This window comes from Cynocephalus volans, chromosome 10 (assembly GCF_027409185.1).
Source record: "Cynocephalus volans isolate mCynVol1 chromosome 10, mCynVol1.pri, whole genome shotgun sequence".
In the NCBI taxonomy this organism is placed as follows: domain Eukaryota; kingdom Metazoa; phylum Chordata; class Mammalia; order Dermoptera; family Cynocephalidae; genus Cynocephalus; species Cynocephalus volans.
The window spans coordinates 56,827,670-57,107,908 of NC_084469.1; the positions used below are offsets into that span (position 1 = coordinate 56,827,670).

General features: G+C 48.8%; 16 protein-coding genes, 2 non-coding genes and 3 pseudogenes across 20 annotated transcripts; 13 read left to right on the forward strand and 8 right to left on the reverse strand.

Moving 5' to 3' along the window:
• The first annotated feature begins 6,619 nt into the window (after positions 1-6,619).
• On the forward strand, positions 6,620-9,144 carry LOC134387404 (interferon lambda-3-like). Its single transcript, XM_063109889.1, is given in 5 exon segments — positions 6,620-6,741; positions 7,751-7,875; positions 8,470-8,645; positions 8,875-8,958; positions 9,046-9,144. Coding segments are annotated over 5 exon segments (606 nt in total).
• Positions 9,145-37,731: 28,587 nt separating this feature from the next.
• Positions 37,732-48,266, reverse strand: LOC134387405 (alpha-2-macroglobulin receptor-associated protein-like; annotated as a pseudogene).
• Positions 48,267-48,404: 138 nt separating this feature from the next.
• On the forward strand, positions 48,405-50,184 carry IFNL1 (interferon lambda 1). The gene is made up of 5 exons (XM_063112740.1): positions 48,405-48,575; positions 48,819-48,896; positions 49,668-49,811; positions 49,913-49,996; positions 50,086-50,184. Exons 1-5 carry the CDS (start codon positions 48,405-48,407, stop codon positions 50,182-50,184), a joined length of 576 nt encoding a protein of 191 aa, XP_062968810.1.
• Positions 50,185-59,567: 9,383 nt separating this feature from the next.
• LRFN1 (leucine rich repeat and fibronectin type III domain containing 1) lies at positions 59,568-66,016 on the reverse strand. Its single transcript, XM_063112744.1, has 3 exons — positions 65,964-66,016; positions 64,136-65,578; positions 59,568-60,471 (listed from the first exon to the last, which is right to left on the reverse strand). Exons 2-3 carry the CDS (start codon positions 65,539-65,541, stop codon positions 59,568-59,570), a joined length of 2,310 nt encoding a protein of 769 aa, XP_062968814.1. The 5' UTR covers positions 65,542-65,578; positions 65,964-66,016.
• A 642-nt stretch (positions 66,017-66,658) lies between these two features.
• On the forward strand, positions 66,659-71,254 carry LOC134387407 (proline-rich protein HaeIII subfamily 1-like). The gene is made up of 3 exons (XM_063109890.1): positions 66,659-66,748; positions 67,276-67,423; positions 70,545-71,254. Exons 1-3 carry the CDS (start codon positions 66,659-66,661, stop codon positions 71,252-71,254), a joined length of 948 nt encoding a protein of 315 aa, XP_062965960.1.
• Positions 71,255-76,417: 5,163 nt separating this feature from the next.
• Positions 76,418-84,123, reverse strand: GMFG (glia maturation factor gamma). 2 transcript variants are annotated; one of them, XM_063112587.1, is made up of 7 exons: positions 83,977-84,123; positions 80,522-80,618; positions 80,353-80,402; positions 79,402-79,451; positions 77,623-77,705; positions 76,719-76,792; positions 76,418-76,556 (listed from the first exon to the last, which is right to left on the reverse strand). In XM_063112587.1, the coding sequence occupies exons 1-7, from the start codon at positions 83,977-83,979 to the stop codon at positions 76,485-76,487; spliced, it is 429 nt and encodes a 142-aa protein (XP_062968657.1). In that variant the 5' UTR covers positions 83,980-84,123; the 3' UTR covers positions 76,418-76,484. The 2 variants fall into 2 exon arrangements, with proteins under 2 accessions (XP_062968657.1, XP_062968658.1); XM_063112588.1 differs by lacking the exon at positions 83,977-84,123 and adding an exon at positions 81,058-81,140.
• A 1,201-nt stretch (positions 84,124-85,324) lies between these two features.
• SAMD4B (sterile alpha motif domain containing 4B) lies at positions 85,325-123,689 on the forward strand. Of its 2 annotated transcripts, none has more exons than XM_063110165.1 (13): positions 85,325-85,412; positions 99,100-99,502; positions 109,328-109,798; positions 114,385-114,624; positions 115,161-115,270; positions 115,428-115,514; positions 116,472-116,811; positions 117,538-117,623; positions 118,132-118,250; positions 118,821-119,019; positions 119,206-119,329; positions 121,224-121,307; positions 121,515-123,689. In XM_063110165.1, exons 2-13 carry the CDS (start codon positions 99,307-99,309, stop codon positions 121,541-121,543), a joined length of 2,085 nt encoding a protein of 694 aa, XP_062966235.1. In that variant the 5' UTR covers positions 85,325-85,412; positions 99,100-99,306; the 3' UTR covers positions 121,544-123,689. The 2 variants fall into 2 exon arrangements, with proteins under 2 accessions (XP_062966235.1, XP_062966236.1); XM_063110166.1 differs by lacking the exon at positions 85,325-85,412 and adding an exon at positions 92,918-92,935.
• LOC134389887 (U1 spliceosomal RNA) lies at positions 87,590-87,753 on the forward strand. Its single transcript, XR_010024839.1, has one exon. It is a non-coding gene; the product is annotated as a U1 spliceosomal RNA (small nuclear RNA).
• Positions 123,690-123,865: 176 nt separating the features above from the next.
• PAF1 (PAF1 homolog, Paf1/RNA polymerase II complex component) lies at positions 123,866-128,866 on the reverse strand. Its single transcript, XM_063110168.1, has 15 exons — positions 128,823-128,866; positions 128,569-128,733; positions 127,987-128,016; positions 127,797-127,889; positions 127,186-127,307; positions 127,032-127,098; positions 126,834-126,935; positions 126,645-126,750; positions 126,487-126,555; positions 126,283-126,386; positions 126,080-126,196; positions 125,853-125,981; positions 124,697-124,802; positions 124,492-124,582; positions 123,866-124,413 (listed from the first exon to the last, which is right to left on the reverse strand). Exons 2-15 carry the CDS (start codon positions 128,613-128,615, stop codon positions 124,013-124,015), a joined length of 1,584 nt encoding a protein of 527 aa, XP_062966238.1. The 5' UTR covers positions 128,616-128,733; positions 128,823-128,866; the 3' UTR covers positions 123,866-124,012.
• Positions 128,867-129,134: 268 nt separating this feature from the next.
• MED29 (mediator complex subunit 29) lies at positions 129,135-132,374 on the forward strand. The gene is made up of 4 exons (XM_063112308.1): positions 129,135-129,387; positions 129,959-130,017; positions 130,249-130,333; positions 132,079-132,374. Exons 1-4 carry the CDS (start codon positions 129,172-129,174, stop codon positions 132,319-132,321), a joined length of 603 nt encoding a protein of 200 aa, XP_062968378.1. The 5' UTR covers positions 129,135-129,171; the 3' UTR covers positions 132,322-132,374.
• Positions 132,375-139,114: 6,740 nt separating this feature from the next.
• On the forward strand, positions 139,115-141,632 carry ZFP36 (ZFP36 ring finger protein). Its single transcript, XM_063111523.1, has 2 exons — positions 139,115-139,224; positions 140,018-141,632. The coding sequence occupies exons 1-2, from the start codon at positions 139,183-139,185 to the stop codon at positions 140,966-140,968; spliced, it is 993 nt and encodes a 330-aa protein (XP_062967593.1). The 5' UTR covers positions 139,115-139,182; the 3' UTR covers positions 140,969-141,632.
• A 2,788-nt stretch (positions 141,633-144,420) lies between these two features.
• On the reverse strand, positions 144,421-144,513 carry TRNAI-UAU (transfer RNA isoleucine (anticodon UAU)). The gene is given in 2 exon segments: positions 144,421-144,456; positions 144,476-144,513. It is a non-coding gene; the product is annotated as a tRNA-Ile (tRNA).
• Positions 144,514-145,558: 1,045 nt separating this feature from the next.
• PLEKHG2 (pleckstrin homology and RhoGEF domain containing G2) lies at positions 145,559-154,975 on the forward strand. The gene is made up of 19 exons (XM_063111832.1): positions 145,559-145,655; positions 146,314-146,444; positions 147,436-147,704; positions 147,783-147,883; positions 148,693-148,759; positions 148,855-148,901; positions 149,155-149,305; positions 149,646-149,783; positions 149,992-150,192; positions 150,646-150,738; positions 150,831-150,917; positions 151,299-151,332; positions 151,424-151,525; positions 151,626-151,673; positions 151,751-151,789; positions 151,956-151,972; positions 152,176-152,352; positions 152,460-153,342; positions 153,425-154,975. Exons 2-19 carry the CDS (start codon positions 146,336-146,338, stop codon positions 154,930-154,932), a joined length of 4,071 nt encoding a protein of 1,356 aa, XP_062967902.1. The 5' UTR covers positions 145,559-145,655; positions 146,314-146,335; the 3' UTR covers positions 154,933-154,975.
• A 4,924-nt stretch (positions 154,976-159,899) lies between these two features.
• Positions 159,900-162,522, reverse strand: RPS16 (ribosomal protein S16). Its single transcript, XM_063111310.1, has 5 exons — positions 162,414-162,522; positions 162,175-162,276; positions 160,352-160,448; positions 160,191-160,238; positions 159,900-160,098 (listed from the first exon to the last, which is right to left on the reverse strand). Exons 1-5 carry the CDS (start codon positions 162,459-162,461, stop codon positions 159,953-159,955), a joined length of 441 nt encoding a protein of 146 aa, XP_062967380.1. The 5' UTR covers positions 162,462-162,522; the 3' UTR covers positions 159,900-159,952.
• A 148-nt stretch (positions 162,523-162,670) lies between these two features.
• Positions 162,671-199,348, forward strand: SUPT5H (SPT5 homolog, DSIF elongation factor subunit). The gene is made up of 31 exons (XM_063111179.1): positions 162,671-162,726; positions 165,994-166,055; positions 168,550-168,633; positions 173,788-173,953; positions 177,848-177,913; positions 178,466-178,477; positions 178,959-179,028; positions 179,145-179,213; positions 179,328-179,393; positions 179,691-179,721; positions 180,051-180,119; positions 186,788-187,039; positions 188,374-188,463; positions 188,568-188,638; positions 190,263-190,368; positions 190,608-190,701; positions 190,793-190,929; positions 192,050-192,205; positions 192,309-192,455; positions 193,320-193,466; positions 193,557-193,682; positions 194,618-194,702; positions 195,034-195,153; positions 195,239-195,341; positions 195,427-195,554; positions 195,643-195,748; positions 196,191-196,349; positions 196,446-196,614; positions 196,730-196,933; positions 198,754-198,849; positions 198,931-199,348. The coding sequence occupies exons 3-31, from the start codon at positions 168,559-168,561 to the stop codon at positions 199,072-199,074; spliced, it is 3,264 nt and encodes a 1,087-aa protein (XP_062967249.1). The 5' UTR covers positions 162,671-162,726; positions 165,994-166,055; positions 168,550-168,558; the 3' UTR covers positions 199,075-199,348.
• Positions 199,349-200,713: 1,365 nt separating this feature from the next.
• Positions 200,714-208,111, forward strand: TIMM50 (translocase of inner mitochondrial membrane 50). Its single transcript, XM_063111912.1, has 11 exons — positions 200,714-200,844; positions 201,763-201,913; positions 202,424-202,455; positions 202,679-202,700; positions 204,284-204,342; positions 204,434-204,553; positions 204,900-205,004; positions 205,108-205,206; positions 206,279-206,435; positions 206,773-206,879; positions 207,905-208,111. The coding sequence occupies exons 1-11, from the start codon at positions 200,737-200,739 to the stop codon at positions 208,004-208,006; spliced, it is 1,062 nt and encodes a 353-aa protein (XP_062967982.1). The 5' UTR covers positions 200,714-200,736; the 3' UTR covers positions 208,007-208,111.
• Positions 208,112-213,228: 5,117 nt separating this feature from the next.
• Positions 213,229-220,740, forward strand: DLL3 (delta like canonical Notch ligand 3). The gene is made up of 8 exons (XM_063113203.1): positions 213,229-213,297; positions 213,452-213,733; positions 214,419-214,476; positions 215,724-215,966; positions 217,087-217,304; positions 218,227-218,449; positions 219,743-220,334; positions 220,593-220,740. The coding sequence occupies exons 1-8, from the start codon at positions 213,229-213,231 to the stop codon at positions 220,738-220,740; spliced, it is 1,833 nt and encodes a 610-aa protein (XP_062969273.1).
• Positions 220,741-222,602: 1,862 nt separating this feature from the next.
• LOC134389642 (FUN14 domain-containing protein 2-like) lies at positions 222,603-223,129 on the forward strand (annotated as a pseudogene).
• Positions 223,130-228,082: 4,953 nt separating this feature from the next.
• Positions 228,083-231,169, forward strand: SELENOV (selenoprotein V). Its single transcript, XM_063109891.1, has 7 exons — positions 228,083-228,330; positions 228,498-228,556; positions 228,642-229,047; positions 230,615-230,639; positions 230,757-230,810; positions 230,922-230,996; positions 231,092-231,169. The coding sequence occupies exons 1-7, from the start codon at positions 228,083-228,085 to the stop codon at positions 231,167-231,169; spliced, it is 945 nt and encodes a 314-aa protein (XP_062965961.1).
• Positions 231,170-235,138: 3,969 nt separating this feature from the next.
• Positions 235,139-240,241, reverse strand: LOC134387409 (large ribosomal subunit protein eL31-like; annotated as a pseudogene).
• Positions 240,242-274,980: 34,739 nt separating this feature from the next.
• On the reverse strand, positions 274,981-276,250 carry EID2B (EP300 interacting inhibitor of differentiation 2B). The gene has a single exon (XM_063112434.1). It carries the CDS (start codon positions 276,166-276,168, stop codon positions 275,710-275,712), a length of 459 nt encoding a protein of 152 aa, XP_062968504.1. The 5' UTR covers positions 276,169-276,250; the 3' UTR covers positions 274,981-275,709.
• Between the last annotated feature and the right edge of the window lie 3,989 nt (positions 276,251-280,239).

Sequence of the window (280,239 nt, forward strand, 5' to 3'; positions counted from 1 at the left end):
TTTTTAACAACACATTTTCTTTTTCTTGTACACTTTGCATACAGAATTGTTTCTCTACTTTTAGTAGTTTTAACCATATATATTAAGATTTTTAACTTTCAGTAACCTTAAATGTTAAGACCTGAGAAGTAATCTATTTTCAATTTTCTCATACCAACATCTTATGAATCGATATTTCATAGTTTCTAGAAACATGTATTTTCTCATAGAACAATTTTTTTATCATGCTTAGTAACAGACCCAAAGATATAGCTTTTCTATACTGTAAAAATAAGATGCTCCTCTCTATAAACTTTAAACTTAATAATTAATGTTTAATTAATTAATTAAATTAGTTGTTTTAGTATTTTTTAGTGAACTGAACATTTAATGAATATCTCTTACTTAATTTCACCTTAAAATTTTAAGTTACCAAAGACTTTTTAAAGCTATGAAGAGTTCACTTATAAACACTTATGCCTACTTTATTTATGTATTTTTTACAACCAGGCTTGAACTGGTTATGAAAATTCTACAAGACGCTGAACAAAACTAACCATCATCTCAAGTTATTTTCCTGTTAACCATACTTGTAGCATGTTAGGCAGCTGCCACCTAAGAATTTGACTTCAGTTAAATCCATGGATGTTTTGCTGATCAGAAGACACAGCTGTTTTCATTAACCCAACAATATTAAGCTAGGTCTTATTTACCTAAGATTTACCTAAGTCACATGAAATTAAAGGCATTTGAGTTACGTTCTCCTTTTTAAAATTTTTTTTTTTTAAATGACCAGTAAGGGGATCCCAACCTTTGACTTGGTGCTGCCAGCACCACGCTCTCCCAAGTGAGCAAACCGGCCATCCCTATATAGGGATCCGAACCCGTGGCCTTGGTGTCACCAGCACCACACTCTCCCAAGTGAGCCATGGGCTGGCCCTTTAAAAAAAAATTTAAATAAAATATTTGATTAAAGTGCTTAATTTTTTTTAAGTCAGTTCATTAGAGCTCTTTAATATATTTTGGTAGAGAACTATCACACACACATAACACTTATAGACACATGGACACACAGATAGAAGCTAATCTTACAGCTTTCATTAAGATTCTTCATTTGCCAATTTTTAGTTTCTCTCCTCCCTTAGACTATCAGTCCTTTAATTACCTGTTCCGTTGCCCCAAACAATTGTTAGCTGGTTACTCCAACAATTTGCATTTCCAAAGAGATGTTTCCCACATGAAACAAGATTGATAATTTGCCCAAAGAAAGGCCCAGTTAAGACAATTTACAGAAAGAGCAATTTAAACAAAGGTAACTGTCTGTTATGTAACCTTTAATCAGTGTCTTCCCCACTGCAAAAGTTTCTAGTGGTTTAGGTGCAGAGAGGGAGATGCCTTTATAAATAAAGATTTCCTTTATAGATGTAAATTTTTTTTTTTAAAGTTTCAAAATAGCCAATTAGACATTTAAGTCCTGGATTATAAAAGAAAGTGTTTTGAAATTTTGTCTGAGTTACCTCTAGGGTTAGGAAATCCTTCACTAAGTTTAAAGGTTCAGTTTTAGACCAAGGGGTAGAAGACAAACTTTATCAGCTCCATTTTCAGGCATTTGTATTTTAAGGGGGCAGCAATCTCAGCGCAGGAGAGGGCCTTTGGTTCTGCAATCTCAGAACAAAGGAAAGGCAACTCGGAGGCAAGGGAGGAGTTAAAGGAGCCAGTGAAAAGCGCAGGGGACCCGAGGCAACAGAAGGAGATTTATTTGCTGCTTTAGTTTCCTTTTCTTTTTCTATCAGCTTGAGTCTTTTCTGTTTTAGCGTTCCTTCCCTCAAAGAGGCAACAACAGAGTCATTTCCCCTTTTGGTAGCTTCCATACACTAATTAAAATATTGTTTCCATTGATTTGGGGAAACACGAAACCCTTTTGTAACTGAATTCTTAAATACTGAAGTTCAGGCACATCAAAGGATCTCCGAAGTGGCCACTGCTGGGAGTGATCGTCCTTGGTTAACTCTGCCCAAGGAGAAAGATATTTACAAGAATCAGGGCCATATGCACAAGACATAAAGCCTCCAGGAGTGCCAGAAGGAAAGCCAGATCGAGAAGAAAGCTTAGAAGCCAGGGAACCCACGTCCGTGTGGAGGAGTCCCTCCCTTTATCAACCTGTATGGAGGAGAGAAGTGAACTTTTGAAATGACCAATCTGTTTTTTGTTCTCCATTGCTGCTTTCTTCAGTCTTTTCTGTCTATAGAACCAACCTCCTCTGCTTGGCTCGTTGGAACACTTGTTCTATTTTATGGAATGACGTGTTGCCCGATTCTAAAATCACAATAAAGCCAATTGAGATTTTTAACTAAATTTGTTGGAATTTTGCCCTTTGATACATGAAAGAAAAAAATTGATGCTAGACTATTAAAATTACAGACCTCGGCTCTGTGACAGACACTGTTAAAAGAATGAAAAAACCTACCCCCTTCTCCCCTCCCCACTGAGAACCAAGGCTTTAACAAAACACTGGAAAAAACCATCAGTGCCAACCAGTAGGAGGTTGGTTAGTAAATGATCCTGTTAGAATGTTAGCTGTAATAGTGGTGTGTGTGGAATGTCTTCCACTGCCCTTCCATGGCTCTCTCCTGGCTTCTCTGCCCTACTCCGGGCCCCAGGAGACTGGCCTTTAGCCTCAGCTGGGTGCAGCCAATAGGACAGGTAGGGCGGGGGGAGGGGAAGGGAGGTCAGGGTATTTATTCCCCAGGCATCCTCCCTGCAGGGCTGCCACAAGGTTTGCTGTCTCTCTGTGTGACTCTCTCCTCCCCAGGTCAGGCAATCACACCTTCCCTTGTCCACTTCCTTCAGGCCTACAGTGACTGCCCTTCCTCTATGCTGGCCCCAGGGGCTTGTACTAGCCCTTGTCATTTCTCTTGACTACGCAATCCCTTTGTAAATGTTCCAGGTATCACCACCACCTCAAATTATCCTAATTGATTGAGCCATCTGTTTCCTGTTGGGCCCTAACTGATACACTGTAATTGAAGATGTGGGAAAATGCAAATGAGATATAATGGTAAGAAATAAAATGCAGGCTACCAAATTGTATACAGCTTGCTTCCAATTTGGGTGAAATTACTCACAGAAAGAAAAAAAAAAAAAAAAGAGAGAGGTGGAATAGTTACAAATTGTTGTTAAAAAAGATTTACTTCCATGAGGTGAAATTGGAGACTTATTCTAACTTTCTCTGTTGTATGTTTTGTATTGACAGACTCTTTACAAATTATTACTTTGGCACAAAAAATATATGAAACATTCTTATACATTGGAAAAAATTGTTCCAGAGGTGGGATGAGTGTGAGAGGAGGGTGGTGAAGTGATAAGTGGAGTTTCTTTTTTTCTCTCTTTTAATGCTTTTGTGTATTTTTCAATGAACATGAATTGCTAATTTTATCAGAAAAAGTAAAAGATTCTATTTTTAAACTAAGACAAAGATGAATTAAGACAGGCAGATCCTGGTCTGGATGTTTGTTGGAAAAGGAAGTGAGGAAAGGATGGAGTCCCACAAAGGCAGAGAGAGAGACAGGAACAGAGAGAGAGAAAGAGACCAAAAGGAAGACAGACAGAGGGAAGAAAGAGATGGAACGCAATAAAGACAGAGAGAGATAAGACACCGAAGCAGAAATTTAGGGACAGTTACTGTAAAGAGAACAAGCTTTGAAGCTGGACAGTGTAGGTCCAACCCCAACTCTGCCACTTACTAGCTGTGTATTTGGGGAAAGTTTCTCCACTTTACCGGGCCTCCGTTTTCCATCTGTAAAATGGGGTAAGAGTAGGACATCACTTCTGTGTCATTTTTGAGAATTAAATAACATGATATGTATGTATCACTTACACCAAGGCCTGGTGAGCATCAGTTACACAAGGTCTGGTTATTATAGAAGATAAACAGACCCAGGGTGAGACAAAGAAAAAGGAGACAGAGAAGAGAGACAGGAAGAGAGACCGATTTGGCAGCAGTGACTTGGCACCAAGCCATCCCTGGCAGAGTCCCGCAGGCGGGTAAAGTCCTCACACCCAGGCTGGGATCCCACACGGCCTGGGGCCAGCGCTGACGATCCGAAAAGGCAACCGTGCGCGGGGATGCCCGGTTCAGAAGCACTTTCTCAGCCGGGCACATAAAAGCCGCCGTGGACCGTCCAGGCACCGCTGCCGAAGGTGGAAGGTGGACACCTCTCTGGGCACCACCCTGGGGACGGTGGAGGGCGGGCCCTGCTGCAGCGCGAGGCACCGAGGGTACCGCGCAGGTGAGGGGTGAGGGCAGCAGGGGTCCGGTCGTGCCGTCTCTCCCCTGCGTGTGGTGAGCGCCGGCGCCGAGCGGCGGTCCCTCCGCGAGTCTAACCACAGGCAGGGGGCTGGACCCGCGGGCCCCCGCTTGGTCCTCTCTGACGTCCCCGGCCTCCTGCAGGGGCAGACCTGAGGCCGAGCGTCGCAGCCGCGGTGGCCGCGGGGCTGTGGCTGCGGTGGCCGCTGGGCGCGACGGCGGAGCCCGGCGTGGCGGTGCCCCGGCGCTGCCGGCTCTCGCACGACCGCTCGCTGGAGCCCGGGGCGCTGGCGGCGGTCAAGGCGCTGAGGGACCGCTACGTGAGGGGCGCCCGGACCCTCCGTCCCCCCCCAGGCCCGTCCGTGTCCCGAGGGGCCCTTGCGTCCCAGCGCCCAGCAGGCGCGTCTCGTGTCCGAGTCCAGAGTTCTGGCCACGAGAACGCCCGGCCGTCCCCGTCCCCTGCACCACCCCGGGCCTTGTGCGGTCACAGAAGGGCGCCCCGCGGGGCGGACTCGGCTCCACGTCGGGGCGCAGGGCCGGGCAAGGGGAGCGCAGGCGCATCCCATCCGCGTCCCCGCCTCCGGGGAGCTCCCCGGTTCGGGACACAGTGAGCGCGACCGACCGTACCCCGACCCGTCCGCGTCCGGGAAGCCCAGACGGCGCAGAGACAGGGGCGCTGGCCGGGAGGCCCCGCGTCACCCCGGCGCTTGTGCCGCAGGAAGAGGAGACGCCGAGCTGGCGGCCGCGCCCCTTCGCCCTCGGCTCACAGCCAGCCCCGCCCGCCTGCGACGCGTCCCGCTCCGCGAAACCCGCTGCACACCCGGCCGGCGTCCTCTCGGGGTCCGGCCAATCCCGGCTGGAGGGTGCGCCTGGGCGCGCCGCGGGCAGAGGCAGCGGGAGGCCGCTCTACGCCTTGTGCCAGTGTCTCGTGTCCCACCCCCAGCTCGAGCTGACGCCGCCGGGCTCCTCGAGGAAGTCCCCGCGGCCCCCGACGAGGGCACAAAGCGCGGCGAGCTGTGCGTGCGGCGGGCGGCACAGGGCTGGGCGGAGGGCGGAGGGCGGAGGGCGGAGGGTCGGAGGGCGGGGGGCGGAGGGTCGGAGGGCGGGGGGCGGAGGGGCGGAGGGCGGAGGGCGGAGGGCGGAGGGGCGGAGGGCAGGGGGCGGAGGGCGGAGGGGCGGAGGGCAGGGGGCGGCCTCCGGGCTCGGGGACGCCGACTCGACCGTCCCGCCCGCCCGCTTCCAGGACTCGCCGCGCTGCCGCCGAGCCGCGGTCGTCTTCAACCTCCTGCGCCTTCTCACGAGGGACCTCAGGCCGGCGGCGCACTCGGGGCCATTGCCTGTGACCCCGGCTCCGTGGCCGCGGCGGGGCAGGCGCGAGGCTCGGCCGGTGGGCGCCGGGGCTCCACGCCGCTCTCCGCCACTGGCCGGGCTCGCAGGCACCTGCGCGGGGCACCGGGGCGCGGGGACGGTTCCCCAGCGGGAGCACGCGGTCCCGGGAGCTGCGAGGGTTCGGTGCGGTGCGTTGCCCGAAGCTCTTCCACGAGCCCGTCTGGCAAGAAGGGCCTTGAGCCCCGGGTCCGACGGCCGCTGACCCCCAGGGTCCGGGGACCGGTGTCTGCCTCTGGGATTGCCGGGGGCTGCCCCCCACAAGCCCCAGCCTTGGCGTGAAGCCTCGGCGCCCCCGCTGAGACCCTGCTGTTCCCTAACTCTTGGGCCTCCCACCTGACGCAGCCCCTTCCCTGAGGGATTTGGTGGTGAAGGGGCCAAACGTCCTTCTTTGCCGCCGGTCTCTGGACTGTGTTACACGGTGTTGTTTGTACTCGTGAAATTGCTGTGTGTGCTCGTGTTCGCTGTTCTGTCTGCTGATCTTAATTTATTGCTAGTTATCAAAGTGTTTCGTTTGCACTGGTTGTTCCCCGCCCGATCACTTTGCTGTGCAATCTTTGGCCAAAAAGGGCTGAGCCAGGAAATCCGGCGACCTGAATCTCAATTCTGACCCTGCCACTTTGTTATAGTGTGACTCTGGGCAGGTGGCTTTTCTGAGCCTCAGTCTGCAACCTGCACAATGGCTGTCTTATACTTACGTGGCAGAAAGGAGTAATGTACATCGAAAGTGTTTATAAAGCTGCCAGCTGAGGCCATGGCATAGTCTTCATAACCGGTCTCCGTTAAAGAATCGCAAAGGTAAGTACACAAGCAATGGCATGAGCGCCGTTCCGTCCCCGTCTGTGGCCAGCGATCTCCGTCGCTAACTGCACACGTCCTTTCCAAGGTCATACAGCCAGTGAGGGTCGGAATCAAGTGTGAAGCCCGCACTCTTCGGCTCAGGAACCCATGGTCCTTACCGCTCACCTGAACTTCCCTTCTAGGAAGAAGAGCCGCGACGCTCAGGGAGTGGAAGCGGCGCGCCAGCTGACAGAGTTCACGGTTGCCGCAATGTCTTCTACCCGCCTGAGGTAAGGCCCCTGCGTTTGTCGGACACTGCGCAATACACTGGCGGGTGACTTGGCCACATCTTGCTCATATATATCAGAGCTCAAAGATGTCCCCAACTGTCCAGCCTCTGCCTGGAAGTCTGAATGAGAGAAATCAGGGTCTATGGTGGGAGCCAAGTGTCAAAAAGGGCTTGGCGTTTTCTCTCCCAGAAATTCACCACCTGTGGGTCCAGGACATCTAGGTGCACAGGAGGCTGGAGGGTTCCCCTCTGGGTGTCAGACCAAAGTTGGGTAAACTCCTGCGCTCACTACTTATTCGCTGGGTGGCCTTGGGCAGGCGTCTTAACCTCTCTGAGCGCCTGCAGCACACACACTGCTTATTGCGACAAAGCCTGCGTCGCAGCGCTGGACACCAAAATGCTCCACAGAACGGGGCGTCTCCGACGTTAGCTTGCACTGGCCGTACACTCTGCCTAGAAGTCTCTTCTCTCAGATCTTCACGTGGCTCCCTCCATCACATTCTTTAGCTCTGGGCTCAAGTGTCATTTTCTCAGGTCACCTCAGTTGATGCGAACTCCCTCCTGCATTCCTCGGTGTCATCCCTGCTTTGTTTTTCTGTTCCTTGGCATAAAACATACCACAAGTTTATCTTTCCCCTGCTATGGTACGTCATTCCTGTCCAGTGCAAAGCTCCATGGAGGATGATTTTGTGGGTTTTTCCCCCAATACTCTATTTCTGGCACCCTGAGCAGCGCCCATCACTGTGCGGGGGCTGAATGCAGATTTGCTGAATGAATACAGGCATTTGTCACAACGCATCTGTCTCTCTGGAAGTCCTCGGCCATACCCCAATTCCTTAGCAGAGCCTTGGATTCCTGGGTCCTTACTTGCCTGGACAATTGAGAGAGATGTTAGGGGGAGCTCAACCAGCCCAGGACTTTCTCTCTCCAAGTCAGGTAGAGAAAGGTCGGGGAGAGCTGGTCTCCCTTAATCCCAGGGTGTTTTCCCTTTCCGTGTCTCCCCAACCCAGCGGCCTCCTCCCTGGATCTTCTCCCCCTTACACAGCCTCCCTCTGGGAAGCTCCGTGTCCTTCATGGCAGCATGTGCTAGGGGTGCCCTTCCCCTCCCCTCTGTACTGGGACATCCTGCAGAAAGGCAAGTCCCTCTGTCCCTCTCTCTGCTCCAGTTCAAAATCCCGTCCCGCCAGGGCACCATGACCCTCTCTGTTGGCCTGAGCTGCCCAGTGCTGAGGATTCCTCCTCACGTAGGTGACCCCCGAGGCCCTGGCAGTTTCTCTTTCCCTCCAGCTGCTCACCTGGCTCCCAGGCCCCACCCTTCTCTGGGCTTCCCCAGCCTGGGGCTCCCCTGGTGGCCAGTGTCTTCCTCAGGCCCTATTTTCATTTTCTCTACATCAGTTGGGAGTGCACTTTGGGCCAGGATAAAAGCTGCACCATGGAGCTCGGGCAGGAATTATATTCCAGACAGAGCTGGAAATCCAGGCTCACAGACAGAAAGAGAGCAGCACGCTGAGATGCGCAGGAGCAGACTGAGGCCTGAGGCTCCAGACAAGGCTAAGTGAGAGAGCCCAGGTGACGACAGCCTCGGCGTGGACACTTGGGTCCTGGTTCTGCCGACAGAGACCAGGAATGGAGCTGGGTGAGCCCCACATCACTGTCCATGATGGTCACCTCCCCAGAGCCCCACCCTCAGGCCCAGACCCTCTCAGCTTCCTATTCTTCCTTGACACAGACCTGGCAGGGGGCTGCCTGCAGCTGCTGCTGGCCGAGGTGCTGACCAGGACAGGAGCCATTCCTGTCTCCAGGCCCCTTAAGGCCCAACCGGATGCCAGGAGCTGCCACATAGCCCATTTCAAGTCTCTGTCCCCACAGGAACTGCACGCCTTCTAGAGGGCCAATGATGCAATTGTGAGTGTCCCCACGGACCCACCTGCTGTGGGCTAGGCTCTCCCCCTCTCTCAGGGTTACCAGGCTAACGCTGCTGCTCGCGGACTCACCCTTCCTGCACTGGGCTAACCTCCACCCTTCCTGCACTGGGCTAACCTCCACCTTTCCTGCACTGGGCTAACCTCCACCCTTCCTGAACTGGGCTAACCACCGAGGTCCTGCCTCACAACCCACCCTCCTGTGCCCGCAGGTCCCCACTCAGCCCACTGCAGGCCCCAGGCCCCGAGGTCACCTCCACCACTGGCTACACCGGCTCCAGGAGGCCCCAAACAAGGTGTGACCCAGGAGCGAGGACATGTCTGGGGAGCAACTGGGAGCCCAGATAATGGGTAGCCCCTGAGCCCTCCCTTCCTCCCCACAGGAGTCCCCTGGCTGCCTGGAGGCCTCTGTCACCTTCAACCTCTCCCGCCTCCTCACACGGGACCTGAAATGTGTCACCAGTGGAGACCTGTGTGTCTGACCCCTCAGACCCACCTGCAGCTTGTCACGGAATCTTAGATTTTATTTATGCCTCAACCACTTCATTTATTGCCACCCAATTGCTATTTATGTTTTTATATGTGTGGATGTCTCCCATTTTAGATCCAATAAAATGTTTATTTTTCTACTTTTTGTAAACTTTGTTGAACAGTTAGGAGAAGACACCAGTTGTGATGTGGGACTGTTTGTGTGTTGAGTGTAATCATTTTATGTTGTTGCCGTAACAACCTACCACAAGTGCCGTGTCTTAGACACAAATTGAGCATCTCGCAATGCCTTGGGCCAGAGTCTGGGCTGGCTGTCTTCTCTGTTCCTGGTGTCACAGGCTGACATCAAAGTGGTGCCAGCAGGGCTCTTATTGGGAGACTCTGGAAAGCATCTGCTCCCACGTGCGCTGGAGTTGTTGGCAGAACACTGTTCCTTGCTGCTGCAGGACCGGGGTTCCTGCACTTTCAGGGGTGGGATCCATCCTTAGCCCTCAGAGGCCTCTCCTGGGATTATTGCGTTTTGCCCCGAATCTCAGAGCCTGCAATGGCACCTCAACTCCTTCACACACTTGGAATCTCTGTGACTTCTCCTCCTGCCACGGTCCTTTTCTTCCCCAGCCAGAGAAAGTTCTGTGTTAAAGCTCGTGTGGTTAGGCTGGGCCCGCTCGGATTGTCCAGGATAATGTCCCTACTTGAAGTTCATAGACTTTAATCACGTCTGCAAAGTCCTTCACCACGTAACATAAGATAGAAACAGGTCCCAGGAATGAAGGGTGGACACATTTGGGGGGCCTTTCTTCAGCCCACCGTGGTGTGTGTGATTGTTTACTGGTTGTGTATCATTGTGTTTGTGTGATTGTGTATATGTCTGGTCCTTCTGATGGCGTGTGACAGGATCACTTAGAATGCTTGCTGTTGTAAGTAAGGTAATGGCAGTCAGCCCTCCGTATCCACGGGTCCTGCATCCACGGATTCAACCAGCAAGACTCGAGAATATTTGAAGAAAATAAAATTTTTAAATAACAATACAACAATAAAAAACAATACAAATAAGAAAACAATACCCAACAACAACCATGAGCTTACATAGCACTTCCATCGTATTAGGTATTAGAAGTAACCCAGAGAAGACGTAAAGTGTACGGGAGGACGTGCATCGGTGCTACGCTAATGCCACACCGTTTTACGTAAAGGACTGGAGCATTCTCAGATTGGCTGTGCACGGGGGTCCTGGAACCAATTCCCTATGGATACTGAGTAATGAAGGTATTAACTCAAAACGCTGTGGTAATAAGATCATTTATCATCATTCATGATGAGAAGTCTGGACAGGGGGATCCTTTACAGCCGTGCGGCCTAGTGTGGCCCACTAGGTGCAGCAACCGAGCACCTGAAATGTCGGGAGTCCAAACTGAGCTGTGCCGTAAATGTAAAATATACTCTACATTTTGAAGATTTACTGTGAAGCAATGTTCTAAAATACCTCATTAGTAAGGTGTATATTGAGTTTATGTTGAAATGATAATACTGTGGTTGTATTGGGTCAAATGAAGCATCTTTTAAATTAATTTTATGCATTTCTTCTTACTGGAAATGTGACTACTAGAATACTTAAGTTACACACGTGGCTCCCACAGCATCTATGTCGTGCAGTGCTGGGGGAGAGGGCATGAAGTCACAGTGAGCCAGGCTCTCTCCCTCTGGCTGCCCTACTCCTCAGTGTGCCAGTCATGTCCCCACTCAGGATTATAAGACAGCTGCCACCGCTCAATCACACAAGCACATACCTGTGCACAAAGCCAGAGTGGCAGAGGCTGCAGCTGGCTGTCTCTACATCTCTGGTCCCCTTCATCATTTACTTAGAGAATACCTGAATTTAAGTGAATTCAGTGGTGCCCAAGGAGAGAATACATTTTCCAGCCTCCCGTGTACCTGAGGCACTAACATCTGGCTGATGCACAGGAGTGAAAGTCATCTGAGCACGTGTGGTTGTTCCTTTAAAGGAAATGAGAGTCCCGGTCCTCCTGCCCATTTCTCCCTCTTGTTGAGTGACAGGAATGGGAGCAGCCCTCTTACTTCGCCTTCAGTTTTCTACCATGATTTCAGTGGATATAAAATTCCGTGTTGACGGAATTCTTCTTTCCTTTAGTACATTAAAGATCCCGGGTGAATTTGTACGCAGACTTGGGTGTTTTCGCTCTGCGTGTCCCTCCTTATTGCGATTTCTCCTCTCAACTTCCACCTGCTCTGGCAGCCCTGACCTCTGGCATGTGACACCTCAAGTCAAAGGCTCTGGTTTTCTGCTTGCGTTTCAGCTCCCTTTCCCATATGCATTGGGGTATGTCCCCAGAGGAGAAGCTGTATAAACTTAGATGTCACACACTGTGTCCAGTTCTTAAAAGGTTGAATCGTCCCCAGGTTCTTTCTGCCTCCGGTTGCTCTGCAAGACCTTCAAATAGGTCTTTTTGAACAAATACCTTGTGCGGAGCTGGTAATTATTGTCCAGGGGTGGGTATTAGGTACCCTCTCACCTGTCCCTGTCCACCTTTTTCCCTCAAGAATTCTCCCTCAGGTGAGTGGATCTCGCTTGGAGTCTCTCCCGTGGTTGCTGGCCGAGGTCACCTGGGACTCGATGGAACTGAAGGCTTGACTGGCCTGGGTTTTATGACAGCTCACCCACACGGCTGGCTGTGGCTGGCAGTTCTACCAGAGGTCTTGACCAGAGCACCTCCCTAAAGTGACGTCTCCAGGTGACTGGGACTTCTCACAGCACGGAGTCCACAAGTACTTGGACGTCTTACATTGGCACTGGCTGCCCTGAGGGCAAGTGTTTAAAGGGAAGGAGGGAGGGCTGAAGGTTTCTTAAGGGCTCTCCCCTAGAAAGGGCGCTGTATGCTATTTGTCCCAGCAGTTTTAGGCCCTGCCCAGATTCGAGGGGGTGGTGAAAAATGAATCTCCACTCTCTGTGGTGGAGCGTCAAGGTCACATTGCAGTAGAGCATGTGGGATGGAGATATTGTCACCTGGCGAAAATGCAATCTGGCCACAATAGACGTGACCATCAGGGACTCCCCCGTGTGACACTGTAAGTGTGCCATGCTGCGGGAGCCAGAGCTACTGTCTGCCTGGGTCCACGGCTACCCACTGGCCGGAAGGGCACGAAAACCTGACACCCCCAGAGGTATTGCCAAGGCCACGGCTGGAGGACATAGGGCTTGATATTGTTTATATTGACGAAAATATCCACAAAACATGGAAACAGAACAAGGAGCACCATTCTGTTCTATAGCAATAGCTGTTTGCCGGTGACAGATCAGACAGAGCTGCTTATATTTCAAGGGCTGCGCTAGGAGGATGCCTTGAACACACACAGGAGTGGTGTCCAGCACGTATCTAGAGCAGAGAAAGTGAAGATAGAGAGAGAGAGATCACCTACCTAGTGTCGGACAGCTACAAAGTCAGGATTTGAAGCAAGCTGAGCTGCCGTCTCAGTGGATACACTTATGCTCTGTGATGTATGGACTTTAAAGAGAAACAGACGGGCCAGCCCGTGGCTCACTCGGGAGAGTGCGGTGCTGATAACACCAAGGCCCCGGGTTCGGATCCCATATATGGATGGCCGGTTACTAAGTGAAACGAGTCAGGCACAGAAAGAGAAATACCACATGTTCTCACTTATTGGTGGGAGCTAAAAATTAATATATAAATTCACACACACACACACACACACACACACACACACACACACACACACAAAGAAACCGGGGGTGGGGGTGGGGAAAGATATAACAACCACAATTCCTTGAAGTTGATACGACAAGCAAACAGAGAGGACATTGTTGGGAGGAGGGAGGAGAGGGAGGAGGGAGGGAGGTTTTGGTGATGGGGCAACAATAATCAACCACACTGCATATCCACAGAATAAAATTTAAAAAAAAATAAAAAATAAAAATAAAGAGAAACAGACCGACCACTAAAGTGAACGTGAACTGGAAGACTTGTGACCACTGTGCCATGTGACCGACTCCTGATGAATCAGACCCTGCCATAGACAGAGGTTGCCGGGGTGACGGGGACACATCCCTGTTCCTGGTCCTTCCGCCTGTCGCACACCCAAGCCCCGCGGTTTCTCCTGGCCCTGGGCAGCGCCAGCTCCTGTCCACCGCTCCCTGGAATCGTGAACGAGGTTCGAAAGCAGAGCGGCTGGGGGTCGAGGGAGTGGCAGAGAGAGAGGCCACATGGACCCGAAAGACAGGCTTCCGTTTTAAGGAACGTTTTCAAAAGTACCTTAGTGCTCATAGTTTTGATTTGTTTTTCTTCTTGGCTAAAGAAATCAAACTCTCACTTGGACATTTAATTCACAGTGCTTATGCGCTAACTAATGGAAGGTTCATCAGTTTTCTCTTTGCGATGATTTTGTTGTGTCCGATGGAGACGGTGGTCATGTGCTCACCCCATCGGTCGGTCCCTGGTGTGTCATCACGCCCACACCAGTCACCTCCAGGACGGGATGATGCGGACGAGAAGGGAGAATCCTGGTGGGAAGAAATGGGAAACAGACCTCAGGGAGCTGACCCAGATCTGTCATCAAGCCGATGAGCTTGCCCTGGTTCGGGTTTCCTAGAACCGATCACGAGATGGGGACTCCCCGCAGCAGGTTTCCTGGGGAGGACTCTTGGGAGATCGATGTACAGGGCAGCAGGCAGCATCGGGTGGAGGGAGATGCAAACCCAGCGCCCAGTGGGGAACGAGCCTCAGCCTCTCCTCCTGGGAGCTCTGGAGCTGGGAGTGTCCCCAGAGTTGTCCCACACTGCTGCCGGTGGGTCGGACTGTGGGTCCCTCATCAGTCAGTTACCACCTGTGGGCTGCCCTCTGAATTGGGGAATGAACTTGGGCAAGACAGTTCCCTGTGGAGGAGGAAGCTCCCACAGGGGGACCCGGCTGTGTGCCCTCAAGTGCTTGATCCGGTGGCCACAGCATCACTGCAGTCCACCCTTGCAGCACTCGGACCCACCCGCTTCATATGCTCAGTTTGTCCCATCTGGGGACAGCTTTTCCAGAACTCTGGTTGGACTGATCTTCTGGGGGACCACACGAAAGAAGGATGCATGGAATGATCTGCATTCCCACCTCTGCCACTGTCACGGGCAAGTGCCAGATACACATCATCTCTCGTCTACACACATTCTAGATGCCCTTCACCTTCAACCAGTTCTTCTGCTGGGACAGGTCCTTACGTGGTGTGGTGACCCAGACCCCTACTCCCTGAGTGGTCTGAAGCCCTGGTGTGAAGCCCTGGACCTTCTCAGGCTGCGCCTGCTCTCCACCCATCCTTTTTTCATTTATGTGGCCGACAGAGTAACTGAAGACGTCCCAAGGACCACCTGAAAGTATTCATCCCTGCCCCCTCCATGCAGCAGCAGCCCCACCTCTTCGTGGTGACCAGGGTCACTTCTGCCAAACTGTTGATTCCTCTTCTCGTATGTTGGTCTCTTGGCAGAAGGGCACGGTGACTGGGTGGCCATCAGAACTTCAATTCAGGGGGATTCTTGCTGTGTTCTAGGTGGAAAAGATCCTTCTCTGGAAGCCAGGTCTCTCGGTCTGTAGGGCCTAATTTGGGGGGGGCAGAAACAATTTCTAAGTTGAGTTAATGGGCGTGATGTTAAGCAATGTTACTTCCGAATTCGCTCTTTTGTTCCCAGACCAATGTCCCTAAATATTGAGAGACTCAACATTCTTTAGTGGTGGTTGATTTAAGGTGTACACTGATGCCCAGAGATGATACACTATCCTTGCAGAGTTTCAGTTCCAGGCTTTGGCCTAAATGGCAGCCCTAAGAAACCCCTTCAGTGCTGGGCAGAAGCACTGGGCAGAAGCACTCCAGAAGCTTCTGGGCAGTCGGGTTTCTAATAGGATCAGTGAATACTGTGATCATGTGCGCACGGTGGCACTTTCTGTGCTATAGTGTGTGTCTCTTGACCCACAGTGAGATTATGCAGGTTCCTTTCATAATGGCGAGAGTTCTGTAATCCCTGAGATGGTAGTTCTGGCCGTGGCTCTGAGGTCAGGAAAGGCAACATGTGGCTGTGCTATCCCAGTCAAGAGGATCCCCTGCCTCTTCATGGTAGTCAACTTCATGGCAGACTGTGTCAACTGCATGGTGGGTGGTAGTCAACTGCATGGTGGGTGGTAGTCAACTCCATGGTGGGTGCTAGTCAACTGCATGGTGGGTGGTAGTCAACTGCATGGTAGGTGGTAGTCAACTCCATGGTGGGTGGTAGTCAACTACATGGCAGACTGTGTCAACTGCATGGTGGGTGGTAGTCAACTCCATGGTGGGTGGTAGTCAACTCCATGATGGGTGGTAGCCAACTCCATGGTGGGTGGTAGTCAACTACATGGCAGACTGTGTCAACTGCATGGTGGGTGGTAGTCAACTCCATGGTGGGTGGTAGGCAACTGCATGGTGGGTGGTAGTCAACTGCATGGTGGCTGGTAGTCAACTCCATGATGGGTGGTAGCCAACTGCATGGTGGGTGGTAGGCAACTGCATGGTGGGTGGTAGGCAACTGCATGGTGGGTGGTAGTCAACTGCATGGTGGGTGGTAGTCAACTTCATGGTAAGTGGTGGTCAACTTGCCACCAAGTGGCAGGTTTGTCATCTCAGAGGATGGTGACTGTGGCTGGCAGTTTTCATCTTGGCATTGGCAATGGCTAGATCAGCATTGATATGTGGGAGCTCATGCCATCGGGCCCCATGCATGGCCTACATTCTGAACAACAGCTGCTCCACTCATGTGCCCATCGTGCCAGAGCTGCAGTGGCTGATGACAGATGCTGGCTGGTGTCAACAACTGGCTGAGTCCTTATTTCTCCTTGTGTGTCCTCCCACAAGTCCATCCATATACCTCTATCCCAAATGTCCTCACCCACAGTCTTTCACCTTTCAGGCTGCTGACCAAGCATCAAGGCTCATGAGTTCATGTAAAGACGCCTTGGGCTTCTCTTTCCATAGAGTGGATGACTTGCTTTAGCTCCTGGAGCTCCACCCGTGGGAGATTTTCTCTCACCACTGTCTCACAGGGACCCCTGGAATTGGGCTGTCAATAAAACAAAAGTCTCTTCTTCTTATACCCACATACTGAACCTAGTCATCCATGGACCAAGCTTAGTTTCTCTCATTATTCGTTAGTTGGTCATAAAGGACCCTGCTTTGTGGCCACAGGTATGACAGAGGAACAGGCACTGATGGGGCCCACGGAAGCGGGACCACCTGTACCCATGGCTTACTCCTCCTCTGGCCCTGCCTGTGCCTGACCCTAGAATATCCCTTCCATTGTACAATGAACAGCTCCTTGGCACACCTGACCTCCTGATTTGGTGGGTTGGACAGTTCATGATTGGTCACTTGATGTCTCATGGTCCAGCACTTCTTCCCCGCCATGACCCAGTGGCATGTCTGGCAGGGCTTTGTGAATATTGTGTTCTCTGCTGTTGATGTCCTGACCTTCTGGCTGAACGCTAGTGGGCTGCACTGATTCCCCTCTTGAGATTTGTGTAAATTCCACGGGGGACCTTTCCTACCGCAGAGACCTCCAGTTCACAGGGGCTGCTGCATTGTTCACGCCATGTGACGGGGCTGCTTGTACTACTGCCAGGAGCTGCAGCAGAGTGCTTTCCTGTTAAGCTGACACGTTTCCACACTTATGGTTTGGGGAATTGTTCGCAAGTGTAGAATATGCCATCTCAGAACCTGAAGTTGCCTAATAAGCCTGTGCCTTTTTCTTAGAGATGGAAGGTGTGAGTTGCAATAACTTTATTTTGGAAGGAGTGTCCTGACATACCACAGACCACTGGTCCCCTAGACACTTCACTGACGTGGCAGGCACCCGAAACTTTGAAGGGCTTTCCTCCTCCCCCTGGAGGATAGGTCTTCCAGTGTACTTGCCACTCCTTCCTGATACATCTGATTAGCATGTTGACCTGTAAGATTGGACCCATGTGATGTGGCTCTTCTGTTGGAAGGTCCAGCTCATCCAGCCCTTGCAGTTAATTTTACAACACAAGGCAGCACTACTAATGTATCCCTGGGCCTGACTTTAAATGTGCTCTTTGGTCATCCTGAGTAAATGTAACTGCTTCCGACCCGCCTTTCTGGTAGGGATGGTAAGATCACACCTGCCAGATCAGTGATCAAATATCACGTAGTGAAATGATCTGTGTTAATCCTCTCTAGCAATCATCCCATGTCCAGCACAGCAGCTGCAATTCGGGCTGCTACTTCCTTGAGTTTGCACAGCCCACTGTCACCCACCATGTTGCATGTGGTTTTTGAAGGGGCCATTGAGGTGAAGTAAGTGGGTTCCAACATGGACCTGCACTCCTGCATCCTTCACACCTTGAGGATGGGCCTAATCTCTGCCATAACCTCTGGGATGTGATGCCTGATTTTACCATCACAGCCAGGATGGGAAGAAGCTGGATTCAGAGGCTTCCCCTTGGTCTGCCCCATTACGGTAGCTGCATTTATGACCTGCCCCCATAAGCCCCCACTCTCACTGGAGGGCCAGATGGCCCTCTGGCTCCCCAGCATCAATATTAATCCAGATCCTGTGTCCAACAATTATCAGTAGGTCTTTGTACTGTTACCCATTGGCAGTGGGGTGCCAGGAAATGTTTAACAACCAGCTCTCCGGGAAGACAAGCTCTGAGGTGTAGCACTTGCCAAATCCCGTGGTGTAAATACACCACCATGGCCAATTTCAAGGTGCCAACATGACATCACTGAGCAGGGTATTTGGAAGAAATGCAAAGAAGCACATCATTATATAGTATTTCTAACGTATAGATACAATATAGTATTTCTAACCTATAGATACAAGAGATACAATGTTTTAGTTTTCTAGGGCTGCCATAACAATGTAACACAGACAGGGTGGTTAAAACAAAACAACTATTGTCTCACAGTTCTGGAGGCCAGAAGTTCAAGATCAAGGTAGGGGCAGGGCCATGTTCCCTCTGAAACTGCGTGCAGGGGAGAATCCTTCCCTGCCTGCCGCGGCTTTCGGTGTTTGCTGGCAATCCTTGGCCTTCCTTGGATGTGTCACTCCCATGTCTGCCTTCACTGTCACATGGCCGTCCTCTCCCTGCGTGTCCCTCGCTTTGCCACTCTTCTTCCTCTTCTTACAAGGACACCTGTCATTGGATTGTGGCCCACACTAGTGACCTCATCTTAACTAATGACATCCGCAATGACCCTATTTCCAAATAGGGTCTCATGCTGAGGTGCTGAGGGTTAGGACTTCAACACATGTTTTGGGGACACAATTGAAGCCATAACACATAAATGTCTCAAGACCACAGATAATAGTAAAATGTGGTAAAATAATCAGAAAGTGAGTTTTGAGTGTTTATTACTTTGTTTTAGTTTAATTGTAAGTTTATATTATGTAATTGTTTCAATGGCCTTGTTTAACAACTGACTTACAAAATTCCTGAAAATGGAACAATCTGGACTCGTGGCTGGTACGAGGCAGCTGCAGCACACCGTGGCCGGGTCCCTACGGGGAAGGGCTGCGGAATCAGCAACGGACACACGTGCCGTTGCATGTAGGGCTCTTCCTCATAGGGACCCAGCCCCTCCTTCAGTCTGGGATCTGAGAACTGACTCAGGTCAGAATCTGGGCAAGGGATCAGGACTTCTTATCAGGGCCTCTGACCTCACCCCCTACATCATGCATCCTAGATTTCTTTGGTTGTATAAGTTAAGAAACGCCCTTCATGGCTGTTCATATATCTTGCGTCTTGGAGCTTTTTGTTCTAATGATTCTCACTGCTCTGTGTGGGTCAGGCCCACCAGCCACCAATGCAATCTTGCTGCTCGTTGCAATCATTTCTTTGTTGTTTTTGTTTGCTTGTTTGTCTTTTTCTTTTCATTGCAATAATTGTACCCACCTTGCTACTGAAAGTGGTGTCACCACCTTGCCTCTGTTTTTTAGGGGTCCTCCCATGCCCAGCGCCATCAAGGAATCCAGTTTAGAGAAGTGTCCCCTACCATAAGCCCCGCCCACAGACCAGCCACCTGAGCGTCTTCATGATGCTGGGGACCCCTTCCAGTCATTCACTATCTCTGTGGGATCAGAATGTCATTCCCGTAGCACCTCCCAAGGACCACATAGCCAGGCGGGTCTCCAGCCCCATGTGACATGTCCACTCTGCAGTGTCTTCTGAGGTTTTGGTCCTACTGTGGGTAGTGTGGGCCTCATGTTTCCCAAGCATGTTAACTCCCTCTGCCTGGTTCCTTGCTGTGACGTTACATCCTTTATCATGGAGAATCCTGCCGAACTGTCCTGCATCCACCGTTCCCAAGGAATTGTGCTCCCCTCCATCGTGACAGAAGGACATGTTGAAGTCCTAACCCCACTATGTCAGAATGTGACCTTTTTTGGAGATAGGGTCTTTAGAGAGGTAATCAAGTTGAATGAAGTCATTAGGGCAGGTCCTAATCAAATATGCCTGGTCCCCTTGTGAAGGGGGACATGTGGACACAGACGCACACAGGGAGAGGACCGTGTGAAGATGGAGGGAAGATGGGAGGCACAGTTGGCGGCGGCCACAAGCCACGAGGCTCCAAGGTCACGAGCACAGCCCCAGAAGCGAGGAAGAGACAAGGAAGGGTTCGCTCCCACAGGTCCCCGAGGGACAGGTCCCGGACGACACCCTGGTTTTGGACTTCTGGCCTCCAGCAGTGTGAGACTGTGAGTATCTGTTGTTTGAAGCCAACTGGTCTGTGGCCCGTTGTTACGGTGGCCTTAGGAAACGGACACACCAACCGCACCTGCTACTCACCGTTGACGCAGCTCCCAGCACACCCCAGTTAGGTTCCGTGGGGATTTGGCCCTTGTTAATGGCCCTGAGGGGGGTGAACATTGTCGTGCTAGGCTGAAAAATGGCCCTCCGGAGATACTCATGTCCAAAGTCCTAGAACTAGTAAATATTACCCTGTGTGGAAAAGATCTTTACAGATGTGATGAAGTGAATATTTTGAGATGAGGAGATTGTATTGGATTGTCAGGGTGGATCCTAAAAGCAGTCGCACGTGTCCTCATAAGAGGGAGGCAGGGAGAGAAGTGACACATGCGGAGGACAATGTGATGCAAAGATGGGGCAGGGTGAGCCGTGAAGATCGAGTGAAAGGCCACGAGCTGAGGAAGGCAGCGGCCACCAGGTGCCAGAGGACAGAAGGAGGGACGCTCCCTGGGAGCCTCCAGAGGAGGGTGGCCCTGCTGACACCTGATTTCAGCCTGGCGATACTGAGCTTGGACTTCTGGCTCTGGAACTGTGAGAGAAGAAATTGTAGCTGTTTAAGGCAGCAAGTTTGTGTTGATTTGCTAAAGCAGCCGCAGGAAACTACGACAATGGCCTTGTATGCGTCTGTCTCATTTGAGGTTCTTGCATGATCTTCAAGCTGGGTGGCCTCTGTCTTCTCACAAGAGGAAAGGGGACTGGAGCTGGGAGGGTTAGGTCCTCACTGCATCTGCCCAGATACCGCCATCGCGAGTCTCCGGGTCCCCACTGGCAAAGGAGACCAGCGGGGTGGGATTCAGTCTTCTCTGGAGCTGCACAGCTGTCAGGAAGGCCTCCCGAGCCTGGCTTCTGCTTCGTCTGCCACCAAGACGGACTCTGGCTTCCCAGTTCCTCCTTGAACTGCCACCTTCGTTTTCTTCTTCAGTGAACCAGTGGGCTCAGCACGAGCCATAGGACTCCACGGCTCTCGCTCCATTTCCCTCCCGTCTCCCCGGTGCCAGGGATACTGCCCCGGGCCAGGCTCGTCCTCCCCAGTGTCCCACCCTGCTCACCACAGGGAAACATTCTAACCACGGCACTGCCAAGCATGGTGGGGCTCTTCACCCACCTGCCACCACGGAGGGGGTCCCCACTGCCAGCCAACCAGCTGGTGACCCCATTCCAAAAGTCTGTTGCGCAGTCTGCTGGCTAGGACCACTTTCACCACAAATGCTCTGAGGTTCGGTTCCCTGGAAACGCTGAGACAGAACTGCAGGCAGAAGGCGTGGGGAGGCCTCGCAGGAGATGCTCCTGTGAGCACAGGAGGAGGCACGATTGGGGGATGAGGGGGGCGAGGTGACCCCTCCTGCAATGAGCTCTGCAGCTGGGTGGCCCTTCAGCGTTGTCCCAACCCGCGTCCAGGGACTATGGCTTTGGTGTTGCTGTATGAGCAGACTACTGGCTACGGGCAGTCCACCAGGAGAGGGACTAAATCTGAGGTAATGTAGTTCCCTGGGCTGCAGGCACTGACCCATGAGGGGAACAGACTGGAGCCAGGAGTGGCCAGCATCCCCAACAGCAGGGGACAGGTGTGTGGTCCTCAACAGGGGATCTGGGTGGAGCAGCACCGTGTCCAGCACAGCTTCAGCCTTGGGGCCTCGCCTGTGACTGGCCCCTGGTCTGGGGCGGGGCCCTATCAATGTATTCACATGGTCACATATATTGTTAAATCAGCACAATAAAATGTTTGTATTTTTATTTTTTAAAAAAGATGACCCATAAGCGGCTCTTAACCCTGGACTTGGTGTTGTCAGCACCACACTCTCCCAAGGGAGCCACGGGCCGGCCCTACCTAATAAAATGTTTTTATATTCTGTCTCTGTAAAGATACTCCTAAATTGTATTAGCAAGCACAAAGCCCCACTAATGCTAAATCTGCCCCCACAAGTCAGGACAACTGGAACCCATGCTGAGTAGAGGTCGCATAAAGCCTGATCTGCTGTAACAGTGACCTCCAGACATAGCGGATTAAAACACATGGAGTGTAATTCTCTACCAACTCCTAGTCCCAAGGTGAATGGTCCACTTGGCAGCATGGCTCCACTCTGTCATCCTGCTGTCCTGGTTCCTTCCAGGTTTTTGCTCCACAATCCGTAGGGCAGAGGAGGTGCTCTCAGGTGTCCATGCATCGGGCCTCACAGCTGCCTTGTAAAGGCTGCAGATCTTTCTCAGAATGAGAGAAAATACACAGGACAAAGGGATCTAATTTTTATTATAATGCAGTTATCAAAATATTGTTTTACAATTTGATGTATTAATTCATGTGCTTCTTTCTTAGTCATCCTCGGCAGCTTTAATAACTCGTCTGCCTTAGAAGTCGAGATGGGCATGAGCACTGTTTCAAGATGCTGCTAGAAAATACCGTGAGATGAACATGGCTGTGATTTCGTTGGGTGATGAAGTCAGACGGTGGCTATCACTCTTGTGGTTTGTTGCCTACATTTGTGAGAGATGTGTGGTAGATGACAGTGGCCTTCCAAGATGTTCCTAATCCCTGCGCCCTGAGAACATGTTATGTTACGTGGCAGAAGGGACTTTGCAGGTGTGATTAAGTGAAGGGTTTGAGAGGTTTGACCAGGAAAAGCCAATGGAATCACAAAGGTCCTTAGAAGAGGGACGCAGGAGAATCAGAGGCAGTGGTAGGAGCTGTGACAACAGAAGCAAGAGTCTGGAGTGATGTGAGGAAGAAAACACGAGCCAAGGGATGCAGGAAGACTCCTGAAGCTGCAACAGGTGGGGAAATGCCTTCTGCCCTGAAGCCTGCAGAAGGAACAGGCCCTGCTGCCACCTTGACTGTAGATCTCTGACTTTCAGAGCTGTGCGAGTATAAATTTGCAGTGTTTTGTTTTGTTTTTTGTTAGTCAAATGTTGTAAAATTTTTAATTATTGGAGATAAAATTTACCATTTTTAAGTGTACATTTCATTAGTGTTAAGTATGTTCAAATTGTGGTGCAACCACTCTCCAGAACTCCTTTCATCTTGTAAATCTGAATGTCTCTACCCACTAAACACCTCCCCCGTCTCCCTCCCCCCACCTCTAGCAACCACCATCCTACCTTCTGTCTCTGTGTGTTTGTGCTCTCTGGACACCTCATGTTAGTGGAATCATACAGAGTTTTTCTTTTTTGACTGGTTTGTTTTACTTGGCATAATGTCCTCGAGGTTCATTGACATTATAGCATGTGTCAGAATTTCATTTCTTTTTAGAAATGAAAGGCTGTCTATTGTCTATTGTCTGTGTATAGCACATTTTGCTTATAGATTTATCCCTCCATGGAAAATTTGCACTGTCTGAAGCCACTAAGTTCATGGTCATTTGTTACAGCAGCCACAGGAAACCAAGACAGGCAGGAAACGTCAAATTTCAGGTAGAGGTTAGTAAACCAACGTCACAGCCAAATGGGGTAAGAGATTGATTTCAGCAACAATGTACAGATGTGGGGCATGGATGAAGGGAGCCAACGAAGGGGAAAACCCCAGGCCCAGCTTCAACTGGAAGCTATTAGCATTCCTGAGCCTTAAAGGGACATGGTAGGGAGTAGCTGTCAGTATCCTGACGGACATTGACACAAAGGTTCTGAAACACCGCTTCTACCAGCCCACAGCCCAGCAGGGAAGCGGACCGGAGAGTAAATACCCAGCACTTCTCTTCTCCCTTCCTCCAATTTTCTGCTAACACCTCCCATTGGCTGAACCCAAGTAGAAGGCAGAAGGCAAAGGGGTCTCAGCGGATGTGGTTCAGATTCCTAGAGCTACAGCAGAGCAGAGAGTGAAGGGGAGGGGAGGGATGGTTCATGGTAATCCAATTCTGGACAATGATGAGGGGAATTTGGCCTGCGGGGAGGTGGGTGCTCTAAGAAAGGTTTTACGTTGTTTCAGGAGGTAAGCTGAAAAATTGCTCTCCAAAATGTATTCATGTTCCAGTCCCTGGAACCTGTAAATGTCACCTTATTTGGAAAAAGGTCTTTACAGATGTGAATAAATTAAGGACTTTGAGATGAGGCGATTACCCTGGATTTTCAAGGTGGGCCCTAACTGCTATGGCAAGTGTCATTATAAAAGGAGACAGAGGGAAATTAAATACCAGAAGAGGAAGAGGCGATGTGACCACAGAGGCAGAAACTGGACTGATGTAGCCACAAGCCAAGGAATGCTGGTAGCCTCAGAAACGGAAAGAGGCAAGGAACAGATTCTCCTGGAGGGAGAATGGCTCTGCTGATGCCTTGATTTTGGCCTCGTGATACTGGTTTTAAACTTCTGGCTTGTAGAACTGTGAGAGAATAAATACCTGTTATTCAAAGCTAAGTTTGTGGTAATTTGTTACAGTGGCCATAGCAAACTAATACAGTTCATTAAAGACACCAGGTCCTATTCTAGTTAATTTTTACAGAAATGGTTTTTTTTTTTTTTTAACAGGGTTTATTATAAATTACTTATAGAAGTGTCAGGAAAGGTGAAGAAATAAATTCTGTGTTGACCATTCAGGTACAACTTCAAGAGCCAAACCATAGAACTGGATTCCCAGGGAGCCACTTTCTTTCTAAGATCAGGACGCTGACTCCTTAATTAGGAATTAGCTTCCACTACTATGATTGGGAAGGCAGCACAACCAGGGGTCTGTCAGAACTATGGGACAACTACCATCAGGAAACTGCTAGGATCAGAAAGACCACCACCAAAGAGCAGACCTGTCCACGATGGTGGAGCCAGCAGAAGTATGGCCTCCCCCGGTGTCCACCATTCAAATCTGTGTGAGCTCAACAGTTGGAAGAATCCAAATGTAGGTCAGCTCTGTTTCCTGCAGGCAGGAAGGCATACATCATAAGCTTCTTGAAAATATAAAATTAGTTCATATATATAAGTCAGTTAGAACAATTCTTGGCACATTACTAGCTAGCATTCAATAAATATTAGCTGTTGCCACCATCACCACCTGACCAAGGTCCTGCATCTTCATTGCCCACTAGAGCTTAATGATTTCTCCAAACACTAGGATTCTAGGGACTTTTGGACAGTCTTTCCCAGGCATTCTGAACAAGAAGAGGGAAGAGGTTGGCAATAAGGAAGGGAACAGAAACAGACAAATAGACTCAAGCTATGAGGGACTCTAGCTACAAAGAGATTTCAAGAAAAATGCAAGAGAAACTTGCATTTTCTTTTCTTTTTTTTTTTTTTTTTGTCGTTTTTTTGTGACCGGCACTCAGCCAGTGAGTGCACTGGTCAGTCCTATATAGGATCCGAACCCGCGGCGGGAGCGTTGCCGCGCTCCCAGCGCAGCACTCTACCAAGTGCGCCACGGGCTCGGCCCAAAACTTGCATTTTCTACATGGTCAGTTCTACACTGTCATCAAAGAACCTCAGAGTACTGGAAGTTTTTCTGTCTTGATGGAAAATCAGAGCTGTTTACACTAGCACCACAATTGATATTTCAAAATCTGCAAGGCATTTTGTAATCACCAGTGGAATAATTGTTTCCAATAAAGATCCCAATGGATGCTAAAACCTTGGGGTGAAAAGTTATTAAGGAACAGGATATGGACATAATCTCCAGTATCATCCCAGAGATGGCTTAGTAATTACAAGGAAGGAAAGAAACAGAGAGATCAGGTAGAAGCCACCTTAACCCAATACCAAAAAGGGACAAACTGACATGATGTTCCTCCTGATGTGATACATTGAGGACACACCACCACCATGAATTATTCTTGGTAAAAATGCTTAACCCAACTTTGAATCAAGAAGAGAAAATAGAGAAATCCAAGCAAAATATTTTATAGAACAACTATTTTGGACTCTTCAAAAATGTCCATGTCATAAAAGAATAAATCAAAAAGGCTGTGGAACTATTCCATATCAAAGGAGAGAAAGAAACATGACATTAACATTTACCTGCAATGCACAGACCTTGATTGGATTGGATCTTGAATTTGAAATATATACATACGTTTTAATAGGTAAATAAAAATTGTGTATATTTACGACATACAACATGATGGTTTAGAAGATGGACACATTGTGGAATGGCTAAATCAAGCTAATTAGCATATGCATTACTTCACATACTTATTTTTTTGTGTTGAGAACACAAGATCTGCTCTCAGCAATCTTCAAGTATACAACACATTGTTATTAACTACAGACACCATGTTATACAATAGATCTTTTGAACTTATGCCTCCCATCTAACTGAAATTTTGTATCCTTTGACCGACATCTCCCCAATCCTCCCCTATACATACATACACATCCCAGACACTGGTAGCCACCGTTCCTACTCTCTGCTTCTATGAGGTGAAAAATATATATTTTTAAAAAACAAAGTTTTTGTTGGTAAAACTGGGTAAATTTGAATACAGAGTGCATGTTAGATAATATACTGTTGCTACTCTTAATAAAATGTTAAAATTTTGGAGCATTGTGTCTTAGGTAGGAGAATGTCCTTGTTTTTATGCGATACATATGAAGTATTTAGGTCTGAAATATTGGATATCTGCAACTTGCTTTTAAGTGGGAGAGAAAGAGAAAGGCAGGCAAAACTACTGGCAAATCTAGGTGAAGGGCACATGGGTGTTCATTGTACTACTATTCTAACTCTTCTGCAAGAGTGACAATTCTCGAAATTAAAAATTAGGGGAGAATCAACGAGGTTTTCTCTTTAGGATTTCTACCATGCTTCAAACAATTACAAGGATTTTTCCTACTCCTTGGATTGTTAGCCAGGGACACATTCATTCAACACTTATTGAATGCCTATTTGTGTGAGAAGCATTGTTCTAGGCATTGATTGAACAAAACATGCAAACATCCTTGCTCTCATAGAACTGATATTCCAGTGGGAAATGCTCCTTAACCTGACATTTCTGTTATTCTCCACACCTGCACCCTCACCACCTGGCTACAGTTGTGTAGCACAAACTGCTAGCTGTCTAGGTTATATTCATTCTCCACTCCTTCTTTAGTAACAGACCCCTGATTTAATTAGAGGTGGCCATGTGCCAGCTAAAAGATACTCACCAGCCTCCCTTGCAGCTAGGACAGCTAAGGCAAAAAAAAAAAAAAAAAAAAAAAAAAAAAAGAGCTCAAGTTATTGGGTTGGGCTTCTAGAAAAGTTTCTTAAAGGGAGTAGGCAGCTGGCAAGCACCTTTCATGCCCTCTACTCCCTCCTTGTAATTTCTGCTTTGAATGTGGATGTGATGGCTGGAGCTCCAGCAGTCACAGTAAACCAAGAGGTAACCTTGAGAATGGAATCTACGTGCTGAGATTGGCAGAGCAGAAGGCTAAAAGGAGCTTGGTGACACTGTGGAGCTTAATACCAACCCTACCTCTGCACTTATTTTACATGGGAGAGAGATAAATATCTATCTTGCAGCCAGTCTCTGTTCTAGCAGTGAAATATAATTGAAAACTGACATGAGAGCACTCAGAAACACCAACAAACCAACCAGAGATGATAGGGAAAGGTAGTCATGATGGCCATTGTTTCCTGAGTGCTATCTATATGCCAGACATTGATTTAATTATTTTGCACGCATTAACTTATCCAATCCTCACAACAACCCTCTGAGATAGATCAATATCAATTCATTTTATAGGTGAAAACAATGAGGCACAGAGAAGCTGAGTCACTTGGTCAAGGTCACACAGCTAACAAGTGGTTCAGCCAGGCTATGAACACATCTATCTGGCACAGAGCCCATTCTCTCACAGCAACTACGCTGCCTCACAACAAGCGAGGAGGAGTCCCTCGGCAGTGTGGTGGACTTTTCTGGGTTGCTCTGATGAACCACACCTCTTAGAAGTTTTTGTGTGGTCCTCTCCCGTATTGACTTTGGCTTGACCATGTGACTGACTTTGACCAATGGGGCATCAATATAGAGACTCGATAAGTGCTTATGTATTGGGGCTTGGGATCTTGGAAATACTCAGCCTAGACTACTGAACAAAGAAAGAGATGTCGGCCGTATGAGCATCCCAGCTGAACCCAGTCCCTAACTGGCCCATCAGCTGGCTACAGCCTCATGAGTGAGACAGGAGAGACCAGCAGAAGAACCACTTAGTCAAATTTCAGAGAAAAAATCAGAAAAAATAAATCTTGAGAAAAAATAAATCACTGCTGTTTTTATCCACCAAGTTTTGGGGCCATTTGTCATGTATCAGTAGAGAACAAAAACAGGCAGGCAGAGATATAGGAAGCGACCAGAGGAAACATACAGAGAAGAGACAAATTCCTTAACCATTTATTGAGACCCCGTGTCTTGTAGGTCCCAGGGGAAGCTAGGGAGGGGGAAGAACAAAATCAGAATGTCCAGGGATCAGACAATCCCTGCCCTCAAGGTTGCTGACATTCTCCTGTCCCAGAATATTCTGCCACATGGGAGATGAAGTGGACTGATTACAGGACTCAGGAGCCTGCAGATGTGATTTTGGATCTTGACCTTACCACTTCATAGATGTGGGACGTTTGGCAAGTTATTTTACTTTGCTGTACATCATTCATTCATCCACAAGGACCTATTATGAAATCCTAAATGAATACAAACTAATCTGCAATGATAGAAGGCATATCTCTTGCTGCCTGGAGAAGGGGATATACAGGTGTATACAGATGTCAAGACTCACAATGGTACATTCTGAATGTGTACAGTTTGTTGTATGTAAATTGCAAATTGATGTGATGGTTACCTTTATGTGTCGACTTGGCTAGTCTATAGAACCCGAGTGTTCAATTAAACACTCATCTAGGTGTTTCTGTGAAGGAGTTTTATAGCTGTGGTTAGAGCTACAATAAATTGACTTGAGTAAAGGATATTATTGGGCTGGCCCGTGGCTCACTCCGGAGAGTGTGGTGCTGATAACACCAAGGCCACAGGTTCGGATCCCATATAGGGATGGCCGGTTAGCTCACTGGGTGAGCGTGGTGCTGACAACACCAAGTCAAGGGTCAAGATCCCCTTACCGGTCATCTTTTGAAAAAAAAAAAAAGGATATTATTATCCTCCACGATCTGGATAGATTTCATCTGATCAGTTGGAAGAACTTAAGAGCAATACTGAGGTTTCCCTGAAGAAGAAGAAATTCCATCTGTGGACTGCAGCATCAGCTCCTGCATAAGCCAACTCCTTACAAAACATCTGTGTCTCTCTCTGTCTTTGTGTTTCTGCCTCTCTCTGTCCATATCTCTTTCTCTTTCTTTGTCTCTGTCTCTCTCTCTAGATATGATTAAGATGTAGATATAGATATAGATTTAGATACACACACACACACACACACACACACACACACACACACAGCTGGTTCTGTTTTTCTGGTAGAACCCTAACTAATCCACTTGATAAAGTTGTAAAAGAAACACTTTTAGAAATCCACATGAAAGTAGAAAAATAGCTATTAATTTCTGTTGAAATAAAATTTTAAATTATGAATAAGAACACTTATTAAGCATTTACTACATGCCAGGCATTGTTTTAGGTTCTGGGGATTTGTTGTAGACCAAAAGTACCATAGTCCCTGCCCTCACAAAGCTCACATTCTAGTGGAAGGGAGGGGGAAATAAGAGGACATACAAAGACACATAAAAGTAAATACTTCTACATAGAAAACATACAGCAGAGTAAAGGGATAGAGAGTGGTAGAATTTAGACAGGGTAACACTTGGGCGAAGGATGAAGTGAGGAAGCAAGTCATGCAAATATTTGGGGAAAGAGCATTTCAGGAACTGCAAGTGCAAAGGCCCTGAGGTAGTACAGAGGACATGTGTCATTTCCTTCTGCTCAACATGTATTGATTGTTATGTCAGTCTGAGTCCAAACAGGAGACAGAGACCACACAGTAAGCTAAGCAGGGAAAGTTTAAAATAAACAGTTGTTAGGGAATGATAGGAGAGTAACTATAGAGGTGGAAAGAAAACCTTAAAGGGTACCCTAGAACTGAGGAAGAATACTCAAGAAAGGGAAAACTTGGAAGGGAGTTTCAGACTTCCATCACCAGATGGTGGAGAAGTTCACTGTGTTGCCAGATGAGCAGAAAAAACACTCTGGCCACAGACTAGCCAAGGCAGTGGGTGGGTGCACAGAGAGAGTTGGGGTCTGCCGAGAGTACTGATAGAACTGGGAGCTAAAGAAGACATCCTCTGCAACAGCCTCGTCTGCTTCTGTGTGTGGCTTGAGCCAAGGCAGTTCCAGGCCAGATGTACAAGATGAGGATTAGGTCATCAGTTTACAAGACAACCAGCCCCGTGTCCCCCATCCCAGCACACCCATGCTTGGGGCTAGGGAGAGGCTGTGAAAGCAGTGACCAGGCAGGACATGGGCTCATGCTGTCTGAGGTGCTGGCTACACTGCTGCCACCCAAGTCAAGAGAGAAAGCACACAGCAACCAAATGCTGGAGAAAGCTGTCCCTTGCAGTAACGTGGCCCTGGAGAAACCACATGGGACAAAGCAGTAGAGAGAAAAAGCACACTCTCTAGGAGTCTGGCAAGCAAGCCATGCTGGAACCAGGAAGAAAAGCCCCTTCCTCTGCCAGTGTCCCTCCAGCACCCTCTACTGCAGGCTGAACAAGCTTCCAGCTGGCCTAGCTCCATTATCAAAGAGCAGACAAAAAGTGAATCTGGGGCCAAGAAGTAATAAATTTAAAACCTACACAAATGCCCTCTCACACTTTGATAATTTAATACACTGTGAGGCCTCTCTTTCCTCAGGTAGAGGCCAAAAAGCTCACACGCCCAAACTCTCTAACACCCAGGAGGTATTTCTGTAGATATGTGACCTGGAACAGATGTGTGACCTGGACTCCACCAGTCAGATGCACCCACAGATGCTTGGATTCAAAAGTGAGCCATGATACCTATGAGGAACACAAACACATGTCCACACAAAAGCTTGTACATGAATGTTCACAGCAGCATTATTCATAACAGCCAACAAGTGGAAACAACTAAAAAGTTCTTCAACTGATGACTGGGTAAGCAAAACGTTTGCATGCAGTGGAATATTATTCAGCCATAAAAAGGAATGAAGCTCTGATACGTGCTACAACATGGACAGACCTTAACACTGTGCTAAGTGAAAGAAGCTAGCCACAAAAGACCACATATTGCATGACCCAATTTATGTGAAATATCCAGAACAGGCAAATCCATACAAGCAGAAAGTAGATTAGTGATTACCTAGGACCAGTTGGGGGGAAGAGTTTGGGAAGTAATGGGGTGGGGGCGATACCTAAAGGGTATGGGATTTCTTCTTGGGATGATAAAAATGTTCTCAAATTGATTGTGGTGATGGTTTCACAACTCTGTGAATATATTAAAATCCCTTGAATTGTACACTTTAAATGAGTGAATCTTATGGTATGTGAATTATATCTTGATGGAGCTGTTACCGAAAAATAAGTAATATAATGTCAAGTAGGGATAAGGAATGTAAAACGCATAAGACAATGGTCGGTAGGAAGCCTGGCTTTCCCACCTACAAATTGTTGGACCTTGAGTAGTTGGCTTTACCTTTCTGATCCTTAGTTTCTTCATCTATTGAGAAAAAATATATATATATAATACCTACTTGGGATACATACTTTGTGGGGTAATTGTGAGAATTAATTAAAGTGAATAATAGTACCTGGGACATAATAAGTGCTCCATAAATTTCGGGTTTTGCTGTTAAAAAAAAGTGAGCCACAAGAGGAGGTGGCCACAAAAACAGCCAGCAGTCATCTGGTGACCACTGCAATAGACACCTCTGCTTATTTGGGATCAATTTTGAAGGAGGTTCTTAGAACCCAGTCCTGACCATTAGGGGTTCTCAGGAGGAGGTACAGGGTTTTTCCCTCCAGAGAGGCCCAATGGTGTGGTTGGGAATCTTCTGAGTTTTAGCTTCATAATCTGCCTCTCTGCCCTCCCCAATCATCTATGAGCTTCCCGATGCCCTTGACTGTTCAAACTAGCCAGTGTGGAATCTGTTGTTTGCAACTAAGAGAGCCTTGACAAATACAGCTAGGAATGGGCTATTTGTTCAAGAAACAGCAACGAGGCCAGTGTGGGTAGAGAAGGAAAGTGAAGAACGGGGTGAGGTTAGAAGGCCTGGAGGGTCCTGACCTCAAAGGGCTTTGTAAGGCGTGGCCGGGGGCTTGGATTTTATTCTGAGTGGAATGGGAGCCACGAGAGGGCTTTGAATAGAGGGGGACGTAATCCTTGATTGTACAAGGATACTTCAAAAAGTTCATGGAAGAATAGAATTAAAAGATAATACAAATCTTTCTATGGACTGTTTGAAGTACACTTGTATGTGGGAAACAGGGTGTGGGGGAATGGGGCAACCCGGAGGAGGCTGCTGTGATCGTCCAGGCAGGAGGTGACAGGAAACAGGACAGGATGGAGGGTGTGGAGAGGGTGAGAATTGGGTGACTTTGGAAGTGCTTTGAAAGTACAGCCAGCAGGATTTGCTGATGAATTGAAAATGGTGTGGTATTGCATGTGTGTGTGTGTGTGTGTGTGTGTGTGTGTGTGTGAGAGAGAGAGAGAGAGAGAGAGAGATGGCTTAATGGTTATGATGAGGACTGAACTTCATCAGTGACGAAGGAGAGCAATACTCACTGCACATGGTTGTCATGGGGAGTCTAATAATCATGGGTATAAAGCACTTAGCACATTTCATGAAACATAGTCATTGTCATCATTATTTATTAGGGGGTGCATTTGAGACAAGCCATCCAAGCCCATTATCTTTCTTCTACCAATCCCCAAATCCTACATGTTGTCCCCTTAGATTCCAAGTGCCTCCATCATGCCCCAATTTCTCCAAAAACATCTGTCCCCTTACTTTGTCACTATCCCTAGGAAATAGGGCTGACTCAGGGTGACGTCCTCTCCCCTCACCACGCCATGGGCTCTGAGGATTTGCCAGCCAGGGACCTCATTCCAAAAGAATTCCAGGTTCCTTTACTCTGCCTTTTCAGTTTCTCTTTCAAATTCAGTCTCCCATCTGTCATCTCCTGGCCACCGCTCACCTGGACCTCCCCAGCCCTGCCTGGTAGCAAATTCCAAATTCTGGTGTATTTGCTTTTCTTACATCATCGGGGAGTGTCCCTCTGGTGTATCCAGTGGTTCACAGCCCTTGCTTGTTTCCTAATCACCTGAGGAACTCTAAAGATTGCCAACGTCTGGGCTGCAGTCCAGAAATTTGATTGGCGTTCATCATTATACTCTATCAGTGTTCCCAACTTCAATGCGCATCAGAATCAGCTGGAGGTCTTGCTAAAACATAGATTGCTGAATCCCACCCAGAGTTTCCAATTCAGTAGCTGAGAGAGTTTGCGTTTCTTTTTTTTTTTGTTTTGCTTTTTGGCTGCTGGCCAGTATAGGGATCCAAACCCTTGACCCTTGTGTTTGGTGTTAACAGAATTTGCAATTCTATTATTTTATTTATTTATTTTTCTGGCAGCTGGCCAGTAACACATGACCTTGGTGTTACCAGCACCATGCTTTAACCAAGTGAGCAAACCAGCAAGTTCCCAGGTGAAATCGATAATACTGATCCGAAGACCACACTTTGAGAATCACTGCTTTATACCAAGAGGTGATAACATGTAATGGTCAAATTCTTGCTCCTCAAAGTATGGTCCACAGACCAACAGCCTTGGCATCACCTTGGGAGAGTGTTAGAAATGCAGAATCTCAGCCCCTACCCCAGATCTACAGGATCAGAAATCTGCATTTTAACGCTATCCCCAGGTGATTAATATGTGTGTTAAAGTTGAAGAAGCACTGGGCTCAAATCCCAGTGCTGCTTATTATTAACTACGAGGTTTGGAAGCAACTTCTTGAGGTCACAGTTTTCTCATCTGTGAAGTGGGAGTAATAGTAATACCTACATTATCAGGTTGCAGTAAGGATTAAGTGAATTAACATAATAACAGTGTCTGACATAGGAGATGCATCAAATGAGCATTTGCTGTTTTATTATTATTATTATTTATTATTATTATTATTATTATTATTATTATTATTATTATTATTATCATCATCAGCTCCCAACTGTTCAGTCAAGGCTAAGAATTACTAAGCAAGGCCAAAACCTGCCCCTTGGGTCTCAGGAGCCATACAGATATCAATACAGGTGTTGAAGTAGCCTGAAATGGAGATACAGACACCAGGATAGAGGCTGGAGCTAGAAAAATGGACAGCAGCAAAACCCCAGAAACTGAGACTCAAGAAATTAAAAGCTGAACCCAGAGTCTCCCAGCAGGGGAGACAGAGACTTCAAGAGAAGTACACCCACAGAGAAGAAGCAGGAACCCTGTCTCACAGAAGCTAGGGGCAGAGCTATGTGAGGCCAGCCTCTCTCCCTGATCAACATCCCTCCACCCATCCGTCTGCCCGTACCACTCCTCTCCCCAGTCCCTGGCCCAGCCATGTCTCTTCCAGCAGTGTCCTTATTCTGTCAGTCTGTCCATCCAACAGATGGACAGATGTGATCCAGCAAAGTCCAGTCTTGGTCCTGGTAGCTGTGGCTGGAGCAGTGTTGTCTCCTCGCCTTCGAGAGCCCACACTCCCGGGACAGCCTGCTGCATTGTGAGGTTCTAGTCGCCAGGCCTCCAAGGCAGCAGAGGCCACCAGCTTGTGAGTCTCCCCATGTGGTGGTTAAGGAGGCAAGCTCTGGAGTCAGGCTCACCTGGGTTTGAATCTGATTCCACCATCAACAGTGAGTGGGGCAGATTACCTCACGTCTCTGTGCCTCAGTTTCCTCATTTAGGAAAATGGGAAATAGTTATATGTCTGACCTCTTCAGTCTATGTTGAGGACTTAGGAAGATAACACAGATAACATATTTGGAGCCGTGTCCAGTAAAGGGCATTCATTTGGGTATAGCCGTATGGTTTACGATTTCCAACTTGTTCTGCTAAAGGCTAATCCCTGGCACTCTCGCTCTGGCATTCCTCTCTCTGGTCCTCTGTGGACCCACACTCTTCCCCTTGTGGGGAGATAACAGTGGTAATTCTCACCGTTGAGGTCTACATGCCCTCACTCAAGCTGTAGGCTGGGACCCCCTCCTCCCCTACCACTGTCCTCAGATCCACTCCCCCGAGGGACCAAGACAGTAAACACTTTGTCATCCCTGGCACATAGTAGAGGCTCATCAGCATTTGATGAAAGACTGGATGAATGAATTCTTCAGGACTGCAGGCCAGGGGTTGGGTCGTGGTTCCCACCCCTCCACAGGACCTGAATTCTGGGACCTGCTTCAGCAAGTGAGGAGCTAAAGTGCTTAAAGGATGGGTACATGGGAGGCACAACGGTGAGCAGGACAGTGGGGGGTCAGGTGAAGGTGGACAGGTGACAAGTGAAAGGAAAGGGACCCACTAGGTCAGGTTGAAGGGAGACATGTGAGGAGACATACCTGAGTGGCCGGGCAGGTGCAGGTGAGAAGGTGTGAGGACATGGGCAGACAAGGGACCGATGGGAGAGAGGGAGAGTCCCATGGGATTCCTAACTCTCCCACCTCACCTGGCCCTTTCACCTGGCTCTCCTCTCCAGCCTCCCTAACCTGTCCCTCATCAACTCTCCCCCTCCCCGGCTTCCCTCACTCACCTGTCCCAACACCTGCCCCTCACTTAACTTTCTCAACCCTTCTCATCTATGTGCCGCTCCCTCACCTGCCTTTCCCACCTGTCCCCTCCTCAGTCACTCCTCACATATCTTCCCCTTCACTTTTAACCCTCCACATCTACCTTATCTGTCCCCCTCGACCTGACCCCCTTTATCTTTCCCAAATTGTCCCCTCTCCTGTATCCTTTTCACCAGCCGGGGCTTCCTGTTTCCTGTCCAGGGTCCCTTGGTAACCCTCTCAGGGCTTCTTGGTGCCCTGGGCTGGGAGGCAGAGCTGTGGAACTCAGGGCGGGGAGGGGACATGGGAGCAGGGGCTCCAAGTGGAGTCACCCAGATGTCTGCAGACTTGCGGGAGAGGAATGGGCAGAAGTGGGGAGGAGCAAGGAGAGAAGGCTGCATAGGAGACGGAGGTTTCTGTGGGGTTGGGTTCTGGCTGTGGGATCCCAGGTTGTGCAGGGCAAGCCGGTGGAGCCAGTCCACCTATCTACCCTCAGCTGCACAGAAGTGCTTGTCTCCCACCCTCTGCCTTTGAGGGTCCTCCCCCCACCTTAGTCCATTTGGGCTGCTGTAACAAAATGTCATAAATTGGATGGCTTATCAACACCAGAAATTTATTTCTCCCAGTTCCGGAGGCTGGAAGTCCAAGATCAAGGTGCCGTCAGATCAGGTGAGGACCCCTTTCCTGGTTCATTGACAGTGACTTCTCCCTGTGCCCTCACCTGGTTGAAGGGGCCAGGGCATTAATTCCATTCATGAGAGCTCTGTCCCCATAACTTGGTCACTTCCCAAAGGCCCCACCTCTTAATGCCATCACCTTGTGGGTTATGATTTCAATATATAAAGTTGGAGGGGACACAAATTTGCAGATGATAGCACCCCCTGTGGGGGTCCTGAGAGACACACCAGAGAATCCAAGGTGGCCTGCTAGCACTGCAGGAGGGGGTCGTAAAGGAAGGGGGTCTGAGACCCTCCACTCAGAGTCCCTGGACTCAGCTCTGCCTACCCCACCTCAGAACCTATGCCTTGAATTTCTCCCACCTGACCTACCAGGACCACCCAGGACAAGTTTGCCTGTTTGCAGGAGCACTGCTAAGCAAAAAAAGCAAGTTGCAGAAAAATGTATACCCTATGATTGACACCACTTTTGTAAACCAACAACAAGCTATGTGTGTGAATCTGTATTTAATATAAGTGTGTAGAGAAGGCTGTCAGTAACGATGGTTATCTAAGGGGGGTGTAGTGAGAAAGGGAGGAGGGAGAACAGAAAAAAAGAAAAGACCTATGGCTGAATGGAAAAACACGTATGTATTTTTTCTGTCAGTACATTTTGATCAATGTTAACTTTAAATTTTTAAAAAAAATTTTAAAATACTATAGACTTACAAGAAGTTGCAAAAATACTATAGAGTTTCCCTTTCCCTCATGGCAACATCTCACATAACTATGTTTTGTCTAAAAGTTTATGGTTGAACATTTTACATTAAGATCTATGGTTACATTTTGGGTTAATTTTTGTTTAAGGTGTGAGGTTTAAGTTGAGGTTCCTTTTTGGCTATTGACACCTCATTGTTCAGGTACCATTTGTTGAAAAATCTATCCTTCCTCTATTGAATTGCTTTTGCACCTTTATCAAAATTCATTTGGACATACTTATGCGGCTCCATTTCTGGATTCTCTTCTCTTCCATTGATCTATGTGGAGTTCCACCAATGTCACACTGTCATGATTACCATAGCTGTATAATAAGTCTCAAAATTAGGTAGTGTGATTCCTCCAACATTCTTCTTTTTATTTATTTATTTATTATTTATTTTCATCTTTATGTTTGATCGTTTCAATATTGCACGTACTTTTTAGGACTCTGTACTTAATATTTCCAGGGACAGATGTACAAAATTTTAATGCAAACAATGTTGTCGTAGCATAGGGAGGGGCGGCGGGGACGGGGTGTCAGGCCCGACAGACAGCAGGACGTCCGTCGGGTTCCTCACCGGGTTGGTCACTGCCAGTTTGCATGAAAAAAGGAAGTCCCTGTCAACCAGAGACTGGACCGGATCGCGGATCCCAAACGTGACCTTCACTGAGTCCTCGGTGGGGCACGGCAGCAGAGCGAGTCATTTGAAACAATCCTTCTTGTCACGACATGTCACCAGCCCCCTCCAGATTCACCGCGGGTCTGTCTGCGTAAACGACGTCGCCAAAACCCCTGGCCCGTAGGAGAATCACCAGGCCCTCGGCCGCCCCGACGCCTTCCAAACTCCTTGTGCCGAGCTCTCGGGACCCCGTGGGACAGTCCCCGCAGTGCTTCCTCCCGTGCAGCCCGGGCCCTCGGCCTTCTGCGCCGCGCGGCGAACGTCCCGCTCCGGCCGACGTGCTCTCCACGTGTTTCGGCTTCTGATGACAAATCTCCAGCTGCTTCTGGCAGTGGTCGTGCTTTTCTATTTTGGCTTCGCGGTGCTTAAGTTCCCCCCGCAACGATTCCAGCTCCTTCTCAGTAAAGTTGGCCGACTTGGCCGGGTCCCACAGGTCCGTCATTCAGGGTGTCCAGCAAGACGTTATCCTCGTGAACTTCCTCTTTGTGGTGCATGTGGCGCATACACTCCCGCCAGAGCTTTTCCAGTTCTTCACTGGAGAACTTCCCAGAGGTCTTCACCTTGTGCCACAACTTCTGCAGCCTGGGATCCTCCAGCTGGGCGTCCTTCTTCCCGTCCAGACCCGGCTTGGCCAAGATGACACTGAGAGTGTGTACGGGTTTTGCTTCCTTTGCCCCGTCTTCCTCTGAGCCTTCAGCCTTCAGCTTCTTCCAGTTGAGTTCGTCCCTTTCTGGTATCTTCAGATCAGCTGGAGCTCGGCCCTCTCCTACAACTGGTTCAGCTTCTCCATACAGAACTTGTCCCCAGGCTGGCATTCCAGGGGCGGCTTGTTCTTCTCCCGTGATTACTTGCACCCATGGTCCGCTGTTGGCTGGGCCTGGGCGGCCACGGTGGCAGCAAAGGCATCTCGCACAGCCTGGCCATGACCCTCTGCAAAGCTACCTTCCTCTCCACCCGCCCAAGCCCCACATCCAGACCTCTTCCACCAGCCCCCCCCAGTCTTTTTTTGTAAAAAATATTGTTTTAACTATTCTAGTTCATTTGCCTTTCCATATAAATTTTAAGATAAGCTTATCTACACATGCAAGAAAATCTTGGGATTTTGATAGAAATTGCATTGAATTATACATCAGTTTGAAGAGAATTGACATTTTCACCACATTGAGCATTCCAATCCATGAACATGGTATGTCTCTCCCTTCATTTAGATCTCCTTTGATGTCTTTCATCAGGTTTTTGTAGTTTTTAGCATACAGATCCTATTCATGTTTTGTTAGATTTATACCTAAGTATTTTTTTAGTAGATATAATCAGAATTGTGTATTTAATTAAGGTTTCCAAATGTTTATTGCTAGTATAAATACATATAATTGATTTTGTGTGTTCACCTTGTATCTCGTGACCTTGCTAAACTCACTTATTAGTTCTAGGAGTTTTTATAGCCTCCTTGGGGCTTTATTCATAATCATCCCATCTACAAATAAGTGTGTTCCCTTTCAATCTCTGTGCATTTTATTTTACTTTATTTTTGCTTTATTGCACTGCCTAGGACTCTCCGTACTATGTTAAATAAAAATGGTGAGACCTTACACCCATTAGGATAGCTACTATAAAAATTAAAACAAAACAAAAGAAAAACAGAAAATAACAAGTGTTGACAAAGATATGGAGAAATTGGAATACTTCTACACTGTTGGTGGGATGTAAAATGGTGCAGTCATTATGGAAAACTGTGTGATGGTTCCTCAAAAAATTAAAAGTAGAGGGCTGGCCCCATGGCTCACCCGGGAGAGTGTGGTGCTGGTAGCGCCAAGGCTGCGGGTTCAGATCTTATATAGGGATGGCTGGTGCACTCACTGGCTGAGTGTGGTGCGGACCCCACCGTGCCAAGGGTTGCGATCGCATTACCGGTCAGAAAAAAAAATAAATTAAAAGTAGACTTACCATATGATCCAGAAATTCTACTTCTGGGGATATACCCCAAAGAATTGAAAGCAGGGACTCAAAAAGATATTTGTACACCCATGTTTATAGCAGCATTATTTGCAATAATCAAAAGGTAAAAGCAAACCAAGTGTCCATTGATGAATGAATGGATAAGCAAAATGTGATATATACGTACAATAGAATATTATTCAGCCTCAAAAAAGAAGGAAATTCTCAGGGCCAGCCCGTGTCTCGCTTGGGAGAGTACGGTGCTGAGAACACCAAGGCCACAGGTTTGGATCCTATATAGGGATGGCTGGTTGGCTCACTTTGGTGAGCATGGTGCTGACAACACCAAGTCAAGGATTAAGATCCCCTCACCAGTCATCTTTAAAAAAAAAAAAAAGAAGGAAATTCTGACATATGCTACAATAGGATGAGCCTTCATGTCATTATGTTAAGGGAAATAAGACAGTCACAAAAGGATATATACTGTAGGATTCCACTTACATTCATAAAGCAATAATTCCCCCCTCTCCACCCCAGTTTTGGGGTATCTCTAACCTACTTTCTGTCTCTATGAATTGCCTCTTCTAGATATTACCTATAAGTAGACTTATACAATATTTGTCCTTTTGTGTCTGGCTTATTTCACTTAGCATAATGTTTTCAAGGATCATTCATGTTGTAGCATGTATAAGAATTTCATTCCTTTTTATGGCTGAATAATATTTCATTGAATGTATATACCACATTATGTTTATCCACTCACCTGTTGAGGGACACTTTGGTTGTGTCTACCCTTGGCTATTCAGAATAAAGGTGTACAAATATAAGTATACAAGTATCTACTTGAGTCCTGTCCAATTCTCTGGGTATATAATTATTTTATATATATTTTTTACTGCTGGATGTGATTTGCTAAAACTTTTTGATTCTTTTTCTTTTTTCTTTACTTTATTTTTGTTCCATCTTTGTCTGGTTTTCAAATCAAGTTATTACTGGCTTCATGAAAAGAATTTGGAAGTGTTGACTCCTTTTTTGTTTTCTGGAAGAGGTTGTAAAGAATTGGTGTTAACTCTTCTTAAAATGTATGCTAGAATTCTACAGTGAAACCAACCAGATATGGAGATTTCTTTCTTAGAAGCTTCTTAATTAGAGATTAAATTTCTTTAATAGCTATAAAACTACTCATTATCTATTTCATCTTAGGTGAGTTTTGGTAGTTTGTGGGTCTTGAGCAATTTGCCATTTTGTTTAAGTTGAATGTGTGTGCGTAGACTTTTCATAGTATTCTCTTATTATCCTTTGCTTTTATTTATTTTTTTTGGCAGATGGCGGGTCTGGGAATCTGAACCCTTGACCCTGATGTTATCAGCACCACACTCTCCCAAATGAGCTACCTGGTCAGCTCTCCTTATTAACCTTTAAATGTTTGTAAGGTCTGTAGTGATATCTCCTCCTTCACTCCAGATAATGGTCATTTCTGTCTTTTCTCTTTTCTGCTGTCTTGTTAAAAGTTTATTAATTCTATTGATCTTTTCAGAGAACCAGCTTTTGATTTCATTAATTTTTTAAATTGTTTTTCTGTTTTCTATTTCATTGCTTTCTGTTCTTATCTTTATTTTTATTTCCTTCTGCTTGATTTGGGTTTATTTAGCTCTTTTTCTAGTTGATTAGTTTATTGATCTGAGACCTTTCTATTTTTTCAGTATAAACATTTTGTGCTATAAATTTCTCTCCAAGCATTGCTTTAGCTGTGTCCCATAGCTCTATATGTCGCATTTTAATCCCCATTCATTTTAATGTATTTTTTAAAATTTATTTTGTTTATTGAATCAAAATTGATTATACATATTTTGGGGGTTCAACATTAAGATATGTTGATCAAATCAATATTAGTAGCATAAATATTGTTACTAATCATAATTAATCTTTATGCCCCTTGTCCAATCTCTCCCCATCCCCCTGTGCATCCCCCCTCCACCCTCTAATTACCCTAGATTTCTTTTCTCCCTCTGAAAGAATAATGGTTACTCTGTTGATCTGTTGCCCAAAGATCCGTCCAATGCTGAGAGGTGTGATCAGGTCCCCCAATAAAGATGACTGGTGAGGGGATCTTAATCCTTGACTTGGTGTTGTCAGCACCATGCTCACCAAAGTGAGCCAACCAGCCATCCCTATATAGGATCCAAACCTGTGGCCTTGGTGTTCTCAGCACCGTACTCTCCCAAGCGAGACACGGGCTGGCCCTGAGAATTTCCATAGAGCAGATGCTTCTTCTGTCACTCTGAAATGGGCTTTGTGGAGAGAGACATCCTCTTCTTTTCTTTAACTCTGCTGGTGACTCTCCTTGTGTCAATGCACTCCAGTGGTTGGCGGACCATCTGCATGGCGGTTGTGGCATCTAGCTGCTTTCCAGGCAGCCATGGTTCTTGTGGTGGCTGTGGTGGGCCACCCACATGGAGGTGATGTTTTTGGGATGCTCCTTGGTGTTGGTGGTGTGCCTGGTTTGGAGAGGGGGGTCTGCTCCCCTGCTCCATGCCTCGAGTCACTGGGCTGGCACCGAGGTGCTGGTGTGGTGTACCTGGTTGTGGGAGTGGGGTTCCAGTCCACTTCTCCATGCCCTGGGTCACCAGGCAGGCCCCAAGGCATTAGTGGTTTGCCTGGCTGGAACTAATTTTTTGTCCTTTGCTTACATCTAAAACGGGGAACCTCCTGTGGGAACCATTACTTGAGCTGTGTGGTTGAGCTAAATTGCTGCTTTGCTGCTGTTTCCCTAGGGAAGGTTTTTTGTGTGACTCGGGGTTCAATGGTTGACCTTATATGTACTTCCAGCTCTCCAGAGACCTGGTGGATCTGGGTTGTATAGAAACTCTGATCTAGGCCTGAGTTTTTTCATCAAACTGCATCCCATGCAATTCTGCATTCCTGACCCATCTCCTCTGAGTGGTCCTGCGCTGATTGGGGGGTGGGTCGGCTATCCTTGCTGTGTCCCAGTGTTCTCCTGGTGGGCCCGCCTCCCCCACCACCCATACTCCAAACACTTCCCATGGGATGGCCCTGTGCTGGTCCTTTGTGATGACTCACCAGCCTCTGAATGGCTCCCTTATTTCACTTGTTCTGGCTCCTCGCTCCTCTGTGGGTCTATGGGAACCCTATTAGTGGTCCTGCTGTCCTGGAGGCTGCCAAGGCCCTCTTCTTCCCTGCCGCCTCCAACTAACTCCATCTGAAGGTCACAGCTGTGGCTTCTGCTGGCTCCTGATCCATGCACTCATCAGCTCCAGCATTAAAGTGGCCACAGCCTGAAACACTCAGAGCAGGTTTTTCTTTCTCTCATCGTGATTCTCCCGCCTTCATAAACTCTGTAGGTCTCTCCTCCTCTTCCCCTGTGCTCCAGTGGCCCCAGCTTGGCTGATGTTACATTTTTATAGTTGTAAATTGGTTGATTTGTGGGAGAGAGTGACACTGGGAACCATCTATTCTGCCATCTTGACCTGAACTCTCAATGGCCTCATTTTAATGTATTTTTACTTGGTCTTGTTATATCTTCATTGACCCATAGATTGCTCAGCAGTGCATTGTTTAATTTCCAAGTGCCTGAAGAGTTTCCTATTGTCTTTTGTTATTGATTTCTAGTTTGGCTTTATTGTAGTGAGAGAATATATTCTGTATTATTTCAATTATTTTGAATTTGTTGAGGTTGGTTTTATTACCCAGTATATGGTCTATCTTGTCTAATGTTCCATGTACACTTGAAAAGAAGGTATAGTCTATAGTTATTGGATAGAATATTCTATAAATATCAATTAGATCCTTTTGGTTATGGTATTGTTCAGTCTACTATATTCTTGATGATTTTCTTTCTAGTCATTCTGAGAGAGGGATATTGAAATACACAGCTATAATTGTGCATTTGTCTATTTCTCCTGTCAGTTCTGTTGGTTTTTCCTTGATGTATATTGAAGCTCTATTATTTGGTGCATACACATTTAGGATCATTATGCCTTTTTGTGCACTCACCCTTTTATCATTATGTACTATCCTATCTCTGATAATTTTCTTTATTAGTTTCCTAAAAAATACTTTATCTGGTATTTGTGCAGCCACTCCAGCTTTCTCTTGATTGTTATCTTTTTCCATTCATTTACTTTTAATCTACCTATGTCATTATATTTGAAATGAGTTTCCTGTAGGCAGCATATAGTTCTTAAAACCATATTCTGCCAATCTATGTCTGTACATAGACCACTTACATTTAATGTAATTACTAATATTGTTAGAACTTAAGTCTGCCATCTTATTTTTTTTCTGTTCCTTTTGCTTTTCATTCTTCTTTTTCCTTTTTCTTGCCTTCCTGTAAATTACCTTTACATTTTTTAGTGTTCCATTTTGCTTTATTTACAGTATTTTTTAGTGTATCTCTTTACACAATTTTTTAGTGGTTGCTCTAGGATTACAATATACATATAACTTATCACAGTATAATAGTATTGATATTTACCACTTCAAATAAAATGCAGGAAATTTATTTCTATTTAGGTCTCTTTATCCACCCTGATTTATAAATATATAGATATCTTTTTAAATACATCGAGAATAGCATCAGACAATAGTAGAATTTGCTTTAAAACATCTAAAATTATTTTTAAAACTTGAGAGGACAGTCTATTATATTTACCTATATATTTGCTTGTTCTGTAGGCCTTTTTCATTCCTGATATTTCAAGGTTTTTTCAGTTTTCAATTTCTTTCTGTTGAAGAACTTCCTTCGCAATTTTTTAAAGACAGGTTTGCTGATAAATTCTCTTCATTTTCTCCATTTTAAAATGTATTTATTTCACTTTATCTCCTAACAGATATTGTTACTGGATAAAGAAGTCTGGGTTGCCAGTTCTTTTCTTTCAGCATTTAAACAATGTCGTGCCACTTTTGTTTGGCCTCCACAGTTTCTGAAGAGAAATGTTCTGTCAACCAAAGTATTGCTCCCCACCCCACCCCACCAACATAAAATGTAATGTGTCTTTTCTCTCTGATTCCTTTCAATATTCTTTCTTTGTTGTTAGTTTTCAAAAGTTGGATTATGATGTGCCTGAGTGTGGATTTCTTGGATTTATTTGTGTTTATCCCCATTGAGGCTTGGTTGGCTTCTTCAATCTGTAAGTTTATATATTTTGCCAAATTAGGGGAATTTTCAGCCATTATTTCTTCATATTTTTTTCAGACCCACTTCTTTCTGTTCTTCTGGAACTTTAGAGATGTGAATGTTCGATTTTTTTGTTATTGTCCCAAATGTCTCTGAGGCTCTTTTTGTTTTTAAAAATCTACTTTCTCTCTTTTGTTTAGACTTCAATCTATTTACTGCTTACTCTCTGTTGTTCAGAATGTATAATTTCTATTGCTATGTCTTCAAGTTCGCTGATTCTTTCCTCTGTCAATTCCATTCTTCTATTTGGTCCTTCCAGTGAATTTTATTTCAGTTCTTGTATTTTTCAGTTCTACAATTTCCATTCAGTTTTTTATATCTTTGCTCAGACTTTCTATTTTTTCATCTTTTTCAAGAGTGTTCATGATTGCTGTTGAAGCATTTTTACAATAGTTACTTTAAAATTCCCATCAGATAATTCCAATATTTATGTCTTCTTGGTGTTGGCATCTATTGATTGGCTTTTCCCATTCTACTTGAGAGTTTTCTGGTTCTTCAAATGATGAGTATAATGAGTTATTTTCTCTTTCATCCTGGACATTGGGGATATTACATAATGAGACTCTGCTTCCTACTTAAATCTTGTCATTATCAAGGCAATAATCAGAACTCTGTTCACACATTCCTGGTGCCAGTCACTTTGTACAGTGGTTGAATCATAACTTTTGGGTAATTTGCTACATAATAATTGTAACCAAACACACACACACACACACACACACTAATCCCAGTTGTATATAAAAGGGGAGATTGTATATATGTATGCATATATAATTCTTTTGTTCCTTGGGCCCCAGAGGCAGAAGAGCAGTAGAGTAAATGTGTCTGTGTAGGGTCTTTGGTGAGGTGGGGATTACAGGTGATAGAGCCTCTACCATAGTTTAGGTGACTTGAAAGCTGGGCTGGACATCCAAGATGACTCAAATCCAAAATGGTTGGCAGTCAACGCCAATGGAGGGTGGGAGCATGGTGGCCTCAGAGTAATCAGCCTTCTCATTCTGGCCTGCCACAGAGAAGTGTCTCAAGAAAACCAAGCAGAAGCTACCTACCCTTTTCTGACTGAGCTTTGGAGGTCATGTAGCACCTGAGTTTGTACATGAGCCACTAAAGCAAGCCCAGATTCAAGGGAAGGGACAGATCCACTTCTCAATGGAGCAAGGGTCAAAGACTCTGAAGACATGTTTTAAAACTGCCACAGTCTGCCCTCTAGCCACAAATTATTTACATTACTTCCACATCCAAAATACATTCATCTCTTTCCACAACCTCAAAGGTCTCATCTATCGTGCCTGGCTCAGACTCAGGGTCCAGGATCTTATCACCTAAATCAGATCCACATGTTGCAGAGGCTACACTATTGCCAGGATATACTCTTAGGAACTCTCAAGCACTTCCAGAGGGAGGGAAACAGGTGCAGGTCTTTGGGAGAGCAAGTGATGTGTATTTAGAACTGTGCTGCCTATTATGGTAGCCACTAGCCACGTATGATAGTTATATTTAAATTAAATAAAAATTTGGTTCTTCCATTGTACTAACCAAATTTTAAGTACTTAACAGCCACATGTGGCTAGTGCTGACTATATTGGACAGTACAGATATAGAACATTTCCATCACTGCAGAATAGCACTGATTAGACAATATAAACACAGGTATGTCTTGTGAACTGGCAATGCTATTCCTAAATATATGTCTTAGTTTGGGTTCTCCAAAAAGCATACCCCGAGCCATGGGTATACAGGTGGTATATTTGGGAGATGTCCCTCAGAAGCACAAATAGGTAAATTGAGACTGGGAGAGCAAAAGGCCAATAAATGGTGCAGAGTCTGGACTAGAGGAAAGCACCTAGAGCACTTGCCTGACCCTGAGAGTGAGCACCTCCTTAAATTTTGCACCCCATTCCCTCACTTGCATCACCCTAGCCCCAGCCCTGGAAGGGTTACTGCTGTGAACAACTAGAGCTTATTTACATGGGGGGCCCTTGGAAGATGGAGGAATTGTGGAAAACACATCTCAGAATTGATCCACTGAGGAAGAGAAGCTGCAGTATTTACTCTCTGGTTCCCAACCCTCACTGGTTGAAGATTTCTTCTGGGAGAATCAGTCCTGGTACTTCCAGTCTGTTCTGCATGCAGACTGTAGAAAGACCTCAGCCTCAGATGGAGAAGCAGAAAGATCCGGGCACAAGAGGTGGGAATCTGCCAGCATGTGTGGGAAGTGCCCATCCTATCTACAAGTGAGCGAAAAGTGAGCAGAGGCAACATGGTAAGGGGGTGTCAGTTGGTGTGCTACAGTATATTGTAGAAAACCTTCCACACAGGGGACAGATGTGAGCCTTATGGTGATGGTGAGCTGGAGGCAACCTAAGTGTCCAACACTGGGGGAATAGATAAATAAAAGTGCTACGGGCACACCATGGAATACAATGCAGCAGTTAGAAACAAGGAACTGGGTGTACATAGCTGTATGGAGAGATCTCAGAGGTGTAGTGTTGTTTTAAAAAAAGGAAGATTTATAGCCCAATCCCATTTATGTAAATTGAATACACATACACACACACAAAATCACAAATTATAAAGATACATCTTTGCGGCTATATATCAAATGCATTAAAGTGGGTGTCTGTGAGGGGGAGGGGTGGGATGAGAATTGGGGATGGGAGGTAAAACCTTGGAGGGTCTTTCATGGGCCGGTTGTGATTCTGTGTTATGATCTGAAGAGTACGATTAATAACTTTCTGTACCTAAGGGCTAAGAAAAAAAAACAAAAGAATGAAAAACATGAAGTGCCTGCACATCAGAGCAATTTCTTACCTGCTACACAATTATTATTACCGCAGGGGTGATGACAGCAAAGCAACCAGACTCACTGCCTGCCTTCTAGAAGCTCTCCTCACTGCCCTCTCCTCAGGCATCCCTTCCAGTCCCCAAGAAATACTCTTGCCCCCAGTAAATAAGGAGCTCCAATTCAAATGCCAATCTCTCCTGGAAACTCTGTCACAGTCATACCCAGAAACAATGCTTTACCAGCTATCTGGGTATCCCTTAAGCAGTCAAGTTAACATCTGAAATTAACCATCCCAATCATAAAAATACTCACTGGAATGTTAGGAACATGAAATGAGTTAGTTCACGGAGCATGCTTAAACCAATGGCAGAAGTTTTCTCTCTGCCACTCAGGCGGCCTCGCCCACGCCCTCCCCTCCTAAGCCCCTGCCTGGCTGTGAGAGTCCTGCAGCCAGCTTCCGATCCCTCTACACAGGGGCTGTCCAAGTTCAGCTAGCTGAAGGCTGCCCGGGAAGTCCTAAATGCTGCCCAGGGAATACCAAATGAGATTCTCCAGGCTCCTGGGATTGAATTTCAGTTTCTCTTTCCTTCTTGGTACAGCTCCAGGCTCACCTGGCCCCACCCACCTCTGTTCACTCACCTGGCTCAGTGAATGGCCCCATCCACTCATTCCTTTTAAGTCAAAGTGAAAATTCTTATTTTCATTTGCCTTTTCACTTTACACACATCATCTAGGGTTGCTCATTTACCCTGGTTAAAAAGCAGAGCCATGCAGCCAGGGAAGCAGTTGCAAATTGGCCATGGCTGCAGCATGGATCCTGGTGCTGATGCCTGTGGTGCTGGGTTTGGCTAGAGCAGGTCCTATCCCCACTTCCAAGGCCACCACAACTGGGATGGGCTGCAACATTGGCAGGTTCAAGTCTCTGTCGCCACGGGAGCGGGAGGCCTTCAAGAAGGCCAAGAATGCCTTGGTGAGTCCCTGTTGTGGCCCTCCTGCTGTGGCCAAGCTGCTGCCCTGCTACTGTGGGCTAACCTCTATCCCTGTGCTATGGGCTAGCCTCTGGCCTTCCAGCAGTGGCTAACCTCTGCCCTTTCTGCTGTGAGTTAAACTCGAGCCCTCCTGCTAGGCCAATCTTCATCCTTGCTGCTAGGGGCTAGCTTCTAGCCCTCCTGCTGTAGGCTAACCTCTGTCCACCTCTATCCTTGCTCTCTAGGAAGAGTCCCTCCTGCTGAAAAACTGGAGCTGCAGCTCCCGCCTCTTCCCCAGGACCTGGGACCTGAGGCAGCTGCAGGTGAGCCAGAAGTCAGGCCGCCCGTCCCCTTGCCTTGCCTCTGTCCCCTGTCTCCATCAGGAGCCCCATCACCTTCTTTATCTCACCTGTCCTTCTCTCTCTGATCTCGCCTCACCTGGCCTGTGTCCCTGTCACTCCTAACTGCTCCCTGATCCTGTCCTTCCTCTAGATCCCTTTTATCATCACCCTGCCTGTCCTCACTTCCCTGTCTCCCTCATCTGTCCCTCTCACTTCCACTCTTTTCTAGCTCCTTCTCATCTTTCTCTTCTTTTCTCTCCCATATGTCTCTGGTCTGTCCCCCACCTATGCCCCATGTCCACTCAGCCTTTCCTTGTCCACTCTTGACACTGATTCCCTTGTCCCCCCACCTGTCCTCCTCACCACTGCCCCTCACATATGCCCCTCATCATCTTTCTTCCACTGATCTTCTTCCAGCACATGCTCCTTCATGCACCCTGCTCTCCTATGCATCCTGCTGTCTCTCTCTCAACTACCTTTCTTACCTGTTCTCTCCTCACCTGTCCCTACCCCATCCCATCAAACCCTGTGACCCCAGTGAGTCCCCTTTCATTTGTCTTCTCATCAGTCTCCTCCTTTGTCTTTCTGCCTCACCTGAATTCTCTTCGTTTATACCTTCCTCATATGATTACCTCTCTTGTCCCCTCTCACTTGACACATCATCTGTCTCAGTCATATGTCCCATGTCATCTGCCTCTTCTACTGTACTCCCTACCTGGGCCTTCTCACCTATCCTTTCTCACCTCTCATCAGGTGCAGGAGCGCTCCATAGCTCTGGAGGCTGAGCTGGCACTGACGCTGAAGGTCCTGGTGACCGTGACTGACCCGGCCCTGGGGGACGTCCTGGACCAGCCCCTTCGCACACTGCGCTACATCCACTCCCAGCTCCAGGCCTGTGTGAGTAGTCGGGGCACCCAGGCCATCCATGTCTATGACTGTGACCATCCAGACTCCCCCCTGTCCCAGGTCCTGCCTCACACCCCACCCTCTGCCTGCAGGTCCCTGCTCAGCCCACAGCAGGCCCCAGGCCCCGAGGTCGCCTCCACCACTGGCTGCACCGGCTCCAGGAGGCCCCGAACAAGGTGAGTGACCAAGGAGAGGGGACATGTCTGGGGAGCAACTGGGAGCCCAGACAATGTGCAGCCTCTGAGCCCTCCCTTCCTCCCCACAGGAGTCCCCTGGCTGCCTGGAGGCCTCTGTCACCTTCAACCTCTTCCGCCTCCTCACACGGGACCTGAAATGTGTCGCCAGTGGAGACCTGTGTGTCTGAGAATCTGAACCCACCCCCAGCCTGTGTGGGACCCCAGACCTTATTTATGCACTAAGCCCCATCTCTACCTTAAGTTATTTCCTCTCATCCCCTATTTATGGAACTGTAGCCCTGACTCAGACCCAAGGCTGAGTTTATTTTTTTTTTGTACAGTGTGCAAATAAACAGCAAGGAATTGAAACCTCTGTGATAGGTGAATCCTTGAGTGTGTGTATGATAGTGGGTCTGTGACTGAGTGTAGATGTCTGTGTGGTACAGGCAAAAGTCATGACTGGTTGTATATGTTTGTGTCTGACTTTTTTTTTAGATTTAAAAAATTTTTTATTTATTTTATTTATTTTATTTTTAATTTTTATTGAATCAAAATTGGTTATACAAATTTTGGGGGTTCAACACTGAGACATGTTGATCAAATCAATATTACTAGCATATATATTGTCACAAATTGTAATTATTATTTATGCCCCTTGTCCAAACCCTCCCCACCTCCCTTTCCCTCCCCCCACCCCCCTCTAATCACCCTAGATTTCTTCTCTCCCTCCGAAAGAATAATGGTTCTATGTTGATTTGCTGCCCAAAAGATCTGTCCAATGCTGAGAGGTGTGATCAGGTCCCCCAATACTATCAGAGAGCAGATGCCTCTTCCGTCACTCTGAAATGCGCTCTGTGGAGACAGACATCCTCCTCCTTTCTTTATCTCTGCTGGTGACTCTCCTTGTGTTAAGGCACTCCAGTGACTGGCAGACAATCTGCATGGTGTTTGTGGTGTCTAGCTGCCTTCAGGGCAGCCATAGTTATAGTGGTGGCTGTGGTGGCTGTGGTGGGCCACCCACATGGAGAAGATGATTTTGGCATGCCCCTTGGTGCTGGCAGTGTGCCTGGTTGTGGAGAATATCCAATCCCCAGCTCCATACCCCAGGTCCCCGAGTGGGTCCTGAGGTGCTGGCATGGTGTGCCTGGGTGTGGGAGGGGGGTCCAGTCCCCTTCTCCATGCCCAAGGTCCCCAAGTGGACCCTGAGGTGCTGGCATGGAGTGCCTGGTTGTGGGAAGAGGGTCCAGTCCCCTTCTCCATGCCCCAGGTCCCCAGGTGGGCCCTGAGGTGTTGGTGCAGTGAGCATGGTTGTGGGAGGGGGGTCTGGTCCCCTTCTCTGTGTCCTGGGTCCCCAGGCAGGCCCTGAGGCACTGGAGTGGGGTGCCTGGTTGTGGGAGGGGAGTCCAATCCCATTCTCTGTGCCCCGGGTCCCCAAGCAGGCCCCAAGGCGTTGGTGGTGTGCCTGGATGTGGGAGTGGGATCCAGTCCCTGGCTCCAATCCTTGGGTTCCTGGGTGGGGCCCCAAGGTGCTGGTGGTGTGAGTGGTTGTGGGCGGGAGTCCTGCCCCTGGCCTCATGCCTCACGTCCCCTGGTGGGCCCCAAGGCATTGGTGGTGTGCCTGGGCCGGAACTAATTATTTGTCCTTTGCTTACTTCTAACGGGGGAACTTCCTGTGGGAACCAGTATTTGAGCTGTGTGGTTGACCTAAATTGCTGCTTTGCTGCTGTTTCCCTAGGGAAGACATTTTGTGCAGCTCAGGGTTTAATGGTTGACCTTATAGGTACTTCTGGCTCTGAAACTCAGTGCACCTGGGTTGTGTAGAAACTCTGATCTGGGCCTGAGTTTTTTAATTAAACTGCACCCCATGCAATTCTGCATTCCTGACCAGTCTCCTCTGAGTGGTCCTGCACTGATTAGGGGGTGGATCGGCTATCCTTGCTGTGTCCCAGTGTTCTCCTGGTGGGCCCGTCTCCCCCACCACCCGTGCTCCAGACACTTCCCATGGGATGGGCCCTGCACTGATCCCCTGCGTTGACTCACTGGCCTCTGAATGGCTCCCCTTTTTCAGTTGTTCTGGCTCCTCACTCCTGTGTGGGTCCATAGGAACCCTATTAGTGGTCTTGCTGTCCTGGAGGCCACCAAAGTCCTCTTCTCCCCTTCCGCCTCCAAGTAACTCCATCTAAAAAGCACAGCTGCATCTTCTGCCAGCTCCTGCTCCGTGTGCTCCAGCATTAAAGCAGCCATGGGCTGAAACGCTGAGAGCAGTTTTTTCTTTCTCTCATTGTGGTTTCTCCTGCCTTCATGAGTTCCATAGGTCTCTCCTCCTCTTCACCTGAGCTCCAGTGGCCCCAGCTTGGCTGATGTTACATTTTTACTATTATAAATTTGTTGATTTGTGGAAGAGAATGACGCTGGGGACTGCCTATTCTGCCATCTTGACCAGAACTCCCTCTGACTTCTGTGACTGAGTGTGTATGTGGATCCAAGCAAGTCTAACTGAAGATGTGGTATTGTGCATCTTCATGCCCACAGGTGTGTGTGCATATTTATGCACATGTTTATATGTCTCTCTGTGTTTCCCTATCTGTGTGCACTGCATGTCTCTGTTTTCCATGTGTACCTAGGACAGAGTCTATATCAGTCAGGATGCTTTATCCTGTACTAAGTAATCAGAAAGCCCAACTTGAATGGTCAAATCAAAAATGAGTTTATAATATCACATAGCAAAAAGTTAGTTGGCAGGGCAATTCTAGGACTGGTTAATTCATTCATTCAATAATGTCATTGGGGAGCCAGGTCCTTTCCATTTCTGTTGGCTGATTTTTACTCTGGCACCTCATGGTCCCAAGATGGCAGCCACAGCTCCAGCTATCATACACAAACAACAACCTCCAAGCCCTAAGAAACCACTCCAAACGTAGTGAAGTAAAACAACTATCTTATTATACTCACAGATTCTGTGGATCATAAATTTGAACAAACCCCAGTGTGGATAGCTTGCATCTGCTCCACAATGTCTGGAACCTTGATTCTTCTTCTGCACTTCTTAAAAGCAAGGAAAAACTTTCACAGAAACTCCCTATTGGGTGTGCACGCTTGTCTCATTGGCTAGAACTCAGTCACGAGCTCAAGCCGAAACCAGTCACTGGCAAGGAAGGTAGAATTACACAGTCAGACTAATCAAGATTTACTGAACTAGAGGAGGAGCTCTTTCCTGAAAACATGCCCCAAGGAGGGTGAATACCTGAACAAATTTAGAAGTCTACCAGCAGAGAGAAGGTGGGAGAGGGACCTAGGTACCAGGCTAAAATGGCACATGGAAGTTCCAAGGTTGTGAATCTCTTGTAGAACTAACATCCAGTGGATCCCCATTGGTAGCACTGTTTGTGTTCTTAAAATATTGAAATACTTTCATACTAGTTGGTAAATAAGTATTTGCCCAAGATCCCCCCATGCTGTCATAATCCTCTCCCCTGAGACCTCCCAATCTCACCACAACTCGGAAACAAGAGCTAGTACCTGGGAGAGTGAGAGTGGGAAGGAAGTTCCAGCATCTGCTCCAATGTGTGGCCAGCACGCAATCTGATTTGTCAATAGCAGTTGCTAATAGTTTGCATATTATCTCCAGCTTATCCATGATGTGTGCTGTGGCTTTAAAATGTGGTCACAAACTCTTTGACCTTCTTCCCATCAAGTGACTTGGTGAACGTGGACTTGTGACTTCTTCAACCATAGAGTGCTGTGGAAGTAAAGCTGTATGACTTCCAACATCTAGTTCACCGAGTTCTCTTAGAACACTCTCGGGATGCTTCCTCTCAGAACCCAACCACCATGCTGTGAGAAGTCCAAACCACATGGAAGGGCCACATGTATATACTCCAGCTGTCAATCCCAGCTGAGTCCAGCTTTGGAATCATCCCAGCTCAGGAAACATGGGAGTGAAGAAGCATCCAGATGATTCCAGCTCCCAAGTGGAGCAGAGACAAGCTGTCGCCACTGTGCCATGATCAAGTTCCTCACCCGTAGAATCTGTGAGCATAATAAAATAATTCTTATCTTATGCTACTAAGTTTGGTTTGTTATGAGACAATAGATAATTGGAACAGTGGGACGGCCATCAGCCCTTCACAATCCATTGTGAGGTATGTCACAAGAAATTACTTATCAAGAGTAACCCATCAAAGTTTCCAAATGGCTGACTTTTTGTCACATTACAGGGGTTTCAGAATCATTTCCATAATCCTACAACTCTCACTCTTTTGCATTCTTGAGTGTTTTTCTTGATTAGGAGACAAAGGGGTAGAGTACAGCCACACACTGGAAATTACACCTAACCATAGCAACAACCACTGCATTATAGGGTCTGTGACTGGCAGAACCCCAATTTGGGTGGAAGGCAATAGTGTTCCCAGCCCAGGACATCAATTTATTTCCCCTTTGCCTGACATCTGTTTTCCCAGACTCCCTCACAGCTTGGAGCAGACAGCAACTAAGGGCTTCTTAAATGAGTTTATTTATGTAAAGAATTTAAAACAGTCCCTGGCAAAGAGTCAGCCCCATATACGTGTTTGTTGTTGTTACTTTTTATTTAAAGTGTTTCTTCTTCCCTGATACAAAGAAAGCCCTTTTCTACTTGTTCTTTTCCTCCCTGTTTAGTTTATTGGTATGAGGATGTGAAACCTGCAGTGGTGGCAGCCATTTTGTGACCATGAGGCAACAAGCTTAGGTTATGAAGATATAATTCTGAGGAAGGTGTAACAAAAGAGTAGGAACTGAGTCATTGCTGGTATCAATAAGCCATTTTACAAAGCCCCAGAAACCCCTAACTCCAGACTTATTGTTAGATGATATAACTGAATGTCTTTAATGCTTGTCATGTTAAATGGGTTTTGTGTTTCTTGTAGCCAGATGTATTCCCTCAATACATCTCTTTACTGCCAGCACTGAACCCAAAGAAAGCAGTCAATTAATATTTAATAAAAATCTTAGTCATATAGCACATGTCTGAGTTCAGGCCTATGACCCTCTTCAATTATGGGTGTTACAATTGAAGGGAATAAGGTTGCAAATCTCTGCTTAGAGATGCCAAGGCCTTAGAAAAAAGATTTTGAACAGGACATATTTTGGTTTTGCCTACCCAGCATCCATTTCCCCTGGTAACAGCTCTTCAATTTTCCTTTGGTAGTGACCTCCTTTCCCTCATGTGACTGGACACATGCTTAGATTTGATCAGTCAGAGAGCACTCCATCTCCAGAGCATGGTGACAAGCCTTCCCTTGTCCTCTCTCATGACAGCCTTTGTTTAAGCTGTTTCTTGGGACATTTCCCACTACTCTACCATCACATCTTCACCTAGCTAATTTCCGCTCATCTCCCCTATGTCTCAGCTAATATCACTCTCTCCTCCAAAACTCCTTCTGAATGGTGCACTGGGGTTTCTATTGTTTGTATGTGCCCAACAAGCATTCTCATCCTACTTTTTTTGGTGACTACTTAGGTTCAACCATATGAAATCACCAATATTCTAACATTTCTGACATATAAAAATGGCAAGTTCATATGGTTCAACTTAATATTTAGTAATCCCCCTCTCCTAGGCCATGTAACCTGGACATATGATCTCCACTTAGCCGATCAAAGCATCCCATTTTCTTGGATGCCACAGTCAGTGCAGGAGTGGCCATGTGACCTCAGGCAGGCCAATCAGAGCCCTTCCCTTGGATTTTTCACTTATGACTGCAGAGTCTGCCATTTTACTTCTAGCCATGAAAGGACTGAGTCTGTGTCTGTAAATAAATGATCATTTTCCCCACCACATGCAGTTGAAAAGGGTGAATCTGAACTGACATGAGCAGAGAGGAGAAATATGTGGAGACAGTGTCGTGGTGGGGTGAGTTTGTGTTCCTGCCCCTGAGTCTCTGTTCCTTACAGTTTTATCCTTAATTCTGATACTTTCCCAGCTATATGAGCCAACAAATGCCCCCTTTCCATGTCTAGTCCAGTTGAACTGAGTTTCTGACATCTGCCACCAAAAGACCCTGACTAATACGTTTCCCTTATCCTCCCAATTGGTCAGGTAGCTCCTGAGTCTCCACAGTCCCCTGTGCTTCCCCCATCACAGCCCTTTTGCCCACAGCCATCTGCCTTTCTCAGTTTCAGGAAGGGAGGGACTGGGTCTGTCTTGGTCACTGCTGTGTCTCCAGTGCCCAGAACAGGGCCAGGCACAGAGCTCAAACATTCCCCTTGGATGACGCCATGCCCTCTCTCACCTAGTGTACCTATTTCTTGGGTTTAAAGCTCTCAGTTTTGAAAAATAAGCATTGACAGTGACATCGATAAATACTTCTCTATTAAACGAAGGGCTTGGGGTTCTAGGGGAGGGAAGGTGAGTAGGATTATCATCCAAAGGACTGGACCATGGCCCCAAATATGTCAATGGGTGGATGTCAAGTTCTGAGATGGTAGTTCCTGATTTTGTTTTGAAGGCAGGCACCCCACCCTACTGGGTCTCCATGGAAATCAGACCACATAACACCCTGCTGAAAATCTTCCACTGGCTTCCCGTTACTCTGAAGAATATAATGTTAACTTTTTTTTTTTTTTTAAAGATGACAAATAGGGGATATTAACCCTTGAGTTGGTATTGTCAGCACCACACTCTCTCAAGTGAGCCATGGGCCGGCCCATAATGTTAACTCTTGACAACAGCCCACAAAGTTTTGCAGAACCTGCTCCCTGCTTGCTTCTCCAACCTCCTCCCCTCTCTCTCTCCAGTCCAGATGCACTACCTCCAACACACCAAACACATTCCTGCCTCAGGGTCTTTGCACATGCTGTTCCCTTTGCCTGGAATGCTTTTCCCTGGCTCTTCCCATGGTGTATTTCTTCGGCTCCAACATCACCCTTCTTGACCTCCCAATCTAAAGTAGGCCTCCCAGGGCCAGCCCATGGCTCACCTCGGAGAGTGTGGTGCTGATAATACCACCAAGGCCACGGGTTCGGAGCCCTATATAGGGATGGCCGGTTAGCTCACTTGGGAGAGCGTGGTGCTGACAACAAGTCAAGGGTTAAGATCCCCTCACTGGTCATCTTTTTAAAAAAATAAAAAATAAAATAAAATAGGCCTTCCAGTCATTCCTTGTGCCATCATCCTGTTTTCATTCTTTGCACTGCATTTATTTACCATCAGATACTCATTATTTACGTATTTGTTTACTTCCTCCCCTCTCTAGAATATAAGCTCCATGGGACAGGACTTTCTTGTTTTGTTTTGCATGTCTATTTTGTTCATTGCTGTAATACCTGCACAGGGCCAGGGACATAATACATGCTTAGTAAAGTTTTATCGAGTGAACCAGAGACAATATAGTCTGACAGTGAAAGTTAAATGTGCAGGATTTGGAGGCAGTCAGCTTTCCAATCATAGTTTTGCCATTTACTAACCGAATGAACTTGGGCAAGCTCTTTAACTTCTCTCAGCTTCAGTTTTCTCATCTAGAAAATTGGTGCACATGCCGCACATGCCTGTTGCAGGCTTTAAATGCCATCATGCTTATTATCAGAGTAACTCCATCTCAGGTGCATCATGTGCCGAGCACTGGGTTGCATGATCTTTATTCATGCATCAGGGAGAATTAAGCCCTCAGTACCCAGGAGTCGTTATGACTGACACAGGTAAGTGGGGCTGGGCCACACTGGGTGAGGGAGCCTCCTGACCTGAGATTCCCTAGTGCCTCTGTCCTTACTGCTTCCCACCCTGTCTGCCCAGATCCATTCGCCTCCCTCCTGCTCTGTTTCTATTTCTGTCTTCCTCTCCTCCTCCCCAGGCCTCAGGGGGCCCCTGGCTGGCAGGAAGCCTTCTTCCTTCTTCCTCAGGATCAGGAAGGAGTTTTCACCGCAGGGCCCCTGAAAGGACTGGGACTCCTGTCGTTCCCTACTCCCCTCCACCAGCTTTCCTTCCCCAGGCACAGCCCTCAGCCTCACCTGAGAAACTTCCTTCTTTACACTGTCCTCCATGCTGCCAGCAGACCTCTTCTCCACCTAGGGTCCCTCACATTTCAGACTGAGTGACCAAAGAGGTCTCCCTCATCCCCTCCCTCACCAGGCTGGCTTTGAATGCCCATGTTCCACTAAGGTCATTGGGGCCATTCCAGACACAAATCCCAGAGGAAACATGGTGTAGAGGCGAGGTCAATCTGCCAGTTCCACTATTTACTTCTGGGGGTGGGAGAAGATGTGGGGCAAGTGGCTTCGCCCCTCTCTGGTTCAGATTCCTGTCTGTAAATTGGGACCAAAGGTATCTACCTCACACAGTTGCCAGGTCTCAGAGTGGAATGAACATGCAATAACTGCTCAGGAGTAGAGTGCTACTGTAGTTGAGTACACACTCAGGAGTCAGGCTGTCTGCCTTTTCAAATTCCAATTATGCCACCTTCTGGTTACATCAGCTTGGGCAACTTATTTAACTTTTCTCTGCCTCAATTTCCTCTCCTGTAAAATGGATTAGTACTGATGTCCCTAGGGTTGTTGTGATGATTAAGACTTAAGTGCTTTGCACACAGTAAGCACTCACTAAGAGTTAGCTATTATTTTATTTTTGTTATTATTCCTCACCTCTAAGTCTCTTGGAGGATAGGAGCCTGTCTGTCGGTCTCCCTGGCCCACGTTAGCCATCTTCCTTTAGTCTCTAAGAGTCCTTATGCTGCAATCTAGGTCACCCTCCCCCAAGACACACACACGGACACACACACCCAGGTAGCAGAGCGGCCTCAGACACAGAAAAAAGTTTAATTCTGCTGCGGCGGAGGGTCCCGGCTTCGGTAGGGAGGGGGATTTGGTTTGGATTTTGTTTATGTGGGGATTTATTTGGGGAACGAGGAAGGAATAGGGGAGAATCTGGTCCTTCCAGTGGGACCTGCCCGGGAGAATGGGTAGCGGAGAGAGGAAAACGGGAGACGGAGAGACGGGACAAAATAAGGGAGGGAAGAGGGAGAAGAGAGACGGCACAACAAAAGGAGAGACAAATAGGGACAGACAGAGACTACGACAGAAGACCGAGGGTGGGATAGACAAACGAGGGGAACAGAGAAAGGGGGACCCCAAGCCAGACCCGACGGGACCAGAGAGGTGAGTGGGGTGGGGGCTTTGGAGGCCGCCGCGGGACAGAATAGGATCTAGTCCAGCCAGATACAAGAAAAGGGCCCCTCGCCCCTACCCCGGGTGCCGGGCTGGAGGAGGGAGCTCGTGTCTCAGTGCTGCAGTGTCGGGGGCCCTGCCCCTCCCCGCGCTTCGCTGTGTAAGGCACCGGCTCCAGCGAGGTCCGCGAGCGCGCGAGGGGAGGGCCAGGAGGGGGCGAGGAACCCGCCGCGGGGACGCCGGCAGCCCGCCCCCTTACTCCCCGGCACGGGGCGTGGCCTCGAGCCGCAGCCCGAGGCGGCCCCGCCCCGTCCGGGGAGGAGAAGGGCGCGCCTGCCCTCCAGTCCGACGTCTCGGCGCCACGCTTCCTCCCGAGTCCCGCCCCAGCGTCGGAGCGCTAGGCCGCGACCCCAGGCGTCCCGGCGCTCGCCCGCCGTCACACGGTACTCTCCAGCATCCACTCGGTACTGGTAAAGGCCAGGCGCGCCCTGGCGGAGCCCAGCCCCAGGTCTCCATCCTCTCCGGCCGCGCCCCCGCCGGCCCCGTCCAGGTGCGGCGTGGACCGGTGGCGCTTTGTCCGCCGGGCGCGGCGCGGGTAACTGTGGCTCTGGAAGAGCGCCCCGTAGTCCCCGTCGAACGAATAGCGCTGCTGCGGCCTCGGCCGGGCCGGAGCCGCCCCAGGAACCAGAGCTAGAGTCGGGGGCGCCGAAGCCGGCGGCCCCAGGGCCCCGGAACGGCTCCTCCGAGGGCCCACAGCGGCCCGAGACTCCTCCCCGGAAGTTTCCTCGGACGGCAGCAGGCACAGCGAGGTGGTCGAGCCGCCCAGAGAGCGTCCAAGGACGGCCTCCGGCTCCACTGAAGCCGTCTCGGCCGCCGTGGCCTTCCCCTCGACAGCGACCGCAGCAGCGGCGGCCGGGGACGCCACCTCGCGCAGTGCCTCGTAGCGGTCTGGCGGGGGCGGGGCCTGCGCCGCGCCTGCGCCGTTGGTCTGCGAGCACACGTGGCTGACCCGCGGGGGCGACCTGGAGGTGCCCTTGACGCGGCGGCTGTCCCCGTCGCCATACACCTTGTAACGGATCATGAGCAGAACGATGAAGACGAGGACCGAGGCAACGATGACACCCCCGATGGCGATGATCATGGTGCCACCCAAGAAATGGGCCCTCAGCGGGCGGCAGGGCGCCGGATCCCCAGCCGTGGTGAACTGCACGCAGCCCACGACTCTTGTGGCGGGTAGCGCAGTGGCCCCGTCGTCGTAGACCGCCAGTACGCACAAGTCGTAAGCTCGGCCCGCCGCTAGATCATTCACCAAGAAGGTCTGGCTGGTGGACGGGATCATCCTGCAGGAGGGGGCGGGATCAAGCAGAATTAGCCCCAGTCTGAACCATGCCCCTTCATTCTATGCCCCCACTATTGGTGAACAGTGGGGACTAAACCATGCTACCGGTGTCTCACCGCCTACTGAGACAATATTAACCATTCAAGCCCCCTCCATCATTTCCACCCTTTCAGGACCACTGCTACAAGTCCATCCTCAGACCCACCTCCTGGCTGTGTCTCATCAGCTATGGGGACAATATCTGCCCTTCGTGTTCGCTCTGCTACATATCCTGGCCCCTGCATGGGAGCAGAACTATAGCTTTTATGCCCTGCCCTCTAGGGACATGCCTCCTAGCAGCATCTCACTCCTACTAGGACAACTGCCATTCAAGCCCCCTCATCTACATATTTCTACCCTTTCAGGGCAACATGCTACAGGCCAGTTCCCCTTATCTACATGCACCACCCCCACTCAGTTTGGACACTGAGGTCAACTCACAGCACCTGTCATTTCCACTGGGACAATGGATACTTTTCTACTTCCTCTTTTATACATAGTCCTGCCTTCCAGGGGTAACCATGACACAGATCACACCCCCTTATGTGCATACCCCGCTTTTGCATAAAACATCTAGCTTTGTCTATCTTCTGGAATTATTTCCAAGCTCCTCAACTACACATTCCCACTCATTAAGGGATCATTGCTACAGGCCACTCCCCTTTCGTCTGAATTGTGGCTTCCATGTCACACCCCACAATGACCTACTAGGAATGGTTTTCCTACTGTGCTTAGGACCATGTCCATTCTTTGCATGCTCTGCTCCTTGTCCAGATATTACAGGCAACCACCCCTTATGTGCACGCCCAGCCCTGTACCACCGGAAGTCACCAAATCATACTCCTAGGTAAGTTTCATCCATAATTGGATCAAATGTAGCCAAGCAACCATGCTCCTTTCTTGCTATAGACCCCTCCCCTCAAATGAGGGGCAGTTAGAGAAGTGGTTAAGCTGACAAAGTTTGGGAGCCTGACTGCCTAGGTTTGAATTTCTCCTCTGCCACTTACTAACTCTGTGACCTCAGGCAAGTTTCTTAACCTCTCTGTGCCTCATTTTTAAAATTTCCTATATCATAGAGACGGTGTGAGGAATGAATGAATTAATATATCCAAAGCCTGGCAGTTAATAACATCATCAATAATAATAATGTTGGCCAGTAACCCCTCCTGTGGCTTACACTCTGCTGCCAATTGCACTACTCCCATCATAAGACCCACCCTCTGGAGGACCATTCCTACCGGGTCTCAGCCCTTTTCTGTTGAGCACATCCCTTCCATGCTGTTGGCTATGTCCAGCCTCAGCTAAACCAGGACTGCCATGTCCACACTGATTTGCATGCCCAAAACTCAACCTCACAATCTCTCTTCTCCTGCAAAGACTCTTAGTGGGTCACCAGAGACAAGAACAGCCCCTTCCTCTGTGAGGAACCCTGCAGAACAAGCTCCACCTCCTCTGAAAGGCCACAGCCTCATCTCCACAGGCCTGCTTACCTCTCAGAAGCTTCACCTTCCCCTCCAGCCAGGCCACCTTCTGGTCCTGAAGCCCCAGGGCCTCAATCATCCCACCTCGAGGAGGTTCCCCAACCACCAAGAGCCACCTTCCAACTAAACACTTGGAGTAAGGGTCCCACCTCCTCATAAAGGCCCACCCACTTCTCCAACTCTACCCCTGCCTGCCATTTCACACACTACTGCCACCCCACCTCAATTACCCTTGGCCTCCCCTGGCTTTAAGTCTCCCTATTCCTGTCCTCATCTCTCCTTTCTGAGAGCCCTGAGTTCCTCTTGCTCCTTCCCCCAAAATAACCAGTTGCTAGGGGTTCCCCCCTTTTCAAGGACAGGGGCTGGCTCCTTAAGAAAGCTTGCGCCCATGTGTCCCTAATTGGCTGCAAGACCCAAGCAAGCAGCTGAGCAGGTTTCTGGTTGGATGTCACCTCCACCCATGGCGGCAGTGAGGAAGTTAACCCCTGTATTGCCATAGCACAGGCATCTGCAATGGAAGATGGAGGACTGGAACTGTGGCTTTAAGAGGAAAAGAAGAGTCCTAGTGTCTGTTGCCTAGCTGGGGCCAGGGAGCCATGAACATCTACATACATGCAGGGTCTGGGGGCCTGTGTACCTTCCCCACCGTCCATGTGGTAGCCATGGGTCAGAGAGAAGGAAAGAGAAACAGAGGTGGAGAGTTACAGAAACTGACATTTATAGAAATATTTTACCCATCTCCCCTCCATCCCCACCTGGCAAACAGTAGCTGTTCAGTAAATGTGTGTTCAGCATAAAAAGGAAAGTTCTGCTACTTTCTGTGTGACCTTGGGTGAGTGACTTCCCCCACTGAGCTTCAATTTCTCTATCTAAAATAGGAGGGAGGATCATCACTGCTTCACTGCAGAGTTAGGAAGACCAAATGAGGTAGCATCCTTGGAAGTACCTTGCAAAGGTTTTTGTCTTCATTTGTTTTCCCTAACATTTATAAGACTGGGCCAGTGTCTAATCTGTCTGGGTAGGCCCTGGGCCCAGCATGCGATCTGGCACACAGTAGGCATTTACTCAGTGTTGGGTGACCAAGATCAAAAAGAGGGAAATGAGGAAGAAAGAGACAAGGGAAAAGACAGGCATTTATTCATTCTACCAGTAATGAGAAATTACCTACTAGGTTCCCGGCCTAGAAAGCACTAGGAAGGGTGGAGACAGAGGCCAAGAGGCTTCTCAGTGAAGGTCTGAGCACACCTAAGAGCTGGGGCTTCTCACAGGTAGGGAAATGGCTCCAGCCTCTCTGGCACACCCAAGTGAAGTCAAGCACAGGGTTGAGCATTCAGCAGGCACTCTACAATGTGCATGGGGGAGGCAGAGACAGGGAGAAGGGGAGACATCCATAAAGCCAACAACCATTTATCAAGTGCCCAGTGTGGGCTGTGCCCACTGTGGGCCAGGTCTGTGGCTGAGGCCATACTGAAAAGCTACCGAGATGGAGAGAGACCACAAGGCAAGGCAGTAATTCATTGTGTACTATGTGTCTCCTCCCACTGGAGGAGCCGTGAGCTCCCTGAGAATTATAGAGATGATGGAAAAAAGTAACTCTTTAATGTCCATCTATATCATATAAGTCTGTCCACACTGAGGCCATGTCTTCTAACCCAGGGGAGGATGGAAATAACTTATTTTTCTCACATTTTTTGTTTTCTATTTCTATAATGTACCCATGTGTTGGTACAGTAGCATTGGTATATCACTTATAAATATAAATGTAACTGTAAATGTGTGTGCGTATTTTGTGCCCCAAAATATTTAACTGACAAGGTCCTTTGGTGAGCAGTGATATTGACTACAAGCCCCATGAGAGCAGGAGGCATGCTGGGATCACGCTGGGCTGCTTCACTATTATAACTCCAGTGCCCAGCCCTGGTCTGGCTTAAATAGGTGCCCAACGAATATTTGCTAAATACTTGAAAAACAGAGACTGTGAGACAGACATAAAGGAGAGAGAGGACAGGGTAAAGGAGGGCCCTTGACAACTCTGCCTGTCTATCCAGAACCCCAGCTAAGCAAGAAGGCCAAGGGAACGAGCAAGTGGAAGGAAGGGTCCCCTGGGCTTGGGAGTTGGTCCTGGGCTGCAGCACCCATACTCACCTGTAGACGAGAGAGTCATCAACTGAGCTGTTGTACTGCACCTGGTACATGCGGATGCCCGGCACAGGCCTCTGGGCTGGCCAGCGGATGAGCACGGAGTTCGAGGTGAGCTCAGCTGCCACCAGACGGCGCTCAGCAGCTGAATCATTGGCACCAGGTCTGCCAGGCGTGGCGATGTCGGAGGAGCCAGGCTCGGTGAGAGGCGGTGGAGCAGCTGGTGGGGGTGCCATCAGCGGCAGAGGTACCACACACACCTCCACTGGCGCCGTGGCTTCTCCTGCCGCATTGGAGGCGATACAGGTAAAGGTGCCACTGTCCCGCAAGGTAGTGATGGTCACATCCAGCGTCCCATCCCCCCGGACCCGGGTCCGGCTGGAGTTCCCCAGCAGCCGCCCATCAGGTGCCACCCAATGCACCACAGGTTCAGGGTCACCCACCGCCCGGCAGCGCAGGCTGACCGCCTGGCCTTCCACCACCAGGGCCCGGCCCCCTGCCTGCCGTGTGATCAGCGGGGGTTCGCACAGGAACTCCTCCTCAGGGATGGACCAGAAGTAGCGGTCGGTGAGGTGTTCCGGGGTGGCGCAGGTCTCCAAGTCATCCTCTCTGGTCAGTCGCCGCAGCCAGAGCAGCTCGCAGTTGCAGTGCAGGGGGTTGCCACCGAAGCTCACCGTGAGCGGCGTGGGCGGCTTGGGCCCAGCGCCTTGGGACCTCAGGAAGAGCCCATCGGGCGGGAGTTTATGGAGGCGATTGGAGGTCATGTCCAGGCGGACCAGTTTGTGAAGCTGCACGAAGGTACCTTCAGCAATGTGGTCGATGAGATTGTGGTCCAGCGTGAGGGTGTTCAAGTTCACCATCTGACCGACCGCCTCCCAAGGCAGAGCCTCCAGGTTGTTGTAGGACAGATCCAGGTCCTCCACGGTGGACAGGAAGGCGTCAAAGGCAGCCGACTCCACCCGGCGGATCTGGTTGTTGCCGAGGATCAGGTGGCGGAGGTTGCCCAAGCCGCGGAGCTGGTCACCGCGCACCTCCGCCAGGCGGTTGCTGTCGAGATGCAGGGCGCGGAGGGCACGTAGGTCAGCAAAGGCGCCGGCCGCCACCTGGCCAATGGTGTTCCGGGAGAGGGTGAGATGCACCAGGCTGGTCATGTTGGCGAAGTCTCGGCGGCGGACAGCCGCGATGAAGTTGTCGGTGAGCCGCAGCTCCACCACGCGTCGGTCGATGGCGGGCGGCACGAAGAGCAAGCCAGTCTTGGCGCACAGCATGGTCAGCGTGGGTGCCACGTTCTGGCAGATGCAGCGGCCGGGGCAGGGCTGGCCACGAGAAGCCCCCGCCCAGAGGAGCAGCAGAAAGGGCAGGGCAGCAGGCGGCGGCGAGGGGAGCGCCGAGGAAAAGGGGCCCGGAGCCATGGTGCAGTGGGAAGGCAAGAGGAATGGGACGCAAGACCTGCAAGGGAAGGAGTCAATTACCCAGGCAAAGGACTTAGACACCAGCCTGGCCACCCTGGGATGCCCTGCTAAATCAGATCTAGATCCCTTTCCTCCTGACAACTGGGTCCTATAGCATGGTGACAGGACCCATCATCAGCTGGCATGCATTCATTTCAACAGATTACAGTATTTCCACGCTAGTTGGTAAATTACCATTGACCACCCCCCACCCTCATCTCTAGGGGCTCCCAGACCTCTCATGATCTCCCAACTAGAGGGGTGACACCTGGCCCAGCCTGGGCCCTCCAGTACCCATTAAATATTTTAGAAATCACTATGGTTTAAGGCCATGGATGTCAAAGCCATAGTCCCTGGGTTCAAATCCCAGCTCTGGCACTTACTAGCTGTGTGACCTCGGGCAAGTGTCTGAACCTCTCTGAATCTCGGTTTCTTCATCTGTAAAATGGAGATAGAATCAAGCCTTGTTTCTATGAAGATTAAACATATTAATGAATGTAGTGTACTCAGAACAGTACCTGGAATGTAAAATGTGCTTAATACATGTTAGCAATTATTATCATTGTCATCTTCCTCATCATCAAGTGCCTAATATGTACCAGGCATAGAACTGTGCACTATTACTAACAACAAGTTAATAGTTTCTTTTTGAAATCAGACTAGGTTCAAATCTTGGTACCTGCATTTTCTAGTTCTGTGACCCCAAACCAATGATTTCCCCTAACTAGGCCAGAATTTCTTGATTTGTAAATTGGGATGATGATTATACCATCTTCACTGAGTTCATTCATGGGAACCACAAACACAGGGCCTGTCACACAGTACGTACTTAAATAAATGTTAACCACCCCCCCCCTTTTGGCAGGGGCAGAGAGTTTGAAGGTGGGAGGGGCAGAGAAAAAGGCATCAGAATAGCCCAGCTCAGCCTCAGGGAGTCCTTCTTGAGTCTGGTTTCATCCTGGGCTCTGCTGAGCTCCCAAGCAGAGCAGACTTTTGTGCTCACATCAGGGGGTACACACAAGGCCCCATACATGCCTACACACATGCAGGCACGTGCGTGCACACACACACTCACGCTATGCCTCTGCTCCAGGCAAAACCTTCCGGCAGGGATTTCCCCCTGTGGCGGCTGCAGCCCACGACATGTCAGCTCCCATCACAACACCAGGTGGGTGGGGGGTGAAGAGGAAAGGATGGGAAGGGGGTGTCCCTGAAACTATTTTCACCCCTGTACCCCAGCCCCTGCTGGCTCACCTCCTGGAAATCTATGTTTGGGGTTGTGGCTTTATGTGGCCTTGACACTTCTACCCACAGGAAGGGGAACTAGGACTGAGACCAAGAAAGCTGGAGACAGTGATAGGGTGAGGCAAGGGAGAGGGAGAGATGGACTGGCAGAGAGAGATTCAGAGAGAGAGAGACAGAGAGACAAAAAGAGAAAGTCTGAAAGGAAGGTGAAGAGACAGGGAGCAAGACTGAAACATAGAAAAGAGAGACTGAGTCACAGAGATGGAGAGAAAAAGAGAGAGGAAGAGACAGGCAGAGGGAAGGATTGTGTTAGAGAAACAAAACTAGAGAAAAAAAGAGACAGAGACTGAGGGAGAGAGTGACTGAGCTGAAAGGAGAAAAAGCGATTGGGTCAGGGCGTCCCACCATCTCTAAGCTCTCCCCCTCCCATTTGTCCTTTGCTCCTTCTAGGGCCACTGTTCTGTATTAGATGGAAAACCCTGGCCTGGAAAGCAGGACTCTGGAGTTAGCAGCCCCAGCTCTGCACCTTCTTGGTCTCTAGGGCTCAGAACCCCAATCGCTAACACAGAAACACAGCGCTTTGCTTCCCACCGCTGGGGTGAGACTCAAATTGAAGGAATACTAATAGCAATAAAAACAGCTAACATTTATTGAGGGGCATGCAGCATTGCAGGACAGAATCTGGACCCCACTAACTGGGTGCACGCCCCAACTCCCCATTGTGTGACTTTAGTCAAGTGACTTCCCTTCTTTGTGCTTCAGTGTACTCGTCTGTAAAATGGGGATAATGACAGCACCTACCTCACAGGGTTGTTGTGGGGTTTCAATGAGATAATATTTTGTAACATGTTTAGAATAGTTCCTAACAAAGTAAACACTACATAAATGTTAGCTGCTGCTATTATTATTAATTCTTTTCTCCAGTTCTGTCTCAGCCACCAGCAGGACAGACTATTGGGAGGCCTTTCCACATATATGCCCATGCACACACAAAATGGTAAACCATATCCATTCAACTCTCCAAATACCAGGGTCATTTTATGTCTTCAAACTCTCTTGTACCCTTTACCGATATCATGAGGAAACCCCCCCTTTTCCAAACACCTTACCCATCCTGAGAGTGGATGCCTCCTGGCCTAAGACCTCTACCTGCCCCCCCAGAGCCTCCTGGCCACCACAGGCCTTTAGCCAACCATGATGCCTCTAACCTTGTGATCATTTCCCAGCCTAGAGGTTGGGTGGGAGCATCTGGCCCCTTGGGACACTGCCATACCCTGCTTTAAAATCCATGCTAGGCAGGGCTCCAGGCCTCCAGCTCGCTCAGAACAAGTCCCCTCAGCCCACATCTTTCTTCCCACCTTGACGGTTCCACTCACCTCTCTTCAGGAAGTCAGGGCCTGGGCCAGTACCTACAAAGGAATAAAACCACCTTGTTAGCATCTTCTCTGGACACCGGATCCTGCCTCGGAGACCATCTCAGCCAAGGAAGTCCCTGGTGTGATCACTCCCTCGGCCCTCCTGTTGCAGGTTCTGCAAAGTCTCAGAGGGACCCAGAAGTCATCTCTGGAAACCTAGAAGACTGGGCCTCAGGACTGTTCACCTCCAAAACCCAGGAGTCCATACTTTAGCACTTTGTCCTCTGGGGTCTCAGAACCCAGGCCCCTCCTCCTTCAAGATCCTGGAGTCTAGGACCCAGCCCCCTCATCTTGCAGACCTGGATCCTGGGCCCTAGCCCCCTCCTCCCTCAGACCCAGGATTCTAAGTTCCCAGCCTCCTCCTTCCTCAAACCCAAGAGTCTGGACCAAACTCCTGGCCCTCCTCCTTTAAAACCGAAGAGTTCGTAGTCCAGCTCCAACTTCAAAGATCTAAGCAGTACCAGGGGCTGGGGAAGGACCAGAGGTTCCCATCCTTGCCATCACATCATTGCCCACACAAACACATGTGGATATGTCAGAACCCACATGGGCCCACAACCCAAGTCTCTACATCCAATATATCCGTGGACACTCCAGCATGATCTGTGTGCTCCCCACCCTCCATGGGCACTTGACCCAGGATGTGAACACATTTGTGTCCAGGGACCCCAGGCTGGACCCCAGCATACCACAGGTCATGCCACATGGGCCTCAATCCCACTGGACCCAGAAGTGGGGTCAGCTTTGTGCCAGAGGCACAGGCATGTGTGTCCTGAACATATATGATGAACATACATAATCCCACTCCCCAAAGACCAACACTGAAGCACAAATGGACTTGCAACATAGACGAACACACACCCTCAAGGTTGACACACACCTACATACAAAAACAACATACCTACAACACTGACTTTCCCTTGCACATTCACACACACAGATGCAGAGACACAACAGAGAAACCCATGTGACACCAACAGACAACCAGGTACATGCCTATAGATATACCTTGCACACTCCAACACACAAGAGGCACTCACATATAACAGGTACACACCTGCACAATCAAAGATACACAGGTGCACACTCTTAAATACCTAAACACACTCATAAAACTTCACATTCCCAGGATGCAGTCATAAAGCTACACATTCCCACACCAACAGATACACACGTACACAGAACCACAAGCGTACACAGACGCTCATAAGGCTGATACACACTGGAACAAGCACACAGGCACACAAAAAGATCCACCTTTGCAGACACTCCAAGATGGTCACTCATAACAGATACATGCTCATACAACAGTCCTGTGAAGGTTTTACACACTTAACCAATGCATACAAAATACTGAACCATGATAGTAGCATAGTCAACAGACAGGCCCAGATTCACACTCACACACAGTCATGGACACACATCCCTCCCAGCCCTGAGGTACCCCCGCCCCACCAACTTCCCAAGGCAAAGAAATCCTACATCCCTCCCAGCACGTTCCACATCCCCACCCAAACCAGGGCACAAGCCAGGGTCAGAGGTCAGAGTTCAGCAGGTGGAAACTCAGATGGCTGGGGGCTTGAGTCCTAGAGCACCCTTCCAGGAGATCCTCCCACCAGCAACCCCCAAAGATCCCCGAGTCTGACCATCAGGATCCAGGCAACTCTGGCCTCATCTGCAGGTATCTGGCTGGTGGAGGAATTAGGGTGGGGTGGGTGGGGAAGGGCCGGTCTTCGTCCCCACCCCCACTCCAAGGCCCATCTGTCCATCCCTTGGCCTCTCATCCCTCCATCTGTCCACCTTCCAGCCGCCCATCCCCCCACTTCCCTCAGCCTTCGGGAAGGGGAAGACATGGCCGCCTCCCCCAAGGACCGCTGAGGACCCCCCAGTTGACATGGATGGAAGGAGTCGCGAACTCCCCTCCCCCAAACCCACACAGAGGCCTGGACCCTCAGGCCTGAACCTCAGTCCCCGGCCGGGAACCTGAAGTGGACTCACAGACACACACCCTCGGAGACATACAACCCGCAGACACACACACAAATGGACACCCGAGCGGGCACACCCGGCTACACAAACCCTTGGATGGACAACCAACTCGGACACAAATACCCGACGCGGCTAGCCGCGCACACACACTGGCTGGGGGGGGACCCACACCTGGGCACACAACCCACGCACACACACCTGCACACAGCCCCTCCGATGGGCTCGCGACAAGCCCCCAGACACACAGCCGGAGGGGCAGCCACTCGGGGGGACACACACGCCCAGCCGGACACACCGCCTGGGCTCGACCCACAGCGCACACCCGGATAGCCACACAAGCAGGGCGCCGCACACGCCGGCGCCGGGCACACACAGGGCCGCGCGAGCGCACGCCGGGCCCGCCGCAGCGCCGCGGACACACACTCACACGCTCGCACGCTCACACCCGCGCTCACACCGGCGCCCCGCCCGCCGCCTCCCGGGCCGCTGCGGGCAGCGCTCACCCAGCCCGGGGGGGCCCCGGGCCCGGCCCCGCCGCCGCCGCCTCGCTCCGCGCCATGGTGGGGGGAGGGCCGGGGGAGGGGGCGCGGTGCCGCGGGGCCGCCTCCCTCCCGCCTCCCGCCCTCCCTCCCGAGCCGCCGCCGAGCTCCGCCCTCCGCGCCGCCCGCCGCCGAGCCCCGCCGCCACCTCCGCCGCAAGGGGGGAGGGGGCGCCGACCGGAGGGGGCGGACGGGCGGGGCGGCAGCACACCCCCAAACCCTCCCCCCCAGGACCCCTCTTCAGTGCGGAGCCGCCGCAGGCCCGCCCCTGACCCCTCCCCAGTCCCACCCCCAGTCCTGCCGGCCTCCCCAGAGACCCCCCCAGACCACGCCCCAACTGGCATGGGGACCACGATCTCACTACAGAGAACTCAGGTCACGTCCCAATACCCAAGGGGACCTCAGACCAGGCCTTACTTTTTTGAGGACCTGGACCATGTTCTAGAGCCACCAAGACCACAAACCATGTCCTATTCGCCTTGGTGACCTCAGACTATGTCAGGGACCCCAGATCATGCCCCAGGACCCCAGACCACATCCTAGCATCCAAGAGGATCCAGACCACCCTACCAGGGACCTTAAATCATACCCCAACATTCAGATGGACCCCAGACCACACCCCATCCCTCAGGGACCCCAGACCATACCCCAACATCCAGGGAAGACTCAGACCCTATGACAACATCCAGGGAAAGCCCAGATCATACTTACTCCCTATGGGGACCCACACCATGTTCCACAGCCATCCAGAATCAAATCATATCCCACTCCTTCTTGGTGAACCCCAGCAACGTCCTTCCACCCTCAAGAGCCCTAAACCATTCCCTGACTGCCAATAGGGACTCCAAACCATGTCTAACTTCTAGGGAGTCCCAAAATGTTTTTTTATCCCTATGAGACTCTTAAACTTTCCCCATTACCCCCATTAAACCACAGACTAACCTCCAACCCCCCTTAGGCACCTTAGACCTTTCTCTCTCTCCTCCCCTCAAAGGTACCTTTTGGTTTCCAGAACCCCTAGTTTGCCCCACATTCCTTCCTATCTTCCCCACCAGTACTGCCCCCCTGAGGACCTTGACGCCTTCCTGTTCCCATTCTCTGTCTTGGACCCTGCAGATCATTCATCATTCCCCTTTCCCTGTGACTTCCATGGAGCCCAGAATGCCTTGCTTCTTCCTTGTTTAGACTTCTTTGCCCAACCTCTACTCCATAGTTGACCTCCAACCCCTCCTTCAAACCCCACTGAGTATCTGAGTCCACTCTTCAGCTCTTGCTGGGATACTCACAAGGCCTCCAACCCAGGAAGGCCTCCCCTTAAAATCTGTCTTATTGCGGGCCCCCAGATCCCTGAAGTCTCAAACCTTTCCCATTTTGAATCCCACTATATCAAGATCCTCCCCCAAATCCTTCCCTAAATTCTTCCTAGCCATACCATCACATGACACCGGCCCTGCTCCCCTCTAATGAAACTTGACCCCACTCACAACCATTAGATGCCCCTGGAGACACTCACAACCCGCCCAGTCTCCAGACTCTACCCATCACCACCACCACCCAGACAGCATCCTCACCTCCTGCCATGGTTCCTGTTGCTCCCTGCAGAAGCATGAGGGTAGGAATAATAATAACAACAAAAGTGAACACATTTACATCACTACTATATACCAGGAACGATTCTAAAGGCTCATATATATTACTTCATTCAATCTTCACAACAGCCAGATGAAGAGGTCACATTACCATAGCCATCTTACAGATGAGGAAAATTGAGGCACAGAGAGGTTCAGGCACTTGCCCAAGGTCACACAGATAGTAAGTGGCAGAACAGAAAGGGGGTGAAGGGGAAAGAGGGTGAAGGCTGGTCTGGGCTGGACAGGAGTGGAAAAGGGGAGGATGAGAAACAAGATAATAAGAGAGACAGAGACACACAGAGCTGGAGAAACAAAGAGCCTAAAACCCAGGCAAAGATGGCCTCATTCACAGAGCCTATCTGGTCCTGTGAGCTCTGGCCTCATTCCCAACCACTCTTGTCTTCCAGTGTCAACGACGCGTTTTCTATTCCTCCAGCACACCCGCTCACAGCAGCCCCTGGGCCTTTGCAGTCTTCTCCCCTTTCCTTGGCTGGTTCGTTCTTTCCATTCAGGTCTTACCTCAAATATAATCTCTTCAGAGAGACCTTCCTTTTCTGTTTCCAGTTTACACATGCCACCCCCACCCTGGCCTCCACCAAGTGTTCTGATGTCTACAAATTACTTTGAAATATATAAAAAATAAGAAGCATTGGTTGATGGATGCATAGATCGATACGTGATAAAGGAAGTATAGTGAACTGTTCATGGTAGAATCTAGGTGGTGGGTATATATGGGTGTTCACTGTAAAATTATTTCAACTTTGCTGCATGTTTGAAATTTTTCATAATAAATATTGAGGGGGGGAGGGGATTAAACAGGACTCTTCTGAAGACTAGAGTTAACAAATAGCCCCAACGGATTCCACCTTTCTATCCATCACCTCATTTTATTTCCTTCATAGCACTTATCACTCTCTGTAAGATCTTATTTGTTTACCAATTTGTAGTTTACTTTATTGTTTATTTTCTAGTCATTGAAATGTAAGCCTCCTGAGGAGAGTGCTATGAACATCTATTTTCTCCAGTGCCCAGAATAGCGATTGGCACCCAGTGGGCACTCTGTAAACTTAAGTTCTTGAATACGTCTTGGGAGAGGGCTGGGTAGGTAGGCCCATTCCAGACTCACTTCAGGGAACATAGTGAGGAATACACACAACCTCCCATCCTGGGGTCTCTAGAAGGGGTATACCCGAGCCGCTGGAGAATGTCCCATAAGGTCAGGGAATGTGAGTTGGCCGGAAAAAGAGGGCAACAAGTGGAAATAGATAGTGTAATTGTTTCCCTAATTCCTGCCCCAGACCTTCTAATACAGACCCACGACCAATCCCATTCTTCAACAAGTTAGGCCCCGCCCCCAAGCCTAGGCCCCACCCTCTGTCCCTTAGGCTTCGCTCCAAGGCAAAAATTACAGCCCTATCTGACCTAAGCAATGACCAGTCAGCCTGAGCCCCACCTCTCTATTTTAGAGACCATACCAAAGTATATAATGTTCAGACTTCCTCAGCCTAGCTGCCTGCAAGCCTAAGCTCCACCCCCTCAGCCCAGCCCCACCCCCTCCACCTTAGCCTCCACCCCAGAAGCTTGCTAGCTTTCAGCCTAGGTTTGGCACCTCATGCCCAGGCTGGGTCCTCCACTCCCAGCTCTGTCCTAAAAAGTCCGATCTCCACCTCTCCAACATAAGCCCTGCTCACATTCAAGGTTAGGAGAGAGAAGTCCCCCAGTGAAAATCTAGGGCCTGGATTCAAAAAACCAGGGAGCTTGGATCTGGGGGAGATATGACAGTAGGCTGGTGGAACTACCAGAGATGGTCCCCAATTTGTACCGCTTTTCTAAGGAGTCACCCCAAACTCAAAGCCACGCCCCATTGTGCTGACTCTTCATTGGACAGTGTACTCTGTTCTGACCTCTCCGATTGGTCCTTCCACAATCCCTGGCCATCTCCATTTTGCATTGGACTGCCCCTCTGGGTTACCCTTTCTGATTGGTCCCTGCTTTTGAAAACTCTTTGCTTCTGATTGGGCAAGTCCTTGTAAATGCCACTTTCTGATTGGATTGTTTGAGGTCATAAGCCTGGATGCAAACTGAAGTTCAACTACGGAAGGGTGGGGAGTCCCAGGGAGGAGGAAAAGAAGGAGGGGAGGAAGAGGAAAAGGAGGAGCTGGTTTCCTGAATCTCTTGCCTAAGAGAGGGTGTGACCATTGACCATAAGGTAGTCTGCGGTTAGGATTCTAACTGTACATACCACTAGCCATGTGGCTTCAAACAACTATTTTTGGTATCTGTGCCTCGGTTTCTTCATCTTTAAATTGCATCTTTAAATTTCTCCATCTTTAAATACTGGTACCTTCTTCATGGGGTATTGTTAAGGATTAGATAAATTAATGTCTGTAAAATGCTTGTAGAAGTACCTAGCACAGGGCTGGCCTGTGGCTCACTTGGGAGAGTGCGGTGCTGATAACACCAAGGCTATGCGTTTGGATCCCTATATAGGGATGGCCAGTTAGCTCACTGGGTGACCGTGGTGCTGACAACACCAAGTCAAGGGTTAAGATCCCCTTACTGGTCATCTTTAGAAAAAAATAAAAGAAGTACCAGCCACATAGGAACCCCTCAATAGAAGAGTTAGCTATTATGATTCATTTGATTATGTAAGTGCATGACCCTGGACAAGTCTCTTTGCCTCTCTGACCTCTGCAGTCCAAGAATTCCTTGTCGTCTTTAATTGAATGACTCCTCTTATCCCCACACCTCCTCCTCTTCCATCTCCTGCCATCAGGGTGTGGGACTGTGATCAGAGGGTGGGATAGAGAGATGGGGGTGAGGAGGAGGGTACTAGCAGAGAGAAGAGCAGCTCAACCTAAACTCCCGGAAATTGAGGGCAGGGGGGATTTCTTTATGGCCCAGTGTATAGTGATTCTATCCTGAATTCCTCATGCAAATGGCTTGTTCTGATTAGAGACAAGGTGAGAAGGGGATGGGGCAGAGTGGAGTGGTGAGGGGATGATGTGTTATGGCTAGGAGGGAGAGAGAAGGATTGGAGCTAGACTTTTGGACCCTCCCCCAGGAACACCAGGGTTGGGGGAGGGGCAGCCCAGGCCCAAGGTCACTGTGTCATTGTTACCATGGCAACAGCCACCTTTCTACAAGTAACCTGGAAAGGGGTGGGGAGAGGGAGTTCCCAAGTCCCTGAATCTGGGGACAGAGGAATAATCATAGACATGGAGGAGAAGCAGAGAGTGACAGAAAATAGAAAGTGTTATTCATCTGTGTGAAGACCTGCCTATCTCGGAATTCTCAGAGACTGGTACACTGTGGGTACTCAATAAATGTCCCTCCGAGACAGAGAAGGAAAACCTGAGAGGGTTCAATGCTCAGAAATGCCAGAAGAAAGGAAAGAAGAATCTCCAGGTGTCCCTTCCCTGTCTCCTCAACTTCCTACCCCTTGGGGATCCACTGAGGGTCCTGGATCCTCTTCACATTCCCCAGCCCTGGGACCTCAGGCCTACCCAACCACACAAACCATCCACCCCAGCAACTCCCAAGCCCCTGAAGCAATTATGTTTGTTCCTTTGACGACTTTTTGGCTTTGAAATGCTTCCTACTGGGGGGTTTAGCTGAGAAAAGTTGCACTCAATGCCTGCTGATGCCTGCTAGCCCCCCAGCTGGAAAGGAAGAAGAGAGGAGGGGAACCAGGCTTGAGACTTACCCCTCCATAGATTCAGATATTTCCCCAGTTCCTCCAGGAGACCCAGGCCTCCCATTCTCCCTGACCCGTTGCCCCACTTCCCACTCCCGCAACACCTGAGGAAATCCTACAGAACAGTCCCTTTCATTTGGAGAAACGGGTATCCTCCTTTCCGTCCAGGAGGCCTCTCTCTCATTCCACTACGTCTGCCCACCCCCTGCTGGCCCAAGGCTGGTACTGCAGGGACTGTCGGCTAGAGCCTACAATGAGGGGCAGAAACTGGCCAGAACTGAGGATCTCTGAGTTCCTGTACTTTTAATTTCTTTAGGGTCGTGGATGTTCAGGTCCTAGGGGTCTGAGTCCCCAGTATCCCTCGGGACTCAGACATCAGGAATTCGGGTCAACGAAAGAATGACAACTTCTCTTGAAGCCAGGTCTCGGTGAGGTCCTCAGTGGTGCGGATTTCAAACACCTGGGCAGAGAGAGGTTTCATTCAGCATTATGATACACTCAGGAAATAAGACAGTGAGGACTCCAGCCTCCTCCTCGCGCACAGCCAGGAGTCTGGGCCCCCAGCCCCTCCTCCCTCAGTTCCCTCCTCCCTAATACTCTGGATTCTAGTCCCAGTCTGGACCTTTGTGAGCTCTGCGGTCTGCACCAGCCTGTTTTTACTCCCTGCATACATCATCTGTTGTTCCGGCTTGCAGCCTGTGTGGAAAAGAGAAGGGTACATAACTGGGACCCCAGGTATGTTCTTTAAAGCTCTAGTAATGTCCTATAGGCCCTGCAATTTAATAAGGATTCTAGGAGTTATTCCAAGGAGGTTCCTGATGGCTGTTCTCAAAGTTTCTATGTTTGTTTAGGGGTTTCAAGTTATTCTGAGGGTCTCTGGGGATGACTTAGGGGCCAGATAGATTTCTAGGTAAAAGGAAGAGGTTGGCTGGCTTACGCCTCAGGACTGAGGAGGATAGGTGGGCTCCTGATGAATCTTAGCTCCTACCTCTACATCACTGTCCTCACACACCACACATACCACACATGCCGCACACACACCCCCTACAGGCTGTACACTCACCCCATCACACACATGCTCTCATATGCTCATACGCTAACACAGGTGCCTGCGCACATTTGCACATACATACATAGCCACACACATGCTCACACAGTCTTCACACTCTAACACAGGCACCTGCACACATTCACACAGTCACACACATGCACTCACACGCACAAACACCACACGTGCCACACACACTCGCCCTGCCACACGCATGTGTGCTTTCACGTTTGCACTCTTACACAGGTGCCTGCATAGATTTGCACACACATTCGTAGTCACACTCACACAGTCCTTGTCACACTCACGCAGTCCTCACACTCTAACACAGTTGCCCACTCACACTCTAATACACATTCATACAGCCCCACACACACACCCATAGGCAGACATCTGCACTCACATACACAGGCTTACACACACACCCTGCACACATAATCTAAGACCCCCTTCTCAGGACGGTAGAGCTGTGTCTCACCCACAGGGCTGGAGAAGATGAAACACAAAGGGTAGGACACTCGGCCATCCTCGTGCACGTACTTGTAGCTGTAAACCACGAACCTACACCAACAAAAGGGAATTCAAACTCAGGACTTTGGCCTAGAGCCCAGGCCCGACAGCCAGAGTCCACAACTTTGAAATCTGACTGAGTCTAAGAACATAGGGTTATCACCTGGGACTCTGGGGGCTGGCCTCAAACACAGTAAGTGCTTTCTGAAAATAATAATAGTAAGTGCTTATTTGGCTCACAATAACCCTATAAGATAGCCACTGTTATTATCCCCATAGTATAGAGAGGGAAACTAAGGCCCAGAGTCACTTGCCTGAGGTTCTATGGATAGAGGAAAGATTTGAACCCAGGAAGTTCAGCGCCAGAATGTGAGTGCTCAACCACTATGAAATATTGTCCAGCACACTAAAGACCGGGCTGTTCCAGGGCTGGCTACATAATTTGCCAAGTCCAGAGCAAAATGAAAACGTGGAGCCCCTTGTTCAAAAAGCAGGAAAAAGCTTTTTCCTTTTTGCTTCAGTCTCTCTCTAGACTGATCATGGTCTTTTTTCATTTGCTATGTAAGGCCTTGCTCTCTCGGGCATGGGGATGCTCACACGGGAAATGTAGTCACTCATAGGCACACCCTGTAACTTGTCACGCAGGGGGTGCGTGCTGAGCCTTGACCCTCCCTGCACCAGCAGGGGGCCTCAGGGCAGCAGCAGTCACTGAGTGGGTGTAGACAGTGGGTGGCTGAGAGCCTGTCCAGTGGAGACAGCAGGAGGTGAGACTGCATGTGAGCCAAGGCTCCAAGCCCCCAGCACATGCTCCATTGTCCCATCAGACTTCATGCAAAAGACAAACTCAAAGATAAAACTATGGGGTCTGGCCAGATAGCTCAGTTGGTTAGAGCACAGCTTTGACACCAAGGTCACAGGTTTGGATCCCCATACAGGCCAGCTGCCCCCCCACAAAAAGATAAAGCTATGAAGAATGTCAGCATTAACCCACATGTGGGAGGCCCTCTTCTGTGTGTGGGGCCCTGTGCAACCATCATATGCCTATCCTGATTGAGACCTAGAGCCTGGGATCAAGGCTCCAAATCCTGCAGACCCAAAATGAACTCAGTCAAGATGAAAAATCTATACAGTCCAGTTTTTGTAGAAATGTTCAAAGAGCTCTTCCACCAAAAAAAGCACCAGGCTTATATGGCTTCCATGGGATTCTACCTGAACATTAAAGGTCAAATAGTTTCTTTGCTACCTAAAGTGTTCATGAGCATTGACAAGGAAAATTTCGGGCCGGCCCTGTGGCTCACTCGGGAGAGTGTGGCACTGGCAGCGCCGAGGCTGCGGGTTCAGATCCTATATAGGGATGGCCGGTGCACTCACTGGCTGAGCGTGGTGCAGACCACACCGTGCTGAGGGTTGCAATCCCCTTACTGGTCAAAATAAAAAAATTTTTTTTAAAAAGGAAAATTTCATTTAAAAAAAAAATGAAGCCAGTGTAATTTTGAGACCAAAACCTGACAAAGTTTGTACAAAAAAGCAAACTCTAAACCAGTATCAAGTATAAATGATCAGTGTAAAACTCTGCAATAAAATATTACTATACCAATGAAAAGTTCTTGAATATGAACACTTGGCGTCAAACACAGAGCTTGTGAGCCCATGAATAAGGCTGGAACCCAAGCAGTCTCTTAGTCTGTACCCCCATCATCACCCCTCTTCCTGTGGCCTGATCCTCCCCTTCCTTCCCCCAGGATACCTGGGCTGTCTCTCTGGCAACTCCATTTTCAGTTCCTCTGGGGAAATATTCTGAGGCAAGAAAACAGCAGAGAAGAAAAGGAATGACTGCTATTAAAGGAGCACTTACCGTGTGCCTAGGCATTGTTCTAAGAAACACACATAGATTAATTCATTGAACTCTCCCAATAACTCTATGGGGTAGGTCCTATTATTATGCCCACTTTACAACTCAGGAGACTGAGACCCAGAGGTGTTAAGGTATTTGCCCAAGGTTACACAGACAGTAAGCAGCAGAGTTCAGATTTGAATCTGTGTTCAAATCTTAACCACTTCACTACACTTCCTTTCAGAGGACCTGAGGGAGCCCAGCTCCTGGCCAATCCCTCTCCCTTAATCAAACACCCCTAGTCCCAGTCCCAAAGGACCCCCTCATAAATCCTTACCAAAACACTATGAAGGAAGCCTTATTATGATCCCCATGTTACTAATAAAAACAGTGAAGCCACGAAAGCATGAGGTCTACCCTTTTATAAAGGATTTCCACTAGCTTCTTGTTACGTTATCTGTAAACTTTCAGTGCAAATAAAATATTATTGTTATCATCATCATGATCACTTTACTGAGCATATACCAAGTGACAGGCCTTGTTCTGAACCCATGACAAGGATTAAATAATTGGATCTGCAAACAACCCTATGAGGTAGGTATTATTGTCCCCATTTCACAGATGAGGAAACAGAGACACATGGGCAGTCTCTTGTCTTGGATCACAACTGAGCTGGAACTTGACCTCCAGGTCAAGTGGCCCCCAATGCCAAGCTTTTAGCATCAGTTCCAGCCCCTTCGGTCTCCTTGTCCCATCCTGTACCTCTTGGGGGTCCCATCCTGTACCTCTTGGGGGTCCCATCCTGTACCTCTTGGGGGTCCCATCCTATACCTCTTGGGGGTCCCATCCACCCCATCCTCTCACCTGAAATTCTTCCTCCAGCACCACCATCTGCCGATCTTTGTCCACTTTCACTAGAGAGGGATGGTGCACAAGGTTTAGACGCCCGACCCGTCCATGGGGGAAACTAGCCCAGCCCGCCCTGCTCGTCTGAACCCCCTCCCATCCTTCCGTGGGGGAAGATGTCACTCACTTATTATGGCTGCATTGTCCGTTTCTTTTCGGAAGCGAAATTTCCTCAGCTTTTCCTTTAGCTCTGGGTCCACCTCGCACACTACCAGGGAATCAGACTGCCAGAGGAACCCAGTAACAGCTGAGCTGGTCTGGCCTCAGTCCCTCCACCCTTTCCCAAAGCTCAGTTTCTCCATCCACTAATGAAGTGGAGGGCCACATTAGCCCATCTGATGCCTCAATGAACATTAGGACAAGGTGCCTTTTCTGCAGAGCTGATGCTGCCCCTCACCAGGGCACACAGCTTGAGGAGCAGAGCCGAAGCTAGATTCCAGCCTTCTTGGTGGGTACGCTCGGGCAACACTCAAGGAGACACAGGTATCCGCTTGCCTGGAAACCCGGAACCACCATCTCTCTTCCCCTAGCCAGGCCCTTTACTATAGCTGGGTTCCCTTCCCAGTTTATGACCTTAATCCCATAGCCTGACCTTTACCCAGGTGCCCTCCCAGCCCTATCCCCAGCCCCTAGCCCTTCCCAAATGACCCCCGGCCCCCTGACCATGGCTTTTCTGTCCACGGGCCTCTTCTTTTCTCAGTTCCGCTGTCTTCTGGGGGTGGGGACCAGGGCTGCAGGGGCCGGGCTGTGGGGTTGGGGGAAGGTTTCATCCACACCACATCCTGTTTATGCCCATTCTGGGACAGCTGTCACAGAGAGCTCCTCCCCTCCTTCCTTCCCCTCATCTGACAAGACCTGTCAGTCTTTGCAGTCACTCAGACCAGGGTTCAAATACTGCTTTGCTATGTGACCCTAGCTATGTAACTTCACCCCTCTGATTCAGGATTGCTGTAAGGATAAAATAGCATCATATATCATCTGGTATGGAAGATACCCTCAATAAACAGTAGATATTATATAACACCAAGGTCCAGGGTTCGATCCCTATAGTGGCCAGCCACCACACACACACACACACACACACACACACACACACACACACACACACACACACACACACACACACACACACACACACACACACACACACACACACACGGAAACAGTAGATAATAATGAGCTCTTTTGCTACTCTCCTCCTCCAGGAGGCCTTCCTGGATTTACCCCCATCTGGAATATTTGAATCCCAGATCTGGAAAAGGGGAGTTTGAGTTCAAAGTCTTTTGCTAATCACACTGCCATTCATTATGTTAATGGCAAAATGGAGACCAGAGAGGCAAGTCCACACTGCCAGGGTAATGGTAACTTTTCCTGCACTTATTCAATCTCCTGGGCCTTACAATGGCCTATGAGGCCCTACAACAATGGAGTTCAATCCTGTCAGACCAATACCTCCTTTTTAATTGAGTGTTTTATATCACCCCCTTTCCCATCCTGAAATAAAATTCCTGGATAATATAACCTTACACACATTAAAAAAAAAAAAAATCAACATAACATCCTAACTGTCATATAAGGGAGAAATAAAAGGAAATAAATTTATAGGGCCAGCCTGTGGCTCACTCGGGAGAGCGTGGTGCTGACAACACCAAGTCAAGGGTTAAGATCCCCTTACCAGTCATCTTAAAAAAAAAAAAAAAATTTATAAGAAAACCATGTATAATTCAACAAGAAAATATAAGCAAACAAAAGAGAATCACGGGGTCCTAGCCCCACTTTGTCCTGCCCACTGTGATGGCCTCCCCCCATAGTAATGGGCAAAACCCCCACCCTGCACTGATCCCACCCCCCTCACCTACTCAAGGGCATCTCTGCAACTATCCCCCTCTCTCTCCTGCATCATCAATGTCCCCATGCCTACTGGATCTTTCCACTTAATCTACATGTGGTGTTATTTCTTCCATCTTAAAAATTAAAAACCCTATCTCTCGTCCAGCTACTGCTCATTCATTTCTTTCCTTTTTCAGCAAAATTTCTCAGAATTGTCTACATTTGCTGCCTCCAATTTCTCCCCCCAATTTGCTCTTAACCCCTCTCCAACCAGACTTTCGCCCTGCCCCTCTCCATGGACACACCCGGTGAGGATCACTAATGCCTGCCCTAGTGCTGGATCGAATGGTCAATTCTCAGTCCTCACCAGGTGCATCTGACACAGTCAGTCACTCTCTGTTCCCTGAAACATTTTCTTCTTTTGGCTTTCAGGATATCTTGTTTTCTTCCTACTCCTTTGGCCGCTCAGTCTCTCTTACTGATTCCTTCTGTTATAATATTGGTCCACAGTCCCCTTCTCTTTCCCATCTACTTTACCCTCTTCCTGATCTCATCCAGGCTTTCAAAGGGGATACCTTAATTATTTCTCCATCCCGATCCTCTCCCTGAACTCCAGACTTTTACATGTACATGCCAACCTGACATCTCCACCTGGATGTCTTAGGGTCATCCTTAACCCTTATCTTCCCTCTCATAAGATACACCAGAATTTGTCAGCTCTGGACTTCAAATATAACTAGAACCTGCCCACTTCTTCTCCTCTACAGCCCATCCCCTGGTCTTGTCCACCTTCATGTCCTGCCTGAGTGATCACAGCAGCCTCTTCATTGTTTCTCTGATCCCACCCTGCCCCCACAGTCTATTCCTCACATGACTGCCAGAGGGATCCTAATAAAACCAAAGTCAGATGACATCCCCCCCTCTCTCAAAACCCTCCCATGGCTCCGACATCATTTGGGTAAAAACCAAAGTAACTTTTAAAACTAAATTATCTGCTGTCACCCCTTCCTTATTACCTCTTGGACCCTTTCCTCCACTACTCTTTTTGCTCACTCCACTCCAGCCATGCTAACCTGTTTATGGTTCTGTGAATGAGCCTGCCACAGGGCTTTGAACTTGGCTGTTCCCTCTTTCTGAAACTCTTTCCTTCATGCTTTGCCCTTTCATTCCTTCAGATTTCTGTTCAAATCTCACCCGATGAAAGAGGTCTTTCCCCATCTAAAATAATTCTGACCCCATTATTCTATCCCCTTAGCTTGCCTTTTTTTTTTTTTTCTCTGTAGCACTTATCACCAAGTTATACTGTATTTCCTTATTTACTGTTGGTGTTCCCCAAATAGAATGCAAGCTTCACGAAGGCAGGCATTTTTGTCTGCCTTGGTCATTGTTGTATTTCTAGCACCTTGAACAGAGCCTGGCACCTATTAGATACTCAAGCAATATTATTGAATGAATAAATGCATCAAGCACAATCATTCTATACAGTGTGAAAGTTGTTGCTTAAATATAGGGGGTAGTGGATAGAGTTTGCGATCCCCCCTCCGCCTTTGAAATGGCCTTTCCTCACAGTGCCTGTGATGCCACTTTCCTGGTTTTCCTCCTGTCTCTGGTTCCCCGTTCTCAATCTTCACAGAAGAATGTCAATTCCTTTGCTCAAACCCTAAGTGTCCCTGTTTCTCAGGGTTCTGTTCAGTCCTCGCCATTCATCCTCCATATCCTCCCCCGGGCTAGGTCACTAACGGCCTCAATTACCATCTTTGATGATCCTTAAATCTTGGTCTCCAGCCCCAATTTCTCTCTTAACCTCCAGACCCGGGGGTTGTGCAGCCTCCTGGACCTCGTGGGCTCAGTTATCTTCCCAACCTACTTCTCCTCTAGGGCCCAATCTCCCAGCCAGACGGCTTTGTCCTGGACTTTTCTCCCGCTCTCCTGCTCCACGGCCAACCAGTCCCTGGGCTGGTTCGCTGGGCCTCCTGGGCGCCCCTCCTACTTGCACCCCCCCCTCCCGCGGTCCCGCCCTGGTGCACACCCCCACCCCCGCCCCCAGCCGCCTCCCTGGACTCCTGACCCCCAGTTCCATTCTTTCCAATCCGCCATCCATATATAAGCCAGAGACATTTTTCCAAAACCTCAAACTCACCATGACCCTCCCCGGCCTGAAGCCCTTCCACGGCTCCCTTGTGCCGCCAGGACAATTCCAAACTTCCTCAAGTGACCAAACATCTCATTTCTCACCACTCCCTGTCTTGAACTCGACACTCCACCCTGACTGCGTTTCTTTGAATTCCTATAACAAGCCATGTCTCTCACCCGTGAGCCTTGGGAGTGCGGGTCGCCCTCTGATTAGTTCCCCCTGATCCAGGACAGTTTGTGGAATGACTAGATTACAACAAAAGTCACAGCAACAACTCCCATTTATTGACGGCCTCCTTTGTGCCAAGCGCTTTATATGCATTCTCTCTTTCAATCCTAAAGGGTAGATCTCGCCTCTCTATTCCCATCTGAGAGAGGAAGCAGCAGGATCAGACTCCAGAAACCCGAGAGCAGACTCTCGGCGACACAGCTGGGCAAAGGCCTTGGGTGGGGCTTGCCAGAGGGGCGGGGAAGAGGTGGCCTTGAACGCCAGAATAAGGAATTGTGATTTAGCTCGTGGAAGCTGAGGTAGACTGGTGCGAGGATGTCCCCTGCTGGCCTGGAGGTCCAATCCCGGGCTACGCCCGGCCCGTTGCTCTTGGCAACGCGGCGCGCTCCCCTCCCCTTCCCCGCCCGCCCGCCCCGAGTCCCGGCCCTGGCCGACTGCCCGTCACCTCCACGTCCGACCAATCCCATTGAGGAGGGGGCGGGTCTCTTGGGCCTCGTTCCACCCCCGTCGCTCCCCTGCGCGCCAGGACCCCGCCTTTCTCGGAGCACACCTCCCGCCCTTCGCGCTGCCCTCGCCGCCCGTTGGCTGACGCGCCGATTGTCACCTGGGCGTAAGCTAATGCCGGCGCGCGGGGGCCATGTCGGGGCGGGGCCAGAGGCGGTGACGCACGGCGCGGTGACGCAGCGCGACGGCGGCGGCGGCGGCGGCGGCGGCGGCGGTGGTCGGTGCGGGAGGAGGGAGGGGAGCTCGCGGGCCAGAGAGGGGGCGACGGCGGCGGCGGTAGTCTGAGGAGGCCCGGGCGGCGGCGGCGGCGGAGGCCGAGGCGGTGAGTCTCGGGCCGGGTCGGGCCTGGTGGGCACGGGGCGGCGGCGAGTCGGGGCGCGCGGGGCTCCCCTCAGGGCGACCCAGGCCGCGCGGGCGGCCCCGCCCCCTCAGGGACCCCGAGCCGCGGGCGGCGGCGAACGCGTAGCGCGGGCCTCGAGGGGCCGAGCCCGCGAGAGGATCCCGCACCCGTCTCGGAACCTGCCTCCCGGGCCCCTTCGGAAGCTTTCCTCCGAAACCCACCTCCAGCCTGCGGATCGCGAGGGGCCGGGCCGGGGACTTCCCTCATGACCCCCCACAGATCTGCCTCCCAGAGCCCCCTGAAAACCCTCCCGCTCCTTCTGGAAAGGCTTCCCCAGAGACCAACCCTCACGTTTCAACCGCCTTCTTCAGAGACCTTCATACGTCCCAACAGTTTTCCTCATAGACCCCCGCCCTTTGGCCCCAAATCCCGCATCCTCCCCCTGTCGCTAAAAATATTCCGCGGCGGCCACTCCTCGTATATTCTGACAGCATATCTCAGCTGTCTCCTTCAGGAGCCTCCTTCCTAAACCCTCACAACCTCTTTCAGAGACTCCCTGAAGTCCCCTGCAGACCCCATACGTTACAGAAATCTCCCCCAGAGACCTGCCTCGCATATCCCAACAGACTTTCCCCTCAGATATCCCAAGAATTTTCCCTCCCACCTACCCCCATTCCAGAAATCTCCTTGGAGATTTTTCACTCACATGCCCTGCATTTCAGAGCCCCCCTCCCCAAATCCTTCAGAATTCCCCTGATGTAACCTGAACATCTTCCCTGCAGATCTCCTTCTCATCCGGAAAAATCTTTCTCAGAGACTGAAATGCCCCCAGATCCAAAAAACTCACCTGAGGACCTCATCCCCCATCACCATATTGCAGCCATCTCCCATACACACTCTCCGGTTCAGTATCCCTTTGTACTCTTCCAGAGATCCCAAAAGTCTCTCCCAAGGACCTCATGTCCTTCAAATCTCACCACCCTGAAACACCCTAGAGGTCATCCTCATATACCCCAACAATCTTCCCAAGACCCCCCCCACCCACTTATCCTAAATATCTGCTTCAGAAATTGCCTGAAGTCTCCAGAGAACTCTTCTCCCATATTCCAAAAATCTCTTCCAAAACCCTTTTGCATATCTCAAATCTTTCCCAGTAACCCATACCATGTGTTCAAAAACTGTTCAAGGATCCCAAAAAGTGTCCTCATAGTTTCTGTCATATTCTCTAGAACCCTTGTTAGATAACCCTTCAAAATGCCCCTTCGTAGACCTGTTTTAGATGAACTTTCCCAATATCCTCACAACCCCTGTGAGACCTCAAGATCCTCTTCATGACCCCTCTGTGATGCAATTTTTCAGGACCACCTCACATCTTCTCTGAGACTCCAGCAACCCCCTTGAGCCCTCCTGAGATATGTCCTCGAAATTTCTTCCAGAGACCCTCCTGACACCTCCATAACCCCTTGAATCAGTACTCAGAGACCTCTGCCTTACTAAGAGATTTTTCTAGAGATTTTCCTCACTGAGCTCTCCCTCACAGGTCCCTCAAATCCACTAGAACCCCTGTAGAAGACCCCACACACATACACACCCATAATCTTTGTTCAAAATAACTCTCTGAGCTCCTGTTCTTAGAGAGGCCCAGAATTCTTTCTGAAATATCCTTTACTCTGACACTCCCAGATCCCCTCAGAAGACCCACTTTCCCCATATGCCGTTTTAGAGACAACTCAGATTTCTCATCTGAGATCTCTGAGGAGTTTTTCCTTAAAAGATTCCTCCGTCATCCTGCTTTAGTACACCGAAGACCTTTCTCTCTGAAGACCACACCTTCCCCAGACACCCTTTGCAGAATTTTCTCCAAAATTGCTCTGCAGCAGCAACTGACCCCCAGTGATTCCTGAGACTTCCTCAGAACTCTCCCTCAGATTCCCCCTCTGACATCTCCGAGAAACCATCTTCAGGACCCTATCAGGCTTACCCCATTTAAAATCCCTATTTATACCCTCTCATCTGCCCCATTCTGTTTCCTCTAAGATCAACTCAGAGAACCTTCTTGGGTCTGAGCCTCCTTCCCTTGTTATTCCTTAAGAGCCCCCTTCCATCCTTCAGACTCCGTCCCACAGAGCCTCTATGTCTCCTTTTAAAGATCCTTAAGAATACTTACCTGACAGGGGAGATACCATGATCACATAGGTGGTCTTCCCATGGTGAGGCTCATCCATTGCACTCTGGGTGTGCTGACTCCTGCGATTTCCCCGAATGCAGGAAATTCGACTGCCTAATTTGTGGTAGTGGGGGACCATGTTTGCAATTTCCCCTGAAAAAAAAAAAAAGATCCTTAAGACACACCTCACCATCCCTTGAAATCCGAATGCTCAGAGATCTTTCCCTCAGACCTGTTTTTTCAGACCACATCCTCATAGACCTCTCTTCCTTTCAGAGATTGGAAGACTCTTAACACCCTTCTTAGAAACTTCTTGAGGACTGTCCCCATTTTCCTTTCTGAAGCTGCCTTCCTTTTTCCCTTTGAGTGTCTCCTCACTAAAGAATCCCTTTCCCGATAGCAGTGGTTCACAAAGTGTTGTCCCTGTACCAGCAGCAGCAGCATCACTTGCTAGAAATGCATATTCTTAGGTCCCACTCAGACCTACCTAATAGAAAACCTGGGAGTAGGACCCAGCAGTCTGAGTTTTTAACAAACCTCCCTGGTGATTCTGATGCACGCCCAAATTTGAGAACCACTGCCTTTTGGGAGGATTTCCCTTTCCCCAGAAAAAGCCCCCTGAAAGATGACTCAGGGTATGCCTCTGTGCCCTACTGCACCCCCCCCCCATTTACCTGGGAGTCCCCTTTTTGAAGTTCCCATCCTCCAGAAAGACTCCTTACCCTCCTTGAAAGTTGCCCCACCCTCTGAGCAGTTGCTTCAGGTTCTACCTTTGAATGGTTCCCTTTCAGATCTTCCTCAGCACTTTCTCCTTCTGGCTTCTCCGTCAGCCCACCCCCAGCTTTTGGTGCTTCTCCTTTAAATTGTTACCTCCTTAGGGCTGGCTCATGGCTCACTTGGGGGAGTGTGGTGCTGATAACACCAAGGCCAAGGGTTCAGATCCCTATATAGGGATGGCCAGTTAGCTCACTTGGGAGAGCATGGTGCTGACGATACCAAGTCAAGGGTTAAGATCCCCTTACCGGTCATCTTTAAAATAAATAAATAAATAGATAGATAGCTAACTAGCTAGCTAGCTAGCTAGCTAGGTTAATTAATTGTTACCTCCTTTAACACACATGTCTATCACTCTCCACATAGGCACCCTCCCCTTATGGCATCCTCGGGTCTTTTCATTCTGTGTCTTACTGCCAAGAGCTCTCCATTGTACTTCTCAGAGCACCACTCACCTTCTCACTTGCAGTTTTTCACTACTTGCCTCTCACCCTCACTGAACTGGGAGCTCTGAAAGTACAGGAATGTGTCTTGTTCCTCTCTAAATCCCATGCCCTTTGTAAGTTATTGGGAATCACTGGATATTGGGCAGCTCTTCCTTCTGCATTTGGCCAGAAATCTTCAAGTTCCTCAACTCCCTATTCAGGTTCAGCACACCTTCCCCACCCCCTGCTCTCCTCTTACCTCCTTTCTTCTATCTGCCACTCAACCCACTTTGCTTCTCCCTCTGCCCCACCTGCTTCTATCTATGGGAATTTTCTTTGTGTTGTCTCCTGATTCTGAGCTACCCCAAGTCCTGTTCTTGGTGACCTGCCTCATCCCATCCTGGTTGGCTTCTTGGCCCCCATCAGCCTCTCTAATTCTGGGACCTCCACAAGGCTTTCACCTTTCTCCAAGGGATTTTCTCTAGTGCCAAGAAGAGGAAAGAGACCCCAGCATATAGACTGGGGCCTGCCTTCAGGGAGGTCACAGTGAGTATAGTGGAGGGCTTGGGCAGGTACACAGGACAGAACCTGAGGTGCACATTATATGCTGTGGAAATTCCGCACTGAAAGGGAGCCCTTTATTTGGAAAGACTTCACAGAAAGGGTGATATTTGGTCTGGGTCACAGGAGTTGGAACAGTAAAGAGGCACCCCCCAGGCAGAAGAAACAGCTTAAGCAATGGGTCAAAGACAAGAAAGCCTCCTCATCTTTCACCCATGGTATCTGTTCTTTCACCTAAAGGACAGAGATGAAAGAAGACAGATCTCTTCCATTTGCATCATATTTGCCAGCTGCACTTTAGTGATCCACAGAGCAGTAATATTAATAATGACTATTGTTTACTTAATGCTTACTGTCTGCCAGCCACTGTTTAAGTGCTTTACATGTGTTGTCTCATCTCATATTCATAGGAACCCTGTAAGTTAGCTAAACTATGACTATCCCCATTTTACATATGATGAAATTAAGGACAGGTGGGCCTCAATTTCATCATATGTAATAGGTCTGTGGTCCCTGTCCATTCCAAGATGTTAGTGCCTTAGGTCAGATAGTTGGATTTTTTGTTCAGATAGGGTTGCATGCAATGGGGCATTATGGTGTCTTGGTTAGGTATGCAGACTCCAGGGCTAGACATGATTTGCATCCCACATTGTCACTTACCGGTTTTGTGTCCTAGGACATGTTTTTTAACTTCTCTGGTCCTTAGTTTCCACAGCTAAAAAATGAAGATAATGGTGATGTCCTACTTCACAGAACTATTATGATGATTAAATAAGTTAATACATGTAAAGTACTTAAAACAATGCCTTGCACCTAAGTGACAGAACTTTAACTCAAAGTGTTTTAATCAAAAAAAGGGATTAGTTGGCTCATTTTACTGAAAAGTCGAGAGCTAGGATAGCTTTAGACCTAGCTGCATCCAGGAGTTGAAATAATATTGTTATCTCTCCCCATTTCTCCATTGAGTTGGCTTCATTCTTAATAGGCTTCTGCTCTGTGGTGACAGATGTGGCCCTCAGTTACCCCAGGTTTAAATCCTACCTCCTTAGCAGCCTCAGGAAAGAGAACTCTTTTCTGAGAGTCCAAATTTGAAAACAATTTCTTTCCTGAATAAGTGTGAGATGATGGCAGAAGATCGTTATTGACAGGTCAGTTTCTCACTTGCTGAGCCAAATAGAAATGTGATTCCATCCCATCACTTTTCTGAGTATTGAGGGTAGTCCCCCACCCCCTCCTCCCTGTCTACCAGCGCCAATCTTTTTTTTTTTTTTTTTTTTAACCCTGGACCATGGTGTTATTAGCACTGCACTCTAACCAACTGAGCTAACCAGCCAGCCCAACCAACCATTCTCTACTCTGTGATTGTTTGGATCCAGAGAGTTTATGGCTAGTTTGACCCAACCAGACTTTCCTTTGGGATCACCCTGGGAGAGGCAGGAATGAGGTGATGAGCCTGGCTTGGTGGTAACCTCAGGGCAGTGGAATACAAGAGTATTGGTGTTCAATCCCCTCACCTCTACTTTGGGTTTCTAGTGTTCAGAACTTTGTTTTTTGTTTTGTTTTTGGAGGCTGGCCAGTATGGGGATCCAATCTGGTGACCTTCGTGTTATAAGGCTGCACTCTAACCAGCTGGGCTAACGGGCCAGCTTTAGTGTTCAGAACTTTGGAAGAGAGTTAAATAGGTTGCTGTGAGTAGAGTTTTGTTTTGTTTGTTTTAGTGTAAACTTGTTCAATAGACACTGGGTGAGGGCAAATTACAGAACAGCAGTTTATGGAGTATGCAAGTCTCAAATGTCTCCAGCCTGTACTCATTAATTAAACAATTTATAGAGGCTCTGTTCTAGGTACTGGAGATACAGCAGTGAATAAAACAGTCAAGGTTCCAAAACTCACCGAGCTAATATTCTGATGGGAGGATATACATACAACAAAAGAAATCAGAGCATGATACATGCTATGAAGGAAATAAAACAGTAATGTGAAAGATTGGGCAGAGGTGGCCACTGTAGATAGGTGGTCAGAAATTGAGGTGACAATTGAGTCTGATAACTAGATAGATGAGAAGGTATCAATCGTGGGAAGAACTGAGAATGGGACATTCTAATGTAAACATTGTTACCTGCAGAGAAAGGACTGCTGCAAGGTGAGGAGATTTATCACAGGTATTTATTGAGGCCCTGCTGTATGCCAGGTGCTATGCTAGGAACTGGAGATGTAGCAGTGAATACAGCCACAGTCTTCCCTTCCCTCATGGATTTTATAGTCTAGGTATTTTTGGAAGAGCTGCAGCCTTTGAAGAAACACTTCTTTATAATGATATCAAAGACTCCTTCCTACTGAGGAGACAAGGAAGATTGGGGTACACATGAACCCAGAGCTAATTGATGAGAAGGAACCAGCCATGTGATGATCTGGGGAAGATCATTATGGGTAGAGGAGTCAGCAGGTGCAGAAGCCCTGAGATATGTTCAGGGAACAGCAAGGAAACCAATGTGGCTGGAAAATAAATGAGGGAGAGGGGGACAAAGGGTTGGAGAGGTTGACAGCGGCCAAATCACTTGGGGCCTGTGTGCCGGGGTAAGGAGTTTACATTTTCATTTAAGAGGGAGGCTATTAGAAGGGTTTTTTAAAAAGCAAGACGGTGATGCGATCTGATATTTTTTTTAGAAAGCTCATTTTGGTTTCTTTGAGGAAAACAGAGGAGCAAGAATGGAGGGGAAAAGGTGAGTTGGGGGCAATCCATTTGTTCAGATATGAAAGAATGATGACTTGAATATGATGGTGGTAGTAAAGATGGAGAGAAGCGAATGTATTATGGGTATGGAGAAAACGACTTGATGATGGGATTAGATAAAGAGGAATCTAGGATGATGATGATAATAGCTAAGTCATTTATGCCTCACAACTCTATGAGAGTAGGTACTATTATTAAGCCCATTTTACAGATGAGAAAACAGGCACAGCAAGGTGAAATCACTTGTCCAAAATTACACAGGTAGTAAGTGGTAGGGTTATATTTCCAACCCAGCAGTCTAATTCCAAAGCCACTTGGGTTTGGGGAAAGAAAAGGAGGGCATGTTTAGCTGACATTAAGAAAAAAGAAATATTGAGACCTGATGACTAGATCTTTGGGAAGAAGAAGGAGTCAAGATGACTCAAAAAATTCTGAGTTGTCCACAGAGAGGTGATATTTGAATCCATAGGAGGAGATCGCATTCCTAAGTGAGAGGATGAGAGAAGGGAAAGGGAGCAGAGGATTAGAGGGAAGGGATCAACACATTTAAGAGTGGAAGGAGGAACACCAGCTTTTTCTCTATTTCAGAGTTTCCCAGAGCTCCCCGTGCTGTGCTTATCTTCCAGTAGGCCCTGCCTGGCTTCCCTCCACTCCCTCCTTTCCCCCGGACCATTCATACAAAAGGCTCATTCTCTGCTGAAGCAATACTGTACATATTTTGTGTACATTTTTCAGGAATTTCTGAAACTAATGGTTGATTCTTACAAGAGAGAAGTTGATTCTTACAAGAGAAGAATGGCTTCTGGCATTCTGTTCTCAGGTTAGGAGAGTGAGTTAACCCTAGGTAAGTAGACTTGTTCATGAAATATGAGTTCCTCAAAGGCCTATGTGGGTGCTATAGAAGAGCTAGGAATGAGTAGGAAGGCTGGTAAGACCCCCTTATTTATCCAGAGACATTGGCATTAAAGGATGTACCCAACTTTCTAGGCAGTGGAAGGGAACTTATGGGAGGCTGCAGCATTGTTAAGAGCAAACAAGAGCTCTGAAACCAGACTGCCTGGCCTTGAAAATCTCAACTTAGCTGTGTGTACAGTCTTGGGCAAATGACTTTCTCAGTTTCTCCATCTGTAAAGTGAGGATAATATATACCTATATAATATATGTAAGATATTTATATTGTGTGTATGTGCATATACATATATATATATATATATATTTTTTTTTTTTCTTTTTTTGGCAGCTGGTTGGTGTGGAGATCTGAACCCTTGACCTTGGTGTTATAACACCCTGCTCTAACCTATTTTTAACCTATTTTTAAAATAGAGTTTTTAGGATCAAATGAGCTCATTAATGAAAAGCTGTTAGCGTAGGGCCTGGCACATGACACTTAATATAAGATGTATGAAGACATGCTAAGCATCATGCTAGGTATTTTTGTGTACATTGTTTCATTTAATTCTTATAACAAGCTTCACTGAAGAAGAAACTGAGTTACTTGCCAAAGGTAAACACAGCAAGTAAGTATCAGCAGGAGAACCAGGATTGAAGCCAGATCTCACTGACTCCATGGTACTACTTCTAAATGAGGAGAGCTGACCTCCAGAGGAGCCACCAGTGGGCCCCTTCACACTATTTGGGGCCAGGGGTGATGGCCAGAGGACAGTTTTCCCTGAAACTTCTTGGCCATTTTGATGGCTCCATTTTCTACCTCTGGAGTTAGTAGGTGCTTCCCAAGAAGGTTACTTGGTCCCTGTCACATATGACAGCAATATTGCTAGGCTCTTTGAGAGACTTTTGCCATAGGGGTTCTCCTCCTAGGTTGTTCCTCAAAGGCTGGGAGTAATTTTTGGTCATATGAAGACAGAGAGACCAGAGCAGTGATGTTTTTTATAGGAGTGGTAATAGAAGCCCAACTGAAACTGATCTAAGCCAAAAAGGAATTTATTGGTCTATGGAACTGTAAAAGGCCTGGGTGGGGGGTGGGTGGGATGTGGGGAATGGCAGGGAGAGCTTCAGGCTAGCTGGATCCAGGTCTTCAGTAATGTGAGCAGGTCTCCTTTTTCTCCCTTCATCTCTTGACTCTGCTTTCATCTGTGTTGTATTCATTCTGAAGCAGACTTCCACCATGAGGTCGCAGAAATGGCAACCAGTGACATCAGGAGATGTTGTATAATCTGAGCAACCCTAACTGAGAACTTATTTTCCCTAGTAGTTCCAGCAAAAGTCCTGGGCTTTCCTTGGCCAGGCCTTACCCCACATCCATTTCTGGAGCCAAGAAAGCAGTTAATTCTCCAAAGGGAACTCAAGGTGCTGGTATCAAGATAGGAATAAATATTTGTCAGGCAAGTCCTGTAGGGGTCCATCACAGTAAGATGCTGCCACAGTGAGTTGCCTTGGAATAGTCAGTGCTGATACCTCATCCAAGTCTTCCTCTCTCGCTGCAGCCAAGCACCTGCGATAGGAGGTAGCTGAGGGCCTCTGACCCTTTGATGGAACAAGGCCATCAAGTCCTCCTCTAGTCACCATCCAGACCAAAACACACAGCATCCTTCTCCCATCCAGAAGACACAGGAACCCTTTCTTTAGGGGTGATTTTTTTGACAGTGCAATCTTAAAAGCCCCTAGTGTTTACTGAAGACTGTCAGAACCATCCTCTATCACCAGATCTTCTCCACCAGTCGTGTTCCCTGAGCAGTTGAAGATGTAAACCAGAGCGGCCTGAGAGAGGGATAGTTAGCAGACTTCTGGTCTTGTCCCAGTTTGTGTCCATCTTTTCCAAGGACCATAGGCTACAGGTTTTGTTTGTTTTGTGTAGTAGTTTACTGTTGCTGTCTTAATGTGAATTCGTTTCCAACATTTTAAAATAGGGGGATTTAATTTAAAACTCCAAATTTCCAGCTCCTTTTAAAAAAAAACAAAACTAAACTAAAACCTAACAATACAGGATCCATGTTCCCACCTGGCAACAGTTGATTAGAGCTGAGTAGTGAAATCCCTTTAGGCAAAGTACGGACTTTCCAAGTCATCATAGTCCCCACTGGCCTGCTTTGCTTCTAGCATTTGGCTTTGGGGAAGAAGCTGGATTACTGGTTAGTCAGTAGCTTATTTGGGGGGTACAGTGCTGTTGCTTAGGAAAAGTAACAACCCAGTAAAAGAATTTATGGGAAAGAGTGTGCACAACTTTGGTTTGTTTGTGGATTTGGTCATCTTTTTGCTGTAAATGCTATTGGCATATCAAACCTCACATCACAAATGTTCCCCCTGAAATAGTAACATGTCCTTCTATCTTATGAGTTGCCACCCAGTGAAAGAATCCCTCCCACTCCCAAGGGATGTTCATCCAGCCTCCACTTGACCATTTCCAGCAGCCAGGGAGCTTATTACCTCCTCACATGGCAGCCAGTTCCATTCTTGGACAGATACATTATTTAAAAATTCTTCCTTATGTTGAGGCAGCTGCTGCCTCCTTGGGACTAAAAGCCACAAAATGCTGGAGCTGGGAAAGGAAACTGATTTTTTTCAGGCACGTGAGCTACCACTCATCTGCCCTGCATCCAGGGCAAACTATGATAATTAATCACAGCACTCTTTCTCACTGAGAGAGGAAGTAGAATGCAGCCTTAAATTTTTTTTTATTAAATTTTTCTTTAAGATTACAAAAATCAGGGCTGGCCCATGAGTCACTTGGGAGAGTGTGGTGCTGATAACACCAAGGCCACAGGTTCGGATCCCTATGTAGGGATGGCCAGTTGGCTCACTTGGGAGAGCGTGGGGCTGACAACACTGAGTCAAGGGTTAGGATCCCCTTACCAGTCATCTTTTGGGGAAAAAAAAAAAAAAGTTATATGTGCTCACTTGCAACTAGTGAAATAGTATGAAGTTATATAAAGAGAGTGTTAATAATTCCCATCTTTGCAAAATAACCAGTGTTAGCAGCCTAAGGTATATCCTTCTACACATTTCTCTATACACATACAAACATAGTTATTCATATATAGGATACATAAGGGTTTTTGTATACGGCTTTTTTTTTTTTTAATGAAAGGCATCATACTGTACATATTACCATATAGCTTATGGACATTCCTCCAAGTCATTAGTTACAAATCAAACACTGTATGTAGATATAGATTTTTTTTTGTATTATGCTGTCAAAATCAAGCATGTTTTTAATAGGTACATAATATGACATAGTGTGGAGTCCGCCCCAGTTCATAATCATTCCTCTTTGGTGGATATTCCCATTGCTTCATTTCTTCAGGATCCTTCTTATCACAGTGCTGCAGGTAGCCACTACCAATCGATTGGCGTTAGCCTGTGAGCCAAAACCTATTTTTCTTGTGTGACCCAGTCCAGCTCCTTATCTCTCATTCTAGAGAAGAGAAACAGACTACCTCCAAGATCAAGGTGAAACAATGGCTGGGGCAGGACTAGAACTGAATTTTCTCAACTTTCAACATCTCATGTTGTCTCTCACTGAGAGCCTTCTACCCTGGTTGTCTCCTCAGGAGTAAAAGAACAAATCTAATTCCTCTTCTGTGTCATACCTCTTCAGACATTTGAAGTCAGTTATGCCATTCCCTCAACCTTCTCTTCCCCAGGGGGAATTTCCTCAGTGCCTTCAAATTTTTCTTTTAGGTCAAGGTTTCCAAATCCCTTTACCATCCTATGAGCCATTCCTTCTCATCAAATAATATCCAGAGAATTGTAGAAGCTCCTTTGAACTAAAAGTAAACAAACTTGAGTTCTGGTTTTGGCTCTGCATCTTTTCCCCCAGGGCTGTAGAAATCCCAAGTGTAGCTTACACACTCACATTCTTCTTTAGCTATTTATTCATTCAACAATGTATATTGAGCACCTTTGTCGCTATTCTAGGCACTGACTGACTATATAGCTTGCATTTTGGTGGGAAATGAGAAACAGCATAAATAAGATGATATCTGATGGTGCCAGATTATATAAAAGAAATGAAATAGCATTAATATAATTGAGTGACTAGGGGAGAGACCCCTTAGATTGAATGGTCAGAGAGGCTCTCTTTGAGGAAGTGACATTGAGCTGAGAACTGAGTGATAAGGGGGAACCAGCCTCTAGGGAAAGAGGATTCCAGTGAACAAGAAGGAACGTAGTATAGCATGAGGCTGGAGGGTCACAGGAGTCCTGCAGGACCCTGTAGGCCAAGATAAGTTTGGATTTAGTTTAGATTTATTTATTTATTTATTTTAAAGATGACCGGTAAGAGGATCTTAACCCTTGGCTTGGTGTTGTCAGCACCACGCTCAGCCAGTGAGTGAACTGGCCATCCCTATATAGGATCCGAACCCATGGCCTTGGTGTTATCAGCACCACACTCTCCCGAGTGAGCCACGGGCTGGCCCTAGGATTTAGTTTAGATTTTATTTAAGTATGGTGAGAAGTCATTGGAGGATTTTAAGTGAGGGAGGAGACATCTGATTTCCCCTTTAAAAAGATTGCTGGGAGGCCTGTTTAACTTGGAGCAAGGTTTCTTTTTCCCTCACACCTTTCCCTGCTTCTTACATTCAAAGGGATTGACAGCCAGGTCAGTTTGCTCTGTTTAGGGGTCCCACAGGGGATCCGCAAGGGGAGTTACAGCCATTTTCAGATGTACCTCACAGCCCTCCTCAGCAGGGACATGGAAGTTCAGGGAGATTGAAGTAGCTCCCTTATACCTGAGCCCACCAGATTCAATGGATCTTTGTATGAAGTTCTCAGTCCAGGGAACCTCAGTCTTTTGGCAGCCAGAGGAGGATAGAGCCAAGGGCACTGGTTACACGAGAGATAGACGGGGGAAATGTTGAGTAGAGACTTGGAGCTTGAGGCAGTTAGAAAAAGCCTTCAGAGCAGTGTCCAGAAAATAACCAGCTAACCAATAGGCCTATTGTTTGCCCTGTTGAAACAGCTCCTATGTAGTTCCTGCCTAAGAGAAATTTGGGAGTTTTTGACTTTTGATCTGTCCCTTTCCACTGGCATTCTCTTGGCTCCCAGGAGTCTGGATGACAGGCTGGTATCTCTGGAAGCCAAGGAGACTTCCCAATCCAGAGGTCTTGGGTCTGGAGCACCCTTCAGGGAAATGAAAAAGAGGGCTGGGAGGGATTTACCCCAGAGTAGAGATAGGTAGAATCTTAGAGATCAAAGCTGTACCTTTTCTAGAGTGGGAGAGCTGGGTTGGAGGGGGTGAGATCCACTCAGCTTGTTGGTGATCTTTGAAAAAGCTTCTGTCTAAAAAAAAAAAAGAAAGAAAAAGCTTCTGTCTATGCCCAGGCCTAAGAGCTGATAGGTACCCAGTTACTTACTGATCAGGTAGCTATCTGCATACCCGAGATCTCAACTGGGGTCACCACCCTGCCATCCACTCCCTACCTAGCACTGTGGGTCTTAGCTTGAAGTAAGTTACAGAGCCCTTAGGGTTCTTTCAGCAGGTAAGCAGTAACTGTCCAGCTCTCAGAGGAGCTGGCCAGAGACCAGCAAGATCAAGGGATGTGCTTGGTCACTTGTCTGCTTAGTCACATCACCTTGAGCCAGATCTCTGTTAATTTAGATCTTTACCCATAATACACAGTCTTGGAGGGAGGGAGGGTTTGGTTAAGGGACATGAAAATCAACTACATTGTATGTTGATAAAATTAAATTAAATTTTAAAAAATGCACAGTCTCTTCTGTTTCCCAATTCTGAAAAATCTTTCCAACTTATTCTCTGCTTTAAATCCACTTCTTTTGGTCCTATGCCAGCTAGGTGTGTGGGGCAGCATCTTTTCCTTGGTCTCTGAAATGGGTCCCTGAGTTCTAATCAAGCCTTTTATCTGGATCTGGAGATTGGGGGAAAAGTCAGTTTAGTATCTGGTGTTGGCTTCATCTTTCTCCCTGGAGCTCAGCAGAGCAAATAACCTGAAAGAAGGCGGCATGAGACCCCATGTCCCCCTCAACACATACTCACCAGGCCAGCTTCAGCCCCTTCATTTTATCTGACCTCTTTGCTCTCTTTTCCAGGAGTCTGGAGAGGTGTGGCTGGACCAAGACCTCCCCCGATGTGAGCAGGCTTCCTCCTCCCCCCACCACCTATTGCCACCACGCCAGGGAACATTCTTAAGCCCTGGCCCTCAAGGGAGAGGTAACAGGAGCCCAGAGCCGAGACCATGTGACGGCGCTGGCCCTTGCCACCGCCGTCCCCCCCACCCTGGCCCCAGGCCCGGCACCATGATGTTCCGAGACCAGGTGGGCATCCTTGCTGGCTGGTTCAAGGGCTGGAATGAGTGTGAGCAGACAGTGGCCCTGCTGTCACTTCTGAAGCGGATCACCCGTACACAGGCCCGCTTCCTGCAGCTCTGCCTGGAGCACTCACTGGCGGACTGCAATGACATCCACTTGTTGGAGTCAGAGGCCAACAGTGCTGGTGAGTCTTTACCCCTAGAGATGGGAGTACAGCAGGAGGGAGATCTGGAACAGATGTCAGATGGCTGAAGAGACCAACCTAACAGTGGTGCTAAAAAGTGTGGATTCTAGGCTTGTTGGTGGGCGGGGAGCCCTAGACCTCTCAAGTCATCATAATGGGTCTCCTGGGGCTGTGTGGCCAGATATCCTTTGGCCTGAAATGGGGGACTCCTTGGGGAGGGCAATGTGAAATGGAAACTACAATAACAGAAGAAAGATCATGTAGGTGGCTTTTGTGGGGAGCTGAAAGGAACAGACCAAAGTCACTACCTATGAAAGGGGGATGGAAAATAAGCAACAATTCATTTCTTAAGCTCCAGGACATCAGAGCTAGGAGGGAATTTCAAGAGAGTTTTGACTATAGGTATAGTCTTACATATCAGTTCCCTAAAGCAGTCAGTGGAGAGGCACTCTGTTCTGTGAGGTTGGCACTGGGATGGGTGAACCAGGCTTTAGAACCTATCCCTAGGGCTCCTGTTGTAGTCAGGGGTTGGGCCAGAGAACCATCTCAAAGGCCAATGCTAAAGCCATTCTTACTTTCTGGGCCTCCATAGGGCTGGGTGGAGCTGTTGATCCTGGTGACAGGTGGGAGAGATGGAGGGTGGAGAAGAGGGAGAGTAGTGGATACCTGAAAGCTAGCTGGAAGGGGATCCAGGGCTCTGTGCAGAGTTTGTCCAAATTAGTTACCCTAACTTTTTCTACCTTCTTTCCTATAATATTTGATATTGAGCCCTTACAACAAGACAAGTACTGTCTTTACTTGTATATTAACTTTGAAAGCAGTGTTCTTTGGTGGCTTTTGAGTCATACTGTCTAGGATTTTTTTGAGTCATACTGTCTATCACTGCCATGTAACCAAGTAATCTCTCTGTGCCTTGGTTTCCTCATCTTAAAATCAAGATGATAATTACAGTAGTCCCACTTTGTCCATTGTTTCGCTTTCCAGTTTCAGTTACCTTCAGTCAGCTGAGGTCTGAAAATAGGTGAATGCAGAAAAGTAAGATATTTTGAGAGGGAGAAAGAGCACGCATTCACATAACTTTTATTACAGTATATTTTCTTGTTAATCTCTTACTATGCCTAATTTATAGATTAAACTTTGTCATAGGTGTGAATGTATAGGAAAAAACATAGTGTATATAAGGGTTGGTACTATCTATGGTTTCAGGCATCCACTTGGGGTCTTGGAAACATTCAAGATAAGAGGGATAAGGGGAGACTATTGTATATCTACCTTGTAGGGTAGTTGTGAAGGATTCAGTGAATTAACACACGAGTAGCCCTTAGAACGTTGCCTGGCATGTAGTAAACAGTCAACAATCATCAATTGTTTTTATTGTCAGTAACCCATTTAGTCCTCACAGCAACTCCATGAGATAGTTGCTATTATTATCCCCATTTTGCAGGTGAGGAAACCAACATGGACTGCTAGGATTGGGATTTGGGGAGCCACAGAGCTGCCTGGCCTCCTTCAACTCCCCGTGCCCAGGTGCCTTAACAACAGTCATCTTTATTTTACTGAGTTCTTATGTACAAGTAACAGAAGCACCATGGTTGTAGGAGAAGATGGTTAATCAGGCCAGGAGTCACATCCACTTAATTCCCAGTCTGGCAGATAAAAAGCCGTAAGAACCCAGCTCAGCTACAGCAGGCTCAGAGCCCAGCCATTTCTCACCTTTGCCACCCAACCCACCATGGAGGGCTCCTCTCTGCTCTAGCACCAGGGGTGGGAGTTCCGTTTATGGTATTGCTCTGCCCCCAGAGTGCAGGCTGTTTGGTACAGGCTAGAATCTTACACACCTTTGTTGTATGTCCCCAGCACTTCACCCCGAGCAGGCAGTGGGATAACTGATAACTACTGGCTGCCAATCTTAGCTGTATAGCAGAATCACCAGTAGTGCTTGTTGCTATTTATTTATTAGAGCATTTTTAGTTTTTGCTTTTGTTTTCAGAACTTGTAATAAAATCAAACCATACAAAAGGTGAAAAGTGAGATCTCCCTTCTAGACTCCATGTTCCCAATTTCTTATTTGTTTTATGAGATGAATTCTGTGCTTGTATGAACCACATACGTCTCCTTCCAGCTTTGTCATCGTTTTTATTGTTGTAACACATATGGCCAAACATCATGCATGTTGGCCAATTTGCTTTTTTCACTTGCCAATATAATTTGAAGATCATTCCATATTCAGCACATACATATATACCTTGTTGTTAATGGCTGCATAAGAAGAATAGGTCACATTTATAGAGTCCTACCAAGTACCAAGCAGTGCTTTACCTTTATTACTCATTTAACTTCACAACAATTCTGTAGGGTAAGTCCTATTATTCCCCTGGTTTGTTCTTTTTTTGTTTGCTTTTTGGGTTTTGTTGTCGTTTTTTGACATCTGGCCAGTACGGGAATCAGAACACATGGTGTTTTAATACCTGTTCCCCTGTTTTACAGATGAGGAGACTGAGGTCTGGAGAGGTTAAGTGACTTGCCCTGGGTGACACTATTGGTCAGAGGTAGAGCTCAAATTTGCCTTTAGGCTCTACCACACTATATATCTGGTTTTGCTCTTACGAACAGTGCTGTAATGGGTACCCTTTAAGCATCTCTAGAATAAATTTCTAAAATTCTGAGGAACTGCTAGTTTGGAGGTATGTGCATTTAAAATATTTGTTCTCACCACTTTGACCTTGAAAGACATGCTCCACTTTACCCAAAGAAGCTGAGGCCCATCTCAGACATTTTGCATTTGGATATTGGGGATAATGACCAAGCAGGGTTGAGAACTGCTGCAGAATAAACTGAATGACGAGTGAATGTACGAATCAAGGTCTTTATCCACAGCCTCATGTCAGATGGTGAGAATATAACAGGCTGGTACTTAGATGGGTGGAAAGGTAAGGAAAACTTAGAGTGAGAATGAGAAGGAGGGCCATATTGTGTTCCATAGTCACCATGAAGCCTGCCAGGATTGGAGCGAAGTATGACTTGAGAGAGAAGTGATAACAAAGGTAAATTCTATAGGGCCTTGAATGCTTCTTTCCTACTAGACATGAGGCCTGCAAGACTAAGGAAGCCAGTGTCTTCTGTCTTACTCCCACCCTCAAGTAGAACAACCCACCCCCTCACACCTAATTTGTAAAGGAAGAAGCTACTTTCTGGGCCTCAAGACCTGCCTCGTGGCAAGGACTGTACCTCCTCTCACTGTTTCTTCTCCTCTGTTTATTATTGCCTCCCCATTCCCTTGTGTTTCCCAAATTTGTATCATCCTCAGAATTACCTGGAAGATAGGGGGTGACTGTTAAACTCCAGATTCCTGGCCCTCTCCTCCCCTTACCCACTAAATCAGAATCCTGAGGAGATGGGCCTTGGAACTAGTACCCACATACTTCTGATGAATGACCAGGCGGTGTGAGAGATGATGTTCTGCCAGATGATTCATTTGTCATGGGGCACAAGACTGGGATCAGGATACCCAGAGTTCAGATCTAGCTCTGCAACTAACACTTCTTGTGACCTGGGCCAGTCCTACCCATCTTGGGCCTGAGGATCCCCATCTGGATAGTGAGGGGGTTGTTCTAGGTACTTTCCAGGTACCTCTTGGGCTCTGAAATAATGTACCAAAGAAAGCAGAGCCACAGCTAAGCATACTGCTTTTTATTCTTTGGGTGCCCAGCACATTCTTCTAGAGCAACAGTTCTTAGTATTTAATGGGATGGGCCCCTCAAGAAAATCTGCTCCTCCTCCCTCAAAAGATGCACACTTACCCCACAAACCTAATCTTGAGTTCAGTTGGTTCACCATTCCACATTTAAGAGCTGCCCATTACAGGATCTGAAGCCTTTCTTCAGCTTTTCAGATTTCTTCAAACCGGAGGGCTGAACAGTGAGGCACATCCCCGGCATTTTGGGGGGTTTTACTTCTATGTCCCAACCAAACCTGCTACTTCCTCCAGTTCTCTAGGGAGACCCTGGGGTTGGGTTTGGGTCAGAGCTGCCCACATGCCTGTCTCCATCTCAGGTCAGGGAACACAGAGGAATTGACCTAGGCAAGTGTGTCCTGATCCTGGCTTAGTGTCAGAATCCCCCAGGGACTTTCTAAAAATAACTTTCTAGGTCCTGTCCTCAAAGATTTAAAGCTCCCTGGTTGACTCTTGTTTATACCCCGTGGAAAACCTCAGTGCTCACTCTGATTCTGAGTGGGCCCAGAAAGGTGGTGAAGGTACTGTCATATGACCTACTGCAAGTGGGGAGTGAGGGCTTACAGCTGTGGAAGGGAGCTCTGGCATAGGCTATCTCTTCCGCTCAAGTAGCTGGGAGGGTGTATGGAAGTCCTCCAACTCAGGTAGCCAACATTAGTTTCATGGAAGCAGAACCTGAGGCAACACCCAGGAACAAAAAAGCAATACTCCAAGGGTCTCTGAACAGGGAAGGAGAGGCCCCAGTTTCCCCTTATCATCCCTATTCCTTCTCCCAGTGCTATCTTTACTTTCCTGCCTGTTTAGAATTATAACAGCAATCCTGGCCCTCTCCTTTCCCCTGATGCTGACTTGGACCCAAAGGGTGTTCCCATGGACAGGAGAGAAGAGACTAGGGCCAGGGGAGCCAAATTCCCCTTCCCTCCCTGGTCCTGGAGCTTCCTGGGCCACATTTCCTGCATTTTTTCCCACCTCCTGTCCTCTGAGTCAGTCCCCACATCTAGCAGGTTTAAGCCCCTCCCTCTCTGGCTCACTGAATCTGGGTGGGGAAACTGAGGTCAGGAGGGGGCCATGGCATGTGAGTCACCAGAGCTCAGCCCTGGTGCCTCCACCCTCCCCTTTCAGGCTCTACTGACAGTTCATCAAACAGAAATGTGAGGGCCCCCCCCCAGCCCTTCCCCATGTCTGTGTGAGCTGAGATGAGGCAGAGAGGAGCATGTTTGGAGCCAAACCCCAGCCCCTCTGACTGGGCCTGAGGCTGCCAAAATTGTTGCACCAGCCCAGCGCATAAAAATGGATTTGCTCTGGGCCAGCCCATGGCTCACTTGGGTGAGCGTGGTGCTGATAACACCGAGGCCAAGGGTTCAGATCCCTATGTAAGGATGGCCAGTTAGCTCACTTGGGAGAGCGTGGTGCTGACAATGCCAAGTCAAGGGTTAAGATCCCCTTACCAGTCATCTTTAAAAAAAAAAAATAGATTTGCTCTTATGGCAGTCTTGAAGATATATTTGGCTCTTGTGATTTGCCAGGACCCAGGGTCATTACCTACTTAGCTCTGGTCACCTGGCCAGCCCTGTCTCTATTGCCACTGTGGCCAAGGAGGGCACTCATAAAGTCTCCCTCATCCTTTCCATGTCTGCAGAATACAGGTTTGCAGCATGGTAAGAAGCAGCCATTGGCGTCATGGCATTCCCCAGCCCCCTCCCCCATCCGCCCACCTCCAGAATTTCATCATTGCTTGTTGTGCCTCTAGCTCCAAGGAACCAGAGCTGTGTGTCTATGTTTGGTAAATAACTGTGTGAAATTCCCCACCCCTGTTGGGAATCTTAGCGGGGAGGCCCAGATGTATTCTCCTACATTGACTCCCCCTAGCCTTGAAACAGCACAGGCTCTAGATCTTCAACCAGGAGCAACAACAATAATAGTTCAAATATATTGAGCACTTACCACATGCCAGGCACTTTACACGATTGTCTCATTGAGTCTTTACAACAACCCTGTGATGTAGGGGCTTTTACAACCCCTATTTCACAGAAGAGGAGACCAAGGCTCAGAGAGGTTAAAGGACTGGCCCACAATTACATTGACCTAGGTCGTGGAGGCAGAGCTGGATTTTGGACCGAGGCTGAACTTGTGCTCTTACTCAGTGTACTGTGCTAGAACCTGAGACTGGATGACCTGAGGTTGGTGGGGAGGGTCCTAGAGAGAGGGGATCCTAGGGGTGCATTATATACACATAGACACCACTACCTTCCAGGGGGACCATCTGTGTTCAATTGTTTAGGTATTCGTTGGGCCCCTGCTGTTCCTCAACTCCGGGCCAGAGTTTTCTGATCTGGGCAGGAAACTAGAAGTTCCATCCCCACCCATCATCTGCAACCCCAGCTGGGCTCACCCCAAGGGGCCGGAGGCTGTGCAAATTCCTTGGACCAGTTCCAGTACTCATTGATGCTTCCCAGTCATGGGAGGCCCGCCCTCCCCACCACCACCACTCCACAGACACACGAACACACATTTCCTCAGGGTTAGCCTCCATTTGTCCAAAACCACTCTTCCCTCTCTCAGCAGTACAACAAGTCCTTCATTGAGCCCAATCCTTGGGGCTGTTCTGTCACATCCCCTGGCAGTACCAGAGGAGAAGCTGTGTCCCTTATCCCTGGGGTCCTGGCAATACTCTGAGGTGGGGGAGGGACTAGACAAGGCTTCTCTCTGTCCCAGATGCCTCTGGCTACCCTGCAAGGCCTAAACAACAGCAATTGAGAATGTCAGGGTAGGGCTGAAGGGGCAGGCTGACTGCCAGTAAAGGGAGAAACACCCAACACTGAGCCATGTACTGAGTGCTGACTGTGGGCAAACTGTGTCAGATCCTTTACATGCATTTCCTCCATCTCAGCAGCCCTATAATCTCTACAGCCCTATAATCCCTATTTTACAAAGGACAATGCATATTGCCCAGGTAACTACATGACATACCTAGGATGCAAGTCCTTGACTTTCTGTCCCTAATATTAATCACTATATTTCTTTGTACTTCTCATCAAGAACTAGAAACTAAGGGACTAAGTCAAGGAAAGGGGGTACTGGAGAAGTCCTTACTAAGGGATCCAGTGCCAGATGTGGGTGGAAGGCTCCCTGACTTCAGGAAGGCCTGTCCCACCTTGGAAAGATCTTAGATATGGAGATGGCCTGAGGGACAGCTTTGTGGTCATGGGGAACTGGTTCAATTGAATACAAATGGAGGGGATTAGTTTCCTAGCTTTGAGTGGTAGACACTGAAGGGGAATCTGGAAAGCCAGGGAAGGGGAAGAAGGACACTTGGCATTGGAGGGAGAGAAGGTTGTGGGTAAAAGTTCTCTCATTTCTGGAGGCAGAAAGACCTGGTCTTAAACAGGTCTCTGTTCTGTCATTTACTAGTTCTGTCACCTGGGGAAGATGACTTCACCTTCCCAGATCTGTTTTCTCATCTGCAAGGTGGAAATGCTAAAACAGGTTTGAGGCGGGGATGAAAAACAGTCACATTCTTAGCATAGTGTTTGGTGCATAGTAAATGCTAAATAAATGCTATCCATTATTACTATCGTTGTTAGTAGTAGTACTAGTACTATTAGTACTGTTAGTGCTGTTACTAGTTTTGGCCAGTTCTGTGGCCATAACATGAATTGATGGCTTTGAACAAATGAATTCCTGAACACTTTAACAGGGGTTCTCTAAGGAGGCTTGGAGCAGAGAGGCCCAGGCCAAAAAGTGCAGTTTAGGGTCAGCCCATGGCTCACTTGGGAGAGTGTGGTGCTGATAACACCAAGGCCACGGGTTCGGATCCCTATATAGGGATAGCCAGTTAGCTCACTTGGGAGAGCATGGTGCTGACAACACCAAGTGAAGGGTTAAAAGATCCCCTTACCAGTCATCTTAGAAAAAAAAAAATGCAGTTTACATAACCAGGAGTTGGGAGTAACGTAGGATTCATTTTCTTAGGGCTACAAATTAAGCAGAATTAGAAGGGTATGAGAATTCCAGGCCACAGACTTCCAAGCAGGTCATTAAAAGAAGAGTACAAAAGGGGCATTTTCTTAAGTTTTTATGCAAGTGGCCAGGTGTCTGTCCTGCTGTGTGGGCAGTGGAGACCAGAGGTCCTTGGAATCTTAAGGCCTGAAGAACTTGGGTTGAAAGACCCACAGATGCCTAAATTTCTGAGAACTGTTCTTATATATGCCTATTCATAGCCTCTCTGTTTCCTGGGCTGGGAGGTTAGTTCCTTTAGAATCTGTGTGTATTTGAAAGGAAGAAGCCACAGTAAGTTATAATAACCACGATATTGGTAAAAGTAGCTTATGTTTACTGAGGATTTACTTTATGTTATGGCCTCACTTAATTCATTGCAGCCATGTCAGTTAGGAATGATTCTGAGCTCTACATTACAGATAGGGAAAGTAAAGCTCAGTGAAGTGATCACACTTCCCCAGAGTCACATGGCCAATAAGTGGTGGAGAAGGGATGTAAGCCACTTTTCTGTCTGTTCTTTTTAATCACCTGTCCCTCTGGGGTCCTAGCTCTCTCTGACTAGAGACATCTTTGCCCCTTTCCAGGACCTCACCATTAGCACATCTCTCAGAACTCCCTTGTGAGGTGTTTGCAAATCATCACCCTGGCTACAGGTGTGGGCTCAGTTGCCCAAGAGTGAGGGCACAGTTGGCCTTGGCCCTTGATCATTATCTGTTTTCTCAAGTGTTGGTAATCTTTGTTCCTCTTCTTTTCCCTGTGAACATTATCTCCATCCTCCACTCTGTTTAGCTAGTCACAGAAGTGGTAATAAGGTTTTTGAGGGGGACAGTCAGACCTATAACCATTCCTTCCCAAGGCTTTCTTTATGTGGCCAGCCTGGGGCCTTATTCTTGGAGAGCTCCCTTCTGGGTCAAGAGGGGAAACTTGGCTCACCTTCACAGGACAGACTCAGGCCCTCAGATGATGGGATAGGATCACTGTGGCATGGAGTACTCAGGGGAGGCTTCCTGGAGGAGGGTAGGTTTAGATATTCTATAAAAGACATAGAATTTGGATAGGAAGAAAGTTGCAGGCTAAATCCTTGAATCTGAGCCTGAGTGTAGAAGCCTGGTTGAATGTAATGTGGAGAGAGCCCCAGGGAAGTTGGGAGTGTCCTGAGCTGAGTCTTTATCTGGAGGAATAGGAGGTAGGGAGTACCCTGGAAATGAAGGTAATGTTGGGCTGGGAGTTCTTGAACTTGAGTCTGTTGGTGCAGGTTGCCATTGTAAAGTCTTGGTCAGGAACGTGACATCCCAGTGTGATTTAGGAAGATAAATCCATTTGGATGTAGGGGATGGATTCGAGGAGAGAATCTAGAGGCAGAGAGACCAGTTAAAAACAAGAGCAAGCATTTACTAAGTGTGTCCTAAATGCCAGGCCACTTGCCATTTCTTTTTTTTTTTTTTTTTTTTGGAGGCTGGCTGGTCAAGGATACAAACCCTTGACCTTAATGTTGTAACACTGCACTCTAACCAACTTTTTCACTTTCCATTTTTTATTAGCTCATTGAATCTCAAAGCAACACTGTGAATTGGGTACTGTAATTATCTCCAGAGTTATGCAGATAAAGAAATCAGTGTTTGATGAGGTTGAAGGTGACTTACCCAAGATCCAGCTAGTACATTGGGGAATCCAGTCCATGTGATTCCACAGCCTGAGCATTTAACTACTATATTCCACTGCCTTCTCCCATCAGGAAGGAGGCTGTTTTGATAGGGGAAAGAGGATAGAGACCATGAAGATAAAGATGAGGGGATACAGCAAGAAGAGCAGGCCTGGGGACAGCAGGAGGAGCTCAGATTCCAGAGTAGCAGGTTTGGCTGATTGGGAGCCACTGCAGGTTTTTGAGAACAGGATTGATAGAACCAGGAAAAATTACTCTAAAGCAGAGTGAGTGTGTTTGATCTTACCTACATGAGGAACAAAGTCAGGGGTCATGAATGGAAAAGGAAGAAGAAATTGAAGCTGAGGGAGTAGGCCATAGGCAGCTCTCTTGGATTTATAGGATTCTCCCACCCCTGCTCTCCTGACATTCCCTCTTATCCCCTCTGTAGCTATTGTCAGCCAGTGGCAGCAGGAGTCCAAAGAGAAGGTGGTGTCCCTCCTACTGTCCCATCTGCCTCTGCTTCAGCCAGGCAACACGGAGGCCAAGTCGGAGTATATGAGGCTCCTGCAGAAAGTGCTGGCCTACTCGATCGAGAGCAATGCCTTCATCGAGGAGAGCCGCCAGTTGCTCTCCTATGCCCTCATCCACCCGGCCACCACATTGGAGGACCGCAACGCACTGGCTCTCTGGCTGAGCCACCTGGAAGAGCGGCTGGCTAGTGGCTTCCGCACGCGGCCAGAGCCTTCCTACCACTCGCGCCAGGGCTCGGATGAGTGGGGAGGCCCTGCAGAGCTGGGCCCTGGGGAGGCAGGGCCAGGCTGGCAGGACAAGCCACCCCGGGAAAATGGACATGTGCCCTTCCACCCATCCAGCTCAGTGCCGCCTGCCATCAACAGTATTGGGAGCAACGCAAACACAGGTGAGGGGGAGGGGATCCCAGTAGGGCATGCCTACATGAAAAAGAACAGACTGGGTTTTGTCTTCACTCACTGTGCAGCTTTGGGCAAGTCACATAACCTCTCTGAGCCTCAGCTTTATGAGGCAGTGCAGATATTGTGAACTGGTGTTCCCAGAGCTGAATCTGATCTATAGACAAGTCTTAATGAACTCATACTTTGGTTTTGTTTTGTTGTGTTTTTAAATAAATTTGGTGTTACAAGGAATCAGGAATTTTCCTCTAAAAAATCAGATTTTCAGTTTCTCTTGAAAAGCCAAAAGATCTGGCCGCTCCCTTTGAGGATTTCTGATACCTGTCTGGCCTCTGAGAGCATTATGCTTGTGACCCATGATGGAGGGGAGACATTATCATCTGAGGTCCCTTACAGGTTAGACATTATAGATTTTTGTATCTGGCCTCAATTTACAGCCTTGTTTCTGAGAAGTCTGTGTATAAATCTGTCTGCATAAGACAACTCACACTGTAAGGCATTAGTTATAGTAAATAACATATTTGAGTATTACTGGTTACTCTTTTATAAGCACTTTTCAGATATGATCTCATTTAATCCCCATCACAACCATATCATTAGCCCCATTTGACAGATGAGGACACTGGGACTCAAAGAGGTGACATGTATTCAAGGTACACATAAAGCAAGTGGTAGAATTGGCCAAGGTTCAGACCCAGGCAGTCAGATGCCAGAGCCTGCCTCTGACCATTACTCTGTCCTGCCAATTAAGTGGGCTTGAAAGGGCTCTCTTAGTAAAAGCACCGGAGGCTGGCGTGAGCACGATGAGTTGGTATCCTAGTGACTTGTTGAAATGAACAGGATAAGGGAGGATGGCTTTTCCAAGCATGGTGAGGTGGCATGACCTGACTCAAGATAAGGGGATCATGACTTAACCTTGGGGTGGTCAGCCCCCTTCAGCAGGCACTGGTTAAAGCAGGCCAGGAGAGAGTGGCAGTGAAATGTCATGTATGCCAGTGGGTGGAGGGAACCCTGGGTCTCTGTTGCCCAGCTGTCACAGCTGGAACCTGGTGCACATCAGTAACCCCTTGAGCCTGTTTCTTTCCCAATTAATATGGAGGATGGTTCACCTGCCTCCATCCCAGGTGCTGGTGAGAACCTAGGGAGACAGAGGGATAGGAGGGCATTTCCAAGGAATTTTAGCAATCCGAGGTGTCTTGGACCTTGTTTTCCAGTCTTGGAGCATCACAGTTCCTAGGTCCAGGTTGGGAAGATATATTAATAATTCTAGCTAAAAAATACCGAGTACTTAGTCCTTGCTAAGAGCTGTTCTGAGAACTTTATACATATAAATAAATTGGTTGAGTCTCAGAAAAGTCTCTTCTCTAAAGTGGTATAGCCAGAATTTAAATCCAGGCAGTCTGGCTCCAGAGCTCATACTCTTTTTTTTAAAGATGACCGGTAAGGGGATCCTAACCCTTGACTTGGTGTTGTCAGCACCATGCTCTCCCAAGTGAGCCACGGGCCAGCCCCAAGAGCTCATACTCTTAACTGTGCTACACTACTTCTACCTAAAAGTGATTGCCCTGGAGATGCTCAAACCTCATCAAAGGGAGGAGTCACCCATGCACGGTGCCCATAAATTTCTTCCTCTCTATATCTTCTTGTTTCTCCATAACTGGGACTCCAGCAACTACTAAAGGACCAAGCTTGAACATGTTAGATAAGGATTTGGACCAAAAGGGAAAAAGGAATTGGGCATTCCACATAGAAGACACAGCATGAATTAAAGGCACAAGGTTAGCAATTGGAGGGAAGAATATGCAGACAGGTGTGGCTGGGATGGATTTAAAAGAGTAATACAAGCATTTAAATTAGTAATGGCAGTAGCAGATATTATGTTTACCCTAAAGGTCTCATGTGGAAATAGAGGCAGAAGGGCAAATGAAATGACTTGCTTAAGATCACACAGTTAAGCGGTGGCAGAATCAGGATTTGAACTCAGATGTGACTTGACTCTCAGACCTCATTGTGAGGGCCACATTCTGGGGACCTTAAAGGATAGGATGAAGCTTTTGGATTTCAGGCACTTGCAAGAAACAGGAAACCATTAAAATATTTTTGAGTGGGGAGCAAGGATTGGCCTGTGAAGGGCAGGCAGGGTAGGTTTGGGGTGTTGCCAAGGACAGACAGGGTTTCTTGGAGAATGCGAGGCCCTGGATCTCCAGCCGGCATTCCTGTTTTTGTAATTCTCATGCTGTGGCCAGCATCCACCCCAGTGCAGGGCCAAGCAGGGCTCCTCAGGAACTGCATGATCGTTCCAATCAGGATAATTTCCTGCCCTCTCAGCCTCCTTTGCCTGCCCACTTCTTGGTTGAGAGGGGAGGAAGGAGGAAGCCACAGGCTCTGAGACAGGTGAAAAGTCCTGTGTTAAGGGTTCCCCAGACCCCCAGGACCCAGAGTATGCCATTTTCCTCTGTGAGTCCCAAAGGGGGACAGAAGCTGGGGCTAAGTGAGTCCAGAGGCTTGGAAGGAGCCCTGAATAGAGGACCCCAGAGGTCCCGGGCAGGAGCAGAGGCTGGCCTTAGTACACTGCCCTCTCCGTCAGATGACTTCCTGGCCAGGAACATCAGTATTGTTACAGATAATGGAAGGTGCTTTGGGGTCTGCAGCAGGCTGGCCCTCCTTCCTGGGCTGGGAGTCAGTAGAGCACTGGCAGGAACGCCAGCCTTTCCGTTAGAAACGGGCTGTGTTCCCTGTCTCTGTCTCCCAACTCCCTGTGGCAGCTGGGACAAAGGGCTTTAGTTCCCTGGGCCTTGATGTTCTCACCTACCCAGGGTGAGGCTTTTTGGCTTTGTTTCCTTTTCTTTTTCTCTAGGCTGATTTGGGGTTCTTCTGGATTCCCTGTGTCAAACCCAGAGGGCCCTTTAGCACCCTTTTTTCCTTCATGAAACTTTGCTGGAAGGTTCTTGTTTGTAGTGCGCTGTGCCTGATCCCAGGGATGTAGAAATGATTGGGCTGGGTTGCTGTCCTTCATAAGCCCACAGTCCAGTGCAAGAGGCAGCCTAGTGAGGAGGGCAGCAAGCACTGGGCTTGAGGCAGCACAGAGGGGATGCTTGAGCAAGACATGAAGGCAGAAGCAGTTAGCAAAGAAGGGTGGGAGAGCAGTGAGCTAGGCAAAGGGACAAGCATAGCTAATGGTCTGGGAGCTTGTGGGAACCTGCCTTGTCCTGGGAGTGGTTAAAAATCAAATTGGATCCCTCTGCCTACCTCAGATGGACAGAGGATCTGAAAAGTCCTGTGAAAGAGGGCCTGGATTCACATTGAGCCACCAGGCCTCACTAAACAAGAACGGGGCTGTCCAGTTAGCTTGGTGAGAGTGTGGTGCTGATAATATCAGGGTCCAGGGTTCCCTGTACTGGCCAGCAACCCCCTCCCCCCTTCACCCCCATAAAAAGAAAGAAATGGGAGGTGGTAAGGGTCAGTGACAGGGATCTTGAGGAACCAGTTCCAGTAATTCATTCATTTACAAGTACTAATGAAACAACTCCTCTGGGCCAAGTCCCACTGTAATTGCTGAGGATATAATGTTTAAGACAGGACAGGTCCCTGCTGTCACAGATCTACTATTCTAGCAGGTGGATACAGTTAATAAGCAAGTAAACAAAGAGCTAGATAAGATCATTTTAGTTTGTGATAGGTGCTATAAGAAAGAAAGATAAGACAGTAATGTGATACAGTGACTGGGATTGGGGGTGGGTGGGAGGCAGCGACTTCAGATTGAGAGTTCAGGGTAGGCCTCAGAGGAGGTGACACTTGAGATGAGACTTGGGGAGCCAACTGCTAAGTTCAGGAGGACGAGAAGAGCAGTGCTGGCCAGTTAGCCCAGATGGTTAGAGTACAGTCTTAGAACACCAAGGTCACAGGTTTGGATCTGCGTACCAACCAGCCGCCAAAAAAAAAAAAAAAAAAGAGGAAAGAACAATGCAAAAGTTCTGCTGAGGCTGGAACAAGCTTGAGCATTCCAGGAACAAATGGGGATTCAGGAAGAGGCAAAGGCAAGAAAGACATGAACCTAGGGGTGGGTTGTGGGAGTTGAAAGGTCAGAGACAAACAGGGGTCAGGTTCTGCATGGCCTTTTAGGCATGTGGAAGAGTTTGAATTTTGTTCTCAGCATCAAAGGAAGCCATAGGGATTTATGCAGGGGGCCCACTAGGTCAGATCTGATTTTTAGAAGGATCAGTGTAGCTACTGTGAGGGGAACGGACTATAGGAAGCAAGAATAGAAGGAAGAAACCAGTGAGGATTCTGTGGTAATAATTCAAGCCAGGAATACTGGTGGTTTGAACCAAGGTGCTGGTAGAGGAAGTGGGGAAGTTCAGAGAAGTAGCTGACAGCTTGCCGATGGCTAGGGTGTGGGGGGTTGGAGGGTGAGAGAATGACCGGTATTTAGTAGGCAGTTCTCCTTACACCCCAGGGTTCCCTCCTCTTGGAGGATTATGGAGCTGAGCTACCATCCTGGCACTGACCAGTGGGCATGGTCTCTTGTGGTCAGATCCCCAAGCATGACCTGTTATTTCTCTCACCCTCTGTCTAGGTCTCCCCTGCCAAATCCACCCTAGCCCACTGAAGCGCTCCATGTCACTCATCCCTACGAGCCCCCAGACCCCCAGTGAGTGGCCGAGTCCAGAGGAGCTCGGAGCCCGAGCTGCTTTCACCACGCCCGACCATGCACCCCTCTCACCCCAGAGCAGCGTGGCCTCCTCTGGCAGTGAGCAGACAGAGGAGCAGGGCTCCAGCCGGAATACTTTCCAGGAAGACGGCAGTGGCATGAAAGGTACAATGGGGAGGGCAGCACCAGGACCCTTCTCCAGGGGCTTCTACAGAGCTAAGAGGACAGAAAGGATCTTGTAGACACCACCAGCCTACCCTCCTGAGGAGGGGACAGGTCTCAGGAGTAGACAGTTTCTGCCCTTAGCAGTCAGGATCGAGCAGAGACCCCATGCTCACCCTCACAGGCCCTGGTCTGATGGGGGTGGAGCCCCTGCCTTTACACACCCAGTCTGGCAAGGAAGCCAAGATACAGGTAAATGACAGAACAGAGGTTCCAGGAAGACTTTAGAGAAATTAGTGAGGTCACCCTAGTACATAGCCAGCTGAGCAGCTCAGTTGGGTCAGATGTCCTGTCCAGGGAAGGCCACCTGAAAGGGTCTGACTGGGCAGATGAAAAAGTAGCTCCTCCCACCTCCTCTCAATTTTCTGTAGATTTTAAGGCTGCCTGTGGTTTATGACTCTTTCCTCCCCACAACCCTCCCTCTGTCATGGTCACCAGGGCCAAACCCCTGACCTTTCACTCTCCCTCCTTTCCTGCAGACGTGCCCTCATGGCTCAAGAGCCTCCGCTTGCACAAGTACGCGGCCCTCTTCTCACAGATGAGCTACGAAGAGATGATGACACTGACTGAGCAGCACCTGGAGTCTCAGGTGAGGCCAAAGGGATCATGAGGGAGGTGTTGGGAGCAGCACCACTTTGGCACTACACTTGCAGTCCATGCCTCTTCTGTCTCTTTGGTCCTTATTGTGGCACCCCCTACCTCAACCTCCCATTTCTAGCTTCTATCTGCTTCTGCCCTTATCACAGAATGTCACCAAAGGTGCCCGCCACAAGATAGCCCTGAGCATCCAGAAGCTGCGTGAGAGACAGAGCGTCCTCAAGTCTTTAGAGAAGGTGAGGACCTGGTATCCATATCTCCAAGGCCAACCAGCCACTCAGTTGCAGGAGCAGACCAAAGGCCTCTGGATCAGCCTTGCCGTCAGCTTCCTCAAGCGACCTACCCTCTGGGCCTCCCCACTTCTCAGGTCTGACCTCCGGTGGCCCCAGCCCTAGGGAGCCAGGTTCCAGGGACCATGTGCAAGTCGGCATCAAAGGGCTCACTTGCCAGTGGCTAAGAGGCTCCCTTCCTGGTCTGTCTGGTTTGTGATTCCAGAATCTCTGTCTTTTGGTTCTACCCCTTCTCTCCCTTGTCACTTTTCTGTTTCAGACTGGTCTTTCTAGTAAAGCAGGGTGTCTCTCTGTGCATGATCCACTCTTTCCAGTGGACTATTTCTCACCCATTCACTTCTCCTTCCATGTTTACCTCCATTTGCATTCCTTTATCCCTTTCCCTGCTGCTTGCCTTCTGTTTTTTCCCTTCCCTATCAGTGTCTTTGTCTGAATATCTGGTTACATCCTTGGTGGGTCCCTGAGGCCCTATCATTAGACCACCTTCTCCTGAGTTCCATGGGACTCGATCTTGCAGGGGAAAAAGGAATGTGTGTGTGCACTTATATACCTATATATGTGTGGGCTTGAGGTGTCCTTACCTGCCTTCTCTATGTGCTGGAACCCAGGGTCCCACCCAGTCCTCTTCTTTTTTTTTTTTTTAAAAGATGACCGGTAAGGGGATCTTAACCCTTAACTTGGTGTTGTCAGCACCACGCTCAGCCAGTGAGCGAACCGGCCATCCGTATATGGGATCCGAACCCGGGGCCTTGGTGTTATCAGCACCGCACTCTCCCGAGTGAGCCACGGGCCGGCCCCCACCCAGTCCTCTTCAAGCCCTGGCTGGCCCCACTTGTGTAGACATTCTCTGTGCCTAGCTGTGGGTATCTGCATGTGACCCTAGCCCATGTCCTCCCCACCCAGGATGTGCTGGAAGGCGGGAATCTGCGAAACGCTCTGCAGGAGCTGCAGCAGATCATCATCACCCCCATCAAAGCCTACAGTGTACTTCAGGCCACTGTGGCTGCCGCCGCTGCCACCGCTACTCCCAAGGATGGGGGCCGGGGGGAGCCACCACTGCCAGGTGCTGAGCCTCCTCTAGCCCACCCTGGCACAGACAAGGGCACTGAGGCCAAGGACCCTCCAGCTGTGGAGAACTATCCCCCTCCACCAGCTCCAGCTCCCACTGATGGCAGTGAGCCAGCCCCGGCTCCCATCGCCGACGGAGACATCCCCAGCCAGTTTACACGAGTGATGGGCAAAGGTGAGACCAGTAGCACCTGGCAGGACATCCTGAGGCAGAAAGCCAAGTGAACCCAGGCATCAGGGATAAAATCCAAGTTAGACAGTGGGAGCAGGATTTTTTAAAGCCCCTTGGAGACTGGAGCACTACAGGGAGTAGCTGAGACTGAGGGTAACAAGGCCTCTGTCCTCAGGCATCCCTGGGCTGATGGTGGCTTACCCTTAAAGCCTCTCTAGCCTGAGCTAAAGTTGGGATGGTGTGTCTGTGGAAACTACATGTAGTAAAGGGTGAACAGATAAGGGGAATTCATTGATTCTCTTAGAGGGACCAAAGTCCAGGGGATAGGGATGGTGAAGCTCATAATGGGTTCAGCTTTTCCTAAAGCAGCATAACACAGCAGAGTTTACACTTGGATTCCGATATTTTTAGCTGTGTGACCTGGAGCAAGTGACTCAAACTCTCTTAGCCGTAGGTTCCTCAGGCCAAAAATGCCCACATTGACAAGATTGTTGCAAGAGTTAAAATGAGAAAGGTATTATCTACTTCATATCTGCCTTGTGCCAGGTACTGTGGTGGGTGCTTTACATATCCTCATGATAACCCAGGTACCATGCCTAGCACGTAGCTGGTACTCATCCAGCCTGAGTCTCCTGTCCCTCCTTCTGCACCAGCTGGCTGGGACCAGGGAGGCTAGAACATGGCAGAGGGCATGCTGGGGGCTAACCTGCTCTTTCACATGTCCCCCAGTGTGCACCCAGCTGCTGGTGTCCCGACCAGACGAGGAGAACATCACCAGTTACCTCCAGCTCATCGAAAAGTGCCTGACTCATGAGGTGAGGCCTTCTCCAGGGCTCCCAAGAAAGGAAAGCCTGCCCCATCACTCACAGGATCAATATTCCTTACATGGCCAACAGGGTCCTGCCTAGCCTGGCATCTGTCTGCCCTTCCAGCCTTTCTTCTCACCAGCGATGGGTTCAAAGGCTTCTTAGAGCCTTTGTACATATTTCTTCTCTCAGAAACAGTCTTCCTCCTTCCGACTTGCCCCTCAGCTCTCAGTTCAAACATTTGTACCTTGGGGATGCCTTCACCGATCCCTCATACTTGTTCAGGTTTCTTGTGCCTCCTGTTCTCCCTCACAGAGAGGGATAACTTATCACAGTTATTATCATGTGTAGCTTCCCTCAGCTGAACTGTAAGCTCTGTGAGCACAGCCACCTCTGCATCACAGCATTGCCTGGCATAGAGCAGGCGAGTGATAAACATTTGAGCAAATGAATAGAAGACAGGTCTGCAAGGAGCACACTGCTCCCTGCTTCATCTCCCTCTGTGCCCCCATTCTAGGCTTTCACAGAGACACAGAAGAAGCGGCTGCTGTCCTGGAAACAGCAAGTGCTGAAGCTCCTCCGGACATTCCCACGCAAAGCTGCACTAGAGATGCAGAACTACCGGCAGCAGAAAGGGTAGGCAGGTGGCCTGGGTACAGGGACCTGCCCTCCCCAAGTTCTTGATGGTTGGAAGATCAGTGCTTAGAGGGGTGTTTGTGTTCTGAGCTGGGAATCAGGTTGTACTCACTTAGTTCCTGGGTAAAGACTCAAGTCACCCAGAGAAGACTTTACCAGAAGAAAACCAGGGTGGTACTATCACTATAATAGAGTGTAGAGCTGACCAAAAAAAACATGTACCAAGAGCAGGTCTGTTGCATGTACCTTCTCTGTACCTGTATGCAGAGGGTTATCAATCCCTTCTTACACCAAACAAACAACAGAAATGTCTCCCTTAAGAATTAAAGTTTGGGAACTGTTTTGGGTGGACAGTGCGGAAACCTTTGTATACTTCCCATCTTCATCCTGGGGGTACTCTTGGGACAGGAGGAGACAGAATGTGTGATGTAGGGACTTGGTGAGGGAATCCTTGCTCAGAGCAGGTTCGTGTCTGTCCTATCCATTGTGGTTATGGGAGGAAGTGAGGAAGGGGTAGGCAGTTAGGCCCCATCCACCTAAGCTAACACCCTGCCTTCTTCTCTCTCACAGCTGGGCATTTGGCTCCAACTCACTCCCCATAGCTGGCTCTGTGGGGATGGGAGTGGCCCGGCGGACCCAGCGGCAGTTCCCAATGCCTCCCCGGGCCCTTCCACCGGGCAGGATGAGCCTCCTGAGCCCCTCAGGCATTGGGGGCGTCTCCCCTAGACATGCCCTCACCAGCCCCAGCCTTGGAGGCCAGGGCCGACAGGTGAGCTGGCTGGAAGCAGAAGTCCTGGTACTCCTGGGGTTAGGGTGGCAGTGCCTGGGACATGTGTGTCTGTACCTCTGTGTCTGGGTCCTGCTTAGAGGGGACGGGGCTTCTTTGCTAGCTCCACCACTCCTGGGCCTCTTCCTTGCTCACCCCCCACTTTCTCTCTCCCCATGCCCTATGCAGAACCTGTGGTTTGCCAACCCTGGAGGCAGCAACAGCATGCCCAGCCAGAGCCGCAGCTCCGTGCAGCGCACCCACTCACTCCCGGTCCACTCGTCGCCCCAGGCCATTCTCATGTTCCCTCCAGGTGAGGTCCTGACCCTTGGGACTCTGCCTTGCCAACACCCTCAGCTGGCCTTTCCCTTCTCTTCTGGGTCTCATATCCACTATCCCTTCCTGACTGCTTGAGCACCTCTCCCCATACTTCACACCACTCTGTACCCATCTCCCTACATCGTGGGAGGGTTTTTTTTCCTCTTCTGTTTCAATTTTATCTCTTGGATCCTGCCTTTCCTCTGTCTTTCTCTCTCTCTCTCTCTCTCTCTGAATCTTCTTTCACCCTTTACCTACATCATCTCCACATTTTCCCTCCCTGTGTCATAATCTTAATGTCCAGGTTGGTCTCTGCCACTGTCTCTTTATAGGAGCATTAAATGTTCAGTTTGGAAAAGGTTGGGGGGATAGGACAGTCAAAGTGTGAGGTTCCTGTGGAGGGGAGACCCACCCATCAGCCATCAGCATTCCTTCAGAGGCCAGGTAACCAACCACGCAGGAACCAGTGGATATACCTCTGCTCACAGATCATCCTGGGAGGTCAGAAGTAGAGCTGAGCGGGCAAAAGGGAGATTAGAGATGTGCTAGCCACAGGTCCCTGCCTAGCTTGACAAATGGGGGGTTGACTCCTCTGCCCTGTGCTGGGCACTCGGGCTGCAGAGATGGACAAAGCTGGTCTGGAATGGGCTGTCTCTGGAGAGGTCTTAGATGTGCAGGTGACCTTAAGCTCCTCTTGTCACAAACTGCCAAATCAGTAGGGATTCTTAATTTATGAGATTATGTGGAGTGCCATCTGTGGAAACCGGGGGACTCCATCCATCATGTTCATCCTAACACAGGGTTTGGCACATGGTAGTCATCTGTAAATGATGTGGAATGAACGGATGGATGAACTACGGGAGCAAAAATAACCATTCTTTTTCCGGTATGCTGTGTGCCAGGCTCTGTCAGACAGAATCTTCCCAATTGTACATGTGAGGGCACTGACATTATTCCCATCTTATCAGTCACCCATCTGAAACATAAAGGTGACTTGCCTAAGTTAAAAAAAATTTTTTTTTTTTTAAAGTAAAGACAGGTGGTCTAATACAACCTGAGCTCGGGGTTCAGATGCAATGGTGATAAGAAGTGAGGTTGGAGATGGGAACAGGGTCTTCTAATTCCAGGTAAAATGCTTAGACATCCTCCCAATGGCAGTGAGGAGCCCAGGAAGGGTTTTAAGCCATGTGAGGTGGGGTCATGTCTGCCCAGGGAGGTGGTTTGTTTCCCAGATGCTGGAATAGGAGGCTCTTTTAAGAAGCGGTTTGAAGATAAGCCCCGTGGCTGCTGTTCTCCTTTGCCCCACCTGCTTGGATTGCATCCTGCCCAGAGGAACAAGTTCAAGTGGGGACCGGACAGGTTTTTATTTAGCTTTTGCACCAAGTACAAAGCAGGTCATCAATTAGGGAACCTGGGGCTGCCCAGGGAAATGTGCAGTCCGTGTCCAGAATAGTCACAGCCTGTGTGTGGCCTCCAGGAAGCTCCCTCAGATTCACATCATTTCCTCTGTCTGCAAATCAGGCTTTTTCTGCATTGCCAAACCTGTGCCCCTGCCATCCTCTCCTCTGCCTGCTTTATAACACACCCAGTCCCTTTGTCCTTCATCTCTGCCCAGTCATATGAGGGTACTTCAAAAAGTTCATGGAAAAATACAGTTGAAAGATATTGAGTCTTACCACAAACTTTTTGAAGTATCTTCCTGTCTTTCATCCAAGTGTGTGCATATCATGCATGCTCTTGTTTCTGTCTCTTGCCTTTTCCTCCCTCTCCCCCCGGAAGTCTCCGTCAGTGTTCCTCCCCCTCTCCCTACCAACATTCTTTGTCTTCCCTGCCCTCCTCTCCACCCAGTCCATTCAGTCCTCACCGCCTCCATTCTCTCTCCCACCCAGACTGCCCGGTCCCTGGGCCTGACCTGGAGATCAATCCCACTCTGGAGTCTCTGTGTCTGAGCATGACAGAACACGCCTTGGGTGGTGAGCATTTCCTCTTTCCCTGACCCAGCTCCCACCTACCCAGCGTCTCCACCTCTGAACTGAGCAACTCAGAATCATCCTGAGGGGTCCCTAGGGGAGGCCAGACTCCAGGGAGGGCCTGACTGGGACGACAGGCTATCTGAGTGCCTTTTCTTGAGCCTCCCACCAGCTCCTGATCTTCCTCCCTTCCTCCCTTTCTTACCACAGATGGGACAGACAAAACCTCCACCATCTGACGGGACCCACAGTCCAGCGCACCCATAGGCTCCCTGGGCGGCGGGCGGGGGCCAACCCCCAACGGGCTTCTCCACAACAGTGAGAGGGTGGGCTGGCTCAGCTATACATTCTGATATTTTTCTACTCTCTCATCCTTTTAACTTTTGTTTAACATTGGCACACGCCTTGCTCACTCCCAGGCCCATCAGGGGATCTCTGCTAAGGCCAGGGGAGGTAGGGGCAACCAGGAAAAAGGGGGCAGGGACTGGCCTGCTTGCCTGCCCCTTTCCTTCTCTTCCTCATTCCCCACCTGGACCCATCCCACCCCTGCCTCCTCCAGACTGCTGACCACCTGCCTCTCCCTGAAGGAGCATACTCCACCAGAGACAAACTGACTACTACCTTGTGGAGCCTGCTCGGAAACATTTGACATTTTGGGAGAAATGAGCAGGGTAGATAACCTGCTCTCCAGAATGTTATTTGAGAGGAGCTGGGGAGAAGAAGGAGAGCAAGGAGAGGAACTTCTCTCTCTCCTCTCCACCTTCTTCCCCTTTCCCATTCCTATCATTCCCCAAGGACAGGAGCCACCCTGCTCTTGTTCACCTCCTTTTGCCCTGTTTATCAGAGGTTCTCTACAATTAATTTCTTAGGTCTATTTAAGATACATATTTATATAGTTCTTAACAGTTTTTCTCTCTGATCATTCCCTCTCATTTTTAGAATCCCCAGGCCTCTCTCTGAGCCAGAACAGTGGCAGGGGGAGCCTGAACTTCATGAGGGGAGAGGGCAGAGCCCCCTCCTCCAGACCCCCTAGCTCTTACCCATTTTCCCTCAGCCCTGGCTCCCCAGACACAGAGGTTGAAGGTGGACAGCCAGGGCAGCCAGTAAGGTCAGGAAGTCTGTTGCCTTAATGTCCCCTTCCCCACCAACACACACCCTTCTCCATTCCCAGGTCTGGTTGGTGAAAGACTTGGGGGTAAGGAATAAGGGAAAGGGGATTGTTTGGTTTGGGGGTGCCCCCCACCCTTTTCAACCTTTCCCCTACCCCCTATTGTCATGACCTCACTTAAGTGGAACACTATCTCATAACCCAGAGATTCATCCCACCCCAAGTCAGACAGACCCTCTGGTCCCTGTTTCTAATGAGGGGTTGTGCTGGGGCCCAGGTGGAAGGAGGTGGTTTGGGAGTTCAGACTGTGGGGAAGCCAGGGTCCCCCTATTCTAACCCCCTCATCCCCTTCAATCCACCACTGTCACTGGGACATTCTCAAGCTTTTCACACCGAAAAGGAAAAAAAAATGTTATTTTTAGATACATTTTATGAATAACTTTTGTTATGAATATGGCTGGTAACCATTGTGTATGTTATTAAAGATACAAAATGTTGGGAAAAAACAAAAAACCAAAAAAAATTATAAAACCACCACCCTCCCTGCACTATCACCCCATTCCCCAGACCTTCTTGCCCCTGCTCTCCTGGTCTGTGGACCTCCCTCCACTCTGAGCCCAGAGAGGGGAAAGAAGCCAGGGGGTAGGTGGCCCTGGGACCTGCCTCTGGGTCCCCACCTCCTCTCCCAGAGCCGGGCTGGGTGGGGTGTCAGGTTTATTTATGTACCTCTTGCACACTCATCAACCTATGCAAGTCCCCCACCCCGGCCCCTCCATGTTTCTGTGCCTTTGCTCATTCTCCTCAAACTCCCAGGGCTTCTCTAGTTCCTCTCCCACTAGCTGCGGGAAGTGGGATAGACAGGCCACCTCGTTTGGAATCAGCAGGGTGTCCCTCTCATGGGCCCCTCACCTCTCCCCAGCTGGTCCCGTCTTGTTCACTCCCTATCAGGGTGAGGTGACTCTGCCTGGCACTGGGAGGTGGTGAGGGACACCCTCCCACACACAAAGGGAGGCAAGAGCTGCCTCTGCCCCACCTGACAGCAGAGTGTGCAGGACGCAGGCGGCCCCACTCTGATGGGCAGGACCCTGACCCTGTCCCGCTCCAGCCCCCTCCCCAGGCCCTCCTCCATGACTTCACCCTCCCCACCTACTTCTGTCCCCAGACCCACTGGCAGAATCAGCTTTGAGTAACTGTACAGTTTTTCTCACTGTTGGAGAAGACTTATTTGTTGGAGTTTCACTTGTTTAATGGTCTGGGCTTATTTTGGAAAAAAAAAAAAAAAAAAAAAAACACCAAAAAAAGGATTCTGATCTTTGTTGTGCTACATTTCATGGGAAACCTATTGGCCTAGCCTCTTTGGCCTTTGCTTCTATGCCTCAAGCTGAGGTTCTTGAGTACCTGGGCTGGGAAGGGGATTGGAGGAGTGGGGGAAATGAGACCATAGGGGCTGGGGCAGGAAGTAAAGAGGAATTGACTTTATTAACAGCAACGGTTTAGGGGTAGGGAATGCATGAAGTGAAGGGCTCACAAATAGACCACTAGAAAAGTGCCTTCCTGCTCATAATAATGGTGTCTGTGCCAGCACTGAAGACACTGAGACTCAGTCACTGTCACTGTCAGCTTCACTGGAATCAGAAGCTGCAGCTTCACTGCCATCTTCCTGAGCAGAGTGCTCACTGCCACTGGGAAACGGACTGGCACTGCGGCTCCGCTGGCCACACCTATCACTGCCACTGTCTGAATCATTGTCACTGCCGCCACAGGCCCGTCCTCTGTCCTCATCATCGGAGTCAGCATCATCTTCTGAATCAGCATCACTGCCAAAGATCTCCTCTTTGTCCCGGGCGGCCCGGGCCTCATCCTCACTGCTTTCATCCTCGCCGCTGCCACTCTTGTCACTTGCCTCGTCCCTGTCACCTTCCTCTTGTTCACTCTCACTGCCTGAGCGCTCATCCTCGCTGCCCTCCTTCTCACTGCTGCTGCCCTTCTCTCGCTCCTCATCTGTGAGGGGACAGGGAGAGGTGAAACCCAGTTTCCCACCCTTCCAGGGCTCCCAGAGTCTGGCCTGTTGAGCTTTACCTGAGCCCACAGCTTCTTTCTCCTCTGTCTCCATCTCCTCTTCCTCTTCCTCCTCGGGTTCGTGATTTTCCAGCTGGGCTTTCCTTGCTTCCTGGAAGCAGCAGGATTGGGATGGGGGAAGGAGGGTGTTCTGTTGAGCCTCTGTCCCTCTCCTCACCTACCACCACCCTCCCCATGGGTGTCCTGGGCCAGTGGTGCTTGTTACCTGGGCTTCTAATTCCTTCTCATTCATGTCTCGGTGTTTGACCACAAGCAGGGCGTTGGTACCCGACTGAACCCCAGCCTTGGCTCGGCGCTTACTAAGGCGGACCCTGCAGTGGGCAAGTTGCATAGAAGGGTTGGAAGAGGCAGTTAAAGATCCCCTGAGTGAAGGTTTTGTCTGACTTGTTTCCCATCAATACTTAGTCCAGAGAAGAACAGAAGAAATACAGATTGAATAAGGGAGACTAAAGGCAAGGGTTGGTGCAGGGAAGGATGATAGCTCCCAAAGTAGGTTGCCTGTACCATATATATATGAACTTTTTGGCCATACACCATATATATATATACACGTGTGTGTGTGTGAGTGAGAATTAGTTATCAACACTTAAAAACCAGGATGTCATATAATCTGGATTTCTGGTTTTTGAAAACAGGAAAGTATAGCCCCACAGTGCCTTTCTGTCCCCCACAGCATAGTAACAATGGGCTGGAACTGGGTTACGGTGCCTCTTGGAGGTTGCCAAGAGCTCCAAGTCACCCAGACCCCACCAGCCCACTGCCCTCTTTTACATTTCCTGCCTGGCTGAGGGATCAGAATTTGTGATCTCTGCTTTAAAGAGAAACTCAAGTCATGCTTTCCCAACTCTTACACCAAGGGCCCTGGCACAGCAGTAAACTTTTAGCTATTAGGGAAGACTGGGGTTCACATTTTTTAAATTGGGTATCAAGTGTTTCACTTAAAACAATTAAAACAAAACAATTTTATGTATTACTCCTTATTTTCACTTGAAGCCCCTTACAAATATCAGGGGAAACTTGGCTGTCTATCCTACACAAAAACTATTAAATGTCTCTACCATTACGTAAAGATTTTCTTTCTGGCTTCTGTTAGAACCAAGTCTAGCCCATGTGTGTGACCAGGCATCTGCTGCTGTTGCTTACAAATGCCTACATAGGGGCTGGCCAGTTGGCTCAGCTGGTTAGAGCACAGCCTTATAACCCCGGTGTCACAGGTTCAGATCCCTGTACTGGCCAGTGCCAGAAAATTAAAAAATGCATGTCAAATCCTTAGTACAAATGACCTCCAAAGTGGCTCTTACATGCCTCCAGATCTTAAGAAGCATAGACCCAGGCTAATCAGAGAGGAGTACACTAAGTACCTGGTCTCGAGCTCATTGTAGTAAACCCCATCACCCTCTCGGAAAATGAAGAAGTAGTTTTCCTCGTAGCCCTTGCTAGCTTTGTTCTTCACGTTCCAGTTGTATTCCCGAGCAATCTTGTAGTCGTACCTGAGGATGAGGACACAGGGTCAGCCCCATTTCTTCACTATGAGGGAGAAAAGGAGACACACTTCTCAATCTCTAAAACCTAACCCCAACCCACGCACACATCATCTGGTGCATAGTCCATCTCCTCCTCCTGGTCCCTCTTTCGTTTCTTCAGTGTCTCTTCCACAGGCAGGAAATAGGCCACAAACTGGTTCCCTTCCTCATCCATCATGCCCCTGGTTGGGGAAAGAGGAGGGGCAGTGAAAGGTAAGGACAAAAGGACAACGAGGAGCAGGCCAAGGTGGGTAGTGGGGCCACTTGCCTGATCATGGCTTGAGACATCATCTCCAATGCAGCAGCACCACTTGTGTCCTTGGGGGCTGGGTCTGAATCAAAGATTACCTGAGCACATGGGTTGATCCACATCTGGGGGGATGAAGAGTACCGGGGTTAGACTGGAACAAGCAGAGATGGAAGGCTCTCTGCTTCCCACTCTCAGGGCTGGGGGGGGGGGGGGGGGGCTGACCTTAAAGTCTGGGAAGACAGGCATGACCTCCACCGGCGTCACTCGGGGCTTGCTGTAATGCTGTGAGATCTGGTGGGGGCGAAAACAGTGAGGAGGAGGAGGAAGAGCTCTGGAGCCTCACCTTTGTCTGCCTCTCCCCATCCCAGTCCCTCAATTACTGATTTCTGGGCATCCTCAAAAGTCTTCTCAATGGCTGTGATCTGGCTATCCCTGTCTTTGTATATTTCTTCCTCAGTGAACTGCTGCTTCACAGAAACCCCAATCCTAGGAGTGAAGAGAAAAGCCTTTAGGGGCCACCAGACACACCTGAAATCTCCACCATCCCTCCCTCCCCTTCTGCAACTTACTTGACCTCAGGCTTCTCATTGGAGATGCCATAACGGTTGAATTCTGTGGAGATGTACTCTGTCTTACGCATCCATGGCACTACCTTTGCATGCTGCTGAGATCTGGGGTAGAAGATCAGGCACCTCAGGACCCCACCACCCTCCTGCTTGTAGAGCCCATCCAAGCCAGTTCCCAGTACCCACTTGGCATCCTCTCACCTCTTGGAGCTGGTGGGGGCTTGAATCTCCTCTTCCAAAAGCTTCTCATCAGCTGGATCTAGGAGAACTAGAGAGGAAGGGGGCAGGACCATGAGGGAGGCCCAAGCTTGGCCTTTGCTGGCCTAGAGCAGACCCTTCCTGCCGCCCCACACACCATTGGGGTCGATGCGGTAGGTGTCAGGGTTGATGAGGTCGATAGTGACCCCCAGGTCTGGCTCAGTCAGGAGGTCATGTTTGTGCTGTTTCTCCAACGAAGTTGCTTTGTACTGGACGAACCTGAGTGGGGAAACGTGCATTGCAGTTTCCTGACTCCAGCTTCACCCCTCACATCCCCACTTCCCAGAGGTTAAACTTCTCTGGGAAAGAACTCAGAATGGAGTGTCCCTCATGTTAGAGTGTGAAGGCAGACTCCCCAGTGAGAAGAGACTTGCACACTGCTTGCTCCATTAACAGATATTGAGTACCCATTACATATGCAATGACTGTGCTGTGCTAGACCATGAGTAGAGAGCAGGCAAGGAGGGCCGGCCCGTGGCTCACTCGGGAGAGTGTGGTGCTGATAACACCAAGGCCACGGGTTCGGATCCCATATAGGGATGGCCGGTTAGCTCACTGGGTGAGCGTGGTGCTGACAACACCAAGTCAAGGGTTAAGATCCCCTTACCGGTCATCTTTTAAAAAAAAAAAAAAAAAAGAAAAGAGCAGGCAAGGAGACAAGGAACTCATATTTCTGAGTAGTTTTCCCATCCCTGACCTCAGTCTCACCTGTTCTGGTCGAAGGGGTAGGTGATGAACTTGGGGTCGAAGGGGATGTCAGGGAGGCTATTGCAGTACTTGACTCGACAGACCACTCCAGACCTGAGAACAAAGTGCCTCAAAACTGGGTCCCTGCTGCCCCACTCCTGCTCCCAGCCCCATTGCCCCACCCCTCCTGGGAAGGCACAGTGGGGCTCACCTCTCAGGCAGAGTCCGATGGGAATTGGGCCTGGTGGGGAAGAGAGGGAGAGACTCTGATAGATGCAGAGGACGGGATTGACAAGAGGATAAAAGAGGCTTCTCCAAGCTTTTAAAAGGTGGAAGGAGGGGTGACAAATGTTAATAATCCCTTTTCGTTGGGGTGTCCCAAGTGCTTTAATGGAAAGAGTCAAATATTCAATTCCTATTGGAGGACGTGTCCCTAAATGCTTTAATGAATGAGGCTATGTGATCAATCCCTTTCGGAAGGGATGACTTCAAGTGCTCTAATAAAAACCCAGGGACTAAATCGTCTTTGGAAGAGGATCTAAGCGTTCAATTCCTTCTGGAGAGAGTCTCCAAGACCTCAATTCCTGAACTCGGTGGCAGGTGAGGAAGGGGGCAACACCCACATCCCAGAAGGAACCCGCCCCCTTCGTCAAAGGTGAGCGCTCCGTGACGTCACGTGCAGACCTGGGGGGCTGGTGACGTTGAAAGCAGACACCGTCGCCTCCGACCCCCCGCCTTGCTGAAACCTAGAGAGACAGAAGAAAACGGTACAGCCAGGCGTCGTGGCGCCTACCTGTGGCCTTCCTCCCGCTGGGCCTGGGTCTGGATCGTGGGCGCCATAGCGATGAGGCGAAGGCGGCCCGGACGGGGTCCTTGCTGAGCAGAGAGGAGACGCGGAGGGGCGTGCCTACTTCGATGGACGCCTGGTCCGAGGCAGGGCTCGGACTGGCGCCGCTCTCTGCAGGGAGAGGGTTGGGATGAAGTGGGCTGGTGAGAAGAGGTCCGGGCAAGATTCAGGTAAACACACAGGCAGCGCTGGGGACGGACTCGAAGATCGGGATCCACCAACTGCCGCCAAGACGCTGAGGACCCGACAGGTCGCCTCAGGCCGCTAGGCCTTCGGGTAAATAGAGTCGGGATCGGAACCACACACGGATTGGTGAGTGGCTGGATAGAGGGCGGAGCGATGAGGGAAAGGCCTCCTGTGACTGGCGAAACGATATCTCAGTCTTGACGTCGGATTTGAGAGGATAGGAGATGAAGCACCTCCTTTCCTTCCATTGGCTGAATTGTCTGGGAGGCGGAGCTAACTAGCAAAAGAGCCTAGAGACGGAGACACTAAAAGAAACCGGGAGAGACGCACTGTGACGCACTTCCGGCGCTCTAAGAGAGGAAGATGGCTGCGCCCCAGCAGCAAGCTTCGGCGGCTTCTTCAGCTGTTGGTGTATCGGGTCCAGGTTCGGCCGGCGGCCCGGGTCCTCAGCAGCAGCCACAACCGCCGGCACAATTGGTGGGGCCTACCCAGAGTGGGCTCCTGCAGCAACAGCAACAAGACTTCGATCCTGTGCAGCGCTATAAGATGCTCATCCCGCAGCTGAAGGAGAGTCTACAGGTGATGGGCCGGGAGCTTCGAGGAGCAAGCATCATTTGGTAGTCTGACTGCAAGGGGACGGGCCGAGGGGCTGTTTAGTCAGCGAGAGAGCGCTAGGTAAGGAAGAGGAGTGGGACTTGCTCTTTTTTGTGAGACCAAAGCGAAGCCCTGTGGATTGACAGTTTGAGGTGGGAATCAAGGCAGATATTGAGGCTGGGATTGGCTGGAACGTGGGTGGGAGGGAGTTTAAAGGAGATACTGGGCTTTGGTCATTAAGCCTGAGGAACGGATTGGCCTATACGGAGATTCCGCCCGTGATTGGTGGATGAGGGAGGACCCTGAGGTATGTCCGGGAGGTTACTGGCGAGAACCCCAGGTGAGGGGGGGCCTCGGAAAATACGGTGGTGATCGCCATAGGAACAGAAATGAGCGTTACTCCGGAGTGTCAAGAGGGGCGGTGCCAGGGGAAGAGGAGGCCTGAGATTGGGAAGAGTGTAGATTAAGTAAGAGTGTAGATCTACCAAAGGTATCCCCTTTCTGTTTCTCCATCTCCTGCGTCTTTTTTTTTTTTTTTTTTTTTTTCTTTAACTAGACCTTGATGAAGGTTGCAGCCCAGAATTTGATTCAGAACACTAACATTGACAACGGACAGTGAGTGCAGCCCTTTTCCCCGGGATGTCCCATCTCCACCTCCGTCTTAGAAACTTCCCCAGCCCACTCCCTGTTCCTCACTCACCCTGCTGCCCCACTCTTATTTCCATGCCCTGCCTCGGGTCTTCTGGGCCTGTACCTGGTTTCCTGATGGACACTTGGTTGGGTAGACACTGGTGTCCCAGAGGTTGAAAATCCATTCCTGAGATACCCTTTTCTCCTGGGCTGTAGAAAGAGTAGCGATGGACCCATACAGCGCTTTGACAAGTGCCTGGAGGAGTTCTATGCGCTCTGTGATCAGCTGGAGCTCTGCCTGGTAAGGGGCCTCCTGCAGGACACTGGGTGACCACAGCCCTGCCTCAGACACACACACCCTATCCCAACCCTCATTCTCTCAATCAACTCACACTCTCTGGCACCTCCTCTGGGCCAGACCTGTACTTCAACCGATGCTGAGAACACAGTGTTGCCCTGATCTGTGCCCTCACAGAGCTTCCAGTTCATTGGAATGACAAATATACCTCCAAACAGTGACAGCTCAGAGTGGTCAGAGCTGTAATGGGAGAAACCCAGGCCAGAGAGGTCAGAGCTATGATGGGGGAGGAGCAGGCAGAGGGGTCAGGGCTGGGATGAAGGAAGCAGAGGGGGTTGTGGAAGCCTGGGGTGGGAGGGTAGAGAGAGAGTGGCTCAGGAAAGGGTACTGGTAGAGAGTACATCTGAGCAAGGCTAGAATAAAGAATGGAAGAGGGGCAGGAGATGAGAGAAGAGCAAGTGACTTAAGAGTAAGCTTCTGAGACCAGAGGGAACATCAGTCTCTACCTCAGACCCTTGGGTTCCTCCTTTGGAAGATGGAATTTTGTGAAATTCTCAGCAAGATCATGCATATCAAGTACTTAATATGATGTTAGGCATATGACAAGTGTTTCTGGTAGTATCATCAACATTATTTTGGATTGAGTTTTGAAGTAAAAGCCAGAGTTTGAGAAACCTGGTATTGGTAGAATAGTGTTCCAACCAGAGGAAACAACTTCTGCTTTATATTCCCTTTAGTAACATCAGGAAATTTAGTCTGGCTGAAGTGTAGTACGCCTTTGGGCTTATTGGATTTTGAATATGCCACCAAGATACTGGGGAGCCATGGAGAGTTTCAAGCAGGGAAGAACATGGACCCATTTGCTTTTTAGGAATATACCTCTAGCTGGCAAATGAAGGGTTAGAGGGGCTAAGACTGGAGGCTGGAGCCCAAGGAGGCAGCCATGGTAGGATTCAAGTGGGAGGACTAGGCTCAGCCAGGGTGGGGCCATGAGGAAGGGGGTGAGGGACAAATGGGAACTCAGGAGGCTTTGTGTACAGGCCATGGGACTGATGGGCTGTGGGGGCAGAAGGAGTTTCAGGATGAGGCCCAGGGTTCTGTTGGAATGGGAGTGCTCCCTGAGACAGGCACCCAGAAGGAGGAGCAGTTTTGGAGGGGAGTGTGAGGGCTCTGGGAATGTCAGGGGAAGCTGGGACAGAGATGGGCATCATCAGTGCAGAGGTGGGAACTAAGTGGTGTTCATGTGTGGTTGCGATAACCCTGGGAGGGCATCAGGAATGAGAGGAGACGAGCCTGGGAATTGCTGCATTTAAATCTTGGGTAGAGCAAGAAGTACCTAGAAGAAGCAGCCAGAGATGCAGGAGGAAAACCAGGGGCAGGTGCCATCAGAGAAGCCACTGCCAATGCCAAACCTGGGGTTAGGACAATAACAATAGTAGCTACTGTTCATCAGTTAGCACTTAAAAAAATGTGCCGGGACCTGTGTGTGTCTCACACACATCACTGTTCTTACCTCATGAGGAGAGAAGAAGTGGTTCTTAAACCCATTTTCCAAAGTAGGAAACTGAGGCTCAGAGAGGAGTAGCTGCATGCCCAGGGTCACCCAGCAAGTGATTGGCAGGGCCAGGCTCTGACTCCGAGACCTTGGGAGTCCAGAGGCCAAGCAGACTACCTCAGGCTGGCCCTTAGGGTGGGGCTGGAAATACTGGAGTGAGACTGATGCTGCACCCTTGCCTGCCTGTCCACAGCGCCTGGCACACGAGTGCCTATCGCAGAGTTGTGACAGTGCCAAGCACTCTCCAACACTGGTGCCTACGGCCACCAAGCCAGACGCAGTACAGCCCGACAGCCTACCCTACCCGCAGTACCTGGCGGTCATCAAAGCCCAGATTGCCTGTGCCAAAGACATTCACACCGCCCTACTGGACTGTGCCAACAAGGTCACAGGCAAGACGCCTGCACCACCTACTGGCCCGGGGGGCACCCTCTGAAGTGGCAGGGCAGGGAGTGGGGCAGGTGGTGAGGGGTGGGGAGCAGAGAAGGAATGAAGAGTGGCCTAAATCAAAACAGCCTTGCTTCTGATTATTCTTTCGTCTGAGCACAGAAGCCGAGCCAGCAGGGGGCAGCAGAGGCCAATAGGGAGCGCATGGGGCGGGACCTTGCCTCCTCTGCCCCGCCCTCCCCTTCCTGTTCCCCTCACTAGCCTAGGGTGGACTTTGCACTGTGCGCGTTGATGACCTCTGTTCCAGAGGCCCTCTTCCAACCTGGCCTGGGTGTGGATCCCTGGCTGGGCCCCTCTCTCTCAATCCTTTCTTGACTGTGTGCCAGTTAGAGGGTGGTTTCTGTGTCTGCCTTTTCTAGCTGTTCCTTTGTGTCTCTATTGCATGTGTCTGTCCATTCCTCCCGTCTTGTCTCCTTTTTGTCCCTGTCTCTCAGCCCCTACTTCTGTGTCTCTGTTCCTGTGATCCTGTGTCTCCCGGTCTCTCTGACCTCTCTCTCTCCCCCACTCCCCCACAGTCCCCTTTTGTTCTCTTCTGTCTCCAGCGCCTGCCCAGGACTCCATGTCTATGAAGGGGGACAAAACCCCTGGGTTACCTGGGGCTAGGGGAAGGGGCTTCATTTCCAGAGGCCACAGACAAATCCAGAGTCCCCCAGCACCTCCCATGTCAGCCCAGCTCTCAGGATCCTTGTCTCAAAAAAGGAGAAGTGGAGGGGTCCAGGCCCTGGCCTCAGCCCGACAGATTGGGGAGCAGTTCAGGTCCCCACCCATACCAGGTCTTGCGTCAGAGAAACTCAAATGAGGGGCATTGTGCAATCCGTGGTGAGACCTGGCTCAGCTGGATGCCTGGGTCCCTGTATTTTTAGCCCCAAAGGAGAAGTGAAAAGGCCCCAGCAGGGGTGAATCATCAGTCCTGGGGAAGAACCCAGGCGCCTGAGCCTGAGCCCCAACTCCGGGAAGCAGGCTCTGGGGAGGGGGCTTCAGGGAGGGAGTGCCCCACCAGGCTCCCTACTTCCCTGAGAGCTTCGGGGAGCTCGGACATGGCCTTCAGGCCTGGGCAAGTGCAGGGCGGAGTTACCAGCCCAGGCCCAGCTGTTGGGGTGTGAAAGGCTCAAGTGACTCAGCCTGGTTAGGGAACTGCCCCACCCAATACCTTCTGTGCCCTAGTTCCCATGTCACCACCCCGTGGCTCCTGTCCTATACCCCATGTCTGCAAAGAAACCCCAGGACCATGGAGAGCTATGTGATTCACCCAGAGCCCAAGACCCCACACTGGAAAACGGCCAGCTGTGTGTGTGTGTAAACATACATCCCAGGAAATTCCTACCCCTGTCCTTCCTTGAAGTGCCAGGGCACATAGGGAAGGCCTCAGGAAGGCAGGCTGAAGCACTGTCCATAAATTGAACTTCAAGGAAGCCTCAGCTCTGCCCATTTATCTAGCTGAATCAGTCAGTCCCCCACCCAACCCCCCAGATTATCTAGGATCATCTCCTTGGCCTAAAGTCAACTGATTATGGACTTTAATCACAACTACAAAATGCCTTCACTCCCTGTGCTGGCCAGCGACCAAAAATAAAAATGCCTTCACAGCAACACCTAGATTAGTGTTTGATTGAATACCTGGAACTGTAGCCCAGCCAAGTTGACACACAAAACTGACTATATGGTCCTTGTCAACTAGGCACCCACACACATCTCCTTAACCATACTTAATCTCCAAATAAGTACAATAACAAAGTCGTATTTCCACCTAACACGATGCAGTTATCTCATATACAACTGAAAAGACATTAACCCTGTCCCCAGCAGAGCCCACCAGCATTTAGCCTGGAGGCGCATATGCTGGTGGAGATATAGCAGTCTCCACCACACATGGGAACATGAGTGAAAACATTTTAGTACAGCTGGCACTATGGGGTGGTGTCTACACATCACAGAGGAGGGGGTGTGACATCCCAGCACCTATGATACAGGGCTCAAGAGAGCTTAAACCCACACTCAGGGAGAGAAGATAGACACACTGTGGGTGGTGGGGTGATGGATGCACATTCAGCAGGCACATATACGGTGAAAGATGTGCACCAGGAAGCTGCATTTGCTCATCAAACAATTACTCAGTATCTTGTGCGGGCAGTGTGGGCCAAAGATCCCTGTGCTCCTGGAGCTGATATTCTAGTGAGAGATAGTGAGGTATTCCAAGAAGAAAAAGCAGAGAAGTGAGATTGGAAGTGGAGAGAGATTTATAAGAGAGATAATTTTAAAATGGTACTTAGGAATCTAACACAAGAGGTGTAAGATTGCATACGGAGAATTATGTTACTTTACTGAAAAACATTAAAAGTTTGAAAACTTATGTTGGGTAGTGGTTTTACAAGCATTATGGATTGTAACTAGATGTTACATGTATTTATTATTTGTTAAACAGGTGACAAGATTATTTTGCCATTTAAAAAAAAATCCTTGACAGAGGTCAAGGAAGGCCTCACTGAGAAGGTCATATGAGACAGACAGGAAGGAGAGGGAATAAGTCATGTGGACATCCAGGGCAAGGGCATTCCAGGGAGAGGGTGCTGCAAGTGCAAAGGCCCTGAGGCAGGAAGGTGCTGGGGTCTTTATGGAACAATGAGGAGGCTTGGGCCACAGATGAGGGAACAGGGATAGGAGAAGAAGTCCAGGCGGGTCAATGGATGTCCTAGGTGAGGACTTGGCTTTTGCTAGATTAGACCAAGAGGGAGATTGTACAACCTTGTGCACAGCCACACACTCCTGGGAGGGGGTGTACATGAGATACATGGCAGTCACACCTGCAGGCAGAACAGACCATGAGGAAGAACAAGCACAAACCATGCCCCCTTGGCAGAGACCAGCATAACCCACAACCCTACAGCCATGGTGACCCCAGGGACCCTGTCACATTGACCCATAGACAGACTCTCAGGGATCAACCCAATTATGTGAATACACAAACAACCCTCTAACCACCACTTAACCCGCTATCTTTCACCCCATCTCAGACTTTGCCCATCACAGGCTGACTCAGCCTTGCCCTCAGCTCAACACTATCAGAAGCAGCCTCATCGGCTGGGGACAGATAAGGCTGGGCACAGGTGCTGCCCCAGCTTCTAAGGTGCAGGTGTGTGCGTCTGCTCTGCCCACGGAGGTGAACACCCACAGCAACATGGCCCAGACAACGCACCAGCCACCCTCCCGTCACCACGCACTGCAGACGTCAGGAACCTAAGTTCACCAGTTTCACTGCCTTGTGACGGAGCCACAGAGGAACTGCATTCAGACACTGGCCTACTATGTTCTCATGCACATGCAGTCTGAGAGACACCCACGAATAAGGACACAGACAAATGTGAACACTAGTCACACATTTGAGAAATACACACAGTGAGCCACAAGGGCCTTTCACACAGCCACAGCTGCAGTCACACGGATACAGATTAACTCAGCTTCAAAGTTGTGTTTGCACATTCCCTCAGTTGCCAGCGGGCAGTCATTCCCCCACCATGGCACCTGCAAGGAGTTACACGTACGCAGTACAGTTACAGCTGCGTGTCCACCCCACACCCAGACATAGTTAAAGCACAAACGGTATAGTCAATCACAGACACAGGAGGTTTCACATATTTATTCACATAGCCATGTCATATGGAATTGTATGCACAAAGACCTCACACAGGAAACTGGGCACACTCGTGTCCCACACCTCCTTCCCCAGTTACATAACCAGTCATGCCAGATCTCACACCTCCAGATACCAAGGCGCACCTCTTCACACCTGCGTGCACACTATTCACACAACGTGATACACACTGGTTGGCCCACGCTCGCACACCAAGGCACACACAGCCAACCCACCCTCGGCCACACCCGCTCACACCCAATCACGCCAGACGCACACACGGCCCAGGCACACGTGCGCGAATACAAGGTCCCCTTGCTCGCCCGCGCACTCGCACCAGCTCTCACACCCCCGCATTTCCCGTCCCCGCTTGTTTTTCTGGAAACTCTGCTCTCCGTTCCCCTCCCCCTAGGCCGGAAGTGCTCGCTGTATTTTTAGCCTCTCTGGTTTCCGCCCCTTTCCCTCTCCCCCAGTCCACCCAGGACCTGGCCCCTGCGGCCCGCGGGGGACCCCGGCCATCCCCTTCTCCACCGTCATTCCAGAGGGGATTCCCGGCTGTCGCTGGTGCCGCGGATTTTCCCGCTGGCTGAGTGGGGAGCGGGAGGAGTCCTGCCATGAACTTCCTCTGGGCCTGGGACGCCTGAGGCCGGGGGTGGAGGTGGGGGATGGGAGCCTGACTCCTGGGTCTGAGGGAGGAGGGGCTGGGGGTCTGGACTCGGGTCTGGTGTGGGGGGTCTAGGGGCCTGGACCCCTGGGTCTGAGCCAGGAAGGTCTGAGGTTTCGCCTCCTGGACCCCACACGTTCGTAGGGTTTGTTTTTCTTTGCGGGGGGGGGGGTCTGTCCTCCCCGCCACTCCCAGACCAGCCTCCTCGAGAGTGGCCCAATCCCAAACGTCCCATCTCGGGCCGATGACTCAGCAGGTGGGAGAGGGGAGGGGGACAGCCTGACTCAAGGAAGAGAAATGCTCCCTATGTCCAGGGAGTCAAAACTGGATCCCTCCTCCAGGATCGCCGATCCCGGCTCCGAGGACCCCAGGGTGCCCCCCACTTCTGTTTAACCGCCTTAGTCCTACAAGTGGCACAGGGATTTGGAGCCCGGTCTCAAACCCGCCTCCTTCCCCCCTTTTCCCGTTGTCCTCGAGGCTCTGTTTACAAGAGACAGGAGCCCTGGTTACAGGAGAGGAACCCGGGCGTCCGGGCTGAGCCTACTCGTCATGTCTTCCAGGAAGCCCCCTCTCCCCCGCCCCTTGCGAGTGAGTCACGGGCGAGCGGGAGGCCGCAACCGTGCCGGAGCCGCCCGCGGCCCGCCCAGCTCACGGGACCGGCCGGGAAGGCCCCCTCGGCCCCAGAGAGCGCAGCACCAGGGATTCCCCCCGTGCTCCAACGAAGCTCGTCGGCGTGGAGCCTGACCTAATCTCCCCACCTCAATGCAAGGCCGCAGCCGCAGCCTGCAAGAATGAAGTTTCCACCATTCTAAGGGGGCTTCGTGGCAATGATTTCTACCCTCACATTTTCACTCAGGGCAGCCAGCTCACCAAGACTCTCTCTCTTTTTTTTTTTTTTTCAAAAGATGACCGGTAAGGGGATCTTAACCCTTGGCTTGGTGTTGTCAGCACCACGCTCAGCCAGTGAGTGAACCGGCCATCCCTATATAGGATCTGAACCCGTGGTTTCGGCGCTACCAGCAACACACTCTCCCGAGTGAGCCACGGGCCGGCCCTCACCAAGACTCTCCTAAAAAAAATTTATTTTTCCTCCCAGATCTTAAACTTTCACTCAGGGCAACCCTTCAATAATAAAAGACTTGCCAATATGGGGAATGATCCTCCAAAATCTAGAGTTCTCTCGTGGCACACCCCATCAGAAGAGACCCAACCAACCATCAGTTGCCGATGACCCATTTCTTCCATTATAAAACAGTTTTCAATCAGGGCCGGCCCGTGGCTCACTCGGGAGAGTGTGGTGCTGATGACACCAAGGCCACGGGTTCGGATCCCTATATAGGGATGGCTGGTTAGCTCACTTGGGAGAGCCTGGTGCTGACAACACCAAGTCAAGGGTTAAGATCCCCTTACCGGTCATCTTTAAAAAAATAAATAAATAAAAGTTTTCAATCAAGGCAACCCTCCACCGTTAAATAAAATCCCTCCCCCTTTCCAATCTTGAGTTTTCCGAGGCCAGAGCTCAATATGTTTTAAGATCTTGGTATTAGGCCTCTGCCATTCACTAGCTGGAACTAGGAGAGTAACTTGACCTTGTTTTATTCACGAGTTAAATGGGAATTATACCTCCTGAAGTCGTGGTGAGGACTCAGTTAACATATGTAAAGCAGTTAAAACAATGCGTAGCACAGAGTAAGATCAGAAGTGCCATCATCTGCCTCAGGGTGAGGGGCTACAGCGGCTCCGTGAATTGGGAAAGGAGACCCCTTAGGGCATCGCCCGGTATCCGGGATCTCACCCGTCCACCCAACCCCCGAGAGTGGGGCTGGGAGGGCGGTTTGGGAGTGAGACCGCGCCAGACGGGCAGGTGTCAGAGGGAATGCTCCAAGCCTGTTGATCTCCTCTCTGTGTTTCTGTCTGTCTCACTGTGGGTGTTTCTCACTGTCTCTCTCTCTCTCTCTCTCTTTTTTCCTGTTTCTTTATGTGACCCATCCCGCTTCTCCCTCTGAATTTGTCTAGACTGTCTCTGTCTCCCCACCTCCTCTCCTCACCCTGTCTCTCTCTCTGTCTCTTCCTGGGTGGGTCTCTCCCGCCCTCACTGTCTCTCTCTTTGTGTTTCTCTCTCCGCTTCTCTCCATGTCTCTGTCTCTTCCACTCCGTCTCTCTCCCAGCCCTTGTCCGTCTGTCTCGGACGCGCACTCCCTCTCGGCCTCTGCCCTCGTCATTTGCCCCTGGAGCCCTGCCCCCACCTTTGTCCCTGTCCCTTCTCTGCGTCTCAGTCTCTGGTCTTGAAAACTGGGCAGACACCCTCCCCCCCACACACACGTCCTCCCCGGGCGCCCGCGGACCAAACTCAGGGGCGTCCTGGCCGGGGGCCGGGCGGAAAGGGACTAGTCCAGGGCTCGTGGGGCAGCGCTGGGGGCGCGCGTCCGGGAAGCGCCGCTCCTAGTCCCGCCTCCCATGGGCCCGCCCCTGGCCCCGCCCCCTGGCCCCTATAAGAAGCTGACTCTCCCGACCCGCAGCAGCCTGACTTCAGCGCTCCGGTTCTGGGCCGTCTTCTCATGGCCACCCGCGCCTCCATGGATCTCACCGCCATCTACGAGGTGAGTCGCCGCCGACAGGCACCCCTGTGGTAGTAGCTCTCTAGCGCCGCAGACTCCGGCCCGGGACTCCCGCCTCCCTTCTCAAGCCGGAGGTCCTCAGCGCCGCATTCCCTGGCCGGGGCCCCTGCCTCCCTTCACAGACCACCCTGATTATCTGGAGGTGAAAATGGAGCCCGCGACTCCCGGGTTTCTGCCCAGACTTGGGTGGGGCGGCCTCTGGAGATGGAAAGCCGGAGGACTTTTCGCAGACTAGGGCTGCCTGGAGGCGGAAATGGCCCCCACACCTGGCTTACCCCTAGTAGTTGCTGAGGGCGCGGTTTTGCGCAGAGGCGTTTCTAGGGCTCGTCTCAGGGTGGGGGAAGCCGACTTCTGTCTCTCCACTACCCGGTCAGAGTTCTCGGGGAACTCTAAAGCCGAAGAGATCCATACTTTGGGTTAACTTTGCCCGGCTCCTCTAGTTGTGAAACTGGAGAAGCCAATGCACGGGGTCATATCCGGGGAGGTCCAGAGGCTCCAAATAGGGGAACAGTGGTGTGCCCTGACTCTGGGGCCCCTCTTGGTCCAGCCAGGGGAACCGGGATTCCTGGGTCTCTCGGGATAGTCTTCAGTCGTGGATAAACTCAGAACCTCCAAATCGGGATACCGGGCATCCAGAACCCAGGATTTCCGCGGGCGGGTGGGGCTCAGGCAGGGATCCCACAAACCGGACTGGCAAGCTCTTGAAGTGCCCTGCAGCTGGGGCCGGGCGTCGCCCTGCATTTTCGGGTGCCTTAACCAATCCTTATTCCCACAGAGCCTTCTGTCGCTGAGCCCTGACGTGCCATCCGACCACGGAGGGACTGAGTCCAGCCCAGGATGGGGTTCCTCGGGACTCTGGAGCCTGAGTTCATCTAACTCCAACCCGTCTGGGGTCACCTCCCGCCTGCCTGGACGCTCCACCAGCCTGGTGGAGGGCCGCAGCTGTGGCTGGGTGCCTCCACCCCCTGGCTTCGCACCCCTGGCTCCCCGCCCCGGCCCTGAGCTGTCACCCTCACCCACGTCGCCTACTGCGACCCCCACCACTTCCTCCCGCTACAAGACTGAGCTATGTCGGACCTTCTCTGAGAGTGGGCGCTGCCGCTACGGGGCCAAGTGCCAGTTTGCCCATGGCCTGGGCGAGTTGCGCCAGGCCAGTCGCCACCCCAAGTACAAGACCGAACTCTGCCACAAGTTTTACCTCCAGGGCCGCTGCCCTTATGGCTCACGCTGCCACTTCATTCACAACCCCAGTGAAGACCTGGCTGCCCCCGGCCACCCCCACGTGTTGCGCCAGAGTATCAGCTTCTCTGGCCTGCCCTCAGGCCGCCGAACCTCGCCTCCACCAACGGGTCTGGCAGGCCCTTCCCTGTCCTCGTGCTCTTTCTCGCCCTCCAGCTCCCCACCACCACCTGGGGACCTTCCACTTTCTCCCTCTGCCTTTTCTGCTGCCCCTGGGACCCCAGTGGCTCGAAGGGACCCCAACCCAACCTGTTGCCCCTCTTGCCGAAAGGCCACTCCTGGCAGCATCTGGGGGCCCTTGGGTGGCCTGGCTCGGAGCCCCTCTGCACACTCCCTGGGATCTGACCCTGATGAATATGCCAGCAGCGGCAGCAGCCTGGGAGGATCTGACTCACCTGTCTTTGAGGCAGGGGTTTTTGGGCCACCCCAACCACCAGCAGCCCCCCGGCGACTCCCCATCTTCAACCGCATCTCTGTTTCTGAGTGACAAATGCCTGTCCAGTACAGATCAGCTGGATCTCAAGGGGAGCCACTTCTCTGCTGTGGGGACCTGGGGGGCTCAATTTAATCGGGTGGCCTCCTCCCCTCCCAAAATGCATTAACCCACTCCCCTGACCTCATGCTGGGGCAGGTCCCCAGTGTGCAAGCTCAGTGTTCATGGTGTTAGGGGATGGAATGTTTTCTGGGGTTCTTTAAAAAAAAAAAAACAAATATGTAGCATATTTGCGGAGGCAGTGAGCCTTCTACCCCAATTTCTCCCCTGCCCAAATCTGTCTCCTGGAATCTTATATGCTGTGAATAATAGGGCCCCTCTGCCCCCTCCCAATTTTTCCTAGACCGTGAGGTTCCAGTGTCTGGTGGTGACTAGAACCTCCCCTGAGGGGGAATCCTGGTGCTCAAATTTCCCTCCAAAAGCAAGTAGCCAAAGCCGTTGCCAAACCCCTCCCTCCAATCAATGGGCCCTTTATTTATGACGACTTTATTTATTCTAATAAGATTTTATAGTATTTATATATATTGGGTCGTCTGCTTCCCTTGTATTTTTCCTCCTCCTTTTTGTAATATTGGAAACGATGGTATAATTATTATGAGTATACTATAATAATATATTAAGTAATATATATTGTTACCTTCAAAGTCTATTTTTGTGTTTTTTGGAATTTTTAAATAAAAGGAATCTGCGTGTAAACTGGAATCCTGGCTTTTCCGCCGTGTAGAGGCAGTGAGAGGAGTGGAAAGGATGATGAGACTTTAGAAAGGAGTGGAGTCCACTGATAGCGCCTCCAAACCTTTCCGGAGCCGAGCAGCCCAGCGGCGCTTACCTGGCAGGAAGTGACGTCACCGGGCCCGGCCGTTCACCTGAGAGGGCGGGGCCAGGTGAGGTCACCCGGTAGGAACCGGGAGATCCTGTTCCCGGGGCGTCGGGGGCGCAAAGCTGCCGTCCCATCGGGTTCCTTGACCAGTTCGCCGGCAGGGACGGGAAGTGTCCGCCCCCACCGGGCCGAGGGAGGCGGGCGGGGCCTAGTGGGGAGGACGGAATGTGCCGGGCGCGAGCCCAGGGTGGGCGGGGGAGGCCCGGCGCTGCAGGGGCGGGGCAGGGGGGTCATCCCGGAAGCCGGGTGTCCCGGGGACCCAGAACGTTTCAGGACTTCAGAGTCTGGGGGATTTCGACCGTTTCAGAACGTTGGGGGAGGGGGCTTTAAAGAACCTCAACATTCTGGAATCTCAGAATACGTCTCGGAGACTTAGACACGAAGACACCCTTAGTGTCTCAGAATTGTAGACTTCTGGCCTCCCTGGACCCCAGAATCTCGGCTGTCAGGATTCGACAAGTTCGGAATTACGGGATCTTGGCATTTCCGAACTTTGGGAGCTCGAGGTCTCGGATTCCAGCCGGGACGGGCCTCTTGAGGCCGGTGTGTGGGTCGCGGCCGCGCGGCCGGGCGGGGCCCCGGGGGAGCCGCGTCCTCGGACCATACAAGGCAAGAGGCGTCGGGAACCACCGCGCCCGGAAGAGGCCCCGCGTCAGAGCCTGCAGACCGCCCCCTACGCCGCGGCCTCCTCCCTCCCTGACCCCCGTCTCTCTCCTTCCCCCTCTTCCCTCGCATTTCTTCTCTCCTTTCCCTTCTCTCAGCCCCCCCTTCCTCCTCTCTTCCCCTCCTTCTCCTCCCTCCCCTCTTGGGCCTCCTGTTCTCCAACTCTCCCTCTCCCCTTTTTCTCCCCTTCCCTTTCAGCCTTCACATCTCCAACTCATCGCTCATTACTCCTGTCCCCCTTCACTTCCAGCCTCCACATCCGCCTGTCTGTCCCCTACCCGCCTTCTCCTTCCAGTACACCTTTTCTCCCTCCCCCTCCTTCCCTCTTCACCCTTTCCCTGCCTACTCACCCCCCATTGTCCTCCTCCCCTCCCCCTTCTTCCCCTTCTTCCCTCCCCTCCACTGACCTCCCTTGCCGGCTTACTCCTCCTTGTCTCTCTCCCCTTGCCCACTGGCAGACTCTGATCTTTGGTCTCCTCTTCCAGGAAACTGCCTCCCTTGTGGGAAAGGGTTCAGGCCCTATTTGTAGAAGAAGAGGGTTGGGACAGAGAAGGAGACCGAAACCAAGAGACCGAAAGACATTGGGGAGGCAGAGAGCAAGAGCAAGCCATGCAGAGAAGTTTGGGGAAACAGAAACTTGGACCCTGAAAGAACAATCTCTGGTCCTTCCTTTAGCCCAAACAGATTCTCTGTCCCTTCCAAAAAAAACCCTCAGCTAAGAAAATACCACCAGCTACCAGTGCTCAGGCCAAACACCTGGGAGTCCCTCTGACTCCTCTCTCACATCCACACCTCAGGCCAATAGCAATACTGTCTGATCCACCTTCAAAACAGATCTACACTGCACCCTCTGGTCCCCACCCCCTGGTCATGACCCCTCACCCTGGTCCTATCCAGCATCATCTGCCACTTCAGCCTTCATAGCAGCCCCTCCCTAGTCCCTCTGCTCCAGGCCCCTGACCTCAGTCTACATCCCCACTCCCCCAGGAGATGATCAAAGGAGCCTGTTATGACACCTGAGTCAGATCACATAAAAGTCAAAGTCCTAAGTCCTCACCACAGGCCACACAGCCTGGCTCCCATCTCCTACCCTCCCCTTTGGACACGCTGCTCCAATCACACTGGCTTCCTTGCTGCTCCACCAACACATCTGGCATGCTTCAGCCATAGGGCCTTTGCACTGGTTGTTCTCTCTGTCTAGAACGCTCCTCTTGGTGTTGTCATGGCTAACTCCCCTCCTTCAGGTCTCTGCTCAAATGCTGACCCCTCAATGAGATTGTTCCTAACTACTACTATTGCAACCCACACCCCACCTCCAACTCCCCCATCCTACCTTGTTCTACTTTTTCCATGACATTTATCCCAACCTAACATATAACATATACTTAATTCTTATGTCTGTAGCAATTTGCCTTCCCACTAGAATGTCAGTCCTCAGGTGCAGGGACCTTGTCTTGTTCACTGCTGTATCACCCACACCTAAACACAGCCAGGTACACAGTGAATGTTCAGTATTTGTGGAAAAAACAACTCGATTCAGAAACGGAGCGGAAAAGAGGCAGAGGGTTGAAAACTCCAAGACAGCGAAGTACGGAGAAAGACGGAGAGCCCAACGCACAGTTTGCCTTGGACCCACGGCCTGACAACATGTCTACAGAAGTCTCAAACAGATTTGCAGACTCACTTCTATGCCCAGGGCATATAATGAGAGGTGATACCATCCCCTGGCGGCCAGGACGGAAACGGCACCTTTCTACAATACCAACCATCTGTCGCCGAAGTACCAGGAATCTTTCGAGCCTAAAAAGTCAGAAGATGGACATGTTCTTTCCTCTAAGTGATAGATGTTTTGGTTGATGTATAAGATATGTAAATTTATAAAAACTGATTAGAAAAGTAAAACTGCTCCAGGTGAGGATCGAACTCACAACCTCGGCATCGCTCCGCTCGCACTGTCATATAAGTACCGCGCGCTAACCGATTGCGCCACTGGAGCTTCGGCCGCACCCTTCCGCCGCGGATTCTTTCAGTCGTTCATGACCACGTGACCTCGCTGGACGGGCCCCACCGTCCATTGCATATGCAAATAGAAATCTTTTGACTGACCAATAGGGGAAAGTGCATGATTAGTTCCGGATCCAGCTAGGCGCTTGGAATGTGAGAGTGAAGGGAATCTGGGGACTCGCCTCCTTATAAATATTCAGAGTTCAGGGAGGAGGGGTCTTAACCCTTTGCTGACTGGCCTGCCGGAAGGCGGCCCCTCCCCCCCGCGGGCGGTAACAGGATATGAGCCCGGGCTGCAGAGGGGAGGGGAAGCCCTGGGCGACCACCTCCTGCCGCACAGCTAAGACCGGACTCTTCCTCCCCAGATGTGGCGCCGCGTCCGTCACAGGAGCCCCGTGCCACCCATCTCGGAGCCCGAGGGGTCGAGAATCCCGGACCCGAGCCTCCGGAATTTCTGCACCGCGTCTTGAAAGACCTCGAAGCCCAGACCCCCACGCTCAGTCTAGAGGTACCCCAGAGAGACCCCAGAGATACTCATGTGCCCAGCGCCCCCTGCTGGAGGAGCCGGGAGTTCGGGACACCAGCCCCGCAGGACCCTGGAGGCGAGCATCCCGCGCTCCCATTTGAAGAACTCAAGATCGAGGACCGCATATTCCCTCTAGGGGTTCCCAGAAATCCAAGCCCGAGACCGTCGGGTTGGAGAAACTTGAGATCCGGACCTCTAGTGTCCCAACCAGTCTCTTTTGGGCGGCAGCGTTCATCACTTCAAGGGGATCCAGGGATTTGGGACCCCCTACGCTCCCACCTGGAGATGATCCAACCCCTGCTCCTAGAGTTAGGGGAACTCAGGAATCTGCCAGCTCCCCACAGTCCCATCTAGGAGACTCAGCAATTTGGGTCCCCAGCTCCCCCATCTGAGACTCAACAGTCGAGGCTCCCAGCACCCCCTACTTAGAACATCAAGAAATTCGGACTACTGGACCCCACTCTCCGAGAGACCCCGGAATCTGATTCCTGGAGCCTGGGAGCCCGAAGTTCATACCCCTGAGTTCTGGCTCCGCGCCTCCCCGGGGACGGCGTTAGGGTCGAATGGGAACCGAGCTGCCTCGTCCAGGGCTGGAGGCTCCTCGGGAGGTGAGGGGGGAGGCGTGGGGCCCAGGCGGGCTGGGGGAGGGGGCGGCGCCGCCGCGGCTGAACAATGAGGGGGCGTGCCGGCGGGGGCTAGCGGAGGCGCCGGCGGGAGTTGGGGGCTGGAGGCGTGTGGGAAGGCGTTGGGGGGGCTGCGGCGGTGGGAACGGTGATCAGGTCTTGGAGGGACTGACTGGAGGGGGGTCGAGGACTCAGGGCCAGCGCCCCGCGCGCAGCCTTCGGCGGGGGAGAGAGCCGTCTGCAGGACCCGGGCATCCGGTCCCCCAGCCTCCGCCCTCCCTTGGGACCCCGCGGCCTCCCGCCCACGGCTTTTCCCAGCCCTGCCCCTCGCCCTCCGCTCCAGCCAGAGCCCAAACGTTCCCAGGATCCCTGAGCCTCCGGCCCCAGACAGACGGGACTCCTAGCTTCTGCGACTCTTTTGCTCTCTGCATTCTTCTTTGTCTCAACCTTTCCTTCTTTTTCTCTAGGTTCTCTCTTTTTGTTCGCCTCTTTCTATCACTTTGCCTGTGTCTACTCCATTATTTACCCCCAGGGGCCCTCCCTGGATTTAGGCCACGCTCCTAATTCCCAGCCCCCATCTGTGAGTTTGGGCGGCAGGGAGGCTTATGGGATCCTGATAGCCAAGAAGGAGATCTTTCTGCAGGTCGCTGCTGAGCCACTCAGCCATGCCTGAAGGAGCCCGTGGACTGAACCTGTCCAGACCCAGCCCCAGCCTCGGGTGTGACCGCAGAGGTGAAGTGTGTGACTGTGCAACTGTGTGTGAGTCTCGGACAGGTGAGTGTGCAAGGCCTGTGGAGCATTTATTCCTTCATTCAAGAAGCCTAGCAGCCCTCTGTGGCTGGCCCAGTGCTGGGCGGTGCTGGCAACACAGGGTGACCAAAACAACCCCAGCCCTACTCACATAGAGCTCCAAGTCTGGTGATGGAGACCATCCCATCCCCAGTCAGTGATAGTCTAGAGGGGAAACCTTGGGCAGAGTGGGCAGGGCGGTGATGGGGAAAGCCCAGGAGGCTGTGGGATCCAGTCTGGGAAGTCAGGGGAGGCTTCCTGGAGGTGGGACATCTAAACTGAGAATTGAATGATAAAGAGGAAGGAGCTGAACAAAGACAAGGAAGAGTAGGCCCCATGGCTCACTCGGGTGAGTGTGGTGCTGATAACACCAAGGCCACAGGTTCGGATCCCATATAGGAATGGCCGGTTAGCGCACTGGGTTAGCGTGGTGCTGACAACACCAAGTCAAGGGTTAAGATCCCCTTAGCGGTTATCATTAAAAAAAAAAGACAAGGAAGAGTATTCCACATGTAGGGAACAGTATGTGCAAAGGCCCAAAGGTGAGAAATGCTGCTTATTTAAGGACCTAAAAGAAGTTGAGTGTGACTGGAATGTGTAGTGTCAGAAGGGGTGTGGCTGTGGGAAGAGAACTGTCGGGATATCAGTAATGGCCACATCATGCAGGGCCCTGTGGGTCTGAGGAGTTTGGACTTCATCCTGAGAGCACAAAGGGGTTGTTATGCTCATGGGAGTGACAGGATCAGACAGGCAAATTCATAAAGATCTTCCTGGCTGATGCATGGAGGTGGATTACAGGAATGGAGGCCAGAACCCAGAGAGAACCCTGATGGGAGAGGATGGGACTGGCCCAAGCATGACAGTGGGGAGGAGAGGAAGGAGCCCGTGGGCATGCTGTTGACCAGGTGTAAGGGCTGGGTGCATGAAGGGCTGTGGGAGGGGACACTTGGGCAGACCCCTGATCTCCTGCTCCATACCCCTGCAGCCTCTGCCATGGCCTCCCCCCGAGGGTCTGGGAGCTCCACATCCTTGAGCACAGTGGGCTCTGAGGGGGACCCGGCCCCGGGGCCCACTCCAGCGTGCTCATCCTCCATGCCAGAGCCCCTTCCAGGGCCCCCCATCCGCCTGCATCTGTCGCCCATGGGGATCCCGGGTTCAGCAAAACCCTCAAGGCTGGAGCGTGTGGCCCGTGAGATCGTGGAGACAGAGCGGGCCTATGTCCGTGACCTCTGCAGCATCGTGGAGGTGAGGTGGGTGGACACCCAAGGGCAGTGGGGACCCAGGTCAGCCCCTGAGCCCCTGTAATCCTAGTCATCCCTACAGGACTACCTGGGCCCTCTTCTGGATGGTGGGGTCCTGGGGCTGAGCGTGGAGCAGGTGGGCACGCTGTTTGCCAACATTGAGGACATCTACGAGTTCAGCAGGTCAGGAGAAGGTGGGACAGCCAGGGGCACTATGGGAAGGAAGGGCTATGTCCTAACCCAAACCTTGGAGTCCCATAGTGCCCTGTCCAGGCTGGTACATGGGGTGTTATGTCATCGAGCAGGGATCATCATGGGGACTGAGGACCCAGAGTGGTGGAGGAGTGTAGGGAACAGGAGTCTGAGGACCCAGATGGGATCCAAATATTGGGAAAGGGTCTAGGTATCAGGATGGGATCTCTGTGCTTTGTCAGGTCTGGGATCATGATGATTCCAAGAGTCATGTGGAGCCTGAAAGTCATGGCAGTGTGAGCATGTATGACCAGCTCATCCTGATTTACCCAGGACTTTCCCAGTTTTAGCACTAAAAGTCCCCTGTCCTGGGAAACTGCTCAGTATCGGACAAACCAGAATGATTGGTCACTCTAGCACGGAGGATGCTGTGGTCTAAGGATCATGACATCTCTGAGTGTCTTGATCTCAGGATTACAAGATCATCATAGCTCTGAAGGTGATGACACCGCCCTCCCCAAGGTCATGGTGCCCCTCTCTGGGTCATGACATCCCTATGCTCATGCCATCTGTGACAAAATTTCAAGCTGAGGAATGTGAAGCTGACCAAAGGCAAAGTCTGAGCAGGTTACAGTATAGTCCTCAGAAGACCCTTCCTCCGACATGACATCCCCTTGAGAGGTGTTGGCAGTTGCCAAGCCTCCCACACCATGAACTGTTGGGATATCTGCCTTCTGGAGTACTCCCATGGGGGGTTGTGGGGGTAGGGTGGTTCCTCATCCTTCCCCTCTCCCCCATAGTGAGCTCCTGGAAGACTTGGAGGGCAGCAGCAGTGCAGGGGCCATTGCCGAGTGCTTTGTGCAGAGGGTGAGTTGAGGCGGCGAGGCCAGGCCTGGGCTAGGCTGGGGGGGATCATGGGAAGCCAGGACCTGGGGTCTCCCTGACTCCCATGTCACCCGCAGAGCGAGGACTTTGACATCTACACATTGTACTGCATGAACTACCCGAGGTGAGGGGCGAGGAGCCCCCGCTGGGCCCCAGGCCGTGTCCACGAGCTGATGTGCCAGCCAGCCTTCCCTCTTCCCCCCACTCCGACCCGTCCAGTTCCAGCCCCTGCCAGACCAGGACGGACAGTGACCTCTCCTTAACTGCCGCTGACCCCTGCCAGACCTTGACAATTCCAAACCCTGGCCACTCCCTGACCCCTCCCAGCCCCACCCACTGGAGCTGTGAGCCCCTGCTGACCTCTGCTGTGCCCCTAGCTCCCTGGCCCTGCTTCGGGAGCTGTCGCTGTCTCCACCAGCAGCCCTGTGGCTGCAGGAGCGTCAGGCCCAGCTTCACCACTCGCTGCCCCTGCAGAGCTTCCTGCTGAAACCTGTTCAACGCATCCTCAAGTACCATCTGCTGCTGCAGGTCAGCTGTGGCCCCTGGGGGCCTGGCTGGGGAGGGGCAAGGTCCTATCCATGAACCACCTGTTGGTGCATCTGAAGGGTGGACACACCACGAGTTAGGCTAGGCCGGAGGAGGCATCCTCTGACTTTCTGTGCCAGACTGTGCACCTGGGGAAGCATCTGAGAAACTGGGCCAATGCTTGGCATAGGGTCTTGCTGGCAGTGGGGACTGGCAGCAGCTGATTCCACTGTCTGTCTCTCTGTTTGTCTTTCTCCATCTCTGTGCTCCAACTCCACCCCTACTCTCTGTCTCCTATGACTGTTTTCTTCCCCTCCCTTTGCCCCTGGTGGCTGCCTGGCAGGAACTAGGCAAACACTGGGCAGAGGGCCCTGGTGCTGGGGGCCGCGAGATGGTGGAGGAAGCTATTGTGTCAATGACAGCGGTTGCCTGGTACATCAACGATATGAAACGCAAGCAGGAGCACGCCGCGCGCCTCCAGGTGGCCCCAGGGTGGGCTGGGGCCAGCTGGATGAGGGTAGTGAGCCTGAGGGCATTTGGGGAAGGGTCAGTGCTTCAGAGGCAGCCTTGCTTGGAGGGTTGGCTTGGACAGCACATCCCTGTTGCTAACCCCCGTGTCTTGGCATGTATGTGTGTGCCACCCACCATACGCATCTCTGTCCCTGGTGCATCTGGCTGGGTCCTGGCAGGAAGTGCAGCGGCGGCTAGGTGGCTGGACTGGTCCGGAGCTCAGTGCTTTTGGGGAGCTGGTGCTGGAGGGCGCCTTCCGAGATGGTGGAGGGAGCGGCCCCCGGCTACGAGGGGGTGAGCGACTGCTCTTCTTATTCTCACGGATGCTGCTCGTGGCCAAGCGCCGGGGTCCTGAATACACCTACAAGGGCCACATCTTCGTGAGTTTGGGGATGAGGGCAGGGCTAGAATATTACCTACAAAGTATATTCTGTGTACCTTGACCTGTATACCTAAAGGCATAATACAACCCAGATTAAAAGGGCCACATTTTCTTGAGTTCAAGTATGGAGTAAGGCTTATTAAGGAGGGGTGAGGCCAGCAGGATGCAGAGGTAGTGATGGGGTGAGGTCTGCAGGGGGAGGACCTGGATTTGCCCACTAGGCAAGTGTCTTCATGGGGTGGGGAGGGGTCTGGTGAGGGAGAGAGCACAGCCCAGCCTAGTAAAGGGGGTCAAAAGAGGCAGAAGGGACTCACCATACAATCTTTTGGGGCCCGTCTTTCTTGTGGGTAGAGACTCAGATACACCGACAGGGGTATATCTCACTACCTACAAGGGCACAGCACGGAGCCTAGGGTCTCTGAATTTGCTGCCCTCTGCCTCCCTCACCCAGTGCTGCAACCTGAGTGTGAGTGAGAGTCCTCGAGACCCTCTAGGGTTCAAAGTATCTGATCTGACCATTCCCAAGCACAGGCACCTGCTCCAGGTGAGCATGGGGAGGGGCTGGGCCAGCAGGGTTCCCCCGAGCCCCTAGACCTCATATCTGACTCCCTCACTCCACCTCCACCCCTCCCCCAGGCCAAGAACCAAGAAGAGAAGAGGCTGTGGATTCACTGTCTCCAGCGCCTCTTCTTTGAGAACCACCCTGCCTCCATCCCCGCCAAGGTACAGCACCTCCCACAGCTTGGGGTCCTGAGAGTGCTTGGAGACACCCCTGTCCCAGTTGTACTAGAAGATCCTCTGAATGCAGGACACTTTTCTTATAAGGTGATCCCTAAAAATGCAGAATTATGCTACCTGGGTTTGAATCCCAACTCCACCTCATCCCTGCTTTGTGATCTTTGGCAAGTAACTTAACCTCTTTGGGCCTCAGTTTCTTCACCTGGAGGAATAATAGCACCTGCCTCCTAGGGTTGTGGTTATCAGCCACGTCGTGCACCTGATGTGTAGCTGCACCCATTAATGGGAATGTTTTTTGTGCTCAGAGTATCCCCCCGTGGTGCTCGGAGACCAGCCCCCCTCAACCCTCATCCTCATCTCTTTCAGGCAAAACAAGTTCTCCTTGAAAACAGCCTGCACTGTGAGTTGGAGCCTTGGGTTGGGAAGATGCGGAAGTAGAGGAATTACTTCCAATAAAAAGTAGGCTATTAGCCCCAAAATTCTCCCCACAGTTGCTCCGAAAAGTAAGCCTATCCCAGAGCCCCCGACACCCCCACTTGGGTCTCCCCGACCTCGAGATGCCAGAAGTTTCACCCCTGGACGAAGGAACACAGGTAAATGAGATGGAAACCTAATCCTGGCCACCCAACCCCCTCCTCCCCCAGGACCCTGGAGCTGGGCTCATTTCAGGGTTCTGACCTGCCTCTTCCACAGCTCCATCTCCAGGACCCTCTGCTAGTTGCCGTGGCCGCAGGCAGTCTGGTGAGTCCCCACCACCTAAAGGTGAACCAGGGGTCGGAGTGGGATCTGGGTTCCTGACATCAGTGTCTTTCCTCCAGTGCCAGAGAAGGACCCTTATGTCACATTTCCACAGAATGGTCAGTGACTGCCCCAGCCCAGCCTGTCCATCCTTGTGTGTCTGTCTCCCTCCCCTTTGATGCCCAGGGTGAATGCAGAGGGATAATAGGGGCAGCTCCTCAGTTACAAGGATAACTGTTGTCCCTACATCTCACTGACTTCCCTTTCTCATCTCTCCCTCCCCAGCTAAGCCTAGATTGAAGGTAAGAAATATCCTGGGATAGGGTCTGGGAACCTGGACTCCTGGGTCTGATGGAGAAGGGAGCTTGAGTTCCAGAATCCTGGGTTTGGATAAGAAGGGGGTTGGGGCTTGGATTCCTCCATCTGAGGGAGGAGGGGGCTGGGAAATGAGGGGAACAGGGTACCCTCTTGGCTCCTGCCTTCCATCCCCTCTCGCCCCTCACAGCATGCTGGCAGTGAAGGGGAGCTCTGCTCCGCCTCAGAATCTCAGCCACCGGTTTCAGCTTCTGGATCCCCTGAGGACCTGGAGGATGTTGGACCCCCCACACTGGACCCTTCCGGGACCTCAATCACTGAAGAAATCCTGGAACTGCTGAACCAGAGAGGCCTCCGGGATCCGGGGGTGAGCTGGGTATCCCGTTATGGTGTCCTTGGGGCTCGGCTTGGGCAGACGCAGACCAAGGACCAGCCCCCCTGATGTCTCTGGCCTCTTCCCCTTGCTCACTATAGCCATCTGACCATGACATTCCCAAGTTCCCTGGAGACTCCCAGGTGCCAGGTGACAGTGAAACCCTCACATACCAAGCCCTGCCCAGCCGGGACTCTTCAGAAGAGGAGGAAGAGCTCGAAATGGATGAACGGGAGCCTTCCCCACTCCATGTCTTAGAGGGGCTTGAAAGTTCCAGTGCAGCTGAAATTCCCAACATTCCCAACATCCCTGAAATTCCTGACCATTCTGAAATTCCCAAAGTTCCTTGCCTTCCCAGTCTCTCTGACATTTCCAGTGTTTTTGAAATGTCCTGCCGTCCAGCCATACCTAGTGTCCCTGACATTCCCAGTCTTTCCAGCGTTCCTGCCCTCCCCTGTGACTCCTGGCTCCGGGGACCTCTGCAGGAATCAGCTGAGGCTCTAGCCACCAGGAGAGAACTGTTCCCTGGAAGCAGTCCTGGAGAACTGGGGAAGCCCTCTTTAGGAAGCAGGGCAGGGCAGGAGGAGGATGAAGAAGGAGTATCATTCCCAGATTTCCAGGCCCAGGATGTCACCCAGGATCAGGCATTCCCAGAGGAGCTTGAATTCCGCTCTTGCTCAGAAATTCGGAGTGCCTGGCAGGCATTGGAGCAGGGGCAGCTGGCCCGGCCTGGTTTCCCAGAGCCACTGCTGATCCTGGAGGATTCGGATCTGGGTGGAGGCAGCGAGACTGGGAAGGCAGGAGCCCCGAGTTCAGAGAGAGCAGCGTCCCGAGTGCGAGAGCTGGCCCGCCTCTACAGTGAGCGGATCCAGCAGATGCAGCGGGCTGAGACACGGGTATCAGCTAATGCCCCCCGACGCCGGCCACGGGTTCTGGCCCAACCCCAGCCTTCTCCCTGCCTGCCTCAGGAACAAGTTGAGCCAGGTGAGGCCCAGGCATGTGGTCGGCAGAGGTGGCCCAAGCTGGGGTATCAGTCCTGACGCAATCTTCTTTTCTTTGCATATAGGGCCCCTGCCTGCCTTTGGACACGTGCTGGTATGTGAGCTGGCCTTCCCACTGACTTGCGCCCAGGAATCTGTTCCCCTGGGCCCTGCTGTCCGGATTCAAGCTGCCACACCTTTGTTTAAGCAGGGAGGCTGCCTGGATGGCCAGGGTCTACATGTTTTAGATTTGCCTGAGCAAGATCATCTGGGTATCCACATTCCAGCTGCTACCCCTCTTCCTGAGCAAGGAGGCATCTGGAATATTCAGGCTCCAGCAACCACACCTTTGCCCAAGCAGGAAGCCCCCCCAAGCATTCAGGTTCCAGCTATTACAACTTTGCCTGATCAAGGACACCTGGAAATCCAAGTTCCAGCTACCATTCCTTTGCCTGAACAGAGAAACCACATGGATATACCACATCCATCTACCACTTTTTTCCCTGAGGAAGGATGCCACATGGAAATCCAAGTTCCAGCCACTACTCCCATGCCCAAGCAGCAAAGCCACCTAGACAGCCAGAGCCCAACCACTGTCCTAATAACTAAGGAAAGAGGTTCCAGGGAAGTTCAGGTCCCAGCCACTGACTGCGATCAAGCCGTCAACCCTTTGCTTATGCATGGAAGCAGCTTGGACCATCAGGTCCCAGCCAACACTCCACTGCCCTTGTCATGTGACCTACCAGACATTCAGGTTCCAGGTCCCTCACCTTTGCCTGCACATGGAGACCACCTGGTCTCAGCTGATGCTCCACTGCCTTTGTCCCAAGATGTCCCAGACATTCAGGTTCCAGCTGCCACACCTGTGCCCCAGCCACAAGGCCTCACAGACATCCAGGTCCAAGTCCTTCCACCTTTTCCCAAGCTGGGAGGCCTCCCAGACATGCAGGGTCCAGCTGCTGCACCTCTGCTTCAGGAGCAAAGCCTCACAGACACACGGGTCCGAAATGTCACACCTTTGTTGGAGCAGAAGAGCCTCACAGACATCCATGTTGCAGCTGCCACACCTTTATTTGAGCAAGGAGGCTCTCTGGACATTCAGGGCCTGTTACCCACCCCGGTTCAGACCACCATGGTTTTGTCCAAGCCAGGAGGCCACTTGGTCTCACACGTCGCCAGGTCAGAGTATTCAGACTTGACCCCACCCCATAGCCCCCCGCCCCCCACCCGTCAGCTCCTCGGCCCCCACGCAGCTGCCCTCTCAAGATACTTGGCAGCCTCCTGCATCAGCCAGAGCCTGGCTAGGCGGCAGGGGCCTGGGGGAGAGGTGCCCCCAGCCTCCCGGGGCCCCTGGTCCTCCTCTGCCCCCACATCACGGGCACCTTCGCCACCACCCCAGCCTCAGCCACCACCGCCCCCAGCCAGGCGGCTCAGCTATGCCACCACAGTCAGCATCCATGTGGGGGGTGGTGGGCGGCTGCGGCCAGCCAAGGCCCAGGTTAGGTTGAACCACCCTGCTCTTTTGGCCCCCACCCAGGAATCCACGGGCCTTCGAAGGGCCCAGGGGGCTCCTGATGCCCCTTTCCACATGTGAGCCAGGATGTCAAGCTTCTTAAAAAACAAGGACTTCAGCCAGATGTCACAGACCTTCAGAAGTCCAGACACTGAATGTAGGTCTAAAAATTGCTACAGCTTTCCAGCTTCTGGGATCTGCTTTGGTGAATGGCCCTTCCTACCTTGATACAAAAGGGGTGGGGAAGGGGATGCCATTAATATTTTGTTAATTAATTTTATGAAATTATGTGTGTTCTCCCATTCTGGAGGTGGTGGGGAATGACAGAAGACTTAATGGATGGGAAGGTCCAACACAGCACAAATCAGTAGTTCTGAAAATTTGGGGGCTCTCAAACCCCTTTGGGAATTATTGGAAGTTGGACCCACTGCAATTTGGTGTATGATTTCAGGAGGTTCATGAACTACTACTTGCCCACAGAGGAAAGCCAAGTTATGAAGCCTTGCTCCAAGTAGACACCTAGAAATTCATTCCTTTAGCAATTTATCCAGTTCATGTGTTCCACCATCATCAGTCCATCATCAATCCATCTCTACGTCTATCCATCCAGCTGTTCCATCTGTCTCTCCCTCTGTCCATCTATCCATCTTCCAATCCATTATCTCATCTATCTGCCTTGCTTATCCAACTATCTCTACCCTCTTCATCCATCCTTTGTCATCCTACACCCCACCTGGCATTCCATTCCTCCATCAATCCATTTGTCAACCCACCTACCTGTCTTCTCAATCCAACACACTCCATTCATGCATCCATTCCTCCATCCATATTTGTCTCTATTACCCATTTGTTTAGTCGTCCATACATCTACCCAACTGTCTCCCAATCCCTCAATCCACCCAACTATCTAACTATCTCTAGCGCCATCTATCCTTTCTCAGTTGGATTCTTCTGGGTCTTAAGTACTAAAAAAACTTGAGACAGTTTCATGCCGACACCAGGGTGGATCAGGTTTGGGGCTCTGGGAAGTCTGTCCCACATCTGTCTAATTTTCCTTGGCAACCAGCCCTCCCCCAGTCCTCACGAATATCCCAATTCTTGTGCCCACCCACATACATCAGATCCCTTCCTCCCCTCCAGTTTGGGACCTCCTTGTAGAAATTCCTCCACAAGCTCCCTCTCCCCAAGAAATAATTCAGATCATGGAAACAAAAGGCACTTCTGTTAGAATCCTTCTGCCCCCTCCTTCCAGCTATGGTATGCCCAGTGAGAAGTATAATTTAAGCAGTTTTTTGAGTATTAATATTAGCTTCTTTCATTGAACTTAAACTCTTGTGCTTTAGCACATTATCTGTTTAATCTTCCTTGGAATTCTCTGAGGTACCCCGGTGTCCTGGCTATTAATTCAAATCCCATCTTTCCTACTTACTTGGCGTGTGACCTCCCTCTCTGAGCCTTGGTTTTCTCACCTGCAAAATGAAGATCACAGTACCTGCCTCCTAAGATCATCATTAAGATTCAATGAGTATATCCTCTCACTTCCCAAATGAGTTTGAACCTCCGACTCTCCAGGGGCATTGCTCAAAACACAGATCCCTCAGGATCCAGTCCCAACCGATAAATTCAGAACCTCCAGGCAGGAGCCTAGGAATCTGTATTTATAGCAGGCTGCTAACAGCCAAAAAACAGATTTATTGAGTACTAACTGCATACCATGAGCATTACAGTAACTTTATATGAACTCATTTGTTTTTAGTCCTCGCAACATCCCTAAAAAGCAAGTAAGGATAGTTTTTTTTTGTTTTTTTTTTTAAAAGATGACCGGTAAGGGGATCTCAACCCTTGGCTTGGTGTTGTCAACACCAGGCTCAGCCAGTGAGCAAACCGGCCATCACCTATATAGGATCCGAACCTGTGGCCTTCGGTGTTATCAGCACCGCACTTTACCGAGTGATCCACGGGCCGGCCTAGTAAGGATAGTTTTTAATCTCACTCTAGAGATGAGGAAACTGAAGCACAGAGAGAATAAGGGACTTGTCTAGTCACACAGCTAGGAAGGGGCAGAGGGGGGACCCAAATCCACATCCTGGCTGAGTCTGTGTGCTTAGGTTTGTTGAGTGCCTATCCCGTGCCACTGGGGGCACAAGATGGAGCACTTCTTTGCCCGCATGAGGCTTGGAGGCTGGTGCTTCACGGGCCCTGGGGGATTCTGGTAATTAGCTGATAAGGTAGCCAGCACAAGGTCTGGCTCAAAAAATGTCAGCTGCTGGCTTCTGCTCACTTGTTTATTAAATGGCTACTGTGCACCAGGGCCTAGGCTGAGTCCTGGGGGCCCCATAGTGATTAAGGTGGACTCCACTGCAGCCTACCCAAGGTCAGGATGGAGCCTGGCCCTCCCCTCCACCCCAGCTGCACATTCCTAGCCGCCCCCAGCTGTACATTCCCGACTGAAGGAAAGTTCCCAGCCTGGCCTGGGCTCCCAGTGGTGCCGGAATTCCTGGTATTTGAGGAGGCATGGAGAAAGGGCTGTCTATGCCAAGGCCTGGAGTAGGGAAGAGGCGAGCCTCCTCTCCAGATGCGTCCCAGCTGTGCCTCTGGGAGGGAGCCAGGAGCGGGAATAAAGGGGTCTCTGGCCCCTCTGGGAAAACCATGGGCACCAGGCCTGCCTCAGCCCACTCCTCCTGGTGTCTGTGAATTCCATTCCTCCATTCTGCACAACTCCTACTTCTGTTTCATGGCCTGTTCCGCCTCCTCAGGAATACTTTTCTTACCATGGTCTGCCTGTTATGAGCCTGGTCTTCTTTAGAGCTACAGTTAAGTTAGGCTCAAAAAGGGTAAGGACGGTGCCTGTTGCCCTCCTTGGGATGTTTAGGTTAACTCTAGCCTAACGCAAAACTTGGCAAAACTGCAGATTATTTTGCCACGAGGGTAGTTTTCTCATTGGTAACATGGGGACGCCTGCATCACCAACCTCAAAGGAATGTTGTGAAAATACATCCAGTGCTTTGCCTGGCACTAGCTGGTGCTCAATGAACCCAGCTCCCCTTAATTTTTATGTATTCTTTGTCAGTGCTATCCATGCAAGCTTCCTTGAGGATAGAAATGCTCTACCTAATCTGTGCACCCCGGCTTGGTGGCCATGCAAGGCTACTGAGCACTTGAAGTGTGGCTACTGTACTGAGTAGGGCAGATACATACAAAAAGGGCAACTGAAGAGTAAATCTCAAGTTGTGAAACTTTCCCCCTCAATCAATATTCTAGGCTGGCCAGTTAGCTCAGATGGTTAGAGCATGGTGCCGGTAACACCAAGGTCCGGGATTTGATGCCTATACTGACCAGCCACCAAAAAATAATAAATAAATAAATCAAGTGCAGCACTCCCCAATTGGCTGCAAAGGATGGTATTGGAAATAGATTACCCCCCCCCCCCCCAATAATGAAACTCATGAGCTTCCTATCAATCATTGGCCATTCACCTACTTCTAGTCCAACTCTTCCTCCTCCAACAGCAGCAATATTTCTCTTTCTTTGGGATGGGGAAGTGGGCTGTGGTTACCATAATGCCCCCAGATTACACATGACCTGGCAGAGGTCTTCAAGGGGAGTGAATGAGCAAACAAATGAGGAAAGCATCAGAAAACTAAGTTAACGAGACAGACATGGTCTCCCAGCTCATTTCTTACCGTCTTGGCTCAGATGTCATCTGTCTCCCCTAAGGAACCCAAATGGCCCCTCCAGGCTCAGTCAGGTACTACTGTGAGCTGACTCACCCCAGTCCCTCCCTAAATTAAGGGATGTAGAGCAGGGATGGGTGCCCTTGGACAGATCTGTGGCAGCCTAACATGTTAGCATTAAGAGTCTGGGTTCTCCCACAGCCCAGCTGCCTGTCTGAATGCCACTTTCATCTTTCACCGTGTGCCCCTACCTGCTGGTACCCTTCCTTTCCGCCTCAAAATGGGGAAAGAACCTGAAGATGACTTAATCCACAAGCAGCACTTTACTTCTAGGTACTCCCTATATGGTTCCACAGAACTCTCTTCAATGATGGGAATGTTTTATTTCCTGTGTAGCCCAGCATGGGTAGCATCATGGTAGTAGCAGAGAGTTCCCTAAACTGCTATGTACAAGACTCAGATTGGAAAGAACAGAAAAGGTTGGCATGGCCTGGACTGAATCTGCCAGGACTGACTAGAGAGGAGGGGGATGGGAAATTTCTTAAATCTGTGTGTGTCCCCTTTCCCCTCAGTTCTCAATAATATCTACATTACAGGTTAGCATTTAAAAAATACCCCTTTCCCATCCCAGGCATGGCCCTCAGTTGCTGACTTCATAGATTCCACCCAGGCAGTTTCTCTTCACTTTGTTTTGTTTTATTTTTCTGCAGCTGGCCAATATGGGGATCTGAACTCTTGACTCTGGTGTTATCAATACCATGCTCTAACTAACTGAGCTAACTGGCCAGCCTCTCCTTGCTTTCTTTGAATTAGATTATTGACCTTACACATTGTTTTTTTTTTGGTCGTCAGCTGGTTTCGGGATCCTAACCGTTGACCTTATGTTATCAGCACTGTGCTCTAACTAAGCAACTGAGCTAACTGGCCAACTCACATTTCCTCTGCTCTTCCCTGACATGCCATTAAAATAGCAGCAAAAAACTGGCTGTTTATTCAATTGGTTAGAGGTGGTCTTTTAACACTAAGGTCAAGGGTTCAGTTCCCTACACCAGCCAGCAAGCCGCCGAAAAATAAAATAAAACAGCAGTAAAGAGAATGAAAAAAATAGACAAATCCATAAGGACAACCCACACATCCACCCAGCTCTGCAGCTACCAATGGTCCAGAACCAGCACCACTGTGGCTATGCCTGCACACTTGACTCTCTACTGGAGGTGCAGGGAGACCTAGAGAACAGGTTTGCTCCCGTCCACACTAACACCAAAGTGATCACTTCCAGGAAGAATTAAAATCCAGACTGGCAATAAGCTATGGGTATTTCCTCCATTCGGTTTAGTCAAAGACCCACTACCACAGAAGACCACAGCACAGTCCTTGAAACCTTACACTGTTTATTATAAAGGTGAATCCTGATCCCCATGATGGGCTTATCGGTAGGATTTCTGGTAGCGAGCACGGGCACCAGGGCCTCCGAACTTTTTGGATTCACAACGACGGGGGTCAGCTACCAGCAGGGTCCGGTCATACTGGATGAGGATGTCTTTGATCTCCTTCTTTGAAGCCTCGTCCACATCTGGAGATGAGAGTAGGTGTGAAGATTTAGATAATCATGGAAGGGTCCCCACACACTGACCCACCTAATCGGAAGTACCCACTCCCACTCACATTTCTGGTAATAGGCCACCAGGGCTTTAGAGATGGACTGACGGATAGCTGTGAAGAAGACACACACAGTAAAAGGGTACATAAGTTTCACGAAGGCTCAAGACTAGGGTCTTTGTTCCCAGAGCCACCTTCCACCCAGGTGCCCAGTACCTGGGACTCACCGTAAATCTGAGCCACATGACCACCACCCTTCACACGGACACGAATGTCCACGCCAGCAAATCGCTCCTTGCCCAGAAGCAGAACAGGTTCCAACAGCTAAAGGAACATGGGAGTAAACAGGGATTTAAGTCACATCCTGGGTAGCTTAGGCATCTCACTCGGCATTCCTTCTTTCTGTGTGGCTTCTGCCACCACCAGCCTCAAGGTACTAGTGGGAGGTCCGGCTTTCACTGCAGGCACCTTTACAGCAGGGGAGAAGAGAAAACTCAAGCCAGAGACTGCTGGAAGTGACAAGAAACACAGGCATGGTAAAAGCAAATCGATCTGGACTCTTTCCTATTTGTCTCCTTCTCTGGACCTCAGATTCCCCATCTCCAAGACCAGTTTTTAGAATGCTGAACAGTAAGGAGCATCCTAAGGCAACCACCAAAGCTGTTTCAAACAGTGGAAAGACACTCCTGGGCTGTTCAGGTGCCTTTTCTAGGTCCCCCACTCGAATTCTTTGCCTTCCCTTCCAGAAGAATCACAATTACACTACAACCTGTGCCACGTTCTTCCCTTCCTCCTTCCTTCAGGTCCTTCCCCAGTGCCTCTGTCTGGACACTTTTGGTTTACCTTTCTATTTCAGCTTACGAGTCTCCTCCCCTACCCCCTCAGAGCCACCTCTGGTTCCACATCCCAGCTCTGACCACTTTGGATCAGTTTCTGGTACTTTTGTTTTTGGTGGCTGGCCCGTATGGGCATCCAAACCCTTGTCCTTGGCGTTACAAGGAAGTGCTCTAACCAACTGAGCTAACCAGCAAAACCAGTTTCTGATATTGAGTCCAGTCTGTCTCCCCCACTAGGCTGCAGCTCCATGAGAGCAGGGCCTACGGCCCTCTGGGTCACTGATGTATCCCCAAAACTCAACACAGGGCACACATACAAATCCTTCAAATAAACTGACAGCCACTAACAATAAGCTACAATATTCAATATCTACTATACAAAGGGATCTCAGACACCTTTTTATTAAATTCTAACTGACCCTGCAATTTAATAATAGTTAATAAAGAAGAAATGAATACATCCTCATACATGCTAACAATGTATAAAGAGAACCTTAAACTTATCCTTAAAACAACCCTTCAAAATAGAAATTATCCCCATTTTACAGACAATGAATCTAAGGCAGAAGAAGCCAAGTGACTTGCCTCAAGCAACACAGTTAGATAGAGCAGAAATCAGACTCTAGTCTCTTTCCATTCTGAGCCAAATAAACTTGAAACCACAACTGGGAGCAGCAGAACACCTTTCTCAGCCACGCATCTAAATAAACGCAAACTCTGTTCCTCTTCTTGGAATACTTTATTAAACAACTACAACGGTCCAGACCCTGCCCCAAGCAATTGACATTTATCAGGAACAAAACATTGATCCCTTTCTTCAGGGAATCTATACTCTAACAGTGAAAACAATCAGGCCGCACAAAGTCTGGCATTCTCCTTGCCACCTGGGTTTCCCCAGTTGGGTGGGTTTCCAAATATCCCAGTTTTCAAAGTACCCTCTTAATCTTCAACATTCACGTTTTCGCTTTCTCAACTCAGCTTTTACATCTTCTTACATCAAACCCAGGCTCTACTGCCAAATATCCCACTTTTCTGCCCCCAACTCAGCTTCCAAACATCGCACTGTTCTGTTTTTTGGCGGATGGCCAGTACAAGGATCGAACCCTGAACCTTGGTGCTATTAGCACATCCCAGTGTTAACACCAGCTCCCTCGGCTCCCAAGACCTATGTCTTCATTTACAAGAGCCCTCCACTCAACGCCCACCCCCAGCACCTTGTATTGCAGCGTGCGTGGCTCGATCATCTCCAGGGGCCGCCCGTTCACCTTGATGAGGCCGTTGCCGCGTTTGCAGTGTGCCACGGCTGTGGCTGTCTTCTGTGGAAAGCGAGAAAGAGACATCGGGGCCGCGTGAGCTTCGGGTCCGGGCTCCCATGTCGACACCAGATCCCTACCCGCCAGCGTCTCCTAGTCCCCGGCCTCCCCCGACGACTCCCACCCAGCGCCTGGCCCACCTTGCGTCCGAAGACCTGCACGGACTGAAGCGGGCCCTTGGACGGCATGGCTGCAGATTAGACGAGAGTTCCTCACCGCGCGGAGCTGCAACCGGAAAGGGAAACCGTGGGGCCACCCCAGCCAGTTTTCAGGGTTTGCGCAGGCGCCTTGAGTGCTACGTCGCGACAAGAGAGCGCTTTACGGCTGAAGTTGTGGTTAGGGGGCGGAGCCCATAATTAGCGGCCGGAAGTCACCCAAGAGAGCAGAAGGGCGGGACCTGTGAGGTGATAGGGGCGGGGCCTGGAGAGTGTGTTCTGCCGACCTTAGCGAACGGTGAGGACCATGTGTTATTTACGTCCTCGTGCTTCATTGGCTCCGCCAGTTTTTATTTGCATTCTAGCTCTTTAATGATCTTTCTCCGTCCCCTCTGTAATCGATTCTTACCCTTCCATCACCGACTATCTTCCTCTCTCTGGATTCCCTCCTCCTAGAATCCCCCCCATCAAAATCTTCCCTCCGAAATCCACTGCTAGAAATCTAGCTGGATTCCCCGATTCAGGATTCCCAAATCCTGTTCCCTAGAACCCACCTCCTTCGACAGTTTTCTCCCAGAATCCTGTTACGTTCAGAGCCCCCTCCCCAAGAATCTACCTTTTACCAGAATTTCCTTTCAGTGTCTCCTCAACTCCCCCTCTTCAGAGGCTTCACCCTAGATTCCCTTCTTCCCTAATATCCCTCCACTCAGTGCCCTCTTCCCCCAGTCATCCTTCCCAGAATCTCTCCTCAGGACCCGCTACCGATGGAATCTCCTCCATCGGAATCTTCCTCTTCCCCCAAATCCACCTTTCCCAGAACCCCCACTCCCAGAATCCCCTTTCACAGAATCTTTCTCTCTTTCAGAGCCCCCTCCTTCAAAATCTTTTCCCCAGAATTTCTTTCCCTTCAGAGACTCCTCTCCCCAGTAACTGCCTCCCCTGGAATTTCCCTCTCCATACAATCTCCTTCTTCCCAACACCCTCCCACAAGAATCCCCCTCTTCAGGGTCCCCACCCTAGAATCTCTTTCTCCAGAATCCCCCCAATAATCTCTTTACTCTCTCCCTAAAATCATTTTCCACTCTAGACCCCCTCCACACAATTCTCCATCCCCAGCCCCCCAACCCCAAGGGAAGAACCCCAGGATTGGGTTGCCTTCTTATTTCCCCACAATGCACCACCCTCCTCCCCCCCAGGATTATCCCCAGCCAAAAGGCTCTTCTCTCAGGGCTAAAGGGAACTCACAGTTGCCTCAGTTTCTCTGGCAGCACAGGGTCTGAGGTCCAAGGTTCAAAGGACATGGTGGCTCAGCTTGCCAGAGAGAGAAGAGACAGGATGAAGATTGGTGGGGGCCTGAGGGAGGATCCTCCAACCCAGATTCCAACTCCAAAGGAGTGAGAGAGGGAGAGGGGTCCAGGGGAGGGAGGAAGGGAGCACCCAAAGGCAGACATAGAGGGACAGACAGACAGACACAGCACAGGAGAGAGGCAGGCACACATGGAGAAGGAGAGAAAGACGAAAGGGCCAAGGGGAAAGAAGAGGAGAAAAGAGAGAGACCAGGTCAGTCAGAGATGGACGCAGAAAACAAGCCCAGTGACAGAGATTCAGAGGCAGAGAGGCCAACCGTCAGAGAAAAAAAACAGACAGATACAGGCAGATATGAAGATTCCGAAACACTTAAAACAGAAATAGAAATAGCAACAAGAGCAGAGACCTCCAAATATGCACCTACAGACACAGCTAAGGCCTAGCACAGGTGTTTTCCAATGAAAAGACAGACCACAGAATGCATACATGCTGTACTTGCCTTACGGGATTGGCCTGTTTGGGGGCTGGGAGTGGAGTTCAAACTCTCCAATCTTGTATCTTCCATGAGCTTGGGGTTCAGGGAGCCCTCTGACCTAGGCCCTCCTTACTCTGGGGTCACCATCTTCCCTGGCCTCTTGGGGCACATTCCCTGAATATCTGTGGCTTGAGTGGAGCTGGCAAGGGAGGGGACAGGGACAGTTCCCCTCACCTACTCTAGTCTTCCAGCCTGCTCCCTCTATCTGTACCTCTCTTTTCCAGAACCCCAGGCTGGGGACCAGAGAAAGTCTGGGAGTGAGCAAGGTGCCTATGTGGCCTCTCTGGACCATCCTCCTGCTCCTGTGGCCCTTGGGGGGCCTAGGAACCCCCCTCTGCCCGAGAGAGCATTTTTACTTCCTTGTTGCCATCCATCTATGAAGATGCTGGAGGTGGGGGGTGGGGGTGGGGGGTTGTGTGCAGTGCCAGCAGATGAGCAGATTAGTTGTGGGGGTGAGGTGGAGGGTGTGTTTGAAAAAGGATCAGGTTTTCCCTCTCCAATATCTGATTCTCCTTACCACGAAATTGTAGGGAGACAAAAATGATGGCACTCTATACCACAGAGGATCTCTTGGTGTGTATTTCATTAGCTCCTTCCTGAAGTTGGAAGTTTAGGGAGAATCCACTGGGCTCCGTGTGCACATGTGGATGTGTGCAAACATGAGTATGTTGCAGGGAGGAGGCAGTGGGACTGGTATTCTGATTTTCAAGCTCCTGACTCAGCTCCCAGCCTTGACAGATGTATTTTGTTCACTGCTGTCTCTGCACCTAGAGCAGTAACTGGCACATAACAAATGATGATGATGGTGATAATGATGATTATAGCTACAATTAAATAGTGTTTACTCTGTGCCATGTGCTGGTCTAAATGTTTCAAGTATGTTAGTTTTTTTTTTCTTTTTGGTGGCTGGCTGGTACAGGAGTCAAACCCTGGACCTTGGTGTTATCGTATTAGCTTATTTATTCTTCACACCAACCCTATAGGGTAGACAGGGCCACCATGTATGGATGTGAAGGTTGTAAACTGCATAAGGATCCCACATCTACGAAGACAGTATTCACATCTTACATATTGTAGATTTGCATATTTGTCAGTTTCCAGCAGATGGCAGTAAACTGTCTTCTAATAAAATTAGCACTTACAAGTGTCTTAAGAAAGACTTTTTCCTACTTGCACACAGGTACAGTATGGGCTAGTGTCAGCCATTAAGGTAGGGATTCTTCAGAGCCACATTTTACAGATGAGACCCAGAGAAGTGAAGGGGCTTGTCCAAGGCCACAAATCAGAAGCCTTGGATGTGGTAATTTGGGATCAGGCCCTTGCCCAGAGACACCAAGTCACTCTGTCCCTACAGGTGTGTCCTGCTGAGATTCTAGGCTGCTCCAGGCTGGAGCTGTCTGTGACTGGGTTCAAGGAGGGTCCATCTGTGGAGACTGTGGTGTTCCAGCTACAGTGCCTGCTGGATGCCCTGGGGTCCCAGCTGTGGGTGGCCAGCCAGGGCCCTTGCCGGCCTTGTGAAGGACATCCCCAAAGACCTGTCCCCCTCTTTCTTGCCAAACTCTTGGGGTTATTACAGGGGGTTTGTGCTCAGCACCTTCCCACAGAATGAGTTTTGGAGGGTATGGACTCCCAGGTACTATTGGAGAAGCTGGGTGGAGAGAAGGGGAGGAAACTTGGTCCTTAGCCCCGACTCCCAAACCCTAAGCCTTCTCTTTCTTCTAGGCCACAGGACTTCACCTGGAGCCCCAGGAGCCACATAAAGAGGCGACAAGCAGGAAAATAAGGTGAGATCTGAAGCCTGAAATCCCCGACCACCTGGAGCAGGGAGTTGGATAAATTGCCCCCACTAGCCCTCATTCTCCTTCTCTTTCAGATACTCCTTATTCTTCTGTTCCAGGAAGGGACAGAGCAGTGCATAGGTGTCCTCTAACCTCATCCTTATCCCTTGAGGATAGGGAGAGTCCTGTGGCTCACATCCCTGGCTGCAAATAATTACCACCTGGAGAACTTTCAAGTAGTACTGATGGCCAGGCCCAGCCCAGAGAATTTGATAATCAGTCTCTGGTGGAGCCTGAGAATCTATTTTCAATATAAACTTTATTGAGGTATAATTTACATACAGTAAAAGGCACCCATTTTCAGTGTACATTTCAATGAGTTCTGACAAATGTATACACACTGCCACACATTTCCATCACCCAAAGCATTTCCTCATGCCCCTTCCCAGTCTCTACCTCCAGCCCCAGACACCCACTAATCTGCTTTCTGTCTATATAGATTGGTTTTGCTTGCTCTAGAGTTTCATATGAATGGGATCATAGTGTACGTATCCTGGTGTCTGGCTTCTTTCACTCAGCATAGTGTTTTGGAGATTCACTCATGTGTGCAGCAGTAGTTTATTATTCCATCACATGGAAGGATGTACCACAATTTATCTGTATTATGATAGACATTTGGGTTGTTTCCAGTTTGGAGCTATTAGATATCTCTCTGTCTCTCTTATGTTCTCAAGTATTCTGATGTGCTGCCAGGGTTAAGGGTTGAGAACCACTGATACACCGAAGAAGAACTTTCCATGGGGGGAGAATGACTGTTCCCTTTCTTTCCTGGACTAAATGCCTTTCTTCAGCAGTGTCAATAGTCATTTTATGTGTAGAATTCTATTTTTTTTTTTTTTTTTTTTTTGGCAGCTGGCCAGTACGGGGATCAGAACACCACGATCTTGGTGTTATAAAGCTGCACTCTGGAGCTAACTGGCCAGCCCCTTGGATTCTATTTTTAAAGGGATGGATGCTATTTAAAGGAACCAAGCTTATGGAAGGGGAACCATCTTTCCATAGAGTGCTCAGCCCTGCCCTGATCTATCTAGGGTTCAGTTTGGGATTGTTGAATCGTGAGTGTCTGCTTATGGAGAGATGCATATGTAGTATATTCTCCCCTTGGTAGCTGACTTTTGAGCCTGCCTCATCCCAACTGAACTGTATTTCCCTGTGGCTAACTAGGTATATATTAAATTTCTGTAAATTGAATTCAGGTATCTTATTCCTTATGTGAGAAATTTTAGCAATGTGTTCTGAAAGCTTCTGATTTTTTAAAATTCCTCCATCAGGTTAATTTTTCATCTCTCTCCCTTATACGTGTCCTCTTTTATTTTTTTTTTCCCTGAGGGGCATATCATCATTTTAATGGTGTAGATCTTTAGTGTTTCCCTACTATCCCCTCTCCTCCCACCACAGTGTTTCCTATGAGTTACAAACAGAAAGGAAATCACATTTTCGTACTGAGACAAAATGATCAGAGCCTTGATTTCTCCGCTAGAAACTACACATACGTTCAAGATTCCACATGCAACACCTTAAATCACAGACCAAGACCTCAGGTTCTGACTTGGAGTTTCATCTCCTCCCCAAGACTTGGGCTAGCTTTGCCCTAGGTTCAGATAATACCGATATCACACATATCTGTCCTCTTTGCCCCCTCTCTGTGTGTCAGAGTATTAGTAATTGTGTATTACTAATACATAAATTCATCTTTAAATGAACTTAGAGAGACTGTAGTGAAAAACAGGAGCTCATTCAACTTGGGGAGAGTCTTGGGTCTGCAAAATGGGGATACCTAGGGATATTTTAGAAGGTCTATGCGATCAAGTCTGATTCATTTGCTAATTTATTATTTGCTAATTCCCTGCCTCCTCACGACTTAGCACACCGCGTTAGTGGTCTGGGCTAACAGATGGCTCACTAAATTCCAGCATGAATTCAGAAGCTGGAAGACGCGGGTTTTAGGGAGAAGGGGAAGCGAGGGCACTCTCCCACTCTTGACCCTCCCAAGATGTCGGCCCCACGCTCTGCTTTAAGAGAGCTCTGCCTCTCTCAAGATGGCCGCCTGGAAGTACGTCGCCCGGGACCAGCCCCGGAAATCTCGCGTTAGGCGAAGCCAATGGATAGTTCTCGCGAGAGGTCCCGTCAGTCAGAGCCTAGCGTCGTGTTACCAGCGTCTGGTAGTGGAGGTGGAGGTGGAACTTGGGTGGTGAGGGTAATGCAAAGGTGGCAAACTCAGGGTCTACCGGGGACAGGGAGGTGTGGAGACCTGATTCGGAGAGTCGGGAGGAGTAGCAGGTGGCGTTGAGTGGTCCCCACTTGGTTCGCGGTCGCCAGAACAAGGCTGCCGGAAGTGCGCCAAGTGGTTGTTTTCTCCCAGGGAACCGGCGGGTAAATTGAGGCTCAGGGTGGAGCTCGGAATTGGGGGACGCGCTGAGGCCGCCGTCTTTCTCTGTAGGAGCAGAAGATGTCAGACAGCGAGGACAGCAACTTCTCCGAGGAAGAGGACAGCGAGCGAAGCAGTGACGGCGAGGAGGCCGAGGTGTGTGGCTGGGGCGCTGGGGGAGGCATTGCGCCTGGTGACGGGGCCGGTGCAGAAAGGCCTTGTGGGGCTCAGAGCCGGCTTTGGCTTGTGGGAGCTTCCAGGTTGTCAGGAGAGAGAGAGAAGGAGGCAAGTCAAAGTCAGGCGGAGGAACAGGTTCTGGAGGCCGGATGTGCGCCAGGTATAGTGAGGTAACAGATGACTTGTTTAAAGGACCTAGTGAGTGCGTATAGTCAGCACTATTATTTGTTTTTATTTTGGGGTATGTCCAGTCATTCCAGAAATATATTTGTAGTGCTAAGCACAATTCTTTGCCCTTGGGCTACACCAGTAAACAAAACAGATTTGTTAAATCTCTGCCCTTGTTTATGTAAATAAACATAACCGATAAATAAACCATGTAGTAAGCCAGAAGGTTCTTTGGAGAAAAGTAGAGCAGAGAAGGGGAATAGGCAGTGTTGGTTGCACTTGAGATAGTGATCGGGATGAGTCTGAAAGGGTGACATTTGAACAAAGTCTTGCTGGATGTGAGCGAGTGAGTCTTGTTGATATCTTGAAGAAGAGTGTTCCAATAAGGAGGACCGGCAAGTGCAAAGTTGGGAGCTTGTCTGCCATTTTTAAGGAGTAACAAAGAGAAGCCAGGAGTCCAGTTTGGTTGGATCAGAGTGAGTGCAACAAAGAAGTAACAGGAGCCGGATCATATAGGATCTTGAAAGTTGTGGTGAGGAATTTGGCCTTAACTGAGTGAGATGGAGCCATGAAAAGGTTTGTGCAACGAAGTGATGTGATCTAATTTTTTTTTTTTTCTTTGAAGATGATGGTAAGGGGATCTTAACCCTTGACTTGGTGTTGTCAGCACCACACTCTCCCAAGTGAGCCACAGGCCGGCCCTTGATCTAATATTTTGAAAGGATTGCTCTGGTTTTGGATCTGTTAAATGCCACTGTTTCAGGAACCAAAAAACAAACATTTCCTGGGACATTTCTGATTTCAAATATTTTTTTATTTACTATTATTCTCCTTTTAAATTTATTTGTTTTTTTCTTTTGTTGAACAAATAAATGTTTGAACATCTACTACTATATTCCAGTATTTGCCAGGTGTCAGGGAGAGAATGGAGCAAGACAAATAAAACTTTGCTTTCACAGAGTTCACATTTGGTAGGCAGCAGTCACAAACCAATAAACAAAGAAATCGACAAGGTGATTGTAGATGTCTTGTTTGATGTACAAATACTTTAGTTTACTTTTTAAGTTAGTAACCAGTACTTACAAGGGAGATTTCACATAACAATTGAGGTGTCCAACTTTTCTAGGAAAATGGGAGGAGCCAGTGACCTGGGACCCAGGGTTATTCTACACAGCACCTCTTTATGGGAGAAGTGCCTGCCCTCTTTAGAACTGGGAATGTTTTCCAGTTCCTGGGATATATCAGTTGTCATTTATCATCATGCTTGCCTTGTGGCAGTGTTAAGAAAATGAGAGATATCATGTACCTTTGTCCTGGAAAACAGGTAGATGGAGAGTGCCGTGGGTTTCCACTGACTTGCTCCACTTGTTTATGTTGCTCTCTGTGGGCATCTGTCAGTTCTTGTTGTGCCCTTTGGGGAGTCTGCAGCTTCCAGTGATGAGCTGGAGGAATTGGGATGCCATAGTGACGGTGAGGCAAGTGGGAAGATGACAGAAGGGGCCTTTGCTCCAAGCTATAGCACTGGTTCCTTGGTGTAAAGCTGGGGCTGGAACTCACAGACCCCTCAAGCCCTTTCACAGACTGGGTCACAAACCCTTCATGTGCCAGGCTGGGTCCCCAGACCCCTCACACGCAGGTCTGTGAGCTAGGTAACTGGCAAACAGGTCCTTGGAAGCCGTAGGTTTGAGAGCATGGCTGCACCCTGGCTGCCCAAGGCAGATGCCAGCCAAACCGCAGTGCGCGCATGCGCACTACCTCCACCCACACAATTGGTTTACAAAGAATACACCACACCACCCCCAGCTGGAGGGCAGGTGAGGGATCCTGATTAAATCATCCTATTTTCCCAACATTTGGTTTCTGACTTATGGCTTCAAGACACTTTGGTGGTTAAAGCCTGGTGGTAATGAGACCAAGATCCCTAGTTCCTTTTCCTGTATGGGACATTCTGGTTTGCACTGTACAAGTCTCACTTCCCCAGCACTACACCAGAGTTGGACTCGTCTGCTGTCTCCAGGTGAGGTAGGAGGGCGGTGTGAGGCCTGCCCCCACTGCCAGAGACTGGACTGGATGGGCTTTTTAGCCAGCCAAATGTTGGCGTGGTCCTTGAAAGATGGATTCTGTGGATAGAGAGGTAGGAATGGCAAATATTGAGCTACTATTGAGGGAATCAGGTGGCTCACCATTTGCAGCTGCAGGAAGTTGTTCACTTACTCATTCAACAAGTGTTCCTTGAGTTCCTGTTATGTTGGGATCATAGCCTCCTTCACAGAGCTCTTGGTCCCAGGGCAGAGGTAGTTTCATAGGCAGATGGTTACTGCAGGGGATGTTGAGGACGGTGTAAGAGCCCCATCAAGCCCTGAGATAACACAAAGACAGTAGTGGAAGCCCTCTCTTCATGGAGGGAGGAGCCAGGTTTGGAAAGAAGGCTTCTCTGAGACCTGGCCCTGGTGGTGGTGGTGGGGGGGTGGTGACAAGATTCCTAGAAATCAGACTGTGGGGCAGGCCCGTGGCTCACTTGGGAGAGTGTGGTGCTGATAACACCAAGGCCATGGGTTCAGATCCTATATAGGGATGACCGGTGGACTCACTGGCTGAGCATGGTGCTGACAACACCAAGTCAAGGGTTGAGATCCTCTTACCGGTCATCTATTAAAAAAAAAAAAAAAAAAAAAGTCAGACTGTGGTCCTGTTGTAGTTTGGATTATTAAAATGTTGGACATTGTAGGCTAGTTGAGATTATGTATTAAGCACATATTTCTTAAGTCTTCTGTGCCCAACCCTGGGCTGGGTGATGTTGGGGGACCTAGTGGTGCCTCAGGTAGCCTGGGCCCTGCTCTTGGGGAGTCACAGTAGTCAGGCTGTGATTGAGGGAACCCAGAGGGTTGTGAGCTCAGAGGATGTGCCAGACTTTGCCTGGGGGAGAGGGATGGGGATGGCTGCCTGGAGGAGGGAGTATTTTGACTGAAGTATGAGTGGGAGGCAGAGGATGGCTTTTTATGTAGAGGACCAGCTTGGATGATGGCCAGCGCTAGGGGAGCATGGTATAAGTAGGTCAGTGCAGCCGAGACCTGGTATTTGGGAGGGGGAGCCCTGGAAGGTGGGAAAAGAGGGAGAGGCAGTGGGCTCAGAGTATGCTTCTAGTCAGGCTGGCTGAAGAGCCATGCAGGGGACCAAATTGTCGAATTCATGTTTTAGATCATAGTTTCTCAAGACCATAGGATGTGTTCCAGGTCAGAGGTGATGAGAAGTGCTTTTAGGTGGAATAAAAACAAGATCTTAAGCTATGCTGACTCGTTTAGTAAGAAAGTTATTTCCTTTTCAATTATGTGTCCTATCTTTTGATTGGGTTGTAGAGAAAGTTTCATTTTGGTTCTACTGTGTCTTAAACACCTCTCTGAAATTTTGCTAGTCTCTGTATTTATCAGGGAAAACAAACCTGAGGCTTAGAGCCTGCAGGAGGCAATAGTATCTTGCTGGGACTTAGTAACACTGTTTTGCTTTTATCTTTATGGTTACTTTCTATTTATGACAAGCAAACTGTCAAAATGTTTTTAATTATGAAACATTTCAAAACAGAAATGTTTCTCTTCTAAGTGAAAATGTGAGTAGATTTAAAGAAAATTTTAGAGGTTGGCCAGTTAGCTCAGTTGGTTAGAGTGCAGGCTTATAACACCAAGGTCATGGGTTTGGATCCCCATACTGCCAAAAAGAAAAAAAGAAAAAAAAGAGAGAGAGAGAGAAAAGGAATATTAGGTAAAAGTGTTGCAGTAGTGGTGACACGGAAGAAGTCATGAAGTTAATGAATTAAAGACTGAAGTTTGGGAAATGCTGTTTGGTGTGGATCAACTAATTTTGTGACTGATATGGAAAGAGGGATTAGAGGCTGAGACCAGGGAGGAGGCTAGGGCGAGGATCCAGCTATTAGAGGGCAATGTCCTGTTCTAGATAGACTAGGGGATTTGGGATGGGAAAAGGGACAGATTAGAGAAATGATGTTCATGGGCAGAAAGGACAAGGATTTGGTGCCTGATGGGAGCTAGAGATGTTGGCACAGGTCTGTGGGAAGACACTGAGGTCAGTTTAGGACATGATGGGTGTGAAGGGCTCAGAGGATATTTGGGGGAGGCATGCAGGAGGCTGCTGGCATGTGGGGCCTCTAGTTCTGGAAAAAAGTGGGGTACTAGAGGCAGATGAGGGTGTTGTCTGTATAGGCCATGGAAGATGAAATGGCTAGGCAGAGAGTGTGTGGAGGGAGAAGCAAAGTGGGCCCTGGCCTGAGTCCTGGTGGTTGAAGTGAGCCTTTAGGGGTGAGCAGAGTAGCCTGAGGAGGAACAACTAGAGGTTGGAGAAAAACCAGGAGAGACCAGCCAACCATCGAAAAGCCCCACAAAAACCAGGAGAGATGACGTGGCAGAAGCCACAGGAGGAGCATTTCCATAGGGAGGGTGTTGTCAGTGGTGCCAGATGCTGCTGGAATATCCTTTAGATGCTACAAAATGTCTGCAGAATTAGCAACAAAGGATGGCCAGTGACCTTGGTGAGCAGTGTGGTCTGGAAACAGCAATGGGAGTCATTGTCATAGACATATCCACCATGGCCAAGGGAGTGGATAAGATGGCTCGCGGGAGTTGTAGAGTGGAAAGAGACAGGGCCAAGGTCCAGCCTCATCAAGCTGTAACACTTAAGGGCCAAGTGGAAGATGAGCAAGGAGGTCTTGGGCAGGGGGGATGGGGAGGTCTGAGTCACCTCCCAGGTATTTATTGGTTAGGTGGCTGGGAGGATGGTGGTGACGTTCACTGAGACAGGATGATAAACAGAGAAGTCTGGCTGGAGTGGAAGGGCATGGATGGACACAGAGCCAAGGGGGCTGTGATTGGCCAGGCAGGTCTGAGGTGGGGCGCTAGTTTTCTGGATTTTGGGGTAGTAGAACCCTGGCACCTGAATTCCGCCTGACCCCTGCAGGTAGAGGAAGAGCGGCGGAGTGCAGCAGGCAGTGAGAAGGAAGAGGAGCCTGAGGAAGAAGAGGAGGAAGAAGAGGAGGAGGAATATGATGAGGAAGAGGAGGAGGAAGATGATGACCGGCCCCCCAAGAAACCCCGCCATGGTGGCTTCATTCTGGATGAGGCTGGTACGTCAAAGGGAAGGGGCGAGCACTGAGCAGAGGCTGGACTTCCACCTTCAGTTTCATTTCTTGAATGTACTTTTTTTTTTTCAAAGATGACCGGTAAGGGGATCTTAACCCTTGACTTGGTGTTGTCAGCACCACACTCTCCCGAGTGAGCTAACTGGCCATCCCTATATAGGGATCCTAAACCGTGGCTTTGGTGTCATCAGCACCACACTCTCCCGAGTGACCCATGGGCTGGACCTTTGGATGTACTTTTTTTTGTTTGTTTGTTTGTTTTTTTGTCTTTTTTGTGACCGGCCGCACCACGCTCAGCCAGTGAGCCATCCCCATATAGGATCCGAACCTGCGGTGGGAGCTCTGCTGCACTCCCAGCGCCGCACTCTCCCGAGCAAGCCACGGGGTCGGCCCTGGATGTACTTTTAAAAAAAATATTTTTCTTTTGGTAAATTTCAAGCACAGTCAGGTGTAAGAGAATATATCAACCCCCCATGTACCATCACTTAGCTTCAACAGATAGCAACTAAGTACCAAATTTATTTTGCATATTCCTCCTCACTCCCACCCACTGCTGGATGATATTGAAAGCAAATCCCAAATGCATAATTTTGCCCTAAAATATTTCTGTAAGTACTCCTAAAAGATAGATTCTTTTAAAATATACAATCATAATACCGTTATGATTCCTTTAAAAACTGAGACTAGGGCCGGCCTGTGGCTCACTGGGTGAATGTGGTGCTGACCACACCAAGTTAAGGGTTAAGATCCCCTTACCGGTCATCATTAAAAAAAAACAACAAAACCCCCCCCCTGAGATTAGTTTGTGCTTGTAATGAAAAACTCAGAGGACCTAGAAGTAGCTAACAGGACAAAATGGTAAAGGCCTACAGACTTGGGTCTCTTCTGGCTTGGCTCCGCTGTTTTCTCTATGTGGCTCTGGACACATTGCTAATGTATCTCTGAGCCTCTTTCTCCCTCTACACATGTGGGACACAAACAGTTCTTTCTATTTCAGTAGGGATATTTTAAGGATTCAGGGGACCATGCCTATAAAGCAGTCAAGTTGATGGCAACCCAAAGTGTATCTAATGCCCAGCCCAGAGTAAGTCCTCAGAAAACAAGGTTGTTATTTATTTAGGTTTTATGGGCCCACATTATATCTACTGTTCTGTAAGTGGCTTTTTTCATTCAGCAGTTGTAGGGATGGGTGTAATACAGATAGCTTAGGTTAAATGAGTTATGTGTGTAAAGAAGTTTTTCTGAAAAACTTCTGGCATCTGAGTGCTCAGTAAATGTTGGCTCCTATCATCATCGTCATCACTGAAATATCTGCTTTTTCCGACGGCTGCATAGTGAGTGCTCCATTCTGTGATATGTTTTATTTAGTCAGTCTCTTGTTGAACACTGAAGTTGTTTGCCTCTCTTAGTATTTCCATGCAGCACTGCCACGAACATCTTCATATGTATTTAGACACACATATGTCAAGTTATTATCTAGACCAATGTTCTTAACCGTTTTTGTGCTGTGGCTTCTTTTGCAGTCTGGTGAAGGAAGCCTCAGGACCCCTTCGCAGGGTCACATTCTGACATGCATGAAGCAAAACACATGAGATTCCAAAGAAAACAATTATATTGAAATATAGTTATAAAAATGTTAGAAAAGAAGGGCTGGTGGGTTAGCTCATTTGGTAAGAGCATGGTGTTGTAACACCAAGGTCAAAGGTTTGTATCTTCATACCGAACAGCCACACAAAAAAAAGAAAGATATACATGCATTATAATGTTCTTTTTTCATATTTTTGTTTGTTTTTTGGTTTCTTGGATGGCTGGTACGGGAATCTGAACCCTTGACCTTGGTGTTACAACAATGGACACTAACCAGCTAAACTAACCAGCCATTCTATACATGTATTTCTATATTAACACATTTAAGTAACAAGTGGAGGGTCTGATAATCTAATTTTCAAGTAGCAATGAGTGTGAATGATACTTTGAGATATTTGTAGCTATGATGTGCTGTGAAAAGAGCAGATGTCACTGCTAACACTGCTGTGGTTTGTTGCCATTGTACATAATTGACATAAATGGTAAATTTCAATTAGAGATTAGTGAAAATAAAAGATGTAGTTTTTTTATTTTATTTTATTTTATTTTTTTATCTAACACATACTCCCCAGATTAAAAACCTCTGTTCCACAGGGTAAATCCGGGTAAGTCAAATTGCTGGGCAAAGGACATGCATATATATATATATATATATATATATATTTTAAAGCTTTCTGATATCTTTGGCCAAATATTGGCCCCTGAAAAGGTCACACTAGTTGATGCTCTGATGATATGTGAGCATGCTTGTTTTCCACACCTGTGGAAAGGTGTGACTTAGGATATGATCCTCCGTTTTCTTGGGACCCTTTTGCCTGAGAGGAAAACGGGTTTATTGTCACAGGGAGTGAGGGACAGGAGGTGCTCTGTGTATTCCTGGGTCTGGGAAAGCTTTGGCCCTTTCCACAAAGGCTGAGGGGGAGAGATTCTTGCTTAGAGAAAAGGTCTTAGCTAGCATGTGGTCCCACATGAAAAGAATGGATAACATACTGTGTGACAAAGGTATGGGCCACTAGGGACACCCATATGCTGGTGGTGGGAATGTCATTGGGTACCGCCTGTATGGAAGCTATGTGGCAGTGTCTGTTAGTATTTAACATGGAGGTACCTTCGACCCAGCAATTTATTTTTAGGAATTCACCTTACAATTAAACTTGCATGGGTGCATAAAGCCATGAGAATAAGGATGTTTTTTGCAGCCCCATTTGCAGTTGCAAAAAGTTTGTGACCTAAATGTCCATTGATGGGGCTGGCCTGTGTCTCACTCGGGAGAGTGTGGTGCTGATAACACCAAGTCAAGGATTAAGATCCCCTTACCGGTCATCTTTTTAAAAAAAAGAAAAAAATGTCCATTGATGATAAGGGCTTGGTTAAATGAATTATGGGGCAGATAGCGTATGAGGCATTTGCAGCTGTGGAAGAGCTCCAAGATAATAGTAGTGTTGAGATGGAGGAATGTGGGGGGAACATGGTGGCAGGCAGCTTATATGAATTTCTAATATATGCACGGATTATCTCTGGACAAGAAACTGATCACAGAGCTGCCTGTGGGAAAGGGGAATGAGATACTGGGGGTTAGAAATGGGAGGGGAGGGAGACTTACTGTACGCTGACATCCACTGTACATTTTGGAGTTTTTCATTATGTGTATGTATCCTTATTGTTCATGTTTTTAGTGCGATGTTTGATACATACAAAAGAGTGTATGCAACATAGTGAAAAGTTAAGTGCACAGACCCTGGAGCCAGACTGCTCTTAGGTACCAGCTGAGAATCTCTAGGCAACTCCCGGAATCTCTCTGGGCCTCAGAGCCCTTACTGTAAAGTAGGAACAGTGATGTTTCCTCCCTCAGGGTTGCTGGGGGAATTCAGGGAGGACTCACGTCAAATCTTCAGAACAGGGCAGGGCACGTAGCATCCTCTCAGTGAGTGTTAGCTGTTGTAAATGTGAGAGAATAATGAAACCAGTGAACCATGAGCCCTGTCTTTAAAAAACCTACCTGCCATTCTTCCCCGGTAATTGGGAGGGAACTCTTCTGCTTGCTTACTTTGATCTTATTTTTTAAAGGGATATGTAGGTGGGGTGGAGGATGGGATGACTTTTAGAGCCAGGTGGATCTGCACGTGACACCTGACCCTGCTGCTTATACCAGCTCTGTGGTGTGGCCTTGCTGGTCAGAGCCTCAGTGTCCTGGTCTGTAAGGTGGGGATTTGTAGTGCCCATCTCCCAGAGGAGATGCTTTGTTTCCTGGGAGCTGTTGTCATAAGATCACCTTGCCCCTTCCATTTTCAGATGTGGATGATGAGTATGAGGACGAGGACCAGTGGGAAGATGGAGCAGAGGACATCCTAGAGAAAGGTGTGTGTGGGCCCTGCCTCCGTAAGACCACTGGTTGGGGTGTGGCCGACAGGGTCATCAGAGCCCGTTCCCCCAATCCCATGTCCTGCGCTACCCCAACCCCCACCCTCCTCACCTTGCTTCTTTCTGTCCTTGCCAGAGAGACCAGCTCCCCACCCTTTTCCTTTTAGGCCCATGAGTGGGGGGCAGGGGTTATGGGGTGGTGGGTGTGGTGGGGAGAGGACCCTGGGATCCCAGGGCCCCAGTGAATCCCTTCTGGGGTTGTAGGTGGGTGGGCTCTGTCCCAAGGTACCCCCCCCCACTTCCTGGGCCAGTGCCCCCTCTTCCCTGTTATTTTCCGTTCTGTGCACCTCATACATTTCGGCTTCTCCCCAACCACCTGGTGCCTGGCCTTTACTTTTGATTTTCGACCTTCCTGTGTCCCTCCCTTCCCCTTCCCCCAACCCATTGGTTGATTTTGCTGCTATAATTTGGCTCATACTTTGTCTGCCCTCGCTCACCACCACCACTACCACCACCACCACCACCACCACCTCCTCTTCCTCCAAGTAGAAGAGATTGAAGGTAAGAACCTGAAAAGTGTGATTCCCCGATCCTTCTCCCGTATCCTGACATTTCCTCCTTCTTGTGGTACCCTGCCCTCACCCCCAGTCCCTGTCTGGCCCTGGGGGCTCAGACTCATGTAGGGTCCAGGGTCAGGGAGTTCTGGGGCCAGGTCTCCATCGATGTTGGCCTGGGGAAATGTGTATGTGTTTCTGTATGTGACTGAGCATTTGTGGGTGGCAGGGATGTGTGGGGTGGGATGGAGTTCTGGGTGTGTTTGGACAGTGACTGAGATAGGGGATTGTAGGGTCCCTTCCTCAAGTCTTTTTGATGAGAAGTAGCTTGCCGAATAGGACAGAATAGGGGGGTGAGGGGTTGGATTTTTCTCAGCGAGATGTCTTCTTGCCCTAGGGCCAAACCCTGGCCCCCCAGCCCCACCACTTTCTCCAGGCCCCTGCTCTGCAACTACCTGTACTCACCCCATCTACCCATTGTTTTTCAGCCTCCAATATCGATAATGTTGTCCTGGATGAAGACCGTTCTGGGGCACGCCGCCTACAGAACCTCTGGAGGTGAGCTGGGAGGGGAAATGTGGTGGGACCGGCTCCCATGGGGAGATTTGGAGACAGGTCAGCCACTTGCTCTCCTCAACCTTCGATTCATGTGTGCTTTTGCCCTCCCACTCCAGGGACCAGCGAGAAGAAGAACTGGGCGAGTATTACATGAAGAAATATGCCAAGTCGTCTGTGGGAGAGACGTAAGGGCGTGGCAGGGGCAGATGGGGGGTGAGGAGCAGGTGGTCCCTAAACAGGTAGGGGCAGGGGTCTGACAGACCTCCACCCCTCCTTCCCAACTGCCCTTTTCTCTCCAGGGTATATGGAGGATCGGATGAGCTCTCAGATGACATCACTCAGCAGCAGCTGCTCCCGGGAGTCAAGTAAGGGGCTTGGGACAGGAGGGCTGAGGTGCAAATCATGTATGGGGTGATGGTGCCTACATGGGTCACTCCCTGAAATAAGTCAGGACAGAGTCACACAGACAGAATGGTGGATGACAGGGTTGGGGAGAGCAAGTTGGTGCTTTCTCTCTCTTTCCTTCTGCTTATTCATAGAAGGGTAGGAAAGGGAGAGAGTTGGGGTGTAGGTGTAGAGGAAGAAGGATGGCCATGGGATATGTCTGTTTCTTGATGAGGAAGCAGTTTTACTAAAGGGCTTCCTTTTTCTTTGCTGTCTAGGGATCCTAATCTGTGGACTGTCAAGTGTAAGGTGTGTGCTCTGGCCTTGGAGCTTTGTGGGGGTGGGGAGAATGAGGGAGGCTGCCTTGTTGGGGAGAACTGTATATCTGTCTGTCCTAGGTCTCCTTAGCCTGTCAGTCTCTTGGTCCTTCTGACTCTGCCTCTTCATCCATCTCTCCCTCTGTCTTTCTTGCTTTCCACTCCTCTGTCTTTATATCTCTCCATCTCTTTTGTTCCTGGCTCTCTCCTACTTTTTTCTTGCCTGCTGCCTCTGCCTGTCTTGCCACTGTCTTCTGCCTCCTTTCCTGTGTCCTGTGCTCTATCATGTCATCTCTCTCACATCTGCCTCTCTTCTTCCAGATTGGGGAGGAACGGGCCACAGCCATTTCCTTGATGCGCAAGTTCATTGCCTACCAGTTTACAGACACGGTAAGTCCAGTAGGCAGGCAGCTTGGGGGTGAGAGACAGGGAAGAACCTAGAGGAAAGGACGTTGTAGGCTACAAGGGCACCAGGTACTCTTTGTGCTGAGCAGAGCTGCCTGCTGAGTGAGCTGCTTCAGCTAGAGCAGGACCACTGCCTGAATCGAAAGGTTCTTCTGTGCCCTGACAGAGGTATTGTCTTTGTTTTCTGCATTTCTGGCAGGGTGTGCAGTCCCTGTAGCCCTTTGGAAGTCAGTCAGCTAATTTCCTGCATCTTTTCTGCATGAGAATGAGTTGGGCAGCTGTCACTCTCTTATTCTTGAGGAAGGAGTCCCCAGGATAGGGCAGTGTGGCTAGGTCTGTTAGGGAACAGTCCTGTCCAGAGGAAAATTCCTTCCTTCTCTCACTCACATAGTCATCAAGCATTCACTAAGCCCCTCCTTTGTGCCAGTCCCGGCACTGGGAGATGCTGAGGATACAGTCAGTGTTGACCCTGCCTGAGTTGGTTGCTGCCCCTTGAGGGCTCATTTACAGCACATGAAATGTGATGTAATGCCACTGCATGCAAGGCAGGTATGAAGCAAATCCTGTGTTAAGGACCTGGATTTTTCTTGAGATTGTCAGGATTTGAACCCTGCCCTTTCTTCCTCCTAGCTGTGTGACCTTGATTAAGCCACTTCCCCTCTTTGGGACCCTTGCTTGCCCCTCAGCATCATTAGGATTAAACAGCTTTGGGTATGTCAAGCTCTCGGCCAGGATTTGTCCTGCAGCTTGTGTTCAGTAAACTTAGTTATTGTTAAAAGCGTAATTGGCAATTTTGGAATGAGGAAAACCCTACAAAGGGTGTTCTCAAAATTTGTGAAGCTAATAACTGTGTGCTGCCTGGTAGTTTTCTCACTTAACATGATCCATGTTAGGCTAAGTCTGTTGCTTTTACCTGCCAAAGCAGTCAGTGTGTGCCAGTGGGGCCAAGCAGACAGACGGTTGCAGGATTTGCAAATCAAGATTTTATCAAACATTTTTGGGGGGCAAGGGGCAGCTGGCTGGTACAGGGATGAAACTGTGGACTTTGTTGTTGTTATCAGCACTATGCTAAGCAATTGAGCTAACTGGCCAGCCCAAATCACGATTTTATTTTTATTTATTTATTTATATATTTATTTTTGGCTGCTGGCTAGTACAGGGATCTGAACCCTTCACCTGGGTGCTATCAGCACTACAAATCATGCTTTTAAACGTGTTCAATCATACCCTTACATTGTGTCCTGGGGTAAAATTCTAGTAAACTCATTTGAATTATGACTTTGATTATTGTTTTTGTTTTTAATGACCAAAGTAGTACATGTATATTGTAAAAACCTAGATATCTCCATACGAGAGTCCCATTTTTTCAGAAGCCACTACTATTGGTTTGTGTGTCTTTACAGATCATCTTTTATGCTTGTTGAATGATAGGTGTCTTTATTTTTTGTAAACAAAATGGTATTATATATGTATACCATTCTGTAGCCAGCCTTTTTTCAATACTGTAATTGTCTTTGTATGAGCAGTAAATATACTGTTTTTTTTTTTTACCCATTACCCCAAGAATGCGTTTTTTTTTAAAAAGATGACCAGTAAGGGGATCTTAACCCTTGGCTTGGTGTTGTCAGCACCATGCTCAGCCAGTGAGTGAACCGGCCATCCCTATATAGGATCCAAACCCATGGCCTTGGTGTTATCAGCACCACACTCTCCCGAGTGTGCCACAGGCTGGCCTTTACTTTTTTTTTTTAGTTTTTTACTATCATAAGTAAAATAGCATTGAACATTTTTTTTCCCTTTTACCTTGCCATTGGGTTTTTAGAAAGCTATGCATGTTACTATAGAGTTCTATATCATTCTTTTTATGAGACTGACGTGCTGCCTACTGCACTTAGAGGGTGACTACATTCTTTTTAAGTGGGTAAGATTTCATGATACAGACATAGCTTGGTTATGAATAAATGTATACGTTGACTATTTTGGGGCTATTGAAATGAATGTCTTTTTGCTTGACGCTATCTCTTGGACATCTTTTAAAAAAAATTTTCTCTTGGACATCTTTTCATGTCATATCAAATAGAGCTGCTTCACACTTTTTAGGTTAGTGTAATCAATTGGCTAGATCATGATATATTTAAAAAATCTGTTGTTGGACATTTAGGTTGTTTCCATTTTTCACTGTCACAACCAATGCTGAAAAAAACTGGTTGCTTTTTTAAAAATTGAGATTTAATTCACGTCAGAAAATTCACTTTTTAAAGGGTAAAATGCAGGAAGTATGAATTCTCCAACTTTCTTCTTTTTTCAGATTGTTTTGGCTATTCTGGGTCCCTTGCATTTCCATATGAATTTAAGGATCTGCTTGTTAGTTTCTGCACAAAAACTGCTGGAATTTGGTATTGCATTGAATCTGTAGATCAGCTTAAGGAATACTGCGATTTTAACAATATTAAATCCTCCAATCTATGAGCATGGATTGTCTTTCCATTTATTTAGGTCTTCTCTAACTTTCTTCAGTGATGTTTTGTAATTTTCGGTGTAAAAGTTTTACATTTCTTTGGTTAAATTATTCCTAAATATTTTATTCTTTTTTGCTGACATTGGAGATGGAATTGTTTTCTTAATTTCATTTTCATATAGTTCACTCTTAGTGTATAGAATATACCATCGGTTTTTGTGTACCAATCTTGTATCTTATAACCTTCCTGAGCTTGTTTATTAGCTATTATAGTGTGTGGGTGTGTATGTCTGCATGTCTGCAAACAGATGCATTTTTAGTTCTTCTTTTCCATTCTGGATGCCTTTTATTTCATTTTCTTGCATAATTGCCCTGGCTAGAACCTCTAAAACAATGTGTGGTTTTTTTGGTTTTTTTGGCAGCTGGCTAATACGGGGATCTGTACTCACGGCCTTGGTGTATTAAGGCTGCGCTCTAACTAACTGAGCTAACCAGCCAGTCCTACGATGTTGAGTAGAAGTGCAAAGAGTGGGCTTCCTTGGCTTGTTTCTGATCTTAGGGGGAAAGTTTTTAGTACTTTACCATTTAGTAAGATATTAGTTATGGGTTTTCATAGATGCCCTTTGTCAGGTTGAGGAAATTCCCCTTTATTCCTAGATTTTGGTTAGTTTTATCATGAAAAGATGTTGGATTTTATCAGATGTTTTTCCTGCGTCTATTGAGATCATGTGACTTTTGCCTTTATTCTGCTGATGTATAGTGTATTATATATATTGCTTTCTTTTCTTTTTTTTATTGCTCAATTTTCTTAGGTTGAACCAATGTTGCATTCCTAAGATTAATTCTGCTCAATCATGGTTGTATAGTTCTTTTTATATATTGCATTACTAAGTTTTACTAATTCAATTTCCCTATCTGTTCATATTTTCTATTCTTGAGTCACTTTTGGTAGTTTGTGTTTTTCTACATCTATATTCATTTTTTCTAGGTTGTCTAATTTGTTGGCATATGATTGTTCATAGTATTGCTTTATAATTTTGTAAGATTGGTAGTGGTGTTCTTTCTTTCACTTTGGATTTTATTAATTTGTCTTTTCTCTTTTTTTTCTTGGTCACTGTAGCTAAAGGTTTGCCAAATTTCTTGATCTTTTCAAAGAACCAACTTGGTTTTGATGGTCTTCTATATTGTTTTCCTATTCTCACTTACTTCCATTTTGATCTTCGTTATTTCTTCCCTTCTGTTTGATTTGCGTTTAGTTTCCTCTTCCTTTTCTAGTTTCTTAAGGTGGTAGGCAAGGTTATTGATTTGATATACATTTTTTTAAGTTTGTGTTCACCCCCGGGAAACTTACCTCTAAGCATGGCTTTCTCCATATCCCATAAGTTTTAGTATGTTGTGTTTTTATTTACATTCATCTCAAAATATTTTTTAATTTTCCTTCTTTGACCTGTTGGTTATTTAGGAGTGTATTTCCACATATTTGTTATTTTCCTAAATTTCCTTCTGTTATTGATTTCTAATATCATTACATGAAGGTGGAGAATATACTTTATATGTTTTCAGTTCTTTTGCTGCTTTTTTTTTATTAATGTTATTATTTTTTTTACATTCTATGATGTTGTGGAGCAGTTGGGAGTGGGGGAGAAGGGAACAGGGAAGGAAATGGGATGGAAGGAGGAGGAAGGAGGAGGGGCAGGATTGAGGCCTGTGGTACCCCCCTTTTCCCACAGGGGAGACCAGGAGGCTTCCTGTGGTGGCTTGGTGGTTGTCGCTGGGCTGGTTGCATGTGTTGGGGGCATGGCCGAGGCCCTTGGCCCCTCACCGCCCTGGCCCAGGAGAGCCTGGGGCACTTCCTGTAGTGGCTCGTGGTCATTGCTGGGGTGGTTGTGTGTGTCGGGGGGCATGTCAGAGGCCCCCAGCCCTCCCCACTTTCTGGCTTGGTAGTCCAGGGGACTTCCGGTCCTTCTAGGTGTTATAGGTGTTCTTTGGTGAAATGAGACCTTTACTAGTTAATATCAAACTTTGTCTCTGGCTGCGGGTACTTTGTTTTTCTTTCGGTTCTGTGTTGGATTATTTGCTGTTTCCACCACTTAAATTCTGCACTGGAACTAATTTGTTGTCCTTTGCTTACTTCTAAAATGGGGAAACTTCCTGTGGGGACCAGTATTTGAGCTCTTTGGTTGAGCTAAATCTCTGCTTTGCTGCTGATTCCCTAGGGAAGGCTTTTTGGGCATCTCAGGTTTTAATTGTTGACTTTATAAGTACTTGTGGGTCTAGTAAGATCTGGTGCACTTTGGTTGTGTAGAAACTCTTGTCTGGGCCTGAGTCTTTACATCAAACTGCACCCCATGCAATTCTATATTCCTAACCAGTCTCCTCTGGCCCTGCACTGATTGGGGTGCAGATCAACTGTCCTTCCTGTGCCCCAGTGTTCCCCTGGTGGGCCTGTCTTCCCTACCGCCTGTGCTCTAAACACTTCCCACGGAACGGGCTGTGCTCCAGTCCCTTGTGATGATTCACTGTCTGAGTGGCTCCTTTTTAAAAAAAAAATGACTGGTAAGGGGATCTTAACCCTTGACTTGGTGTTGTCAGCACCAGGCTCAACCAGTGAGCTAATCGGCCATCCCTACATGGGATCTGAACCCGTGGCCTTGGTGTTATCAGCACCACACTCTCCCGAGTGAGCCACGGGCCGGCCCCGTGGCTCCTTTTTTTTAGTTGTTATGGCTCCTCACTCCTGTGTGGGTCCATGGGAACCCTATTAGTGGTCTTGCTGTCCTGAGGGCCACCAAGGCCCTCTTCTCCCCTGCTTCCAAGTGACTTCATCCGAAGGGCACAGCTGTGGCTTTTGCTGGCTCCTGCTCTGTGTGCTCAGCAGCTCCAGCCTAGAAGTGGCTGGGATTCGAAATGGTCAGAGCAGTTTTTTCTTTCTCCCATCATGGCTTCTCTCACCTTCATGCACTCCATAGATCTCTCCTCCTCTTCCCCTGAGCTCTAGAGGCCCCAGCTTGGCTGTCATTGCTTTTTTATAGTTGTAAATTGGTTGATTTGTGGGAGAGAGTGATGCTGGGGACCGTCCATTCTGCCATCTTGAAGGAAGTCCCTTAACATATTAGTTCTGGAAACTGGAAGTCTGAGATCAGGGTGCCAGCATAGTTGGTTCTACAGAGGGTCCAATTCCAGGTTGCAGACTGCTGACTTCTCATGATATCCTCATGTGGTGGAGAGCAGAGAGCAATTCTTTTGCTTTTGTTGAGACTTGTTTTATGGTCTAACATGTTTATCCCGGACAGTGTTCAATATGTCCTTAAGAAGATTGTGCATTCTGCTGTTGCTAGATGGAGTATTCTATCTGTAGCTCTCTGAGGTCTACTTGGTTTATAGTGTTGCTCAAGTGTTCTGTTTCTTTGCTAATCTTTCTAGTTGTTCTATCCATTATTGAAAGTGGGGTATTGTAGTCTTCAATTATTATTGTTGAATTATCTATTTCTTTCTTCATTTCTGTTAGATTTTGTTTCCTATATTTGGAAGCTCTGTTGTTAGGTTCACATATTTTTATAATTTTTTCTCTTCTTTTTTAAAGATGACTGGTAAGGGGATCTTAACCCTTGGCTTGGTGTTGTCAGCAACATGCTCAGCCAGTGAGCTAACCGGCCATCCCTATATAGGATCCGAACCTGTGGCCTTGGCGTTATCAGCACTGCACTCTCCCGAGTGAGCCGTGGGCCGGCCCTAATTTTTTCTTTTCTTGATGGATTCACCTTTTTATCATTATAAAATGTCCATCTTTGTCTCTGGTAACAATTTTTGTCATCTTTCGGTATGTTTTGTCTCATATAACCCCTGCAGCTCTCGGTTCTAGTTGATTTTTTTTATGCATAACGTATGTTGGGTATCTTTCTGTGTTAGTGCAAAAATATTCATCTCATTGTTCTTTTAACTGCTACATTGTATTGCATGGTATGGTTAAGCCATAATTTTAGCTAATCCCTCCTTTTGGGCATTTAAAAAATTTTCCAATCTTGTTTGTTTGCTATAATAAATAAATCTGCAGTGAATATCTTTTTATCCATGTCATGGTACCAACATGTTTCTGTGGGATAAATTCCCAGGAGATGGACTGCTGAGTGGTGGTCATTAATGTTACTAGCAGTTGTGTCTCATTGTCTCCTTCTTCCATCGACTCACCCTGAAGCCCCTGCAGATTAAGTCAGTAGTGGCACCAGAGCACGTGAAGGGCTACATCTACGTGGAGGCCTACAAGCAGACGCACGTGAAGCAGGCCATCGAGGGTGTGGGCAACTTGCGGCTTGGCTACTGGAACCAGCAGATGGTGCCCATCAAGGAGATGACAGACGTGCTCAAAGTAGTAAAGGAGGTGGCCAACCTGAAGCCAAAGTCCTGGGTCCGCCTTAAGCGAGGCATCTACAAGGATGACATTGCTCAGGTGCCAGAGGGCAGGGTGGATGAGAGGGACAGGGCTCCTCTAGTCTGTCCTCCTTCCTTTCCTTTAGTTCTCCACCCTGCCACCCCTTACTACTGCAGAGAGCAGAACTCTACTGAGATTACATGGAGCAGAGGCTGGATTTTGTTGTGAGCACACAGGAAATGGATGCCCACCTTCTGTGCATGTTCAAAGGCATGTTGAGTAAAAATGTGAAGGAGGTGAGGGAGTGGGCCATGTGGAATTCTTAGGGAAGGAAGAGTGTTGTGGGCAGAAGGAACAACACATGAGATAGGACTGTTACTGGCTGAAGCAGAGCAAGTGAGGGAAGAATGGTAGGAGAGGAGCTCAGGGAGGTAACGAGGCCCATCACAGGGCTCTGGCTTATAATAAAGTGAGATGGGAGTGCTCTAAGGGACACAGTCTGACGTGGGGTTTTTTTTGTTTGTTTGTTTGGTTGGTTTTTTTGGTGGCTATGGGGAACTGAACCCTTGATCTCGGTGTTATAAGGCTTTGTGCTAACCAACTGAACTAAGCAGCCAGCCCCCTGACTTCAGTTTTAATGGGATTACTCTGTTGACTGTGTTGAGACTCGACTACTGGTTCTCAAGCAGGGCAGACGTTGCCCCCATTGTCTGCGGACATTTTGGGCTGTGTCGTCTGAGGAGGGGGTTGAAGATTCTGGCACCTAGTGGGTAGGAGCCAGGGCACTTGTAATATCCTGCAATGCACAGGACAGATGCCCAAAGCAAAGAATTACCTGGCCTAAAAGGTCGATAGTGCCACGTCTGAGAAACTCTGGAATAGACTCAAGGGGGTCATGGGCAGGAGCAGGGAGACCAGTGAGGATGCTGTTGCCATTGTCCAGGTGGCAGGTGCTGATGGGACAGGACCAAGGTCAAAGTAGTGGAGGAAGGCAAGAGATCAGATTTTTTTGAAGACAGAACTGACAGGATTTGCTGACAGATTGGATATGGGTGTAAGAGAAAGAGAAGGAGTCAAGAATGACTCCCAGGTTGTATGCCTGAGCAGAAGGATGGAATGGGAGATGCTGAGAGAGGGGCAGGTTTGAGGAAGTCTGCAGTTCAGCTTTGATTGTCCTGGGTTTGACAGACTTTTTAGACATCTAAGTGGAGATATCAAGCAGGCAGTGGCTATTCGGTGTTAGCGTTGAGGACAGACAGGGTAGAGAGGGACTTTTCGGAGTTGTCAGCAGTGTGGTTTCTTCTCTGTCACCCTCTGTCCCTTCCCCTTCCTGGTATCTCCTTCCCCTTCTTATGTCTAGGGTCAGGGAGGGAGGTCTGGGCCCCTGCTGACCTCTCATGCACTCTGCTCAGGTGGATTATGTGGAGCCCAGCCAAAACACCATCTCCCTGAAGATGATCCCACGCATTGACTATGACCGCATCAAGGCCCGCATGAGCTTGGTACTGTAGGACCATGCTGTCTTGGGGAGGGGGATACTTGATCCCTGCTGGTGGCCAAGCTCTCCTCCCTCACCCTACCTTCCCATGCCCCTTTTCCTCCATAGAAAGACTGGTTTGCTAAAAGGAAGAAGTTTAAGCGGCCTCCACAGAGGCTATTTGATGCAGAGAAGATCAGGTGAGAGTGTCCTTGGGGCCGGCTGGGCTGGGTCCCCAGGGTCTGTGGCGCTGAATGTGCTTTTTGCAGGTTCCTCCACAGGAGTGGGCCCCATGAAAGGTTTAGTTTGTGAGTGATTAGCTTGGCAGTATATCCTCAGGCAGATTTCTTCAGTTCTTGTGCCTTGGTTTCCTCTGCTATAAAGACTAATGATAACAAATCCTGCTTTCTTGGATTGTTGCGAGAATTAAACGAATTAATATGTATATGTGCCTGGAACAGTGCCCAGCACATAGTGAGTGTAGTTAATGGTAGCACATGTTGAAATGGGATTTAACCTGTCAGGCTTTATAAGTCTCTTTTCCTGATCTCCTTATGCCCACCTGAATTGGGGCTCTAGAGCTCCTTATCTCAGGATGTTACCCCCACAGTCCCTAATTGGATGGAAAACTGGAGCAGCCTGTGGATTCCAGCATTCCAGGAGTAGCCTGGAACTCCAATGGGGAGGGGAGAAGAGGGGGAAACAAGCTGACAGAGATGCTGTTCCTACTCGTCCTGTTCTGGAACAAGTTGTATGTGAGTCAGTCAGACAGATTTCCCTTCTGATAAAGGCTGGACTGTAGAATGCGCCTTTCAGTCTGCACCCAAGGGCCTCGCTCATACTTCACATGCCTGAATTGGACCCATTAATACCACTTCTCTAAACAACTGGACCTTTCCTTATTTTGTGGCAAAGAGCAAACCATATGACCCCCCTCCTTGCCCCACAGTGGGTCCTACAGAGCATACTGCTCCCCTCTCCCAGATTCACCATGTGAAGACTGGAGAAGGCAACTGTGGGAGGGGCAGGAAGAGCTCATCCTGCTCTTTGCATGCATTTCCCTCTTAGGGAGTGGTGGAGACTTCCCTACTCTGGAAACATGGAGTAGGAACTAAGTGTTCTTACCCCATTTGCAGGGCTGGGAGCATAGGCAGATTAGGGGCAGTATAATTAAAGCAAAGGCTTGGGACTCCCACCCACTTACGTTTGAATCCTTACTCTCAGACTCACTGGCTCAGCAATGTTGAGTATGTTGTGTGACCTGCCTGGGCCTGTGTTCTTTCACTTGGAAAATGAGGAGCATATTGCTGATGTCACAGGGTGTGGGGAGGAGTCAACGAGGGCATGAATATGCAGGCCAGGACAGGCTGACAGCCCCGTGAATATTAACTATTATCATGGTCTGATAATACTTTGTCCACGTAACATTTACTGAGCACCTGCTATGTGCCAGGCACTATTCTTGGTGAAACAGGGCAAATGGCATTGAATAAAAGGTGTTAAATCCCTGCCCTTCTCTAGCTGATGCACTGGTTACAGAGATAGAGCGGACAGTATTCATTAGATGGTGATCAGTGCCCTGGTGAAAAATACTGGAGGGAACGGGCAGCGGAGTGCAGGGAGGTGGGCTCTGTGGCCCTCTGCTGAGGTAGCCTGAAGGGCTTGTGAGAAGTCACTCCAGCTGAGAGAGTGTTTGCTGGGATGGGATGGGTTGGTCATTCTGTGATCCTCTTCCCCCTCTGCCAGCTGAGCAGACTGAGATACAACAAGGTTCTCTCCTTGACCACCCCGCCCCACCAATCTTTTCTCCTCACAAAATCGCAGGTCCCTGGGGGGTGATGTTGCCTCTGATGGGGACTTCCTCATCTTCGAGGGGAACCGTTACAGTCGGAAGGGCTTTCTCTTTAAGAGCTTCGCCATGTCTGCTGTGGTAAGGTTTCCAGAGGGGGCAGTGGTTATGGCCGGGCGGGGGACGTGGGTGGATCAAGCTTTCTCTCTGTCCTGCAGTACAGATCCTGGGGCATGGGTTATCTGGGTCTGTCCTGGATAATCCTCAAGTCAGGAGTGTTCCTAGGGGAATAATTCTTATCATCTCTCTAGCCCACTCAGCTGGGCTGTGGCACTGACCTTGGTCCACTTTCTCCGCCTACCCTTGCCCTGGGGGTTCAGATCACAGAAGGTGTGAAGCCCACACTCTCTGAGCTAGAGAAGTTTGAGGACCAGCCAGAGGGCATCGACCTGGAGGTAGTGACTGAGAGCACAGGTATTTGGTCCCTCTCTGTAACCCAGGTCAAGGAGGAGGTGGTGGCCCATGAGGGGCAGTCCCCAAGTTAGCCCTATGTCTGCTCCTGCAGGGAAGGAGCGGGAGCACAATTTCCAACCTGGGGACAATGTGGAGGTGTGTGAGGGCGAGCTCATCAACCTGCAGGGCAAGATCCTCAGCGTGGACGGCAACAAGATCACGATCATGCCCAAGCATGAGGACCTCAAGGTGGGCACCCGTGTTGCCTCAGGGCTGAGGTATGTGTATGTACACATGGGGCTCTGGCCGTGTCCAGGTCTGAGAGGCAGGAAATCAGAGTGTTTGGGGGTATGTCTGGTTGTACGTGGATGTCCAGACAGTGGTGCACCTAGTCACATCTGTTTCCAAGGATAGTATGTCCTTTCTAATGTTTTCAGATGCCTGAGCAGGTAGGTGTCTGATGAGGTAATAAACGTGCTTCCCACAGTCAGGTGGGGGTGTGTGCAGGCCCGCTTTTGTGATTTGGGGAAAGGGACATCCTGGCTACATTTCTGGGGGCCTGGCATGTAGGTCCTGTCTGCTTCCAGGGGAGTGCTGGGGTGTGTGTCTTCGTATGACCGGGCAGTATACCTATGTGATGTGTGTCAACATTTCTGTCCTGGGGATAGTGTATCATGCCTGCACATGACTGTTTAAGGGAGGAAGAGATGTAGCATCAGGCTGTGAGTCTTGATGTGTGGCTGTGTCATTGAAGGGCTTGCCTAGTTGTATCTGTCACTGGAGAGTGACTTGGCCTATCTTTTCTTTCTGAAAAGCAAGATATATGGATATGTGTTGGGTTAAGGGTATGATTAACCGAGAAGCAATCCGAGGTGGGTACCTGGCTTTGTTTGCCTACGCGCGTGCGCGAGTGTGTGTGTGTGTGTGTGTGTGTGTGTGTGTGTGTGTGTGTGTGTGTGTGTGTGTGTGTGTGTGTGTGTGGCATTGTGTAGGTTGTGTGGTGTATCTGGGGTTAGGTTGTTAGGTGTGGTCAGAGAGGTTGTATAGCTGGTGTCATGTGTCTGAGAGGCAGGCTTCCTTCCTCTGTGTGGGTCTAGGTAGGCATTGTGTGTCTCAAGGGCTGGCTATCTCAAGGGTTGTCCAGGTCAATGTCCTGTGTCTGGGGTCATCTGTCTCTGGGGCAGTCTGAGGGGTTGTCCAGGTGACCTAAGGTAGACTGTGAGTGGGTGGTGTGAGGCTGGAGCAGGATTTGGCTGGGGTGGTCTTTTCTGAGATCATAAGTGGATCCTGAAGACAGGTGTGGGGTAAGGCAGGCAGGTCGTGGTGGCATCCCCTCACCTTCTTGTTGTCCGCACACCAAATCCCCCAGGACATGCTAGAGTTCCCAGCCCAGGAACTTCGGAAATACTTCAAGATGGGAGACCATGTGAAGGTGATTGCAGGCCGATTTGAGGGCGACACGGGCCTCATTGTGCGGGTGGAGGAGAACTTTGTCATTCTCTTCTCCGACCTCACCATGCATGAGGTAGGTGGATGGAAGGGTAAGGTGGAGGGTGTACATGCCAGGAGGAGAGCCAGGTAGATGAGCCACTTGACCCTGCCTCACCCCATTCACCATCTCCCGGCAGCTGAAGGTGCTTCCAAGGGACCTGCAGCTCTGCTCGGAGACGGCATCAGGTGTGGATGTAGGGGGCCAGCATGAATGGGGTGAACTGGTGCATCTGGATCCCCAGACTGTGGGCGTCATCGTGCGACTAGAGCGGGAGACCTTCCAGGTGTGTGTGTTGTGCTCCGAGGCAGGGGCTTACTTTTAGGGGGCTTCCTCTCCCTCTAGACCCTTATCATGGGAAGTGGCAGAGCATTGTGGCTGAGAATCTAGACTGCTCTGATGGCAGACCTGGCTCTTACTCACGGTTGGCTGTGTGACACGGGGTAAGTGGGAAGTGATTTATCTTCTCTGTGCCTCAGTTTCACACCCTATAAAATGGGGATAATGGCAGCATCTGCTTTATCCATTGTAAGTGATTCCCTGAGATCAAAGGAATTGGCAATTGGTGCTTGCTCAAGGACCAAGTGTCGTGTGCATATGTGCCTTCTCCCTGTCCTTGTGGATGTAGGAGTCACAGAGCCTAGTACTTGGGTCCCTGGATCTGGATCCACATCTCAGCTCTGTGGCTTCTGTGCTATGTGACCCTGGGCTGATGGCTTGCCCTCTCTCAGCCTGAGATTCCAGCTCTGTGACATGAGAGTCATGATAATATCCACCTCAGAGGGAAGTTTTGAGATTTCAGTGAAATCTTATGTGTGAAGAATTTAGCATGGGCCCGGCACAGAGCAAGGGGTAAACAATTAGCTATTTTGTTAATATCAGCCCCTCCCCACATCTCACATCTCAGATGCTCAGTCAGGGGATGGAGTCTTCTCCCAGAGAGTGTTTTGGAATGATTGGCAACACTTCTGGTTGACCCAGTGTGTGAGGGGTGGTGCTCTGACTGACTTCCCCAAAGCCAGGGAGTCTAGATGTCCTACAGAGCTTGGGACAGTTTCCCACAAGGAAGGATCATCCCACTTTAGGAAGCCCTGCTCCATGTCACTCCCTTCCACTCTCACCCCCTCAGCATCCCCCCCTCCCTCTGTAGGTGCTGAACATGTATGGGAAGGTGGTGACCGTTAGGCACCAGGCTGTGACCCGGAAGAAGGACAACCGCTTTGCTGTGGCCCTGGACTCAGAACAGAACAACATCCATGTGAAAGACATCGTCAAGGTCATTGATGGCCCTCACTCAGTGAGTACAAGCTCCTGCCCTTCAGCTAAATCTCAGAGAGTTGGAGTGGGGTGGGACATGGCCAAGAGAGTGACCTTTCTCTCCCCCCAGGGCCGTGAGGGTGAAATTCGCCATCTCTTCCGTGGCTTTGCCTTCCAGCATTGCAAGAAACTTGTGGAGAATGGGGGCATGTTTGTCTGCAAGACTCGCCACCTGGTGCTGGCCGGGGGCTCGAAGGTGAGGAAGGCATGGCAGAACTCTGTTGGGTACCTGGTTTGGCTCTCCAGCCTTCCCTGGCTCCAGGAGTGACAAGATTGGGCTTGTGGGAGATTAGAAGAGCAGATGTCATTGTCAGGACCTTGGCGGAGTGTGAGAAAAGGTTATTTGCGATTCTGAGCTATTCACCAAATCGTTCATTCCTTTGATTTTTAACTGAACAACTGTTAGGGGCCAGACACTGGAGATACAGCAGTGAACAAGACTCAAATGTCTGCCTCCTAGAGCTGGCACTCTACAGATGAATAGAGAAATAATAAATGCATATATAATACAGTGTGAGGTGCTGGCAAGCACTGTGGGGAGAAATAAAGCAGGGTAAGGAGATAGAGAATGACGGTGGCTGCTGCTTTAGATAGAGGAGGATAAAGAAAGACCTCATTGAGGAGGCAGCGTGTGCACAGAGACCTGAACAGAGGGATGGAGAGTCATGTGAATGTCTTGAGGAACAGCAAGTGCTAAGGCCTCAGAGTGGGACTTGTAGGGAAGTTGTACAGAACCAGGTATCAGAAAGGGAATCAGTCTGGAATCTGGGTAGCTGGGACCAGGAGGTGGTATCCTCAGGGCCCTGCAGATGGGATGATGAATCCCATAGTTTGCAGTTTTTGTGTCACTAGGGGCTTAAATTCCTGACTAGTTGCCTTTCAATCCCACTCATTGGCCAGGGGAGACCCAGGCCTCTTGATTGACAGGACCACGATGGCAGAGGGGTAGCAGTTCCCCTAAAGGGAAATTGAGGCATTGTCACCAGAAGGAGGGAGGGATGGCTGTTGGGCAGGTTCAGGCAGGAACTGTTCCCACGTGGAGGCAGTGTGGTGATGGGGCTGAGGACCTGTCACCCAGGCCCTGCCACCCCCATCCCCTGCCTGCCAGTTCACTCCTTGCCCCTCCCCTAGCCCCGCGATGTGACCAACTTCACTGTGGGTGGCTTTGCCCCTATGAGCCCCCGGATCAGCAGCCCCATGCATCCCAGTGCCGGAGGTGAGAAGAATTCAGGGGCCAGGGATATTTTGGGGAGGTGGGGAGGGGCTGGGGGAGAGCCTTGGTTGTTAAGCCCACACTCACTGAGCACCTGATCTGGGATGGACCCTGCTATTATGGGACTTACAGCCCATGGGAGGACAGACCCAACCCCACAGTGACAGTCCAGAGCGGTCAAGACTATGATGGGAAAGCCCAGGGGTTGGGGGTGGTGGGCAGAGGAGGCTCCTGACCCAACATGGGGGAAGTCAAACAGGTGAAGAGGGGGTTTGAGGGTGCCCTGGCTGTTGGCATAGCCCTGGGGAGTGGTGACATTGTCCTCCCTACCCAGGTCAGCGTGGTGGCTTTGGTAGCCCTGGTGGCGGCAGCAGTGGCATGAGCAGGGGCCGGGGGCGGAGAGACAACGAGCTCATCGGCCAGACTGTGCGCATCTCCCAGGGGCCCTACAAAGGTGACCTGCGAGGCCCCGTGGAGGCCTGGGGAGGAGCGTGGTGAAGGAGAGCCCCACCCCGCCTGACCTCCTGCCTCCCCACCAGGCTACATTGGTGTGGTCAAGGATGCCACGGAGTCCACAGCCCGTGTGGAGCTGCACTCCACCTGCCAGACCATCTCTGTGGACCGCCAGCGGCTCGCCACGGTGTACGGGCTGGCTGGGGAGGGTCAGGATGGGGGTTGTCGGGTGGTGAGGAGGCCCTATTCACCCCTTTGTTCTCTGTGTCCACAGGGGCTCTCGGCGCCCAGGTGGCATGACCTCGACCTATGGGCGGACACCCATGTACGGCTCCCAGACACCCATGTATGGTTCTGGCTCTCGCACGCCCATGTATGGCTCACAGACCCCTCTCCAGGATGGTGAGCTTGCCCAGGGGATGTGGGAGGGGCACTGTGGGAGCTGCAGACAGGACAGAACTGATGGACACATTCATGTCCCTCATTCCAGGCAGCCGCACCCCGCATTATGGCTCACAGACGCCCCTGCATGATGGCAGCCGCACTCCTGCCCAGAGTGGGGCCTGGGATCCCAACAACCCCAACACGCCATCACGGTGAGGGCTGGGGTTCCCTTAGGCACTAGATGTGCATGCTGGTGTGTATGATTGGTTCTGCCAGAGTGTCTGGGGGATGGAGGGGTCTCTGGGCCCACCTGAACTCTGCTGCCACCCCAGGCTGGTCCACAGGAAGGAGTCGCATGGCAGGGAGTGGGGCAAATGAGTCTCCTCTCCAGCCCCAGCCACAATCACCCATCGTGGTTACTCCTGGACTTGAAGACAGACTGCCTGAGTGTGTGACCTTGGGCAGGCAACCTCATCTCTCTGCATCACAGTCTCAGCTGTGGAATGGAGATTATGTCAGGAACACCTCTGGGTGGGGCTTCTGTGAGAATGAAATTGCCTCAGTTCAGGGTGTGGTGTGCAGTGCTGTCTGGGAGCATGTACTGCTGCTTTGTTATCACCACCATCATCACCACCAGGCTTCTGTCCCCAACAGGGCTGATGAAGAATATGAGTACGCCTTTGATGACGAGCCTACCCCGTCCCCACAAGCCTATGGGGGAACCCCCAATCCCCAAACACCTGGCTACCCAGACCCCTCATCCCCACAGGTCAACCCACAGTACAACCCGCAGACGCCAGGAACACCAGCCATGTGAGTCCACTGGGGCTAGCCCTGATCAATCCCTGCCACCACTTCCTTCTCCCTCCCTGCCCCAACAGATGCCCCCTTCTCTCTTTGTTCCTGCAGGTACAACACAGACCAATTCTCCCCCTATGCCGCCCCCTCCCCACAAGGCTCCTACCAGCCCAGCCCCAGCCCCCAGAGCTACCATCAGGTGGCGCCAAGCCCAGCAGGCTACCAGAACACCCATTCTCCAGCCAGCTACCATCCCACGCCCTCACCCATGGCCTATCAGGTACTGGTCAGCTTGCATGCCCTTGAGGGTGGTGGGCTAGGGTGAGCCTGGGGCTTATAGGGACAGTTAGGCCAGATGACTATTCCCAATGACATTGTCTCCCTTTCCCCTGCAGGCCAGCCCCAGTCCGAGTCCCGTTGGCTACAGTCCGATGACACCTGGAGCTCCCTCTCCTGGTGGCTACAACCCGCACACACCAGGCTCAGGCATCGAGCAGAACTCCAGCGACTGGGTAACCACTGACATCCAGGTGAAGGTGCGGGACACCTACCTGGATACACAGGTGGTGGGGCAGACCGGAGTCATACGCAGCGTCACGGTACGTGGGGCCCAGGGTGGTAGGTAGACAGGCATCCTCCCCCTTGGTGCTCCTGATTTCTGTGGTTACATCTTTTTTCTTTTTAATTGTCCAACCACATATTCAAGTATTTATAGTAAGAAAAACAGATGTGGAAAGGTTTGGAATACAACTCCACAAGGGCAGGGATTTCTGCATCTTGTGCTCAAAGCAGAGGCCCTGTAGCTTTGAACAGTGCCTGGCACAGAAGAGTATGGTTACTTTTTGACATTCCCTTTTGCAGATCAGTAATACGTACTGAGTGCTGCTTCTGTGCCAGGCCTGGGCTTAGCGCCAGGCACCTATACCCCCAGGGCTCTCCCCCTGGCTCTCCAGGGCTACTGGCCTTTCCCTTTCTCAGATTTAATGAGGTCCCTCCAGCCTCAGGGTGTTTACACGTATACTTTCCTTCCTCTTCCTTCCATTTTGTCTAGTTAATGCCTGCTCAACCTTTCGGGAAACACCTAGGCTATCTCAGGTCTGTGTCTTATTGGTCCATGTAATTCTTAATGTTATCTGTTTACTGCCTAAAAGCTCAAAGTTTCCCCTGGTGTGATTCTTTGATTAGAAAGCCTATATTTTATTCCTCAGGAGCCCCACTTCCTAGATGAAGGACCAGCACCTTGTTGGTCCTCTAATAATTTTTTTTTTCGTGGCTGGCTGGTATGGGGATCTGAACCCTTGGCCTTGGTGCTCTTAAGTGAGCTAACTGGCCAGCCCCTCTGATAATTAATTAAACACCAGAGATGAAGACAGCTCCAGGTCCTGCCCTTATGGACCTCACATTCCATTGGGGGAGACGGACATGTCCCCAGATAGTGACAGCTCAGAGTGGGCAGAGGTGGGATGAGGAAAGGCCAAAGGGCAAAGAGAACTATGGGAACCCAGAGGAGGCACGTTACCCAGCTTTGGGGGAGTCAGGGAGGGCTTTCTGGAGAAGGAGACATCTGAGCTGAGACCTAAAGAATGAACATGAGAAGCCAAGAAAAATGACTGGAGTTAAATATGCTCCTAATAGAGGGAATTGCATGTGCAAAGGCCTGGATGTAAGGGAAAGCTTAGCGCTTTAGGGGAGCTAAACTATTCACTGTGGCTGGAACATAAAGAGCCAAGGTGAAGGTGAGTGATGAGGCCAGAGTAGTAGCTGGGCCAGGTCTTGTGCCAGCCTGAGGAACTTGGACTGTCCAGAGGGCACTGGGGGAATCTAAGCAGGAGAGGTGGGGTTGGATTTGTGGTTTGGAATTAATTTTCTAAGTTGCCATATCAAGGATAAATTGGGGGTGGTGAGGTGGGGGGCAAGGAGCCCAAGGGGAGGTTGAGCTGCACTAGGGCAGGGCTGTGGGGAAGAGAGGAGGGAGGTGGGAGAATCCCTCAGGAGGCTGAATGGACAGGCCTCAGAGCTGGAGGGTTGCCAGTGAGGGACGTGAGCAAGAAGAGGTCCAGAGCTCTGACTGGGGACTGTGGGGCTGTCCTGAGACTGGGGCCCAGGAGGAGGAGCAGGTGTGGAGAAGAAGTGGAGGCCAGCTTGGGACGTAGAGTCAAGTGCCTGAGAAGCATTTCCCCCTCTGGCCTAAGTTAGCATCATTCTGGTGTCTCCCTTGCTGACCTGGTCACCCGTTCCACCCACCCTGTCCCCATACACCACAGGCCCCAGGCCTTGGAACCAGGCCCAGCCTTGGCCTTTCCTGCCCCTATATCACCTTGGGAAAGTGACTTGAGTGTGTTCTCAGAATGAGCCCTGAGCCTGTGTTCCCTGGAGTTTGGGCCTCAGTCCAGCTGACCAGGCTGTCCCTACCCCCCAGGGAGGCATGTGCTCTGTGTACCTGAAGGACAGTGAGAAGGTCGTCAGCATTTCCAGTGAGCACCTGGAGCCCATCACCCCCACCAAGAACAACAAGGTAAGGGGAAGGGTCAAGGGGATGAGGGGGAGTTGGGCTGCTGACATGGGACCCTGACCACATGTTCCCCCCAACCCCCAGGTGAAGGTGATCCTGGGCGAGGATCGGGAAGCCACAGGTGTCCTGCTGAGTATTGATGGTGAGGATGGCATCGTCCGCATGGACCTTGATGAGCAGCTCAAGATCCTTAACCTCCGCTTCCTGGGGAAGCTCCTGGAAGCCTAAGGCAGGCAGGGTGGGTGGACTTTGGCAGATAATCTGGCAGATGAAGAGCGACCATCCTTCCTTCCCTGGCCCTTGGCCCTGACATGGGATCCTGAGCCTGGAGAAGGGCTAGGCTGATCATTCTGGATTTCCTTTATTTTCCTTTCTGGGTTTCCATCTTCTCCCTCCCTGATGCTTATGGGAATCAGAGTGTAGAGTCTGGGGGAGAGTTCCCACCTACTTGTACCCCTTCTCCCCAGCTTGCTTTTGTGTTATGGTCTTTCAGTAAAAAGAAGCTGGTCAAAAGTCGTGTGTGTGTGTGTGTGTGTGTGTGTGTGTGTGTGTTTCATTTGTAAGTGGGGTCATTTGTAGAACCCATTTACTTCCTTGCTGTGGGTTTTGGGGCAAACTGGGTCCTACTACTGGGTCCTACCTAAGTCTCAGTTTCCCCAACCAGGAAATAATGACAGTGCCTACCCTAAGGGCTCTTGAGAGGAAAGTATGAGAAGACATCAGAAAGAGATGATTTGGGGCTGGCCGGTTAGCTCAGTTGGTTAGAGCACAGCCTTGTAACACCTTACATCTTATTCAGGCATAAGTTATACTAAGTGAAAATCACAGTATCTCCCAGGAAACCTAAATTCCTGCTATGGTGCAGGATATAGGGCTTAATGGGCCTTTTTCTTGAACGCCGGTAGCAGTGAATCAGAATTGTTGTAGTTTGATGACTTGGGGGTGGGAGTGGGAGCAGTGTAGAGAATGGGGTCTTCCCTTCCTCATTTGATATTCACATATCTTTTTACAAAAGTAAATGTATATTTCAGATGTTCAAAAAGATATACCAAGAACCTGCCTCCGCTACCCAGCTTAGGAAACTGTACCAGATAGTAATCACTTTAGCAGCAACTAAAATTCCTCTCCAGCAGTAACCACAACCCTGAATTCCGTGTGACTTTCTCTTGCCTGACATTGTACTTTTACTACCTTAATATTTATGTTTTTAAAGTTTGCACAAATGATATCAGACTTTTTTCCACACAAAATAATTTGGGGGAGATTCATCATGGCTCTCTGTAGGCTCTAAATCACAGATTTCTTGTCCTCATTAACCCCTATGCTCCCAGATGTGGCGCTTGTTCCTTTGGCTTAGCCCCAGATGAAATGGTGGGCTCTCCAGGCCCTTCGTAGTCATGTTTGGAGGGAACGGAAGAGATGAGATTCCACGTGAGAAAGACTTTGTGAGGGCTGGCTTTCTAGCCCTCTTTCTGGGCCTCAGTTTCCACTTCTGGCAATTGGGAGGTGAAGGCAGACCTCCTCAGAGGGTGAGACGAGCTACCTGACTCGTGACTATTTGCTTTTAGGCACCTACTGGGTTCCTTCATCATGGTCTCGGCTTTACCTCTGAGCATTGGGTGTGATCCTCCGCCATGTCCGGTTGCAGGGGTGACAACACTCCCTACGGCCTGAGTGGGGCGTGGTGCCAGCTGACTTTCTATCCCAGTTGGCTCACCCACGGACAGGCAAAAAAGCGGACAAGCGCGGCTGCGGCCGTGCGGCCGAAAATTTTTGACTCTCTGGGGCTTCCGTCTACAACCCCTCCTCTGCGACCCCATTGGTAGGAGCCCCGGCCCGGGGAGGGCAAAGAGGGTGCGAGTGGGCGGGGTCGCGTGGCGTCAGCGCAAGATGGCGGCCTCGGCGGCGCTGCTCTCGCGCTTGCGGAGCGGACTCCGGCTCGGCGCGCAGGGGCTGTGCACGAGGTTGGCTACGCCGCCCACCCGGACCCCAAGCCAGGTTAGCGGAATGGGGGTGGAATTCCCGGTGCGGGGGTCGCTCCTTGGAGTTTCGGACATATCGCCACCTGAGGAGGCCAATGGGATGCAGCACCTCAGGGTGCTGAATGGAAAGCCTCCCGCGTTTTAGGGCGCTTTCCTGCCTCCCGAGGTGGACATTTGCTTCCCCGGGCTGGATGTTGGGGGCCCAAGTGCGTTCTCTGCACCCCACCTCCCACCCACGTGGACACCGGAGGAGGGGCTCACCTGTTCCTATTTCAGTGACTATTTAAGTGATACTTGAGCGGGAAGCGTCCTGGGACGCTGGGGTCCCAGCCTGGCCTTGGGGGTATTTTCTCCGCGTTGTTAGTGGTGGTGAGGTAGACGTTCGGGCTTCGGATTGGACCTGTCTCTATTTTGACATAGACCCAGCCGTTCTAACCTCCAACTCCATCAATTTCCTGTTATACTTCCCCAAGCCACAGACATGTGATTGCACTTCCCCGCTGCCATCCCTTCCCCTCTATACCCTGCTACCTTGAGCCCCAGGCAGCCGCATGGCTTAACTCCCCGTCCTGTCCCCTGTGTTCCCTCCGTTCCCTTGCTTCAGGCATCCCAATATTTAGGCCCCCTGAACTCTTATTCTCCCTGCCTTGCTTTTCTAGGCTCCAAACCTCCAGTCTTGTTGCCTCCGGGATCCTGGGCACCTGGCTTGTCAGCTCTTGAACCCCTAGGATTCTGGAGCTGGACAGTCTGTTTTGATCCTCTGAGGGGCCACCCCCCAGCTGCCCCTTCAGGAGGAATATGCCCCTCCACATACCCGGGGCTATATGGGTGTGTGCTTCCCGGCTCTCAGTACCTTGATTCTTCTTGGACTGGAGAACCCAAACCATCCTGACCTCTCTTTTCTCTTGACTGATCTCCCCCTTGTCAACCACAGGCTGCAGAGATCGGGAGCCATGGGGGCACTAAGGCCCAAGGGCCACAGCAGCAGAAAGGCTCAGAGGGTCCCAGCTACGCCAAAAAAGTCGCACTCTGGCTTGCTGGGCTGCTTGGGGCCGGTGGGACCGTGAGCGTCATCTATATCTTCGGTGAGGGACATACCCCTGTCCCCTAATTTTGTTTTGTTGGCTTCCCAAATTCCACTGTGAAACCTCCCCTTCTTTCCCTTAAGGGCTTAACTCACCTTCGTTCCTTGGTTCCTCCCTCAGTGGGATAGCCAGCTAGGACACCTACCTTGGAAATGTGGGAAGTCTCCTTTCTTCTCCCTTCTACCCCTTCTGCTTAAGGTTCTGCTCATTCTAGCTGGATCCTGTACCAAACTATAGAGAGCCTATGGGAAGATAGGGAAGGATAGGCTTGGACCAGCCTCCTAAGCTATGTCTTTCTTCAGCACCAAAAAGTTCAGTTCCTGGTAGTCCGTTCATTTCTCAGGGACCCAGGAGAACTGACCCTAACCCTCTTTCTCTCCAAGACCCAGGCATCCTGGCTCCCAGCCCCCTCCTCCCTTGAATCCAGGATGCCATGCCTCTAGCCCTCCTCCCTCAAGATCCAGGAGACTGAGCCCCAATTTCTCTCATTCATCCCTGTCTCCCTTGCAGGAAACAACCCTGTGGATGAAACTGGTGCCAAGGTGAGGGGGAAAGGGACCCAGGGGCCTTGCCAGGAGTCCCATCCCATGGGTCGGAGGGTGGGTCCCATTTGGTCTCTTCAGGGTCATTTCTGGACTGGAGTGAGCCTCTCCCTTCCAGAGACCTTTGCCTACTCCTCTCAGAGCCCTGGAGATTCCTTTTCTGGGTGTGATGCGGTTCTGTCTCTGCCATCCCAAATCTTCCATTTTTCTCTCTACTTCCCAGATTCCCGATGAGTTCGACAATGGTGAGTAAACAAGCACAGATTCTGGAGTCCCCTGACGCTCTCACCTCTGCCATTTGTAGGGATGTCACCCTCCCCATCTGGTGCCCCAGGCCTCTCCTCCTTCCATTGTGGGGGGTGGGGGAATCAGCAGCTGGATGGCTTTGGGGGAGGAGGCATTACAAAGCCCCAGCCCCCTTTCCTGGCCCCTCAGCCTGAGAGCAGATGGTCAGGGACAGGTGGGGGAGGGGAGCCTGGGGTAGCAAGGCTTGGGGAGACAGGACAGCCTATTGCCTGACACGTGGCTTTCTGTGCCTTAGTTCTGAGCATCTGCAGCCCCTAATTCCCTCCTCTTTATGACAACCTCCCCCCCCTTTTAACCCCTAAACCCCTACTGCATCTGACTCCTCATTTGCAAAACAATGAGTGCCTCCTTCCTCCCTCCCCCTCTGGTTAACCAAATTTTGGTGGAGAGTTTCTGACAAATTGGATAGTAGAGAGTAGTTGTCAATTCTATCATACCTGGCCCTTCCTAGGAGAAAAATAAAATTGGTGAATCCAGAAAGCCACCTGTTTGTTCTGGGGATGTTTGCAAACAGGCATGTTAATACACTGATTTTTTTACACTGGGCAGGTGAGTAAGTATGCTGTTTTAACTGGGCAGATGTAGAATCATACTGGCTTAAATAAATCAAATAGCTGATTTAAATTGGGCAGGTAGGGCTGGCTAGTTAGTTCAGTTGGTTAAAGCATGGTGTTATAACACCAAGGTCAAGGGTTCGGATCCCCCTACTGGCCAGCTGCTCCCCACAAAAATAAATAAATAGGGCAGGTTTAAAGCGTGCATGCGTGCGTGTACACACACACACACACACACACACACACACACACACACACACACACACACACACACACACACACTCACTCACTAGCTTAACTGGCTTTAGTATTATGGTTTTTAAGAAGCAGCCTCATAGATAGAACTGTACTTAAAATACTGTATTGAAGTAGGCCGTCATGTAAGTTTTCTGTTTTAAACTTAAAATTCAGTTTATTCACAAACCAGGATTTTTCACCCTTGGCCCTATTGACGCTTCAGAACAGATCATTTTTTGTTGTGGGGGACTGTCCTGTGCACTGTAGGATGTTTAGCAGCATCCTGGGCATCTCCCCACTAGATATTGTGACAAACAAAAATGTCTCCAGACATTGCCAAATTTTCCAGGGAGAGGGGGAGACAAAATGGTTCCTGGGTGAGAACCGCTGGTTTAAAGTATACAGAAGTGTGTATATATTCATTGTTTAATTAGACTCAACACTCTGGCTTAAAACCAGCAGATCTGGAAGCCTGGTTGAAAATGGACTAAATATACTGATAATGACAGTTAAGTGGGCTAGTGTATAAACATACTATTTTATACCTGGGGTGGCATGTGGATATAAGATTGAGCAGGTGGTATGTCATTGCCTTCTTTCTTTGGACCTGGAAATGAGCTGGTTCAAACCAGGTGCGTATGTAGACCTGTTTATAACTGGTAGATACTAAACCCCTCGGAAGGTGAGCGGTGACTTATTTTGGAATCCCTTTGTGCTTGGTGTTCTCCTAGATCCAATTCTGGTACAGCAGTTACGCCGGACATACAAATATTTCAAAGATTATAGACAGGTGAGAAGGAGTCCTGGGCCCGTTCCCCATCCCTCCATCCTCAGCCCCAGCCTACTTGTCTCAGTGCTCCTACCCTGTCCCTCTCCCACAGATGATCATCGAGCCCACCAGCCCCTGCCTTCTCCCAGACCCTCTGCAGGAGCCGTACTACCAGCCGCCCTACACGCTTGTCTTAGAGCTCACTGGTGTCCTCTTGCACCCTGAGTGGTCGGTGTGTCCTGGGGAAGGCAGCGGGTTGGGGATAAAGCTCTGCTGTGTGATCTTGGGGAGGAGGTGTCACCTCTCCTTGCCTCAGTTCCCTCAACTGGAAAAAGGCATTACCAGTAATACCCAGTCTGTAGGGTTATTGTAGGTGTGCCTTGGCACATAGTGTTGAAGAAGTCAGGTCTGGTTGTGGGACCCAGACCCTCCATCACAGCCCGTGTACTCCTGAAACCCCCAAGAGCCACAAAGACAGGGAGAGAACTCTAGTTCTGAGAATCCTTCAGGCTGGGTCTTTGTCTTCTTGGGGACTCTGAAGGCCTCTTGGTCTCAATGTGTCCTCACTGTCTCCCCAGTTGGCCACTGGCTGGAGGTTTAAGAAGCGCCCAGGCATCGAGACCTTGTTCCAGCAGCTCGCCCCTTTGTATGAAATTGTCATCTTTACGTCAGAGACTGGCATGGTGAAGCTCTGGGTCAGGGAGGGACAGTTGGTGTGGTGGGAGGTGTGGGAGATCTGGAGGGCCAGGGCTCAGGCCGACCTTTCCTCCCTCCTGTACCTCCCAGACTGCATTTCCGCTTATCGACAGTGTGGACCCCCATGGCTTCATCTCCTACCGTCTATTCCGGGATGCCACGAGATACATGGATGGGCATCATGTGAAGGTGCCATGCGGGGGTCATGGGTGGGCCTCTGGGGTTTGGGGGCACTGGCATTGCCTAAGGGAAGGAGGGCCCAGCTCTGCCCCTAGCCTCAACCCTGCTTGATTGGATTCCTGATGGCAGGACACCAGACTTCCTCCAGCTTGGCCTGGGCCTCTAGGCCCTTCTCCTTTCCCCAGAGTCCAGGGGTGGAAGTGGGGAAAATGGGGTCTCCCTAATGAAGACAGCTGGGGGTGAGCTGTATGGACATGAGTTTGGAAGCTGTTTTTTTATCTTTCTGTGTCTGTAACTGAGTGTTTCTAGTTCCATGTATAATTATAATAGCTTATATGAGACTGTGTTTTGGGGTTTGTTTTACCTGGCATCTGTTACTGTGGCCAGTGATATATCCAGGGATCTATGAGTCTGGCTTCAAGCATCTAGGTATCTAGGTGTCTTTTGGGTTTCTGTCTGTGTCTTGATAGGTCTGGGGTTCTGTGTTGTTCTTGGGGATTCAGAAGTATGTGAGCTGGGACTGAGGGTCTTGAAGGATCTGTGTCTGGGTGTCTTTGTGTGAATCCCTGTGTGTTGCTGTACCTCTTTATCTGGATGGGAGGTTCTTAAACATACAACATTCACAATCACCTGGGACAGTGGATAAATACAGAAGTGCCTGGCTCCCTCCCCAGGAAACCTCCAAATCAACCCCTCCAGGTGCTAGGCCCAGGATCTAGGAATCTGTGCTAGCTCCCCAGCTCTCTGGGAGGTTTGATGCCATCATGCAAGCCTGATCTGCCGTGTTGATCCCAGTGTATGCAATGGTGTGTGTGTGTGTGTGTGTGTGTGTGTGTGTGTGTGTGTGTGTGTGTGTGTGTGTGTGTGTGTGTGTGTGTGTGTGTGTGTGTGTGTGTGTGTGTGTGTGTGTGTGTGTGTGTGTGTGTGTGTGTGTGTGTGGTGTGTGTGTGTGTGTGTGTGTGTGTGTGTGTGTGTGTGTGTGTGTGTGTGTGTGTGTGTGTTTGTGTTTTGTCTCCCTCTGTGCATTCCTGGTGGGGAGGAGAGGGGTACAGATGTTGACCTGACTATCACCCACTTCTAGGACATTTCATGTCTGAATCGGAACCCAGCCCGTGTAGTAGTCGTGGACTGCAAGAAGGAAGCTTTCAGTCTACAGCCCTATAATGGTGTTGCCCTGAGGCCTTGGGACGGCAACTCCGATGACCGGGTCTTGTTGGACTTGTCTGCCTTCCTCAAGAGTGAGACTGACCCCTGACCTCCTGGCCTCTGACCCCAGAGCCCTTGACCCTCAAGAGGAATGCTAGACACTTAATTCTGGCTTGTCTTTCATGTAAACTGGGCAGTTGAGATTCAGGAAGTCCATTAATATCTTGGAGTTTTTAGGAACTTCTCGGAATGTTTGTGCTGCTCCTCTGGAATGTTAAGGGGATACTTGGGAATGTCAGGGGAGCCCTTTCAGAGAGTTGAAAAACATTCCAAGTAGCACTGACCCCCAGTATCTGACCCTTACCCTTGTGGACACCACTCCCTCTGGCCTTCAGAAGCCTGCTGACCACCCACCTGTTGTGCCCACAGCCATTGCACTCAACGGTGTGGAGGATGTCCGAACTGTGCTGGAGCACTATGCACTGGAGGATGACCCGCTGGAGGCTTTCAAACAGCGGCAAAGCCGGCTAGAGCAGGTCAGTGCTCAGATCCCACAGCAGCAGATCAGTTCTGAGGCTCCTGAAGGAGGAGCCCTGGAGCAGCCTGTCTCATGCTCCTTGGTTGGCTGTGTGGCCTGCAGCAAATGCCTTCTCTTCTTTGCCTCAGTCTCTGTCTATACTGTAGGGGCTATAACACAGCCTGTCTTGCAAGGCTGTTCTAATGAGAGGGTGAATTGATTGTGCAGCCTGCTCTGGGAACAGGAGGCAGCCAACAGCAAGCATTTGAGATAGGTCTCAGAGAGGGGTCATCCCTGATGGTCTTGAGTAGGCCTGGGGGCACCTTGTGGAGGTGGACTGTGGATTAGGTCAGGTCTGGAAAGGTCTCTGGGCACTTGGCCCAAGAGTGTGAGGAAGGAGTTCTGATGGTCTTGGAGGGACTCTGGTAATTTGGAAGAGGGACTTAGAGTATGAATGAGTCTGGGAAAGAGATTCCCAGGGATCTAGGCTGAGGTTGACTAGATTCTGGGTTGGGTTCCTGGGGATACGGCTGGAGCCCCTGAGTGCCCAGAGAAGGAATCCTTAGAGATTTGGGCTTGGGTGCCCCCAGCATCCAGACAGGGCTTATGGGGCTCAGGATTGGGCACTGGAGGCCCAGGGAGCAGAATGATGCAGTCTGCATAAGAAGGCCCTGGTGTATGGGCCTGGGGTCTCGCCAGCAGCCAAGTTGGGGTGATAGTGTCTTGGATACGGTCCTAGGGCTCAGGGGAGGGAACTCTGGGATCCAGGGAAGGGGATTATGAGAGCTTGGGGCCTGAGAAGCTGCTGAGGTTCAGGGTGCCTGGGATTTGAGTCTGGCACCCCCCAAACATCCGAGCCTGGGCTCCTGTGGCTCAGAGGTGACTCTTGCCAGTGTCTGAGCTGGGTGTCTGGGGTCTTGCTGTGTATGGGCTGGTGTTCTGGGGGTTTGGGAAAAGTAGTCTGAGCGGGGGCCTGGGAGTGTGGGAGAAGGCTCTGCCTACCTTGGCTGACCTTGCCCTCTTTCATTTGTTCCCCCACCCCAGGAGGAACAGCAGCGCCTGGCCGAGCTCTCCAAGTCCAACAAGCAGAACCTCTTCCTTGGCTCTCTCACCAGCCGCTTGTGGCCTCGCTCCAAACAGCCCTGACCTCTGGTCCTCCTCAAACTCAGTGCCTGGGTCCAGGGTCCCAGTGCTCCCAGACCAAGGCTCGAGCAGCCACATGACCAATAAAGTGCATCCCAGATGCCACAACTCCTGTGTCCAGAGAGTCTCCAGATGGGGGCATGGGGTGAGGTCCGGGACTCTTGGGTCATCGTCCCACAGTGGCTGATTGGCTGCGAAGCACAGAGTGGGTGCTTTGTTGGATCAGGGTTGTTTTTTAACACTGGCCTGGGAATCTCAAAACCTGGATCTCTGCTCTGGTCATGTCTTCCCATGTGCTGTGTGATCTACAAAAAGTGCATCTTCCTCTCTGGCCTCGGATTCCCCATGTGTGGAAAAGAGAAAAGAGGATGGCACTGGGGGGTTTAAAGACAGGTAAATGCCAGACTGCTGTGGAAATATGTGAAATGTGGGCCCAGTGGAGCTCTGCTGGACCAGAGATCGCCCCATGTCAAGAGGGCAGCTGGCGCTCAGTTCCAGTCAGCCATGGCTCCGTGGGAAGGTGGGCCTAGAGTTGCTTGATCTTCCGATTTTTCAATAGAAGCCAGAAATTGGGATTTTTATATTAAATCTTCCTATTTTTAATTGTCGGCTCCTAAAACAGACAACGTAGCGGCATTCTCCAATAGAACTTTCTGTGATGTTTATTCCATGTCTGCGTTGTCCAGTACAGTAGCCATTGGCCATATGGGGCTATTGAGCACCTGAAATGTGGCTAGTGTGAGTGAAGAACTGAATTTATTTGTTTCTTTAAGAAAAAGTATTTTAAAATTTTTATTTTGAAATTTTTTATCTTTTGGCTGCTGGACAGTACAAGGATGAAACCCTGGATCTTGGTGGTGTCAGCACCATGCTCTAACCAGCTGAGCTAACCGGCCAGCCCTTTTTTTTCTTTTTTCTTTTTTTAGTTGTTTCATTTTAATTAATTAAATTAATTAATTAATTATTTTTTTTATTTTTTTGTCTTTTTTTCGTGACCGACACTCAGCCAGTGAGTGCATCGGCCATTCCTATATAGGATCCGAACCCACGGCGGGAGCGTCGCCGCGCTCCCAGCGCAGCATGCTACCGAGTGCGCCACGGGCTCGGCCCAATTAATTTAATTTAAATAGCCACATATGTCTCCTGGCTCCTGCATTGGGTGGCACTGCTGTGTATTATTTAAAGTACAGGTTCCTGGTGAATCTATAGTTTTCTGAAGATTAAAAAAAAAAAAGTACAGGTTCCAGATTGTCTGGGTTCAAAGCCAAGCTCTGCAGCTTCTGTGCTGGCTGTGTGATTCTGGGCAAGTTACTTCACCTTTCAGTGCCTCAGTTTCCACATCCGTACAATAATCATAGTTCCTACCTCATAGACTAGGCTTGAAGGCCAAGTGAGGCACTCCCAGGGAGGCACTCAGATGGTAGCTGTTTGAACCTTCAGCAAGGCGCCTCTCTGCCTCAGTTTCCTTATCTCTAAGATGGGGTGTACTGGCCAGCCACCCCCCCCCCAAAAAAAAAATAAAGTGAGTTGTTGACAGTACCTTGGTAGAGCGGTTGTGAGGAGTAAAGGGATGATCCGTACTCAGGTTATATATGTATTTACATGGGGATTGTTACCAGGCCATACTGGTTATTCACAGATTGAAATATCTTGAACAAGTCCTATCCAAGTCCCCTGGCTGTCCTGGCCTCTCCTGCTCCAGCCAGCATCTAGTGCTAGTACCAGTTAAATACTTTTAAAAGACCTTCCTAGTGTTAATGATAACTAAAATGCATTTGAAACTGTGTGAGCCAGATTGAACATTGGCACTCTAGATTTTTAAAAAGGCTCACAGGCATCTATCAAGAGTGATTAAAATTTGTGCCACCACCCCCCGCCCTGGGGTGTACAGTTTATGATCCAAGGGAGCATTTCCTGATGGTCTTGGGACTCCCTAGCTTGAAGAAGTCTGCAGGATTGAGGGAGGGGTTTGCGTTTTCTTTGCATGTAGTTTTGAGAATTGGAGACTGTCCCAACAGAAAGCAAAGGAGGAGACAAAAATTGTGTTTAGGAGATGAGACCCTAGGGAAAGGGAGTTATGCATGGAGTGCAACCACAAGTACATGTTTGTCTAACACAGTGGGAGACAAGCTTAATCCCATGGAACCTTCTGAGGGGCCTTTTGAAATGTGACTCAGATCTGTCTGTCCACCAGGGCATGAAAGGAAGAAGTGTGTTTGTTCATTGGTCCCTGTTCCCCAATGGCCGAATGGCCCCTGGGGATTAAAGCTCTGGGTCCTGCTTGTTTCAGTGCCCAGTGGGTCCTTCCCAGGCCTCTCCCCCCACCTCAGGACTGGCTCAGGAATGGTGCTGTCGGGTCACACCTACTTGAAGCTGGAGGGCAAGAGGGTATGAAAGGATCTGACTTGTGCACAGGAGGCCTCTGAGACACTCTGCTTATGCTGCATGTCCTAGGATGTTTTCCTAAAATGCTCGGGGCACTAGGGCTGCATTGCATCATGGTATCACTCGATGGGCAGGATTGCACCAGCATTAAGGCATACCCCAATGGGATCTGATTCTCAGGTCACACTACTAACCAGCCCTGTGACCCTGGGCAGGATCTTGGCATCTATTAAGGAGTTAATTGTAGCACCTCCTTCATTCATTTATTCCACAAATATATACTGAGCACTGGCTGCCAGGCCCTGTACTAGGCACGGGGGTGCAACAGTGAACAAAAGGGAAAAAAGCTCTGCCTTCATGGAGCAGGCAGACAATGCTCAGATATTTCTTGGGGTAACAAATGCATAAAGAAAAATAAGTATGGTAAGGAGATGCAGTGATTTGGGGACTTGGGGGTACTGTTTTAGATTGGATGGAATGGTCAGGGAAGGCCTCTGGGGAAGGTATATTTGTGCAGAGACCAGAATGAAGGGAGAAGGAAAGCCATGGGGATATGCGTGCGTGCCAGGCATGCTCACCTCAGGGCCTTTGCACTTGCAGTTTCTTCTGCCAGAAGTGTTTTCCACCAGGGTCCATATGGCTTACTCCCTCCCCTCCTTTAGGTCTTTGCTCAAATGTCACCTTGGCATGGCCTTCTGTGGTTTCTAAGGTCAGCATATAAGGAAAAGCCCTGAAAAGCCAAAAAGATGCTTGGAAAGCCCTTAATGTACACTTCAAACACAGACATAAGAGAATCCATGTGAAACACCATCATGCTTGGCACAAACTCTTAATAAAAGCTGGCTATTTTAGTGATGTTTTAAACTTTTTAGATATCTCAGACCTGGAATCTATTACCCTCTGACGCTATCATCCAGGGCAGGAATTTGCCTTTTGCCTCCTCCCACAGCTGGTTCTAATGGCTGCCCAAATTCTGTTTGAATATCTCTTACGTGAAGCTCACCTAACACATCACAAGGCCTAATTTGCTGCCTAATAACTTTGGGCTATAAGGTCTGGCTCTACCCTTTGGGGCCACAGAATCTGTCTGATTGGGGGGATGTGGAAGGAGATCCTCACATGTCAGCCTTAGAAGCTCACAATATATTTTGAAGGGACTGGAGAGCCATGGAACAGTCTATGCAGGAGAAGGACATGGTCAGGTCTGTGTTTAGAAAGACCCCATAGGCCAGAGTGGACAGGGCCAGGATGGGGGAGGCACAGGCAGAGGGGTCAGGGCCCTGGAATAGAGGAATCACAGGGGCTGTGGAAGTTCAGAGGGGGTGCCTAATCCCCTTGGGGAGTGTTGGGGAGGGCTTCCTATAGGAGGTGAACTCTGCATGGTGAAAACTATTGAAGAAGAGAGTGGAAACACTAACAAACAGAAAAGGAGCCTGGGGTGTTCTGCATCCCAGAACAAGTCTGACCCTTGGCCCTCCCGTGCTCAAAATGGTCCACTATTCAAGTGTCCTCAGGATTAAGAGAAAACTCTTTAGACTGGTATTCTTTCATTCATTAAAAAGTTGCTGAGCACCTACTGTATGCCTGACTCTACTGGGCTGTGCTTCATTGATCACTGTATCTTACTCATCTAGAAGAAAAATCTGTATAGAAATCGAACCTGAATTTTTCCCCATAATTATTAGCCTCTAAGAATTAAGATTTTTTTTACTCTGGAAAAAAAAGGAGTCTACTCCATTTAAAAAGCTTTACCCAATGCCTGGCACAGAGTGATTGTGACCAGAGGGCTGGGACATCTGCTCCTAACTGGCTTTTCTTGCGATGGCCCTGGAATACTAAGGGCTCTGGAGGGCCCAGGGTGTCCCCCGCTCCCATTCATCCTGGGGTGGGGGAGTGAGTCCTTGGTACGTGAAGACGGAATTTCCTGTCCATTTGCTCCTCACACCTTCCGGAGGCCAAACGCGCGGCCCAGCTGCGGCCGGAGGGGGCGGGGTGCGGCCGCCCGGCAGATGGCGGCATTTACATACAGCTGGGCCCTCCGGGGAGCGGCTCCTCGCCCCGGCGTCACGACGCGGGGTTTGGGCGGGTGGCTTTGTCTTGGGGAGGGAAAACACACCAGTCCACGCAGAACCCCTGATCTTCATCGTATCCACGCACGGCTACGCGGACCTCCCAAACCCAGTTCTGTTCACACACCCCCCCCCCCGTCATTTATAACCTCTCAGTCTCTACCGCACACTCACACAGCCCGCTAGAGACACCTGTGCAGACCACAACGTCACACAAAGTGCACACGACCACACGCAGCGGCCCAGGACCGCACATCAGCACGTGCACACGCACAGAGAAGCATCCACACAGCCGCACAGGCTCACAGCGCCGCTCAGGCATCAGGTCATGCGGTCCTCCATGCTGCACTCAGAACACACGCGCACGGGATCGTAACGTCATTTACAGGCTCACGACTGTGTTAGCCGCACACAGTCCCAGGCACACGTTAAGCCAGACAACCCCACGTGGGAGCTCTCGCCCATACACATCCACTTACAGAATCTTAAAATGATATACAACCTCACACACGGGCTTGAGCCCCCAACCCCAGCTCACCTCGGCCACACGCAAAGTCGCGCCCGCAACCAGACGCAGGATCGTACACTCGCTACATCGCCCTTGCCCACGACCGCAAACAATTTCACGGTTGCTCCTGCACGCGCCCCTTTCCCTGCGACCCCCTCCCCTTGGTCCCCTGGAGCCAGGAGGCTGCCTGAAGGGGCGGGGCCGTCCCCTCGAATATAAGGCTCTGGAGCCGGCAGCTGCTGCTCCGGAGACCCCGAAAGGCGATGGTCTCCCCGCGGATGGCCCGGCTCCTGTCGCGGACGGTGATGCTGGCGCTCTTTTTCCTCCCCCAGGTCAGAGCCGGGCGGGAGATGGAGTGCAAAGGGACACATGTGGGGTGGGGTGCGGTGGGTGGTTTGCGACCCGGAGGTCCTGGGGAGGGGGCGCGGGGCGGACCGGACTCCTGGGTCCCGGCGGCCTCTCACCCTGTGCCCCTCTCCGCCCCAGGCACGCCCGGCCGGCGTCTTCGAGCTACAGATCCACTCTTTCGGGCCGGGACCAGGCCCGGGGGCCCCGCGGTCCCCATGCAGCACTCGGGGTCCCTGCCGCCTCTTCTTCAGGGTCTGCCTGAAGCCAGGGGTCTTTGAGGAAGCCGCCGTATCCCCGTGCGTCTTGGGCGCGGCGCTAAGTGCACGCGGACCGGTCTCCTCTGAGCAGCCCGGGGCGCCCGCGCCCGACCTGCCGCTGCCGGACGGCCCCATGCGCGTGCCCTTCCGGGACGCCTGGCCGGTGAGACCCGGCCCTGGGCACATCCTGTGCCGGGGGCCTAACACTGCCACCCGAACTTCGACCCCCTTCTGTCCTCCAGCTTCCACGATACTAACCCTGCCCCCTGGGAGGCCCCAAATTCATAGACCAGTAACTACCATCTAGAAGCTCACATTTCCAGGTTTCTAAACCCTACCTACTGGAGACCCTAAATGTTCTGACCCCAACTTCCCCTCTGGGGATCCCAATGTTCTGACCCTAGCCCTGTATGCTCAAATTCCACGAACCTCAAACTCACCCTCTGGAATCCCTAAGTTCACAGAACCCTACCTCTGCTCCTTTGGGATCCCTGAAAACTAGGGTCCTCATGTTTATTTCCAAATCTCCTTGCAACTAGGGACCATTCCACACCCTGTCTTGGGAACCCCAATCTCCTCTCACCTTTTCCAGTCTCAGTTTCCTCAGCTGTAAAATGGGATCATCCTGGTTCTTCCCAAGGGTCCCTTTTGAGGGACTCAACCAGGTATCTTGAGTAAAGTGCTTACCACATAGTAGATCTCAATAAAGCCAAGGATGTCGTTGTTTTCCTGGGCTGGTCCCTCTGGGAATTTCACCTTTCTCTTCACCCCAAATTCTGGCCTTCATTGAGTACTTGCTCTGACCACTGTCTTCCATTCTCTCCTTTTCCCTTCCTCCACCCAACCAGGGCACCTTCTCTCTCATCATTGAGACCTGGAGAGAGGAGTTAGGAGAGCAGATTGGGGGTGAGTGTCTTTGCCTTAGGACTGTGGTGTGGGGTGCAGGGGCTCCAGGGAGTTGGGGCCCAACATGAGGGCCAGGATAGTGGTATGGGGTTGTCTGTAGGGTGGGGCATTCATGGGATTGCTGGACCTATGATGTCATCACAGCTCCTAGAGTGATGTCATCACAGCTGCTGGTGCTGGGTGTTGACAGATCTAGGGCTTTGGTATAGAAAGAGTACCAGGCATGCATAGAGATGTCCTGGTACTAGTTCCCTATACTGGCCAGCTGCAACAACAACAAAAAATAAAATAAAAATAAAAAAGAAAGAGAGAAAGAAAGAAAAGAAATATCCTGGTACTAGATGTAGGAGTCCATGGTCATAGTGCCAGGCGAAGTGGGGAAGCTCTCTTCCTATCTCGGAATCGAAGCCACCAGAGCGGGATATAGCATTTCATAGCCCTGCTCTGTCACCATCTGATTTGGAGAACCCAGGGTGCAATATGAGTTACTTCTGATTATTCTACTCGGAGCTCTGACTCCTTGTCCATGTAGAGGTTCCAGGGAGACCTACTGGGTGCCACAGTTTCACCAGGGAGAATACTGAGCAAAGGTCTCATGGAGGGACATGGAATGATATCCTTAATTTGGGGGAACTCTAGTGCTATGTATAAACCCCACAGTGGGGGTTCTGTCACCATTTTGATATAGAAAGCTCCTGTGGCACAACGTTGGGGTGTGACACCCTTGATGGGGGAAAACTGTCAGTAATTCAGTATCCCCAGGTCTCAGGCGATGACTAATTTATGGCCTAGTAATTGGGGTCTCTGTTACCATTTTGATATAGGAATATCCTGAGGCGCAGTTTGGTGGTGTTATGATCTCACTTCAGGAGACCTGTTATTGCTCTTTGTCATATCGAGATATCAAATGACACAGGTCTTATCGCTATTTTAATATACAAAGATTCTGGAGCAAAATATGGGGGTATTGCGGTTTCTATGAGAGAACTGTTACCATCGCGATGGTCACAGGATACTAAATGGGATCGCGACATTGAAGGTTCGGGGTGCACTAGAAGACTTTATAGCCTTGCTAAGCAGTAACTGCTGTTCTCCTTGCGAGGTCAAAGGACCCCCAGGGCTCGATGGGGTGTTTTGGCCTCGCTAGGAGGGCCGGGGCAAGCCCACGAGCTCCGTGCCTATCGCGAGACCTGAGTCGGCCGCGGTCTGGCCGGGCCCACGCCAGCGCTGCTCCCTTCTCCCCGCAGGGCCCGCCTGGAGTCTGCTGGCGCGCGTGGCCGGCCGGCGGCGCCTAGCGGCCGGGGGCCCGTGGGCCCGGGACGTGCAGCGCGCAGGCGCCTGGGAGCTGCGCTTCTCGTACCGCGCGCGCTGCGAGCCGCCCACCGTCGGGGCCGCGTGCACGCGCCTCTGCCGCTCGCGCAGCGCCCCCTCGCGGTGCGATCCGGAACTGCGCCCCTGCGCGCCGGTCGAGGACGAGTGCGAAGCTCCGCGTGAGTCCTACGTCCAACGCCGTCCCATCCCAGCCCGGGACCACGGCCCCTCCTTCGCTCCTCTCGCGGCCCGCAGTCCCTTCTCACAACCCAGTTCTCCTCTTCATGGGACTTTACAGCCCTCCCCAGGTACCCCGGATGCCCCCTCCAGGGAACTTGGGAATCCTGCTGGCTGCTACCTGTGTACCCCAGACCCCCCCTCCAGCTCCACTCTCGGTCCTCAGGTCCCCCCCACAACCCAGCTCTCCCTTTCAGGGAACTGGGGACTCCGGGCCCCTCCCTAGCTCTCCTCATGGTCTTCAAGCCTTCCCACCATCCAGCTACCACCTTCAGGGAAACTGAAGACCCTAAACGTCTCTCCAGGCTCCTTCCCTCTTCCCAGCATTTTTGTTGTCCCCAATAGGAAATCCACACTCATTTCCCCTGCTGATACCCCTCAGTTCCTTCCTAACCCATACCCACACCCCTTTCCTGATGCTAGGACCCCAAACTTTTCTAATTTTGGCGTCCTCCCTACTCCCACCCAGGAGCTTTAGAAATTCCTCCCAATCCCCCCACCCACAAAGGGATCCTCCATCCATTATTTCTGAGATTGTAGTCCAGAACCCATTGCTTTTTAAAGTTTGAGATCCCCGATCTCCACCCTGGGGACCCTCAGAGCCCTCCACAAATTTCAGAGCCCCACCAAGTCTCCTAAAACTCCCAGGCCCATCCAGATCTTTCCAGACCTGCCCTCATCCAAGATCCTCCTACCTTCCCAGAAAGCCAGGGGTCCCTCTCCAATCCCAAATCCTCTTCCCTCATTCTCTCTCCAAGCTCAGACTTGGGAGCCCCCACCCCAACCTCCTTCCAGGAGCACAGACTTGAGCCAAATAGGCTGGGTTCAAACCCTCACTCCACTTCCTAGCTGGGCAGGTCACCTCGCCTCTCTGGGCCTTAGTTTCCCTGTATGTAAACTGGGGATTGCAATACTATCTAGCTCAAAGGGTCGTTTGTCACAAGGGTGAAGCAAGGTGGTACATGGAAAGCCTCGGAAACCTGTCCTCTTCCCATCCTCCTGCCCCTGGCCTTCTCCAACATTGATAGGCCTCTTGTCTCTGCCTCTTTGTCCCCCCTGTAGTGGCATGTCGAGCAGGCTGCAGCCCAGAGCATGGCTTCTGTGAGCAGCCTGATGAATGTCGATGCCTGGAGGGTTGGACTGGGCCCCTCTGCACAGTCCCCGTCTCTACCAGCAGCTGCCTCAGCCCCAGGGGCCCACTCTCTGCCACCGCTGGATGCCTTGTGCCTGGGCCTGGGCCCTGTGACGTGAACCCCTGTGCCAATGGGGGCAGCTGTAGTGTCAGTATCACCCTTCCCACCTCATCCTGATTAGTGCTTTATCCTGGGAGTTCACACAGCCCCTTCTCTGGGGCTCCATAAAGCACCAGCCTGCAGAGGAGGTCTGGGAGTAGCTTTCAGAGTGGGCTTCCTGGAAGTGTCCAGTCTGCACTGGCAGCCTTGAAGTAGGATTAGGTGATGGGGATGGGACTGGCGAGAGAAGACTCAGTGGGTGGCACTGAAAGATGTGGAAATGGGATGATCAGGAGTCCTGTGAGGCCACAACTGTCCCCACTGTGGGATAGAGAACAATTTAGCCCAAGATAGGGGGTGGTAGGATTTGACATCAGGCTTCCTGGAGATGGGCCCAGGGCTGGGGCTTCTGAAATATGACTTGGTTGAGGGGAGCTGATTAGAGAGGGTAGGCCAGGTGAGTGGCCTGCGGGGAGCAAAGGTGTGGAGGTGGGAATGAGCCTGGTGTGTAGTATTGGGATAAAGTAGAGCCTAGGGTGGGCCAACTGGATGCTGCCACCATGAGAGAGTAAGAAACACTCAGGGTACAAGTTAGGGGGAGGGCCTGGGACGGGGAGATGAAACTCAAGCTTCATGGAGGAGGTGGGCTTAGAGGTAGGTCCTCAAAGCAGGATTTGTCTATGGGGACAGAATCGGGGAGCGCAGACCAGGCAGGCAGTATTTGGTAGGCCAAAGGTGTAGTGCTGGGAATGGGATCTCTCTGGTCCTCCAGAGCATTCTCCCTGTGGGGTTAAATGGGCGGACACATGGTGTGGAGTGTGGGGTTGTCTGGGGAGGACTTCTCAGGTGAGGCCCCTGTACACTGGGACTTGGGGCTGGACAAGGAGAGCCTCCAGTGGTTAAGACTAAGGAGGGGGATGGGATCTTGCTCAAGGAAACCGCTGCCCAAATCCTTCTTGCTCCTGCCCAGGAGACACCCGGGTCCTTCGAATGCACCTGCCCCCGGGGGTTCTATGGGTTGCGGTGTGAAGTGAGCGGAGTGACATGTGCGGATGGACCCTGCTTCAATGGCGGCTTGTGTGTTGGGGGTGCAGACCCTGACTCTGCCTACGTCTGCCACTGCCCACCTGGTTTCCAAGGCTCCAACTGTGAGAAGAGAGTGGATCGTTGCAGTCAGCAGCCATGCCAGAATGGTGAGGTGGGGAGGCCACTGAGGGATCGGGGTGAGGAGTCGTATATGGCTCAGAGAGTCCTGCATGGGAATCCTGGCCTTGCCTCCTCTAGGTTCAGGGCCTCGGGACGTGACCTTCCCCCCTCTGCCCAGCTTCTTTGTTCTACTGTAAAATGGGCAACGGGATATTCCCTATCTCAAATATTTACTGAGAATTTACTGTGTGCCAGGCCCTGTTCTAGGCACTGGGAATACAGCAGGGAATTAAACAAACAAAAATCGCTGCCCTTGTAGAGCTGATGCGGTCGGAACGTGCCTGGTGTGTCAAGGATCAGCAGGGCAGCCAGTGTGGGTGGAGCAGAGTGAGTGCGGGGAGCGTGGTGAGAGATGAGGTGAGGGAGGTGACTGGGGCACATCCTGTGAGATCTCCTTGGCCACGTGGAGGACTCTCGCTCTTACCCTGAGTGAGATGGAGCCATAGGAGGATTCTGAGCAGGGGAGAGACCTCATCTGATATAGATGTTAAAAGACTAAATGAGATCATGAATGTAAAGGGCCTGGTGCATTCTTGTGAGTAAATATGATTCTCTCCAAAACACTGAGTGTTCACTCTGGGCTGAGTGCTACTAGGGACAGCAGTGACCAGGACATCTCTGGGCCCTTCCTTCCTGGGGTAACAACCCAGAGGGGAAGACAGACTCATTCTCAGAGCTCAGAATGCCAGGCCTGTGATGGGGGAGCACAGGCACAGTCCTTCCTTCCTGGGGTAACAACCCAGAGGGGAAGACAGACTCATTCTCAGAGCTCAGAATGCCAGGCCTGTGATGGGGGAGCACAGGCACGGTGATCAGGGCTGGGATGGAGGAAGAGTCAGGGAGGGCTTCCCAGAGGAGGGGACATCTGAGCAGAGACCCGAAGGGTGAGCCTGGGAAGAGAGAAGGTGAAAAAAATGGGAGAAAAGGAGAAAGGGAAAAGAGGAGGGGCATTCCAGGCAGGAGGCGGCATAGGCAAAGGCCAGGTGGTTCCAACGCGTAGCTTTGGAACTTTTAAACTATTTAAGTGTAATTGAAGCCAAGCGAAAAAGAGACACAGAGCCAAAAGAGGTGACGGTGAATTATTCTAAAACTTCATCAGGTAGGAAAAGAAGCGAGCCTGCTTTCCAGGCAGTCTCCAAGAGGCTGGCCCTTGAGTTAGAAAGAGGACCCCGAGAAGAGGGGACCTAGGGCGGCGATTTCACAGCGGAGAGACAGAAGCGCGGGCGGGCGTGGGAGCTCCCACCCCCGGGCTGCGCCCCCTGACGCTCCCTTCCCCACAGGTGGGCTCTGCCTGGACCTGGGCCATGCCCTGCGCTGCCGCTGCCACGCAGGCTTCGCGGGTCCACGCTGCGAGCACAACCTGGACGACTGCGCCGGCCGCGCCTGCGCCAACGGCGGCACGTGTGTGGAGGGCGGCGGCGCGCGCCGCTGCTCCTGCGCGCTGGGCTTCGGCGGCCGCGACTGTCGCGAGCGCGCGGACCCGTGCGCCGCGCGCCCGTGCGCTCACGGCGGCCGCTGCTACGCCCACTTCTCCGGCCTCGTCTGCGCCTGCGCGCCCGGCTACATGGGCGCGCGGTGCGAGTTCCCCGTGCACCCGGACGGCGCGGACGGCGGCGCAGGCGCGTTCCCCGCGGCCCCGCCCGGCCCGAGGCAGGAGGGCCCGCAGGGCTTTCTTTTGCCGCCGGCTTTGGGACTGCTGGTGGCCGCGGGTTTGGCCGGCGCTGCGCTCCTGCTCGTCCGCCTGCGTCGCTGTGGCCCTGGCCGGGATACTGGATCGCGCTTGCTGGCGGGGACCCCAGAGCCATCGGTCCGCGCGCTCCCTGATGCACTCAACAACCTGAGGACGCAGGAGGACTCGGGGGATGGCCGGAGGTGAGGGGCCGGGCCGCACACGGACGCTTCGTGCTACTGCAGCAATCTTGCATCAGTCTCCACAACACAACTGGCCTGATTTCCTTGATGCATCTTCCTAATTGGTCCCTCTTATCCCCCGCACTCTGGCACTTTTCTGATTGGGTCGTTCCTCAGTTTCCCTAGCTGGCTTTGAGTGCCCCTCCATGAAGGATGGGGAAGACAAGATCTGAAAATTTAGAAAGTGTGGATCTTTTCCATCTCTCTTTCCTCCCACAGCTCGTCCGTAGATTGGAATCGCCCTGAAGATGGAGACTCTCGAACGATATACGTCGTATCTGCTCCTTCGATGTATGCTCGGGAGGTAGCTACTCCCTCTGCCCACGCTGGGCACGCTGGGTGGAGGCAGCCCTTGGTTTTTCTCTAGCCCTCCTTTATTCGGTCTGTGAAATGAGGGTAGAGTCTCTGGAAGGTCCTTAAGCCCACTTTTCAGTTCTGACTTAATTTAGTTCTACTTTGCATTCATCCTGCTGTCTTTTTGAGCTACGTGCCATCTTCTCTTTGGAGGACCCAAGGGCTTCAAGACGTCACAGTGGGGAGCCTCAGCCAGAGCTTGTCCACTCATTTCTACTCTCTGGGGCGAGGGTAGAGGAGGCGGAGGGACAGCCCTTCCTAATGTGTCCTACTCATTTCGTTTCTAGGCCTGACCTGTTCTTTCGACATCAGCGCCTGAAGACAACCTGGATATTTTCGTATTTGCTTGGTGGTGCCCATTCTCTGCCCCCAGACACGTTGGAGTTCAAGCTCGGAGGGGTGACTGGGAGAACCTTACTCCTGGAAGTTGTCCATAATGGTTATTTATATCCAATTTTTTCCCCTCTCATCTCCAGAGACATTTATAAAGGCTCTTATTTTGATCAGTTTTGACTCTTCATGCTGAGTGCTTTGTATTTCTTATTGGGACTGAGAGAAAGAGATTTTTGTCTCCTGAGAAGGATAGATAAGACTCTTTATGTTGCAGGGTCAGAAACAACTCAAACTGGTTTAAATAAAAAAGATAATTTTTTTGTTCATAAAAATAACAAGGTGTGGTAGGTGTAGCTTTAGGCGGGGATGGACTCTGGTTCAGCATCTTTGTCCAGTTGGCTGTTTTTACCTCCGTATTGACATCATATGTAGGCAGGCTTTCATTGGCTTTGGCTTGTCACTGAGATCATCCCGGAACTAGTCGCCAGGTAGTATGGCTGACTCTGATTGGCCAGGTTTGGTCATTTGCTTGCTCAAATCACATGGAATATATGGGGGAGGAATGTCCTTGCCCCCTCAGATCAGGGTTTGTTACCAGAAATCAGTACCTGTACTAGGCAGGCAAACCTACAGACCTGCTTTACAAGGAATACTAAAGGAAGCTAGTTCTTCAGGCTGGAAGCAAGTAACCTCAGACAGTAGTTCAAATCTACACCGAAAGACAAAGCTCCAACAAAGGTAATTATGTGATTTTATACTTTTTTGTTTTGTTTGTTTCGGTTTTGATGGCTGGCCAGTATGGGGATGCAAACCTTTGACCTTGGTGTTGCAAGGTGGTGCTCTAACCAACTGAACTAACTGGCCAGCCCTGTGTAATTATAAAAGAGAGTAAAATGTATGTTTCTTCTCTGTTCTTCTGTTAACTGGTTTAAAAAGCAATTGTATAAATTGAATTCCCTAGGCAATTGTATCAGTCAGGATGGGCCGGCATTATGGACTAATTTCTTATGGCCACCCCCCACCCCCATTTGTATGTTGAAATCTAATTCCCAGTGTGATGATATTTGGAGAGGGTGAAGCCCTCATGATTGGGATTAGTGCCCTCAGAAGAAGAAGCCAGAGAGCTAGCTGGCTCTCTTTCCACCAAGTGAAGACACAGGAAGTTGTCTGTGTGCACCTTGGAAGAGGGTCATCACCAGAACCCGGCCTTGTTGGTACCCTGACCTTGGACTTTCAACCTCCAGAACTGTGAGAAATAAATGTTTGTTGTTTAAGCCACCCAGTCTATGGTATTTGTTACTGCAGCCTGAGCTGACTATGGCAGTTGGGTTTTGCTGCAATAACAAATGACCCTCAAATCTGAGTGGCTTACAAAAACACAGGTTCATTTCTTGTTCATGGCACACCTCCAGACCACCAGGCTCTGCTCCACATTGCTTTCCTTCCCAAGCTGAGGCTAACAGAACAGCTGTTGCACTGCCAGGCACTATGGACGAGGGAAAGAGGATAGTGGGCTCTTAAAACTTTTGCTCAGGTGCTGGAAGCCAGCTGGTGGCAACAACACAGCATTCCAGGTCCTACTGCTCCAGTCCTCTGTGGGTGTCCTCATGAGACGAACCCGCTGAAATGACCGCGTCCAGTCAAGGAAACATTGGGGGAAATTTTGAGTTGCTGGACCTTGCAGAATTCACTAAAAAGCAGCCATGGTGGTACAAGCTATTTGGGCAGGAATCTGGACCCTCAGTGTGGCAACCCAGCTGTTAACTGGAGGTGTCACTGGATGGTGCACAGGTTTCATATTCCGGAAGGTTGGAAAGTTGGCTGCAACAGCTGTAGAAGGTTGATTTTTTCTCCTTCAGCTTGCAAACCATACTAGGTACATCCAAGGTGACTGGCAGTGAGTGGAGAAGGACATTAAGAAAGCCAAAGAGCAGCTGAAGATTCATAAGAGCAACCAGATGCCTATCGAGGTCAAGAACAAAGCTGAGGAAATGGTGTCATTTGTGAAGAAGAATGTTCTAGTGACTGGGGGATTTTTCAGAGACTTTCTGCTCAGCATGGCATCCTAAGGAGAATGACCTCACTTTGTTTGTTCCCAGTTTTTCCCAGCCAGCAGCCTCTACACTCCATTATAGGACATCACGTCTCTCCTCTTCCTCCTCTTCTCCCGTGCCTTCCTCCCTGCTGTGGCAAATCTGAATGGCTTCTAGAGGCATCTGTTGGCATAAGTTAATACAGCCCTACCATGAGCTTGATGGCGGCGAGAGACAGGTGTTAACTCTCCTGCCAGTACACTCCCCACTTGGCCAAGCTATAGGTCAGCCAGAATGTTCTTTTTCCCCCTACATAAGATGCTTATTAGAACACGTTGCAAGATGGCTCCCCATAGAGGATGAGTGAATCCTCAAACTTCGTCCCAAACTGTTGATTTAGAAAAGAAATAAGCACATAGATAACTTATTATGTGCTGCATGGAAAGGATCTGAAAACATTTGCCATTAAGCATGAAAGAAACAAAACAAAACAAAAAGCTTTTGCTCACATTTCATTGACCAAAGCAAGTCACATGACTAAAACTGACAGTGGAGTAGTGATATAATCCTCCATCAGGGTGGGACAGTGAATATTTTGAACAGAATAGAGTCTGCCACAGATGTGTACCCAGGAGAGAGAGTGCCTGGTCACAGGTCATAGCTACCAGTTTCACCAAGTATTGACAGATGACTTCCTCAGTCCGCATTCCCGCCACGGTGTACAAGAATTCCAGAGGAGACTGCCTTTTGACTGTGCATATCTTGCTGTATTTAAAAATTTTTTCCCCATGTGCACATATTATTGTTTTGGAACACCTCAGGAAGGTCCTCTCTGACATCACTAGGCAACAAGTTTTCCTTTCTCATGGGTAACCGATAGAATAGCAGGCTCATTTCTTCTGTGGTTCCTCAGGAAGGTGCACCGAAATCTGCCCAGGCAAAAGTGGGAATATTGGCAATTTGCTATGGTTCACCCTAATTCCAATTTACAGGAAGTTCAAGGGCCAGAAGAACATGTTATATAACATCATGGGGATGAACAAAATCCACACTGGGCACTCTATGGGGTAAACGATTGGTTTCTTTTGTTGTTGTTGTTGTTGTTGTTGTTGTCTTTTTCGTGACCAGCACTCAGCTAGTGAGTGCACTGGCCATTCCTATATAGGATCCGAACCCGCGGCGGGGCGGGAGCGTCACCGCGCTCCCAGCGCCGCACTCTCCCGAGTGTGCCACGGGCTCGGCCCAATGATTGGTTTCTTCAAGAAATAAATTAGCATACTATTTTATACCCACTGGAACAACTATAATCAAAATGACAGACAATAACAAATATTGACAAGGATGTGGAAAAACAGGAATCCTCATACACTGCTGGTGAGAATGTAAAATGGTAAAGCCACTTTGGGAAACAGTTTGGTAGTTTCTTTAAAAAATTAAACAGAGTTACCATATGACCCAACAATCTCACTCCTAGGTATCTACCCAAGAGAAAAAAATACATACATACAAAGACATGCATGCAAATGTTCATAGCATTGTTTAGAGTAGCCAAAATGTGGGAACAACTCAAGGGTTCATCAATAAATGGATAAGCAAAATGCGGTCTATCCATACAAGGGAACATTATTCTATCTTGAAAAAGAATGAAATACTGATACATGTGCACATAGCAGGCTCACGGGTCGGCTGGGAGCTGGCTGCTTGGCTCTGCTCCATGGGCCTCTCCTCCCCCAGCAGGCTGGCCCTGGCTTGTTCTCATGGCCAAGGCAGGGATCCAAGAGATGATGTCCCACTGAACATCGTCACTTCTCCTTCAGCCTACTGGCCAGCCCAGATTCTAGGAGAGGGGAAAGAGACTCTACCTTTTGATGGTACAAGGTACAGACTCACATTTCCAAGGGCATGGATGTGGGGACAGGAGGGGAATTGGGGCCATTTTTGTATTCATTCTCTTAAAACTGGAATTTCTTCCCCCTTTGGAAGTAAAACCATCCAAGTTGTTAGATACAGACACTCCTCTCGTCCTCCCCCAAATTACTGAAAACAAAATGAAACAAAAAAGTTCGCAAGGGCCGGCCCATGGCTCACTTGGGAGACTGCGGTGCTGATAACAGCAAGGCCACGGGTTCGGATCCCTATATAGGGATGGCCGGTTGCTCACTTGGGAGAGCGTGGTGCTGACAACACCAAGTCAAGGGTTAAGATCCCCTTACCAGTCATCTTTTTTTAAAAAACAAAAAACAAAACAAAACAAAAAACCTCCCCAAACAAAAAACAACAGTTGTGGATCTCATTTAGACAATTGAAGAATCCAGTTCTTGGCAAATGGTAAGAAGCTGTACTGATAATTCCTCGATGTTGCTTAGCACTGTTTTGGCTGGGGAAGAAAGGGAGAAGGCAAACACTGTGTCTTGTCTCTGTCTCTCCATGTCCTGAAATTTCCTCCCAAATGAGAAGGAACAAATATAAAATAAGAGCTAGCAGAGAGGGGGAATATTCTCTAATTTTGAGACTGTCCGAAGGAAGTTAATTATACACTCAATACTACTTGTACCACTGAAAAAATAAAAAGCCTACAAATGTACAGAAATCAGATCTTGGTTCTGCCACTTTCTAGGACAAGTCCTTTCATCTCTCTGTGCCTTAATTTTCTGACCTGTAAAATGGATAATAATAGAATCTGCTTTATAAAGTTGTATTAAATAAGTTAATAGGTGCAAAGTGTTTTATAACAGAACCTGGCATATAGTAGATGCTCAGTAAATGTTAGTTCTCAATATTATGCTATAAGAGGAAAGCCCATTTCAAAGCTCATCTCACAGAGGAGAAATTGAAGCCCAATGGGGTAGAGACTTACCTTGCATCACGCAGCAAATTAGGTGTCTTTCCTGATTTACATGGTTTTTCAAACTCGGGCCCAAAGTTTAACATAGGAAGGAAGGCTCTCGGGCTGGGAAGTCCAGAGGGGAATGCCTCCCTTCTGCTCAAAATCCTTCCATGAATCCTGACCTAATAGTATTGTACCAGCATCAATATTCTGGTGTTGACAATGCACTGTGGTTCCATAAGATGGTTTTACTGGGGAAAGCTGGGTGAAAGCTAGACAGGATTTTTTTGTCCTTTTGTCCAACTTCTTATGAATGTTAAACTATTTCAAAATAAAAAGATTATATATATGTTTTTTCTTTTTTCTTTCATTTTCTTTTTGTTGCTTTTTAACATTTATGGGATTATATATACTTAAATTATATAACTGTATAAACACATATTTAAGTAAAAAGATTGTGTGTATGTGTGTGTGTGAAGTTCAGGGGCCTCCAAGACCACCTTCAGGCTTGATTATTCCCTAGAAGGACTCACAGAACTCACTAAAAGCTGTTCTGCTCACGGTCATGGTTTATTATAAGGGTAGGATATGGATTAAAATCAGCCAGGAAAAGAGGTGGAAAGGGCAGGTTCCAGGCGAGTCCCCAGCACGAGCTTCTGGGTGTGCTCTTCTGGTGGAGTTGTGGACAGTAGCGACTTCTCCCAGCAGTGATGTATGATGATGTGCATGAAGTGTTGCTGACCAGGGAACCCCACCTGTGACATGGAATCTAGAGATTTTACTGGAGCTCAGTCAAGTAGATATGGTTGACTGCCCACACGGCTGGCCTTAGTCTCTAGCCCCTCCCAAGATTGAGCTGACCTAATGTGATCCATAGCCCCCACCATAAATCACATTGTTAGCATAGACTATCTGGTGAGGCCCAACACTGCTGCATAAACAAAGCCACTCTTCTGGAAGGACATTCCAAGCGCTCAGAGATCACCTCCCAGGAGCCAAGGGCAAAGGCCAGATCTCTCTTTGAGTAAGGTTAATCCTTTATTGCACAGTATGTTAGTTAAGAAACCCTCCCATGCCTCCTACGGCCTCGGGATGGAGTCCAAGTGTCCCTACACGGTTAAGAAGGCCCTTGGTGAGTGGCCACTGTCCTCACTCCAGGTCCTTGTCTGCTCAGCTCATTGTTTGGGCTCCAGCCCTGGCTGGACATGGCCAGCTCCTTGAACAAGCCAGGCTTTTTTCTCTCTAACAAAGAGGGGGAATCTTCTCTAATTCTGGAGTTAGCCTCCAGCTAACTCCCCCTTTACGTACTTAACTCCTATTCCTTGTCTCTTTCATTAATTCCTCAAACACTTATTGAGCACCTGCTGTGTGCCAGACCTTGTTCCAGGAGCTGGGGATACAGCAGTGAATCAGACAAGTGCCCACCCGGGAGGAGCTCACAGTTCGAGAGGCCTTCTCAGAGTGATTGAGCCCCGGGGCCCTGGAGCCTGGCAGATTGAGTCTGAGTCTTGGCTCTGCCGCTTACTAGCTGTGGGCAAGTGTATATAGCACTTAGTACTATATGAATGTAAATTGTGGTTGGTGTATTATTATTCTCCAGATCTCTCAGTTTTTCCCTTTTCTAGGAAGCCCTCTCTGATTGCTGCAGACTACTCGCACCTCTTCTGGGATCCCACAGTTCCCTGTGCTCCCACATCCGGGCGCTGACCACTCTAGGTTGTCACTCTTTGGAAATGGGCATGCTTCCCCGACTGGACAAGGAGCCTGGTGAGGGCAGGAACCTGGGCTTTCTTGATCACTTCTCTGTCCCCAGAATCACCCAGTACAGAACCATGCATACAGTAGTCACTCAATAAATATATACTGAATGCATAAATATACACTGAATGTCAACGACAGCTGCAAGAAGCACTGCGGCAATCTGTTTCTAGCACTGGTGGTGGGCGCTAGGGGGTGGGGATTATTCAGCGAGATCTCGACGTCACGCCCCGTCCGGGTCTCAGGGCTACAGAACCTCGGCCCCAATGGAACACGGTGTAACAGTGCCCGCTTGTGGTCGCCTCCCATTTTAGAACCTCGGTGAGGGAGATGCTCTCCCCGCCCGAGGACGGCGGGCTGGGAGAGACTCCCAGCCGGGGTTGCCCGGGTCCCACCTGGTCCCCATGAACAACCAGGCGCGGGCCCCAGCCCCAGTCCGGGCTTCGACTCCGGCCCGGACTTCGACCCCGGCCCAGACCACGATCCCGGTCCGGACCCCGGCTCCGGTCCGGGCCCCGACTCCAGTCCGGGCGCCGGCTGTGGTCCGGACTCCCACCCTGATCCGGACCTTGGCTCGGATGCGGACCCTAACTCCAGTCCGGGTCCCAGCCCCAGCCCCAGCCCAAGTGCCAGCTGTAGCCCCGGCTCCTGTGTCGGCGCCAGCCCCAGCTCCAGCCCGAGCTCCAACCTCAGCCCCAGCTACAGCCCCAGCTCCAGCCCGAGCCCCAGCCCGAGCTCCAGCCCCAGCCCCAGCTCCAGCCCGAGCTCCAGCCCCAGCCCGAGCTCCAGCCCCAGCCCCAGCCCGAGCTCCAGCCCCAGCCCCAGCTCCAACCTCAGCCCCAGCTACAGCCCCAGCTCCAGCCCGAGCCCCAGCCCGAGCTCCAGCCCCAGCCCCAGCTCCAGCCCGAGCTCCAGCCCCAGCCCGAGCTCCAGCCCCAGCCCCAGCCCGAGCTCCAGCCCCAGCTCCAGCCCGAGCGCCGGCCGTGGTCCCTGCCTCAGAATCCTTCCGGAATCTGGTCCCACTTTTGGATCCGCCTCCAGAACCTGCTCCGGAGCCAACTTTGTCGTCTGATAACGATTCTGCGCCAGGGCCGAGTTTGAGGCACGACCCATCGGTCACCAGCTTAGCCGTGTCCATCCGAGAGTCCCTTCCCGCGCTCACTCCATCAGCCACTAATATACTGGGGCCCACCTTAAGGGCAGACCCATCGGCCACCAAGTTGACGGATTCCCCCGCTCCTGGACCTATCCCGGCGCCCATGCTGGAGACTGCCCCATCGGCCATCGCCTTACAGATTTCTACGGACACATTCGCTTCCACCAGCAAGAACTTCCACATGGACAAGATCATGATTCGAGTGATCTACTGGTGAGGGGCTGCCCCTACCACACCTGCCTTCCTCCCCGTGGGGAAAGGGCTGGGTGGGGTAGGTGCTGGGCGTGTGGGGTCATGGAGTCAGGGTCCGCACTAGGGCGAGTGGAAGGAGGCAGGTAGAACTCCAGAGTCCAGATTCCAGGTTGGAAACTTGGCTCCACATACCTTTCTCTTTGGGGCTGGAGAGCTGTGGGTCAAATCTCTGCTCTGCGCTTTATTCATTCACTCCATTCATTCATTCATTCATTCATTTCTGAGTGCTGTGCCGGCCACGTGCCAGGCCTGTGCTGGGGATGGAGTGCTGAGCAGAGCGACCTGCTTTGCTCCCCAGAAGAGGCCCTGAAATACAGACCCAAAGACGTTTCTGTGAGTGGAGAGGAGCTCCCTGAGGGAGCACAAGAGTTGGGGCACTTCAGGCTTTCTCAGGAGAGGCACGTGAGCTACCACTGCTCAGCCGAGAGAAGAGCCTGCAGAAGGTGGTCAAGGTAGGAAGGCAGTGGAGCAGCAAGCGAAGGGCCAAAGCAGGCTGGATTCGGTTCTCATTTGCCGCCTCAGATCTGAGCCTCTTTGTTCAACCTCAACAGTAGCAATAGTAATGGTAATAACCTTTCCTTAGCCCCCCTGGGCTCGGGGCTCTGTCTCCCCTCCGATCTCCGTGCCTCTCTCCCCGGCTCCCTTTCCCCTCTTCCGTCTCTGCCCAGGCCGTCTCTCCTGCTCCTCTCCTGCTCCGGCTCTCTCTCCCCAGCTCACTCTGTCTCTTTTCCTTTTCCTGTGTCGTGTGTGTCTCTTTCTCCTCCTTCTCCCTATCATGGTTCCCTTTTCTCCCCCCTCTCTTTTTCTCTCCCCATCTCCTTCTTCTATCTCTTTTCCTGACTCCAGGGATCCATGAATTCATTCATTCAACACCTATTTCTTAAGCAACTACCATGTGCCAGGCCCTGTTCTTGGCATCAGGGACACAGCAGTGAACAACACAGAGACCGCTGACCTTGTGTGGCTGACATGCTGGTGCGGAGGGGCAGGCAATAAACAATAAATACAACACATAGCAGAGGATCTCGTATATGAGCAGGTGATCAGCACTATGGACAGAAGATGTCTTGTGCGGTCGCAGCTTTAGCTGTGGTGGTCAGGAAGGCCTCACTGAGGTGATATAAGAGCAGAGACCTGGAGGAGGGGAGAGAAGGAGCCATGAGGGGGAAGAACATTCTGCAGAGGGAACCACCAGTGCAAAGGCCCTGAGGCAGGGCGTGCCTGGATGTTGAAAGAGGAGCTAGGTGGTCTCTGTGGCTGGAGCAGGTGAACGAGGTGGGGGGAGAGTGGGAGGAGATGGGGACAGAGAGGCAATGGGGCAGAACACATGGTGGCTTGTGGGCTATGGGGAGGCCTGTGGCTTTTTACCCTGAGTAAGATGGTGCTACTGGAGGGTTCTGAGCATTGGAGGGACATGATATGATTGAGGTGTTCATGGGGTCCCTCTGGGGTTGGGAGGATTACTGATGCAGTGTCGTCTTTGTGTCTCTCTGCCTCCCTCCTGCTGCCCTGTGCCTGTGGCATCCAGTGGCCTCTGAAGCTATGGCCTTCGGGTGAGTTGTTTTGGCGTTGGAGGTGGAGGCAGTGTGGGGCACGAAGACTGGGAAGAGTTCCTGTTTCCCCTCTCCTCTGACCCTGTGACCTCATGATCTCCCATCTTCTCCCCTCAGTACATTCTACTGAAGAAGAGTCTGGAGCAGCAATTTCCAAATCACCTGCTTTTTGTAAGTGTGCTGGTGACCTGGGGGAATGAGGGGTGGTCAGGGCTCTGAGGACCCCAAGGGGCTCGGAGGGGAACTCTCAGACTTCCCCAACCCCTGACGTTCCCTCCCCAGGAGGAGGACAGAGCTGACCAGGCTACCGGGGAGTTCGAAGTGTTTGTGGATGGGAAACTGGTCCATTCCAAGAAGGTGATTCTGAGCAAGGATCCTGGACAGGGAGGGAGGGGGGTACTGGGTCCCGGTGGGTAGGAGACATGCCTGTGCTCTTTCCCTTCTGTGCCCAGAAAGGCGATGGCTTTGTGGATGAGGCCAGGCTGCAGAAAATTGTGAGCATTATCAATGAGGAGATCAAGAAAAGGTAGTGGCAAGTGGCAGAGCTGGAAGTGAGGAGCTAGAGGTGAGTGAGGGGCTGTGGAGGGGCAGGAGGGAGGGAAGGGCAGGTGGGGAGGAGGCCAGGGCAGAGCACTGTCTTGGTTCCTTTCCTAGCTCAGCCAGTCCTCACTGTTATAATCATGACAAGTCACCTACACTATTTCCTGAGCCTCAGTTTCTTCATCTATAAAATGGGATTGTTGAGATCATTCCATGAGACTTATATTAGGTAAAACATAGTACACAGCTCAGAGTAGGGCACAGTGTAAGTCAACTATACATTTTTTTTTCAAAAGAGTTAAAAAAATTCTTTTTTAGCTTTTAGTTGTAAAGCCGTGCTCTTCAATGACAGCAGAAGGCCTGTAAATTTAAAATTAAATTAATTAAAATTAAATACATTAAAAATTCAGTTTTTTAGTTGCACTAGCCACATTTCAAGGGCTCGATAGCCACGTGTGGCTAGTGTTATTTGTCCGTTTTGTGTTGCTTATAACAAAATACATGGAACTGGGTAATTATAAAGAAAAATGAAATTTATTGCTTACAGTTTCTAAGTCTGGGAAGTCCAAAGTCCATCTGGCGGTGGTGACAGTGACCCAGGGAATCTCACATTGCAAGATGGTGGAAGCAGAGAGAGAGCAAGACAAACTCTCCTCTTCTTTTAAAGCCCTCAGAACCGTGCCCCTGACCACCATTTTTAATCCATTCACTACTGCATAATCCTACAATCCAATCAATCACCTCTTCAATGTTCCACCTTTCAATTACCGTAATAGGATTTCCCACCCTTTTAACAGTCACAATGGAGGGTAAATTTCTTTTCTTTTCTCTTTTTTTTTTTTTTAAAGATGACCGGTAAGGGGATCTTAACCCTTGACTTGGTGTTGTCAGCACCACGCTCTCCCAAGTGAGCTAACCGGCCATCCCTATATAGGGATCCGAACCCGTGGCCTTGGTGTCATCAGCACCACACTCTCCCAAGTGAGCCACAGGCCGGCCTGAGGGTAAATTTCTAATAATAAAACTTGGGGGACACAATTCAAGCTTCAGTGAGTTTGGGGGAACATAATTCAATCTACATTCCATCCCTGGCCCCCAAAAGTCATGTCCTTTTCACATGCAAATTCATCCCCATTCATTTCATCCCCAAAGTCTTAATTTGTCTCACCTCAAAAGTTCAAAGTCCCAGGGGCCAGCCCGTGGCTCACTTGGGAGAGCGTGGTGCTGACAACACCAAGTCAAAGGTTAAGATCCCCTTACCGGTCATCTTAAAAAAAAAGAAACGAAAAGAAAAAAGTTCAAAGTTCCATCAGTGAAATCAATACAAGTTATCTGCTTCCAAGATACAATGGTGGGACAAACATAGGGTACATATTCCCATTCCAAAAGGGAGAAATAGGCCAAAAGAAAGGTGTAACAGGTCCCAAACCAGTCCAAAACCCAGCAGTGCAGGTATTAAATCTCAAGGCTGGTGAATCAGGTAACTTGATTCCATGTTCGACCTCCTCTGTATGCTGTTGTGGGGGTTGGGTCCCCAAGTCCTCAGGCAGCTCTGCTCCTATGGCTTTCCTGGTCTCAGGTGATACTTTAGATCTTGCAGGCTGGCATTGCATGCTGGTAGCTCCACAGATCTGGGGTCTCCATGGTGGTCCTGCTCTCACAGCTCCACTAGACATGGTGCTGTTGGGGGTTCTCTGCTGCATCTCCGACCCCACGTTTCCACTCGGCATTGCTCTAGTGAAGGTTGCCTGCGGTGACTCCGCACCTGCAACAGATCTCTTCCTGGACCCCCAGACTTATCCATACATCCTCTGAAATCGGGGTGGAGGCTCCCAAGCCTCCACAGCTCTAGCATTCTGCAAGCCTGCAGACCTAACACCACGTGGATGCCGCCAAGTCTTCCGGCTTGTATTTTCCAAAGCCGCACATCCAGCCACACCTGGGGCCAATTTACCTATAGCTGGAGCAGCAAAAGCAGCTGGGGTGCTGGTGCTGGAAGCAGCTTCCCAAGGTGGCCCTGGACAGCGATCCCATGGAGGGTGCCTCAGGCCTGTTGCCCAAGTCCATTCTGTCTCCCTAGGCCTCTGGGCCTGTAATGGAAGGGTTGGTCCCCGAGGCTTCTGCAGTGTCTTCGGGGCCTTCTCCCCCTTCTCCTGATAATCCTACTCTTTTGTGTTAATCTTCTTAGTACCATTGAATTTTTCTTCTGACAATGCTCTCTGCTTCTCTACCACGTGGCCAGGCTGCAAATTTTCCAAATCTTTATGCTCCGCTTCTCTTTTAAATTCTGGCTTTATGTCGTGCCTTTGCCACCATAACTCAGTGTAGGCTGTTGCAAATAGCCATGCAGCTTCCTCAATGCTTTGCTGCTTAGAAATTTCTTCCGCCAAATGCTCTGGTTCAAAACTCCTAAGTTCCAACCTCCACAAAGTCCTAGGGTGTGGACACAATGCAGCCAAGTTCCCTGCTATGATGTAGCAAGGGTGATCTTTTGTCCAATTCCCGGTAAATTCCTCATTTCTATCTGAGACCTCATCATCCTCATGGTCTTTACTGTCCCCGTTTCTATCAACATTCTGGTCACAACCATTTAACCAATCTCTAAAATGTTCCAAACTTTCCATCATCTTTTTATCTTCTTCTAAATCCTACAAACTCCTCCAACCTTTGCCCATTACCCAGTTCCAAAGCTGCATCTACATTTTCAGGTATCTGTATAGCAACACCCCACTCCTTGGTACCAATTTTCTGTATTAGTCCATTCATGTTGCTATAACAAAATATGTGGAACTGGGTGATTTATAAATAAAATGAAATTTAGTTGCTTACAGTTTCTAAGGTCAGGAAGTCCAAAGACCATCTGGTGGTGGTGACAGACCCAGGGATCTCACATTGCAAGATGGTGGAAGCAGAGAGAGAGCAAGACAGACTCTCCTTTTCTTTAAAAGTTCTTGGAACCACGCCCCTGACCACCATTTTTAATCCATTCACTACTGCACAGTCCTACAATCCAATCACCTCTTCAAGGCTCCACCTTTCAATTACCATAATAGGATTTCCCACCCTCTTAACAGTCACGGTGGGGGCTGTTTCTAATACATAAAACTTGGGGGACACAATTCAAGCTTCAATGAGTTTTGGGGGGACATAATTCAATCCACTACAGCTAGCATACTGGATTGGATTGCAGATATAGAACATGGAATCCATTCTGGTAGAAAGCTCTAGGTAATGGTGTTCGAAGGTATTAGAGCACATGCACAATAATTTGCCACCAGTACTGGGTTTTTAGAGGCACTTACTATATACAAATTTGCAAGCTGCTGCTGGTTTAGCATTTTGTCTGTTGCATATACCATCTATATTTTACATTTGTTTTTAACTTCATCAAGATATAAGTGATGTATAAGAAACAATCCATGTTTAAAGTGTATGAGTTGATTAGTTTTGACATATACACCTGGGAAACCATCACCAAAATCAAGGTAATGAACATACCCATCTCCTCCATAAATTTCCTCTAGAACTTTTATAAGTTTTCCCAAACTCTACTCCATCTTAGGCCACTGTTGATCTGCTTCCTGTAACCACGGGTTGGTTTTCATCTTCTAGAATTTTCTATAAATGGAGAAATTTTCTATGATTTTTTTCAAACTATTTTGGTGGAAAATTTTAGGCATACACACGAGTTGAGAGAATAGTGTGATGAATTTGAAGTACCTGCCACCCGTATCAGCTATGATCAACTTTCTCTTGTCTTGTTTCATCTGTTTTTTTCACCACTTCCTTTTTGCACTGCAGTATTTTATTTTATTTTATTTTATTTTTGGTGGCTAGCTGGTTATAGGGGTCTGAACTCTTGACCTTAGCGTTACCAGCACCACACTCTAAACCAAGTGAGTTAACCAGCCAACCCTCGCCTGTAGTATTTTAAAGTGTATTCCAGACCTCATGTTATTTCACCTGTAAATACTTCCATCCACATCTCTAATAGATGAATTTTTTTTTTTTTTTGTGACCAGTAAGGGGATCTTAACCCTTGACTTGGTGTTGTCAGCACCATACCCTTCCAAGTGAGCGAACCGGCCATCCCTTTATGGGATCTGAACCCATGGCCTTGGTGTTATCAGCACCACACTCTCCTGAGTGAGCCATGGGCCGTCCCTCTGATAGATGAATTTTAAAAACAGAAATACAAGGTCATTATCACATCGAACAGAAATTTTAGAATGTTTTAATACCATTTAATATCCACTGAAATGTCTCAAAAATGTCTTTTTACAGTTGGTTTGTAGAATCAGGATCCAGACAAGGTCCACATGAACTAGTAGCTGTTTTTAAAGAATTATAAAGAGGATTTTTTGAATCCCTACTACGTGCCAGGATCTTAGTAGGTCTATTTTCTAGCAGCCCATCTGTGAGTGGGGAGCAAGGGAGGCAGGGGAGAGGTCTGTTTTCCATACCTGCTAATACACAGAAAATGGTAGTGGTTTCAAATGCAGTTTCCAGGATCACAGAGACTGAGGTTCATATCCTGCATCCACCGGCCACACAAGGCTGAAATGGGGTGAGGTTAGATGTTGTGAGGTACAGGCTTGCCAAAGACCTTCTTCAGTAAGTGACAGCTGTTGCTGTTATTGGAATCGGTCAGGTCTGTTTTGGATTGCAACAGAAAACCTAGCTCAAACTAGCTTTAGACAAAAAAATATTCGCCCTTGGGAATACAAGTCTAGGGTATAATTTTGTTGGATTCAGGGATGGGTGGATCCAGGCACCAAAATATTGCCATTGGGAATCTGATTTTTTCCTACTCTGGGTTCTGCTTTTGTCCATCTTTCCCTTTTTTGGGTTCTGGCTTTATTCTCAGGTAGGCTCCTCCTCCTGGTGGCATAAATCCTGCAGTAAGTTCCCATTGGCCTGGAGTAGCTCACATGTTCATCCCTGAACCAATCACTGAGGCTCGAGGAACTGTAGTGCTCTCATTAGCTGGCCTTTTTTTTTTTTTAATTGCAGCATAGTTGATTGTACATATGTGTGAGGTACAGAGCTGAATATCATTAATGACTTGTGTGCAGTAAGTGATGCTCAAATCAGGGTAATTAGTATATTCAACATTATACGATGTAATCATTTTTTGTGGCTCTTTACCAATTACCTTAACCCCCGCCTCCTCCGCCTTTCCCACCTCTGGTAACCTCAGTTCTGTTCTCTCCTTTTGAAAGTTCAACATATTATTGTGATTGCTGTATCTTTCTTTCTTTCTTTTTTTTTCTTTTTTTTAAAATTATTTATTTATTTATTTTAAAAGATGACCGGTAAGGGGATCTTAACCCTTGACTTGGTGTTATCAGCACCACACTCTCCCAAGTGAGCCACGGGCCGGCCCTTTTCTTTCTTTCTTTCTTTTTTTAAAATTAATTTATTTTTTAGCTTTCACTTATGAATGAGGACATGCAATATTTCTCTCCGTGCCTGGCTTATTTCACTTAACATGATTTTCTCTAAGTTTGTCCATGTTGCTGTGAATGACAGGATTTCATTCTTTTTCATGGCAGAGTAGTGTTCCATTCATTGAGTCTTGAGCCATGTGCCCATTCTTGGAGCTCAGGGGCTGGGGGACTGGTCCCTCTGAAGCACGTGGAGGTGGAGTGCTGGGTAGAGGAGAACCGCAATCGAGCACATTGCAGATCTGGAGGATGGGTAATGGCTAAGCCTGTGCTGCTTTCACTCAAATCCCAGCTCTGCCATTTTCTGGCTATGTGACCTGGGGCAAATTCCTTCACCTCTCTGTGCCTCAGTTTCCTCCTCCTCTATAAAGCAGTGATTATGATAGCCTTTACCTCATTGGGTTTCTTTATTCAACAAATATTTGCTGAGTACCTAATATGTGCTGAGTACTTCCCAGGCCCTGGGGTACAGCAGTGAACAAAACAGATACAAACCCTTGCCCTATTGGAACTGACATTCTAGTGGAGGAGACAGACAATGAACAAGGTACACAGGTGAACAGAAGGCATTTTAGAAGTTAAGTGCTAAGGAGAAAAATAAGCAGGGAAGAGGAGCGGGCAGGCTGGGACTTTTTCTGCAACTCTGAATTGAGTGTTCGGGGAAGGCCTCATTGAGAAGGTGATATTTGAGCACAAAAGCAGTGAGGCACTGAACCCTGTGGATTTCTGGGGAGAAGTATTCCAGGCAGGGGAGCAGCAAGTGCAAAGGCCCTGCGGTAGGCATGTGCTTGGTGCATTTGAAAAATAATGAGGACACTAGAGTGGACGTTGTAATACATGGAAAGCACTAGAACAGTGCTGGACACATAGTAAGCCCTATTTAAACACTATTATTTTATGGAGTTGTTGTCATTGTTACTTTTAATTTTTTCTCTCTTCTCTCCCCATCTTAGGAGTCTCAGCAGGATGACAAGAAGGGCTGAAATATTGCCAAGTGAGGTCCTTTTCTGATGGTGGCTGGGGCTGGGGCGGGGTCGGAGAGGGGTGAAGTGGCAAATACATACAGAGCCTGCATCCCTGTGTTCTGGTCCGACTGAGTCTGCTGTCGCCACACTCATTTCTGAGGTCTGCGGAAGTCACCTGCTACAGGGCTGTCAGCATCTCTGATGTTCTGGATACGGGGTGGGGAGGAGGGAGAACTGGAATGTAAGGCTAGTCCTGTTGCTCCTGGTGGTCTAGCCTCAGCTCCTCTTGCTATCCAGGCCAGTTTGTTTCTTTTGTGGTTTCTTCATTTCCCATGCCCCGGTTCTGGATACATTTAGAAAACTTTCCATCTTATTGGCATATTTTGGGATTGAGAAGGAAACAAGGATTGCGGCCAGTCTCACATTCCAAACCCCTCAGCACTCCAAGAGCCCACTTTCTAAATCCACAGGTCTTAGAATTCTGGTGTTGGGGTGGGGAGGGGGGTCTCTATGGTCTAGGGGAGGGGAATGTATGTGTCCCCACTTATTTGCTGTGTGACCTCTAACAAGGGATGCTGTCTCTCTGAACCTCAATTTCCTCCTCCATAAAATGAGCATTATAGTGCTATTTAACTGTATTGGTCTGTTTTGTGTTGCTGTAACAGAATACCTGCAACTGGGTGATTTATAAAGACAAACAAAATTTATTGCTTACAGTTTCTGAGGCTGGGAAGTCCAAAGTCCATCTGGTGGTGGCAACAGTGACCTAAGGGTCTCACATTGCAAGATGGTGGAGTAGAAAGAGCAAGAGAGAGTGGAAGACAGACTCTCCTCTTCTTTTAAAGCCCTCAGAACCATGCCCCTGACCACCTTTTTTAATCCATTCACTACTGCACGGTCCTACAATCCAATCACCTCCTCAAGGCTCAACCTCTCAATTACCGTAATAGGATTTCCCACCCTCTTAACAGTCACAGTGAGGGCTAATACATAAAACTCAGGGGATACAATTCAAGCTTCAGGGAGTTTTGGGGGGACATAATTCAATCCTCATGGAATTTCTTTGATAATGACTAATTATGCCTGGGAAGGGATTAGCTGCAGGCCTGGCACAGAATTAGTAGGTTCTGGTGAGTAGTAGATTTCAGTTAGGAGTGCTTTTGCCTGCAAGTAACAGCAAATTTGACTGCTAATGGTACACACAATAGAAAAAACAAATTATTTTTCTCATGAACAAGTGGGAGGGTGCTGGAGTTGGCCAGCTGTCCAACTATGCCACTGGAAAAACCAGAGCTTTTCTGTATTTGTTTTCTGCCACCATTAACGTGTTGGCTTTGGGGCTTGTGCATGGTGTTTCGTTGCTGCACTTGTATCCATGATGTCTGTTTTCCAGGCAGAATAGTGGTGAGGAAGGAGAGGGGACATGCCTGCTGTGTCACTCTCCTTATTAAGATAGCAAAACTGTCGTGAAAGCCCCACCCAGTCTTCTGCTGTGACTCCACGACAGTGAGCGCCCTGCTCTGTCCCACCCAATCCTCCCTCCTGCCACCTCTGCAGCCCCTCACTCACTTCTAGCTCCTCACCTCGAGCTCCTCTAGTTGCTGCTACCTTTTCTTGATCTCCTCATAATGGTCACAATTTTCTGCAGCCTGGCCTCATCCACAAAGCCATTGCCTTTCTGGGCACAGAGGGGAAAGAGCTCTTGCATGTCTCCTACCTGCTAGGCAGCACTCCCTTCCTGTCTGGGATCCGCACTCAGAATCACCTTCTTGGAATGGACCAGTTTCCCATCCACAAACACTTCAGACTCCCCAGTAGCCTGGGCAGCTCTGTCCTCCTCTTGGGGGTCGGGGTGGGGGACTTCACTTTTTGTTTGCTCGTTTTATAAATGGTTTGGCTTGGCTCACTGTTATTTTGCTCCAGTGGAAGAAGGGGGCCAGGTATAGGACAGTGAACGAACAGATAGTCATGACATGGTGGTGCGATTGTTGTTGGAGAGAGAAATCAGACATGCTGCCTGGGCTTGGGAAGTGAAGCTCTGCACATTTACTGAGAGTCGGGACAATATCTCCGTTCCTGTCAAGTGTGGACCATTACGAGGTTGCAAATAGAGGAGAAGAATAGAAGGCTCTATAGACTAGTGGTTAAGAACACAGACCCTGGAGCCAAATCCTTCCCTGGATTGGAATCCCAGTTTTGCCACTTCCTAGCTTTGGCAAGTAACTTCACTTTTTGTTTTTTTCTTTTATAAATTTATTCGACAACCAGCAGTTAGTTCTCATCCACATTGACTGCAGATTTTTGAAAGTGGTAGCAGGTACATAGGTAACCAAAGGATAAAGCTTGTTTGGTGAATCTTCATCCTCATTACGTTTTCTGTACAACCGCACATGGGTATGGTAAGGGACATTCCTTATTCCTTTGGCCCAGACGGCTTTGTTGAGCCTGGATCAGGGTGCACATCTGGAGTCCCCATCTTCATGGCAAATTTCCAGATCTCTCTGAGTGCCCGAGGGTCACGCTTCTTGAAACTCACTCCATGGATACTCTTGTGAAAGGTGATGATGTATTCTCGGGTCACCACCTTGCTGATGGCAGAACGGCCTTTCTTCTTCTCGCCACCCTTCTTTGCAGGAGCCATCCTGCTGGGCCCAAGTTAGAAAGGAAGCAAGTGACTTCACTTTTGGCAGTAACTTCAGCTGCTCCATCTGTAAAATGGGGAACATAGTAGTACTTAACTCATAGGGCTGTTGGAATAAGTAAATCAGTTAAATATATAATGATCTTAGGAGTGCACCTTGCCTAGCGTAAGAGCTATGTGAATGTGAGTTGGAAAAATCTCTTATCTTAGGGCATGTTTGTTTGCAAGAACAGAAGTCATGCTTAGCTCATGTAACCAAAGAATCCAGGGGTCATGTTGGTTTCAGGCAGGGCTGGATCAACATTGTCTCTCTGTCTCCTGGGTCTGCTTTCCTTCTTGTTGATTTCCTGCTCTCTTTATTTCAGTTAGTAGAGCCCAGTAACAAATCTCCCCAAAACACAGTGACTTCCAATAACATTCTGTAAACATACGAGTCTGCAGTTTGGGCAGGGCTCAGTGGGGTCAGCCTGTGTCTGCTCCACTCAGTTTGACCTGGTGCCGGTCAGTGGCTGGGGCTGGAGTCATTGGAAGGCTCACTCACACTCACATGTGGTCACCTGGCTGGAGCCACTGGGGCTCCTCGGACATCCCTGTCTCACTGTGGCCTCTTTGCGGGGTCTCTCCAGCAGCATGGTGGCTTCAGGATGGCCAGACTTCTTATATGGTTCTCAGGCTCCTAGAGCACATGGAGAGAGAAAGAGACAGAGACAGAGAGACTCTCAATAAAGGCCTAGAGGTGAGGATCAGCTCTGTGTGGGGTAATAACTAGAAAAATAATGAAAAACAAATAAAACAATAATAAACAAATATGTATACTATAAAATTAGTAAGTAATGAATAATGAAAATTAAAAATAATCTCAAATAATTTGATTTAAGGGGACACATGTGCAATGGCCCACTCATGTGACTGAGTAGGGATCTGGGACTTTGTCTGGAGGCCACTGGGGAGTCACAGTGGAAAAGCTGGAAACAGAAGAGTCAGTTTTGGACTTTAGAATGATCTCTCCAGCTGCCTCCTGGAGGGTGGATAAGGGGACAGGAAGGAGGGTGGGGCTGGACCATGGCAGGGCCATGGTGGGCAGAGGGCACTTGGTAGGGATACTTGGGAAGCTGAATGAACAGCTGAAGCATTGTGTGTTGGGGGAGGTGTCAGGTCAGGGCCCAGAGCTTTGGCCTGGGGACTGGGGTCTGAGATGGGAGCTGGGGAGGGAAGGTGTAAAGAGTTTGCCAAGCCACACAGAAGAACAGCCCCTACAAGACCACCCTCAAGTCACACACCAACCGTAGGTTTTGGGGTTTTCTGAAACCACTCTCAGGTTTGATAATTTTCTAGAGTAACTCACAGAACTCAGGAAAATGCTATACTTCTGATTATAGTTTTATTATAGTAGAATGATGCAAATTAGAACCAGCCAAAGGGAGAGATGCATTGGGCGAGGTCTGGGGAGGGTCCATGCACTCAGAGGCACCTTACCCTCCTGGGATCAATGTGTGACAATACTGCGGTCTGGAAAGCTCACCTGAGCTTCAGTGTCCAGAATTTTTATTGAAGCTTCATTATTGATTGATTGATCATAGTAATTAACAATTGATGGAATCATGGCACATGTGGTTGAACTCAATTTCCAGCCCCCCTTCCCTCCCTGGTGTCAGAGGTCAGATATGAAGACTGGGCTGGTATCACATGGCTCAAAGCCCCAACCCTCTAACAACACTGTTGGTCTTTTTGGTGTGGCCAGCTCCCATCCTGAGTCACCAAATTGGCATAAACCATCAGGGCCCATCATAGATAACAAAGATGCTCCTATCACTCAGGGAAATTCTGAGCATTTAGAGGTCACCTCCCAGGAGCCAGGGTAAAGGCCAAATGTTGCGCAAAGTTAATTCTTGACTACACAGCAGGTTTCAGGGAGTCTCTGAAGTCGGTGTGGGACACGGTGAGTGGGAGGGGTCTGGGGGAGGCCCAGGAGGAGGCATCCAGAAGGCTGCTGGGTTCCCAGGGCTGGGGACAGTGGTGGCGTCGTCAGTGCAGGGCAAGAACGAGGTGGGAGAGCATGAGGTGGGAAGAGAGAGGTGAGGAGTGGGGGTAGGGGAGCAGACCCTGGGCCTCTGTGTCAAAGGGGCCCACATCCTGAAAGCCACATGCCCAGAGTGTCATTGCAAGGCAGTGTGGTAGAGTAGGCTCTGCCTCAGATTAGCTGAGGGACCTTGACAAGTCACTTGGCTCTGTTCTCCAGCTGTTTGCTCCCCTGGAACACAGGTGCTAGTGGTCCTTGCTGTCAGGTATGGTGAAGTGAAGTGACTTAATCCTTGTAAACACTCAGAACACTTCTCGGCACAGAGGATGCACTCTGTGAGTGCTAGGTGGTATTATTATTCTTATTTTCCCCACATTATAGAAGAGATTCATGAGCCCAGAGAGCTGAAGTCACTTGACCCAGGTTAGACAGCTGGAGTGATTTAAGATTCCAACCCAGGCAGTCTGTCCTCAGGGCAAAGTTCTCCCCACCACACTGGGTCAGGATGAGCATCAGAGGAAGGTGGAGTTCAGGGTCGGCTGCCCTCCACGGCTTCCCATCCAGACACTAGGTGGCAACCATGACAGACACCTCACAGCACTTGTTCTTCAAACCATTCTTTTATACACCCCCCCTGCTTTCATTTATTTGTCTATTGATTAATCCAGCAATGAGCTATTAGCTCCTCTGAGCTGGTTAAAGCCCTGATTTTGGACTATGGTACAAAGAGGCTTCTCCTATTTCCCCTCTTGACTGACCCATCACTTTCTATGTGATGACAGAAAAGCTTCCCTCTGAGCTTAGTTTCCCCATCTGTAAAAGGAAGACAAGGACTTGGCCATCCCAGCTGTGGCAGAAACCACTAGGTGACCCCCGATATCTATCCTCCCCTACTTCCATCATAATAGCCCCCAGCCAAAGACTACATTCTCCAGCCTCCCTTGCAGCTAGGTGTGGCTGCATGACTACGTTCTGGCCACTAGGATGTGAGCAAAGGTGACGTGCACAGCTTTTGGATTGTGCCCTTCAAGGGAAAGGGTGACATCCATCCTATCTGGAAAGTGGGTTGATGGTGGGCCATCTGGATTGTGAGACAGGGGATGACTCAATAAGGATCAAGTAGGGAAGGTCGAGAAACAATGGGGAAGAGACCTGGAAGAGCCACCAAAAAGCAGCTCAGACTGTTATAGGACAGAATAGTAAACCTCTCTCTTGTTTAAGCTGCTGGTCTGTCGGGTCTCTGTCACACACTGTCAATTCCAAATCCTAACAAATACACCAGGATTGGGAGGATGTGAGCGAGCCAAAGGGTTGGACTGTAGGATTTTTACTAAAGAATAAGATAAATAGGAGAAGAAATAATAATAAGGGAAGAAATAATTTAATAAAGATTTTTGTGGTAGGCAGAATTCTAAGTTGACTCCCAATGATACACACACTTGTATAACCCTCTTCCCTTGAGTATGGGTAGAACCTTTGAATGTGATGGCCTGTCACTCCCATGATTATATTACATTATATGACAAAAGGGATTTTGCATTGACTTTGAATTAATCAAAAGGGAGCTTTTAAAAAAAGGGAGCTTCTCCTGGGTGGGCCTAACCTAATCAGGGGAGTCCTTAAAAAAAGACAAGCAGGGCCGAGCCCGTGTCGCACTTGGGAGAGTGCAGTGCTGGGAGCACAGCGATGCTCCCACCGCGGGTTCGGATCCTATATAGGAATGGCCGGTACACTCACTGGCTAAGTGCTGGTCACGAAAAAGACAAAAAAAAAAAAAAAAAAGACAAGCAGCAGCAGAAAAAATTCTCCTGCTTGCTTTGAAGAAGTTGCAAAAAGTTGGGCTGATGTTGCTTTGCCCCCCACGGATTTGTCACCCCACTTCCCCTGGGTGACGGAGACTCAAAGTATTACTCAAAGCCCATCTCTTCTGAGCAGTGAGAAGCCCTGAAGTGGTTAACTTCCCCAGAACCCTCAAGTGAGAGGCATCTCTTCCTTGGGAAATTAACCCCGGATTGGGGTTCTCTTCCAGCAATTATTTTCCAGACCAGGAAGTTACAGGAAGAGAACATAGGTGGGGTTATAGTTTAACAATATAGGCTGGTAACTTTCAGTGAAACAAGCCAGATGACATTCCAGTAAGTCAATTAAGTGGTCCTATCAACAAAAGCTTGATTTTAGCAAACATTCCTTCTCCCTCCACATTTTCCAGTATCTACACATATCAATCAGTAACCTGTCATCTGTCCTTGAGCCAGCAACCTTGCTGTGCCACAAATCTTTATCTTACACCAGAGACTTTATAGCCTGAGGAAAATTTCCAGTCCTCCACAAGGTCAATATTTGAAACTGCAAGGCTTTGGAAAACCAGGCCCTGTGAAGTACATTTGCTTTATAGTATATTCCACAGGCTGAGTTGTGAGAATACCAAATGGCTAAGACCAGAGGACAATCTCTTGAGCTGAGAGTGACCCCATGTTGATAGAAAGCAAGAAAATGGGGACCTCAGTCCTACAACCACAGGGAGCTGAGTTCTGCCCATGTATGAATAAGCTTGGAATCCTCAAGTGAGATTTCAGCCCTGGACAACACCTTAATTACAGGCTATTGAGACCCTGAGCAGAGACCCAGCTAACCAATGTCTAGATTCCTGACACATGGAAATTGTGAGGTAATAAATTTATATTGTTTTAAGTCATCAAATTTGTGATAATTTCTTATGCATGAATAGAAAACTAATACAGCTTTGGCCAAAGGTTTTTGATTATGACATTAGATCATATCAATTATCCTCATAATAATTATAAGAGCTAACATTTTGGAGTGTTTACAATGTACCATTATAACATTTTACATGGGTTAGTTCAAAGTTTCCTAAGCTTTTTGGTTTCAAAACCTTTTTATTTATCAAAATTACTGAGGAACAAAGAACTTTGGTTTATGTGGGCTGTATCTATTGATATTTACTGTATTAGAAGCTGAGAATTTAAAAATATATATTTATTTATTGATTTAAAAATAACAATCCAGGCTGGCTGTTTGGCTCAGTTGGTTAGAGCAAGATGTTATAACACCAAGGTCAAGGGTTGGGATCCCCATACTGGCCAGCTGCCAAAAACAAACTACAATAAAAAACATGTTTTTTCAGGGAAAAAAATCCTTCTCAGACAGCCTAGCAGATTTGTTTTTAAATCTGACCATACTTGGGTCACGTGCTCATCCCCAAGCCAGTCAGTCCCTAGCAAATGGGAATAGGGTCGCTAAATTTAGAGCAGCAATTCTCAAACTTTTTGTTCTCAGAAACCCTTTACACCTTTAAGAATTATTGGTGACCCCAAACAGCTCTTGTTTAAGTGGATTATATCTGTTATTCATATCTTAAAAATTAAAACTGAGAAATTTTAAAAACAATTAATTTATTTTAAAAGATTAATAAACCCATTGTGTGTTAACACAAACGACTTATTTTAGGTCTGCCTCTGAGAGCCGCCCTGCCTGAGGGCAGAGAGCGGGGTAGTGTTAGTTCTGTATCCCACTGCCCAGCATGAGCTTGATGTGGTGTATTTGTTAAATAGATGCTCATTTTAGGGACTGAGCAGATTCCAAACACTCCAACAAGCTTTCAGTGATGTAAACCCTATGCTTGGCCTTGGCTGGTTGCAGTCACTCAGGCAAGGGTGTTGCGAGTGTGCGTGTGCGTGTGCGTGTGCATGTGTGTGCAGGGGTGAAGGCTGGGGAGGGCAGTTGCTCACACAAGTAAGGATGGTGTTGTCAGGTGGAAGAGACCTTTGGGTTATAGTTTCAGTGTTGAGTAGAAGTTTCCAGAGAACTCACTGTATGCAGAGGGCAATCCATGAGCCAGGGGCTGGTGTCAGGAAACTGTGTGTGTGTTTGGGAGTGGGCAATGGAGATGAGTAAGGGCAGCTCTAATGGGCAGGACCTGGCTGGGGCATCTCACTGGTAGCTCCCCCTGTCTGAGCAAATCCCCCCCCCAGTGGACACACCCTGGGGGGCGGGGGTTGCGGGGACCATAGGGAATCCTCCAAGAGCTGGTGTGGACTCTCACTGGGAAGCCTGGGGTGTGTTGGGCATTTTGATCTCAGGTGCAGAGAGTGCAGGGAAACCCTCCCCTAACCACTGCATGTTATCCTCCTTGGTCCTTGATGGAGTTTGGATGTGTTGTCCCCTCCAAAACCCATGTGGAAATTTGATCTCCAGTGTGGCAGGATTGAGTCATGGGGGCAGATCCCTCATGAATGGATTCATGCTCTCCCTGGGGGAGGGGAGATTAACGAGTGAGTTCTCGCTCTATTAGTTCCCGTCAGAGCTGACTGTTTAAAGGACCCTGGCACCTCCTCTCTCTCTCTTGCTTCCTCTTGCCATGTGATCTGCTTGTACCCGCCGGCTGCCTGCCACTTTCCACCATGAGTAGAAGCAGCCTGAGGCCCACGCCAGATGCAGCTGTCCCAGAATCGTAAGCAAATAAACCGCTCTTCTTTATAAATTACCCAGTCTCAGGTGTTCTGTTATAGCAACAGAAAACGGACTAATAAGCCCTCTTGAGCTCTGTCTTCTGCAGGGCCATTCACCAACTGATTTCCTTTTATTTACATTGTCCCATATGCCATTTGTGTTCTGCAGGTCTTTGTCAAATATGTTTTCTTATGTTTGCACTTTTAATTTGTATAAAGGACATTATACTGTGATTTTTGTTTCACTTACTTTACTTATTAATCATGTGTTTTGTTGTTTTAATTTTTGATTTTTATTTATTTCTTTATCGAATCATAATTGACTTATATATATTTCTGGGATTCAGTGTTGACATATGTTGATCAAATCAATATTACTAGTATGTATATTGTTACAAATTGTACTTATTCTTTATGTCCCTTGTCCAATCTCTCCCTATCCTCTCTCCCTCCCCCCTCCCACCACTGATAACCCTAGATTTCTTCTCTCCCTCTGAAAGAGTAATGGTTACTCTGTTGATTTGTTGCCTAGATGATCTGTCCAATGCTGAGAGGTGTGTTCAGGTCCCCCAATATTATCATAGAGCAGATGCTTCTTCTGTCACTCTGGAATGGGCTTTGTGGAGAGAGACATCCTCTTCTTCTCTTTGGTCTCTGCTGGTGACTCTCCTTGTGTCAGTGCTCTCCAGTGGCTGGCGGACAATCTGCATGGTGGTTGTGCTGTCTAGACACTTTGGCAGCAGCCGTGGTTACTGTGGTGGCTGTGGTGGGCCACCCACATGGAGGTGATGTTTTTGGCATGCTCCTTGGCGCTGGTGGTGTGTCTGGTTGTGGGGGGGTCCAGTCCCCAGTTCAATGCCCTGGTGTTTTGTTTTTTAAAACTATTTGGAAGTAATTGAAAACTAAAAAAAAAGTTGCAAGAATAAAAATAGTACAACAGTCCTAAAATCTTTAAGGAGATTAACTTATTAACATTTTATCTTATTTACTCTCTCTCTCTCTCTCTCTCTCACAAACACACACACACACACACACACACACACACACACACACACACACACACACACACACACACACACACAATGTTTTCCCTGAACCATTCGAGGGTAAGTTACCTATATCCCAGCCTGTATTAGTCTGTTTCTGTTGCTTATAACAGAATACCTGAAACTGGGTAATGTATAAAGAAATTAAATTTATTTCTTACAGTTTTGGAAGGCTGGTCCAAGGGTTTGCACAGCCTTCTTCTGGGTGGCAATGCAGGATGTCACATGGTGAGGAATGGCATGAGCAAGAGAGCTCACCTTCTCACTTGCCTTCCTTTTAAAGCCATCGGAACCACACCCATTACTCCGTGAGTGGGTCAATGCATCCATGAGGGCACAGTCCTCGCAATCTAATCACCTCTTAAAGGCCCCACCTTTCAATTACCATAATGGGATTTTCCACACTCTTAATGCTGTTAACAATGGGGTCAAGTTTCCGATACATGAACTTTTGGGAAACATATTTAACCCATAGCATGTCCTTTCACCCCAAATACATACTTTGGAGTGCATTTCCTAAGAACAGGAATATTCTCTTACATAACCACAGTAGACTTACACTTCATCCTTTTTTTGGTGGCTGGCCACAGGGATCAAACCCTGGACCTTGGTGTTATAACACCACACTCTAACCAACTGAGCTAACAGGCCAGCCTTCATCATTTTAACATTGATACTACACTCATATCCTCTCCATGTTCCAGTTTTGTCAAGTGTAATGATAATGTCCTTTATAGCACTTCCCCTCTGTTAAGGAGCCAGTCCAGCGTCAGGTACTGCTTTTAATTATCATGTCTCTTTGGCCTCCTTGAATCTGCAACATTTCCACAGCTTTCCTTTGTCTTTTATGACACTAACATTGTTGAAGATTACAGTCCCTGCCCCCTTTATGGAATATTCCTCAGTCTGGGTTTGTCCGATGTTTCTTCATGATTAGGTAGAGATTATGTATTCTCAGTGGGAATACTGCCTAGGTGACATGTGTCCTTCTCAGGGACATCTGGAGCCACATGAGGCCTGTCTGCCCCTCATTTTCTCACTCAGTTGAGGTGTTGTCCACTTTTGCACTGTGTAGTTATCATTTTTTCTTCTCTTTTGCAACTAATAAGTAACCTGTGGGGCAGACATGCTAGGAACATGAAAATATCCTATTCCTCATCGAAAACTTCCCATACCTTTTAACCCCAAGTTTTGATCTCCGTACTGGCCAGCCACAGAAGGAAAAAAAAAAACTTCCCAAATATTTAGCATCCATTGATGATTCTTGCCTGATCTAATCTATACCATGATGGCTACAAAATGGTTTTCCAGCTTCAGCCCTCCTTCCACATTTACCAGCCAGCACTCAGCATTCTGCTGTGAGCAAGAGCCTTATCTTCTCCCTATGTATGCATTTATCTATTTATTCTATGTATGCATTCATAAATTCCTATTTTCTCCAGTGGCTTATACTTCATCACTGTAAGCACTGTGTTTAAACATCCAGTCGTGTTGCTCTGTGATATGTAGTCAATGACTTCTGTGAGCTGGACTCCCTGGTGTGTGCCCCCCTCAGTTTCCCCTCACCAGGGGGTGGGGCATGCTGGTTGCCTCTAGCTCCAGCCACCGCTGTAAATAACACTGCAGTGAACATCCTTGTGCATCTCCCCTTACAGACCAGTGTGAAAACTTCTATAGGATGACACCCAGGAGTGGAATTGCTGGGCCACCGGCTACATGTTTGCTTTATTTAACTTGGTGGGGAACAGATTGTCCTTTAGGATGGCTGCACCAGGTCACACTCCATCCACAGTGCATGGAAGTTCTTGTGTCCCCACCTCCCCACTACCACTTGGCATTACCCAACTTTCTTTTTGCCAGACTGATAGATGTAAATGATATTTCACTGTTGTTGTAATTTGCATTTCTTTGGTTACTCATTGTGATGATTAATTTTATGTGTCAACTTGACTGGGCCATGGAGTGCCCAGATATTTGGTCAAACATTATTCTTGGTGTTCCTGTGAGGGTGTTTTTAAATGAGATTAACATTTAAATTAGTAGGCTGAGTAAAGCAGATTGCCCTCCCTAACTGGGTAGGCCTCACCCTGTCAGTTGAAGGCACAGTAAAACAAAAAGGCTGCCCCTCCTGAGAGTAAGTGAGCATTCCTCCTGCCAGACTGCCTTCAAGCTAGGACATTGTTTTTTTCCTGCCTTCAGACTTGAACTGAAACATCGGCTCTTCCTGGGTGTTGAGACTGTTGGCTTTCAGACCATTCGCTCTTCTGGGTCTGCAGCTTGTGCTGTAAATCTGGGGACTTGTCAGCCCCCATAATCACATGAGCAAATTCCTTATAATAAATATCTCTCTCTCTATCTACACACACACATTCTATTGGTTCTGTTTCTCTGGAGAACTCTGACTAATACACTTATCATATGCTCAATGGCGTGTGGGTTCCTCTTCTGTAAATTACTTGTTAATATCTTTGCTCTTTTCTTTATAGTGATTTCTATCTTATTCTTATTGCTCTGCATGAGTTCCTTATATATTCTAGATAGTCACTTTTCTTAATTTTAGATATTGCAAATATTTTTAAAATTTATTATCTATTAACTTTGTCTTGCAATATCCTTTGATGAATAGAAATCCTCAACTTTGTTGTGGTAAGATAATCAGGGTTAGACTTATGGCTTTTGCTTTCGAGGTTGTATTTAAGATGCCCTTCCCTGCCCCTTGGTAATCAAGATATTGTCCCTCATTAACTGGAGAATACCTCAAGGGTCCAGCAGACATTTTTTCACTAAGTCCTTCCCCAGTCACTTTTGAAACCCTAACTTCTATAAACCTACACAACCTCTATCTCATCTCATATTATAGGATCAGAAAGTCCTGCCTGAAGTCTAACTTCAGTCCTTCTCGTTGCTGCCTCAGCTCATTCAGCCTGGAGAATTGGGGCCCTGACAGGGGACTGAGATATTTCTGAGAAGTGCCCCTAGCTTGGCCCTCACCCCCTAGGCTTTGCTCCCTACCACCCATTGACTTAGGACTCTGTACAGAAAAGGGGTGTGAGCTTTCCCTGAAGGTCTCTGTGTGACCCACAATTGGGCTCATCTGCAATCTGTTGGGCGCCAGTGAGAAGGGAGTGTATGGGAAGGGGCTCGGAGAGGCCCAGGTCTTCTTCCTCCTCATTCAGATGCCAGGACAGACAGTTGGATGGAGAACACAGATACAGCCTCAAAGCTCCCTCCCTGACCAAATCAGGAGCTCAGAGACACACTTAGACATAAACATGCACACAAACGGTGTGCTACAGAAACACACATCCTCACACCCAGGCCCCATTGCCCAAATGTACACTCAAGCAGACACGGACATTCGCATGTAACCACAGACACCAACGGGCCGACTGAAAGACACACCCTGCACACCTGCCAAGCACACTCATGCGTGCTCACACACAGACATGTATCACACACATAGCAGGACACACACTCATAAACATGCTCACTCAGACACAGATGCCCATTCATTCATTCATTCATTCCACAAATGGGTCTTGAGCACCCTGTGTACAAGGCACTGTTCCAGGCATTGGGGACGTAATAGTGAACAAGACAGACAAAAATCCCCACCCTTGTGGAGCTAACATTCTAGTGGTGGAGTCAACGAACAATACAAATAAGTAGGCAAAGGAGTGTGCTGAAAGGTGCAAAGCGAGGGAGGGAGTAAAAGCGGGGGTGCCGCAGTGCTCCTCGGTGTGCAGTTTTTATGGAGTCATCAGAGCATGGTGTTGGAGCTAAAGACTGGAAGGAGGTGAGGGAATGCATTGAGCCTCCTAACAGCTTTGTTAAAATAAAAAATATAGCAGACCTGTGGCTTTATATTTTTTTCTAACATGCTGTGGCAGAGGAGAAAATAGCAATGGACCTCTTTGAATCTGAAAAAAAATTATGCGCATTTATGCTGTGATAATGTGACATCACCATCGTTTCCAGGACAACCAAACCTCCAGTCTGGCAGCAGAGCAGGACCGCACATTCCTTCTGAAAGTTGTTTTCCCAGCACCCCGCACCAGTGTCTGAGGTTGTGGGAGTCTAGAGGCTTTTGCTGAGTAACTGCAAGGGCAGATTTGATTGAATGGGGGGCACTGCATGTTGGAAACAGTTATAGACAGTCACACTAATCTTGTTTTACTGGGAGAACCAGACTAATTTTCGTGTAAATGCTCTCATTCGAGCTGAAATCTCATCAGAGCAGATTCTCTGAAGTAGCATCATGAGTGGGCCCGCACCTCCCTGTGTGGCTGCAGAGCTGAAGACCTCTGTTATTGAAATCACACTTGGCAACCTTGTCATTCAGTGTCCTGCTCACAAGGCAGGCTTGATCAGGAAATAGTGGGATGGGATTTTTATGTAATCGCCATGAATAAGAAACAGGTGGCATTTTCTCTTTTACCGTGTGCACATCTAAGGAAGAGTGTTCTGGGTAGGAGAAACAGCCAGTGCAAAGGTCCTGAGGCAGGACCCAGCTTGGTGCATTAGACGAACATTCAAGAGGCTGGTGTGGCTGCAGCAGAGTGAGTGAGATGGAGAGAGGGAGACGAGGTCAGAGAGGGGATGGGAGCAGATCCTGAGGGTGTCATGGGCCATGGGAGGATTTTGGCTTTTGACCTGAGTGAGATGCAGCCACGGAGGGTTCTGAGCAACGGACGGACTAATTTAACCTAAGTTTCCTTTCTTTTTTTTTTTTTAATGGCTTTTTTGAGGTATAATTTCCATGCAATAAAATGCACAGACTTTTAACAGTTTGATGAGTTTGACAAATGCGTACGTCTGTGTAAACACCACCCCAGTGAAGACACGGAACATTTCCATCATCCCGGATAATTTCCTCCTTCCCCGTGCCCTTTGTGACCTACTCCCCACTCCGGCCCTAGGTAACCGTTTTTCTGATTTCTGTCACCATACGTCCACTTAGCCTGTTTTGGATGATCTCAGGAGACCTTGTTTGAGATTGAGCAGGAAAGCACTGGGAAGCCTGCAGAGGTTTAGAGAGGGGCTGTAAATTCAAATTTGTGCTTTAGAAAGAGCTTTTATATTCTGGGGGTGGGAGGTGGACTGGGGGAGCCATTATGGAGGGTACGAAGGTAACTGTTGGTTGAATTATTCACCTGCATAACCCGTGACACAGCAATTCTGTTCTTGGTGAATGTTCTTCTTGAGAGAAATCCTCACACAGGACCGTAGGGGACAAGTACAAGGATGTTTACTTGGTCAAGGTGTTGTCCAGTTTCTCCAATGTGTAGTTGCCCCTTTTCCCCTTGCAACATCCCGCTCCTCAGCAAACTCCCCCCAGACTTAACACCCGGTGATGATTCTTGCCTGCATCAATAGTTACCGCAATGGTTGCAAAATGGTGATTTTCAAACTCCAGCTGTCCCTCTCCACTTACCAGTTGGACCTCGACATGCTACTGCAAAAAACTTCACCCACCCCTAGTTTATTTACCTGTGACAGAAATCGGCCTTCCAAAGACGCCCATGTCCCAATCCCTGGAACTGTGATGATGTTACTCTACATGGCAAAAGACATTTTGCAGATGTGATTAAGTTAAGGATTTTGGGCTGTCACGATTATCCTGGATTTTCTGGAGGGTCCAATGTGATCACAAGGGTCCTTATAAGGGACGTGGGAGGGTCAGAGTGGAAGAAAAGTGTGACCATAGAAGGTCAGGGTGATGTGGGGCCTTGTGTTGGGTGGCCCCTGGAAGGTGGAAAAGGCAAGAAACGGATTTCCTCTAGAGCCTCCAGAAGGAACGTGTCCCTGCCAATCCGTGTTGGACCCATGTTCTGACTCCAGAATGGTAAGATAATACCATTTTAAGCCACAAAATGTGTGGTAATTTGTTACAACAGCCACAGGAAGCTAATACACTATTAGCTGTATGGTTATGGAATTCCTATTTCTAAAATGGTCTATAATTCATTGCTATCTTCAATTATTGCGTTGTTTAAATTGCCCTTCACGCTCAGTCAGGATGTCTTGCGTCTGTTTGTTCACTGCCATATTGTCAGCTCCTAGAGCAGTGCCCAGAACACAGTGGTGAAGTGACAGCTGTTTGTTGACCTAATGAGGGACAGGCACCGGCAAGGCATAAACCCACTGTTCTCTTCAACCCAGTTCTCAGCTCCATGGAAAAGCTGAGTGGGTTTGCAGCAGGAAGTGCAGAGGCTAGACTCTGGGACAGTTTAAGCTGGGAAATATGGGGGTCAGCAGTCAGGACAAGGGTGATGACAGTCTGCAGTAGGACCAAGAGGATTGGGATCTCTCTTCCCTTCTCCAGAGTCCAGAGGAAATATTCTAGGGTTTCCACAGATGCCCCTAGTGTGGTCTCAGCTGAGTTCCTGGGTGAACATAGACAGCAGGGAGGGGGTGTCATGGAGAAGAGATATGGGACTGGGGACTCATGCCCTTCACCAAGGGTGGCTTCTTCCTTCTGCTTCCTGGTGTGTGTGTTGGGGGTAAGGCTTGGGGGCTTGGTGTGCTATGAGGCAAGTTGATTAGTGCAAACCCTTTAGTGGCACCTACCATGTGCCGGGCACTTTCCCAAGCCTGTCACATATACCACTCCACGATCCCTTATCTGAAGCCCTTGAGGACAGCTGTGTTTCAGAAATCAGAACTTTCTGGCTTTTAGAAAGGCATATACTATCTATTGTGCAACTTCACCTGGGAGCAAACAGATTGCTACTTCTGCGGCAAAATGGATGGACCTTCACAGTAAGTGGGATAAATAGGAGTAAAGGTTATAAGCAGTTTCAGGTCAGTTCAGATCAAGTTTTGGTGCCAAATGACTCTGGGCCAAATATATGAAAAAAGTTGCTAGTTTTCAGACCTTTTTGGATTCTGGAATTGTGATAAAGCACTGTGGCCTTGTGTTAATATTTAATCTTTACAACCACCTATGAAAGACTATTACCTCCATTTTACAGGTGAGGGAATTGAGTCAGAGAGGTTAAGCAATTTGCTCAAGATTAGCCAGCTTGTGAACTGCTGCTGTGGATGACGTGTGTGATATCCTCAGCCCGTTGCTTTGTGCCCAATATGCTTTCAACAGATAGAATCCTCGGCCATGAGAGTGACGGCCACAATGCATGGAGAGGAAGCAGCAGCTCCAGTCCTTGCCTCCAGACCAGCCACGTGGCTATCACCAACCTCAGGCTGCACTGGCACCTGCTGGGAGACAGGCCCGCCCCTAGTCTGCAGCTCTTTTTGATGGCAAGGGAGGTGGGTAAAAGGAGAATCTGGATTCACAAGAGTTAGAGATTCAGAGAAGGAGAACTTTCAAATATGCTCAAGGCTGGGTCCCTTCTTGTCCTTTATGGAGGTTTTTGCAGCCTCTTAGGGAGAGAGGCACGTACTCATTCAGGCCTCCACAACACTCATGAGAGCAAACATTTCCAGAACACTCAGTATGTTGTAAATACTATAAACATACTGATAACACTAAGCATAAGAATTTATACATACATATTTTAACTCATTTTTAATTTTACAAAAGTTAGAAATATGCATTTCTTAGGAATATAAAATGAATACATGTCAAAGTTTCTGTGTCACTTGAAGAGGCAACCAATGAAATGATAAAATATTTGAGAAGCTAGGTATTTATGGGCAATTCAATAAAGGAATGTTAGAATAATATTGCTGGGTCAGATATAAAACTGGCTGATATCCTACAAAGCAATAAGTTGTAGAATTTGGGGTTATCTTTTCTACTGTACAGATATCATATGCATTTCTACGGAAATGTATAAAACTTAACATGTTACTTCACAGTCTGAGCCCTTAATTAGTATTAAATAGCAAAGTCAAACACAGGCCTAGAGCAGCAGTTCTCAAAGTGTGGTCCAGGAACCCCTGGGGTTCCCAAGATCCTTTCAGGTAGACTGTGAGTGCAAGATTATTTTTATATTAATAAACTTTTTTTTTTTTTTTTTTAACTTTTTCACTCTCATTCTCCCATGAGTGTACAGTGGAGCTGTCCAGGGACTTCATGATATGTTATCTCATAACAGATCAAACTCAGAAGTAAATATGAGAATCTTGCTTTCTTCTGTTAAGTCAAATAATGAAGAGATTGCAAAATGTCAAACAATGCCACTCTTCTCACTCACTATTTTCCTTTGGAAACAGTTATTAGGCCCGGCCCGTGGCTCACTCGGGAGAACACGGTGCTGATAACACCAAGGCCACGGGTTTGGATCTCATATAGGGAGGGCCAGTTAGCTCACTTGGGAGAGTGTGGTGCTGACAACACCAAGTCAAGGGTTAAAAGATCCCCTTACCGGTCATCTTTATATAGGAAGAAAAAAAAAAAAAAAAGAAAAGTTATTTTTCATAAAAATATTTAGGTTAGCAAAAGTTTCTTAGAACACAAAAAGCATGAATCATAAAAGAAAAAAAAAAAAGATAAATTGTATCTCTGACCCTGGCCACCATTCCTGCTGCCTCTGTCCTTTCCGTATTGGACTAGGCTCAACATTCAGTCCCTTCATATGTACCCATTGAAATTCACTCACACTTAACAGACTGAGGATTTGAGAGGCTGGTGAGGGGGGGTCACATCGTGGAGCACATCCCATCTGCCATCTGATTGCCTCTCTTCCCCTTCTCTGAGCTTTACTCCTCTCTGTCTCTCTCCCCTCTTTCTGCAAGAGACACAGTAAATTCTCTTGTCTCTCACGATGGTTTTGTTGACGTCTTTGGTTACATGAGCATTCCCTTGTTAAGCTTTACATTATTATTGTTTTTCCAAACAAATGGCTCTCTTCTTAAAAGAAACTGTAAAAATACATTTCTCCACCTCATGTTTCTATAACAATGGATTTTTTTCACTTCTGGAACCATCGCCACAATCAAGACATTTCCATCGCCCCAAAAGTTTCCTTGTGCCGTTACTAATCCCTCCCTCCCTCCACCCCGTCGCTAGCAACCGTTGATCTTCTTTCTAGTTTTCACTTTCTAGAACTTCACATAAATGAAATCATTCAGGATGTACTCTTTTTTTGCCTGGCTTCTCTTACTCAGTATAAATATTTTAAGATTCATTCAGGTTGTTGCGTGGATCGGTAATTTGATCCTTTTATTGCTGAGTAGTGATCCATGCACAGATAGAGCAGTTTGTTTATTTGTTTACCTGTTGATGGACATTTGGGTTGTTTCTAGTTTGAGTTATTACAAGTAAAACTGTAATGAACATTCGTGTGTAAGTCTTTGTGTGGGCACATTTTCATTTCTCTTAGGTAAGTACCTAGGAGTGGAATATCTGGGCCACATGGTAGGTATATGTTTAACCCTTTGAAAAACCGCTGAGGTGTTTTTCAAAGTGGTTATACCATTTTACACTTCCATAAACAGCTGATAAGCATTTCATTTCCTTTTATATTCCTAAGAGCGCCTCATTCTCCTGAATACTTGGTATGGTCAGTCTTTCAAATTTTTAGCCAATCTAATGAGTGTGTGATGGCATCCTATTATAGCTTTAATTTGCATTTCCCTGATGAGTAATAATGTTGAGCATTTTTTATGTGTTTATTGACCATTTGTGTATCTTCTTTCATGAAATATCTGATCAAATTTTTTACCCATTTCTTAATTGGATTGTTTGCTTTCTTCTTATTGAGTTGTAGGAATTCTTTAAACATCCTGGCTACAAGTCCTTTGTTGAATGTATGTGCTCTGAATATTCATCCTACATGTGCTACCTTTTGCTTTCTTAATACCCAAAGGAATGGAAATCATTACTTTATTTTTATTTATTTATTTTTTTTGTGATCGTAACCCTTGGCTTGGTATCGCCCACACCGCGCTCAGTCAGTGAGTGCACCGACCATCCCCATATGGGATCCGAACCTGCGGGCCTCGGCGCTCCCAGCGCCGCACTCTCCCGAGTGAGCCACGGGGTCGGCCCGAAATCATTACTTTAAAGGGATACCTGCACTCCCATGTTTATCGCAACTCTGCTTACAATAGCCAAGATATGGAACCAACCTAAATGTCCACCAACATATGCCTGCATAAAGAAAATGTGGAATGTATACATAATGGAATACTACTCAGCCACAAAAATAATGAAATCCTGCCATTTTTGGCAACATGGATAAGCTTGAGGAAAGTGAAGTGCAATAAGCCAGGTACAGAGAGAGAAATATGTTTTCACTCACATGTGGAAGCTAAAAAAGTTGATCTCATAGTAGAGAGTAGAATCAATCAGTAGAATCAATATCAATAGAGTAGAATCTTACTTGAGACTGGTAAGGGTAGGGGGGATGGGGAGAGGGTGGTCAATGGATACAAAATTGCAGCTAGATAGGAAGATAAGATCTAGTGTTCTATAGCACTGCAGGGTGACTCTAGTTAACAACAATTTATTGCATACTTTCAAACAGCTAGAAGTTCTGGGAGGATTTTGAACACTCCCAGCACAAAGAAATGACAAATGTTTGTGGTGATGAATATGCTAATTACCCTGATATGATCATTGCACAGTGTATACATGTACTTAGATATCACATTGTACCCCATACATATATACAATTATCATGTATCAATTAAAAACATTAATAAATAAGTATATCGAGTAATTTTTTTCTTTGATAACACTCAGAAATCCAGTCTGACAATTACAGGCACTTAAGAAAGTATATCAGCAAATAAAACGGCCTCTATCTATGTGGGTGAAGGAGTAGGACATCAGTTGGGGAACAGGTATAGCCAAAACAAGGGAAGCTTCCGGTAATCAATCAACTCCTTAGTTACCAAGGACCTCAGGTTCAATGAAAAGAGAGGAATCAAGTCTTATGAATCAGGGAACTGTTATCAGATGGAGGCATATGACTAGAGCTAGAGGCAACACCGGGATATTTTGTGTACCCTAAAGAGGTGTTGAAGTAAGGATAAACCCTATAGCCTGGCTCAGGGTTGTTCTGCAGGGAGAAGATGGAGGCAGAAGGTGGGAACTAGGTAGGGTATTGTTTTAAATCATGAAATATTTAAAATAAAGCGGAAATAAGAAAAGAGGTCTTTTTTTAAGAAGTAAAATGTCCCAGGTATTTAGCGCCATTCTCGGAACTTCTTTCCCCTTCCTTCTTCTTCACAGGAAACCATAATCTTGAAATTAATGCACATCATTACCATGGACGTTTTAAAACTTTTATTATATGTGTATGAATCCATAAACAAGATATACTATTGTTTGAGTGTTTAAAAGTTTTATATAGGGCCGGCCCGTGGCTCACTCGGGAGAGTGCGGTGCTGATAACACCAAGGCCCCGGGTTCGGATCCCATATACGGATGGCCGGTTCGCTCACTGTCTGAGCGTGGTGCTGACAACACCAAGTCAAGGGTTAAGATCCCCTTACCGGTCATCTTTTAAAAAAAAAAAAAAAAAAAAAAAAAGTTTTATATAAATGGCATCATGCAGTTTATATTTTTGCAACCTGCTTATTTTCCCATTCAACACATTGCTCTTCAGGGCGCTGGCTGGTTGGCTGAGTTGGTTAGAGCACAGCCTTGCAATACCAAGGTCAAGGGTTTGGATCCCCTTACAGGCCAGGTGCACTTGGCTACTGGCCAGCTGCCAAAAAAAAAAGTGTTGGAAAACTGGAGGAGCAAGCAGGGGAAGGTGAGGCTTCTCAGAATCCCAGGAAATTGCTACTACCCCAAGGGCTGGAGAGGCAAACGGGAAGTGTTGCCTAGACCCTCAGCATGCTGCACTCCCGAGGTGGTTGGAACATGCTCCTACTGCTGTCATTGTTGGAACCACCCACTATTGCTTTGCTATACAGTCCCATTGATGCTCCAGGAATTCAGGATCCAAAAGTCACCTGTTTGCTGCTGCCACTTCTGGAACTAAGCCATATGGAGTGTCACAGCTGCTACTGAGGAGCAAAAGGCTATGAAGCTGCTGAAGCCTGGAGCCAAAGAAGGGGAAGTGGCTTCTTTCCTCCTGCTGCAAGGCTCTCCTTTGCAAAATCCAATTGGAAACCAGCTGGAAGGAAGTCTGGGGAATGTGGTTCTCAGACCTCTAGCCCCTTGCAATACAAAGAAAAGAAGGAAAGGGTTGGAATTGAGTTGAGAGGCGACAGGCAAACAAACATCATATTAAATCTCCAAGAGTCTGTGATTCGTTGAAATTAAAACCTATTCTTTGACTGCGAGTGTTTTGCTCTCTGTTTCCCATCAGGATGTATGAGTGAGGGGTAGAGGTGGTGTTGGCAACAAGGCTACTTACCTTTCTCTTAAAAATAGGAACTCAAATTGCAACTTACAAATGATTACCTTGAAAATTAGTAGGCAGTGGTCAAAAAATCACCTGGATTCCTGATCACCACTATACACTGTTGACTCCACAAGTGGATGTTGTTAGGACAAATGATGTTTTTGAAGGCTAAAGGAGAAGATTAATTGTTGTTAGTCTCTGATTATCAGACAGATATCAAGGGACAGCCAAGTAAGATCTGGGCAGCAGCTTTCTGCTGGTGCTAATTTCTTGGTGGCCTTTCTCTCCTCTGATTGGCTTCCTGGCTTTTCCATAACTTGTGTAATCAATTATATGTTAAACTCTTTCTGTCTTTCTGATTGGACTCTTTCTGATACATATGTACTGTACATGAGACAGAATATATTTATCAGACGGGATTTTAGTTGATTTAAATTAGTTCTGCAGGGGCCGGCCCGTGGCTCACTCGGGAGAGTGTGGTGCTGATAACACCAAGGCCGCGGGTTCGGATCCCATATAGGGATGGCCGGTTAGCTCACTGGCTGAGCGTGGTGCTGACAACACCAAGTCAAGGGTTAAGATCCCCTTACCGGTCATCTTTAAAAAAAAAAAAAAAAAAAATTAGTTCTGCAGAATTCTGGAGAGTGATGTTCTCCTCTCAAAGGTGTTAGAAGTAGTGGTTTTAGCACAGAGCAACGAGTTAGGATGAGCTGCCTGACACTGTGGAGTAAAATATCACATTTGGTAAAGTGAACATTAGAAGGGTTCTGAGTGTGTGTTTTGAGAATTAGGGTTCTACTGCATATGCTCCATCCACAGTCAGCAGAGAGCTCACAGACAGAGTCGTTGCATGTCTCAGCTAAGGTAGTGTTAGCAGCTATGGTGCATAGGGATAGTACAGAGCAGAAGGTTCTAGCAAGCTGTTTGTCCCCATTGCTTTGCTTCTGTACTTCCATCCTTTCTGTGATAGAAGAGAGTCGAAGGTTTGCTAAAATCGGGAAGTCTCAATATTGGGGCTTGAATTAGGGCTTGCTTCAGAAAGAAGCCTCTTCAGATTTTCACAAACAGGGCCAAAATTCTGGGGTGTCAGCCTGGTGTCAGAGTTCTAGTGATTGGTCAGATCCTACCATCCACTGCTGGCCACGGCTAGTTATCCAGAAAACGGACACGTTAGTGAAATTGGAGTAGGTTTGGGAACCTTGAGAGTAACTTCAGGAATTGGAGATCTGCCACTCTTCAGCAGTGGATACATTGCTCTGGGTGGTGGACTCATGTCAAACATAACCACGGTTTTTACTTGGAAGCTTTGAGCCTTTACGTGATGAATTGAAAGAAAAACTAAGAGTGTTACGGGATACAGCTGCTGAGAGAGAGGTCACTCAGAGACCATCTGTTAAGGGACGCCCCAACCCCTTCTGACCTTAACATACGCATTCTGCTTCTGTACAAGTCGCTTGCTAAAATAAATGGGGGAATAAACAGAGTAGCATGGCCAATGCCCTTTTAGGCAGCTCTGCCATTTTAGCCTGAAAAGTCCCTATGGGGAATCCAGGGTGGGGAGGGGCTACAGGGCTACCCACAAAATTAGCTTACGTATCGCTGGCTTGCCTGCATTGGCTAGATTGTGTCAGGTGCGAAAAATTCCCGCCTAGCTAAAAATAAAAGCTGCGAGAGGTTTCAACTCAGGGCTGCGCTCCTCGATTGGCAGGAATAAACTCCCTGGCTGCCAGAAATAAACTCTTTTCCTTTTCCTATTACCCGGTTCTCGTGGGCAAATTTCTTTTACCTGTCAGACGCTGGCCTTAACACATCAGTGTATGGACAAAGACTTGATTAGCCAAGAAACAAAATATCATCAAGCCCAGTGGTTCTAATGTAAGCATGACTCACATGGACACCGTGTTAAACTCCTATTCTGATTCAGCATTCACATGCACAGGCTCCCAGTGATGCTGATGCCCCTGGGCCATGGACCAGACTTTGAAGAGCAAGGCTCTTGATTACTTTTAGCATTTAGGACTGGGGGGCTCCAGGTGTTCTGGAGACTTTTGTATGTAAAAGTAAATAAAAACGAGTGTCCAAATAAATAAGAATAGAGGAGAATGAGGAACATAGGTCCGTCACACAGAAGTATTTAGCAGTGGGTGGTATTGTTGGAGTGAGCAGGACTGAAACCATATTGGGACCTAAAACTGCATGGGCTGTAGGTACATTTTAAAAGGACACAATTTTTTTCTTGGAGTTTATCTCTCTGAGTTCCCTCTTTTCCCATAGTTATTTGATATTTGGGGCCTTGGTTATGGGGCAAGATGACATTATTTACATTAAAGTAAAGTTGTTTTCCAGCCAGTCTGAAGCTGCAGACTTGCATGTAACTACCCAGACCCAGAGATAAGGACAGAAGCAGAAGCCAGACGGCATCTTGGCGAGACCTTGCACGACGCCCTCACTGCTCACGTGCCCCTCCTTCCTGCTCTTCAGTTTCCCACGTTCCATTCTCAGTCCCCCCTTTAAAACCCCCTCCGTATACCTGAGTCTTGGAGATGGCTTCCCCTGGCCACGCTCTTTCAGGTTTACCAGAGAGACGGATCAGCTTAACGTCTCTCCTCGGTCACCAGTATTCCTGAATAAAAGATGACTTCCATTTTCACCAACATTTGACTTTTGAGTTGTTTGTTTTTATTTGGGGCAGGCAGCCAGACCCATGAGTTTGATGTCAATTTTGGGGAGCCTCAGCCAGGAGCTGCATGTCTCCTGTAACAGTACGTTCAAATATATTGGGGCTGATTTTTGAGCAAAAGGAAATAAAAGCAATACTATCATATTAATAGTATGGACATATTGAACAAAGTGGTGAATGTTATTAGTTCTCTGGACCAGAAGTACAGACTGCTGCAGAACTGTTTTGGTTGAAATAATAATCATACCTTCATAATGGACGGATGAAATTATGGAGAACATCTTCTGTAATGATATTGAAGCAGTTTGCGAGGAGGCTGATCCAAGTTTATCTTAATTTTAAGGAGCTGGGCTGAGACAACAAAGCAGATTTATCAGCATATTGAGCCAAAAAAATAAAAAAGTACAGAGGCAAGAATTCCTCATTACAATTCTTGTTGGTTAGAAGTCACTGACATAGTAGGTTCATAAGTAGCTTCAGTCAGGGTCAATAACACTGAAAATTCCAGCTCAGGCAGAAGCTTCACAGAAATATTCTGTGATGCCACAAAGGGCAAATTTGAAAAGGCAATCCGGACCCTGTCTAGACTGATGGGAGAGGGAGGACTAAGTAACAATATTTGCTGTTCTGAAATTGGTCCCAAAGCACCACTAATAGGAAGAGACACAACTTGGTTAGGAATTCCCAGCACACTGACAGATCTCAGAAGAGACTGGGTAGTTCAGAGCACCCTGTAGGGAGAAATGCTTGCAGAAACCAAGCGTTTGACTTGAGTACCATCTAATCTGCAAAAGACTTAAGGGCTGACCGACCCAGGGATGACAGTGGGACAGAAATGACATGCACTTTTCCTGGGCCATCCTAACTTCAACTTAGGTTACAAATTGAGTTTTTTCCCCGTATCATTTCATTTTGAAAAATCTCAAACACAGGGCCAAGATGAAAGAATTTTGTAGTAAACTCATATAACCACCGCTAGATTCAGCCACGGACTATCGTTGCTTGACCACACACATCTCTCCATCCATCCATCTCTCCGTCCATCCATCAATCCATCTTAGTTTTCTGATATATTTCAAAGTAAATTGCAGACATCAGTATACCCCCTCCTAAATACTTAAGCAAACATATCATTAATTAGAGCTTAATATTTGATAATGGCTTTTTAAAAATGAAGTAAAATTTAGGTAATATAAAATGCACAAATCTTATATCATCTGTTGAGTGCTGACAAACTCATAACGTTGGTGTAACCTGTCAACATACAGGACGTCGTCAGGTTGAATTTTAATTGGCATCCACTGAGGCAGGTCAATGTCAATTTAGAGGGTAGCGTGGGAACTTATCTTTCCAGTGACTGCTCCTCAGCAGTAGTCACGGGTTGCCTAATCAGGGTTTTCCTTCAAGGATTTGCCACCATTTCCTTTTCTTTGCAATCTTTTCATCTCCTCTCTAATTTCAAAATTTATAAATTGTGAATTCACAAATGCTATGTGTGTAAATATTATTGTCACTTAAAAAAAGAGATTCTGAAGATTGTGTTGAGCCACAGTTACCAGCTCTGTTAACGGTTTAGTTTACAAGTGATAAAACTGTTTTCAAATGTTACGACATGTGGCAGTGATCCTGAGATAGACAGGACTGCCACTGCATCAGAAAGTCTTGGATGAATCTCTGAATTTCTCAAATACTTTTTGTTTGTTAATTGTGGTAAGATATACATAGCATAAAAGTTATCATTTAAAACATGTTTAGTGCACAACTCAGTGGCATTAAGTACATCTACACTGTTGTGCAACCATCACCACTATCCACCTCCAGAGCTTTTTCATCTTCCCAAACTGAAACTGTGCCCATTAAATAATAACTTCCCATTCCTTCCTCCCCAGAACCCCTGGAAACCACTATTCTACTTTCTGTCTCTATGATTTTGACTACTCTAGGCTCCTCATATAAGTGGAATCATATAGTATTTTCCTTTTGAGGCTGGCTTGTTTCACTTAGCATAATATCCTACAGGTTCATCCACATTGTAGGTGTGTCAGATTTTTCTTCTTTTTTAAGGCTGAAAAAGAATTCCATTGTATGAACATACCACATTTTGCTTATCCATTCATGCACTGATAGATACTTCGGTTGCTTCCACCTTTTGGCTACTGTGAATAATGCTGCTATGAACATGGGTGTATAAATGTCTGTTAGAGGGGCCAGCCCGTGGCTCACTTGGGAGAGTGTGGTGCTGACAACACCAAGGCCACGGGTTCGGATCCCTATATAGGGATGGCCAGTTAGCTCACTCGGGAGAGCGTGGTGCTGACAACACCAAGTCAAGGGTTAAGATCGCCTTACTGGTCAAAAACAAACAAACAAACAAACAAACAAAATCTGTTAGAGTCCCTGCTTTCAATTTTTAAAATGTATATGAGGTGTCTTCCAAAGGTTCATGGAAAGTTTATGTTATTAAAAAAACTAGGCTATGGATTTAGAAATATTTTTGCACCAATATAAACTCATAGTAACTTGTTATAATGTGTTGTAACAGGATCTAGTCTGAGGCACTAAGAAGGTTAAGACATCAGTTTGAAAAGGGTCCCTTGAAGCAAGAACAAACATCAAATCTATGGTGAAACTTGGGTGGAAGAATGGTGAAATCATTGATGCTTTATGAAAAGTTTATGGGAATAATGCTCCAAAGAAATCAGCAGTGTACAAATGGATAACTCATTTTAAGAAGGGATGACGTGATGCTGAGGGTGAAGCCTGCAGCGGCAGACCATCCACATCAATTTGCAAGGAAAAAATTAATCTTGTTCATGCCCTAATTGAAGAGGACCAACGATTAACAGCAGAAACAATAGCCAACACCACAGACATTTCAACTGGCTCAGCTTACACAATTCTGACCAAAAAACTAAAGCTGAGCAAACTTTCTGCTTGATGGGTGTATTAGTCCATTTTTTGTTGCTTATAACAAAGCACACTGAACTGGGTGATTTCTAAAGAAAATGAAATTTATTGCTTACAGTTTCTGAGGCTGGGAAGTCCAAAGTCCATCTGGTGGTGGTGACAGTGACCCAGAGGTCTCACACTGCAAGATGGTGGGAGCAGAGAGAGAAGAGAGAGAGAGAGACAGACTCTCCTCTTCTTTTAAAGCCCTCAGAACCATACCCCTGACCACCATTTTTAATCCATTTTAATAAATGGTCCTACTACATGGTCCTACCATCCAATCACCTCTTTAAGTCTCCACCTTTCAATTACCATGATAGGATTTCCCACCTTCTTAACAGTCACAGTGGGGGTTAAGTTTCTAATACATAGAACTTGGGGGACACAATTCAAGCTCCAGTGAGTTCTGGGGGGACATAATTCAATCTACTACAATGGGTACCAAAACTATTGTTGTACCCAGATCAGCCACCACCAAGAGCAGAGCTTTCTTTCTTTCTTTTTTTTTTTTAAAAGATGACCAGTAAGGGGATCTTAACCCTTGACTTGGTGTTGTCAGCACCACGCTCAGCCAGCGAGCTAACCGGCCATCCCTATATGGGATCCGAACCCGGGGCCTTGGTGTTCTCAACACCGCACTCTCCCGAGTGAGCCAGAGGCCGGCCCAAGAGCAGAGCTTTCAATGGAAATTTTAAGCAAGGTGGATTAAAATCCTGAAGACAAGGCACAATCAAAGACATGGCTACCAAGAGATGGAAGTGGTCCAGTCAAAGCAAAAGCAGACTGGTCAAAAGCAAAAGTCATGGCAACAGTTTTTTTTGATGCTCAAGGCATTTTGCTTGTTGGCTTTCTAGTGGGTCAAAGAATAATAACATCTGCTATTATGCAAGTGTCTGGACAAAGTTAGCCAAAGCTTTAGCAGAAAAATGCCCAGGAAAACTTCGAGAGTCCTTCTACACCACGACAGTGTTCCTGCTCATTTTTCTTATCAAACAAGGGCAATTTTGCAAGTTTTGATGGGAAATCATTAGGCATCCACCTTATAGTTCTGATTTGGTTCCTCCTGACTTCTTTTCATTTCCTAAACTTAAAAAATTCTTTAGAGCTGGCCAGTTAGCTCAGGTGGTTAGAGTGTAGCCCTGTAACACCAGGGCCAGGGATTTGGTTCTTTGTACTGGCCAGCCACCAAAAAACACAGACAAACAAACAAACAAAAATCTTTAAAGGGCACCCAGTTTTCTTCAGTTAATAATGTAAAAAAGAGTGTATTGATGTGGTTAAATTCCCAGGACCCTCAGTTCTTTAGGGATGGACTAAATGGTATCATTGCTTACAAAAGTGTCTTGAACTTGATGGAGCTTATGTTGAGAAATTAAGTTTTTATTTTTACTTTTATCTTTTAATTCCATTTTTCCACAAACTTTTTGAAGTCTCCTTGTACACCCAGAAGTGGGATTGCTAGGTCACATATTTAAGTTTTTGAGGACTGCCATACTGTTTTCCACAGAGACTGCACCAGTTTACATGCTCATAGGCAATGCATAGGATTCCAACTTCACATCCTCACCAACACTTATTACTTTTCTTTTTTTATAATTACCATTTTAATGGGTTTCACACGAGTGGTAGCTCATTGTGGTTTTGACTTGCATTTCCCTATCTCAAATATTCATTTTAATCCTCTGTGTTATCCGTAGTTCTTCCATATTCCTCTGCTTGTGTTATAACATTTTAGTTCAATTAGTTTTCCTAGCACATATTTATAAATTGCTTTTGCTAAACACATCTGATTTTCATTTGATCCATTCCTGTTTCAGCATTATGGGAGGAACGTGTAAGTCACCGTCCAAGGCGATTTTTAACCTCAGGAGGCAGGAATTTATGTGCAAATTGATTGATTTCTATTCGAGTTATTAGAGTTTCTAGCTCTGTAAATTCAATCTGTGCTTCACAAAGTCAGAAGACTCCTCAGTTAAACGGATGAGATTCCCTAGGTATCCTTACAGCTGGCATAAGAATCTGCTAGTTATTGAGTACATCTATTCCAGGTATATTCTCAGGAACTGAAGAAGTGACCCCTCAAGGTGGGTTTGAGGGCTTACTGAACTGACGCCGAGGCTGTCACAGGTTACAGCTTGTATTAGTCTGTTTTGTGTTGCTATGACAGAATACCTGAGACTGGGTAATTTATAAAAAACAAAGCCTTATTTGGCTTACCACTCTGGGACAGCTGCATCTGGGGTGGGCCTCATGCTGCTTCTACTCATGCTGGAAAGCGGCAGGCAGCCAGCGGGTACAAGCAGATCACATGGCAGGAGGAAGCGAGAGAGCGAGAGAGAGAGAGAGAGAGAGAGAGAGAGAGAGAGAGAGAGAGAGAGAGACGGGAGGTGCCAGGGTCTTTTAAACAACCAGCTCTTGTGGGAATTATTAGAGTGAGGTCTCACTTAGGACCCCCACTCCCCAGGGAGAACATTAATCCATTCATGAAGGATCTACCTCCATGACTTAAACAGCTTCCAGCACTGCCACATTGGGGATCAGATTTCCACATGAGTTTTGGCAGGGACAACACATCCAAACTCTATCACAGCTTCATTGATTGCTGTGACTGTGACGAGAGGACTGCAAGATATTCTGAGTCCTCAACAGTTTCTATTAGTGTCCAACCAGTGTCCAACAATCCCCCCCCCAAAGTCACGATTTATTTTTAGTTAGATAGCTCATCTAGGACCTCCATGCTTTGCCCTTCTACTTTGGACCCCATAATCAGCCACTGTCAAATATCTCTGTGGTTCAGACTAGTTTGGTAACCACTATGAGCCCACTACCAATTGTGATAGCCATGCCCACCTTGTCTCTCACGCTATGTCACTACCTGGCCTTTTTCTCTCTATAAATCATTTCCAAGGAAATCATCAACTCCATTTCAACTGCAGTGACTCCTACCAGCACCCTTGGCCTGTAGATAGCAGCTACCAAACATGGTAGCTTTAAAAAATTCTGGTGTTCCCATCTCTAGTGTTTTACTCAACACTTTCATGAATGGACAGGGTTATATGAGCAGGACATGGGTGAAGAATCAGCTTCAACATCCCTGTCTCCCTGAATCTTTTGATTCTTTCAGTCCGTTGTACCTAGGAACATACACAGCTGGATTTGCTGTGGGCCTCTATTAAATCCAGCTTTCAGTCTGTCTTCTCAGCAAACCATTATAAAAACTTGCAACCACTGGAACTAGAACACTGAATCCAGAATTCTTGGTCAGAATAAATTCAACCCAATCTTTAAAATATATTTCATCCTCCCTGGCCTCTCCACCCATAGAATCCCTTTCCATACACACTCCTTTGGTTTCTGCTGATAAAAATCAGTGAAGTTTGTGATTTTGGGTTGTGTAACCTTTACTTTCCTAGTTTTCACTTTGTAATTCTCCTGGAACATCCTGGAATCTGATTCTATTATAGTTAAGCGTTTGGAAGAAGGCAAGTGGCGGGGCTGGATGTCAGGAGAACTGGCTTCCGCTTGTGAATTGCCCTGTGTAATTTTATTTCAGTCCCTACACGAGGCAGGAATGCCTCATCATTTATGGAAGGAGGTGATGCTTCTGTTATGTGAGAGGACTGGGGGGTTTATGAGTCTGAGGTGCTCTTAAGTCAGCTGAGAATGCCATGATCCCATATGTCACACTTGCTCTGCTCAGGGGGGGCTCTTTCTTGAACAGTGCACTCATGTTCCATGAGACCCTGTAAGCCTGTAAATTCAACTGACACGATCCAATAAATTTGGAGTTTAATGCTACAACTACATGGCTGCAGTATATAAGCATCTCTTTAAAACACAGCCATGAGTTTTATTTTTATTTCTGGCGGCTGCTGGTACAGGGATCTGAACCTGTGATCTTGCTCTAACCAACTGAAATAACCAGCCAGCCTCAGCCACGATTTTTATGTCTTTGATCGGAAGAAGGCCTTCAGGTCTCTGAGCTTGTTGGTCTACCATTAAGCAGTCCGGTGCTGTTAATTGGCTCACTCCACATTTCTCATGCCCTTCATATTATTCTAGAACTCCCTAAATGTTGCCTTCAATGGACGCTTTTTCCCAAGTAATGATGAATAATAATTTAATTAGCAGCACTGCCACTTAATATCTGCTGGTTTTTCAGGGCAGTCGGCTCAAACCAGGTCAGATAACCCATCCCAAATTTCCCTTCTTTCCCTTAGCTTCTCTTGCCTGCCATGATTCCGGCACCCAATGCTTTATTTGTATGGGTTCTTAGATGCAAAAATAGAAGCCCGACCCTGGCTGACTAAGCAGAAAATGAGTCTTTTTGCTCAATTTTTCTCTGAATCTAAAACTGCTCTAAAAAATAGTCTATTAAAAAAAAGAAACAATTGGACTGATAGTTGGGTTCTCAATAGTAAGAATGGAAACCAAAAGAAATACTCATTTCACAGTGTGAGAGAAAATTACTGTCAATCTAGAATCATAAGTGAAACTATCTTTCAAGAATGATAGGAAAACAAGGCATTTTTCTGACAACCTTAGTTTTAGCAGTTGTGTAGTGAATAAGTTGACCTTGCCTAAAGAGAGGTCTGGCCTTTGCCGTCAGCTTCGGAGGTAATCTAAATCATACCTGATAGGAGTATGTTTGTTTAGGATGGGGGGAGGGTGCTAGCCATACCAGGTCTTAAGGTGGGGGCTGGCCATGCCAGAGAGGTTAACCACGTGATTTAAGATGGGGACTTTGCATTACCTGGTATCAGTCAACCTGGAGGCTGAATTCAGCCATGAGGGCAAATGGTCAATCAATCAGTCATGACCATGTAATAAAATCCCAATAAAAATTCTGGACACTGCAGTTTGGGTCAGCTTCCCTGGCTGGCAATACACGTGTACTGTTTGTCACACGTTGATGCTGGGAGGGTAATGCATCCTCATGGCAAAGCAAGCTTCCTGCCCTGGAAGCCTCCCAAACTGTCTTATGTGTCTCCTCCTTTGACTGGTATTAATTGTTTGTAACAGACACTAACGATAGTGTAATAGCTTTCAGTGAGTTCTGTGAGTCCTTTTAGTGACTTATTAAACCTAAGGGTGGTTTTGCAAAACCCCTGAACTTGCAGTTGGAATAAGAAATGAGGATGCTCTTGTGTGGACTCTTCTATTTTGTATTTGGACCACATCTCCTTGTAGTTGGTGTCAGGAGTCTTGGGCAGACCTGGCAGTCTGGAGGACTGTGCCTTCAAACCTCACAATTTGGCTAACTCTGGGTAGTGGTTTACTAACAAAGGATCCTCTGTAAAGAAACTTCCAAATGAAGAACTTCAGGGAGGGAGAGGGAAAAGGATGTCAGCAGGGAAATTAAGCATGGAAGATGAAAAATTTAAAACACAGGAGCAATTCTATACAAACACTGACTGAATTAAAAAAGAACAAGTCTGTTTCGTATGTCTAAACTCACACACACACTCTAGGCAAATATTAACTAAAAGAAAATTGTTGCTGTTATCATCAGATAAAATAGTCATAAAGGTAAAAAAAAGTTAGATATTGTTGCATAATAAACAATCTGGTTTGCTTTTGTCCCCAGTTCCTGGGAGATAGTCTGTATATCCTTGAAATTTCCTGAGTGATAGGAGTGCCACTGTTACCTGTGGTGAGTCCCTGGATCATAATTCATAGTCTAAAAGGGTAGGCTTCGAAATAGCTTATGCTAATGAGATAACTCAGGATGGAGGCTGACAATGCTAGAAAGACTAACTGTGTGATTAGAAAGTTTGGCTTTGAGCCATGGCCTATCAGCCTGACTTCCTGCCAGGGAAGGGGAGCTAGAGATTGAACTCAATCACATGACCAGTGATTCAATCAAACATACCTACATGATGAAACCCCAATAAAAACTTTGGACAAGGGCTGGCCCGTGGCTCACTTGGGAGAGCGTGGTGCTGATGACACCAAGGCTACAGGTTCAGATCCCTATATAGGGATGGCTGGTTAGCTCACTTGGGAGAGCGTGGTGCTGACAACACCAAGTCAAGGGTTAAGATCCCCTTACCAGTCATCTAAAAAAAAAAAAAAAAAAGAGATCAGTTACAAAAGGAACATAAAAACCTGAATACATCTGGGAATGAAGAAATGTATTTCTAAATAACTCACTGGTTGAAGAAAAAGATAATACAACAATTGGGACAAATTTTGAACTAAATAATAAAAAAACCACTATGTACCTAAACGTGTGGGATTCACCTAAAATGGTACTCAGAAGGAATTTTATTACCTGGCTTAAATGGTTGTAATGGAAAAGAAGGATAAAAATTGATAAACTAAAAACAGAACTCAAGGAATTAAAAATTCAAAAAAGAACAGAATAAATTTTTTTTAAAAAGGTAGGTGATAAGGGCAGAAATTAATAAAATAAAAAGAAAAGGTTTAAAACTGCTCAAGGGCTGGCCCGTGGCTCACTTGGGAGAGTGCGGTGCTGATAACACCAAGGCCACGGGTTCGGATCCCATATACGGATGGCCGGTTCGCTCACTGGGAGAGTGTGGTGCTGACAACACCAAGTCAAGGGTTAAGGTCCCCTTACTGGTCATCTTTCTGCTAGCGTAGCAAGTGCTTATTTTCTTTGGGCCTGTTCTCAAATCTCCTCAGAGGAGGAGATCCAGGCCACAGGAAGTATCACAGGTGGTAGGAGCCACCCAGCACAAGTTGCTTTCCAGCCATTTCACACCAGAATTATAGAAGCAATGACAGTGAGGGTCAAACCTAACTTACAGAGAAAACTGTGGGTGAATTTTATATAGGTTATAAATTTTAGACACTGAATTATATTCTTAATTCATTAATTTCCTTCTGCCACCAAAAGGTGAAGAGTGAGGCACATTTCAGAAGAGACAGGCAAAATAAGCTAGAAAATTCTATATTCTAAGTCAGTGCAAGTACCCTACAAACTCCAGTGACCTCAGAAAAAATAGAAAATTATCTATGAACTAGTCTCCCAGAAAGCATTAGCCCTGAACGGTTTTCATAAGGAAATTTTGTGAAATTTTAAAAACCAGGTAGTTTTAATGCTAGCTTTCTACAGAGAGGAGAAAACAAACAAAAAGTACTTCCATATTCTTTACATGAAATGAGTATAACACTGATCTAAACATTGAAAAGCTTGATAAACTATAAACTAATTTCACTTATGAATTCTAATTTGATATCTTAAATAAAATTAGCAAACAGAATCCAATATCATACTAAGGAATAATGTATCATATCCAAATGAGTTTCATTCCAAATGCGAGGACCACTATTAGAAAACCTATGAACATAATTCAACATATAAGTATTCCATGGAAAAAAAAGAAATCCATAAACATGGAACTGACGTTTAAAAAAATTCCCAACTGTTCTTGAGGAAAAAACAGACAGTAAATATGAATAGCTGTATACTTCCTCAACATGATACAACATATTATGTCAACCCCAAAGCCAGCATCGTACTTACTGGGGAAACACTAGATACATTCCCACTAGAGACAGGACAAAGACTAGGATGTCTCCTCACTGTTATTATTTACATTGGTCTAGAGCTTCTAGTCAGAGCAACTATACAAGAGAAAGCAACAGAGGTATTAAAAATTAGCAACAGGTAAAACTATTCCCCTTTGTAGATGATATGATTGTATACAAAGAAAGAGTAATGCAAATGATCATAGAATATGCTTAAAAGAGCACCAAAAATTACAAGAAAATCAACAGCATCCAAATTTACAAACAACAAAACCTCATTCAGGACAGCCATAAATAATAAACCAAGCAGCCAACCAACAAAACTTGGAATGAATATTCTTAACAACAACAAACAATATGCAAGATCCATATAAAGGAAATTTTTTTTTTTTTTTTTTTGTCTTTTTCATGACCGGCACTCAGCCAGTGAGTGCACTGGCCATTCCTATATAGGATCCGAACCCGCGGCGGGAGCGTCACTGCGCTCCCAGCGCTGCACTCTCCTGAGTGCGCCACGGGCTTGGCCCCCATATAAAGGAAATTTTAAAACACATCTGGGGACATGAAAAAGTACCTGAACAAATGGAAAGACCATATTACTGGATAGGAAGACACCTTCTTAAAGTTGTTGATTCTAACTCAAAAGTATATAAATTTAATACAACCCACTAAAAATACCAACAGCTTTTGTAAAAATTGGAACTAGTCAAGTTGATCCTAAAGTTCTACAATAGAAAAAAAATCAAGTAGGCAGAAAAACTGGAAAAGAAGAGCAATGAGAACCTAAAACATTACAAACAAACAAAGTTTTTAATGTGAACATCTAAAACAAAAGCGTTCCTTCATAATCCTGGAGGGGAAAAGGGCTTTCCAAACATGACTCAAAGTCTAGAAAACACAAAAGAAAAAAACTGAATACATACAGCTACATTAAAACACTTTTCACACCAAAAAAAAAAAAAGGAAGAAAGGAAAAAGAACAGAAAGAAAGAAAAAGACTTCTGCGAGGCAAAAGAATCAAAAGCAGTCAAAATTGAGAAACTGTATTCCCATCTCATATTACAGAGGGCTAACTTCTTTAGTGATTGACAGACAGACTTACAAGCCAATAAAAAATAAGTAAAGCAAAAACAGATGGCTCTTAAACATTTGAAACCATATGCATCCCTGCTTATAATTAGAGAAATGCAAATTAAAACTACACTGTCAGAGCCTCTCAAGGCTGAATCTGATTGACCAGGCTGTGGAGACACAGACACACTCATCCCTGGATGGATGGAAGGTAAACTGGAAGTGCCCCAAGGAGGGCACTGTGGTAACACCTATAAAAAATACCAATGCATGTGCCCTTTAGTCCAGAGCTTCCACTTACAGTCTACTCTAAGGAAAATAAGTAAACATGTATAAATACATAGAAAATGTTGAAAGATTTTTGAAACGACCCAGATGTCCAAAAGATGACTAGTTCATCATATTAAGATACATCCTTACATTGTAGTTGAAAAAGAAAAAAAAAGCCATATAGAAATCTCACCACCACTACTACCAACAAAAACCCAAGATGCTGATAAAGGTATATAATATATACTACTTTGACTTAACAAGGGAAAAAAGTAGAATATCTATTTTGATATTTTATATGTGTTAGGAAACTGCTGAAAGGCATACAGTAAAAAGGAAAAAAGAAAAAAGAAAAACCCCCAAATAAACAAAAACCCGACAAACCCTAAAACAGAGACCAAAAACCCCAAACCACTAACAATGAAACCTGATGGGAAAAGTTTTGAATTTGGCAACAGAAAAGAGGAATATGAAGGAGACTTCTCAGAGCATCTTTTGATTCTTTGTTTTTTGAGTCTCGTGAATAGATTACATATTCTTGAATAAAACAAAAAGCTTGAACATTAACAAAAACAAATCTATCCCACACCTACCCAATTCCACGCGAACTTAAAACACATTTATCTTACGATAAACATAACACACGTTTTTTCTATTTGAATATTTACTATTTACCTACAGTACCCCAGAAAACACAAAAATTAATCTTACACTCAGTTTTGTTGACTATGACAGGAGATGACCACAAATTCTGAAACTTCAAAATTCTCTCAATAGCCTTCCAATTCTAATAACTCAGACACAACTGGATTCCTAACAGCTGTATTTCCTTAATTTCTTTCACCATCTTGGTTAATTTCTATGGCTTCTATTACTGGCAATTTTTCTTAGATCTAATTTTTGCAAAACAATCTTTTATGGTGAAACAGTCTTAAAGATTGCCCACAAATGCAGGAGAAAGAATTGCCAACAGTCACAAAGTGGTCAGAAGTGTCCGGGTCCTCCTTGAAAAGCAGCTGCAATGGTCTCCAGTGTCTGTTTCCTTTTCTGGGTGTAATCCCTCTCTTCAGTTCTGCATTACCGTGATCTCGTCTATTCTGCGCTTCCCCCCATGACCGAGTAACTAAACTGGCACAGGCCTCTGTCTTTCCTTTTGATCCGGAAGAGTCACTTTGCCTACTCCTCTCCACCAGTCTGATCACAGTCGACTTAGTCGGCAGGAGGCCTGATGGCTTCAGATGCAGCCAGAGCCAGAGTAAAAGCTGCAGCATCCAAGTCCATCTGCGGGGGGTTCGCGTCAAAGGCTGCTTCCCTAGCCTTGCAGCTTTCCACAAACAGCCTGCGGCGTCCCTCGATGCCGCGGAGCAATCGGACTGGGATCATGGCGTAATTATCCAGGTGGTGGCGGAACAACCGCTGCTGATTAATTCCTACATGGCCAACCCGCTGATGGAGGTCTGGCACGGACATCAGGCCGGGGACGTCGCTGGGGATGGGCGTGTGAGCAGCGCGCAGGACCCGCGCCACGGGTCGGGCAGCGTCGGCCACCGGACCTTGCCGGGCCTCCTGTGCTCGACCCCCGCCGCCTACTCCCGCCTGCAGGACGTCGCAGACGACACTCGCTGCACCCATCTCTAGGACACTGCTCTCTCCGGGCAGCTCGGACATCTCGCACCACAGAGTCCTCTCCGCCACCGACGGAGCGTTTCCACCCAAATCGGAGTAACGGCCCCGCAAGGCCGTTTATGAGGGCCGTGCGCATGCCTGAATCTCCGCGTGCGCGCGCCGCTGCGCGTGCTGAAGGATGTGCGCGTGCGCGGTACGGTGCGCAATCCCCGCGCGTCCCCTAGCGGTCCTCAGTGACATTAAGGCTGCCGCAGCCTCCAGTCGTCAGAATGAGTCAAGGACCGCGCCGTATTTTAAATTACAACCCGTTCAGTATTTATATAGAATTCCTTATAAGTTCATTTACCAGCTCTTAATAAAACTCTGCAGATTTTAATTCTGTAAACTCGAAACAATCCTTTTGTTACTTTCGGGAAACTCATTACTCCGTTCTCTACTAACGTTTCTGAAGATTGTGTCCCCTTTTCTCATAGGCACTTCTTTTTTGCCGACTTTTAAAAATGTTGTGGTTGAGAGAGGGATCTAGTTTCACTGCTCTGCATGTGGATATCGAGTTTCCCCAGCACCTTTTATTGAAGTGATTATACTTTCCCCAATGTGTTCTTGGCGCCTTAGTTGAAAATCAGTTGGATGTAAGTGACCGGATTTATTTGTGTTCTCTATTCTGTTCCATTGGTCTATATGTTTATTTTTATGCCAGTGCCATGATGTTTTGGTTATAATCAATCTAAGTGTCCATCAACGAATGAATGAAGAAAATGTGGTATATATACACAATGGAATACTATTCAGCCATAAAAAAAAAAATGAAATCCTGTCATTTGTGACAACATGGATGAATCTGGAGGACACTGTTAAGTAACATAAGCCAGGCACAGAGACGCAAATACTGCAAATACTCATTTGTGGAATCTAAAAAGGCTGACCTCATAGAAGTTCAGAGTAGAATAGTACTTACCAGAGGCTGGAGAGGGTAGGGGGTTGGGGGTTGGGGAGAGCGTTGGTCGATGGGTACAAAATTACAGACAGATAGGAGGAATAAAGTTTTAGTGTTCGATGGCACAGTAGGATGACTATAATTAACAATACTATATTGTATATTTCAAAGTAACTAGAAGATTTTGAATGTTCTCACCACAAAGAAGTGGTAAGTGTTTGAGGTGAAGAATATGCTAAATACCTTGATTTGATCACTATATAATGTATACATGTATGGAAACGACACTGTACCCCATAAATATATACAATTATTGTGTCAATTAAAAACAAAATAAAACTAAAAAGAAGGTTGTTATGAAGATTTGATGCATCAGAATATGAAAAGAGCTTAGAATAATGCCTGGTACAAAGTAAGCATTCACTAACTATTAGACATTATTTTTATTAAAAAAATAAAAACCAAATGTTGTTGTTCCCCTAGGTTCACTGTTAGGCTGATGCTCTCTGAAGCACACAGACCTTAAGGTGACCTCAATGATATCTGCCTCCTGGTGTTTATGACTTTTGTGTTGTTCCTTCCTGTTGAGTATATGTATTGTAAATTTTAAAACTTCACATTTTCTTGCTGCCTCAACATTCTCCAAAACAGGCTGTGAGTACCCTGCCCCGGTGCACCAGTGTAACAAGGTTGGTCCCTGCCACAAGTTCTTCTTCCTATTTTCCCTTGCCTGTGACCTAGTGACAGTCAATCAGTGAAAATCCCCTCATGCATTTTCTTGTGCAGTCCACCCTGACTTCTAGTAGAGGCACTTGCTCACGGGTCCTCACTCTCTGCTCCCAACATGCTTTGTGGAGCCAGCTCCCTTGATGATCCTCCCATGTGAGGATCACCCTCTCAGCTGCAGTGACTCTGTCTTTCTAGGACCCGTGAGTATAATAAACTTTGTTTTCCTGAGCTTTTCCTGTGCTACCTCTTTTGGCCGCATCCACCTGACCATCACCTAAAAGAATACAGAACAGTGTGGGTGAGACCTGTGACTTGCTTCCAACCAAAAGAATATGGCAAAAGTGATGGATGTCACTGCTGTGATTACATTTTAGCCAACTGGAGTTACAGAGACTATTTCTTGATGGCTTTGAAGAAGTAAGCTGCCGTGTTGTGAGAGGGCCTATGGAGAGGAACTGTGGACAGCCTCTAGGAGTTGGGAGTAGCCACTGGCTGACAGCCAGCAAGAATATGGGGACCTTAGTCCTACAAACACAAGAAGATGAAATTTATTAACAACCTTAGAGTTTGGAGATGGATCTTTCTCCAGTCAAGCATCTGATGAGACAACAGTCTTGTCTGATAGCTGGACTGCAGCCTTGTGAAACCCTGAATCAGAGAACTCAGCAAAGCTGTGCCTGGACTTCTAACCTAGAGAAAATGTGAAATAATAAATGTTTTATTTTAAGGGTCCACCTGATTAAGGGTCTCCTCTGCAGTGGATGCCCTTTGCTGAGCATTCACATGGGGCACATGTATGCCCATTCAGAGAGGTTCATTTATATACCTTTTACCCAGATTTTTTTACCTCCAATTTCCCAATCCTGTTCCTTTCATGTCCCAGACCACCAAACAAAGCCATTAGCAACTACGTATGAATTAGTGTATGTCCATACTTCTGGCCATCTCTCGTTCTGGACATAGTGGACAATAAAATATAATGCTCAAGACTCTGCCCATTGGAAGGATTCTCCTTCATCACTGTCCTTCAGGGTCACCCCTGAGTGGGCTATAATGCTGTGGCTTTCCACTTTTGGATGACACAAGCATACTATACAGACCTATCTGTAAACCAGGCACTTTGAGTTTTTTCTTAGTCAACTGCTCATAAGAAGCACCCCAGGAGGCGATAGGCATGGATTGACGGAGAACAGGTGATGCAAAAAATGTCGGCATTGAAGGAGTCTGAGCCAACTGCTTATGCAACCTATTGTTTCTTCCAGACTTGCCCAAGCTTGATCTCTTATATATCATTCCCATTTGATAAAAGATTGTTGCTGCATTTGCCCAACCTTATGGCTATGTGCATCAGACAATATTCCATTCACGATGGGTAAGTTTATGCTGCATGATAACCTGATATTCCACGTTAGGCATTTCATCTCTACTGAGGTCCAGTAGCAAACCAGAAGCTGTTTCTGAAAATGAGAATAGTTATCTGCAGAAGAGGGCATATGTTTGCTCCAGATTCCTTGATTTCTGCTCTGTGCTTCTCTCATTGGTGCTTGCCAGAGGCTCCATAGAGCATCCCTATTTGCCACAGACATTTAAAGCATCACTGGATTTTTTGGATCATATGGTCCAAGTGATAGAGCAGCTTGTATCACTGACCAAACTTACTACACAGCCTTCTCTTGTTCTGATCTTCATTGAAACTTGCAGCCTTAAGGATGACTCTGTCAATGGGTCAAAGTAGAACACTAAACTACTGTACATTTTGTCTTCAGACTCAAAAGAACTTTAAGTGTTATGTCTCTTTTTTTCATTGTAAGTGTTGCAAGGTGAAGCAACTTGTCCTTCATCTTGGATGGGATATCTCAACATGTTTCAGAACAATAAGCATCCAGATAGTTCACTAAGGTGGCGGGTCCCCGAATTTTTGTGGGGTTTATCTTCCACCCTTTGGTTTGCATATGTCTTACTAAGGATCTAAAATACTTGCTGTTTCCTTATGATCAAATCCAAATACCATAATGTTGTCAATTCAGTACACCAGTAAGATGTTTTGTGGAATGTCAACATGATCAAAATCTATGCAGATTATATGATGGCAGAAAGCAGGAGAATTGACAAAGCCCTACTTAAGGTGACACTATGAGTGTATACTGTTCACCCTTCCAGGTGAATGCAAACTGCTACTGGTGGTCCTTTCAAACTAGTGTGGAGAAAAAGGAAATTAGTACAAAGAACAAAGAAAAGGCTGAATACCAAGTGCCAGGACTGTGTTGATTTGTTCCAGTAAAGATACTACAGATGGGACAGGAGCTGCAATTGAAGTCACCACCTGATTAGGTTTATGATAGTCCACAGTCATTTTTCAAGATCCATCTGGCTTTTACACAATTCAAACTGTTGCATTAAATGGGGATGTGATAGGAACCACACCCCTGCTTCTTTCAAGTCTTTTA

Excerpts from the sequence above, each read along its gene's own strand:
- IFNL1 (XM_063112740.1), top strand. The coding sequence starts at position 48,405 with ATGGCTGCAGCATGGATCCTGGTGCTGATGCCTGTGGTGCTGGGTTTG. Across the intron at positions 49,812-49,912 it reads ACTCCCAGCTCCAGGCCTGT|GTCCCTGCTCAGCCCACAGC; the intron begins GTGAGTAGTCGG and ends CTCTGCCTGCAG. Across the intron at positions 49,997-50,085 it reads TCCAGGAGGCCCCGAACAAG|GAGTCCCCTGGCTGCCTGGA; the intron begins GTGAGTGACCAA and ends TCCTCCCCACAG.
- LRFN1 (XM_063112744.1), bottom strand. The coding sequence starts at position 65,541 with ATGGCTCCGGGCCCCTTTTCCTCGGCGCTCCCCTCGCCGCCGCCTGCT. Across the intron at positions 60,472-64,135 it reads GATGACTCTCTCGTCTACAG|GATGATCCCGTCCACCAGCC; the intron begins GTGAGTATGGGT and ends CCCCTCCTGCAG.
- LOC134387407 (XM_063109890.1), top strand. The coding sequence starts at position 66,659 with ATGCCTCTGCTCCAGGCAAAACCTTCCGGCAGGGATTTCCCCCTGTGG. Across the intron at positions 66,749-67,275 it reads AGCTCCCATCACAACACCAG|GGCCACTGTTCTGTATTAGA; the intron begins GTGGGTGGGGGG and ends TGCTCCTTCTAG. Across the intron at positions 67,424-70,544 it reads CTTTGCTTCCCACCGCTGGG|CGCACACCCGGATAGCCACA; the intron begins GTGAGACTCAAA and ends CTCGACCCACAG.
- GMFG (XM_063112587.1), bottom strand. Across the intron at positions 77,706-79,401 it reads TTGCCAGAGAGACAGCCCAG|GTTCGTGGTTTACAGCTACA; the intron begins GTATCCTGGGGG and ends TTGTTGGTGTAG. Across the intron at positions 76,793-77,622 it reads CATCTTCTCCAGCCCTGTGG|GCTGCAAGCCGGAACAACAG; the intron begins GTGAGACACAGC and ends TTTTCCACACAG.
- SAMD4B (XM_063110165.1), top strand. The coding sequence starts at position 99,307 with ATGATGTTCCGAGACCAGGTGGGCATCCTTGCTGGCTGGTTCAAGGGC. Across the intron at positions 99,503-109,327 it reads GTCAGAGGCCAACAGTGCTG|CTATTGTCAGCCAGTGGCAG; the intron begins GTGAGTCTTTAC and ends TCCCCTCTGTAG. Across the intron at positions 114,625-115,160 it reads AGACGGCAGTGGCATGAAAG|ACGTGCCCTCATGGCTCAAG; the intron begins GTACAATGGGGA and ends CCTTTCCTGCAG.
- PAF1 (XM_063110168.1), bottom strand. The coding sequence starts at position 128,615 with ATGGCGCCCACGATCCAGACCCAGGCCCAGCGGGAGGAAGGCCACAG. Across the intron at positions 124,803-125,852 it reads TACAATGAGCTCGAGACCAG|GGTCCGCCTTAGTAAGCGCC; the intron begins GTACTTAGTGTA and ends TGCCCACTGCAG. Across the intron at positions 124,414-124,491 it reads GAAAGAAGCTGTGGGCTCAG|ATGAGGAGCGAGAGAAGGGC; the intron begins GTAAAGCTCAAC and ends GTCCCCTCACAG.
- MED29 (XM_063112308.1), top strand. The coding sequence starts at position 129,172 with ATGGCTGCGCCCCAGCAGCAAGCTTCGGCGGCTTCTTCAGCTGTTGGT. Across the intron at positions 129,388-129,958 it reads AGCTGAAGGAGAGTCTACAG|ACCTTGATGAAGGTTGCAGC; the intron begins GTGATGGGCCGG and ends TTCTTTAACTAG. Across the intron at positions 130,018-130,248 it reads ACTAACATTGACAACGGACA|AAAGAGTAGCGATGGACCCA; the intron begins GTGAGTGCAGCC and ends CCTGGGCTGTAG.
- ZFP36 (XM_063111523.1), top strand. The coding sequence starts at position 139,183 with ATGGCCACCCGCGCCTCCATGGATCTCACCGCCATCTACGAG. Across the intron at positions 139,225-140,017 it reads ATCTCACCGCCATCTACGAG|AGCCTTCTGTCGCTGAGCCC; the intron begins GTGAGTCGCCGC and ends TTATTCCCACAG.
- PLEKHG2 (XM_063111832.1), top strand. The coding sequence starts at position 146,336 with ATGCCTGAAGGAGCCCGTGGACTGAACCTGTCCAGACCCAGCCCCAGC. Across the intron at positions 149,306-149,645 it reads AGTACCATCTGCTGCTGCAG|GAACTAGGCAAACACTGGGC; the intron begins GTCAGCTGTGGC and ends GCTGCCTGGCAG. Across the intron at positions 151,674-151,750 it reads CCGTGGCCGCAGGCAGTCTG|TGCCAGAGAAGGACCCTTAT; the intron begins GTGAGTCCCCAC and ends TCTTTCCTCCAG.
- RPS16 (XM_063111310.1), bottom strand. The coding sequence starts at position 162,461 with ATGCCGTCCAAGGGCCCGCTTCAGTCCGTGCAGGTCTTCGGACGCAAG. Across the intron at positions 160,449-162,174 it reads CACGCACGCTGCAATACAAG|CTGTTGGAACCTGTTCTGCT; the intron begins GTGCTGGGGGTG and ends ATGTTCCTTTAG. Across the intron at positions 160,239-160,351 it reads TCATGTGGCTCAGATTTACG|CTATCCGTCAGTCCATCTCT; the intron begins GTGAGTCCCAGG and ends TCTTCTTCACAG.
- SUPT5H (XM_063111179.1), top strand. The coding sequence starts at position 168,559 with ATGTCAGACAGCGAGGACAGCAACTTCTCCGAGGAAGAGGACAGCGAG. Across the intron at positions 179,394-179,690 it reads CAGCTGCTCCCGGGAGTCAA|GGATCCTAATCTGTGGACTG; the intron begins GTAAGGGGCTTG and ends TTTGCTGTCTAG. Across the intron at positions 190,369-190,607 it reads GCTTCGCCATGTCTGCTGTG|ATCACAGAAGGTGTGAAGCC; the intron begins GTAAGGTTTCCA and ends CTGGGGGTTCAG.
- TIMM50 (XM_063111912.1), top strand. The coding sequence starts at position 200,737 with ATGGCGGCCTCGGCGGCGCTGCTCTCGCGCTTGCGGAGCGGACTCCGG. Across the intron at positions 200,845-201,762 it reads CCACCCGGACCCCAAGCCAG|GCTGCAGAGATCGGGAGCCA; the intron begins GTTAGCGGAATG and ends TGTCAACCACAG. Across the intron at positions 205,207-206,278 it reads TGGATGGGCATCATGTGAAG|GACATTTCATGTCTGAATCG; the intron begins GTGCCATGCGGG and ends ACCCACTTCTAG.
- DLL3 (XM_063113203.1), top strand. The coding sequence starts at position 213,229 with ATGGTCTCCCCGCGGATGGCCCGGCTCCTGTCGCGGACGGTGATGCTG. Across the intron at positions 213,298-213,451 it reads CGCTCTTTTTCCTCCCCCAG|GCACGCCCGGCCGGCGTCTT; the intron begins GTCAGAGCCGGG and ends TCTCCGCCCCAG. Across the intron at positions 215,967-217,086 it reads GGACGAGTGCGAAGCTCCGC|TGGCATGTCGAGCAGGCTGC; the intron begins GTGAGTCCTACG and ends TCCCCCCTGTAG.
- EID2B (XM_063112434.1), bottom strand. The coding sequence starts at position 276,168 with ATGTCCGAGCTGCCCGGAGAGAGCAGTGTCCTAGAGATGGGTGCAGCG.